We start from the raw sequence: 262830 nt of genomic DNA, 5'->3' as shown, positions 1-262830 counted from the left end.
TACTTCTCTAAGAAGTTGGTCATTTGCTGTAGGCAAAAACTTTCTCTGTAGTTTTGATTTAAACTAATTGTTTTTGCAGTACTGTATATCTGATTGTTGTTTGGATGACTAAAAACTTGCTATGAGCAGAATTGATCTGGAAGAGAGATGGTCAGTTTGCTACTAAATATCTTGTTGCTTTTGGTTTGCTATGACGTGTTTGACTGATACATTGTTGTTGATGTTGTTCACTTGGGCCATTCAGCAATGTTGGATGTCTGCAGACAGTTCTGCCAAAAAAAAAAAAAAAAAAAAATTATAAAATGAACCCTAACATGGCTCGTCTGGTCCAAATGATCTTAGTGCTGCTCCATGGTGTGCTGTGAATCCTTTCTTTCTTTCTTTCTTTCTTTCTTTCTTTCTTTCTTTCTTTTTCTTTTTCTTCCTTCTCTCTCTTCTCTTCTTCCTCCCTTCTGAAGTTTCTCTCTTTCTCCAGTATTCACCAGCTTGGACGCAGACCTGACCCTCTCTGTTTTCTGTTTTGGTGTAATGTCTAGCTTTATTTGCAGCTTCTTCAACAGACCGCCTCGACGGGGAATATGAACGCACTTAGCAACCTTCACCCCATGACGGGTAAGTCATGAGTCAGACAGAGCAGAATGATACCGTGCCTTTCTTAAGATGAACCAAATAACTTGTGTGCAGTGCAGCACATCTGGTGCACAAGTAAACTCGTTTTAGCTGATGGTCAGTCTTTAAAAACAATGTGAAAATCCTAGTGATCTACTCTAGTAAGACTAAGTCTTTGACTTGCCCGAGTGTGAACAGAATGTAATAAGCTAGGCATTTTTTATTTATTGCTCAATTGTAATTAGTTTATTTTAGAAAAGATCTTTGTTGGTTCCAAGCTAGCAGAATTACATTACTCATCATTACTTTGTCGACCTAAAAAGGCTAATGTTCAATTTCTACTGAAGAATGCTTTAAAATAATTCACACCACAGATGCAGTTAACTGTAATGTGTACAATATAGCTGTTTGAAGAGCACCCCTGTAAAACAATTATTTCTGTTAAAACACAAGCTTTTATTATTAAGAAAAGAAATACCACGCTTTGTTTCCAGCGTGTCAGTTCCCTGGTTTATCGTCATCCTTTTCAGCTTGTGAATTACAGAGGCTGCTCATTTTTCTCCAGACCGTAACCCAACAGTAATAAAGTTAGAGAGTGTATTAGGTCCCTCTGTTGATTTGAAGTTTTCCAAATAATTTGATAATGTGTGAGCTGAACATCCACGGATATTATTCTTGTTAATGGATGAATTTTTAACCAGATGTTTTATCTGAAAATACTTATCGGCAGTGAGGAGAAACAATTAGCCTCTACATTTCTCTTGCTAGTGCATAGAAGCTGTTTGTGACTCCACTGTGCTGCTGCTGTGGAGCACCCTTCATCGCAGAGCAATCAAACAACACATTGATAAATACCTATACATAGCCAACTCTGGCTTTCTTCTCAGTGCTCTGGGCAGTTAAGAATTTTCTCCAGGATTTTTTAAATTTGTTTTCTTTCCTACAAGCGACTCGGTAGACCTGCTGGGCACACTGGCCTCATCAACTTAAATAAAGCCAATTCGCTGCTCTGCTAATTGAGAAAGACACTGTGATATATCGATGTGTTAAAACAAGCCCATTGAAGAACCATTCCATTGTCTTGGGTTCGATTTATTTATTTTGCATTAGTCACATTTAACTGATGGCATGTTCTCCAAAAGCCATGCAGGGATTTCCTTTGCGTATGAATTGGCATGTTTTGTGAGGGGTGGGTATAATAGTATCTTGGGCTTTGTGTTGCAGGGTTAAATGCAATGCAGTTACAGAACCTGGCTGCGTTGGCGGCTGCTGCCGGTGCCTCTCAGAATACAATGTCTGGCACAAACTCTCTTACCAACTCCAGCAGTCCCCTCGGTCTCCTCACCAGTGCAGGCGGGGGACAGCAGGCACATTCTACCTGGGACGCATACAAGGGTTTGTAATCTCTTTTTTGCTAAATGTGCGTCTATTTTTAGAAGGCAACAGCAGTGTTATTTTGTTTTTGTGTTTTAGATTGAATGTCAGCTGTAAATGCACAAAGTTAATGAGAACTGTATGTAAAGTGCTCGGCCCGTTCAGCAGTTGGAGATGAAACAACACCTCCAACACAATCTTTACATTTTTATAATGAGTGTTTAAGCTTAAAGAAACCTAGATGGTAATTATAATGACATGATGTTACTTCAGCGGTGTAACAGAAGATGAATATAATGATTTAAACAATTTGGTTTGTTTATTGCTACTCCCAAGATTTTTGACTTGTACATTTTGTATGCTTTTGTTTGGAGACCCTATTAACTCCCTTTTCGTGTCTCTTTGTTGCAGGCTCCTCCTCCAACTCAAGTGGCAACTCTTCACTAAATCCTATGGCTTCTCTTGGAGCTCTGCAGTCCCTTGCAGGTGCAACTGCAGGACTAAACGTTGGGTCTTTGGCAGGTAAGCTAAAAAGGGTGCAGAGCTTGGACAAGTCCTCTTGAACTGTGCAGCTCTGCTGTTACTGACTTCACACACACCTCAGCAGGGGAGGACATTGTAAAATAGAGGTGTCCTGCGCTGTGAAAGTCCATACATACCACAGTATTGAACCAGGGAGACTCCTTGGATAAGGTTTCTAGGTAAACTTGCAGCTCTTCCATGCTTGACAATCCCTGGCAGATCTGTGTTTCTCTTAAATTAAATACATCTGGCAGTGTTGAAACAGACTCTAGCTTAGCTGATGGTTTTTATGTTGTGTTTTTCACCCACTGTAATTGGGGACCCTTATGCGCTGATCATGTCCGTCCATCCATCTGTCTGTCCATCCGTTCGTCACACGACACATGGTGAACATAACTACCTTCACGCGTCGGTTTGCATTTGGCTATAATCTGATCATTTTTGCGTTTTTTGCCAATTCGATTGTGCCTGCAGTGGTTGTGTTAGCTTGGTCCCTTCCTCAAATATCTTTAAGCTCGTGTCAGACGTACCTTTTCTAAAGACACTTTGGATCTCAAGTCTCTCTGCTGTGTTGCCATGCCCCTGTTTATTTGTTTTCATTTTTAAGGAATGGCTGCTTTAAACGGAGGATTAGGGAGTGGAAGTCTTTCGAACGGCACAGGCAGTACGATGGAAGCATTGACTCAGGCATGTTCGGGAATCCAGCAGTATGCTGCAGCTGCATTACCTACACTTTATAACCAGAGTCTGCTAACACAACAGAGCCTCGGGGCTGCGGGGAGCCAGAAAGAAGGCAAGATTAAGCTCTTTGTAGGAGCATGGTCCATACGCTTAAATGTTTGTGTGACGTGCCTGCTTAAAGAGATGCAGAAACATAAACCCACACGAGGCTTCATTATTTCTTATTATTTTCTCTTAAGTTTTGAATGTGTTTTTGTTTTCTAAGGTCCTGAAGGAGCGAATCTCTTCATTTACCATCTTCCCCAGGAGTTTGGGGATCAGGATCTGCTCCAAATGTTCATGCCATTCGGGAATGTCATCTCAGCCAAGGTTTTCATTGACAAGCAGACCAACCTCAGCAAGTGTTTCGGTAGGTTAATAGGGGTGTTTGATACTTTTTACACATCATAAAGGATCAGGTTTGTTTTTTGCCAATGCATAAAAATAAAAACATGCATACATACAATGTAATGTTGAATACGTTCCCCTTGAGCCTCCACATTTCTGCAGCAGCCACTGGGGCTATTTATTGAAAGCATTTTCCATTTCTTTTCCCACATTTGTGGATCCATTGACTGCAGTGGATATTTCACAAAAATCAAAAATGTTGCATCGCCTGGCTTTTGTCATGCATACAAAGAGTTATTCACGTGGTGGTGAACCTAATATTAACCGCACATACAAGTAAAATAAAATATTATAGTGGATTATATTACATAAGCTGTCAGAAGGCAATGGGACATACTGGTGGTACGTGTATGTTGCCTCGTCATGTATGTATGCATTTGTTCATCAGGGTTCTCCCCAGGAATTGTGTACAGCCGGGCGGCAGAACATTACAGCCGGGAGCACTTTCAACAGAAAAATAAAAACTTTCCTTACCTTAAATATATAATACGACAAAGAATTAGAATAATGTGCTGTCTTTCGTTGACTATATCTGGTTGCTCTTTTTTATGTTCTGCATTTTCTTTTTCATTACTGTTTTTTTATTATGGTAAATTGCCGTGCTTATTTAGGCACTCTAAGATTTGACTGGGGAAAGATAATGTAGGTTTATTGGAGTTAACAAAAAATAAAAAACTAACCTTTTCACTTCCTCCTTTTGAGCTTAATTATTGAGCTTATTGCTTCATTTAAATTATTTTCTTTAAGTTTTCAGGGCATTTTGTTAATGCACGTCCATTTTTGTTTTTTGCTGCACAAAGGGAATATGCTTTTTTTGATTTGGTGCATATGTATAGCTATTATGTACTATATGTCACCTTACAGTACAATAATACGACAAAATATTGACTGAATGATCCCAAAATTAATATTTTAATAAAGTAGCCGGTGCAAATATAGTATTAGGTGGTGGATTGCGCCTATCGCCGGCTTATTTTGAAAACCCTGCATTCATTGTCACTGTTTTTGCTTTAAAAGTAATCGGTTATTTTTCTATTTTTTTAGCCTCTTGAAGTGCTTAACACAGAAAACCCGCCTCTTCAGCTCTCTGATTGGTGAAATGTTGTGTCAAGACGCAACACAACTGTCATGTGGTTCCAAGATTATTTTTTTTTTCACCCAAAAACACGCAAGTGATCTAGTCTGCTAGAATCAATCCTTATTGTTTAGCATCTGCCAGACAGTCGGATTGGGTTTTAGAGGCCCGGGGGAGAACCCTGTTTCATACTCATCAGTTGCATGCAGCTGTACCAGGTGGTTGTAAACACAGTGGCTCCATTCCATACATATTACTGACTTTAATATTGCTCACAATATAGTTACCTGAATGTAACCGTCTCAATTTTCCATACAGGTTTTGTAAGTTATGACAATCCAGTCTCATCTCAGGCAGCCATTCAGTCCATGAACGGTTTCCAGATTGGCATGAAGCGACTGAAAGTTCAGCTCAAGCGATCCAAAAACGACAGCAAGCCATACTGAGCTTTTCTCTCAAATGGACTTGAGTTTAAAAAAAATTCTGGTAAGTTGGGAGTGGAAAAACAAAACAAATAGGCAACCCCCTCTTGCATATTATCGGAACCACCTACTGGGGCTATTATTTAATTCTCTGTATTAACTAAACCGAATGTGATATTGAAGATTTTGTGTTCTGCTGAAAATTATGGGTATAGTGTTAGTTTTTTCTGTTGTGGTTTTTAAATGTTTATTTTGAAGAAATTTGTATTTATGAGTTAAGATGCCATATCATAGATACGAAGAGCTTGCTGTGTGATACATTCATGGAAATCATGTTTGCACAAAAAAGAAAGACAGTAGCCATACATGTTTACTGCTCTGATCCTGTGAATTGAGGCAGTCAAGTCCAATGAAACATCTACTGAAATCAAAGTACTATTTTTGCTGAAGGCACAATAAATTGAAAGCAGTCCTAGTACTGAATTAAATTCTGTTTCTGCAACAAACAAATACAAAAAAATGCTTTAACTCTTTCATCCCTGCAGACTTGTATACAGGTCTGGGAAAGAACTACATGCAAAACAGCAAACTAATCTGATATACCAATATGTATATCCAAGCCTGTTTTTGTATTGCATTTTCAGTACTAGACCCTGAAACCTATTTGATTATCCTAGGTTTATCTTTCTGTATAGTTACTCAGGGCTGAAAGAGTTAAGCTACATCTGTTTATGAGTTCCCAGTTGTTTGGGTAGAAGCACTTGAATATCAATGGTAAACAGGGAGTTTACAAAAAGAGCACAGAAATACAAGTGTATCAAAAATGGCTTAATACAGTCTTTTGCAAATTGACCGCTCAGCACATTGATGATTTTAGTCTAACGAGTTGGTTTATTAACGAGGCACACAGTCCATGTGTGCTGCAGTTTTGTAGTATTTCCCAATGCCCGCAGTAAATGTTTACTACCTCTTTCCTCAACAAATATGTAAAGGTTTTGATGGCACACCTTACTCAAACTCTGAAATATCTTGTGGTGTTTTGTTTAAAGTAGGTACACAATGAATGCGTTTGACAAAGGGTTTCGTCATTTAGAATGACAGTTTAACCCTAGATGTGCTGGATATCACCGTAGATTTCCAAGTGTCTTTATTTATTATAGTATTTTTCAAATTGGGGATGTTAAAAGAAAAAAAAAAAAAAAAAAGATATTCACGCTTCCAGGGTCATTATATCAATGAGATTTTTATATACATGCAAAAATCAAAAGGTGTCCAGACAATGTATATTACAAAACTGTAATGGTTTTTCTATTTTTATAGAGGTTTTGTACTGCGCCTCAGTGGTTGAAGTCTATTTATTGCCTAAATTATTTCTCTGGGGTGGAAAAAAAAACCAACAAAAACAAACAGTATCTTGTAGAAATCTCATAATATATTCAAATGAGGTTTAACCTCATTTGTGTAACCCTTTTCATTGAGAGTTGTGTAAGGTTGACATTCACAGTGCAATGTGTCACATTAGCGATTTTTCTGAAGGATTTTGACAGCGCTGCTAAACATCTTGTCCTGGTTTGCTCTATAATCTTGAATGGAATTTGCAGCCGCTGTCTTCTCTGAGCAACTGTCTGCGTGTTTGAACCCATGCAGCATGAAAGGAATCAAATTAATGGGATTTCTGACAATCAGAAACTGTCGGTGATTCAACAGTACTGCCAGATTTTACACTATGGTAGCCTTAAACCAAGAGCTACTAACAGATGTCTTTCTCTGATAGGAACTGAGAGATTTCAAATGCAGGTAGCCCACGCATTACCTGAATAGCGTATGGCAATCCTGGTTACCTGCTATTTAGTTCTATGTGGCAATTTGAATATTATTGATTTGATTATTGATGAAACATCAAATTGAACTGTAACTTTGTAAGGTGTATTCAGTTAACATTGCTGAAAACATACATGGTAATAAACTCCAGAATATTGGAACAATGTGACACATTCATATATATTCTGCATAATGTAAAGACTGATTCTAAGTTGTTGACTGGAGGCCTTAATGTGAATTTGTGTACCTTCCATGAAAACATAATTAACATAAGCCTGTGCCAAGTTGTCCTAACAGATTTGTTTACAGTGTGAAAGGGGCTAATCTAGTCTTAATTAGAGCTATGACTTCAAAACTTTTGTAACTAAATTCCAGGTTTGTTTGTTTGTTTATTTATTTTGTAATTATTATTATTATTAGTAGAAGTAGTATTATTATTAGTATTATTTTTATTTCCCTTCCATGTAAAGCTTTTCAAACGGGTTTTGGTTAACATTTTAATTTTTGTTCTTGTTGCAACCTTGAAAGCTTGTCTTTCATTAAAGCAGTCACTCTGCCTTTCATGTTTTCCTTCTGAATGAACTAAACCAGACCAAACGTACCTCTAAAAACAGCCCAGTGTTTCATAGGGTGGCATGCAAAGCGCCTGGGTTTTTCAACTGTGGATATTTGGCTACTGTAGGTATTAAGAAAAGGAGTCTTTTAGAACTGTTTAACTGCATCCCTTTTTGATTTGTAGTAAGTGTATTAGGCTTGACCTGCCATTATTTAGATAATTAAGAGACACTGGCAGGCTGGTTTTATGAGCCCTATTGGGTAAGGTAGACCAAGATTAGCACAATTTGGGGTCTGTGATACCAGCTGTATATGTTTTAAATATGGAAATAAACTAAGGAGTATTGTGTGAATACTGTATTGAGATGTAACCGTAACTAAACATTTCTTGCCTTTTTTATTAATAAAAAAGATAAACATCAATATGGCTCTTTTGCTAGACAAGCATAAAAGGGTTATTTTCTATAAAGGGCACCAAATTGACTTGAGATTCAGAACACCTGCAGGTGTTACTGACACTCATCCTTTACCTTAAGTGACACAACGACTACAGACTTTAATATCTGCTAAACCTTCCTTCGAACTGTCTCAGATGTACTTCTAAATAAATAAATAATAATAATACTTCTAATAACCTCCATGGAAAGGCCAGGTCACAGTTTCCACTCTACAAGTGGGCAGTTGTTGTAACGTCTCAGTGTTGTATGTGTTCAGTCTCATCTGTTACTGTTAGCATGTGCTCGGTTCCCTCCCCTCCTTTCTTCTCTCCCATATGTTGCATTAATTGTTCAATGTTTATATTAAAAATTAAAATCCATGCAAAGATGATCATTTCTGATTTTCTTTTTCCCTTTCCTTTTTTTTGTTGTTGCTTTAACTAGTTTGTTCTCCCTTTTTTGTTTTGTTTTTATTCTAGATATCTTCATGCCCGTTTGTTCATCGTTTGCCTAGCATGTCGATATGACGTCAAAAGTTCATCGTCCAACCCTTGTCTTCTGAGCTTCTCTGATGCTTGACCTCTCACCTTTGACCTTGTGTTAACTTTGACGTTTATTAATTATAAAAAGATTTTGTTTTTTTTTCATTTCTGTGTGTGCTGCCAATCAGTTATGCTAGAAAGACTGCTAAACAAAAAATAAATTCTATTTGAAGTTACCCTTTGAATATTGTTACAAGAGTCTATTTTTCTAGAACTTCCTAAAATAACCACTAGATTTTGCAACAAAAAAAACTACTTCTAATTTTTTGTTTTGTTTTGTTTTTTTTAATAGCAGTCTTCCTAGCATGTCACATGTAGTATTTGTATTTGTCCTCAAGCAGCCAATCAGTTTGTAGAAGCTACTGTGTGTGTGTGTGTGGTGTTCTTCTTTCTTGTTAGTTCTAAACCTTTTTAAGATGATGGTCACATTTTGCTGAAACCGAGGATGAATTTGTAATTTTGTGCTAGGTTAGTTGGCATGATGTATTTTTTGGGAGATCTCTTATTAACCGAGTGACGTCATTTATTATTATTATTACTATTATTATTATTATTGTAATTATAAACACTTGCATTGCCTTTTTCTTTAGTGTGTCATTTTTTTTGCAATTATTTCTTTTCCTTGTGTGGTTATCAGCATTTGTCTGTAGTGAAAATATTCTAAAACAAGCAAAATAATTAGATCTTTGTCACAATAATTAGTTTAATCTATATCTTGCATGCGTGTTTTTTTTGTAACTGCACTGAAATCCTCGGCAAAATGTGATTTAATTTTGTTTAAAGAAATGAAATGGTGCCAAAAGTTTTGCATGTTGCTGTTGGTCACATCTTTTCTGTACATCTTTTACCTCCCTTTCTCTCTGGTTTAACAGCGCAAAAAAACAAAATAAAACCAGTACGTTTTGGTTTAATGAGTTATTTAAGTGTTGGTGTGGCAAATCGTATAACGTGGTTCCATCTTACTCATTACCACTGTGTGTTTAGACTATGATGGGTAAATGCTTCATATATATATATATGATAGAGATTTCACACTGTGTGCGACCAGGGTCTAGGAGTATAAAAGTGCTTTGTGTCCGTGTGCACAAATTCTATAAGGTTTAAAAACATTTCTACAGAGAATGAGAGAATTTTACACACTTTAGTATCCATATACTTCAGCATTCTCTTAAAATAAACTTTAAGCTACAGAATCGGGTGGTACTGCATAATATAATTCATTTTAAGATTGTTCCCAGCCTTTTTATTCGTAATGTTGTTTTCAGTGAAATCTGTCTGCCGAAGCCTTGATTTTAATGATCAAAAAACAAATGCAGTTTATCCAAAACTGGACCACTTCATCTGAAATACCTCCGCTGTTTGCTGTACAAAACACAGCATTTTATTGAACAATTTTGCTGCTGTCTTTTTGAAACATAAGAAGAACCGATAGGCAATTTCCAACAAAAACAGTTGTAATTGAGTTCTACAGAAATAAACTACAAATTAAATCTTGCTTTAAAATATTTTGACAGAATTGGAGGAAAACACAAAAGCCTTTCATATCAGTGGACATTGCCAAGACTTGCCTGCATGTGCAAAATGTTTTCTTTTTTTTATAATAAATACTGCATTATTATAATCCTACTGTCCTGAATCATTACCACATTAAGCTTTCTTAAGTGTCCCAGGGAGCATCAGCTGCCACGTTATTTTTCAGGTATCTCTCCATGACGTTCTTCAGCATAGCTGCACGTTTCCTTTTCGTCTAGACACATACTCTTCCTGAAAACCAAGATGACTTGTAAAGCATTGTAATGTTGTTCTGTGTATTGAGGAGCTGTGGGCTGAAAAACTAATTAGAATAATAAAGTGATAGAACTGCAGGTTAATGGCCCTGTTTTATGTGAAAGGTCTAAAAAATGTCTAATTTTTAATCCTATTAAGTATTTGGTTCTGAATATGTTTTTAGTACCAATGCAATAGTCTAAACACACTCCTCACCTGATCATATTTTTTTCAACATTGATGTTCGTTCGGAGCCAGAAAAACTCCCTTTTGCCATTGATAACATTGCTGATCGCACGAGAAACTGCATTCTGAACTAGCTTTATACTTGAATGTGGTGAACACATGCTCGCCAGGAGTTTTTCTGGTTCGGATTTAAACAGTGTTGCGGGTTTCAGAAGTATCTCCCTAATCCTGTGGAAATGTTCAAAACTAAAATGCCAAAATGTTTGATCATATGTTAGACTGTGGTTGTTTCATTGACTTGAGATACTTAAGTGACTGACTCTTTTTTCCAGCTGCTTTTTTTTTTTGTGTGTGAATTAAAATGTAGTCTTTGAAAGAAACCTATGGGATTTTTTATTGGTCCAAAGTGATTGTATTGAACACTAGGTTTTGTACAGTTTTTGCCTTTTCTACTAGAAAAAAGTTAACTTCACAATGTGAAATTGAAATAAAAAAAATTAAAAAATTAAAAAAAAACCTTGTAGAATTTGCCACTATGACCAAACTTATCAGTCTGTACTGCAGTAAGATTGAAAAATGATTTAAAAAAATAAATAAAACATGTGAAGTCTTCATTACTTCTGGCAACAACAACAACAAAAAATTCTTTTTGGGAGTCATCATTGTGTGGTTTTGATGTAAAATTTAAAAACATGATTTATTAAAATAGCTAAACCATTTTTTTGTGTGTGTGTGTAGTTGATTTAAAAAAAAAAAAAGTTACCAGTTTGGAACAGCAAGTATTTGTTTAATGATTTTCCTACCTTTTACGGCTAGACTGGGGTACTAAACTGTTTTAATTGCACATGCAACAAGCAGTCCTTTTGTATGCCAAGTGTGGTGCCTATTGTTTAATTACAATTAAACTGTTTGAGAAGATTCACATGCCTCGTCTTTGATCCTTCTTTCTACCCCCACAGACACCTTTCTAAAAACATTAAAACATACAGTAAAGAAATACATTGGAGAAAGTTGGCTTGTGTTCTGGTTTTGTCAATGCACATCATCATCATGTTCATTGGTTTCAATGTTTCACCGACGCTCCTGTATATTCAGACGCAGAACCCAAAACAATCTGCCGTGTTGACTTGCTGTACATTAACAGAGATAGAACACAGGTGACCAAGTATTCCACAGATTGTCTGAAATGTATACATTTTTTAAAATCCTCGCTTAAAGATATCAGTTTGCAACCTAAAAATAATTCTTACTATTTTAAGGACAGCTGCGTATAAGACAATTGCAGAAAAGTACAGTACCACACACACAAAGCTACTAGTGACACATTTACAACCAAACAATGTACAACTTGCAGTAGCTACTGGTTCCGCATTATAAAAGGTTGCATTATAACGAAGTAGCCTAGTATAAGACAGGCACAGAAACTGAGCATGCCTTTTAACCATTTTGTTTCAATATAACAAGCAGTTTTTCTCCAGATCTTTTGCCTTGCTCTCTGTTAGTTTCATATCAGTACTCTCACGGACTTGGTGCACCATCACGGTTAACTGGCACTAATCTTGTTCAGATGACAGCCTGCACTTGCTATTGTTTCATACTTTATTGAATGATTTGTCCCAACGTGTCAGGCATTAGATGTAATTGGTTTTGGGTTGATATTCAGCTTTCTTATTCTTGATACTTTTCTATATTAACCTTTTTACCTCCCGGCACTGCAAGTGAAAGTGGTTCTTTCAAGCCCAATTACTCTGAGCGATCAATCAGTCTCTTCCCTTATTGTCTTGGCAATGGAGATATAGTGGAGAGATACGTACACATCACACTCCCGATTTTTACAAAGAAAGGAAAGAGTATTCATTCCAAAGCAAAATGGTGTTGTGTTGTATGGAGTTGCCCAAAGGCAAAATTCAAAATGAACAAGGATGTACCCTATACAGCATTTCATTACATTTCTTCATATTGGGGCCTGTTTTCTCTAAATATGATGGACTGATATATTTAAGGTACTTTAAGGAATCTTCACAGCTGTGTACATTTCAATCTTTGATCCTTACTTACGACATGTTTTTTTACCCTTATTACTGTACCTTTGAAAGTTTCTAAAACCTAAAAAAAAAAAAAAAAAACACAACAAATCGTGCAGACAAAGGAAGAAAATGTAACATGTGTTTACCTCCCAAAATCCAGCCTGTTAACAGGCCAGGAACAAGCCACTGAGGCAGACCATTGTTGAAAGTGGCAATTCTGAACACAATTTATATGGAGTACATGAAAGAGCACATTGGTGGTGTTGATTCAGTGCAATATACAGTATGCCCTTTTATTTCTCTCAAATGCTGCGGGTGTTTGATGTGGTGTTCTGACATTTCGTTATGAAAGAACACTGCTCAAAAGAGCACCAGCAGGAGCTATACAGGATTTGGCTTTATTTACCATTGCACCATCCACATACCACAACACACAAGGCTGCAGCAGCTCAAACTTTACATCCCCTGCCCCTTGCACGGCATACCTCATTTGTTTTGCAACAATAGTGTATCCTAATGTTGTAAAGCACGTGGCCTATAGTGGTGTGAAAGAAAAATTGAGAGGGCAGGCAGACTGACTAAAACAGAAAAGTTAACGCCTAATTCATCAGGGGGTTTATGTTTACAGAGCAGGAACAGGCATTGCAGTCAGTAAGCTAGTCATTAACGTTCCTTTGAAACTCAAGCCTGAGATTTTTTATTCTGCTTTAGCAACCTGTTATTAACTTTAGGGTACAGGCTTGTTTCTTGCCCCCTGATTTGAACCCTGGTCCTAGATGTAAAACACATCAAGTGGGTATTTTCATTCGCCTAGACAAAGACTACAGTGTATAAAAACAGTCCCCAGGGGAACTGATTCGATTTATTGCTACCGTTAAAGACGGCTTCCAAAAGGAGTCACCAAAGCATCTCAAAATAAAAGGTCAAGGAAAATTAAGTCTGGCTGGATTACTGGAAAATACCATTTATTTTTCATCGCAACACTTCTTTCTTCACACACATTAACACAGAGAAATAAGTCTAATTGAGACATCTTTTGAGAATAAGCTTAGTATTTTATACAGAGCTTAATGCACCCTGCAACTAAATGGGGGTGGTATTTGATACAAGTGCATACAACACACAAATAACCTCCAGCTATAATTTAAGACGAGTGAGTAGAGCCTGTGGCCGTATCATTTGTTTCTAAGGAGCAATGGGTTACAGCGGTTCTAATAATATCTCGTATACATGACTATTTAGGGCTGATCAATGTACAGTTGGAGCACACGCTTAACATTCTGTGCGTTTTGTTGTTTAAATTTGGATCTTGATCTACGCAACAAACAATATTAAAAGCAGTTATTGCTGATGCTGAAATACACATTCACGCATGTTACCAGACCCCCACCTCCACCCCCACCCCAAATATCCTAAAACATGAAATGTGTTGATCATGTCTCTGTTTGCTTGTGGGTTTTGTTGAAAAAATAGTGATACATAAAACCAAGTCTTTATATATCAAGCCCAGTGCAACTAGAGAAGAAACAATGGAAGGCATTTTTACTGCATTTCTTGTTATTGTTAATGAATGCTGTTTTATTTATTTATTTAGCTTGCTAATGTCTGCATTGCTTTCAGAAATCATTGGGAGGGGAGGGGAGGAGGGCCCTCCCTGTTTCATTGCAGAGCACCTAGCTATTACAAAACACATCTTCAAGCATTCCAGGCTGTTTGCCACATCCCAGACCATTTGTCAGTAGTTGTCATCCAGGCATGGGCTGCTGTTAGAGAAAGCAGCTGGTGGACAGATTCCTTCTAGATTCTGAGACGTTCCAGGCTAAACAACAAGACATGATGCATTACTGATGCCCTGCTGTCCTTTGTGCAATGCATATATGGTAACTCCACACCCTTTGGCTGCTGAAAAACATTCTTAACAAGGACTGTTCTCACAGTCTCTATAGAAAGTTGTGCTCAAGAAAGGACGTCTAATTTGTTGCTGCAATTTGCCAGCGATGAATTGAATTGAGATTATTGAAAACATATACAAATTCCTATGGTTTAATAAGAGACTGGTTTTGAAAGACGCAGCATGGCTCAGTGGCTTTGAAAAATGAAGCGCTTGAGATTCAGAGCCTTTGACTGTGACACACTTGGCTGCCAGCGGATTATGGATTATGGATTATGCTCCTGCTTCCATGCTGGCTATTAAACATAGGGGACGACTTCTTGCACTGATATGGAAGGTGTAGCAGGCAGGGTTTTACAATCCATTCTCCTAGAAAAAATTCCACGGCAACTCTTACGATGCTGAAGTTTCGTTTTCTAATAATTTATGTTCTTCTCTTTGAAAAGTCTTGGTAGAGCAAACCTCATGAGCAGTTTATTGTCTGTGTGCTCCTACTTCCTTGTGCACCCTTGGAACCCTTGTAAGTCAGAGTTCCATATTCATAAAGCACAGGGGGGACTCCAACATGATAGATGCATGGTACAAAAAAAATGAACACACATGAAAGAAGATGCATTAGCAGACTGCAATGCAGTGGTGTTAACTTTCTTTATGAATTCCTAAGGCGCTGTTTCGAGATATACAGACCAAGGCGTTGTGATGATGAGTGATAGCAGATGCATAGATTTCTTAACTCTTGTGTTTTAGGTGCCACGTGGGCAGGCAGGGCACATTGTTAAATTGCTGGCTATCGGCTTACACCTTGTTCAAAGCAGGCAAGCCGCTCTCCAGCCGGGAGCAGTGTGTTTATTTGAGAGTCCTGTTCCTGCCAGGCATGGGGGGGTGACCTTGGGAGTCGCAGAGGGCAGGCAGCAATGTCTGTCAGGCCACATGGGCTGGAGTGGCAGGGACAGCTGGGGCAGTCATCAAGGAAGCGTCTCTTCTGAGCGAGAGCCAAAGAGCAGCCTTCCACCTCTCCAGTTTCAGGGTTTCCAATCGGGATAAGGATGAGCTTTCAGGGCTGTGCTGTCCGAGGGCCCCCAGTCTCAGGTCCCTGGATTTCAGTCAGGAGCTGAAAGGATTTGAACAGCTTTCACTGAACTGTATATCATTTTTCTTCTACTGCATTTTGATGTATATATTTATTGATCTGTTTATTTACTATTGTTTCTGCAAGAACTCTCTCTCTCTCTCTCTCTCTCTCTCTCTCTCTCTCTGTATGTTTTTTGTGGGCTTTATTTTAAATCCTTTTCTTTTTTTACCCCATTTATTTTTATACTTTCAAATCATGTATTTGGAGCTAATGTAGTGCAGAGGTGGTGGTTATTGCTTGGAATATCCCTGAAGCTTGAAGGACCGCGTGCTGGACGCAGCTGAAAGTTTTGATGCAAACAGAATTCTGTATCCCACGATTACTTTTATGAGGCGCTTTGGAGTGGAAATGGGCCAGGACCAAACCAAGCAGCAGATTGAGAAGGGGCTCCTTCTCTACCAGTCCAACCACACCGACAAGGCGCTCCACATCTGGCTCAAAGTCCTGGAAAAGACCTCTGACCCCGGAGGGAAGTTCAGGGTCCTGGGCTGTCTGATCACTGCCCACTCCGAGATGGGCAAATACAGGGATATGCTCAAGGTAATGCTTCAATGCTTCCCTAACTTCAAGACGCTCAGTCAGAATCCCAAAGTAAAACTAACTCATGTACAGCTATGGACAAGTTACAAACTGATATTGCAAAAGTCTACCGGAAGCGATAATAATAGTAAGTTACAGTAGTATATCATGTTAGATTTTGAAATGTCACATTTTTCAATATTTGTCAGTTTTCCGTTAAGTAGACCTATATGGAAAATTACGTAATTCAATATCTTAACGTACCATTACTCAGCAGGTTTCATACAGCTTTATGAAGCAAAAACGTTTCGGCTAGATCCTTCTTCTACATTAGGATGCTGATGAAGGCACTGTCCAGCATGTTGTGTCTACTTTACTTAGTTTCTTACAGTTATACCTAATTCGTTAATGTATTGTAGCATGCACGGGGGAAGGCAGCAGCAGGGCTGGTAGGTGATGTAATCACACACAGAGACATAAGCCCGACATACGCTCCTTGCTTTGCAGTCTGTTACTGTACTACTGCCAACAGCATGAGAGGCTGTACTGTAAGCTTGAATATACTGTACATATTTTACACTTTGTATTAACTCACATTTCTTCTTGGCAAATGATCATGTCTGCCTTATTCTTCATTATGTGTGTGTGGGTGGGAAGGTAAGCCGTATCTATACACAGTTTCAATGGGAAGCTTAATCCAGGAGTGGAAATGTATTGAATAGCTTTATATTTGGTGGCATATTCCTGAACCTAGTCTCTTAATTGGTACATTTTTTTAAGATAGGGGTGAAAGATGTGCCAACTGGGCCTGCCAAGTTTCTGGACAGATAGTTTTTCAGTTTTACAGATATTAAAGCTGTTTACTTAGACACAGTGGCAGTTTAATTAACCCTGCTTGCACTTTTCTCCTGAAACACTGCTGTAAGAAAACAAAAAGTTTCTGTTATGAACCCAGAACACTAGTGCTTAATGTGTGTGCCATCACTTAGCCCTGTTCATGGTGCAGTTACTGTACTGCAGCAGAGATACAGCAAGTACTGAGATTCCAATCTGCGGTTATTTCATCTGATATAGAATTCCTTCAGAATGGTACCTTTGATTGATAGAAAGAGCCCGTCAATTTAAGGTCAAAATCAACCCTGATCTTTGTGAATCTATAAAAACACACCACATTAAATAAAATAAAAAAAACTACTGTTCTACTGCAATCTAATAACACTCCATTTGTTCAGAGCCTAAAATAGAGCTTTTAGACCACCCAGAAAGAGCAGGTCCAGGGCTTTCCTTTAGAGGGATTTCATTTAGGAATCGTCCCCGTGTTCCCATGTGTTTGGTGTCCATTCTATCGAAGTCTCAGAGGGAGGGAGGCCCTTGCAGTCTGCCTGAGAGTTCAGGAGTTAGAACAAGCATTGGATTGGCTTCCCCTCACTGCAATTACAACACCACCAAGTTTCCTCCTGCCTTGTTTTGCTGCCCTCTCCACAGCCCTGACAAAAATCTGATCATTCCAGAATGAAAAATAGCTGATGTGGTGGAAGATACATGCACAGGAAAAGTGGGCGACCTACAAACACGTTCTCATCGCCGGTTACATCAGTCTTGTTCATGTCAATACCTTTTTCAACACGATTTATTTTGATATTTCTGTTTACTTAACCTGGGGCTTAAATCAAGCGGGACATAAAACCGAATCTGTTATACAATATGTTTCTGCAAGAGTACAGACAGAGAGACCAAATCTTCAGCACACTGGCAGGTATCCTTCGCGTGTCCAAATTTAACCCCTCCAGCAACGCAGAGGCTTTTTATCGAACCAGAAATGCATCTTTGTTTAGTGAAGAAAAATCTGAAAACAGTTGGGACTGTGTTGAAAAAGATACTGGCGTGACAGGTAAAGTACTTGGCACTGGGAACATAGACAGCAAACAATGTGCTTGTTGTAACACTACACTGTGTTCAAATCTGTAAGTACTGATCCATGTAATAAAAAACACTGAGGGCCAGATTCTTAAAGCTCTTTACTCCATTTATCGTTGGCACACTTTTTTTTTTCAGAAAGGAGAAATCTGTGCACCCACATGTAGACTGTCAGTCACCGTACTGTAAGTCCTGTGGCCCAGCTATAAATATTCTTTGAAGGAAACTCAATTAAATGACCCTGAGGGTCCAATCTTCAAAAGCGATGGCCACTCAAAGCCTCCCGGAGGAGCACTGTAAATAAAACGGTAATGGTTTTCAGAGTGAGGAATGCTGCTCCGCCAGCGTGCAGGATGTCAGAAATCGTCACGAGGACGGTGTGTTAGTGCCAGCAGGAAGCATTCACTTGTTGATGGCAGCTTCTAAATAGAGACAGCAGGCTTTTGCAGGATTCTTATAACAGCACAGCTACGGTGGTGTTGCTGTCATGTTAATCTTGCTTGTATTGGTCCCCCATTCTGGCTGCAGGAGAGGGGGTGGATCCTCCCTTTTTAGGTTTTTTTTTTTGCAGTCCTGTCTTGACTATGTTGTAGCTGCATGGCCTTTTATGCCCCTACTGATCAACAGCAAATAGTGTGGACCAGCACTCCAGTTGAGGAAACCTGGGACATATGTAGTAGTAGTATTATTGTTATTATTATTGTGTCGATCGGACCGTTTCGAGGGAGTGGTTTTGCTGTTTTACGTGTTATGCAGTTCTGTTAGAGAGCCACTGCTTTGTTTGTGTGTTCCAGTATGCGTTGACCCAGATAGACACGGCCCGTGAGATGGAGGACCCTGACTACCTGACGGAGGGCTACCTGAACCTGGCGCGCAGCAACGAGAAGCTCTGCGACTTCCAGAAGACCGTCTCCTACTGCAAGACCTGTCTGAACATGCAGGGCACCACCACCAGCCTGCTGCTCAACGGGCAGGTGTGCCTCAGCATGGGCAACGCCTTCCTGGGAATGAGCGTCTTCCAGAAAGCGCTGGAGAACTACGAGAAGGGCCTGCGCTACGCACACAACAACGATGACAAGATGCTGGAGTGCAGGGTCTGCTGCAGCCTGGGGAGCTTCTACACCCAGCTCAAGGTACCAGACACGTTCCTGAGACACAGACACAGATGAAAGTTACATGACCTTTCTGTGTTTTTTTTTTTCCTTTCAGTAATTAATTTGCTACCTTGCTAAATTATATTGGCACTTTTTTTTTTTTAGGAAAAGGCTTTATGGCCTATTATCAACAGTCAGTCTTAAAGAAGTCATTAGTAAACCTGTCTATCAGGATACTGAAAATAAAATAATAATTCAAAATGGGCTTTAAAAAAACAGTCCTGCCTGAAGTCCTTCCATGAGAAAATCCTGACACTTCCAATTGTGCATCATCTCCACACTGGTGTGAAATCAAAGTAGGTAAACTAAAGTGGAAGTGACTTTCATCCATCAGGTTCATGACTGTTGCACACCTTTGCAGAGTGAATGAACTGGATCGTTTCCACTGTGGCAATGCGTTTTATATCCTGTGTGCTGTGCTCTGCAGGACTATGAAAAGGCGCTGTTCTTCCCCTGTAAAGCTGCAGAGCTTGTGAACGACTACGGAAAGGGCTGGAGTTTGAAGTATCGGGCGATGAGCCAGTATCACATGGCAGTGGCTTACAGGAAGCTGGGGCGCCTACCAGACGCGATGGACTGCTGCGAGGTATAGCTGCTTCATTACGGTGTTGCTGTGGTGTGCTGCGAGGTATAGCTGCTTCATTACGGTGTTACTGTGGGGTGCTGCGAGGTATAGCTGCTTCATTACGGTGTTGCTGTGGCGTGCTGTGAGGTATAGCTGCTTCATTACGGTGTTACTGTGGCGTGCTGTGAGGTATAGCTGCTTCATTACGGTGTTGCTGTGGTGTGCTGCGAGGTATAGCTGCTTCATTACGGTGTTACTCTGGCGTGCTGTGAGGTATAGCTGCTTCATTACGGTGTTGCTGTGGCGTGCTGTGAGGTATAGCTGCTTCATTACGGTGTTACTCTGGCGTGCTGTGAGGTATAGCTGCTTCATTACGGTGTTGCTGTGGCGTGCTGTGAGGTATAGCTGCTTCATTACGGTGTTACTCTGGCGTGCTGTGAGGTATAGCACCAGGGTGGGTGGGGGTGTGACCCTAGCAGTTATTGAAGAGCAGGTCATAGATTTTAAACAAACGGGTTTTAAATCTATCCCCCTCTGCCTATGCTAGAGCTTCCCATTAAAGCAATTCATTTACAGTACTAATTATTTATCCTGTAAGCACTTGAGAGTTCCATTTGAAATCATATGTCTCTCTGCAATTGCAGGAATTGGAAACCTGGCTGGTATTCGGGAGAGGCTTGGATACTCCTCCAAATATTTAGATTTGATTTGATTTGTTTGTTTTTATTTCTTTAATGTTTATTGTCCTTACATTTCAGTGCCAAACCTTTAAGAGGCTGTTGCTATGGCTGTAAAACCTATCTTCAAACTCCTGTCACCATGGCAACCATTTCTCCTGCAGCTGATGGTTTTATGTACAGTCTCTGATGTCATTTTCACTTTGACTCTGGGAAAGTGCGTTCATCCTGCTACCACACTGCGAAATAACTTCCTGTGCAGCACGTATTAGGGCCCCACCTGAACCTCGCACTTACTTTGTTGTATGTAGACGTCGATACCCGCTGCATGGATTTCAAAAACTAGTTCTGCGAAGGAGAGGTAAAGTAAAAAGAAAAAACAAAAGAAAATATTGCCTCCTGAAATCCTTTCCAGGATACGCTTTACCTAATAATAGAGACAATTTCTCTTTGATTTGTTCACATTATGTGTCGTGTGCTTCAAAACATTTGATAAAATGCTAAATGAATCACACCCTACTGTTTTCAGTGTGAGGCTGGTATATTTAATCACTTCCCTGCAGGCATTCGTTTAGAGAAAACTGTTTTTTTCTTTCATAGCTACTAAAACTGCAGCCTTTTCAGTCCTTGGTATACACTGCCCTCTGGTGGCCTTTTGAAGTAACGTATTGAAAAAGCAATACAGGTGCATAACAATCTTGTGGCGCTTCAAGCAATATATCTCTGTTTGTATTTATTTATTCAATCATTCTTTCATTTCTTTCTTTTTTTAACCTAAAAATGCACATGCCGCTTCCAATGAAAAATTATAAAGATGGATAACTAGGACAAGTAAATTGTAAAAAAATATATATTTTAACAATATATAGTACAATATATTGTGGTATGCCACAAATTTAGGAGCTACACATTCAGCTTTGTAATTGTAAAGACATGATATGTGTGTTATATCCGGTTTTTAAAAATGCATTAACATGTAATCAGTTACAGGTTAATAATGCAACTGTAATTAGACATAAGTGTGAATCGCCATCCCTGACCTAGAGGATGGTAGTGTATTGGTATGGGTGTGGTCACCTATTCTGTGCTTGCAGGAATCAATGAAGATCGCCCTACAGCATGGTGATCGGCCACTCCAGTCTCTCTGCTTGCTGTGCTTCGCTGACATACACCGGAACAGAAATGATGTGGAGGTACCACTCTACCCATATGTCGTCTTCGCTTCCCTCCTCTGACACGGCAATGCTTTCTTACAAGGGCTGGTAAAGACAAACGTGTCGGCTATTAAAGGCGCCAGCAGAAACGTTTGTCTTCTTCGCTTGGTTCCTTACAGTTCTACCTTGGAATTCTGTGCATGGTTGAGCGTTTTGAAATCAAAAGATGATTTACCAAGAGCTGTTCCAAATGCTCAAAGCCAGGCAAAGACGCAAAGCAGGCAAACTTACTGTCAATCAAGCGTTATTTTACATTCATTAAATCTCCCTTTTCAGGGGGTCCTGGTTCGTGATTATGTTTGAGCACCAAGGGAATTAGGATACCAAACAGAAACCGTTGCTGGGTGATTATGGGGAATGAAGAACGCAGTGAGGTTCTACTCCTATTTCCAGCACGTGGTCATGACGTTTGACTAGCGGTGGACCATCAGCGGTCACCATAGCAGTAAATGAATTACGATGTTATAACGCGCCTGTCTGTTTTTTTTAGAAAGCATTCCCTCGCTATGAGTCTTCCATGTGTATAATGACTGAAGCCGGCAATCGGCTTGGACAGGTACAAGTCTACCTGGGCGTGGCGAAGTGCTGGCTTACACAGAAGGAGCTGGACAAGGTGAGGCCGAGGATGTTCACGACAGGGTCTGTATCACTGGAGAATGTTACTGACACCGCGGCCCTTGTACCCCGGTATTTTTGCATGTATTTTTGCAGTTTTCCCATGCTTTTCCCATGGTTATACTATGCATTTACCATAGTTTACCAGGCTTTACAGTGCTTGCCAATGCTTTCACTATGCTTTATTACACTTTGCTGTGCTTTTACTGGGGACAACTTTTATAAGGGGAGGCATAGAGAGCATTGTAGCCGTGCATACTGAATTACGCTTTATTTTTAGTTGAATCAACCCCTCAGTGAACGAAGGAGATACTGTATTGCACTGTATTGTGCGTTGTACTAACAACATTGGATCAATAATATGGCATCCTGCTTTTCTTTTACTAGGCTCTAGACACAGTTCAGAGGGCACTAGAGTTAGCAGAAGGCTTGGGAAGTAAGGTAAAGTATATTATGCATCCTCAACAGCCCAGGAGCTCTATTATTGCATATAACACAACTTTAAGGCAGAAAGGAACACGCTTTGTGTATGATGCTCTTGCAGGAGGAAGGCACAGCCTACAGGGTTTTTACATGTAGGCAAACCTGTAGACCAACTGCAATCAACTACATTGCAATTCAACATTGCTGCAGTGCGCCACATTCAGTGAGCACTAATATGTAAAACTGAAACAACAAGATGAGTTTAGATTAACGTTCGGAGACTGAAGCGTCTACGGGAGACTAGAAGTGTGACACACGGATGCAATCAGTGCAAGAAGGACCCCAACCTTGTCTGTTATCCCTGTATCTCCTTAGCTGTGCATCCTGAAGGCTCACTGCCTGAATGAGGGCATCTTCCGCTCCAAGGAGCAGCAGGCAGAGCTGCGGGAGCATGTGGTGAAGTTCCACGAGTGCGTGGAGGAGATGGAGCTGTACTGCGGGATGTGCGGGGAGTCCATCGGGGAGAAGAACCACCAGCTGCAGGCGCTGCCCTGCTCACACGTCTTCCACTTAAAGTAGGGGCTCCATCGAGCAGGAGAGGGTTCCTGTTGGGTGATCCAAGGGTAGACTGATTGGAAACCAGTTTCCCATGTCTTTCCAAAGGCCCTTCAGCCGCCCTGTTAATCCTGTTCTCTGACGATAGTTAATCAATTGAATAGCAACATAAAACTAAGGTTACCCTATGACTCGAGGACAGTTGCAGTGCATTCTGGTACGTTTTACCTGTCTCAGGTACCTTTCACAGCAGGACTACACATTGAATGCATTGTGGAAAAGCATAAACTGTCCGAGTGTACGTGGTGTCATATGGTAACCCTACAAAAACCCACCATCTGCCATAATACTTTTAATAGGGTGTAAAGCCACCCTGGGCTGCCAGGACTGGATTGATTCAATGTGGTTATAAACTTTTAGAAGAGGTGGAAATCTGAAGCATTCTTCTCCAGAATGGCTGATCCCCTTGTATGTAATCTGACAGGCGTCTTCCTCTTTGCAGATGCCTACAGTCCAACGGGACACGAGGCTGCCCAAACTGTCGCCGATCATCACTGAAACCCGGCTATGTGTGAGTGGGGGTCGTGCTCCCTGGGCTGCGGACACACGAGACTGAAGGTCCTCTGACTGGGCAGGACTCGGACGCTGGCTCTCGATTGAACTGGAACAACTGAGCCGTACAGGTAAACAGCCTCCGTGATGGCAAAAGAGGGTCGTCTTCTTTCCAAGGCAAACAGAGAATTCAATTACAAGATGGAAGCAGAGCATAAACAACAAGCAGACAGCTGTGACTACGCTGGAATTACAAAAAACAAAGCTTTACCATATGGTCTAGCAGTTGAGATCACTGTTCAAAGAGGGATAAAGCTTTGGGACGGCATGCCGATGTTGTATCGTGTATTTGATTTTAATGGTGGGTCGACTCGTTTTGCCGGACAGTGTGATCTACAGGGGTGGGAGAAACATGGTTTCTCGGCATCACATTCCCAGATTTTCATGCCGGATTGAGTAACACGGATTTCATTTCAGAACAGACGCCTTTACTGTAACATAGCTACAGTAAACATGCAAACACGCGTTTTACAAAGGAAAGTTGATGAGATCGATCTATTGGTTTTGTTGTTACATTTTATAAAACGTTGCTAAAAAAAAAAAATTATCATTTTGTTCATTTTAAATATTGTTGATAATGAACTATACGGTTTGGGTTATTTGTGGTACAAGACAACCTCGTACAGTATGTGGTTTAAAATATGATCAATATTTATTCTGTTATTTTGTTTTTCAGTTTTTTATATTTTCATAACGTTTAAAAAAGGCAAACCTATTCTGAATAATTATCGTCTAAAATACCTTTCTCGCAATTCAAAGCTGCATCGTGGTGGCTTAGCATTCATGTTAATAGATTTTCATTCTCCGCATGCATCCCTTTATATTTGATATGGTGTTGTAGTCTTTGGCAGCTGACTTGCTTTGAACAGTTAGCCTCTTAACCCCTTCATGTACACAAGGAATTGATCAGCTGTTCAAACAGGATCTTCTTTAAATGCATTTGAGAGACAGAGGCTATCACGGGGATCCGGCCTGTCACTAAATTCTAAACCCTGTTGCGTGCACCTCATTGCAAAAATAAGAACGTTAGCATCGTTTTATTTGTGGGACACACATGTCCCTTGTACCTTAAAGGGTTGAAAGATAGATAGCACATGCTTCCCTTCACAAAAATGTTCCATTGAATTTTGGAAAAAATATTGTTACACGCAACAGAGAAAAGTGCGTTTGAAAACAAACATTGGAATTATTTATAGACTTTTTGATGCCATGGTAACCACACATTTATTTCTCTTTAAATCGAATGCCTTTATGATGTCATTCACTATGTAGCTAATGATGTATCGATCTACTATTCCTTTCTAAACCTTCAGGCATAGTCTATTTATCCATTTATTTTCTTTTATTCTTCAATACTGTACATTATCTAATTTTATTTTTTCTAAAACCACAAACTTTAGCTCATCCATGGTGTGCCTGTTCCTTGTAAAGTGCTAAACTATTGGTTCATTTACTTTTGTATTTCTTATATTTGATAGTTGATTCTGTATTCTGTATATAATGATGTACCTCTCTCTCCTACAGATTTTATTATATTACGTTATGCAAAATATACCACATACAAGGTTGCTATCATTACATGACGGATTTGTTAAGAGTGAATATTTGTTTATTTGCAATTTCACTTTTATTTTTACCAATATAGTTGCACACTTTACATGTGCTTTTACAGGTTGCAGTGTCCCTTAATGTACTGTATCTACAACCCCTTTATGTTTACTGTGGACTAAAATGTCAGCTAAATTTGCATCCCTTCTAAAAGCTACAATCGGTGCATTTGGAAATGTACAAATGTGTCAGACCAGCTATCAACTTGAATAAACCTTAACATTTAAAAAAAGATTCGATTCTGCTCATTGGAGTATAAATGTGTGCTGTGCTTATGTCATATCTAATGTGATATAAACAATAAATAAAACCAATCATGTTTAAATTCATCAGATCTTTTTTTTTTTTTTTATGGAACCTTGTAGTTAACAGCCATCACGTTTCTGTGAGCTACATAAATAAAATAGCTGTTTAATAAAAACGAATAGAAACAGAGAGAGAGAGAGAGAGAGAGAGAGAGAACCCAAATGTACACAAAAGATTTCATTTCTAATATCTCAGAGGGGTTTTATTTATACATACTGTATATTGGAGTAAAATTAACAAACTGCTGAAACAGTCAGGTTGAATTTAGCCATCCTTTAATCACATCAGGTGAAACATTTATTCAAACTGATCAGGATGCTGTGTTTACAATCAGCCTGGCCCCGGAACAAACATACAAATCAGCATTACAAAAGTCAATATAAAACAATAGTCAATACTTGTGAGCTGCCGTCTCTTAATAGACATTTGTCATCTCTCTGTGCATTAACCTGCTGCACCACTCTGTCTGTACAGACAAACTTCCTCTCTAATTGTGGCTTTGTCACACCACTAAACTGTTCAGTTTTAATCTGCAATACCCAAAAATAAACTTTGCAAGCAGATGTAAACCAAATGTGAAGCCAGTTTCTGTAAAGTTTTTGGCCTCTTGTCTACCAGAAACCAGAATGTCACAGGACTACATAATAATGTGCGCAAAAGTAGGTTGACAGACAAGGTCATCTGTTACAACTTGGCCTCGATGTGTTTGGATAAGCCTGCAAATATGAAGCTGGTCTCTCAAAGGGTTTCTGAAACACGAGATGCAACAAGTACAATGGCAGATCTACGAAAACATGAAGGGAATTTCTTATTAATGTTTTAAACTAGTCATATTGTGATTTAATAAACTTTGTACAACAGAAAGGTACAGTATCCCATCACATTTCATTCATGTGGAAATTAACTATTAAAAAAAAAAGATTGCATCAAAAGCAGGTTTGTTATTCTGCATTTTGTTTAACCAGAATCAAATAGCCAGGCATGCTGTATTATCTCCCTCATTCAGCATCCCGACCCAGCAAATTAAACTGAAACTGAATCCTTTTCCCTAACAAAACAAAACAAAAAAAAAAGTTTATGAAATTAAAATAGCTCTGAAGCCTTAGGAAACGGAACAGGGCACAGCATCAAACAAAAAAAGGATAAGAACAAACCTATGCTGTTAACAATAATTTTGCATTCGTAAACCTTATAAGCAAGCCTTTGCCGTTTTCTTAATTATGTGAATTTTCTTATTCAGGCATTACAGGAAGCCCCACAGTTACATCAAGCACATCCAAAAGACAGTGAGTCCGGTGATCAGGCTGAGAAGAGACTTGCTCAGGGCTGTAACTGTGCCACTATTGCAGAGATCGGTATTGCAGCAATGGAACTTGAAGTCAGAAACTCCAAACTGCTGGCTAAGTTTGGAAAAGTCACACTTCACATACTGGATACACTGCTGACGAAGCACAGTTCCACCTTTAACAAAACAATAAAGACAGAAATAGAAAAACAAAACACATCCAAAAACAAAACAAAACATGAAGGCAAAATGAATTTGCTTCTTTGTCTGTTCACATCACACTCTCGCAAAGCCAGACTGCCACATAACGTGCTTTATAAAGCATCACAAACAGGTCTGACTGCATATATCTTTCTGTTTCAGTAAAGCAGGCTTCAAAACTGTCTTGCAAAGAACTTCTTTAAAAAATTATATTTATCTATCTAATATATATATATATATATATATATATATATATATATATATATATATATATATATATATATATATATATATACATACATACACACACACACACACATATATATATACATATATATAGACATATATATATATATATATATATATATATATATATATATATATATATATATATATAAGCTCAAAGAGCCAGCTGCCCAACGTTTCGATATGTTGTACATATCTAATGATGCAGTATATAACACAATTACCAGTTCTACAATATTTCAAATGATTTATTTCATTGTAAATCCAAATGTAACTGTTTGCATGCTGCATTGATTAAAAATACGACCTGTAAATAGAGTTGTTAAACTGACCTCAGTTTCAACTAGTTAGGTGTTATCATTAACTATAGCAGCAGTTATTTAAAATCAATACCTGTATCGGTTAATTTCAAGCAAGAATCTTCCATGTTTCCACAAGTCTGCAAACAGGACGACGCTGGTTCTTGGCATTTATAACACTGCAGAGCAAATCCTTCAAAAACAATGAAAAACAAATAAATACATTTGACATGTTATTCATGTCTAACATGTTATTTTTCAATACTGAAGTTTGTGGAGAGAACGTAGTTATCAGGTTAGCTAAGTAATGTAAAAAACAAGAACAGACCGACTTACCAACACTGAAGGAAACACACAAAACTATGCAGATCACCACGTTCTTCATTGTGCTCGGATTTTCTTTAGCTGGAGTAACGAAAGAAACGGGTGCAAATCAAACACACTGAAACTGCATGGAGAAGAAGCTCCTTTATATTTAAACATATCTGGTTAATGGATACATTACAAACCGCTTTATCCAAATTTAACACACAAATCGATTGTGTGTTTATTAATTTAACAATCATGTGTAGGCTGGCTGTCTTTGTACCTCTGCATGCCATGCCATTAACTGTAGTGATGAATCATTGTACCCTTTGTGGCAGAGTAGGGGGGGGGGGGGGGGAGGAAAGGTGTAGTCCTGCAGGTTCAGGACTACATCCCCCAGAATGCCGCGGGTTGGAATCAGCCAGGATCAGAATCACCTGGCTCTAGTTAAATTAGTAATAAAGGAGGCAGGTGTATAAAAGCAGGTCATGGTGTGTTTGCTGTCTGTGTGAAGGTTAAGGCCTGGGGAGGGACCTGTGTGTGTGTAATACTTATAAAGCATACATAGTTTGGTCACCGGTAAACAGCGTAGCTGTCCGGTTATAGTTCAATTATAGTACTCTTGGAAGGAGTTAGGATTTTTTTTGTTTATTTTGTATTTACTTTTCAGAAATGGGTTATTTACTGGAAAAAAACACGGGTGCCGCCCTATTTATCTTGCTCTTATTGTATTATTACTTGTACTGTAACACTTGAAATGTATTTGCTTACGATTGTAAGTCGCCCTGGATAAGGGCGTCTGCTAAGAAATAAATAATAATAATAATAATAATTTATTTCTTAGCAGCCGCCCTTATCCAGGGCACTTACAATTGTTATAAGATATCACATTATTTTTACATACAATTACCCATTTATACAGTTGGGTTTTTACTGGAGCAATCTAGGTAAAGTACCTTGCTCAAGGGTACAGCAGCAGTGTCCCCTCCTGGGATTGAACCCACAACCCTCCTGTCAAGAGTCCAGAGCCCTAACCACTACTCAATACTGCTGCCCTTAAACTAACCTAAGTCAGTGAACACTGAAGACACTGTACACAATGATAACGGCAGCAAAGTGAAAAAAAGTAATCAGCTAACACTGTAGTTAGTTCACGCTTTATTAATGACGCACTTCTACCGGAGCTGTAGCACTTTTCTCTGTAGCGGATAGGGGGTGGCAATGCGCAATGGAAAAATACAGGCATACGCATTTGTCTAGATGCCAATGTGTTCGTATAGCTAGATCAAGGATTTAAACGATGATCAGGAATGTTTCATTTGTATAAGCAACTTCACGTAAGCCCGTACTTCATGTTCTTTAACACATGCATTAAATGGACGTATAATACATTGTAGGGCTTACTATTATTATTATTTATTTGTGAAAATTATGATTAAATATGATAATATGTCCACCTTTTCTAACCCTAAAACCGTAAAAAGTAAATACATAAATAAAAGCATACACTTTTCCACCATGTCGAATCATGTGCCCATTTACTATGACCGCTACTTATATTATTAGGCAGTTTATAACGGTCACATCGAGCAATGCATTTTGAGATACTACAGTAAACACACTAAATTATTTCTGCCCTACTGACAATACAAAGAAAATGCCAAATTATCCTTAAATGGAGGGCTTTGTTACAGAATAGCTTGTTTTCCGACGTGCAACAGCTGACCGCTTGTAAAAACATACCCGTCTTCATTTTGCCTATTTGAATGCTGTTATAGAGAGAGAGAGAGAGAGTCAGAGCTATACTGCCCTATAATTAATATAGTATAGAGGGAGAAAAACCTCTTACCAAACAACGCTTCGCAAGCTCTCTTTCACGAAGCCTCTACTCCTGCGCACGGCTCAGATCATGAGTCCGTCTGCTGACTGTGGAAACAGTTGAGCTTCAGTTGAACAACCAAACTCTTCCTAGCCCAGGGTAAACAGATTGCACAGTGATAAGATACGCCGAAATATGTCCAACAGTAATACAGTATTCTGTAGATAACTCATGAAACTAAACAAGAAATCATCACTGTGACTCATCTAATCTTTTTCGCTATTTAAAACTTTATAAAATACGTCCTATTAGTAACCCGCACCCCCCGTTAACTGGTACGAATGGACTTTTCCAGACAGCCAAACCGAAGGTGGGAATGCTTTGCGCGAAAGCGAACAGACTGGGTGCGTTCAATTGGCTGAATTGGTCAGATTCTGACAGCATCATCTCCGGGACGCACCCAATAATATGGGCGTCTTTAGTGTGACGTTACACTAGTAGGTGGTTCTAAACAAGCAGGCGAGTCAATGGTAAAAGGTAGTGGTGCGTTTTAAAACCTCTGTAAATTAAATTATAAGGGGTCATTTTTTAGTATCAATTGAAAAAGAGTAAACAGCATGGCCTAGTGTTGTGCTGCAGACTGCAACCACCATTCAGAAACTTTCTGAGAGAGAAAAATGCGCTTTCTACTGTACCTTTGCGTTGCGAATATTTTGTGTACAACCAGTTTTTGTTGCATGCCATTTGGTGTATGTTATGTTCGCATGCAAAGCTAGTGTAACAATTATCTTGCAAAAAACAAACAAACAAACAAACAAAAAAAAACATTGCTTTTGGCAGAGACTCGGTTTCACGTGTTTATATTTAGTTACAATTCCAGTAAAAGGTATTGACAATGTCGACACAAGGGACTTTTTCGACCTGAAAAAAGAAACAAGGACCAGGGTTCACAAATGGAGATAAAGGGGTTATTCAGAACAGAAAATAGGAGGCACTTTTTTACACAGAGAATTGTGAGGGTCTGGAACCAACTCCCCAGTAATGTTGTTGCAGCTGACACCCTGGGATCCTTCACGAAGCTGCTTGATGAGATTCTGGGATCAATAAGCTACTAACGAGCAAGATGGGCCGAATGAACTCCTTTCGTTAGTAATTTTTCTTATGTTCTTAAATCGTGCCTGGATTTATAGCAGGGGTGTCAAATCACGGTGGTGGAGGGCCATTCCACTCCAGATTTAACAGGTAAAATGCGATAATGAACTACTTCAGGGTCTAGATCAGGGGTGGGCAATCCTGGTCCTGGAGGGCCGGTGTCCCTCCTGGCTTTTGTTCCAACTGTGCTCTAAATTACTTAATTGTACTGATTATTACCAATTATTGGTCTAATTAAGTAATTTAGAGCACAGTTGGAACAAAAGCCAGGAGGGACACCGGCCCTCCAGGACCAGGATTGCCCACCCCTGGTCTAGATGGAGGTTTAATTGGTTCAATTAAACAATTTAGAACGTGGTTGGAACGAATTCCAGGAGCTGAAGGGACGACTTTGAGCTTGCCTGACCTAAATGAATCGTCTGCCACTTCTGTGTCTAACAGCAGATGCAGTGTGTAATAGAAGTGGTGTTGCATAGTATTTGTCTATAAAACAGTTTGACAATAAAGCACAATTACTGTGCATAACAGAACTTTGTTGGTGGTTTGTGGTATTTACTGTTGTGTGACCAGTAGTTACCATTTTAACAAGGACTGAATGACACAAGTACTGTACACCATCCCTTTCTTCAGTAGCTGTGTTGTTTTGAAGGTCTTGGGTGAAGCACGGTTCTCCAACACACACCCAGGTACCAAAATTAAACCATGGGAAATAAGATGTGAAACAAACAATAAACATTTTATTCCATATTGCCCAAGATTTACAAAATACAAAAAACAATACATTATATAACAAATAGCAGCCTACAAATTACACCAGTTTCTGTTCATTTACATTTTTTGAGTGTATTTAAACAACACCTACTTTTATTATTATTATTTTTATTATTATTATTATTATTATTGGTAACTAAAACCAAACAGCTTAATAGTCTGTCAAGTTAATTTGGTTTTAAACACCCTAGTAATAAAACTCCATGGGCAGATCCAAAATACTGTTTAGTTTAACAGTATGTTTCTTATCATGACAGTCTTGACCCCCCCTCTCTCTTATGAAAGTCTGGATCCGGTACTGAAACTCCACATATTTCTTGTACAGTCATAGCAAACATAAACATTAGCTGGAATTTAGGTGAGAGTTAAATGGCATTTTGAACCACTGCAGTTTTTTTTTTTTCATGAGCTTGCCCAGACACACTAGGGGCTTTTAAAAAGTACCACATAACTCCGGTGAAGATGAATCATGTGGCTTTTTTTTTTTTTTTTTTTTTTTTTACATCGCACAAAGTCCATAGTCATCATATTTTTTTTTGTACTTAGCTGCTATAAGAAACATTAAAAATGTGACTATTATGACTAGCGTTCTTCAGATGTACGTAAGATACATTTAAAAAAATAATTTACAGTGGGGGGGAAGTCCATTCAATTCCAGAGGTCGCCGATTTGTGTCAAAGTCATCACTGCTTAACCGCTGAGTCGAGTCTGATTTGAGGTCTTAATAAGTACCGTCAAAGCCAGCGTTGCTATACACGTGAGAGTCACCGGGGCTCGCGTCCTGAGGATTCACACCAGCAGGGCTGCGGTCCGGGTGAGTTTTGTCGAAGCTGTGCTCGCTGTCCTCGGGTGTGGATTCAAAGCCATAGTTAGTGAAGGTATGAGAGCGGTAGCCAGTGTTTAAGGCCTTGCTCAGCACAGATGGCTTGGTTCCTGCGTCATTGTTCTGGTATGCTGGAATCTGATGGAATATGTCATCTTTGGGGATGTACATGCTGGTTTTGTTCCATCTGGGCTGGTGCAGTCCATTGTCTTTCTCTAGGGTAGAATCTTGCGCTGGCTTTTTAGGTCTGGCACAGCAGATGCAGTTATTCCTGGAAACAAAAAAACAAATAAAATGCATTACTGAGGTGTAAACTGTGCATCAGCTGCAGAGTCACTTACAACAAGGTTTCACGTGAAAGACGGAGCACAAGGAGGTTAAGTGACTTGCTCAGGGTCACACAGTGAGTCAGTGGCTGAGGTGGGATTTGAACCAGGAACCTCCTGGTTACAAGCCCTTTTCTCTAACCACTGGACCACACAGCCTCCAGTATATAAGTATCATCTTTTAATTAATTCCTACATCATATGTAACTTATTACAGTAGATTCTATAATAACATCCATACCTTACAGGAAATGTAGCTGGTGCATTTATCAGTGTGTTTAATATTGAAAAATGACATGCACACACACACACACACAAAAATAACCCAGATGCTTAATTTGTTAGAAACATGTTTTCTTACCCTCTCATGAAGGCGGCAGCCATGAGCAGGATGATAAATATAGAGGCGATAATGCAAACCATGGTGATCTTGAGCCACACTATAAAAATAACAACAACATAAAACAAAAAGTTAACTTCAGATAGGGAAATCACTTTGAGAGTATACTGTATTATATTTGAGTGGGTAGTGACTGCTTACATTTGTCATCCTTGGTGTGTACTGGAATAAAATCTGTGACTGCCAAAAAGAAAAAAAAAATATTTAAAATCCAACTGTCTTATGCAACTTTTAAACAACTCATACCATATCCCATAGGGCTTCATATAGTTCTTGTAAGTAGGACAGATAAATCTTACTGTTAGGGTTGAAGCAGTAGACTGAAGCAAGCCGGCTGGGTTCATTGACACACGGAGTGATTGTCAGATTGCCACTGGAGAACTGAACCACGTCATTGTCTTTGCTCCACCCGGGTCTGCATGGGGATAGACAATGCAATATACTGAGGGATCCACCTTCAACTCTATAGTTATCCCACAGATTCCCTCCCTCCTTATTAACATCATGCAATACCGGTGTGCTGGACTGTCATATTCAAGATGAGATCCTCCCCGTTTAAATCAGGAGTGTGCAATCACTGTCCTCGAGCCATTCCACTGGTTTAACAGGTACGATTATAGAATAAAACAACTGCAGGGTTTGGATGGAGGTTTAATTGGCTCAATTAACCCTTTAAGTTACAAAGGACGTAAGATTCACACAGATAAAATGATGCTAGCTTGCTTTTTTTTTTTTTTTTTTTTACACTGAGGTGCATGAAACAGGGTGATTGAAATCATTAGGCCCTAAGAGAGTTTCTCTGCTTCCCCCTCCCCCACACACTGCAAAGCAAAGCAGTTTTAGTACTTACATGCCGTCAGAGATGGGTGTGGGTGCACTTCTCAGTTGCTCGTTTGATGCCAAGCTATCCCCAAGGGACAGGCATTGTTGCGTAGCTTCACTGTATGTCATGCTACTGTTCCCAAATGGTGGATAGACCACGTATACATCGGTATGATTCACTGTGTGAAGAAACAGAGCCCAACTGATTTATACCACTGAATTCCAAAAACCTCTTCAGTGTTGTCATCTCCTGTGCTGTTCTATTCCGATTCTGAATAGGCCTTGTACATGGCAATGGTTGTAACAGTTAACTGGATCAGGAAGATGTGCAGACATCTCTCTGTGTGCCCCCACATTGCAACATTGTTTTTTGGTCTTGGACTGAATATTCTTTAAAGCAACAACAGCACATTCTATTTTTGTAAGTCTTATCATGCCAGTCTCCACAAGCTTTACAATATTTGTTTTAGTGTTTTATGGTGTTTTGTGTTTTGTGATTTACTGCTGTGTACATAATGTAAAAAAATAAAACAGCAGTATAAATTAATTTTTATTTGAATAAACAGAGAATTCCCGTCAGGGGCCGGAATTCACGCCACTAAAACAACAAACCCTTATTTATCCTCTATTGCTATCTCTCTCGCTTTCTCTCAAGTCGCTGTCACTCTCCCTCACTCTCGGTCTCTCTCCCCTGTCACTCATCCACCACCTTATATAACCTCTCCTCATCTCCCGCCGCGGTCCCTTTTCCCGCTGCTAACTAACAGCGTGACCCGTTCCCCTTACAATACACATAACATAAAAGATAGACAAGACAAACTGGACAGACAACAAGTCCTGCAACAATACAATTGTCCGGGTCGTTACAATACATACATAACTATATGCTTACAGTCACTTCTGAAGCAAAACACGTCTGATTTCTCATTTGTTCCTGGGTACTCCTTTATCCCCACTTCTCCACTGGCGCATTCAACAGCCGGCGTTGTCCGAGAAATGAAAATCTTCTGCTCTGCTACCCACCCAGCCCTGAAAGAGAGAACACGTTGTATTAAAGGCAATGACACGTCCATCTTAAGGCTAAACAAATGGGGGGGAAAACTAGAAGAAACTTCATTCAGATTAAGAAATATCCAGAGTGTACGAATCCTGTTTTGTTCTATCTTTTGGTATTTTTGTCGATCCATTATTGGAATAACTGAACTCCAAATACCTGCAGGTCTGGAATCCGGCAGCGTGCGCGACTCGAAGCTGACTCTCAGTTGCCACGGTTGCATTAAGGCCCACACAGGTAGAGTTGGCTTCCGCAAAAGTGAGATTGTATTTACCACTCTGAGAATCTACATGAAATACTCCTGTCACCACTGGAAAATGGATGGGAGAAATAAAAATACAAAATTAGAAAAGGTTCCATGATGATTATTATTATTATTATTATTATTATTATTATTATTATTAATTTAGTAAAACAAGTACTTCTTCCATACCTATAAAGCACAGTGATGCTAAATTTAGAAATACGAACACTGGAAAAACTCAAATTACAAATGTTTTGACTAAAAGTATTTTTCAAGGCCTGCAATAAGACTTTTGAGAAACAAAAGTTGGAATTAATTGTTTTAAAGCGTGTTTTACAAGCGATGTACATGCGCAGCAGTAGAGTGAAGCACACAAAGTAAATTGACCAGTTTATAAATCAAATAACCAGGCATTTCCAGCAGAACAGGGCAGGCCCCGGACTCCGAGCCTCCCAGACAATTACCGTTAAATTTGTAGCAGTAGGCACTGGGTGCAATGTAGTACCCACAGGGCTCTTGTTTAATGATGCCTATATTATTGCTGCCACAACTTTTGGTCGCTGTGGCACGGGCAAGAATAATCTGCTGCTCTTTGACCCATCCATACCTGCCATAGAAAAGTTACATTATGAGAATGAAGAGTGAGCCAAATCTACTGCAATAATAATAATAATAATAATAATAAAAATAATAATAATAATAATTCTGTCGAACTGAATGGTTCAGAAATAGTGTGTAGTGTAAAATCTCTGATGCTTTTAAGAATTAGATTTACACGACAGGTGAATATTACAAGTGTTTACAGAGCAATGTATTCAAAAACATTTTTTTTGTCTGATTGATATTCGATTGTAGTGCAAATGCATTGGTATGTCGGCTGTGAGGATTCTGGGTTATTTTCAGTTGATTGAGCCAAGATAATGTGTTAGACACTCGTATTCAAGGACCCTACTGTAAGATGCTGAATGATTTGTATTTAATACTTTGTTAAAACATGATTCAAATTACTTCATTTATTTCCGATTTAATATCCCATTATCTGTGTCATCTATCATTCTCTATTGCTTCTTCACTGTCGATTATTATTATTATTATTTATTTCTTAGCAGACGCCCTTATCCAGGGCGATTTACAATCGTATAAATACAATGACTTTGGTTCAAGCAAGTACAAGTGTGACAAAATACAATTCAATAATACAGCGGATAACAGTGATAGTTACATCAGGATATGATTAACTACAAAATACTACAGATTATACGATTGGCAGATTACAGTACTCTGAAGTACAGGATTAAATGCAGTAAAATAGGGGGCAGATAAGAGCAAATAAAGCGCATTTAAGGAAGGGTGATAGTGTCCCAGGGGAAAAACAGAGGAGGTCTACAGGTGCTGTCTGAAGAGGTGACTCTTAAGGAGGCGCCGGAACTTTCCAGGATTACCAAGCAGTGTTTTTTTCAAGCTGTGTCTAAAAGCTGAATTTCTGAAGTGAGAACTCTGACCCACTAGGATGGTGTGCATCTGTAATTTCCAGCTCCTTGTGAAAGATATTTCCAGAGACTTCACAGATCACAGTTACAGAGGCGTGGTCGAAATGACTCGCACACTCCCCAGTGGTCAAAAACGTGTCACACTTTAGAAATTCAGCTTTTCGAAGCTGGAATATTTAATAAGCAGCGCAAGCATAAACAGGAAAATAGAACGATACAAAATAAGAAATGAAAAGGTAAGAAGTTAAATTAAACATTGTGAAAGCGTATAAGGTACTGAATGTGGTCGGCTCTAACCACACTCTCAGTGCAAACGTTACCTGCAGGTCTGGAAGCTGGCGTTCTGAGCTCTGGTCACCTGCTCTAAGGTTGCTAAAGTTGCATTCTGCGACAGACAGTACTCTCTGGATTGGGTGTAATTATATGTCATGATACTGGACTCGAACACCCCTGAAACAACTGGTGAAAAAAAGAAGGTTTTTAATGGAAATTAAAAAAAAGAAAACAAGCCAACATGCACAGTATTAAATAACCCTGGAGCAAAGTGGATGAAAGGGAGGTGGGGAAGCTCTGTATTGCTTCACACTTGGTGTTTCGAAACCAAGCATTGACGAGACTAAAATATATCGCCTCGCCTCTCTGGCTTTAAATGTGCAGTTCAGTGGCACCCGCGCTTGAAATTGTTTAAGCTGTAATGAAACTGCGTAATTATGTTTTTAATGTTCTGATATATTTAATTAGGTCTCTCTTTGTTTTTGTGATGCTCTCACTGTTGAGTCGTACCTGTGCTGACCCTGCATTGAATTAACTAAACCGTAGATAAACCTTGTGTACATGTTTGATACCAGTCAATACAAATAAAGCGCCACAGCAGTGTGCAAATGTATCAGAGTACCCCATTGCTTCTGTTATTATGAAATCAAACCACTGGAACTGAAAATCATGAAAAATAGGCAAATTAGTGATTGTCTAATTTAACTGATGATTTTAATAGACCACACGTGGAATTAATTAAAAAATAAGAGAACAGGAACACACAGACACAAATGGTAAAATGCATGACTTTTTAAAAGTGGTTCAAGATCCCTATTAAAAGCACAAAGTGGTCTAACATTTTCACATATTGTTTCTATATCACTGGTTACTGACCAGAAATTGAAATTTTCACACCCAGATGTTTTCACGCAGGCAGGTATATAAAGGATATCAATGACAAATCAAGGTGTTCTAACAAATTGTCACACTACTGTATAATTATTAAAAGATAATGTTGTCCCTTGAAGGTATAAATGCAATTTCACTATGTAGCAGGCAGACAGCTAGATAGATAGACAATCTTACCAATGTCATGCATTTCAGAGGTAGCTGTGTGCAGAAGGATAGCCAAACAGAACAGAATCTTCATTGTGATAGCTGTGATATTTGCTATGGAGTGGAGAATTCCAGTCGTGTATTCTTCTGCAGTTAGTCAGAATCCAGTGACTTTATATACTCAAAACCTGCCCAGGTCACTGGGTTGTCTTTCTACGTCAGCCAACGCAAGAGAATGTGAAAAAAGAGACACACCTTTCCCCATTATAACGTACTGATGTAGTGCATACCAAGTTTAAGGTGCAGTTGCATTTGCTATATTTAGCTTAGGATGTATTCACCTACAAAAAAGGGTAAGGAAGGTGTCCCACGATCATGTATCAGACAGAAAGCTGTATATTTAATACTGTTCTAGATCCATTATAGCTCAGGAAGACTAAGTAAAGGGTAATGACTGAACGCATTAGAAGAACGCACAGAACCGCTTAGAACAACAATCTAACTCCTGCTTCTTGTCAGTTTTGTACCATTAGGGTGTTTTTATTCCTTTTAGAAAGCACACCTTTCCCCAGTCACGTGTGCAGCTATGGCCAAACGTTTGGCACCACCTGGCATTTTAGGACTGAGTCATCTTTTATTTCATGTAGTCAAAGAAACTACAAAAACGACATCGCAAATGTCGACTGGAAGCCATAATAGCAGCAGTAGATTTAGAAATGTCACATTTTTTGTCAGTTTAGCTCCAGCGATCCCATGACAAAGTACAGAGCTACAGGCATTCCAGTGGAGCGCTAGTGCATGGTGTAACAGAATGGCTAATATTCGATAACAGGGTCTGGTGTTTATCTGGGCTTGCTCTCAATAACAAGATTGTTCTGCCTGAATAAACAGAACTCCATTGTCGCTGGCTTCATCTCTCGAAACACACAAAAAAAAAACACTTGTATTTTGCCTCACCAGCGCATCAGCACACACAACAGCTGCGATGCTGGCTCCGGGAATCAACCACAGTGCGGTCTTCCCAGCGCATCAGCATGACAACCGTCTGGACTGAGCTAAGTAGGGTACATCTCTAGGGTCTTCCATCCTTGGTGTTTCGTTAACTAGCCCACGACACCTCAATTCTGGCATCCCGACATCACCCCCCTCCGTCCCCCACTCAAATCAACCCAGCTTACATACCCATACATCAGCGTTTCTTTCTTTTTATTGTGCTTGAGATCCCCAGCCAGAATCTTTCCATCTCAACCACAGCCAGTTGCTGCTCCTCTCTGCTGCTTCAGATAAGTTCTTCACTGTGCAACGCAACTCTTGGCCACTGAATCCGATGTCTCTGAGAGACCGGGGTTGTAGAATGTGCCACAAATCCTCGACAACCCACCTCCACTGGGTAAACCCGGGCTCTCCATCCTCGCTGTTCCGCTTCAGTGGCTAGTTGAGCATACCGCAGTTTCTTCCTCTCATACGCCTCATCTACAGCATCCTCCCATGGCACTGTTAACTCTACCAGGTGAACAAGGCGAACTGATCCAGACCACAAGACAGTATATGGTCGAAAGTTAGTGGTGGCAATCTCAGGTGGAAAAATAAGTTGTTGACCAACATCTGCCAGCATTTTCCAATCTCTAGCAGCTTCCAGTTGTCTTGGGTGAGGCTTGGTTTTAACACCTGAACTGAAGGAGCTGAACTGAGACCAAGACATACAGGAATTGCTTTCAATGAAGCTATTCCAACGAGCATGTAACACCAAATGCAGGCAAAACTCCAGGGTTTCCCAGTATAATTTATAATTCATTTAAATTGCAGTGATCCTTGAATAAACTAGTCAAGTCTTAAATGACTGGCTTTACTTACTTGTAAGAGCATATAACTACTAGTTTTATTACAGTATTTATAGGGGTGGCGTAGTTTCTTGACTTCAGAGTCCTTGGTGGTCCAGTGGTTAAAGAAAGTGGCTTGTTACCAGGCGGTTCCTGGTTCAAATCCCAGCTCATTCATCGACTCACTGTGTGTGACCCTGAGCAAGGCACTTAATCTCCTTGTGCTCCGTCCTTCGGACGAGACATAACCGAGGTCCTATTGTAAGTGACTCTGCAGCAGCAGCAGTTGTTGATGAAGCACAGTTCACTCCCTAGTCTCTGCAAATCGCTTTGGATAAAAGCGTCTGCTAAATGACTAATTAACAATAATAATCTACATATGCTGTGGCTAATCTAGACGATGTAGAGTGCAGAATTTTAAAACTGGTGCAGAGCAATACATGGGGAACACAAAGCACCATTATATCACTCAGCGATGTGAACACTCAGTTAATTAGCTGTGTGATAAATGGTTACAATAATAATAATTATAATATTATCCATCTGATCAGTACCACAATTCAACACTACAGTATATATATGTGTATTGTGATCTCTCTACTTCATTGCACCACAGGATTCTTGTTGTTCATGAACTGTGTTGTTTGTCCTGGCCTGAAATCCTAGGGAAATGTTTGCACAGCGTCAAACTTACACACCCCAAAAATGCAGACAAGCTGGTTTATTTAGGGTTAGCTTTGGCTCATCTCTGCAGGGTATAGGCTGACATACCCATGTTTAAAGCAAACTCAATAACTGTAAGTGCAAGTCATCATCTGCTATCGTACTGCATGTTATTTTATCCTGATGAAAAGCAATGTGCCATATAATTTCTCTCAAAAGAACATTGCTCCCAAAAGATTGAAACGTAACGAGGCTTTATTACCCCCCCCCCCCTAACATAGAAAAACAAAACAAACACTTTATAAAACAGTGATAATGAACAAAATGCCTAAATCAAACAAGCGTGCTGAAACACAAGTCTATGGACTTCACTCTAACACCATTGCACAAATGTACAAAAAGGAAAAAGAAAAGGCTTTATAAAAACATTTCAAAAATCAGAATATCCCCCTCCATTAGGCTACAGAGATCACAAGAGTAGCTGACAGCAGACGTGCTACAACAAGTGAAAATATTGAAATAAAGCAATTTATCTTTCCAGATATAAATAATAATTTCTGGGATTTTCCAGTTCCAGTTCATCAATAGTTTATTTTTCAGATTTGTGAGACGGCTCTCAAAACATAGATATTATTTTATAATAAAAATCCAACTCTTGGATTTCAAAGAAAAGGGTATTTATTAATGCCAGCATGGTACTTTCTATTTACAAACTGAGATGAGTAATGAAATTGATGGATATTGGAAAAAACCGACAATGCCAGTCCAGCAATCAATAAGTAGAGAGCTGTGGATTCCTGCCTCTAAAGAACAGTACAGTGTATCAATCATTGTATGATGGTGGATCACAGACACCCCCAGAACACTGCTCTACTGCTCCAATAATCCAGACTCAAATCTTAAACACAGAAGCTGGATTCTTTAAGGGGAAAATGGGATTTGATTCCCAGCACAGCTATTATTTTGCAAATGCTGAAAGCGCCACCAGTGATTCAGCAACACACAAATAAACAGTAAACAGAGGGACGACCTGGTCTGTCTACAAAAACTGCACAAGAATCAACTACAGGGATCTAAAAAAAAAGACTCCTATTGCATAGCAGTTTCGCCCATTCCAGGTTTTACTACGAGCTTGAGTAGCCCCAGTGTATAGGTAACAAGCTCAGGTGTGTTATATTAAGATCATAGTAAAACCAGGAATGGATCAAACTAATTTTACCACAGGAGTGAATCTGGATTTGTTTAAACACAGCACCTTATTCCCTCCAAACCATATTATCTTACAATAACGAACCCAGAAGGAAGACTGTAGTGTGCAGGTGTTTCTATAAAATAGTTTATGCCTGGTTCCTATTGTAAGATATTTTGCCCCAAGCAAGTGTGAAAGCTATAAAGGTGTGGCATTGTATTTTACCCTCCTAAGAGAACTTCACAACCATACAATTTTAAACTCTGCAGGGAAATACATAGAACTCATTCATGAGATTGAAAAACATTTCGAATAAAATATAAACGCATCACTTGGCAAAAAAAAACAACAATAATGTAAATTGTAGGTATTTATTATTGGGCAGCAATTGAGAAATATCACCCGATCACTCGATGCAGAGATTAATTGCATTACAAAGTGACACCAATATCACTTTGATAAATGTGGAGGAAACATTTAAAGCCAATATTTACAGGAGCAATCAAAAAACCGGATCTGAAATTAAAAAATAATTCCCTGCAGTGTTTCAAATGGCGTTTATTTGAAATATCATGTATTGCGGAAATCTCCAACACTGCTACTTAAAAAAAAAAAAAAATAATGATGATCTATTATTGCAGACTGCACGTTGCTTTAATAAGCACACATACCTCCAAGAAGATATGTGTGCTTAAAGCAACATTATATATTTATATATATATTTTTTTAAAGTAGATCTGTCTAAAGGCTTGTGGGCTTTGATGGTTGAAAGAGCCGGAGCATATGACTCAAATCCCTCCATCATTTCCCCTCCCCATTTAATGAAAATATCTACAGCGTTTTTCAAAAGAGCACTCATTAAATAGAAACGCATTCGATTTTCCCCTGCGGCTGTGCCACTGGCCAGGAAAAGAACGTCTTTAACAACCGTTTAGACCAAGTTAACCACATTATGAGCAATCTTACAATTACCGTTTCTTTTAAATCTACAGTAGCATCCTAACAAAACAAAAGTACAGTGCTCCCCTTCACAACGCTACAGTGGGGAGCCACAGTTCCAAGACTGTGCTATTTGTGTTCTGCCTTGTAATGAGTATGAAAGTGCAACTGCTAATGGAAACCAGGACTTGTAACCAGTACAGCAGTACAAAGGGACAGCACTGCATACACTCACAGAGATGCTGTGCTATATACATTTTGAACAAAGCAGTGATAACACAGGTATACCTGTATCATTCAAACTGGAGGTATAAAAAAAACTATTAAAGGCTGCAGTATCTTCCTACCAGCAATAACAAAACTGTACACTTGCAATCTTGGTGAATGGCGACACTAAATAAAGAACATGGGAATTTTTCCCACAGTGGGAAATCAGGCCCAAGGTATTGGAGGTTTTCACACACACACACACACACACACACACACACAGACACACACATGAAAAAGTTACAGAGGCAGGTATAAAGCCGCATCACAGACTCTGTCAGCCACCCTGTAGGGCTCAAGATCCCAACCCCCACTCCCAAAGTCCCGTGGTATAAAAGTGCATCAGATACGCCGTGGACAGTGACCGCTGGGGGCAGGGAAACCAAGCCCCCCCTGCTCTGCGTCTTCATAATCATCCGTGTCTGTCGAGTTCTCTTCGTCGTTCCACGAGGTGTGGGAGACGTCACTTGCTGATCCCTGGAATACAAATTTGAAGAAGTTAATAACAGAAAAGAAAGCACCAATACAAATGCAGTATCCCCATCCAGTTGAATGTCAACCCTCCAGGAGGGGGAGCAGTGAGGAGCACCTACCGTCCGCACCACAGACTTGCGGAAGGGAGGGCAGACCATGTGGAAGCGAGGGATGGTGATGTTGAACATCACCTCCTTGTTCTTGAGCCGGTGGAAGGTGTAATGCCCCTCCATGTGCCCGGAGGTGGTTGAGAAGGTGGTGCAGCTGGCATACTCGTGCACCTTCCCAGGCTGCATCACAGGAAACTCGCCTGGAAAAGGAACACAACCCTGCTCACTGAAACACACCTGGACACCGCAGCACTTTCCAGAAAGCTTTTAGCTTACCTACGTCACACAGACAGATGTTTGGGCCGGTGTCATCTTCAGTGGACAGCAGACTGAAGAAAGCACTAGCCAAAACGTTTGCCAAGTTCACTAGTTTTTTCTTATTCACCTTAGAAATTGCATTGAGCGTTCTGAAGCTGCAGCTGTGCCTGTGCTTTGACAGCAGGTTAAACAATACAAAACACATTCACTGTATTTATGCAACTCTGATCACTGGATTGTTATCAGGGGTGTCTCTGCAAAGGCAGGCAGGTGTTTTAGTTTATAACTAAAGGCTGTGTGGTCCAGTGGTTAAAGAAAAGGGCTTGTAACCAGAAGGTCCCCGGTTCAAATCCCACCTCAGCCACTGACTCATTGTGTGACCCTGAGCAAGTCACTTAACCTCCTTGTGCTCCATCTTTCGGGTGAGACATAGTTGTAAGTGACTCTGCAGCTGATGCATAGTTCACACACCCTAGTCTCTGTAAGTTGCCTTGGATAAAGGCATCTGCTAAATAAACATATAATAATAATAATAACACAGTTCACACAACACTGCCAGCTATACATGACTACAAACAGTACTTTGGTTTATGAGCAAACTTAAAACTAGCCAGCAGACCAACAGTCAATTACAATTGTAACTGTGTCATGTGTAATTACTGCAACATAATTGTAACTGTAATTGAACACAACATCATCACCCTCTATCTAGGCAATCTACTTAAAGCTATCTAGGCACTTTTGGTTTCCTTTGAGAACAGGAAGGTGTACAGCACGTGATAACCAGTGGTAATGAAAAGGTCATTTATTCTGAAAAAATTCCATGAAGCAATCACTAGTCCACCCACAATGCAGACATCGTAATGCTGCCACTTCCTTCCTGAGGAGAGGGTAGTGCAAGGGGAACATCCCTCTACATACCCACAACACCTGGACCCTGGACCTCTTCCACGTTTCCATTTGCATTTGTTATTTTCCAGTATCTGCTGTCCAGCTGGCATGCATTCTCTGGCAAGGCATCCTTCGACATCTCGATTCTAAACAAACCAAAAAAAAAAAAAAAAAAAAGACATCCTAGCTTATACGTGTAGACGTAATAAGAAGGTCCACTGTCTGTGTTTTTCAAAGTGGGTACACGGTTTTCTGTTGTGAAATAATCACTTGCTACATTGGTAAGATATAGCTATCTCATTTTGAATACAGGTTTTGTAAGGTCTTCTAGTACACAGGGTTATTCAGTACTGTACAACTGTTTAATGAGTTTGCCAGAAGTGGGCAAAAAAAACCAGTGTTTAATTCATATATTCCAAAATGAGGGCATGTAGACGATTTCACTGGATTTTAATATCTTGATTCACTGTGAATATTGTATACTAACAATCCAAACCACATTGAACCAAGTAACGCCCACGAAGGAATTTTAAATGATTGATTCTCTGGAACCTTGTCATGTCAAGACCTGGGATTTGTTAACCCTTTTTTAAGGGCATGTTGTGTAACCAGGCGTTTTCAGTGTTGGTCTGACTTATGAAACCAGACCCCTCCAGCAATTCAAACTGTTGTGTGTTCGAGAAAAATAGCAAAACATGAAACCAATTTACTGGAGCCCTTCTGGCTTTCTACAACCTCTGCAACACTTTTCTTTAAAACAGACTTGTCTACAGACTACAACTGATAATAAATACTGCATTATAGTTGCTTCTGTTAATTAATTTACGAGCCATTAAATACTACTTCTGAAATGTTCAGGGTGTTTTTTTCTCAGAAACAAAAACAAACAAATCTGTCGATTTCCGCTTAAGCCTGCTAGACTTGTCTGTCAAGTTCGGCAGTTTGATGTTTTGTTTATTTTTTTCTTAACTTTCTTAGCAGCACTTGAAGTTACATGTTTCGTGAGCAGGAGGTCCCCTCCCTAACACTTCGGTTCTACCCCTCCAAGGTGTGTCTGTCTCCAAGGACTGAGTCACAGATAGTATGAAGTTTCACAGCTTCACTGCACCTTCGAGCTACCATCAGAACATGATTCACAGTGTTAGTCACGCAGCTTGTCCTACCTGATTCTGTATGTGAAGAAGTAGTGAGGCGGGTGCACAGAGCTGAGTTCAGGGAGGAATGAGGTAGACACTGAGACTGTGATATCCCCCGTTGTGGCCACACACTCCTTGTCATGGACATACCTGAGGGAGGTTAAGGGATATTAGACCAGGGATGGTAATAAGACACCTATTGCATAGCAGTTTCACCCATTCCAGGTTTTATTAAGTGCTTGATTAGCCCCAGTGTATAGGTAACAAGCCCAGGTGTGTCTAGTTAAATGCATGGTAAAACCAGGAATGCATCAAACTGCTATGGAATGGGAGTCTAATTTCCATCCGTGTGAAAGCGAGTCAATTTTTGTTGCTGTGACGGCAGTGTTTTACTATATGTCCATGGTCTTTCTCTACATTTATCCCACATGTACAGGCTTTTTACTATATTGCACAAATAACACCCATATGGTGTAGCATTGGTACTTTTCTCTTGTTTTTGTTTTGAACAAGTTTTGTCACTGTCAATATTATTATAACACCAAGGACAGCTTGCTCTATTCAATTGATATAAACATCAGCAGATCTAAATACCAATGTCATTAAAATCATTATTCAGACAGAAATAACTCCAATAGACTACAGGGATGGGAGTAATACTCCCATTGCATAGCAGTTTGATCCAGTCCTGGTTTTGCTATGAGTTTATTAAGAGCACTCCTGAGCATGTTACCTTCACACTGTGGCTAATCAAGCGCGTAGCAAAACCTGGAATGGGTGAAACTGCTATGCAATAGGAGTCTTACGTCCATCACTGGACTAGCATGTACTGCTGAATGTTTACTTTTCAAAATGTGGCCCCTTAATTACTTAAACAGCGTTTACATCGACTGAATAGACCCCAAATTACTTTTTTGAAATGTTTCTCTACATTTTAACCAAGTTTCTTTGTTGCCCTATTGAATTGGAACAGTAAATATTCACTGGGTGAATGCTATCGGACTGGTCAAGCCTACCTGAAGATCTGGTTCCGGATTATTGGATAGCCCCCGGTTACCACACTGTGAACGTACGAAGTAAACCACTCTGTGAAGCAAGACCCTGCCCAGGCAGTCAATACAGTTAACAATACAGAAAAAAAAATATTACCTATCCATTTAGGTTAATGAAAAGATGCAACTGATCAATAAACACAGCAAAGCAGACATGACATTAAAAACACTAAGGGGTAGATGTACTAAAGTGTTTCGTCTGTCGCAATTGTTGCAAACCAGTCAGAAGTGTAGCGTGAAATGTACTAAATAAACGCAGCGCTGTTAGCATCATTTTAACGAATGCTTTGCAGCCGTAGTTCTTATTTGCGCTTTAGCCTAAAATGAATATGTAATTCTGCGCGTTCCTGCAGAAATTCACAAAAACAGGGTGGAGACAAAAATATTGCACTGAGATGTACTGAAGCTGCGGGCAATTGCGACACTTATAATTGCATCAATTTGTTAAGAACTTTTGAAAGCATGTTTTAAACAGTCACAATTGTTGCTGGCATTTCCCAGTCCGCTTTTTCTCGTGTGTTGCCAGTTGTGCTCAATGTATTTTTGAGACGAACATGCAAGTACCTAATTTTCACTCAAGTCAGGGTGTACTTACAAGCCTTGAAAACAAATTTCTATGACATTTCTGGTTTTCCCAGCATGTGGAAGCAATAGACTGCACACATGTGCCACTAACCCCTCCAGCTCATTCTGAGCATCTGTATAGGACCATGATCTACTGTGTGTTAATTGTCTAAGCTACTAAGTAGGCCAAGTTAAAAATAATAATAATTAAAATAAAAAAAAAACCTAAAATCATTTAGTTTCAATTTAAAATAACCTTTTATTCGCATAGTACACCAATGTGTACAATGCAGCAGCATGATTTATTTTGTGTTACCAGTAGGCTAAAGTACAAAGAAAGTGTGCTAGGTATTCATTTGATTTTACTACTGTACTGTATACTGTATAAAATGCTACAGTCAGGTTTTACTGCATGAAAGCAACAGTGTCACATGATTACATTTACACGAATAATATATATATATTTTATATTCATAAAATACTTTTTTTTTTTTTTTTAAGTAGCACAACGTATCATAAAATGAGCTTCCAATGTAACACAAATACTCCAAAACTATTATTGCAATATTTTACTGGCACTTTATACATAAAAAAGGAAAAAGAATGAATTCAATTTGCAAACAGTTACCTACCTGTTATAAACATGTCAATAGCAGAAGGGTCACGGGCCATTTGGTCCTACGAGAGGGAAAACAACAATAATATCATATTGTTTTTAAACAAAAAAATTTGGGGGGGAAAAAAGTCATTGTTTTACCAGAACAAAAAATTCATACTGGCCAAGAAAAGCTATTGTTTGTGCAAAAACAGCTGTAAAATATGCTGCATAGTGTGCCACCTACTGGTAAAGTAGAGCTTCTGCGATTAACTACATTAGATCACCAACAGTATTGAAGGGGACAATGTTTAGTAAATACAGTAGGAACACTTCCTAAGAGACTACGTTGCCTAAGGGAACACCCTTGTGGTGAAACTGATTTTTCTCATTGTAAATGCTCCGGCTAAAGGAACAGGAACTTTGGTTAAGAGAACACCTTCTTGGCACCGATTGTGATTCGTTCACAACTGATACAGTACTGTTTTGTAACCTGATAACTCATCATCATCAGTCTTTTCAGCGCGAGAGTGTCTTGAGGCACACTGATGGGTTTATTCAATCTTTCCAGAACCGCCGTCATATCATTGCCTCGTTTTGTATTCTGATTTCCACAAGTGGACCTCATCGCTACAAAGTGGCATGTAAACAAACAGCGAAATGCAGCGCTGTTTCTCTTGCTACAAAAAGTTGGAAATTGTTCGGGCTCTTGAAAAAAATCTGAATAAGACACAAGTCACTGAGCAATTTGGTGTTTCCCATTCTGTTAAACAATGTGCGTGTATTGTATATTGCTGCTGCATTTTTTAACGTGTGTAGGGGTGCTGTGTTAATTTAGTTAGTTTTATTAACGTTAGTTTGTCTGTTACTTTATTATTATAGTTTATTAGCATACACTTGCCTATTGATTTTCTCTTATTCACTTCATTTCATATGTTGATGCACGTGCGTCTTGACAAGTAATATTTATTTATCGATTTATATTGTGTCTGGTGGCTCACTCCGTCTTAGAGAACACTTCGGCTATAAGAAGACTTTGCTTGCTTCCCGAGGGGTGTTCTCTTAGCCGGAGATGACTGTACTACATTTCTGCAGGTATCTGTATAGTTACAGTAGCCTTGTAGGGCCACTGTTCTGCTGCAGGTGCTGTTGAGATAGTAAACCTGTGTGCTGTTGTACCATTTAAAATAACGAGCACACGAAAAGCTTGAGGAATCTTGCAGCACTGCAAGAATGGTTAGTACACTTTTTACAGCAGCCCACTCTGCAGGACAAACCGATACCACTGAATGACCCAAAAGTCTTATCCCTAAAAGTAACAAGACACAGAGGGTGCCATTTTGCAAAAAGTGCAAACACAAAAAAGACCAATTTAAACAATTATACTGTACCAGGACAGGTGCAGCTTGACTGTTATTCTGATTAGTTTCCTACTAGTTCTATACAATTTTTTAAAAACTTGCATCAAATAACGATGCAGTATTAACTGTATAAATGGGTAATTGTATGTAAAAAATAATGTGTACAAATAATGTGATATCTTGTAACAATTGTAAGTCGCCCTGGATAAGGGCGTCTGCTAAGAAATAAATAATAATAATAATAATAATAATAATAATAATAATAATAATAATAATTAAATCGCATCCACTACATAAAGGCGCAATGCTGCTGTCTGACCGGGCAGTGGTAGAAGATCTCGTATCGGTGACGTCCCTCCACGCTCTCCAGCGCCATGTACTGGCTCAGGCCGGTGTGGAAGCAGAAGGTGAGGGGGAGGCACTGCCGGAGCCCCTTCCTCTGCTGGAACCCCCCTGCTGCCGTCTCGATGTCCAGCAGGTCCTCCGAGCGGTAGTGATTGGACAGGGCCATGCTCCCCATCAGCCTGCCACCCACCCCCACCCCGACAGAGACACACAGTCAGATAGGAGTACACTGCTTCAGATCACGACTGGGCTCAATTCAATTTCCAATTCCAATTCCCACTCCCTTTTAATCAGTTGCAAACACATCATTAGCAATATTCTGTTCAAACAAGCTTCTCACAGTGGAAACTTAAATTAACTAAATTGAGACTGGCTTCAAGTGAAAGCAGTTGAATCATCACAAAAATGATTACAGCTACAAAATACAAATTCCAATTCCTTTGAATTGCTTTAAAAAAGGACTTGGAAATGGAATCTGAATTGAAAAACAGGAATTGCCCCCAACCCTGTTTCAGATGAGAAGACATCAGGGCACATTCTCATCATACTCACAACCTCCCTCCCCCCTCAGCTGCTTTGTGTGCTCCTATCCCAGTGCACTTACATTCTGAAAGAAGCCCAAGTTACAGCAAGCAAGGGTTGTTTTTTTTTTTCTAATCCGACTAGGTTAAAACTTATCTATTTTGCACACTTTCAGATTATCTGTTTAACTTCCTGGGTCACTTCACCTGAGCGGTGTTATTGGGTTACAGAATGTCACTGGCTGCAAAGCATGTCAGTCATTAAGGGGCAACAGCTGGTTGGTCAATGACTGGATAGGCGGGTGTTGAATGGGCGAGGTAATTTCGCGAGTTAACAAAGTCAAATAATAATGCTATTACTCTAATCCAATGATTGCACATATCCATACCCGGGTACGACCAGTTTCTGCCCGTTGTGTATTCGAAACGAGCAGCGGTAATCATGAGGGAGTTTGCAGCCTATCTGTGCTTCGATAGCGTTCAGTTCATCATCTTTCACGCCATCTGAACAGAATAGACAGGCATGTTACCACAGAGACAATTACTGGAACACCAGACACACATTGTATTGTAACTGAAGCAACCCTGCATCTCAACACTGACGGAGGAGAAGAAAAGAAAAAAAGAAAGTTGATTTTCAGTATTTCTTTTACAAACAGAGATTGTGACAGAAGAGTTTAAAAACAGCTAATGTATGTTCACTGTTTAATTTAAGGTACTGTTTTCAAGTGCTCCCTCGTTAGAAGACGGACCATAATGCTATTCCACTAGATATAAAGCTACTGACAACAGCCTTATAAAGGGGGCTGAGTATATTCTGGTATGTTATTTGAATCCTATAGATATTTTATACACAATAAGCAGCTGTTTAAAACCACAAGGGGTTCAGGAAGGGAGTGGAGTGCAGTACCTTTCAGTGAGATGATCATCCTGGGGCATTCCTGGTCCAGGTATCTCTTCAGATCATCCCAAGCTCGTTTCAGGGTTGCGTAGTGCTCTATATAACGTCCTAAATCAGAGTAAAACTCTCTGAACAAGTCCTTCCAGCTCTGAGTCCTCTGGGCTTTATCTGACCTGAGAAGCATGCAAAAGCAACACATATATATATACACACACAAGTTGCAATCTTTTTTTTTTAAAGAAGCATTTAAAATTCATTTCGAGAGAAAAAAATAATAATAATAACCTGTACCAATTGCCTTAAAACAGAAATATTGGTCATGGTCCATTGCATCAATGCGAGTATTGTAACTGTTTATTCAAACAAGGATTTAAAAAGAAAAATCAGCTTTTACAAACAGATAACCAACATTTGGGTTAACGTATGACGTGAATGAAACACAGTTACACAAACCCAATTAGCCCTCTTACTCAGACAGCAGCCAGTGTTTCTGACAATGCCTCTTCCACAGCGGGTTGTGATTCGAGAGTTCCTGAAGCCTTCGACTGACATGACTGCAGCTGGAGATTGAAACACAGTTAGAAAACCCTTAGAAAAAATGTACTACCGTACTCCCCCATGCTTTTACCATGGCCACACACTGCATATATCATAACGACACACTGTCACGATCTCTGTAGCACGTCATGTCATTTAACCATGCAAATAAAATTAAAAGTTCGTATTTTGAATGGGATCTGCACATGGAAATAAAATGTAAACAAATGAACAGATCCGTTTAAATAAGAGCTTTAATGAAATATTACTAGTACTAGATTAATGCCAATATGTTCCCGATACAGTAACCCTAACATTATCTTGCTAATGACGGACACAAAAACATTTCGATTTCTAAGTCTTAAACTTTACAAATATAACGTATTCGTATATAATACCGGTGTATACGTTTTGTGCTAATAAACAAAAGTGTAACAGGTCGTGAACGGTACAAATATGATATATTTACAATAAATTACTATATGGCATATGCAAGACCATAAGCAAAAAAAAAAAGCATGACAATGTAAGAAATAAATAATAAATAATAATAATAATAACAATCACACGCAAAAATCTGTACAAAAACAAACTAGCGCAAGACAATAATATTTTCTGCTGTGGGTGCCCGTCTCTGTCTCCAACGCTAATATGTTGCTATGGTTTTAGCTTGTATATTCCCCCTCGTGTCTCTGCTTCGAAACGTACCTGATTAAATCTTTAAAATCGAGAAACGACAAAATCAACAGCAAAGGATCTGACGGTAAAATCTCCAAGCTGAGCTCCGTGGACGTTGCCATCTTGGAACCTGGCGAACTGTAACCACCCCCACCCCGCCGTGACGTCACCAGGAGGGCAGCACCACGCTGCTTTGTTATCAAATACACATCGCACATGGGGAGCGGAGACAGGTGCTGCTGTTGATAAATGGGACCCCCTGACATTAAATGTGCAGGGTGACATGACATGGAAACTGTTTACGACTTTTATAAGAAATAGAAACGCCTCTGATATAGCTGCAAAATGTGAAAGTCCTTCCAGAGAGTAAAAACTAAAAGTTAAATAGACTGTAATATATTTGGTTACGATATTTGGACGCTAATACTGTATTAGCAATACGCAATATTAACAATATGTGCCTTCTTATTGTAGGGGTGCAGTGGTTATGTTTGTTCAGTCACCTACCTTGTGGCCAGCACAATCCACACATACCACAATCCAATCGAACAACTGCATTCCTAGCCACAAGCCCGCAAGGCATATCCTAACACCTTGACAAGTCAGAAATAAGACTACAGTGCTCGGTTTATCTGCATGTCTAGTTATGTTGCTCTGTTACCACCAGGTGGCGATATCGATCATAAAAGGTGAACGTGTTAAGATGTTCACGGTATGTAGGAGTTCAGGAATGATCAGACGGAGTTATTTGTGTGTTTATAATTAAAGAGTTTTCTTGCAACACAAATATAAAAAAGCCACTGTGGAAAATGTCCTTTGTGGTTTAACTAGAACTTAGGCAGGTGTAATTGATAGGATTTTTAGATTTGCAATTTATATAGAACAGTTATAGAAATATTTAATAAATACAAGTTTAATTAGCTAAACAGTGGATTCAATGACACTGTCTTAATACTTAATCTATAAAATCCAACATCTGTCTAAAGCCCACCCAACTCTGTCCACCAAACCTTTTGGCAAATAAAGGGTATTACTTTTCAACACGTTGAAAGGCCAATTATTCTCAGATTTGTGAACAGCTCTAGACACTAACATCACATGACAAAGACAGCATTTTAATATCTGTCATAGATCAAGAGAATTTGACATCTAAAAAGTGTTCCTACACCTTACCCTGGGTTAAATCCAAACTATGGCACCGCCATGGCCATTATAAAGTATTGCTAAGGCAGTGCTGTAAACTTTGATTGAATTCAGTTATGTTTGTACCATGGCGTACCACAGTAACACAGGGTTAACAGTGGAGCTAGTTTTGTGTGGCAGTGCTCAGCATGCTGCTATTGGTTATTGTACTCTAATGATATGATAAGGACACTCTATAGGTCAGCTGTCAGAACAGAGAGAAACTATCAGCAGTAGAATGGAAGTGGTGTAATAGAATAGAACAGAACATAGAGGCTTAATATTCTGATCAGGTCTTCAGGCAGCTGGGCAGGAGCTCCACACAGTGTACTGCAAGACAGCAGGTAAGGCTGGTTCACCCAGCCTTCATTCCACCTGCTTTACTCTTCCTTTGAGTGAAACGCTTCAAAGTGTGTGAGGTTAACATAACGTGTGTGTGTGTGTGTTCCTTACTCCTTCCTTATTTTATTAGTGTAGCCTTTTTAAGGGTTAACAGTTTGAGTGTAAAGACCTGCCTCCCTTATGACATCACTAGGCTCTTACACATCACTGTCCCCAGGGATGCAGAGAAAGAGGGAAGGGGGAGAGTGAGGGAGAGAGAGGGAGGAAGGAAAGCATCAATGAAACTGCCTCCATTCTCTTCCAGCAGTGTCACAGCCTCCAAGCAGCTCAGGCTTGTAAAAAACATTTAGTCGAGCAGACCAGGCCAGCTGTTTGTTTTTTTAGGCTCAAACTGCATGCAATGGTATATCTGACTCCCATAGTACTGTAGAGCTGGTTTTGTATTCCTGTACAAAATCATCTTTTGGAAAGGACTGGTCTTTCTGGGACTGCAGGTTTCGTTATATAATGTGGTTGAAGCATTAGGGAGAGAGATCTATTTCTAACATGATTTTTTCAGCCCCCGTCATTGCCCTTGGAGCCACTTTGGGGACAGCATCAGGCATCCTTGCCATCTGTGGGCTCTCGCTCCTCTGCAAGTCTTGCAAAAAAGGAATCTCGGAAAAAGACCAGGAATCGGATTCGGAAAAGACCCAACCCAGTGTGTTTCATTCTGCACAGCAGGTAAAAAAAACAAACATGGAAAACTAAACTTTGTTGTGTCTTTCTATTTAACATCCTGTAAAACTGTTACTGGCATAGTGGCATTGATCTACGGTGTGTATTTTTTATTATTTTTTTTAGCTTTATGATCTAGAATCAAAAATCTATATTAAAAAGTAAAAATTGGCAAAATCATACATTTGCATTATCATGACAATGTAACAGTTATACAGTCTATTGATGTTTCGCGGCATTCCAAATAATGCAAAATTCTAGAATAATTTTGTGCACAAGGTTATATTGAAACATATACAAAAACAAAGAGAATTGTGTGTGTGTGTGTGTGTGTGTGTGTGTGTGTGTGTGTGTGTGTGAACTGAATTTAGCCTGGGAGATATGCACACTGCACTATTAGGAATAGTCTCTGAGAGTATGGGGCTATGCTGGCTCAAAAACTGGAGAAGGTGGTTACATACATTTTACTATATTTAAACTCCCATTTTGCAGTTACATTCTCTAGTCAAATGACTGGGTCTATAATACAAACCATGCATTCATTATAATATGACATCAATGGATGTAGTTGCTGTATAGCTGTGCTGGGTTTCATAAACCAGACTTACCATTAAGAAAACATGGCAGATACTTCAGAATGCATTTTCTGTTTAACAAAAGAAATGGGACTCCTTTTAATTATGACATCACATCTGAAAATATTTAACCACCAGGTGACACTCTTCACAGTTTAGTGAAAATGCCATTCAAGTGAAATTTCACCTTGAAGCAGGGGTCTCCACCCCTGGTCCTGGAGAGCCCTTATCCAGCAGGTTTTATATGTGTCTTTACTTCATCAGTGGCTAAAGATCTGGAACACCTGTTAATCTGGACTAATGAAGCCAATAATTGGTGCAATTAAGTAACTGAGAACTTGGTTGAAACGAAAACCAGAAGCCCCTGTAGCTCTTCAGGACTGGAGTTGGAGACCCCTGTCTTAAAGGGCAGGTGCATTTTAGCCAAAACATTTTGCTTTAGTACAGTAACTTTAAAATAACGACTGCAAGTGTATATGTTCTGCTTGAATTCATTAGAATGAATCGCTGAGTATTTTTTTTTTTTTATCTTAATTATAAAATGCACCAGACAATAACAACAACAAAAATCACACCAGGTTATACAAACGCTACTTCTAAAAAAGTGTGCTTCAGACCATTATTTAATCTGCATGATTCAACTACACTATGGGCTAAATTCTCAAAGCTAATGACTCCGAATCATCATTAGCACATTTGTTTTTGTCTGAAAGAAAAAGAAAAAAATAAACACGATTTGCATTTCTAAAAAGAATAATAAACAATTTTAAACAAACCACAAGCCTCTAAATGATATGTCTGAGTTGTTTATTTCTGGACTGGGAATGAAATACACACTGGGGACTGTTTAGATCATTAAAACAGAATGCATTACCTGGAGATGATATATTACCAGGACAAAGCTATCTAAATACTACAGGGAAAGATAATCAGAACTATTTTCTCCAAGTTTCTCCAAAATAAAAAAATTAAAAAACACATACAATTTTAAAACACCTTCACACTACTTTTTCTGGTATGGCATATTTATTGGGCGTGTTTATGACATTTTGGAATTAGCCCATTAAGTAACAAATTCATTTTTCTTTGAAAAAAAATCTGAACACAAGCTGTATTTATATAATTTGATGCATTACATTTTGACTTAACTTTTGCGGTTAACATACATTAGAGTAAGTTATCATCACAATATAGTTAAAGAGAAAATCTAAATAACAGTGAAGATGCCAGTTAAAAATGCTCCAAATAAATTCAAAGTAGCCTTTACTATAATGAGGACAATGGCACGGTTACATCTCAAGTTTCTAAGTGGGTCAAGTTTAATGTAAGTTAAATGACAGTAAAGAGGATTCTTTTTGCATGTCTTCTAAATCATTTCAATCAATATGTGCTTTAATGTCTGTCACCAGAAGTAATGTTCCGAAGAACACGATCTGGAGTCTAATGTAATAATCAATAGTTCATCTTGTCATATTTCTGTTAGACATCATTATTATTAAAACAGATGTAATTAATCATTTCATTACAATACGCAGAATGCATTAGCAAAGTAGATTCAATTCCCTGATAGCGGATTCATTAGAGTAGCTTCTCTGAAAGAGCTGCCTAGTCTTAGTGAAGATATAGCAGCCTGTCTCTGTACTGGCTTCAATGTAAAACTAGCAGGTTGTTTTAGGTTTTGATTTGGGTGTTAAATATTCTGCAGAAGAATATGAAACACAATTAAAAAAAATGTCTCAGATATATTTTAAGCAGAAAACAAATGCTAAGGTTTATTGTCGTTAAAAAATAATAGTTTTTGGACTATAATATACCTTTTATTAGGTTCTAGATAATCCTTGCTATTTTATGAATGGAGCTTACTTACACTTATGTCACATAACCAACAAAACTGGTCATGCTTCTACTTAGATCTTACTAGTATGGAACATCAAACAATTAATAATTGCAATTACGGGAAAAAAAACAATGCAAAGCATTGAAATGATTTTAATACTTAAGGCAATCGATTTGCAATCTTATATAGTTGGTTGATACGTATCCCCTGACCTTGAACAATGTCCATTACGGGCTGTTTCCAGGGATGGTCTCTATTTAGCGGTAGAATGATGGAAGCCCCCTGTCTCAACAGCTCTGAGTATCATTACCAGTCAACGGCTTTTGCTTTTTAGTCCTTAAATAAGGAGGCTGTGAATACAGAGAATTACAACACAGTAATGTGTGTATAAACAGTCATTAGCATCAGCTGCTATATCATTACCATGAACAGCTGTAGATGATTCCAACTCTGGTAAATGCAACAGAAAACCGTTCATCCTTTATATTTCTGCCAATTGTTTCATTGTGAGAGGTCGCAGTCAAGTGGTGAGCTGATATACTGTATTGATGTGAAAACACTGAGCTATAACAATGGCTACTGATGCATTATTTTGGCTACCAGAATGCATGACCTTGTGGTAGTCATGTTGTACACCTTCCATTCTCCCAAAGCCACTTGTGTGAAGAAACTCTATTGTGGCATATCTACATTGCAGTTTATTACAGCTCTGTCTGGAAAAAAAACAAACCAAGAGATTGCCAGTACAGATTCTATTTGATCAGACATTCTTTTATCAGCCTCAGCCTTTCAGGAGCAGGAAAAGAGACACAGTACATTGCAGAGTGCACTGCCTGGTTCGATTCACTGTAAACCAATTTTGAAGTGAAAATTACAAAACATAATACGGTGTTGTTTTAATGATGCAGTGTTTTAATGATGGTGTTTTCGAGACATCATTAAAATGTTGTATGAATAAGCACTTGTTATGGTTTTTAAGGCTAGTCTTTCCCCCTGCTAGGGCCGCATCGTCATTTCTGATGAAGCACGATTCTCATCAGCAATGCAGACACTGTCCCACTCAAAGAGTCTGAGTGAAGAGGCTAGTACTATGTTAGCAAACAGTATTCTGTATGGATACACAGCATTATAGAAAACTATCCAAGCACCTGTATTAGCACTGTCTGCAAAGGGCAAAGATCCAGCATTCAGTATTTATAGAAAGAAACAAAAATCATTCGCATTTTCCATAATATCCGCCTTTTTTAATTTAACACGTCTGCAAAAGTACTTTGTATACCAAACCCCTTTCACTTAGATGCTCTTATCATTCGCTTTTTTTTGTTTGTTTGAAATTACTAGATAGATAGATAGACATACAAACCGACAGACAGACTGGTGTCGTTTTGATAAATTGTATAAACCTTGATGTCATCCAGCTATAAATAACAGCACTGAAAAAAAAACAACAACACTTGTCTCGCGTTGTTATTGCAGTTGTTGTTTTATTGAATTGATTCATCCTTTAATGGTGATTTTTTTCTTTTCATTTTCATTTTCAGTTCAGCGTTAAGAAATCCACTGAACCCATCCAGCCCAGGACTCTGTTAAAGTTTCCCAGAATCTACACGCCCAAACCCTTGGTGACGTCACCGGAGCTGATCAACTCCACAGGCTACACCTTGGAAACAACAGACGAGCCTTCAGTTGAAAACACCGCGGTACCTGACGACAGTTGCCTAGCAACCGACGACTCTGACGAGGTCTTTATCTTCCCCAGGCAAGGTAAAGTAGATTGGGGATGATATACAGCACGGCTCACATTCCACTGGTGATTAAAACGCAAAATATTACATCATCAAGTTTACCGTTTTTTACCTCAAGAGGAAACAGATCTATATTATTCCTGTACAAAACCTGCTCGTTGGGGAAACAGCTAGGTGTGCAGTCACTGTATCGGTTAGGCTAACAACAAGGGTTATAGCAACCCTCATGGATCACATACACTCGACTGTGAGTACTTCAAAAGTCTATTATTACCCATCTGACTCTTTTTCAAGACGAATCAATGCTTGGGTTTTTCCAGTATAAAACAGACTCAGTTCACGGGTATTACTTTATTATTATTTATTTCTTAGTCGACGCCCTTATCCAGGGCGACTTACAATTGTTACAAGATATCACATTATTTTTACATACAATTACCCATTTATACAGTTGGGTTTTTACTGGAGCAATCTAGGTAAAGTACCTTGCTCAAGGGTACAGCAGCAGTGTCCCCCACCGGGGATTGAACCCACAACCCTTTGGTCAAGAGTCCAGCGCCCTAACCACTACTCCACACTGCTGCCCTGTAGTGTAAGCTCTAAGCTAGCTGTCTTTGAACATTTTAGGTTCCAAGGAAGCCTTTTCCATCTCTGAGGAGCTGAAGAGGAAAACAGCTGCCAGCAACACAGCCCCAAACCCAAAGCTCCACTTCTCTCTCCGATACAACACCCAGACGTTAGAGCTGCATGTCACAGTCATCGAAGGTAAAGCAATAAATACATACAGGAGAGACCAATTACAGAGTGTTCATTATTTGCATGTACATTCAAATACAGCAAACGTTGGACATAAAAAATGGAAATATTCAGCAAATTAGCATTTACTGTTTTTCAAGTAAGCATTTAAATATTTAGGAACATTTGTTGTATAATAACTCAATTATCAATTTTGAATGGGACAAAAGCGTTTTTTTCTGCTTTAATAAATATTATGTTTAATCATGGAATACCTTGAAATATTTTTAGACTGTGAAATGCTGGAAAATTACCACACCGTGAAAGAAATGCAGCCCTGCTTATTACTAATTGGGCTTATTTCTATGCTGATTCTTTTTGCAGCTGAGAACGTCAGCGCAAGGCAGGGCCACGATTGCTACATCACTGGACACCTGACCACCAAGTCTGGAAGGAGTGAGGCCCTGACATCAATCCGCCGCGTGACACCCCACCTGCTGTGGGAGGAGACCCTGGTGTTTCCGCTGCCAGAGGGCTACGGGATCGAGGGAGAGATCGCCCTGTCCCTCTTCAACTGTGACAAGTTCTCCCGACACACCAATACAGGAGTGATGAGGTTCAAACTGGCAGACGTGAGCATGCTGTCAGACGCAGACTGCTGGGTGGACCTGCAGCCTCCCAAACAGGTGTGCTGTTCATTAGCATTGTGTATCTGTTCATTTATTCAGTGTATGAATGAGGCTGTAATTGTATCTTGGCCTTATTATGCACAGTTGGGTGTACATTATTCCTTATATTATTAAAGGAGATGCAGAAATTGCCATTTTGTTGGAGGGAGCGTACTGTAAGAAAGGGCAAAGGGTTCAAATCTTTTCTTTCAGAATCAGTGTTTCACAGATGGTCTGGGGGATGTGTGGAGTGAACAGCATTAGCTGCCTTCTGCTTCCAAGGCTATTTAATTATAACACCTGGGCTATGAGCTCCCGCGCCTTAGAGGCAGGGAATCTGTAACAAATATTATAGCAAGACTACATTTTTGTTAATGCACCCAGCAGCCTGCAATACCTGAGTTATGCAGGAGGTTAATAAACAGGAGCCTCAGCTGCAGAACCGCGTTGTCTTTCCAGCGGGCAGGGCTGCTGTGAGTGAGAGGAACCTGCGTCATGAGAGACCCAGGAGAGGAGAGAGCTGCCAGGGCTACTGGAAGAGTCGGGAGAGGGGGAGGGGTGGAGGGGGTGCTGGAATGGAAAAATGATGAGGCAGAGAGAGAGAGAGAGAGAGAGAGAGAGAGAGAGAGAGAGAGAGAGAGAGAGAGAGAGAGAGAGAGAGAGCGAGAGAGAGAAAACACTTGAAGACATACCACAGAGGACATCAATAATGTATAGGGTATACATAAAAATATTCCTTTCTATATTTACAGAATGTGCTTCCCCACTAAATAAATAAAAGCCAGCCCTACATCAGTAAATATGCACTTTTTTTGCAGTTCATCATACCTCATAAAATATTGCTGAGAAAAAAAAAATGGTTTATTTAAAAAGCCATCCACCTCAGAGAAAATCTTCACTGCTCAGCCCAGCAAGCTTCCCTTTTTAAGGTGTGTAGCAAAGTTAAAGCAGCAGCAATCTGAACATTTCCATCAAATTAATCACGTAGCAACTAATCCCTATTAAATAATAGTATATCCCTATTGAATAATGTCCTAATAAAATTATAATTCATATTAAAGAACACTCATTATTTACCCTCCACAGCTTGCAAATCACCCAGGTTGTCAGAGTAGCAGCCACTCAAGCCAGTCTACAAATCTATAGCTTTTGCGATCAGATTCGAGGATGGAAATAAGACTCCCATTGCATAGCAGTTTGATCCATTCCTGGTTTTACTATGGGTTTAATAAGACACACCGGAGCTTGTTACCTTTACACTGGGGCTGATCAAGCACTTAATAAAACCTGGAATGGTTGAAACTGCTATGCAATAGGAGCCTTGTTTTAATTGTTCAGGTAATACAGGGGATTATTGTTTGGGTCTGAATGGACGCCAGTGGTTTTGTAATTAGTACTGTGTCAGCCTCCGTTCAGTAAGGACCTCAGATCTAGAAGCTCAATCGTTGTACAGATGCCAGATGCCAAGTGTGTGTTCACAGAGCTCAATGGGGGCCACACAAACAGCACAAATGAATTGGCTTGCTTCTTTCCTGACTAATTCTCAAAGACAGATATTGATATGAGCAGCCGTCGTCACCCTGCTGTGAGTTTTCCCCTCGAGCATTGGTTTGCTCTTCGCTGCCGATGTACAACTCAATTCTCATCACAGCCCATCAGTGTGAATCTCCTACTGAAATATGTATAGCCCAGCTCTTAGATATGAATGAAATCAAATCCAGTGACGCAATTCCCTCATTACATGGCTACTAGGGCTGCCCTTGGAGTGTTATTTCTGTCATCCTTGATGTGAAGACGTTTCCCTCGGTGCTTGAGAGGTCACTGATGGCTGTCAGGAAAAAACATCTACCAGACTTTAAGCACCTGGGGGCTGTCAGGGTGAATCTTTTCACCTTGTTCTGTCACCGCAAAAATGAAAGGGATTATATTTGCATGCATTGTGCACTAATTTAACTTATGTTGTGCTTACAATATCTGGAATAGGGATATGTTTCCTGCAAACAAGGAAATATGTTGGGATACTGTCTGGACTAGTTGTGCCTACAAGAATCCTAACCATCAACTAATCCATTTTAATTTAATTCATAGAACATATTTAACCCCTCGTAGACGCTACCAAATGAAGCTCACCCCTACCCCTGTATGTGCACTTTGTCCCCAGGGGGCACATGTTTTGGGAGTGTCTGGACGTGGCTGCATTCTGGGAATGGATATCTTCAGCTTTGTCTAATATTCTTGAAAAATATATTCTTTGCTCTCTTACGGTTCTATTACTGAATGACGACTCTTCTTTTGACCTGTCTTTGCTGCAGAAAAGGATTTGGTTAGCTGGCCTCACAGTCGCTAAAAAGATGATTGCTCTTCGCTCGCAGCCTCCGCACTCCCTTTCGTGGCACCACTGGACCCTGGGAAAATGGGGGGAATTTCTTGTTGTATTGTCTTATCATTGTTTGTTCCCCAAGTAAAAGATTTGATAAAAAAAAAAAAAAAAAACAAAAACAACTAATGTTTGCTTTAGTTCAGAGGTGTCAAAATACTCTTGATGCATAATGATGTGTCAATTCTGAACTACAGGGCTCACAGAGTGTAGGATTAGATAACAATCTTCTAAGTCAGAGATGTTGTATATGCACCCTTTAGCTATACATATTAAGGGACAAGAGATCTGAACTTTCTTTTCTTGGATTTTAATTAAAAAAAAATGTCAGTAGGGTAGGGTCCAGTTGACCTGGCCGAGTCTTGTGATATTCAGAAAGTGTAGTGAAAAATATCATGCATACCACAGCAGGTACCAGAGGCATCATTGTTTTGATCACTGTACTGAACACTAGCAAATTATGTTAACGCGAGAATATCCGCCTTCTGTGTAAATGGGGGTAAGCCGCCAAATTGCAGACACTGAATGCCAATATCATTGGGTGCAAAAGATGAATTTAAAAAACGAAATGCGGCATCAGTGCAGGCGCTGGTCCTGCATTTTCTGTGGGAATACGGCTTCAGTTTCTCTCACACACGCACACAGCATCAGACTGCAGGCTAATTGGTTAATAAGCAACTTCTCTGGTGTCCTGTTTCTAGGATCCTGCCATTTCCGTGGGCGAGATTCTCATCTCCATCAGCTACCTTCCTGCTGCAAACAGACTGGGTGTCGTGGTCATGAAAGCGAGGAGCTTGCAGTCAGACAAGCTGAAGGATGTCATCGGTGAGTCCAAGTGCGCCGTGTGCTGCTCTCTGATGTGACTCATGCCTTTGTAAGGCGGATAAGTGTTTTTGCTGGGCAGGAATTAAGAGGTGTTCGGACAAAGGAGATCTTACTGAAAATCTGAACGATATTGGGTTTTGTGTGGACACTTGATCAAAACTATAAGGCAGAGTCAAGTACACAAATCATACGGCTAGTGCCTTCATCAGTCTAGTGGTGGGCAGGAGATACACTGCCATTGTAACTGATGGACCATATGAAAGCCATAGCTCCAGTTTATTAAGAGTGAAGTTTGCATAAAGGTTATCTATTGCAATAGGATACATTCATATTTCAAAGAGTTTCTTCAAAGGGCAAAACATTTTACCCTATTACACACTGGAGCATTGTGCATCCAGTTTACCCCTCCCCAGTTTAAAATCATATAATACAGTATAATATATATATATATATATATATATATATATATATATATATATATATATATATATATGTATATATATATATATGGGCAGCTGGCTCTTTGAGCTAAAATATATATATATATATATATATATATATATATATATATATATATATATATATTTGAAAGCTATAATTTGCAGTAAAACTGTTTGCATGTAGAACAGTTTACATTGTAGGTATTGACTTAAGATGTTTACAGGATCTTCAGACATTAGCGTTGCAATAATATAGGGTTAAGCATCCCACTCTGACTCCATGTCTTGATATGTACACAGCTTAGGCCAAAATAAATAACTCTATTAACAAAGCAGCAACTTTATGAACAATTGCTCAGCGTTGCTATTGCTTGGGATGTTTAACCCTATATTATGACAATATTTTAGTGCGGATTAAGGCAGTTTGGGTTGTTTAATAATGGTCAAAACACATCCTGTTGGGTTTTCCAGATTTGTCTGTGAAGCTGGCTTTAAAACATCAGTCCACGAAGCTGAAGAAAAAGCAGACGAGGAGGGTGAAGCACAAGATGAACCCCGTATGGAACGAGATGATGATGTTCGAGGTTCCACACGAGCTGCTGTCCCAGTCCAGCCTGGATCTGGAGGTGCTGAACCAGGCCTGTGTGGGGGACGTCCAGTCGCTGGGGCGCTGTGCTATCGGGATGCAATCGACAGGTACCGGGCTCCAGCACTGGCAGCAAATGCTGAATAACCCCAGGAAACAACTTGCCATGTGGCACCCTCTGTATGAGTGAAAGCACCCAGGAAGAGCCCCAGCAGAGACTCACACTACTGGGAAACCACAATGAACATTCATAGAGTAGAGGTTTTTACACCAGAAATAGTATCATTCACATGCTCCCAAATCAAACTAAATATAAACACCAATTAGAATCCCCATACCTGTCATCTATTCATCTATATGCATAAATATATCTACTGTGTGTGTGTGTGTGTGTGTGTGTGTATATATATATATATATATATATATATATGTCTTGTATCCACATCAGTAAAATGGATGAAATTGTGAATACTGTTTACCATGCTGTATTTTTTCCAAACACAACCCCATAAAGGAATGCATGGGTAAGATTTATAAAGAAGGCAGTCATATATAAGATGCAAAAGCAACTTCAATAGAAAATGAATCTCAATCCACGTACAGCACTGTAAGCACAGCCAGGCTTCCATGAGAACATTGTCATTCCCTGTAAAGACTGAACCAGTTAAAGCACTGTAGCAGAAAAGGCTAAACACATACAGTACAGTTACAGTAGATAAAGAATACCGCGAGAGGAAAAGAAGTCACTTTACCTGTATATACATTTTCCACATATAATGTGGAGATTCACAAACCTTGGAATGTGGATTGTCTACAGTGACCTCCTATGTGCTACTAACAAGTAATAAAAAGTAATTTATCAGAACAGGCTTTAGCCTCATCCTGGGTTTGTCCTGTGCATTTCAATCAGCAAACTTGTTTTACCCAAAGCATTCCTCTCCAGACCAAGACCAGATCTTTAAATGATATAATACTGAGCATTTAATAGTGTTCTCCAGCTCCTCGTATGCAATCATCCAGGTAAATAGCAGTGTGGAGTAGTGGTTAGGGCACTGGACTCTTGACCGGAGGGTTGTGGGTTCAATCCCCAGTGGGGGACACTGCTGTTGTACCCTTGAGCAAGGTACTTTACCTCGATTGCTCCAGTAAAAACCCAGCTGTATAAATGGGCAATTGTATGTAAAAATAATGTGATATGTTGTAACAATTGTAAGTCGCCCTGGATAAGGGCGTCTGCTAAGAAATGAATAATAATAAATAAATGCTGGTACCCATTTCTACGTGTATATTGTGCAGTGTCATTCAAAGTGTATATCACATTCTAAAGACAAAGCACAATATGTGTATGTTTAAAATTGAAACTGCATGGACTTTTGAAAACTGTTAGCTTGATAACATAATAACTACCGTATAATAAAGACGAAAGCAGTGCTACTCTCATTCCAATAAATGTTCTGTTATTTTTAATTAATTAAGGAAGGTCTTGTTTTTTTTTAATGACTAGCTTATTCAATAAAACTTGTGGGGCACAACGTCATACAAAATGAAACATTGTGCATTCCTAAATTCCGTACCGCTTTATCGTTTAGAAGGTGTAATCCAACAATATATATAAACAGGGTGATTAGAAAGTAAGTTTACTCCATGAACACACCATAGTTTCAAATCACCTGACTAATCCCAGAGCTGAAAGAAGGAGCTGAGAGGACAGGCTGAATCTATTTAACTGGAGAAAATCAGAATTAGGGCAGACTTGATTGAAGTCTTGCAATCTTACAATCTTAAAAGGAGTTGATAAAGTTAACCCTGGTCAACTCTAAAAACGCAGCACAGAAACCAGAACCAGAAGGTAGGAGACACTTCTTCACACAGAGAGCGGTGAGGCTATGGAATGGGTTACCTAGCCGTGTAGTCTATGCTGAAGCATTGGGATCCTTTAAAACCTGATCAATGCTGTTAGGAACTGGGTGTGCATTGATGATCTGAATGGCTCCTCTCTTATGCTCTTATAACAATAATTCCAAGTCCAAGTGATTCAAGAGATTCATGAAATATAGATTTTACACTATAGCTTGATCTATAATTGCACTTTGCAATATGCTGGATTGTTTTAAGCTCACCTAGTCGAAGGTGATAAATGTTTTTAAAAAGGTTATTGCTGCCCATTTGGCAATTTTTTTTTTCCTTTTTTTTTTTTTAAGTGTTCGTTTTCTGCAGCCTTGCTCATTGCTTTGTAAGTCAGCATCCAGGTTGAAGAGGAAAGGCACGTTTCCCGGGTAACCGTCAAGAACACTTTCTCTGATTAGTCACGAGCCAAGGACAGCAGAGTGTGGAAGAGACAACAGGAAGCCTTTGGGAGGAAAGAGGCGCGTCAGAGCTCCTAATGAAAGAGTGTTTGTTGACCTGCTGTATTATTGTAATTTATTGAATCATTCATTCGTTTTATCAAGTAAAGCTAATAATGAGTGTGTTCAGGCGGGCAGGAAAGACTGACGCAGAGGATCAAAAGATTAAAGATTTCAAATGAGATGTCTGTGCCTCTGTGGTGCGGAAAGGATTAGATAGAAATTCAGAAATCAGAAAAGCATATATGTTTGTGATGTACCAGTATGTGTGTATATATAGATATACCGGTATATGGCTCTGAATATATTATCACACAATAATATATGTCTGGAGTTGGTTTTGAGCACTATCAGTTCCAGATTTATTATATAATAACCCCATTGTGGCTAAAACACTTTCCCTTTAAGATGTGATTATTTATATTTGAATGTGACAGTATTGCTGTTATCTTCATATTTTAACAAGGCTATTATTTTACGTACATACGAACATACATACATACATAGTACATCCCTTCCTATAGGATCTGCAAGTGCTTGTCAATGTATTTGTTGGCCTGTATCTGTGCCACTGAATAAACTGTAATTAACCTTGGGGAAAGGGATCCAGGACTGGGCTGCTCACAGCACTCTTCACAGATTCCAGTCCTACTCTTAACAGTGCCATTGTAATTGTGCTGCTTTGATTTTAATTAACAAGCCCTTATTTAGAATGAACAAGATTACTGCTTATTATTTATTAGCAGCAAAACAACCCAGTATTAATAACATGGCAAATCATGCATTTTATTTAGGGTATATCAAATATCAAATTCATATTCCATGCAGTCATTTTAAAAAAGCATGTATAAAGTTATCCGACCGACATCAGGCATTCATATATATATATATATATAATACAATATATAATACAATTGTATTCATTACAATGTTCTATTCAAGTATTATATATATATATAATACTTGAAGAGAACATTGTAATGAATACAATGTTCTCTTCAGGTCTAACTTTCATCTATGCTGTTTGGCTTTTGTTTTTTGGGTACTTCTACCTACATTACTGTCATCCAGTAATGGAAAATATGTTTTATCTTGGTTCAGATTGTAAAGAACTCGAGGCAAGAATGACGACACTGTTCTCCTGAACTGTAACACATGAATGTCTCTTTGTGACACAACAGACATCACTCTGAAACAGAACTGCAATGCCAGTTTGGGTGGGATTCAATATTCTGACAAATGAAGAGCTACCAGTATCTTGGGGCATTGAGGTTACAGGACAAACTAATGCAAAACAAATTAAGTATGTTATTGAGCTGAACACTGGAGCCCTTTAATTGAGCACAGCTTACATAATTACATTAGACACCTACTTTGGCGGAAACATCTTTCCCTTTATAGCATGACTATTTCATTACGCATAAAAACACTCACTGTGCATATAATAATAATAATAATAATAATAATGCTATTTTCAAAGAGAATTGCAACACGTCTCTTAAAGGGAATGCTAAAATTTGATTTTTTTTTTTTTAAATTGGTATTATTTTATTATACAGCATATAATTACTATGAAGAACAAATAACCTGGAAAGATTTGCATTTCTGGATCCATTTCTTCAATAAATTAACTTCAATATACCCAGCTGAAAAAGCTAATTAAAAATGCAGTACAGTATTATGCAATTAGAAATCGTGCATTTGCACCATGACTGATGTTACTCTCACTTTAAAATGTATCCAAGTAAAATAATGTATGCACTGCACTGTAATGAGTTGAAGAACTCCTCATCTTACATTTAGGTTATCAAATGAATTGGAAAAATATAATAAAACTTGCATTTAATGCAGGGCCTCTAGCTAGAACAGTGGTGAGATTCATGAATATGGAATACTGAAGTACCGTTTCATTCTTCTATGCACGGAGTACGCTGCAAAGGGGCAATCATTTATAGATTGCAGATGGTCAATTTGCAAAATATAATCCATTACAAAGAGAAGGATTCCAGACAGACATGTAAATGGGTTTTCAAAACTGGTCACAAGGCATGCAAATTAAACAAAATGCTGAGCAAAGCTCTTAAAACAGCATTGCGCTTAAGATTAAAACCTGATCAGTTTACAACTAGCCACCAGTCAGGTCAGAGACTGCTCTATCTGGTACTGAACAGACCTGCCTGGGTAAACACTTCATTGGTTTTACAATGTGGTGTGATCAATGTGTGCTCTCCTATACAAAGCACTGTAGAACAAAGATTTACAATGCAAAGAAATATTCTAGAACATAACAACTAGAAGTATTAAATGCATCCTGAAAAAACAAACAAAAAAGAAAACATCCACACACCCACAAATTGAATACATTTTATTATTTTTATTTATTTATTTATTATACAATCATTGATTTCATAAAGGATAATATAGCAATGTACTTTTTGCAGTCATACCTGAATATGAATATGAATTTGGAATATGAATGTGATATATATATATATATATATATATATATATATATATATATATATATATATATATATATATATATATATATATATATATATTATATATATATATATATATATAATCAAGATAGCTCTATATGTCTCCAGTGTTAAATGCTCATTTTCTTTACACACAGGTACTATAAAGCATAGTCAGCAAATGCACATACATTTTAAAGAGTTCGTACAAACATTGCTCCTCTTATAATCGAAGATATTCTGAAAATATGTAACAGGTTACAAATGGAAGCTGCATCTCATTCATACAAATCAACAGTCACAAAATGTAACTGACCCATTTATTTTCAAGAAAATTTTGAAATTTCTGTTCGTCATAGAACTATTCATTATAGGTGTAATAATTCTTTATGCCTATTTTTATTATTTATTTATTTATTTTCTGTATTACATAGCAAATATTTACATTTGCAGCCTGGCTCATGCAAAAAGTGATCATAATTCCCCATTCTGACATCACAAAGTCATAATTCATGGTTCTGATTCAAGAGCAGTGAATTAGCACTTTCCCTAACCGAATAACCTGTTACTTCAGAGGATACACAGGTTATTGCCCTTATAATTAACAGCGTTATACAATAATTGCACAGCTGGAACATCATGGGACAGAATCAACATATTACAGTATTTAAAGAAATAATACAGGTTTAGGTTTAGGATTTGTAAATGAACGCAGGTTAATAAAACAGTTAAACAATATCGTAGCTTTCATTTCACAAAATAAAAAGAGAAAAATAAAATACTGTGAATACACAACCCAAAAGTCTACTCATCATAAGTCTTTATATAGGAAATTATATAGTCTCTTAACGTAAATATCAAAAGGATTATAGCTTTTCGATCAATGCCAAAGTATCTGTTGGTGATAAATCTGCAATTAACAAACATGTCTTTTAAAAAATGTGTGCACAGCCAACATACAAAAGCCCTAATCTATCATCATGTTTAGCAAATCCGTCCTTTCAAATCAGTGACACAGCCCTGATATGCCAGCATTTTTAGGGAATATTACTCTTTAGATAACAAGTCAAACACAAGCTTTAATAAGAGCTCTTAATGACAATACAGCCACATGTATCTAGAACACTTTAAGCCATCGAAAACCTCACTGTGAGGCAATGCTTCACCCAGTTATGGTCAAGCTTACCTGCTCTATTATCTTAGCACATACAGAAAAGGATGGGTCTTCTTACAATATGCCACATAAAATACAAACTACAAAAAGTATACCATAAATATATTTGTGCAAATTCTTAGCTTATTTTGTATAGATATTCCTGTGGAGCAAATATCATTCAAATCTTAGGAAGCACATACTATATTTAAAGCTTTTAATACACAGTACAATAGAAGAAGAAAAAAGCTTATACCAAAATCAATTGCTTTAGGGTACATAATAATAATAATAATAATAATAATAATAATAATAATAATAATAAAGGATTCTGCAATAAAATGAAAATGTCTTTTGAAAACCAAACAGCATATAGAGAGCAAACAGTTAAGTTGCAAATAAAATGTGTTTTACTTGGGATATTTATAAAAAAAAAAGTCAATCCTAAACCAAATGCTATGATATTTGCACAGATATGCTCTATCACCTACAGTTTATAACCTCAACGTTGAGTCAACAACATTTAGCAAACCATCCATATACTTTGCATGTCTGTGTTGCCACTTAAAGGGGTTGGCAATTCTCTCTGCAACATTATCACTGCCGTTGCTTGCATTGGAGATTGCTTGGTTTTTTGTCTGTATATTTGTTCAGCAGATCAGCAGATTCGTTTTTTTGTATCTTAAAGTTGCTTTCTGATACCTAATCCCTTCACATACTGTCGAGCCTGACTTCATCCAATAGTCGAACTGCAATCAGGTCATGTGACGAGCTGCCAGGAATCTATTGTGCTGTGTTTACAGTATGCACACCTTATACAAATAACCAAAAGGTCTTCAACATCCTGTGTGCAAGTGATAATTTTAATGTGAAATAATACATTTGATTTCATTGGCTATCCATCATTGACATAAATAAGAAAGCCACCCAGTTATGCACAGTACTGTAATTGTTTGGTGTGCTCAAAGTTCCACACATCAATTCAAGGGTAACATTATTGGAAATGTATTGAACGAGTGCTTGTATTTAAGTGCCTGTTAACGATAACAGTTTCGCTCACCAGTTACCACTCAAAGTGTTTAAAGGTTACACATATTTGAACATGTAAATAGACAAATTCTCCACCCCCCCTCCCCTCCCCTCCCCTCCCCTCCCCTCCCCTCCCCTCCCCTCCCCGTGGTACAAGTCCAGCAAAACCCTGCATTTTGCTGTGATTTGGCAAGCTAGTTTGGACTACAGAAGCAGCAGCTACAGCAAGAGCATCCTGGCGATCAGTTTAACCAAGAAGACAGCAAGCTGGGACAATGCCTGAATCCCAATTCAGCTTCCTAGCGCACGAGGAGAAAAACAACAGCCTGTAGTCCCCGGCATCCTCCTCTTTCTACAGCCCCAGAGACACCGAAGTGCTCACATGCAAGGACATGTGTTGCACTGACACCTGCTGCAGGTTGTAATCAGCGCATCTCTCTTCTTTTTACTGTGAGCAGAGAGCCACATCAGAAAAAGAGGCTACTTTACCAATAAGAAGCATTCGAAAACACAACTAAGACCTTATCAAACAATATAATATATATTTATAGATTTCTTTTAATTTAGCAGCATGCAAACTGCCACTGTATGTCTAAGACATGGGCTTAGATTTTTAGCATAAGTGCGAATTGCTCCTAACCTGTAAACTTCAGGTGCAATAAAGCTAAATATCCCAAAACACTTCTTACATATTTACCATACTTGTAGCCTATATTATATTATATATATATATATATATATATATATATATATATACACACACATACTGTACATATATATGTATAAAATAGTCTAGGCATCTCACAAACTCTTATTTAATGACTGATTCAGTGAGTTGATGATAAACATGGCTTTTAAATATAAACATACAAATAATTGTCATTTATCCAGTTTATCTATACATTGGCATTTTAAGACACAAATGTTTTAATTGATTGATTAGCTGCGTCAGCAAGAAGGTATTCCAAAGGAACATTTATTATTTTGCTTAATTAGTCTATGTTGCTCATAGCCCTGTAGAAGACATCTTGAAAACCTTTGGGTCGTTGCCAATCAAACCCATGAAAAAGCCCAGAGTGCTGACGATACTCCAGCAAGGAATGAAAGGCTATCCCTGAAGCTTGCAGAAGAGCAATGTCAAACTGCATGTGCTTAAGCATGCCTTGGAACTAAAAGAACTAAAATAAATACCCACTCTCTTAGATCCATTTGGTATCTGGACGCAGGTGTAACCAACTTGCTAATAAGTGCGTATAGGGATTTATTAAGTGCCAAATTGGAATACATTTTATGTATAATTTCTTACTATAAATGTCAGTTTTTATTAATCAAGTTTTCTAATAAACCTCTTCAAAGTCCTACTAAAATCAGCAATACTTCTACTGCCGCTCTCTGATGTCATTTTTATTTGACAAATCCTATTTCCTGGAGTTTTGTGATAACTCCATTCCATAATCCATTTCAACACTTTAAGTCATTTAAGTTGTTCTTGTGGTGGTTATGTCCCTGGTCAAATGTCAGGGTACAATTCAGCATTCAGGTCCATTCCACTGAGAACTGGCTTCTGGTCAACTGAAGATATTCTGCTTAACATCTCAGCTGACAGCGAGTAACTGTTCCCTGACTTTTCTTCGAACCAGCTGTCCAATGGCCTTTTACCATCAAAGTTTGCTATGGGTGGGCCGTTGACAGCCAGCGTCAACAGGTCGTTGGTGTGTTCCAGAGTGAGACGGGACCTGCAATTCCTCCGGACTTTCTGTAGGGCGCTCCGACCCTTTTCGCAGCAAGCTGAAGAGGTTGGCAAAACCTTGATGACCTGGACAATTCCATTCAGGAGTGGAAATCTCTGCTTGTATTTACAAATGTGACCAACCACTTCCTTAAATCCATTCATGCTGTAGTAATCCGCTTTCAGATCTCGCCATTCCACCACCAAGCTTCCTCGAACGTCGCCCCTGTCTCTGGAAATCTCCCTTGCCACAGACGGCACGGTTTCCAGGTGCTGGAAGATGAGCAGTATCTCCTCCTCCCCGTAGGTCATCAGATCCTCTGTGTTCCTTGGCCACGTGGTGAGGTCAAGTACTTGGCAAGCTTTGACAACCGACCTGCTCCTGGAATCAAACCGCTGCGTTAGAATCACTTGGGTTTTCTGGCAGATCTTTTCCCTGATGGACTGAAACTTGGATTCAGCCACTCTTAAGTTTTTCAGATCAACGCCATTAAAGCTTTCCCTGAAGTTTTCCTCAAACTCCTGCAGGTATTCGCCTGGGGAGTCAGCCAGCCTACTGATCTCCTGAATGGACTCTTCCATCTTAGAGTCCACTTGGGAAACGAGAAGGTAATCACCCTGGAAGACAAAAGCCAAGCGAGAGAGAACTGCGATGATGTCCAGCAGAAAATAGATGAGTTTAATAGACTGGTAGTCCATGAGGAACTGAAGTAACGCCAAAGCGATAGCAGCAGCATCCGCTCTCTGGGTCTGGCTGCTGATCTCTTTGAGATGGGCCACCACTTCCAGATAGTCCTTTATCAAAGCATTCAAGACGTTCGGCTCCCCAATGATCCACCTGATTGCTCGTATATCCCCCAAGAATTCAGTTTCTTCACAAAGGGTAGGTGCCGTTGCCCTCAGCTCAGCCATCATCCTGGGGGAATAGCGATAGAAGCTGAGCAGCTGTTTCAAGTTGTTCTCCAGTTCTTCCAAGCAGGAAAGTTCTTTACCACTTATCGTATCCAGAACTTCCAAGTGGGGCCGGTGGATCATGAACGGAAGGCAAAGCACCCAGGGCAGGGTTTTTCTGATTGTGACGAACAAATTTGCTCTCAGTCCAGAAGAGATATTGGATCCATCGATGCCCAAGCCAACAATCAGCTCATCCTGCAGTCTCATACCCAAAACTCCAAAAGCCCTATCAATAGCTTGGAGGTAACCATCACTGGTACCACAGCTCAGTTCTTGCAGGGACAGGAATTCTGTAGCGGGGGGACCGTCGCAGGTTGTGTACTGCACATAGACGGCTACCGTATCTGCAAGGATATCTTCACTTTGCCCATCCATTATGACGCTGAGGAACGGAGACTGTCTGATTCTCTCAGCGAGATCCTCCTTAAGTGCTCTGGCAATGTGATGGATCAACATCTGGCAGTCCCCCTCGTTCATGTACTGGTCCACCACTTTGAGCTCGCATTTCTTCAGGAGCTCAGCGAGGGGTCGGAAGTCAGAGAAAGGCCTCCCTTCCAGGGCCAGGTGGTAGGCGGTGTTGAAGAGAACGGTCATGTTCCTGCACATCTCTTCCGTCTTTTCTGGGTGCATCCTCAGCTTGTAGAGCTGGAGGCACTTCTTGTGCAGGTTGCTTTGGCTGTGCAGCTTGATGGTGTGGATCTTGAACTGCTTGGATCCAATGATGAAAGCGGAGGTTCTTGAGGACTGGACGGTGTACTGGCGGCAGACATGGCACCACATCTCGTTCAGCGTAGAGGAATAGCGCAGGAACCAGAACTTCTTCAGCCACTCCTGTTTAAAACGACGGATCCTTCTGCCGGGGCCGCTGGCCATTTTGGAGGCTTCATCTGTGACAACCATCAAGTCCGTTGCTATGGACTCATCCGCAGAATCAACGTCCTGCTCGTCTTCCTCCACTGCAGGTACGGGGGTCATGGCTTCTGAAGCTGGAAGAGATAAAACAGGAGAAGTAGAATTTCAGTTTCAGGACATATTTAAGAGGGGCGTGAGGATACTCGCACTTGCTTTTAAGAGGTATTTAAAAACTGGTAAGTTTTAATAAATCCATTCATTAACACGTTGATTTCAAAACAAGAAAAGCTGTCCTTCCCTCGCCTTTACAACTGAGTACCAATCAATGGCGATTTACTTCCGCAGTGAGTTTTAAAAGCTGACTGGAAGTGAATTTTCCTCTCATCCGGGGCACTGACATTTTTATTGCTGTAATAATATTTTCGTCATCAGTTTACAGCCTCGGTACAGCAGTAAAATGGTAATTGTATTACATTACCCATTAGAAGTTAATGTTGTTTACTTCTGTAGCATAATGAGTAAGCAAGGGTTCAAGATTCAATGAAATATATATTCATATTACAAATGTAATAACTGATAACTGTTTCATGAAGGATCTAAAAAGCCAGTCTATGCCAATGTAAAGAAATAAACATTATCTCCATTTGCTGGAATTCAAATTCAGTCCACTCCACTTCCATTGGAAAAGAAGCGGATTTGCACAGTTCATGTTTCATGCCAAGAAAATGTAATAAAAAAAGATACCCAAAACAGAAAGAAATTACAACTTCGAGTTTGCTTAATGTTTTAATGCAACAATAATATATAATGCAGCTTTTAAAATAAACAGCACAAATATTAGAATACAATTTTTTTTTTTTTTTTACAATTTTGATACAGAAGATTATCTGTCATTCAGCTACCCAAAGTAAAATGCAAGATCAATGACATTTCGCTAGTTAATCCTGAACTTAAACAAGTGGGAAACATACATATTAAATAGCAGATGCATGGAATTTTATAGCAGCTTTTGTTATAACAGACAGGAGAAAAAAAACTTTAAAAAACACCTAGGAACACCACAGTGACTTCACAGTTAAATAGTGCAACCCAGGCATGGAAATAAGACTCCCATTGCATTGCAATTTGACCCATTCCTGGTTTTACTATTTAATAGAACATACCTGAGCTTGTTCCCTACACACTGTGGCTAATCAAGCTCGTAGCAAAACCTGGATTGGGTGAATCTGCTATGCAATAAGAGCCATCAAATATGACCAGCTGATAAACATGAAAATATGTCCCATATAGAATTATTTTGTCATGGCAAAAAGGGGGATTTTAAGAACTTTTTTTAGGTTTGCCAAAGCTTTTTAGATAATGCAAGGCAAATGTGGTGCTACATGGAGTATACTACAAAGTATTACGACACATGTCCATCACACAACACTGAGTTCTGCATTATCACCCAAGCAGCGGTGTACATATTGCATATTGAAGGAAGAAAGATACTGGGGTGAAAGGAAGCAGGGTCACCCCTATAAATGCAGCCCTGATGAACCTACCTCTCAGTTCATCTGGCTGAGAAGGCACGGGCAGCGACGGCAGCCGCAGGGGTTCAGGGTGCTGGACAGACCTTAGCCGATCCAGCTCTGCCTGGAGTTGCCTTATTTTCTTCGTAAGCTTCACGCAGTTTGGACAGAAAGAGGTCGAGGGGCTCTTGTCCGGCTGCCTCTCACACGAGGTCCCGGGTACGTCCTCGGGATCTTCTTTCACACAGCACAGGTCAAGTTCACTTTCAGACTGACCACCTCCTGCGGTGAAGAAAGCAGACAGCTGGGCCGGGGGCTTGTATTCCAGACCTCTCTGGACAGAGGAGGTCCTGTGCTGCTCGAACACGTCCTCGACGCGGTGCGCCCTGGTCTTCCGCAGAGGAAGGGCGTGGTTCAGCTGCAGGGGGTTTGCTTCCATGTTCTTCGAGGCTTCCAGAGAGGCTTCTAGAACGTCTTTGAAAATGAGGTCTATCTTCTTCTTCTTGGCTTGGGGCAGACAATCACCGTCCTCGTTTAGCCTCTTGCTCGCGACTCTCCCTCCTCTAAGAGCAGACCGGAGGACCGTTCCTTTCGCTTCCTGCTTATTTCCAATGAGCTCTTCCGATTTTTCCATAATTACCATCCCTGCAATGGAAATGTATGGGGGAAAAAAATCAATCCAGTGTAGCAACTATACAGTATTTTCACATACAAATACCAGAAATAACAACAATAAAAAATACATATTTTCATCCCTTGACATATGCATACATACTACTCATACCATATAAAGAACACAAAGGTAGGGGGGTGGGGGCAGGAACAGAATATAATCATGGTTGTGCACAATCAGTTTCAAATGCAGAGCAAGGACCTTTTGAAGAAACTTGCAATTCTATTGACTGCTGACATATCTAAACCAATGGAAGGCTTTTACCCAACATTAAAGTGAAAAGGGGAAAACCTTATTCACTTACCTGAGAAATCACACGGAGAGGAGATAAAAAAAAAAATTAAAAAAAAAGAAGAGATTTCTCATGGAGCTTTCCTTCTTAAGCAGTTAGGACTGAAATAGAAGGCAGGCTTAAATAAAACGATTCTGAAAATACTTGCACAGGGACTTTATCATTTTACAACAGCTGTAAACAACACAATTACAGAAGATGGAAATCGGATGTCATCTACAAGGGGAACTTTCTTAGGAGTTTTGTTTTGACAAACTGAAATACACAACATTTTAAATACCCTTTAGACTGCAAAAACAAAGTCACTTAGGAAAACACTATGAGCTCACACAAGCTACTGTGATGTTTTGCATTCTTTGAAGAATGTTAATAGCATCCTACATTTTGTTACATTATCTTTACAGCTGTTTCCACTCCCAAGAACAGCTGCAGGTCTGGTCCCCACAGTGGTTATTTAGTTCATGATGGCTTCAGTCTTGTTGCTCAGCACTCTTTGATTCACAGTATCCAGTTCTTGCACTGTTAACTCTTTAGCTGTCATTCTCTATTAGCCTGTGGTGGTCTGCTGACCATGGGCCTCTTGTGACTTGATTAACTCAGTTGTCGGTTTTAGGATGTTAACATAATGGTGCGGTGCTGAATCGGTTGCTGATGGGGGCTTGCTGTTTTGCGAGATGTCTTTGTATTGCATCTTCGTGCTGCAAGTGCTTTCTTGATGATGTAAAAGGTGGGCTCCCTGCACGAATTCACTTAGGAAATGCCTGAGTTGGAATATTCTTGGTAAACATCTTGTGCCCGAAATGTGACAACTTGATCAACAAATTGGCATCCTGACTTCTTTGCTGCAAGCCCAGATACTTCTCCATATGTTGTGCTTTCTTCTGGAGTCAGTGACTTCCAAGCCCCCATTCATTCCCTGTTCTCTGTCTCTCTTCTTTAGGGCTTCACATCTCCGAGGATGTGGAGTTAGCAAATGCTGCACTCCTTCCTAGGCTGTGACATCTCTACAAGAAAAGGAATGTTTATGTAAAGCTTAAACTGAAGGTTAAAGACAAAGGGCATTCGTTAGAAGCAAGTCAAAGGTATATTTAACAATGCACAATGATGTTGTTTCAGGGCTAGTGTAATACAATGGGTTTAATCATTTCTGAAATGTGCTTTTGCCTTTCATTTGCTTTAAAGAAGAGGGCCGATTGTGTCTTGTTTGCAGTAAAGCTAAGAGTACGTTTAAACCATTGTACAGTGAATACGGTCAATAAAAACATACCCTGTTGACTTGTATGTATCTTTACTTGTGGATGCATTTCATGTTTTACATTGCAACAAATAGTAACAATTCCCTACATGCTCTTTATAATATGGTGTGCTTTTGGTTTAATGTTTATTTTACAATACAGATTGTGAAATGTTTGTCAGCTGGACTAATCTATGGGATACTCCACCACAAATGAAGTTTCCTAGAGATGCGATATAGCTGAAAATTGAAAAAGAATGCATGCATGAAAATATAGGTGTCTTACCTGCAGGGCGTGGCTTGACTTGAACAGCAAAATGTGCTTCTCACTGCTGCACCCAGAGCTGATTGAAATGGCTTGGTGGTCAGTGAAGGACAATGTCTCTAAACAGAGGGATTGTTGAGGTGCAGAGTGCTCCACACAAACAGTGGAGGATGCCCAGGAGAGCACTGTTACATGATCTCTTCATGCAGAGTACAATACCAGTGTGTTTTACTACCACAGCTCAATGTTTACTGTGCACAGAAATGACATCTTCAAAATATACAGTGGGGGGGATGGGGGGGACATATCCGCCATCTCTACCAAGCTTTGAAGAGCAATAGATTCATCCCACTTCTACAGCGCTGTGTTGCCAGGTCTCACCTCCAGCCAGGTTCCGGTCGATGCTCTCTTGGGACATGCTGTGCAGACGCCTCATGTACTCCTGGCTGTACCACACCCGCAGCCTCTCCCCTGGCTGGATATCCCGACACGCACGGAAATAAATCCGCTCGTCGTGCTGGAAAGCCATCAGGTTCTGCTCGTTCTCCTCCCTGGAGATCATCACGTACCTTACAGAGAGAAATCCGACTGAATTAAATGAATGAACAAATCACGTTACCTGCATTGCAATGCAGGTACAATGTACTAACAGCACATCATCACTGCAAATGGGAGTTTTGGCCAGCTGCAACACGCTAGCTTCTAATGTGTTGATAAAACTCAATAAAAGGAAGCTTAAATGCTGGCATTCATGGGTAGCCATCGATAGCAAACTAAAAGCAAGTCTATGATTTGTGACGATGGGTCTACCCCAACATGCAGAAGTTTGATCTAATGTAACAAATATCACGTTTTCACGGTACGCCCACAATGCTAAATCTGCTGACAACATGTTAAGGTAAACACTTATCCCGATCAATATATAATCAAAGTAGGTCCGCTATAGAAACTCCTGGAACATGAGGGAACAGGTTGCTGCCACCTGATCAGTTTTGGAAGAGAAGGTGGGAACAGGTTGCTGACACCTGATCAGTTTTGGAAGAGAAGGTGGAAATGGTTAAATAACAACAACGAAGAAAAGGCAAGAACAAAACCTACCTCATCCAATTAGCTTTAGTTTCATCCGAGCCGTCAATCGATTTGTATCTGTTATTTTTGTCAACAATCTGAAAAAGGATATACGCAAGGTCAAACATGATGACAGCGTTACTGAGTGTACAATGCAAGTCATTGCAAGTCTGATCAAATGCAATCGGCATTTCTTCTACTGTAATCAATGGTTTCATATTTTGTGACCGTATCTACTAAGGTCAGCAAAGCATGGTCCTCAGCTAGTTGATGTAATAAGATACCCCAGGCCTGTTGATGGCATCTATTTTTGTTCCCAATACAAATCATACTGACCAATATCAAACTTCCTCTATAAGCCACTGTAGGCAGACATCACATTTAGATAGATACAGACATACAAAAACGCTGTTCCGTTTTAAGGCTTCAAATATTCTGTATGAAAAGTTTAAGAATGACTTAAGAACACAGAACACTTTTAAGTGTATAATTGAGAGAAAAAAGGAAACGTTGACATTGTTCTGAAACATGCACGATCGTTTCTGCTTACCATCCAAGAGAAAAATCCAGAGGATTTGTCTTGCGAGACAACTTCTCCTTCGTAGGGTCCGAACAGCACCCCTTTCTTGAGGACCTTGTCGATGCAGCAGGCGTCAGTCTCCACACCCGGCTCACGGATGATCTCAATCCCCGGGGGGATGGTTAGGGACGCGCGGTCTGGAACCCCAAGAGGAACTGGGGTGTCCAACACGAACACAGGGGCACCATGGGCCGGGCATTCCTCCACAAAGTACTCCTTGCACTCCTCACAAACTAAACAAATACATACATATATATATATGTGAAATGAAACACAGCCTTACCACTGACACTTCACTAGAATATAGTGTACCACTGTGAAGCAGAAAAGCAAGTCCTTCCAATTAGAAAACAAGGATATCACAGCACATTATCACCAGTCTTAGTATTTAAATCCAGGAGGAGGGTGATATAGCACAGCTGTTACTATCTGTACAGCATCATTCCCACAGTGTCACTCCACACTTCAATCCTGAACACTTACACCAGAAATCCACTTGCTGGCAGGTTTTAGCCGCCGAGTGTTCACGCTTGCCTCTGAGCTTCCTTTTTGGTTCATCAGGCTGGTGGTGCTCCTCCTCTTTCACTCTGTTGTGAGTAAAAATAAAAATAAGAATAATAATAAAAAAATAAATAATAATAATAATAATAATAACAATAATAATTAGTGCTGTTCTCAAATGTGGACCCTATGTGGGCCAAAAAGAAGACATTTGTGTGTACAGAAGAACCCAGACCAACCGTTTTTTAAAAGCATTACACTTCTCCCATGTGAACACAGTAATAGAGTTAAAACTCTCCACGATTCCTTGTCGCCCCCCCCCCCCCCCCCCCATCTTTACCTTTTGCTGCAGTCTGGGTCCACAACAGCGGGCAAATCCTTTTTTGAGGCAGTGGGTTCTGCCATCTCTGGGGGCTGGGTGAATGGCGAGGCTTTATGAATACTAAGTCTCCTGTAACAAAAGGAAGAAAACAACATAAATCAATAATTTGCCGTTCAAACGCGGACTCTAGATGCCATGCTTATTGGAACCCTTGCAGGGTCCGCAGGCCGTTTATAGGAGGTCAGAAGCCGGATTGAAAGCCTGAAAGCACTCCTGCCTGAAAGGTATAGCATCTGGACATTGAGGAAAGTGCCTCCTGGTGATCAGCTGGATATTAGAGGAATACTTTATACAGGAATTAGAATTGAAAACAGGGATTGGCCAGAACCCTAGTCACAGTTGCAGAGGGGAGATAATTACAGTTACACAACCCAAGTGGTCATTTTCCACTTGGAAAATTAGTCTTTTTTTAATTCAGTTATGACAGTAAACACACATAATAAACAGGGAAGAACTACAATATTAAGAAATCTAGATGTACAGTATCCATTTAAGACCACTGAAGACAATGTGAAGATCTCATGCTATTAGGGTCACACTGAATACACTTGCAAACACTGAATACAATCATTATACATCACAATGATCCTACAGCATTTAGCGTTTCTGTTCTCATTACTTCCTAATATCTCAAAATGTATCCCTCACTATTGAAATTGCTGTAGTACTGGCCATATGCATTACATTTCACTGTGGGCTATAGCAGGGCATTGCAAGTCTTATTTCCTTGGATTAACTCAGCGCAGCACCATAGAAAAATGTTATGCAGGGTCAATTTTGCATTCCCAGTTGTGTCAGTGTGACTGCTGGTGTTGTTAGAGGAGGCATCAACATTAAAAAGAAGCGTCAGGTGTGTAATTATTATAAACCCAGCGTGGACGGAGCAGAGAATGAGACGATGGACACCAATCTGAATTAACAACGGCAATGAAGGGGGTGACAGCAACGCTGGCACGACACCAAGGCTCTGCATGAGGGAGCTACAGGTCGAATTTGGCTTCTGGGCACCACTTTACATGCAAGCCATTTGGAGAAGACAATACAATATTGTTTCAAATGCTGTTAATCTACCGTGTCTTGGGACTGATTCGCTTAAGTATTTCAAGATCAATGTTCAAATTCAATTTGAAATCAAAAAGATAAAAAAAAACAGTAAAATCGGCTAAAATCTAGACTGCACTCTCACTAATTCTAGTGTTCAAATAGGAGTAAAATATATGGTTTTGCATTTAAATGGTATATGCTTTATTGATGTTGCAGTTACAAGGCTTTTGGGGGTTCACTTACATCTGCAATCACTTTGCTTACAATGAGATGAAGCTGGAATGTTTTGCATACAGTAACCTAAAATGGCTGTTATTACTTTCTGTTGATAAAAGACAGATGTTTCAGGATTTCTACCAATCCCAAATAAATAATACATTAAATGCTCAACGGGTAAAAGCATGCGTTTCTTACTGTACTTGTATCCTGAAGAATGTCTTGTAACAGCTGACTAAACACAAACCACTTGAAAATTTGCACTTCTAGAAATGGTATCAAAAGTCATGTAACAGGAAGCAGCCCAGCCATTCTGTAAGAGACATGCAATGCAATCTACTGTACCGAGAAACTCACATGACTGCAAAAAATCACTGACTGAAAAGAATGTTAAAAAAAGAACAGAATCAATCAAGGTTGGGTGACAATTCTTATTTTATAATTCCAATTCCAATTCCAAAATCCATTCCAACACATCATTGATCAAAATTAGCAATTAGCTGTATTCTGTTAACAAGTTACTTAATCTGAAGTCGCTGTTAGTCAATTAAATTTTGAATAAGGATATTGAAAAACAGGAATTGACCACAACCTTGGAGTCAATGCATTTGAGCTGTGCGGGGACACTTAAGAAATTAATTAAAAGATGCACAATTAAAACACTGTTTTAAAAGATGCAAACACTATACTGGTCAACAGAGGCGGTTCACATGAGTGCTGTCCTCAACTCTCAGTTAATACTCAACGCAAGGCTGAACTGAACTAGACTGTGTATTGACACCAATGTACTGCAACTCCATTGCTCCCTGGGGTGGCAATGGCTGACTGACCCACTCAGGTAACACAGAATACTGGAGATATTGTACAATGCCACGGTTTGGAACATAACAATAAGCCAATTCAACCTACAAATTATCCACACAAAAGCAAATTTAAAAAAAAAAAAAAAAACAAACAACGTGTTTAAGGATTTGCCCACAATTATTCTAAAATGATATAAATCCTGGCTGTACTGAAGTTCTCTTTTTACTGTTCAGTGAGGGCTGTTGTGTTTATTATTATTATTATTATTATTATTATTATTATTAATGTATTTATTTATTTGGGGACTATGTTGTCAAACATCCATAATTATTCTGTATTAATGCCTTGACATTTTCTAACATGCGTTTCATATATATTGTGGTACTGTACAAATTATTATCAGCCAGTATCAAACACTATGATGTTTTACAAAGCTATGGCAATTATGAAAAACCGCTCGTAAAAGTAAACGTGGAATAAATTATAATACAAAAAATAAGCATAATAAACCAAACTCAACTGCTGTAGTATTTAAACTAAAGGAAATATATATATTAGTTGTACAGTTGAAACCTACATTTCTATAACCCGTTTAACCTTCGTTTTCACCATGTACCCGAACATACATACGAGCACACACCTCCACCTTTCTAAATTAATGCGAAAGACCAGAACTCCTTCTAGCAACGTCACCGCGTTCCCTTTCCAAAATGTCTCGCGCACCAAGCCAAAGCGCTGATTGGCCGCTGGTGACGTCAATCAAAAAGAAAAAAAGGCAACAATGTAATTAAAAAACTGCAAAAAAAAAAAAAAAAAAAAAAAAAAAACAGGGGCGATCTTGTCCCTTTAAATAAACTCGCATACCTGCAAAGTTAAACCAAACAAAAGCTACAAAGAGTCTCGGCAACCCGTCGTTCACAGATAACAAGCAAAGCCGCTGCGTGATGCGCGTATTAGAGCCAGATAAGTCCCTGACTCCCGACTGCAGGCACTTGGCATTTTGCCTAGTTCTTTCAGAAGCCATTTTCATTGGCCACATTGGCTACTAAAGACTGACTCACCTACCCAGGGATCTGCAGCCTTTTGCGGCTCCTTATCTCGCCTCTTTGCTCCACAGTGTCCACCCTCTGCGCGGGCTCGCCCTCGCCTCGTACGCCCCCCCGGCTCACTCAGATTTTAGTAGTCCCAGGCGAGGTAAAGTTTCTATTTGAAATAATTTTCAGCGAGTCAGCTGCTTCTCTTAGCTTTGACCACCATCTTTTTATTACAGGAAATGACATGGAAAACGGAAGAAAGCAATTCGAGTCCAGACAGGGACCCCCAAATCGGGCAGAAGATGAACCACATTTCAAAGTTTGGCTACGAAATCCTACAAGTCCACTTGCGTTGTATAGCTGTGTAAGCCCTCACCATAGCACAGACTCCGGGCTTCGAGCAGGCTGAACTGTTTGTAATCAGACCGCAGAGTGATTAGATTCTGGTGGCAGAAGAAAAGAAAAAAAACTTACATCGTGCATTAAACTTTATTATTATTATTATTATTATTATTATTATTATTATTATTATTATTATTATTATTATTATTATTATTCAAACATTTTATAACGTTTGTTATCAGCTGACATATTGGAGAAAGTGGTGTGCATGGAAATTCTGTTTTTCTTTTAAATTAAACGTCAAATTGAACAACTTATTTGGCACACATTCACTTGTCTTGCGTCATGACAGTGAATCGTTTATTGATTGGTGTGAATGGGATCAGCTTGACAGCCCCCCCCCCCCCCCCCCCCAGTTAGAGCTGTAATTGCTTTGGAAACATTTGATTTACTAAAAGAGTAACCCCATCCTTATTGTATGCTTTACCCACCCCCCGTTCCAGGGTCACCATGGTGACGGCCAGCTCCTTTAACCCTTTTCTACCCTGGGTATCTTCCCTTACCTATTTAATGCTTGATTTCTCAATGTCAAATATATTGACACTTGAGCAGCAAAAACACCAACTTGATGAGGCGGTGTGTTGGTGGCGCCACCTATGGGAATTCATTTTTCATGCCTCCCTTATTGTACCCTGAAACTCTAGTCTGCCCGGCTAAAGAAGTGTGTAACTTTTTTCAGCACGCTGTATTTGCATATGCACGTCTCGATTATTATTTCTATTTGCAAATCTTTGCATCTAAAATGTTACGTCCAACTTAGAATACTGACAACAAGCCGCTGATGAACTCATTAATACCAAATTATCCGTAGGCTGTCATCAGTGCTTTATTAAACTGATTCTAAGCACATGCAATGCAGGCACATATTGCATACTGTCATAACTCATATAAATAAGTTCTGGTTTCTTGTGAAGTACTGTAAGTGCAAAGAGACTACACTGGGCAATAAATTAGTAAGTAAAAAATAAATAAATACAAATATGGACCTTCAACCATAGTGCGGTAAATGCAACAGGACCCATTTAAAGTGCACGTTTACATTTAATAGAATAGGTGGGCGTTATAATTTGTATTTCAAATGTGGTACTTTAAAAATGGTTTTAATATTAATTTAAAACCCCAGCATCTATAGTAAATCCTGTGAAGTTTGTAGATTACTTTACAGTTCAGAATCTATTTACTGGATAGTAGCGGAACCTATTTAACATTACAATTCAGCGAGTGTCTGTCGGAAAGGAAACTGTTTCCTTAGGGATGGGTATGTGTGTGACTTCAATTTCCGACTGGCCTCCATTTTGGCTGGAGAGTGATGATTTTCCCGGAGTTGAGGCAGAAAAAAACCCAAAACGGTAAGAAGTTATTAGCGAAAACCCCATGGCCAAGGCTGGAGTTATTTAAAATTATGATTTTAACAAAATGCTGTGTGCAGAAATGAAGTGTGGATCCACTGTTGGGTTTTGAATTTATGCCTATTTGTTTAGGCCAAGACTGTTCATAATTACAGTTTAAATAAAAAACAATAAACCCACAAACACTTGAGTTTATTTTTATGTATTATTAATTCATGCTGTTTCTATGCTTTGTTTCTGTAGAATGCGGTAAGCGAAATATGGTAACCGATGTAATTAGCCGAAAATCGATGGACAACTGTGATATTCGGAAATGGAACAGAATTCAGGTAAACTGTACTGCAAGACAACACACCAGAACAAACTATTCAAGTTTCATTTATTGTATATTCATTCGTTACGTATGTCATATAAATACATGTTGTTACATATACAGTTTCTGCTACTCGCGGTTTAACTTCTTCAGCTCTGTAACAACTGGAAAAGCTTTGACCAGCTGTTTTGACCAGCAGGCCAGTACGCATGCGTGATAGTGCTTTTTTTTTGAGAATGCCTTTGATTCAGGTTGGTCGACAGCACATCAGAACTCAATAGTACTAGCAGACAAACGTTTTGGCAAGAAGCCTTCCAATGTCTTGCTACAAAGTACTACAGTGTCTTATGACTGAGTGTGTAAAGCCATGATGAATTGTTTGTATATAGACTAGTTTAATATCTAATTTCTGTGTGTACTAGATTTTATTTTTACAGTGTTTCAATCTTATATCCTCAGAAATGCTAAGTCGGTCCCCATAGTGCAGTAAGTGTAGCACACTAGTGGTTCTCAAACTGCAGAGGTTGTTCCTTTTACTGTTGTGCTGAGACACATTGACAATAAATAGTTATATTATATCCTGTACTCTACTATACAGTATAAGAGCCCTTCATTAACAGCCATCGGTGTTAGACAGTTAGCAAAATAACAGGGGAGCACTTTACTGTGGAGTCATGCATTATTTACACATACCATTATTACTGAAGCTTAGACTAGATCCCAATACAATACGCATTGCTGGGGTATGTTTGAAGTGTTGTATATTAATTGCAAGCTTTGTATTCTTGTTTTAAGTTTGTGAAGATTGCAAAGAATATTATGTAGACGAGTGCCCCAGACATGGTCCCCCGAAGTTCCTTAAAGACTCGATACCAGAGAAAGTGTCTCCATGCAGAGTGCTCCACACGCTTCCTCCAGGACTGGCTGCAGGACCGTCCCTCGCACAGGTTAGCCGCATTGGGATCTGGTGTGTGGGACAGGCCCTACAGAAAGGAATCATCTTTGGACCGGTAAAAAAGCAGCTTAAATACAGCGGCTCAGTAGAGGCTGCAGAGGTAGGTACTGTCCCAATACCTTTTTATGATGCTAGAACAGCCAACATGTACACATGTAGTGATCCGCCACATTGGGTCAGGTTTTACGAATATTTAGTGGAGTCATCCTTATTTAAAAAAATAAATAAAATAAAATAAAACGTGTACTGTCCTGCATATTAAAATCTCCAACTAGAGAAGTTGATAGCCGTAGCTTTGAAATTTATTGCAATTTTATTTATTGTAAAAAAAAATGTTTTCCACATTGTTGTGTCTGCTTACAGGATGAAGGAGACAAAATAGATGGACTAGATAACACCCCGTCTCTAGTGGAAGCAGTGAATTGGATGAAGTAGGTTTGAATTCATATATCTATTCATTTAATTGATGTAATCAGTTATCAGACATTACTGATTGCTGGGGATGCATGTCCACACCGACTGTTAAGCTATTGATTTTTTAAATATCTTAGGATCTGCTTTTCCAATCATGATGAAGCATGGTTTCAACGTTCTTTACCACAAGTAATTGAGAGAGTCAGAATCTGTTGAGAAATAGAGAAACCTGTCTGTTTGCATGTCTAATTTTCTTCCTAAACCTCATTAAAGTATATGTTGTACTACACCACTAAGAGATGAGAAAGGTGTCAACAATTTGAACTTAGATGGTTTTTGCTTTGGGCCATCAGTTTATAAAGGCCATTAGACTCATTCATACCGACTCATTCTATTCTCATCTCCCAGGTTTGCTTGCTCAGCAAGAAGTGAAGAAGAGCATAATGTGGCCGCGTTTCAGTCCCACGGCAAGCTTCACTTCAGAGTGCTGAAGGTCATTGAACCCGGAATGGAGCTTCTGCTTGGACCTGAAGAGGGCAGAAAGGATTCGTCAGAAGAGGGGCCATGTAGAGAGGATGCTGTGGCAAGCTTGGCACAGGAAAACTGCTCTGTAAACGAGAAGTGTGGCACACCTGAGAAACTGGCACTGCAAGGAGTGGACATCGAGCCAGAAGATGATGGTCCACAACCATTACTGGGTACTAACTTTAAATAGCTATCCAGCCCCATATATATATAGGGGGCAGATTTTGGTCTACAGATGCTCATGATATTAAACACTGTGACTGCTGTTTTATTTATTGTTCAACTTTGATTCCTGTAGTTGTGATTATAAACTGTTAATATGCTGTATATTTAATCAAAAGTACTGATCTCAACAGGAAGCAGCAGAAATACAGACCTGGTATTCGTAACAAAGTCATTTAAAGATATCTGCAAATTATTAAGTTGTATGTTTCCATAAAAATTGAGTAATCCTATTGTGTGTCTGTAACAGGTCCAGAAGAAGAAGAAGATGATGAAGAAGATGATGTAATTGTACCGCTGAAAAGGCCCCTGCGATTCCTGAGCAAAAATAGAAATCCGGAAATCTCTGCTCTAAGAAAGAAGGACTTAAGAAGGACTTCAAATTGTACGGTCAAAAGGACAGGTCCAGAAAACAGTGGTGGTAATGAATCTCGTAAACTGGACAGTAATGGAAGTCTTCCCCTAGTGGGACCGTGTAAAACACCCCAAGATGAGATTTGTGATGCTGTGAGTATAACACAGAAATTAACTGCTGAATGTAGGGGAGAAGAAGTTGAAAGGACAGGAGGGCCCAGGGCTAGTTCTCGCTTGGCTGCTAAACCACGAAAGGTGCACACACTTGTCAGCAGGATCCAAAAACGCTTGCAGGAAAGGAAACTGAGGGTCCTGGAGCAACAATCGAAGGAGAGACACGTGTCTGGGGAGGGTAAGGGTGAAACCAAGCCAGAAGAGGCTGCGACACAGGAGAAAGAACAAGAAGCCCTGCAGGAGGAAGAGGTAAGCGAGGAAACGAGGAATAAAACCGGAGCGGAAACCGATGACACACTTGTACCGCACGAGGAAGAAATGTCTCCTCAACAACAGTCTCCTTCCCAATGCAAGGTGCGGACAGGGGCTTCCAAAACCTCCGCCAGGGAAAGGAAATACAGGTGCGACGAATGTGGGAAAAGATTCCTCCAGCTGTGCCACCTGAAGAAGCACAAGTTCACCCACCTGGACTACAAGCCTTACCTGTGCACAGAGTGCGGCAAGAGCTACAGCTCACAGGAGAGCTTCCGGGCGCACCTCCTGTTCCACAAGGGCGAGAGGCCCTTTAAGTGCGAGCAGTGCGAGAAGGCGTACGGGACCAAGCGAGATCTGAAAGAGCACGAGATCCTGCACACGGGACAGCGGCCCTTCGTCTGTGACCAGTGCGGCAAAGCCTACGCCCGACGGCCCTCTCTGCGCATCCACAAGGAGATCCACCGGATGAAGGAGCTCAACCTGGGTAACACCAAGACGTGCAAGTGCGCCGTCTGCGACAAGGAGCTGGCCAACCCCGGATCTCTGAGGAACCACATGAGACTTCACACGGGAGAGAAGCCCTTCCTGTGCCCCTACTGCGGGAAGTCCTTCCGGCAGCAGGGCAATCTCCGGGGCCACCTCCGCATTCACACTGGGGAGAAGCCTTACAGGTGCGAGTACTGTAACGGTTACTTCTCGCAGCTGCCCGAGCTCAGGAGGCACCTGATCTCCCACACCGGGGAGGCGTATCTGTGCCCGATCTGCGGCAAGGCCCTGAGGGATCGTCACACCCTTCGAGCCCACGAGCAGCTGCACACGGGAGACCGGCCTTACAAGTGCGATCAGTGTGAGAAGGCTTACACCCTGGCCACCAAGCTGCGCAGACACCAGAAGAATCACTTGGAGGACAAGCCTTACAAGTGCTTGACGTGCGGGGCGGGGTACACCATGAGGCAGAGCCTGCTCCGTCACCAGTCGTCCCACAAAAGGAAGGAGGAGAAGTTAGCAGGGGAACTGGCTGAGGCGCTGGCCACACTGGAATCCGAGCACCCTTCTCCTTCTTTCAAGGACAAACCCGAAAAAAAGCCTAGGAAGCCCAAGAAGAGGCGGCGAGCGGATCAGACAGAAAGCAGCAGCGCCACCGAGGAACCCACTGTGGTCTATGTGCATGCTTTTGAAACCATGGATGGGGCGTCCGGTGTGGGACAGGGAACTGTGATGATAAGCACCGCTTCTCCCCACGACAACAGTATGGCGTTCAGTGCCCAGCAGGTCATCCACAGCGTGATCGGATCCTCGTCTGATCTCCCGCAGACTGTGCAAGGCCAGGCTGGTGGCCACATCCAGATAAACGAGGACATTATAGAAATTATCATCTCCGACGCAGACAATAAGTGCATCATAGTAGAAGGAGAAAAGTCCCAAAACAATGTTGTCATACTGCAAGGAGACGAAGGGATAAATGCAGTAGCTGAGACAGTAGAAATAGAAACGGGTACCTGAGTTGAGATGGAATATGAAGGTGTAAATTGCTTATAATAAAACATACCTTTATTCGATGCTTTGGAATGTGTTTTCATGTTTTGTTGTCTTTTGAAATCAATTCAGACTTACTTTTATTTTATTTAACTGTTATCCCTAATTCTTATCATAAGCCACCAAGACAAAAGTATTCACAATTTTTTTATTACAGTTTTAGAAATTTTAAAACTGTTTGTGTGAACTCTATGGAGTTTGAGAAGTGCCCTGCCAAAGCTTCTGGAAAAAAAAAAACATTATGCATTATAAAATAGATACATAAATAGGAAACTTTTAATTTTTTTTATCCTATCTTGGCCAAGGTACAGAAAGGTCAAGTGATTTTCCCATACTCAAATACTCAAAGTCTGTGGCACTGTTGGGGAAATACTAACATGAAATACTGTACTACTGTTATGGCTTCCGGGAGACTTTTGCAGTATCATTTTCTAGTTTGATTACATGATGTTAAATAAAATATCTAAATTCTGCTCATATATATATTTTATGTATTTGAATTGTGTCTCACATAGATGAGGATACATTGCTAGCAGGTGTAATAAATACTGGAGTTAATCTTGACCAGTCCACAGATAAGCTGTCTGTAGAGTGCCAACAGTAGACCATGGTGCAAATGATATGTTGCTTGACACCTTGCGTCAAAGGTGGACTGCTGAGCACTGTTGTGGTCACACTTACAGCACCTCTAGGCAAACAAAACTAAGGTGCAGAACATCCTTTTCCTCATGGCCTACTGTTAATACCTCCCAAGTTTCACAGATATTTTTCCCTGGTATGTTTTTTTAATTGTGGATTGCACTGTTGTCTCGAAGGTCCATCTTTGGATCCATTTCTGCTGATACAGCCAGTGGACTGTAATCCTGACCAAGAGGTCGTTCATTATTTGCACGCAAATATTTAAACAGCCGGGACGTGAAAACCAAATCAACAAACAGCACTTGTTTGCAGCTGCAATTGTGTCATGCAATCTGGTTGTCCTCGGTATTCAAATGCTCAGTTTATGGGCCGTCAATCTAATCCAGCAGCACATTAGCTAGTTTTACAAAATTCAGTTTTGCTTTTGATAAAAATAAGGCAAATGCACTGTGGAATAAATGGGAATATGCAGCTTTTTGGTAACTCGGAATAGGCAAGCTGGCACTAAAATGGATCTCAAGCAGAGTTAAAACTACAAGAGGCGACTGGTGGTCAAGCAGACAAGCTTTGGCTAACGGTTTCATCTGTTATGATGGCGTTGCTCTGACGAAGGCATTAGCTAACACGCTAATGGTTATGTATTTAATGTAAAACTGAGACAACTGCGATGAGATGAGGGCCATTTTTTTATTTTATTGATTTGTATTCATTGCGACTTTGTAACTGGAGTCCCTGGGGTGTACATCCGATTGATCTGAACATCTTAATATACCACAACTGTTTGAATAATTAAGAAAGGTACCAAAGTTACAAGATTCAGACATTCAACAATTCTACTGTTTGTTGAAAAGACCCCCCTCCCCATGCAGTTTTTCTCTTCCAGTTTGTTTAACCCTGTTTCTGTGTCCCTGACTTATTGTGACACACACGTCTTCATTAACTTTCTCGGTTCAATATTAACCAGAGAGCTCACTGCTTTTTTTTTTGGTACAGATTTCACTTTGAATCCTGCCACGGGCATCGACAGACATGGGAGGAATCTCGCCACCTCTGTTTTTAAGTATCCTAATCTTTTATTTTGTACAGATCTTGCATTGTGAAAATGGTAAGAGAAACCTTTTATTTTATTAGCTTTATTTTGAACTCCATCTCTGTTTTAAAGAATCTCCATGGTAAATTTCCATGGTACCAAAATGAACCAAAGTTTATCATTGTTATTATTTTCTTATGAGAAATACCTTAAAAATAAGTTTGACAAAACTTTTTTTTTTTTTTTAATATATATAAAGAAACGTGTATTAATTGTCCAAAACCTGGTTTCAGTAAAAAAAAAAAACAAAGAAATGGAGGCTTTATATTAATGCTTAACTTGTAGGTTTACAGGGGTGTCCTGGATAAAACAGATGCCCCACAATTTCAGATTCACAAAAAGTTTCCTTCAATTACAATCAAAACTGGTTTCTGGAAAAGATATAGTAAAACTTGATAACAGCCAATCTTTGTAGTTTTCTAAAAATTGTTTTTGGTTGGTATTAGAATGGAAGGATAAGTTATCTAAAGAAAATGAAATTGCGGGTTACCAAGTTTTGCCAAGACACCTCTCGTTTCTGTTCTTACTGGTAATCTGTTGTACTGTTTTCAACATTTTAATACAGAAATAAAATTGCTTCAGTTTCGGATTACCTTCAATTATAGAACACACCACCATGTGTACAGTAATTGCTTTTTTTCTAATGTCTTTTATGACCTTTTTACAGTTCTGTGTTTACAGTGCTATCTTCACTTCATTCAGACCTTTCTTTTTGTATCACTATTCTTGGTTTCTCTTACTAGTTGTGTAACATTTACAGATGCTTTTCACCATGCAAAAATGACAGTAAGACCCTTTTGAACACAGCCCCTCAAATACTTTGTATAGCAACCCTTAACTAGACTCTAGTGCACACAATAAAGGGTTTCCTGCGTGTCTTTAGTGTTTCTGGACAGCAAAACAGCCTCATCAGTTTTGAAACGCTCCCGGCGGGCAAATGGGTATTTCGAAGAGACAAGGAGTGGGAATCTAGAGAGGGAATGTTTGGAAGAAATCTGCAGTCGTGAAGAGGCAAGAGAGGTCTTTGAAGACAATGGGAAGACTGTGAGTAAACAGTTAAAACTCCATCGCTTTGTCCTTGTATACCCCCTTGGTTTGGAGTTAAAAAAAAAAAAAAATCAATGTTACTCAATCGTATTTCTCTTTTTCTATCTAGGATGAATTCTGGGGAAGATACTTAGGTAAGTCGTAGTGTACCTTCTCATTTTAAACCCGACTTGATTCAGAAGAAGGAAAAGCTGTAGAAATCTAAATAAAATGACTTGTGATTGTCTATTGTTTGTGATTCTTATTAATCTTCTTTACCTGTTTTTGGTTTTTGTTTTTTTTCAGCATGTGATGGCAACAAGGGTGATAGAAACCAGAAGAACTTACCTCCGCTGAGGACTTGTTTGGATGGTAAGATCAGTGTAGAGAGAGTGGGTGTGTAACTCCTAGTGAGGTAGAACTAAGACCACCACGCCACAGAGGGCCAAATGCTTTGGATTTTACACCCTGCTTTAAGGTGCAATGAATTACCACATAAGTGAATAGCCAGATGTTTCTAGTGAATTTAACTTCTAAAGATTAGAGTCTTGTTTATGTTTAAGTGAAAGACCTTTCAATCATATGGCACCTGGTAAATAATTTCGAGATGACACAAATAAAAGGTGTCTGACGTGTAGTTTGCTTCAGTGAAGGTCTGTGTAATGTACACAATAAGAGAACAGAACAATAAGTGATTCAATTAACACATTATCAATGGTTATTCATTCGTCAGGTAAATGTGTGATGGGAATTGGTGAAAACTACAGAGGCAATATTTCTGTTACTGAGTCTGGAAAAGACTGCCAATACTGGACAAGCAACTTTCCTCACAGAATTACGTATGTTTCTGGCTCTTTATAAAATATCAGTTTCTTTACAATGTGGCATTGTGCTGCTGTAATGGAGATACAATCAATCTGACTCAACAGCAAGTATATACTGTAGGCATGTAGTTTTACATGATATTATATATATAAAACATGCTTTTAAAACCCCCAAATTGTTTTCCAGAGAGTTCAATGTAACAGAGATGACGACTGAAAAGAATCTCATTGAGAACTACTGTAGGAATCCAGACACCTCGCCAAAAGGACCCTGGTGCTTCAGCCGAGACCCGCTGGTGAGACGCGAGGAATGTATCGTGCCTATATGTGGTAAGCAAGGAGATCCAGTCTTGAAACAACACCTCTTCAGCTTTTACAGCCTTCTGTTCTGGACATAACAGCTAGGGGATGCACGACGGATCCCATGAAGGGCTGTCTGATATCATAAACCCATATTTTCAATATCCCTGGGTAGCGTCACAGCCCAGGCTGGCTACCGGCAGGAAATAGACCCAGAGACAGAAAGCTGCAGTTTTAAAGCGCTATTGTGGACTTCATTAAACTAAATAACAAAAAACACAGAAACAAACAGAACACCAAAAGAACAACACACTTGTAAGCTGGGCATTCGCCTTCACTACCAGCAGCATCTTAAGATTTCCATTACACGAGAGTAGATGTTAAAACTTCATGCTGATTTGAACTCGGCTCTCGCCAAGATAAGCACCAACTAAACTAATGTGATCCATATGCGTCTCCATCCATTTACGTTTCCTTCCATATGATGATGTAGATATCCTTCTGTCTGGTGTTAATGGCTGAAGTGTAATGCTGGCTCCAGGGATCAGCTTATTTTGCCTCCCTGGCGCATCAGCACACACAAGGGTGGTGAATATAAAAAAAGCATGCAGAAATAAAAACGTATGACGGAAATACAAACGAGCAGCATTTCCGTCGTACGTTTTCATTTCCGTCATGTTTTTTTGTTTTCGCCACCCTTTGTAAGATGCTGCCCAAAAGCATGACGGAAATAAAACGTATGACGAGAACTGGGAAAAAGTAGGGAAAGTTAAAAAAATATGTAAATGGTACCTCGCCACTCCCCTGACTGTACCATCACGTGCCTTTACCAGGTGAGACACTCAGGGGCTAGTTTAATGTTGTTTAATGTGTAAAGATAGTGTGAGATTTAGAGGACAGTCTTGTGTCTTTTCTTATTAAGGTCAGCCCCTCAAATCGGCACCTACCGCCCCTCCGAAGCCGGTGTACGATCAGAAGGACTGCACGCGTGACTACGGTCTGGAATACAGCGGCACCATGTCTGTCTCTGCAAGGAACATGCAGTGCCTGAAATGGAACTCTCCCAAGGCCATCAAGCTTAGCAAAGGCAAGACATTTTTACCCGAGGTGAAGCTGGTGGGAAACCATTGCCGCAATCCAGACGGAGACATGGAGGGTCCTTGGTGTTACGTCGACCACCCAAACATTACATTTGACTACTGCAACATCAAACTGTGCGGTGAGTACATTAGGAGCGTTTCAATCGTTCTCTCTGAGAGAAAAGAGCAAGCTTGTTGGAATCTAGTTGGATGATACAAGCCTTTTTGTTAGTTTGGTATTAACTCATTGGTTGGCTCCATGGTTAAAGTCTCCATGCTACATGCATATAGGCTTGATCAAGCTTCTAAGTCTTCCTTTCTTTACACAGATGACCCACTGGATGCTTTTTTGGAAGAGGACACGCTCTCTGGTCGCACGGTTTTACAAGGCACCCGTACATCCTACTTTAACCCGAGGAGTTTTGGCAAAGGCGAAGATGGTGTGTACATGATTGGAAGGATCTCTTCTTCTTTCACGTTATATATTGTATATTATTGTGTTCATCAATGCAACTTCAGTATGAACAAATAAATCCCAGGGCCAAAGTTAGCAAGAGTGAAATATTGAGGGCACCTAAATTAATATATATATATATATATATAGTTAATGACCCTGCTGCATCCTGGTACCTTTTATGTAACTAAGATGTATCTAGTAGTGTTGCTTAATTGATTTTTAGACTCAATGGAGACATAAAATATTTGGAATTAATTAACAGCTTAATTAAATTGGGTCCCGTAATTGTACTGGTTTATTGCACTGCTTTTTTTAAAGAAACTTGAATGAAACTTTGGGTGTAATAGCTGGCTAACATCCCCCCCCACCCCCTTCCCTTTTCAGAATGTGGAATCAGGCCCAAGTTTGAGCAGATAAAGGTGAAGGATCAGAACGAGCAGGAACTGACTGATTCCTACGCAGCGAGCCGGATTGTGAAGGGGGTCAACGCTCAGGAGGGCAGCGCACCCTGGTAAACATGCTTCAAACACTGCTTTCCAATATTCGTGCATTGTCAGTGGCAGACCGGGGCTCAATTATAATTCTAATTCCAATTCCAATTCCAATCACAGCAGAAGTGTTTGCTGAAATTGCAATTACAATTACAGTGCTATTTGTATTCAATTACAATTATACAAAAAAAGTAACAACTACACACATTAACATATTTACTCTGTATTCTAAATAACCAAGCAATAATCACAGGTACAAATAGAGAAAAATTACTATGTTTAAGATTCAACTACAAGTGCAATTGTAATTGACTGAGGCTCACGGGGGTCAAATGGTTTGAAGAGATTTTGAGTTCACAACCTGTTCATAAAGGTTCTGAGTAGTTTAAAAGCGGTTTCACCTATTCCAAGTTTTAATAAGTGCTTCATTAGGCCCAGTGCATATAGGTAATGCGCTCAGGTGTGTCTTAGTATAGTCAGAGTAAAACCAGGCATGGTTCTATCCATTCCATCCGTGCACTAGTCAAGTCTCCTTTGAAATTTAAGACCAGCCAAAAGTTGCATCAAATTAAATTTAAATTGCTTTTCCTTTCTACATTAACCTAACTATTTTATGGTGTGTGACCTTTCAACTGTTCAAGCCCCACTTATTGTCACTGTCTTTGTGTATGTAGCACAGGTGTGGCAGGGGGAGTTGGGTCCTATGTCCAGTATTACTGCTTACATACCTTGTTCCTTCCAGGCAGGTAATGCTGTACCGGAAAGCCCCACAGGAGCTTCTCTGTGGAGCCAGTCTCATAAGTGACCAGTGGATACTGACGGCTGCCCACTGCATTCTCTACCCACCCTGGGACAAAAACTTCACAGCAAATGACATCTTAGTCAGAGTGGGCAAACACTACCGCGCCAAGTAAGCTATAATCATTCTTGGAGCTTTATTGTTATGAAAGTTTACCTGCTTAAGTTTGCACCATGATAGCATAGCATATGCTTTACCATGCCACTGTGGGCTTTACAATGCATACCTATACTTTACAGTGCTTTCACTCTGCTTTATTACACTTTGCTGTGCTTTACTATGGTAAAGTTTTATGGGGTAAGAGAAGATCCAGATATTTAAATGTTAATTAGTCTATTTTTGCATCATACTCTGCAGTATAATTGTTATGATTGAAAAACCTATATATAGTATTGCATAATTAAAATGTTTGCAATATAACTACTGAGTTGAGAGTGTATTACTGGTCAGTGTTTCTATCTTTTTTTCTTTCAGGTTTGAAAAACAAACTGAAAAAATTGTTGCTCTGGATGAAATTATCCTCCACCCCAAATATAACTGGAAAGAAAACCTGGACAGAGATATTGCTCTCTTGCACCTGAGGAAACCACTGACCTTCACAGAGAACATCGCGCCCATCTGTCTGCCCACCAAGGCAGTTGCTAAGACGTAAGAAATATATTGGATTTGGAAACTGAAAAACAGGAAATGACCCCCACCCTGATAAGAATGGACGTACAGATATCTGAACCTGTAGAATTCTAGTTGCCACATCAGTTGTAAACTTTTTTGTTTTTCCTGTTTAGGCTGATGTTTGCCGGGTTCAAGGGCCGTGTGACGGGATGGGGAAACCTGTATGAGACGTGGACAAGCTCTCCCCAATCTCTACCGGAGGTCCTGCAACAGATTCACCTGCCCATTGTTCAGCAGGAGACGTGTCGCGACTCCACCAAGATCAGAGTGACTGACAACATGTTCTGTGCAGGTACAGCTGCTATTCACGGTGTTATGCATCTGTTTCTACTGTATTCAGCCTTTTAAACGAGTGCATGAAGAATCTGCCTCTCCTAGGTTATTAAAGAAGGAAACATGTCATCATGTGACTATTAGCAACCATCTTAAGGTAGTTTATTAAAGAGCTGTTGATTCATTGAATATTGAGATATATCTAATGAAGAAGAACAGTGATTGATAAACTGAAAACTCACTATTTTAATAGTTAGCTATTAGCCTTCCGCCTTCTACCATGGTAGAAATAGCATGGTAGACAGATGTTTAACTTCCAAAGTTAAATAATATATATATATATATATATATATATATATATATATATATATATATATATATATATATAATTCCTCTTTCTTCCCTATCAGGATTCAGCCCAGATGATTCTATAAGTGGAGACTCCTGTGAGGGTGACAGTGGGGGTCCATTTGTCATGAAGGTATGTAACTTTCCTTCATTTTACCAATTGTAGGTACGTGACCAGTGTTGCAGTGCAGAGAAGGCAGGCATGTTTTATAATACTAACTCAGGAAGACCCTGTGCATTTGAGTTCATTTCAAGAAGTGGCCGAGTTGTGTAAAACCCACCTGTAGCGTTGTATCTTCATAACTATTTGATTTGTTTCAGAACCCAGAAGATGACCGCTGGTACCAGATTGGAATAGTGTCATGGGGAGAAGGCTGTGACCGTCGTGGCAAATACGGATTTTACACCCACCTCTTCCGTATGCGAAAATGGGTACTGAAAGTCATCGCGGATGAAGAAACCGAATCGTGAAAGTTTAAACAAAAATCACGATTTTGACTTTTTTCTCATAATTTGTTGTGTGTAGTAATACAAAAATAAAAGCTGTAATCAATGGGATCTGTTTTCACTTATTTGTACAGAACTAAAAATGAATGCAAACCTCTTTTATGTTATTTAGGCTTCCTAACTGCTCCTGCTCGAACACGGTATAATCAACCAATATCACACTTGACAGGTATCATCCCGGGTTGAATACAATTCAGATGCTGAAAAAAATTGCACTCTTGCATAAACCAATATGGCTGCCTGATGCATTTCTTTAAAAACCTTTCAAAATCTTAAGTCAAATGTAAAACTAGCTTATAACTCCTTACAGAGTGTATATAGGTTAATGGTTACTATGGAACACAGATAAAACCCATATATGCTCTATTCAAAAATTACCTTGATCGTGACCTTTGACCTCTCCTTAAGGTTAAATGTAAAACTAGCTTATAACTCCTTACAGTGTGTAGATAGGGTCATGGTTACTATGGTGTTTAAAGTTATAAAGCATCGTGAGATAATGAACTAATGCAGTATTTTGAATTGAAACTGCTCCATAAAACTGATCTGTTGCTGACACTTGTGCTGCAATGCCACAGCTTGCCAAATTTCCAACTAGTACTGAGCTTGGAAGATGTAAAACTGGCAGTTATAGTTTTTATTTGTATTTTGCAGGACGTTTCATTTTATATTAATTGCATGTTTTGATCTATCAGGTTAATCAGCAAACAACTACCTGTCTAAACCCAACTTACAAATATTCAAGATTTCCTATTTATAATGCTTAAGTTAACTCTTTGTTTTCTAAAATCTCGAATCTGTTTGCTGGAAAGCATGACTGTGATTTTAAAAACTAGTTGGATGGCTAGTAAACGTCAGTGGGGTAACCAGATAAATGCAAACTAACCTATATATCACTGCAACTCCCCTGCCGTAAACTACTACGGCAGCATATACATTATTTTATTTCATTTTCCAATACCGGCAACTACAGATACATAGACTCTCTAGCACCTTCACAAAACTCGCACACTCCGCTTAATTCTGACGGAAGTCAGGTGGGAGCGGTTGCCAGGGAACCTGCTTCCTGTTTCAAGCCGGATGTTTGTTTCTCGGTAGAAATCAGGTTGTAGAGGAAAACAAATAAAAAAAACCTGGAAACAGCAGATGCACACAAAGGAGTAGTTTGTTTCGAGGAAAGAAAAGGTAAGGTCAGTAATGTGTTTCAGCATTACTGTATTTAGTTTTTAATGCTGTCCATTTTAGCTCCGTTCTTTTTGTACAAAAAATACAGTACAGCGACTAGCTAGTCTGTCTTGTGAAATATATATGCTCTATGCTTTATCTGGCTGCGCAATTAAAAACATTCAGGTTTCTGTCACTGATAACCTCCGGGTTGGTTACCTGATTGTTTTTGCTGTTCAGCATGACACATGTTAATATTATTGTTACTATTACGCACATTTGTAATTGACAGTAGACGAACTGGGCACGGCGATTTCACAAAAGTGATGTCATCCGCATTTGTTAAATAAATACCACAGTCTCCTACTGTTCTCTGTCCAATATTTTACCTGAGGTATGTGTGTGTGTGTGTGTGTTAAATAGCATTTTAAAAACAACACTTTACATTATTGATTATCATATATGCTAAACAGATTCAAGCGCTTATTGTAAGCCTTTTTTTTGGGGGGGGGGGGGGGGGGAGACGTGGTGATATGCGATGACATTTTGGCGCTAATTACTTAATAATAAGGACTTGGACCCATGTAAAGTACTGGACATAGAGTAAAGCTGAACTGTATTTGTGTAGCCAGTTTATTAAAGTCACTGTGTGGTATGGTAAGGACGGAGAGAGACACTGACTATCAGATCGAAGACTGGTTTCTGAGTGAGTATACAGACTTAGGGCACTGCTGCAGTAGACTTTTATCTTGGGATATGATTTGTCCGGTTTTGATTGAATTATGCATGAGCAGATCCATTTCTACACACATTGAAAGCCACGTCCACCTACATTTTTCCTTGTATTGACACAGCAATTATTTATATCTTTGGTGCTGGATACGGTAATAGGTTTCTTTTACTATTGTCTTAGGTCTAAAGGTAGCTTGCAATTTGGTGAATAATTAATAGATACTTATAATCGTCATCATTTTGCACTACTCTAAAGAAAAACCTATTCTGCTTGTACCATACAATGTATCTTTTAGGTGATTCCCATTCACAGTCTTGCTGTTAATGCTTCTACTTATTTGATAATCTCCAGGTCATGTGCTAATAGGGCCCAGGTTGAGGCATGTTTTAATTGGAATGCCACTTAGATAATGCAGTTACACCCATGTAACCAGGTGTTAGAAAACCATGTTTTAAGAAATATGGTATTTTTTTTTTTCACATGAAGCACATCAGCATTATATATCAGGATACTATAGCTCATCTGTTGTGTATACAGTGGTTGTATTTTTGTAATCATAAAACCCATATTTGGGTTCAGCTTCCTGATATGAAAGCCATGCTCCTCAGACTGTGGGACGGCTACTATAAACTGTGTCGGTCGGGATTTTTATTAAAGCTACAGGTTAAATGTCTTTTTATTTATTTTGCTAATAAACTGCTATTGCCTGTTTTAAAGATGGTCACAGGTGATTCTGCATATATAGTAAAGGTAGTTTTATGACTGAAAATGGGAGACAAAAGGAAAAGGTGCAGTCCATTGGAAGTTGTTGGTAAATGTATAATTCCTTAAATGAATAGTAGGAACCAGTAACCTTTAGACATTTGAAAGGTGTTTTTCTTCTCTTGATTTTAGGTTTTTAGAGTTGTAGGATAAAAGTACAGTTTTGGGCATGGCATCAGATCTGCTGACAGACTTGCAGGATGACCTGGCATCTGATGACCCAGCCAATGCCTTGGACCAACTTAAACTATCCCCTCTGGAAGACAAGAAGTGGCTTTCTGAAGAGGAGCTTGGAATGAGCAAGTCTGGTAAGTTCCTGGGCTTGCATTGTCATTGTCACAGGTGGGTATCAGTTTTGCAGTTACAGTGTGTAGAACTAAAACAAGTTAATTATTTATATTATAGTAGCTCAGGCTAGCTTGGAAATCTTCTATATCACTAAGCGCAGGAGCAGGGAATTGAACAGTGTTGGAGGAGAACTCGTCCGTCTCGGAATTGCTTTACAATTGGAGAATCCTTTATTCTTCTCACATGTGCCTGGACCCACACAGTGACTCTTTCATGCTATCAGCCAGTTTTAGAACTTCACATCAGCTGAGATTCCACAGATCCAAATCTGCAAGTTTCATGTTAAATTGGAGCCAAGTTTTTAGTGGGAACACCAACAAAAATAACTAGAACATTACGAATGATGATGATGACAGTTATTAAGAATATTGTTATTAGTCAGTATAATTTTTTTCAGTTTTCAGCTTACTTTATCTCCTTCCAACACACAGACACACACACTCAAACATACACAAGATCTCTGTTCATTTTGTATCTGTTGTGAAGTGTGGTATGCAGTTTTTTCATTGATTTTATGTAACTAATTATTTTTATTTTTTTTGTAGAAACAGACTTTTCCAAAAGGCTGGACACTAGATGGGACGACCCTTACTATGACATTGCAAGACATCAGATTGTGGAAGTGGCAGGTAATACAGCCCTGTTGAAGGACTGGGTTACAAACATGACCCAACTCTTTGTTTTGGGTTTTCTTATGCAGATTATTGATTTGATTGAATTGCAAAGATACCCGGAAATGCCATCATGAATCTCCTCCTTTTTTTTTTTTTTTTTAAACCAGCTTGTATGGTTTAGTATTTCCCTTTTCTTTTGACTCAACTCAATCGTTTACTTCATTCAGCTGTTAAAGAGGAACCAAAAAAAAACCCAGTTAACAGCTCTTTTGTATTCATGGTTCAGGATAATACATTCATGGTGGTTTGGATATATACAAAATTACATTATTACTGTTTAACACTAGAACCGCCACGTGGGTCACTGTGACCAATACATTTATAAACTGCTTCATTATGAAAATTAAGACATGCTATCGGATACAACTGAAAAGTGTTATTCATGAACATCTTATCTAACATTTGCATCGCAGAAACACCGTATTTAAATGGAAAATTAAATATAAAGGCTTTATTTTTAAAATGAGCGCATATACAGCACGACTACAAACAGTGAAAAAATATAATAAAATACACATTTCAAAAGAAACGGGTATGTACATATACCCTTGAACAGGTGTAAATGGGTATGTGTACACACAAAACTATAAAACCAAAATCATTGTTTCTAATACTACATAAAAAGAAAATATAACACTACTTCCGGTATGATGTTCTGCATTCTACTCTATGGAGGAGCGTACGCGTCTGCCAGCTGACTGTGCCTGCATCCAGGAGCTGTGTTGTAAACACAGACACAGTTCCATTGAACACTATTGTGTAAACACGTGTAAACTGGTACATACAAACCTGTAAAACCAAAATGTTTTTTTTTTCTAATAGTAATATAAAAAAGAATATATAACATACGTTTCGTATTACGCACATAGGTTGTTATCCTACCTGTCATTTCAGTTTGCTGTATGCATCTGAGTGCAGCTTGCCGTATTCCAATCAAAATGACTACTTTCAAGATTAAATAGTTCCTTCTGATATATACCAAGTTGCATTTGGGAACAAATCGAAGGATTGTTGTCACCAGGTACATTGAAAAATAAGCAACTAGGCTTTCACTGAGTTTGCATCTTGACAAATCCACAGTCATAGCAATCTCTGTCTCGTAGTCAGTCTACAAAGAAAGGCTTGAAATAATAAAAAAAAAAAACACGTGTGCTAGGAGGACTGGGCGTGTCTTGTTTGCTGCATTTACAAATAAAAATAGAATATCTTACGTTATATTAAAAAAATGACATGTATTGTAATGCATGGGTCACATTGACCCTCGTGGCGGTTCTAGGTAGAACTGTTTATAACTTTATAATTTTTGCGATTCTGGCTATCAAACGCTGTCTGGATATTTAATTCATATATTTAGGAAAAGTCAAAAATGGACCCACACATACGATTTACAACGGAAGAGTAATTAACATTTTAAATCCAAAATGGGCCAAATTGACCCGCATGGGGGTACTAGTGTTAATAAAAGTGGATGAAAACTGGTGTGGCATTGAGTATAGACAGTATGTATGGAGATCATGCACAACTGTATTACACAGTTAGACCTGCCTTGATTATCCTATTAAAACATAAAAAAAAAATCCCTAGGAAGAATGAACAGTGCTTATAGATCCCTAGATCACATGAGCACATCAGGAGATAAGAAAGAAAACTGCAGCCCTCAAAGACTACGCTTAAAGAATAATGAACAAGCGATTTCTGCTGTGTGGCTTATTTTGTTGTTTTTTTTCCTCCCTGATTATTTAAGCACACAGAGGTCATTTCCTGCTAGATAAATGGCCGTGGTGTAACTTTTGGTGCCCCGAGTACTTCACTTAACAAAATAAAAGGTTCATAATCTGAAAGATATTCACTCTTGGATGCTAAGCATTTGTATCAGTAGAATGTTTGGAAGTTTATTTAGTTATAGCTCCCTCGCTATAAGGCTCTCTGTTATAACACGCATCGGATATAGTGCCCCTACAGCATGTCCCTGTACTAGTGATTCATGCAATATTTCTACAGTAAATACAGTACCGGTGTTCAAACTATAAACAACTTCTCAGTCTAACTTCCGTTTCTGTCTCTCCCTTTTGATACAGTATCTGAACTGAAGAAAAGCTGCGCTGGCTCTTTATAAATAACACAGACATCTTATTCAGCATTCATTTTATAACTAAATAAATATTAGGCCTATTACGTGGTTATCTTTACTAATGTATTTCCTTTTTTGCTGTGAGAGGAGCTGCAGCTTTCTCCGGGAGACGAGACATTTCATATATATATATATATATATATATATATATATATATATATATATATGCAAAACTGTGATCTTAAACTGTGGTTATGCAAAAATATATGCATGTATCCTTTTGACTCAGTATCTCATGACTATTTTTCTTTTGGTAAACTAGTGTGCATGTTGCTCTGTGGCTTTAAACTTTTATGGCAAAATGTATTATTTGCTGTAGTTTGATTGACCAAAAAGCAAGTGTGTGAAACATTGTGCTAATTCCAAAAAATTGTTTGCACATCTTCATACATTATTGCTTCATGTACTACTTCTAACAATAAAATAAAGTACATAAACTTAGAAATGTAGTTGTGTAGATCTAAAAAAAAGTGTACCTTTATCTTAAACTACTGTTTGAAATACAGCATATTCATGGTTGAGTGTGCAGTGCTTTATTATGCAAGTAATTAAAGGGAAAGTCTATCTGTTTTCTTATAAAGCATATGAGAAAACTTGAATCACTCCTAGAACATTACCCTTCACTATGACACGTGTCCTACTATAGCTGCCATATCGAGGCCATGTGACATTTTGGTTTACAGGTGATAAATGCTGGAGACATTGGCTATTTGGTACACAGCTGTACTCTGATTCTCTGAGTCTGTGTTTCCCTATAAACACTGTTTCAGTGCCACATTGACCATATCAGTGATACAGACCACACACTTTTCTTTTGTTTTTTTTTTTCCTTTTCCTGAATAACTGATCTTGTTTTCAAGCTGAGACCAGCACTGCTTTTACGGGAAGTGCATTTTGTTTTCCTTCCTAGGTGATGATAACTATGGCAGGAAAGTTATTGTGTTCAATGCCTGTCGGATGCCCCCAAATCATGAGCTTGACCATCACAAACTGTTGGGGTCAGTAACTGTTTTCCTGCTGATTACAATTCTCTGTTCCTCTTAATAGAAGTTATTCTGCTTTGTTTGCACTTTTTATATACATGTGAGTCAGATTTGTTATGTTCAAATCATGACATGGTTAACCACTGCAATTTCATTTTTATTATCTCTTAGTGATTGGAAAAACAACACATTGTGAGACAGCTTTTTCTTAAATGGTCTCCATTCATATGTTTTTTGCTTTGACTATAACATTTTGTCTTATTGCTTCACATAGACAAAAGTTGTCTACTGTACATTTTTTAATAATGTGGTGTGCTAGTGCAGCTGCTAAGTCGTCACTACATACAAGCACATCTTCTTTAGACCCCTTTTTAACTCACCAATGGCAACTATTGTCTATTAGGAATTTAAGATGTTTTAAAGTCATTTCAGCACGTGTGTCATGTGATGCCTTTTCTCATGTTTTCTCACCTTTTTCTGTTTCTCAGATACCTAAAGCATACTCTGGATCAGTATGTTGAAAGTGATTACACACTCATTTATTTTCACCATGGACTCACCAGTGAGAACAAGCCATCCTTAACCTGGCTCCGAGGTGCATATCGGGAATTTGATAGAAAGTAAGTGATTCCTTCATTTAAGGACAACGAAAAAAGACTTCTAGGCGAAACTTTGTCATTTAACTTGTAACGTTTATTTTAGTAGTTCTAAATACTGAAATCATATGAAGATTTGGTTCATATTAATTTGTACAGTATTCTGAAACTCTGTCTGGTCAAATACATGATGTTTTAATTTAGGAGGACCACTTGGTTTTTCAAAATGGAAGACGTTAAAATTTTACAGAATACCTAGATCTCCCTTGTCTCTGTCTTTTAGTCAATAAACAACCCCCTACCTGAAATACATAAGAGCAGTTTGTAAAACTGTATTTGACACAACACTTAAATCAGTCCGAATCGCATCAGTGGTTTGCTTCATAGTTCATTGTATCTCTTAAGCATACCCTGTGAATTTTTTTTTTGCAGATATAAGAAGAATATCAAGGCCCTCTACATTGTCCACCCCACCACATTCATCAGAACGATACTTATTCTGTTTAAACCATTCCTCAGGTAAAATTATTATGATTTGCATTTAGATCTCTTAATATCACCCCCCTTCACTTGCAAGTGATGATTTTAAAAATCCCATTTCTCATTCTCAGCTTCAAGTTTGGACGGAAGATTTCCTACATGAACTACTTGAGTGAGTTGGAAGAGCATGTGAAATGTGAACAGCTTGTGATACCCCAACGGGTGAAAACGTAAGATTACTATAAATAGTATGGCACTGTATGTGTAGACTAATTTGAATTGACCACATCTCTTTTGCACAGTAACATTTTCAAAGAAAGTTCACTCATATCCTAGAATACTTGACATTTTTAAAGTACAGGTTTGATGAAACTATGCGTTTCATTCTGTATTCTGGGGATTTCTTTTCGAACACAGTGTGGTGTTGACTATAGTACATGTTACATTATTGACATATTAAAATGTATAGTTTTTGGTAAATTGTATTAGTTATTTTTTTAAGCCACAAATGTGTAGAGTTTTTTTCTTTCTTTTTTTAAGCTATGATGAAAAGGTCAGAGCAGCACTGAAGTTCCAACCTCAGGGTCAAAAACCAGCCCCTCCAAGACCCCTGCTGCCAAACCAGCAGTTTGGAGTTTCTCTTGCACAGTGAGTGCTCGATTTCCCTTCCATACTAAAACCCATGTGCTACAATTTACCTTATTTGATGCCCATCAAACTGACATTTAGGTTTCTGTGTCTTGAACTATAATTGTATCTAACATTGGAAATAAAGCCCTATATAATAAATTTATATCCTTGTAATCTGCATCATACATACACTTACCAATAGCAGCATCATTATCACACATTCATTGCTGCTGATGCTTCACTCATGCATTACTGCCCAACAACAGTTTGAGACCTATGTGTAAAGCACTGATTTATCTGATTTTTTTCCCAGATTATGGGAGAAGAGCCCTGATAAAGAACCGATCCCTCTAGTTATGAGAGAGACAATCGGCTATTTGAAGGAAAATGGTGAGCAGTTATAGTAAACCATGCTGTCCAGGAGACCAGGGAGACGTAACATTGCTTTTACACCAGTGCAAAAAAACGGGTTTGCTGTGCTAATGTAAAAATGATGTAGAATGTTTGCTAGGTTTAGTTAGCCTTAACCTCTTCAACTCCAGATGCAAAAACGAATGTGCACTTCAGGTACCAGATTTTGACATTATTGCAATTGGTATTTTACCACAGAAATTGGTCTAAAATAGGAATATTTGGAAAAAAGTCAATACATTTATAACATTTTTGTATACACAGCAAAATAAATGTTTTATATACAGAAATATTCAGTTTTTGTTAATGTGTAGTATGTGCAAAATTATGCACACAATATATAAGAAATACAAAAAAAATCTTTTTGTAAAATAAAATGAAATACTATGTATGTACTTTAGATAATTGATTGTTTCCTGCGGTATCTCCAATTCTTTTCAGTGTATTCACAGATAGATAGGGATTTTTGCATGGAATGCAATTGGATAATAGTCACCTGATGATTTTGATCTCTCGTTCCCATTACTAACACTGCCTAGGGCATTATAACAGAGAGAGAAGAAATCTGAACTGCAAATCTCAGTACGAAGGGGAGGCACCTGGAGCACAGTGGTTTTGTTTGTTTGTTTATTTGTGTAGCAGAGGACTAGCGAGTCGGAAGCTGCAGCCACAGAGCCAGCACGGACCCCACAGTACGACTAGCATTGCAGAGCACCACTGTACTACAACTGTACTAGAGCACTTTCTCCTGTACCGTGTTATTATTTTGTGAAGCCTTTTTGTTTGGGACTGAAAACCCGCCGTTTTAACCCTATACCAACAATGGTATGTGAGTAAAACAGCGGGTTTTCAGTCCCAAACAAAAAGGTTTCACAAAATAATAACACAGTACAGTGATTGTTATGAATTAAAAATTGACTATTTTGATAATTTATAAGACTGTTTGGACATTCACTTTGTCACCCACACCACTCCCCTCCTGACAGGCATGTATACAAAGAGATCAGATTGGAAAAAAAAAAAAAAAAAGAAACATAGAATAGACGAGCAAACCTTGACATGCGCAGGCACGGCATGGTACTGCAAGTGCCCTTTCATTTGACGTACATCCGTGTGCCCTGGAGCTGACATGGTTAAGCAGCATTTGCTACAGGAATAAAGGGCACAGAAAGCTGTCATCTGAAATGAGTCACTGTTGCAGTCATTCCTGTTGGCATATTGTACTGAACTCTGGCATATCGCATTGGACTGCTGTGCCCTTGCTAGAATGGAAAATATAATTTAGAAGTTTCTGTCTTCATAATATAGAAATAAATCTGTTGATATATATATATATAATATATATATATATATATATATATATATATATATATATAATACATTATACATTATACGTGTGTGTGTGTGTGTGTATAGATAGATAGATAGATATAGATTAAAGACATGCTTCTTCCTGTTGGTAAATTAGTGTTTTTCCATTTCATTAGGTATGTGCACAGAAGGAATATTCCGGAGGTCGGGCAATGTAAATTTGGTCAGAGAAATCCAGAATAAATATAACACTGGTAAGTGACTAAAATAGCCCTAGAATCGATGGATCGTGCATTGACTAGATGTTCTCTTGGAATAGCAAGTGGTACTGTGTTGTGACTCCCCATTCTATCTGCTTGTTCAAGGGGTTCCAGTAAGCTTCTATCAGTATGAAGATGTTCATCTTCCTGCTGTGATCCTGAAGACATTCCTTAGGGAGCTCCCAGAGCCACTCCTCACCTTTCAGCTCTATAATGACATTGTCAACTTCCACAGTAAGTGTGACCTGATTGGAATCGCTTTCCGAACCATGAACAACAGAACATAATACAGATTAAATACGGTGCACTACAAGCATGTTAACTCGTTTTTATCATGTGTCAAAATCAGTATTTCTCACAATTGGTGGAATATTCAGCTTTTGCTGTTGTTTTTCAGATGTCGAAGAAGGTGCAAAAGTCAGCATTGTGCGAAGCATGTTAGGGACCCTTCCAAAGGAGAACTCTGCGTCACTCAGGTACCTCATTCAGTTCCTGGCGCAGGTAAGAGAGAATCAGCCATTATATGGATATAATATGAGAAAATATAGACTGAACAGGTATTTTTGGGAGTTTGTAGAGGACCTTTGTGTTGTTGATTTTCATCATCCCAAAGGGATTATTGCTAATTAAATATTGCATAAATCTTACCTAGACTACCTGTGAAATGTCTTTAACTGTAACCTCTTAATACTAAAAGGATTTTTGTAAAGCTTGAGAATATGACCCTTCATGCAGGTGTCTGGCCAGTGTGATTCTAATAAGATGAACAACATGAATCTCGCTGTGGTGTTCGGACCCAACCTCCTGTGGGGGAAAGATGCTGCCATGACACTGCGTGCCATCGGACCAATCAACAACTTCACAAGGATGCTGCTGGACAATCACAAGGAGATCTTCGAGGAGGGCAGTCCTTAACTCCGTGCCTCAGCTCACACACAGTACCCCTTGTCTCTCTCCTTTTGTAAATGCCAAATGCATGTTGTTTCAATTGGTTTGGGGGTATATTAAAGAATGTAATGGCTGGATACGGATAAAAGGGTTTGTATTGCGGGGTAAAATAGCTGACAAAGGCTGTGGACAGACAGCAAGAAAAGTAATGTATGTAACAATGGAAGCAGGCTTCCTGTTATCTTGGCATCGGAAAACATGGTACTGTACATATTTGTATTCCGGTACTATTTAAAGCAGTCTTCTAGTTTTAATCTAGTAGTAGCATTATATACAGTGCCTTGCAAAAGTATTCAGACCCCTGACCAATTCTCTCATATTACTGAATTACAAATGGTACATTGAAATTTCGTTCTGTTTGATATTTTATTTTAAAACACTGAAACTCAAAATCAATTATTGTAAGGTGACATTGGTTTTATGTTGGGAAATATTTAAGAAAAAAAAAAAAAACTGAAATATCTTGCTTGCATAAGTATTCAACCCCCACACATTAATATTTGGTAGAGCCACCTTTCGCTGCAATAACAGCTTTAAGTCTTTTGGGGTAAGTATGTACCAGCTTTGCACACAGTGTCGGAGTGATTTTGGCCCATTCTTCTTGGCAGATTTGCTCCAGGTTGTTATGCATTTGTATTACTTTATCTCTAACTTCTGTAGAATGCTCTTTGGTCTTCATTTTCCTCCAGATTCACAGCCTGACCAATGATCCTTCAACAGTGGGGTTTTTATCCAGAAAATGTGACAGCAACTTTAATGGTTCACAGGTGGAGGCCAATGGTAAGGTAATTGTGTCCTCGTTAGGGCAATTTCTTTCATTGGTGTAAACTGGGAGCTTCCACAGCACAGGGGTTGAATACTTATGCAAGCAAGATATTTCAGTTTTTTATTTTTCTTAAATATTTCCCAACATAAAACCAATGTCACCTTACAATAATTGATTTTGAGACAGTGTTTTAAAATAAAATATCAAACAGAACGAAATTTCAATGTACCATTTGTAATTCAGTAATATGAGAGAATTGGTCAGGGGTCTGAATACTTTTGCAAGGCACTATATATCTATCTATCAACATGTTGGGCAGCTGGCTCTTTGAGCTTTATATATATATATATATTATATATTAGAGGGCTCATAATAAATATTTGAAAAGGTTTATAGTGACTGCCAAAGAAGGTACCAAGTTGGAATGCAGTGGCTGGGTAGTGATAAGGAGGGAGGGGCAACATGTTTTTATCTAGTATTAGCAACACATACATACACACTTAAGTACCACACATTTTCCATGCACAGGCTTATGCTAGTCACACAGTGCTGGCCAGTTTGTCACGCTATAGTTGTGAGTTGCAAGGCTGCGTGCTAATGGAGTGGCATGGGGCTATTGGGAGCCATGAACGGGCAGCATTATAACTGGTTCTGCTGTGTAATGGGCGAGCACTGTACTGCATTCCACTCTACAGCCCAGTAACCTTGCAGATTGGAAAATGCAGTCCATGGAGTGCTTTTATTTTCATGAGGCTTTACGTTGTATATTTGCAGTTTTTAAAAGGGCAGTTTTCATGTATTTTGGATTTGAAGGTGTCTACATGGTACATATAGAAATACATCTTTAATATGTCATTTTAATTTTGAAAACACAAATTCTTCTTAAGTGGATTCGCATACTGGTTTATAATTCTGTAAATAGGAATGCTTTATTTAAGATCTTTGTATTTACTGCCAAATTTTAAAATATATATATATATATATATATATATATATATATATATATATATATATATATATATATATATATATATATATATATAATTGAACAAAACATTTTATTTAAAAAAAAAAAAGCCTTTTTCCAGTTGAGCTTGTGTCGTGTGTTAGCATTTATCTATAAGTGATTAGAAACATACTGCCCATAAGAAATTACAATAAAAGGGTTTCTTTTTTAGATTCTTATCATTTAAGGGTACAATCTGGCTTCAGAAACGACTTGTAAAATATATATAGAGGTTGCACAGAAATGCATATGGAAGAGCTGCAGTACTGCAAATGTTTAAAAAGTCAGGTGGTGTTGCAGTTGGTACTAAGATAGTACAGGACTAGCTAGTATTGCATTTAAAACAGAAATAAAGAGTACATCTGCAAGTTTGTTGCAATTGACAATGGATGGTAAATTGCTGATGTTCATTGTAAGAAATAAAATGCTGGTGTGCTCCTAATTTATGAGGTTATGAAGGTTTTACCCTTGAGCAAAGTCAACAGGGGAACCTAAAAGCTTACAGAAGCAGTTTCACTGTACATGCACAAGTGTTGAAAAATGTCTTTCCCTTTGCATACCAGTGGGGTATATCCATTCTGTGTGATCTGTGCAGTTCTCATTTTACTTCAGTCTTTGTTTAGTATGGTAGTTACTGTATAGGACTGGGTAGACTGGGATAATTCACTAAGCTTTCATCACACAACGCCAACTCTACACTTATACTCAGCACTGGGTACCTGTCCTTTGAAGACAATATAGGATTCAGTAGGCATAGAGACTGCTCCCTTACCCAATGCTCCTCTGTTTTAAGAAAAAAAAAAAAAAAAAAGCGTTTAAATTTTGACAGTACAGTACATGGCAAAGTGTAAAACGTTTTAAGTGGGTGGGGGTGTGAACATGTTGTAAACAATGGCTGTGTGCCTTATTTCAGTGATTACAACACCAAACTCTAATAGCATTTTGTTGCCAAGTGGATATTATATATATATCTCAAACTATTATTTTGCATTGTAATGTGAACTTTATAAAGAAATATAGATTGTACTTTTTTTTACTTATGGTTGTTCTGTTCTTCAGATCTACTTAAGAAGCCAAAATCAGTTCTGTACTGGCTGTTTTATTCCCGATTTGTCATTTTCAAAACTGACCTTTTTATGAATTATCTATTGTGAATTATAAATCTATTGTATTAAAAATACAAACAAATACAAACAGTGGTTGTGATTTGTTTTTAATTCATTAATTATTGCATGATTGTTATATATTCACCAGCGACCAGTACATAAAATAACATTCATCTCCGGTTCCTACCTTTTGATGTTTTAAAATTGATTTCATACAAACCATATACCCTTTTATAGCTAAATCATTGTATTTATTATAATAAATGTGTGGTTAAAGAAAAGGGCTTGTAACCAGGAGGTCCCTGGTTCAAATCCCACCTCAGCCACTCAATCACTGTGTGACCCTGAGCAAGTCACTTAACCTCCGTCTTTCGGGTGAGACGTAATTGTAAGTGACTCAGCAGCTGATGCATAGTTCACACACCTAGTCTCTGTAAGTTGCCTTGGATAAAGGCGTCTGCTAAATAAACAAATAATAACATGGGTAAACATAAGTAAAGGTATACTAAGATACATAAAACTATACATTTTCCTTTGCATGTATTTAGCAACGATAGACAATATTTTCATGCATATGCCTTGTGTCATACTAATAGCATTCTTTTTAATGCTTTGGTTATTTTTTATATGTTTAAGAAAAAAATAAAATAAAATTCCAGCAACAAGAGGTAGATTCATTGTAACAATACTTTATAAATAATTAAACCCTACAAGCACCGGTCCAGATAAGCTGTATACCTGCCATTTTTACGCATTAAAAAATCCAAAATACTCACTAAATTTAAAATGTCATGCGTAAAAATACAGTTAGCAATTTTGCTGCACAGCTTGTGTGCCTCCCCTCCCGCCTCCCCTAAAACTTCCACTAACAACTACATCTCCCAGAATACAATGTCTAGTTAATAGGAAACTACACAAGAAAAAACAACATAACAAACATTTTCCAATCTCTGGCTAGCCCTGTTGTCTTTGCACTGAGATTAAGAATGTAATGTTCAAATATAAGTAACGTAATTAATTTGCAGAGTCAGTGTGGTACCTTGAAAAAGATGCGCTGAGCCAATAAAGAACCTTGTAGAACACACGCGTGGTTGTACAGAGTTCAAAGTAACATTGCAGTTAAAATGGAAAGCTCTTTTGTAATGCTACCCCATTACCATTAAATGTTTTGTACAGTATTCATACTCTCTGTGTTAAAATTAAGAGAATAAGTTACTCCAAGACCCAAAACCTTATCTGGAGTGCTGACGACAAGTTTCAGTTAGCAAATCTGATTATAGTGAATGAACGGTTACCTTAAAGACTTGCTCAAGTAATGTGTTGAATCATAAAATATGTCTGTTCTTTAATGTTATTAGTTTTGTTAATAGTTCATAGATAAGTTAAATAAAGTCTGATATATACTAGAGAAAACTGATGAAATAATAAAAAGGAAGTGACCGTCCACTTGCATAGAGCTTCTGTTAAATTTGTAATCTAAATGACATGAAACAGCTAAAGTGAGATTCTTATGGTAAGTTGCTCCAATGAGTGTTCCTCTGGATGGTAAAGTTAACCACAATAATCCACATTATATATAAAATAACATCTCAAAACACAACCACCACCTAGATATGAGACACCCTATTTAGCTAGTAAATCGAAGTGAAGTCCAGGTAGGGTTACCATATGACTCCATGTACACGAGGACAGTTCAGGATTTTCAATTCAAATTGCAATGCATTCTGCCATGTTTTACCTGTCTCTGGTACCTTTGACAGCAGGACTACACTTACCAGAATGCACTGCGAAGTGAGTTGAAAAGCCTGAACTGTCCTAATCTGTCCTCGTGTACACTGAGTCATATGTTAACCTTATGTCCTGGCGGGTGTCACCTACATTTCTTTTCTCTGTGCATTTGAAACACGGTTTTATATGCCTGGAGCTGGCCTCGGATGGCCTGGGGCAGCGGTAGAGTGTCGACGGGAGCCCCCTCCTCCAGGTGCTGCAGCACAGTGCAGAGACAGCGCTCCTGCAGGGAGGTGAAGCCCCAGCTCCGCATACCCAAGAGCAGCTCTGTCTCCGCTGCAGTGGAGCTGACTAGAGGGTACAGCGGGACTCCCACCTGCAGCCGAGAGAGAGAGAGAGAGAGTCATGTATAGCGTGTTTTCCTAACTCTAGAGTGGCAATGCCACTAGTTGAAATTCAGGATACCTGCTCTTTCTCTCACCTTATCCAGTCCCGTGAAGGCCACTCCAAGGTTGATCCTGTTTCTGTAAAAGCTCAGGGTCCCGGCGTGCAGGTCCAAACGAACACCGATGACAGTCCTCTTCTCATAGAAAGGCTCAGTGTACTTCCTGCTTCTTCCATTATGCCAAACCAAACCTCTATAAGACAACCCCCAGCTCTCATCGTCCACGCCTGTTTAAATAGAACACCGCGATTATACAAGAAAAGCATCTTTATAAGGAGTCCAATAATGCAGATGTTTTACAAACCCATCATTCTAATGATGACCGCAAATGATTTAAATAAGTTGGCATGATAAATATATATGGAGAGAGAGAGAGAGAGAGAGAACAGCATTTTTGTTAATGGAGTAAAAAGACATCAAGTAACCTACTGCAGATTTGATTTGTTTGAGATAAAGAGCCAGATTCTGGAGTAAAAAAAAAAAAAAAACTTTAAAGAAATTATGATTTAAAGATTACGCACCAGAGCATGCAGATTAAAACATTATATTCAATACGAAGGAGTGCCACCAAACAGCTCACAAGAATTACTCCCACCCTGGCTTCTCTGGACCAGCAAAGCAAGAGGCTTTCTGAAGGAATTGTCTTACAATATATAGTATATTTTAATAGGCACCAGAAACATGTATTGTTTTCCTTGCAGGAGAATGACTTTACTTCTGTCTTTAGGCACCAAATAAAAAGAAAATACAAACGCAGTACCCACTAAACTTCCTCATGAAATCATGTACCTAACTTACAGACATCTCTGAATGTCCCATTCTGTGCTGGGCAGAGGTTACTTTGCAAATTCATTTAACTATATCATTTGGCTTTTCCAACAGTTTCAGTAAAGCGGTGTCCAGCAAAAATAATAAAAGACGATGGGCAACATGGAGGAGAGGGCAGCTGTACATAGCATAGTACCAAACATTTAGGGCAGTGAGGAAAGCGTACTAGACATGAAATGCTAAAGTAAAAACATGACAGGGGGAGCTTTGAAAAGGCTAGTAATGAATTAGAAGTCAGGATGACAGCTCGCTTCTCAGATTCCAGCACCTTACCCAGCAGGTTGATAAACTGGTAGTCCCCCACGTGCAGCTGTGCTCTCTTTGTTCCCAACCCCACCATCACTGACGTCCCGTATGGGGGCTCCAGAAACTCCACCTCCCAGTAGTGCTCTCCATGGGTGAATCCTGCAGAGACACACAGCTTCACTCTCTCTGCCTTTACCGGTGGAAACAGAGGCTGTGATTGTTAACAGAAACACTGGAGGGTTGTCTGGGTTGGGACACCTCCTGAGGGTTGCAGCACTGAGAGACTCAACCGATCACAGCTAAATACAGTGTACAAACTGCGACTGCCACTTATCAGGGAACTGTGACTAGCAGTGAACGAACTGACTCGAACATGCATATTATTATGTGTTTATTTATCAGACGCCTTTATCCAAGGTGACTTACAGAGACTAGGGAGACTAGGGTGTGTGAACTATGCATCAGCTGCAGAGTCACTTACAACAACGTCTCACCTGAAAGACGGAGCACAAGGAGGTTTAATGACTTGCTCAGGGTCACACAATGAGTCAGTGGCTGAGCCGGGATTTGAACCGGGGACCTCCTGGTTACAAGCCCTTTTCTTTAACCACTGGACCACACAGCCTCCTATTCATAGCTTAAGTACAAGTTGTTGTTTTTTTGGGCAATATGTTGTTAACAGCTGCACTGAGCTGACCTTTAGTTCCCCTGACCCCAGCTGTCCCCTCGCTCTCCCGGACTGGGTCGATGTGGAAGTACACAGCTTGTCGGCATGGCGACAGCACGGCTGCTGGAGACTTCGCATTGATATCCCACTCCCAGCATTCCTCCATATAGCCACTGCTGGAAGATAATGGGAGGCTGGGCATTTTCAACCTGTAAGTGTGTGTGTGTGTGTGTGTGTGTGTGTGTGTGTGAGTGATATATATACATACATTATATATATATATATATATATATATATATACACACACACACACTACATATATATATATATATATATATATATATATATATATATATATAAAATAGATAGATAGATAGATAGATAGATAATGGTGAAAACAGGTCGCTTAAAAAATGACAAAGTAAATCTGTAAGATGCAGTTATCAATCGTGAGTTAAACAATCTGGACACACTGACTGCAACAACCATCTGCACGTCTCCAACTGTTCAAGGAAATAAGTTTTTAATCCATTGCTATCAGTTTCTTTGTACTATTATGTATTTTATTTTTTTTAATTAACACTAACGCACAAATCAGTATCAGTATCTGCTAGGTTAGGACTGGGCAGTACTATGCGATTCCCTAACAATACCAAGTGCAGACTCATGTCATAGCGCGCTGTACTGTACTTCACATCCTGAAATAGCATTACTTCTTATTTGATAAAATCCCATAACCGAAACGCTGACAGATTATAATCATCGCACTTACTAAAACATACTTGTAACTGTACCTTGTTGTTTGTGAGCCCAGGTGAAACGGGGTGTCTAATAAGACACGGCTTTCATGATTCTTCTTAGGTAAACTATGGTACTGTCTGTACGGTATGTTCCAGCTCCTTGGACGATGTACTTGAAAAACATAAACAAGATACTGTACTGTGACCAATCCGATTCCACAAATGCGCACACCCTCCGTCAGCCTTTTTTTTTAAAGACACAGCGACACACACTTACCAGGCTTTAGTGCCAATTAAAATGTTATTTGCATGTCCCTTTCTGTGTGCGAGACATCGGTAATGGCATGTATGGTGCGCTCTTAGAAATCGATTTATTTGGGTTAATAAGGATTTGTTAAACATGTTTTGCAAACAGTATAATGTGGACGCTCAATATAACAAACACTTCACGGGGGTGCCTGTTCTGTTGCAATTTTAGCATTGCAACACACATCTAGACAGATACTGTTTACAAAACATGTTGAACAATCCTATTTTAGTAATCCGGATGAATCAGAGCACCGCAGGTAAATCTTACATTATTCGCATCGCGGGTTGAAATTAAAATAGATCAACTCACTGTAAGAAATCTGATTATATTTCTTTGGCGAATGAAGTCGAAAGTAAAAAAGAAAGTAAAGTAAAAAATTCTGATCTGCAATCCACTGGGGAAAGTCCGAATACTGGCCATCGAAGAGTGTACGTGCGTTTGAGCAGGGAGATCAACCAAAAGTGAGGTAGTGTGTGTTCTTACTGGGGTGGCAAAAATAACTTGAATCCGCATAATGTACACAGAACACTGTGGGTTTTAATTACATAAAACTTGCCTATACATAGCCTGTATATACTGAGCGCTTTTTTTTTTTTTTTTTTTTTTTTTCAAAAACAAGAAAATACATGTTTAAAGTTATATAAACTCTATAATAAATCTGGCAAAAATATACAGACTATTAAACAAAACAAAAAAATAGCAATAAAAACTTACCTCGATTTGTTTTAATCTTGGGTTGAGTGTCCAATTTCATAAAGCCCCCAGCGTTAACTCAACTAAAACTGGAGAAGAGCTCCAAAAAGTAATTTATTAAAACTGAGTCACGTTTAACAATGAATCTAGTAGTACATGTAAACTAGTTTGAGAGTTTAGTGCTTTTCATCAATGCGTTCATTACTTATCTGTTTAATTCACAACACAATACGTATGACCCCTTGCTTGGACAGTTCAGGGTTTTCGACTCGCATCCCAATGCATTCTGGTAAGTGTAGTCCAGCTGTGAAAGGTACACGAGACAGGTAAAACGTACCAGAATGCATCGCGATACGAGTTGAAAAGCACCAACTGTCCCACTCTACCTAGTGTACATGGAGTCAAATAGTAATCCTTCTGGTTAACAACACAAAGCCACTAATAGAGCGTGTCGCCATCTGTTGGTAACAATGTAGAATTGCAGTATTGCTGACAAATGGGAATGCGTACACACACACAATATGGACAAATATGGAATAATGACTAATATTATCCAACAGCCTTAGGTAATGTCTTGCTCCAGCTGGTAAAATATATGTTTATCCTATCCAGACACAGGAGATTATTTTAAATGCTGCAGTTTTTGTAAAAGTTAGCTTAACAGGATCTCTTAACTGCTTTATCATTCTGACCAATGATTCCAGATTACAATATCGGATCTGATATGTATACAAAAAAATGATAATGATGCAAACTCTGTTTTCCATCTTTCAAAACCATGTAGACTTTTAAAACAGTTACATACTTTATTATTAATATTATTATTATTATTATTTTATTATTATTATTATTATTATTATTATTATTATTATTATTATTATTATTATAATTATAATGGCTTTCCTTTACAAATATGACACCAGATAAACAGATACACCAATGTAAATAATTAAAGGGATCATAATATATTATCTAAACAACCTGGATTTCTTTTAAAATATATACATTCTATAATAGACTAGGTTTGGGGACCGTCTTACAGTGTATGCTTGAACAGAACAGTTTTGAAAAGCAGTCTTACACATTAAAAGTTATGTCAAGTTCTATTACAAAATTACACAACCATGCCATATTAATAAATGTCTGAGCTGCAGGGGACAATGTTATTTCAGTTTAATGAGAGTGGTTAACACTGCGACGGGGAAAGTGCAAAATATTCTAAGGCTAAATAAAAACCAGTCCTTTTAATTGAGAACTGTGACAATCTATTATATTTTAAACTGGTGATTCATAAGGGAAGTAATGCATTAACTAAATCTGTATCAAATTCTGCGAATGTGCTTCTTGGCATACATTTTTGGGCCCCAAAGATGAGTAATTCCACAACAAGGTTAGCTTGCATCTGTAGACACAATGGCAGGCCTAAACTACTTTACTGAAGTCCCAGCCACGAGTCTCAAGAAGCATAAAATGTACAGAAATTAAATGTCATTAAACTTATTTTCAAATTCCATGTTAAAAGCAGCTATATCCACTGTTCCTCGAAGCTTTCAAAAAGGGGAAAACATGGCTACAGATTCTATTTGTTACAAGTGAAAACACATTGTGATTTATAAAATTAAGAAAGTCAGTTCAAACAAACCAAAATGTGTTTCTTTAAAACGTGGACTTCGCCATGCAAATAATTTACTTAAATGAATAATGGTTTCCCCTTTAACGTTACAATACAAACAGCATTGGTCAGAGAGGAGTCAGAGCTGCTAGGAAAATAAAACAGTTTGGTTTCTGTAGAAGAACTAAAAACAACAGAACATAGTTTCCCTATATTTGCGGTGGAATCCAGTTTAATACAGTTTTTTTTTTTTTGGCTTTAGAAAGAATGAGGAAATGGGAAGGGTCGCTTGAAACATTTGTTATTGTCCATCTTACTGCAGGGTTTCTACGAAAGCATCAAATTCGTCAATTTTTTGCTCATACAAGGCCAGCTTCACAGGTAGCGTGTCCTACGGACAGGAAGAAAAAAAAAAAAGGTTTAACCAATCAAGACTTAGATCATTAACGCCACAGAAAGAGTGAGTACAAATAAACACCAGAGCTGCTCAATCGTTCCCATTTAAGTTAACGCCAGCTTACATTTCTGATGCTTGAGGACTCCTAAACTGGCCTGTAGGTTTGTGAGGCAAACCCCAAAACATTTCAAATATCAAAATACTCATAAATCACTCCGTGTGCCACCAATATCACCTTTATGAGGGTTAAGCATGCCTTACCAAGTCCTCTGCCATGGACTGTGCGCTGACGTCAATAGAGAGGCTGCTCAGCTGAGGCGGGTTCTGAAACTCCCGATAAAACGTCCCCAGGTCGATGGGAAGGAGATCATCCTTTGAAAAGGCAGGTTTCTGAAATGCAAGTGTAGCACAATCAAAGGGACGTTCAAAGATACCTAATCAAGTGAGCATGGGGTCTGCTTCAAGAAACACAAAAAAGAAAACCTATGAATTTGCATCACATCTTATGATGTGCAGGGTGTTTGAAGTCTTCAAGGGTATAGAATGCACCAGAAAAAGTTAAACTTATAAATGGTAAATCAAAGTTGGCCAGAATCTAAATAAATAATTCAACCTAAACCTTGATGCACGTGTCATTTTTAAAAGGGAAAGAATCTACACACTTGGCCTAGTGTGTAGAGGCTCGGCTCATATTCCAAGACATAAAGGATGGTACGCCACCCCAGAGAGGGAACCAAGGCTATAGGTACTAAGTGCTTACAAAGTCCAACATGACAAAGTCGTCCTGCAAAGGCCCACTGCTCCCAGTCGAGTCGTCAGAATGCAAACTCCCCTGCAGCGGAGACTCAACCACTGGGGAGTCAGGAGGGTTGACCTGGGGAACAAATATGGAAGACAAGATTATTATTAACAATTCAGTTGCAGTGCAATTACTTAATTACTAATGCATTAAAAAAAGCCTTTGCAGTGGTAAACATATCCAGGGGTAGAAGCCAGGAGGTATGCAGACCAAAGGGCTGAAGACCAGAAGGTGAACATTCCTTGTTTTAACACAGAGAGGTAGAATAAACAGCAAATAGCAAATCAGAATACATCTGCAGTAGAAGTTGATCTCAGATTGCTCACCATAAGGTCATTTTCCTCAAAGTCAAAGTTCTTTGGTGCAAAAGCAGCAAAGGGTAAATCCAAACATGCTGTGGTCACCTGAAACCGACAAAGTATATGCAATATTATAAAAGAAATCCCCATTTACAAAAAATTGGGCCAGATTTACTAGGCTTAATAATAAAATTCTAATGCTGCAGTCCGCAGCCCCAGGACATGAAATGCTATATGACGTTATACTTAGCACATGACTATATACAGAATTGTACTGGAGGATTCTGCTGTCACCTGGTTAGCAGGCTTGTTGACGAAGGCCCCCACTTTCCTTGTGAAGGTGGTTTCTAGGATGTCTGGTGGAGAGTTGTTCTTCGCCTCACTGCTTCGGGATAGCGTCTCTGCCTCCTCCCCGCTTTGCAAAAAGAACAAACATCATGGGGATCAGTGGGCAGTACAAACACCACAATACACTCCTCTCCGTCAAAAATATTTACATGTATTATTTTTTCATTCTGAATGTATAACTGAGCATTTCTTTTTAGTACACTGCATAGACATGGTACTGAGAAGAAACTATTATGATCTTTATGCATTTGTGTAGAGTAATCACCTGCTGGAGGGGGTTGCTGGGATGTGGCAAGTCATGCCCGAGGGGGTACAGGTGGGCATTCTTGCCTGGTCGGCCGGGATGCCATGTGAGGGCTGCACTGGGGCCTGGGGCACTCCACCCTCCTTACCCGTGATAACCATCTGAGAAAAAAACAAAACCAGGTTGAGAAATTATAATCTGTTCAAACAGTATTGCAGCTGAGAAGTCACCCTCTGAAGAAACTGTGCCAAAGCATAGGAAACAAAAGATCACCAAAGGGAATAATATTAAATGTTACCGTATTCCTTCGAATTCAATACACGCTTTTTTTAACCATTTTTTGCTTCTCAAAAAATAGCCTGCGTCTTAAATTCGAGTACAGTATAGTGACGCGTGTATTAAAAATCGCCAACAAAAGATGTGACTACCCGAGTACACAAACAGCAACGTGGCTGACTGCAGAGAAAAGTCAATAAAGGCGTCTGCCCGAATACACAAGCAGCAACGTGACACTGCTGAGAAAAAACAAACCAAGCTTCCTGAGGAATTCCAAGAGAAACGTTTACAATTTCAGCATTTCTAACAAACTGGGCTGCGTCTTAAATTCGAAGGAATACAGTATATAAAATGTAGCATAAAATGTTTTCAGATCATTCTGCTGAACAGCAAGTGGGAAGAAATATGACTTGCTCTGGTTTTTGGGTAAAATACAGATAACCTGTTAAAGTCAATCAGCTTGCAAGTGTTTTAGCCACTGACATATAATCAGTATTTCTCTGGGATTGGTTACCTGGTGGGTGGCGTTATAGGCTGGTTGGTAGCAAAGGTCAGCTGATCCGAGAGCAGTTGGATGATAGGAAAGACGAGAGCTGTACAACTATGACAGGAAATGACAGAGAGAGAGAGAGAGAGAGAGACGGGAAAGACAGGGGAAAGACAGAGGCTAAAAAATCATCAGGAAATAGCAATGCAGCCAGAAAAATGAGTTGGAAAACTGAATTTGTTTCTGAAATGTTTTTCATCCCTAATCGGTAGAGAAAAGGCAAGCCCGCAGGTGCCCAGCCAGACTACAGGGGTTGCTGGTGCGTCGTGAGCAGAGGACACCCTGGCTGACCTAAGCCCTCCCTCCCCTGGACGGCGCTCGGCAAATTGTGCGCCCCTCCCTAGGATCTCCCGTCAACGGCCGGCAGCGCAATAGCCTGGACTCGAACCGGCGACGTCCAGGCTATAGGGTGCATCCTGCACTCCACACAGAGCGCCTTTACCGGATGCGCCACTCGAGAGCCCCCAGAATTTTTGACCTCCATCCCTAACTTGGAAGTCTTTCTTCACTTGCCCTCCTCTGGTAAACAGAATGCTTCATCAAGAACCGATTCCAGAACAAGTTTTCAACACGTGGTGTGGAAACGAAGCTTAGGATTCACGTTTTCCATTCAGACCAGATACACACACAACACCTAAGAAATAGATTTTGGCTATGCAGAATGTTTTAGAGAACCAAAAAAAAGTTAATGTAATTTATCGTCTAAATTCAGCATTCATTATCGCCCCGCAAATATCTTTCTCTATTGGACTCACTTGGTGGGAAAAGGCCAACCCCATGATGGGGACTTTCAGAGTGTCCATCACTGCAGATTTAGGTGTCTGAAAATGTGCCTTAGTTACAGTACACACACACTACAAACAAAGACATACACAGAAACAAAACAAAGAGAAAGAGAGATGAAAGAGAGAAAGGAAAACAACTTATAAAAAAGGAAAATGAATAAAAGGACAAATGTACGCTGGTGACTTGAGAACTCAGACTGCAATTTCACCTAACAGTACTGGTAGGTATAATGTCACATCATCAAGTCACCAGCTGGAAGCTAATGTATAAGGGCCATTTTAAAATGTAATGCCAATTTTAATGTTAAAGGATTTAGATATTTACATGATTTGTTTTTCCAGAAAGCAAATTTATGTATATGTATATGTATATATATATATGAATACCGAATTTAGGTTGCCGACTACTAGGTCCAAAATCTAGCTCTAGAGCAGGGTTTCCCAATCCTGGTCCTGGGGATCCACTGTGCCTGCTGGTTTTCATTCCAACTAGACCCTTAATTAAACTGAGAATTTGCTTAATTATACATTTGAATTGTTTTCAGCTCTTAAACAGTTGCAGAGTTCAAGTTACTTATAAAATGTTACAGCTAACTTGAAATCTGCAACTGTTTAAGAGCTGAAAACAAGTAACAAGGTCCAATTAAGCAAATGATCAGTTCAATTAAGGGTTTAATTAAGTGCTTGAGAACTTAGCTGGAATGAAAACCAGCTCTGGAGTATCATTTCAGTTCACAGCAAGACCAATGCGAGCTGCTGTTTTTCTACTTCTTGTATAACTTAAAACATGTATTCGATGCAAGGCTTTCTGAGCCAGTAACTCTCCGATAGATCAGCTGGGAAAGAAACTCAAACCAAACATGCTGCAAAACATTCAGCCCCCAATTTATTAGCACAGGAGTGCAGTTGTGACTACATCCATTACTGATGAAAGAAATGTAACTTTTAGGTTTCAGTCCAAGTCACAACATTCAACTACTTCTTCTTTTGCCACCTTGTTCACGAAAACTCCCAGGTTCATGTTAGGCATGATTTCAATTCTTTGTCTTAGTCACCTGTGAAGGGGGAGAGGTGGAGAACGACGTGGTGCAGACTTCCTGTGAATCCTCAACACCAGGGTACGTCACACCTTCATCTTCAGCTGCTGTCCTACGGAAATAACATTTATCCTTCAATACAAATGCAACAGGTTTGAAGTTTAATTCAGCATTCAAACCTGGGAGTCACTGGAAACTGCTGTTTTCACACAAAGCAAAATAATGTTCCAATTAGCAATAAATACAGCCAGATTTTACTAAAATATATACATTTTAAATTGGTGTTGAACCTTCAATAGCATTGCTAAGCCTCAGCATTTACAGAATGACTAACCTATGCAAACAAATCAAAGTGTTGCTTTGTTGACAGGGTAACAAAAGAGACAAATCACAGGGATGGAAAATAAGACTCCTATTGCATAACAGTTTCACCAATTCCAGGTTTTAATACAAGCTTGATTAGACACAGTGTAGAGGTAACAAGCTCAGGTGTCTTAAACTCCTAGTAAAATCAGGAGTGGATCAGACTGCTATGCAAATGTTTTATTTCCATCCCTGTGAGCTGGATATTCATTCCATGAAATTGCAATTTACCTGTAGTTGCAGGGATGCATATGTCCCATGTTAGCGAAGGGGCGATCCACAAAATGATCTATTATGATCCCCATGATGGGTGCTGTCCGCTCAAACTGTCTGTATATACAAACGGGTGACATGTTTCAATGAGACCCTTACAGCTGACATATCAAGCCCATACAGCTCTGAGCAAGAGTGAGCCAACAGTTCATCTCTAAACACATATCTAGTTAAGAATCTTAAATCCACTTATCTCTAATCCTACTTAATAGATGGGGCCGAGAATTAAAACAGCTGCAAGCTATTATTTAGCCAATATGTGCTCAACCTGCTTTTGTAGGGAATGGTATAGAATGGGTGGAAACTTCATGCATCTATATATAGCTTTAATACCTAATACTCAATAGAGTATCAAAAACAAAACAGTAATTCTATATTTTTTACAAAAGTATCCGGTCTGTCTTTAATTACCTGGAGGACATGAAGGCCAGGTTAGTTCTGTAAGCACAGGACAAGGTGATGGTGCCGACTGGAGTCCCAACTATCCCAACACGTACAGTCTGAAAACCTGGAGGAAATTACAGGCGAGAGCAGAAAGGTTTTTAGCAGTGACGTAGAGTATGTTAGCAATTGTTTATTTATTTATTTACTGGAGGCAGCAGTGTGGAGTAGTGGTTAGGGCTCTGGACTCTTGACCGGAGGGTTGTGGGTTCAATCCCCAGTGGGGGACACTGCTGTTGTACCCTTGAGCAAGGTACTTTACCTAGATTGCTCCAGTAAAAACCCAACTGTATAAATGGGTAATTGTATGTAAAAATAATGTAACAATTGTAAGTCGCCCTGGATAAGGGCGTCTGCTAAGAAATAAATAATAATAATAATAATTTAATTTTTAAATTGAGTAGTCGCCAATGGATTTTTTTTACCCCAATTTGGAATTGGCAATTGTATATATTAATCTTGGTCCACCACTGCAACCCCCGTGCTGACATCACAAAACGGTGGCAGGCACACGCGCCCTCCGACACGTGCCCTGTCAAGCCGTCTTTTTTCGCACTGCGGGTCCATAGCGAAGCCATCAGACCTATAGCCCTGCCGGCCACAGGAGTCGCTGGTGCATGGTGAAGCGAGGATTTCCTTGCCGACCTGAGCCCTCCCTACCCAGGCGGCATTCAGTCAGTTGTGCGTGGCCCCCTGGGAACTCCCGGTCACGGTCAGCCAATGACATATCCTGGATTCGAACCTGCGACCCCCAGGCTATAGGGCGCATCCTGCACGCCACACGGAGCGCCTTTACTGCATGCGCCACTTGGGAGCCCCCAAGTTAGCAATTATTAATGGCCATCAAATAAAAAGGGTCCCTGAACTTCTTGTAATAAAGTGAATCCCAACTGTACCTTCACCCAGTCCAGTGAGCTGCACCTCACCAAAATATATCCTGTAAAACAGAAACACTGGCTGAAAGATGCGACCACAGTATAAATTCTAGTTCAAAAAAAGAAGACATTTCATAGAATGGGAACATCCTAGTTTGGCCTTCTAGCAGTATATCAAAATTGCTTAAAAGTGAATTCAGGAATTGGGTTCCCTTTAAGTATTAAAAGTCTTTAATTAAATTACATCTAAGTTTAAAGGCAGCTTCGTTACCCAAACTAGCAATACAGGTGGACTGGAACTATGATGAAAGAGAAACATAAAAAATAAAAAATAAACTTAATGGTGAAAAGCTCTGCATTTCTACAGTACATATCATGCCAATTTACCTGTAGAGTATGACATAGTCATGTCCCTGTTTCCTGGACAGCTTGTATGCTGGTGTTACCCTTGTTATTGCAAGTAAGGATTTCAGTAGCAATGACAGTCTGTTGTAAACAGTGTATGACACTTTGATATCTTTATCACACCTGCAAAAAAAACACACAATGATCAGGTGTAGTTATGTAGTGCTCTCAAGTCTAAGTGAAACAATACTATTCTACATGCTTAGGTGCAGGATGTACGTTATAGGAATCGTGCAAACCCAAGAAGTCTGAAATTATTTAAAACTACCACATGTTTTAAAGTGATTCCACGTAATTCTGCAGTGTATAGCACTTACTTTTCATTCATTTCCAAGCACCATGTTTCGAGTTCCATGGAGTCACCCTGTAATAAAGAATATACGTATTAAAAAGTGCATTCTCTTTTTATTTTATTATTATAGTTTTGCTGTTGAATTACTAGTATTACAACAATAATGATTTGTTAGCCATGTGCCAGGTCACAGGCATCAGCAAGCTTGTATTAAAACCATTTCAGGTTTTAATACAAGCTTGATTAGCTACAGTGTACAGGTAACAAGCTGTGTTGTATTAATCTCAAAGTTGAAACCAGGTGTGGATCAGACTGCTATGCAATGGGAGTCTTACTCCGTCCCTGCCTATCAGTTCCTGGATTCCTCTGTAAACATACCTCTGAGGTTTTAAGGGAGATTTCCACACACATGGACCTTCCAATACCTGGAAGCTGCCCTGCCAAAGCCTTCTTAGCTTCATGGGTAACTTCGGGGATGTCTTTAATTGCTAAATTGAACTGAAAAGATTACAAAATAATAACGGTTGATGTCAAGTCAAATCAAATCAGTAATGTACACCTCCCCTCAGGTAAGGTTATAAATAACACATGGTGTCATAATCATAAGAAAGTTGGTCACCATGACCTACATCTACAGCTTGAAGAACAGCATAACATGCAGCATCATCAAAAGATCATTACAATGAAAAACAAAGGTTACAATGACTCAGATTCAGAGTACCGCGAGTGGAACATCTCTAGATCATTAGTGTCACCTGAAAGACATATACAGAAGATATAGCTTCCAGGAGACGGTGTCTACAACCTGAAGACGTTGATCCCTTAAAAACCGGTTCAACCCCAAGAATGATTTACTACACTGAACCGAAATCCCCAAGTCAGCTATAAGCAGGGGTCGCTTACCCAGTCTGATCCAGTCGGGGAAGATGAGGAGCGTGTACAAATTTTTTCACCAAGCCGAGCTTGAACAATTACCTGTACGGTCTGGTGGCGGAATAAAAATAATAGAAACAAAAAATTAAAGAGAAACATGCATTATTATTATTTATTTATTAGCAGACGCCCTTATCCAGGGCGACTTACAAACGTTACAAGATATCACATTATTTTTACATACAATTACCCATTTATACAGTTGGGTTTTTACTGGAGCAATCTAGGTAAAGTACCTTGCTCAAGGGTACAGCAGCAGTGTCCCCCACCTGGGATTGAACCCACGACCCTCCGGTCAAGAGTCCAGAGCCCTAACCACTACTCCACAATGCTGCTCACTGCATTAACAGAGAAACCTGCTGAGCCATTTGGAATCCCTGGGGCAAAAAGCACAACAATACAGTATTTAAAGCCTACAAAATTCAAGAGCATTTTTAGATTCTTAAAATCTACCCCATCCTGTCTTAATGACTTGTAAGATATGGGCACTGGCAGAAATTCCTGGAGTCTACAAAACAGGTTCCAACAGGCGTTCTGGGATTTATGTGGTTCGACAGGGGTTCTATTGGGGGGGAAATTGAGCACACCTATACTCTCCTTCACAAATATTACCTTTAAGGCAAAAAACTTAATGAACTTATCCAGGTCCTTCTTATCCTGTGGGCTCAGATCACTGTCCATTATGGAGATAAACCTTCAAAACAATATGAAACCGATTATTATGGTAACTACAATTTACTTTGACCATTCATTTAAAAGACGTGTGCCAATGCCAACAGTGTTACAGTATCGCATGGCAATTTCCAGAGCAGCACGTATTATCAAAAACAAAACGTGCTTCCCTTTTTGTTAGGTATTACGTCAGGAATATTGACAACCGCGGTTACTATCTGTTCGTTACTGTTACAGTGTTTGAGCAACGTGGATTTAAATGAGAGCACTGTTAAAGACGCTAGCAGTATTATTAACGTACATAAACAGAGTAATAGTATTTAACAGCAGAGCGAATAGCTTGACAACACAAAAGCGCGCAACCAAAATACTTTGTGCAACACAAACAATAATAATAATAATAATAATAATAATAATAATAATAATAATAATAATGCAACATTGAATTTAACAACATGCTGACAGATAGCCAGTAGCGCAGTGTCTAATAAACATGTCCGAGCTTCGTGTTGTTAATGAAAGCAGATGACCAACTCACAGCTCATTCCAAAAAGAAGATTATCGGGGTCCTCTAACGAGAATGTTGCTTTCTTATAAAGTTTGTGAGCTACGGGGTTTTGCTTAACACTCCCCGGAGGGGTGTGTTGCTGAAATAAGGTTTTATTGGGGGTTCACAAAGCCAGCAAATCACCCTGCGCCAAGTGGGCCATTTTATTCTCTGTTTGTTTTCATCAGGCCAATGTAAGTAAATCCAGCAGTGTTTCGACAGAAAAATGCAAACTTTCAAAAAATAATCAGACGAAGTTTGAAACCAAGCATACGCGTTAAAAATATTAGATATTTTAGACATTTCTAAAGTTTATCCCGTTAGTTTTTTTTTTTTTTTTTTTTACACTGCCCTTTACCGACATGATAAGTATCGTCGAAAGTGCTTGTGCTGAAACTGTCTAGTCGCGTTCGTTTGGGAGGACGGTGTGTCGGGCATTCTGTTGATTTAGGATAGTTAAGGAGAGCTGTGGTGTGATGTTATCGGTTTGGTTTTGCAGTGGGTTTATAAAGTAATATTGCAACGGAACTATTGAACATTATTTGTGCATCCCTGTATTTGGTTGCGCAAACTTTGAGTAACTGTACGGTGTACACATGTGTGTACCGGCGTGTAACCAGTGTAATGATGTCGGAATTGTGATTTTGTACAGGTGTAGTAACATTTGTTATTGACAATTTTCAGTTATGTTTAACTATGAATCTTTAATATATATATATATATATATATATATATATATATATATATATATATATATGCGTTACATTATAAACTCCGGATACATACCTATAAACGATAACTAGAAATCGATGTTAATGTTGGCAGTGCCATTAGATAAATGAATTGTAAATAACAGTTATTTGTTTAAATATAAAGACTACATATCCTTAGTTACATTTTTAATATCTGCTAATATTACGTCATACAATCATTTTTTTACGTCATACACTGCATTTGAAACATTTCGACTTCAACAGATATGACGTATTGAATAATATTTGAGAAGGGTTTTGTTCATAGTCAACCTCAATGTGTTAATTTTTGTTGCCTATTTCTTTGGTAAATGTAACAACTTCATAAATACTTTGAATGTATTACCTTACCTAATTTTGCTTTTGCTTACATTGGGGAATCATGTTTTCTGTTTGCTTTTTCTTCTCTTTCAGTGTTTACTATACAAACATATGACGGATTACAGGTCAGTGTTTTTTAAATGGCCATTCCTATAGCGGTCCTGGACTGCGACCTCCTCCTGTATGGTCGTGGTCATCGGACGCTGGACAGGTTCGACATAGAAACGGTATCGGATGAGTTTTTATTAACTACCTTTGGCTTTCCTCGGGAATTCATCTGCTATTTAGTGGAGATGCTGGGCGAGACTCTCTCGCGTCCCACGCAGAGATCGAGAGCGATTAGCCCAGAAGTACAAATCCTCGCCGCTTTGGGCTTTTACACCTCTGGGTCCTTCCAGATACGGATGGGGGACGCCATTGGCATCAGCCAGGCTTCCATGAGCCGTTGTGTCACTAACGTGACCAAAGCGCTGGTAGAGAAAGCAGCAGAGTTCATTGGGTTTTCCAGAGACGAGGCGACCCAGCAGCAGGCCAGGGAAGAGTTCTACAGAGTCGCAGGAATCCCCAGCGTTCTGGGGGTGGTGGACTGTGTCCACATCGCCATCAAGGCGCCCAATGCTGAAGACCTGTCTTACGTGAACAGGAAGGGCTTCCACTCCATCAACTGCCAGCTGGTTTGTGACCCCAGAGGGTTGCTGCTGAGCGCTGAGACACACTGGCCAGGGGGACTGCTGGACACTGCAGTATTTCAGCAGTCATCTCTGAAGAGGCTGTTCGAGGAGCAGGACAGTCATAACGGCTGGTTGCTAGGTGAGTCTTGAATTTCAGTTTTATTTATCTTTTTTATTAGCACCTGTTGGACACAATTGTTATTTTTTTGTTTTGTTTTTTTAAATTTAGAATTGTGTTACCATCTATCACAAAACCTTTTGTACACCAAAGTGTCAAATGTACTTCCATTGGCTCTCACTAGATGGTGACATTAGTCCGAATGGCTCCCTCTAGTGCAGGGGTGTAAAATCATGTTCCTGGAGGGCCATTCTACTCCACATGTAACAGGTACAATTAGGTCATTAACTACTTCAGAGTCTGAATGGGGGGTTTAATTGGTTCAATTAAACAATTTAGAACAGGGTTGGAACAAAGACCAGGACTAGAAGGGCCAGCTTTGGCCACCCCTGCTCTAGTGGATTGAGGACTAGGTGAGTTTGCTAAGGCCGGTCGATATACGTTCCTGTCCCTCATCATGACCTGTAAAAAAGGCAAACTGCTGTTGTTTTTACAATGGGCCTGTTTGGGCAGTGTAGAGCAGTGGTACTCGACTCTGGACCTCGAGATCTACTACAGTCCAGGTTTTTATTCCAAGCAGGTTCTAATGTAGTTAACTGAAGCTGCTAAGAGACAATTAACTATTTTAGGACCGGTTGGAATAAAGACCAGGACTGGAATAGATCTCAAGGGCCAGAGTTAAGTACCACTGATGTAGATGGTAATGGTACCGTTTTCTTGTAACCACTTTCTTATACAAACAAAGAAAAAATCAAGACAAGCATTCTTTTTTTTTCTTATTAGGAGATAGCAAGTACCTTCTCAAGAAATGGCTGATGACACCTCTTCAGTACCCAGAAACCCCTGCAGAATACCGTTACAATATGGCCCACACCGCCACGCACGAGATCATCGACCGGACCGTCAGGGCGATGCAGACCCGCTTCCGCTGCCTGGACGGGTCCAAGGGCTATCTGCAGTACTCCCCAGAGAAGTGCTCCCACATCATCCTGGCTTGCTGTGTGCTCCACAATGTATCCCTGCAGACGGGCCTGGATGCCTGGACTTTCGAACGGACAGAAAACCCCGAGCAATCAGAGGAAGGGTGCGAGCCAATGGAATCCATGGACTCAGAGGCATTCCGGATCCGGCAGGAACTGATACGCAACCATTTCAGTTAATACGTATATACTGTATCAAACAAAAACGAGACTTGAGCTATGATCCTCGCTAAGGGATGTCTCCTTGAAGAGTGTGCTTCGTCACATGCCACGTTTATATGCGCAATCTAATTGGGTGGGTGTTTTGATCAGATTCAGTTCAGAAGCATCAATACCTCCGAATATGATTGAGTTTGACATATAAACTCTGCACATTTGTTTCCAGCTTAAATAATCATTTCCAAAAGGATTGATTCCTTGTGCATGTGTTTAGCAGCTTTTAACGCTGAAGAGTAGAGGTCTGTAATTCAATGGGACGTCAGTTTTCAGGATGCTGGTTACAAACTTGCCGTCTTGCCCTCCCAGATTCACAACCACTGTTTTCTTCAACAAGTCACTGCTAGTATAAAGGGAGCCTCTGATGCTAGTCTGCATTATTCTGATAATTACAAAAATGTTTCTATCACCTTATTTAAAGAGCATCAAACATACATTTTTGTGTTCTTTATTTTCATCCATGTCCTTATCTATTGTTGTTTAATAAACTGCTATTGAGATATTTTGAAAGGACTAGTTTACAGCGCCTGGTCATTCTTCATTCTTTCTTTAACAGTTAACCACAATGACCCTGTGTGTGCTTTTATTTGTATGCTCTATCTGTGGTTCTAAGCTGCCTCTTTTCATACCTTTTTGTAAACTTTTGTATTTATAATGTGGTGCTACTGCCTTACGTTTGAGGTGAAAGCCAGAATGTCAAACTGAGCTTGCAAACGGTACCATTATAGTGTACTGCAACAGGCTATTACAGATTTGGACAAATTGACAGGGTCAGGTGCAATGCAGGTATTGACAGAAATAAGGGGAAACCCTGGACTACCAAGATGCGGTTCTGGTTATGTATGCCAAAAGCTGTATCTATTTATTTTTTAAAACTAATACACATTACATTATATGATTCAATTTAAAAGGTTTTCAAAAAGTAGAATGCAATAAAGGATATTTTTTGAATTGTGAACTTGTACATCAACATCCTTCACTATAGGATTTATTGCAGAGACGATTATTAAATTAATGGGCCTCAGTCCATTGAATTTATACTGCTTACCATTAAAAACACAAACGCCTGATCAGTCTTGTCAACGTGCGGTTTCTGAAATCATACAGTTCCTGAAGAAATATGTCAAATGCCAAGTAGAACATCTTTTCTTTGCGTATTTTAGTTGTTTTTAATAAGTGTTTTTTCTTTTTTGCAAGTGAATAACCACCTTTGCAATAGCATTGAACTTCAGTGGTCATGCTGTGTAGGTCTAATCCAGGATCATTCATTTAGAAGCACTAAAATATCACAACCCTACTCCAGCTCCATTTCATCTAATTTAATATCTGCACACTGCAGCAGCGTCTAAAAGGAGTGACAATGAAAGCATGCAGCCCCTAAGCTGGCTCTGTCTGCACCAATCATCTCAATGTACAGAAATCCAGCATTTTAACTGTGCTGTACTGTACCTTTCAATCCTGATCTGTTAAAATTTTACATTTTTAAAAAGGCTGCCAGCTAAACAAGGTCATGTCCTTTTTATTCATGAGTTCATTTGCATCTTATTTTGTCAGCAGACCTGTAATTTATTTTGTGTACATTTTAGATGTAACAAACCTAAGTCCTAAGGAAGTCATGTTGCCTTGAGTTTTTTTTTTTTTTTTTTTAACCCATTTCCCCCCAGTTTCGACTCTAATACAGTATAAAATTTGGACTTCAACAAAGTGTGATGCAGCATCTTTTAAACACTTTCTTTACCACAGCAGTGATCAGTTTAATTACTTTATTTTATGAAGGTTAGTTTTGATTTTGCCCTTTTGTGTGTGAACAGGCAAATAATGTATTATTAATTAACAAGGGTAAAACGGAACTAAAAGGGTGGAACACATGCAAGTAAAAAAAAAATAAAAAAATAAAATGAAGAATCTCAAATCTCACTGGCAACAGCATTCCTAATTTGTTTGAATTTGTCTACTGAAAATACCAAGAAGCAAAAAACGAAAAAAAAAAAAAAAAAAATTATCAATAGACACTTTATTTAAATAAAAAAAACACAGCAGTACAAACAACTCATAAAGTGCATTAAGGCTGCATAAACGCAAATAAGGAACAGAAATCTAATACGAATGATCATTAGCAATCAGATATGCTTAATTTGCAAATCGGAAGATGTTCTGGAAGGAGTTTACCCATTCATAACTCCCCCCCCCCCCCCCCCCCCCAAAAAAAAAATAACTTTTTTGTTTTCCACTTCTGATGATCAAGTCGCGGTTGGTATATCATCATAATAAACCTTTGCATGTGCATTCATATTATCTTCTCACCAGGCTGCTGTCTCTGTGGAGTTAAGTGAACTTCATATTATTTGCTCTCAAAACTAAAAACATATAACAAAAACCACACATTTTCACCACTGGGAATGTTTTAAGGCAACTGTAGCTGCATACAGTACACTGCGTGCTGTTTCCAAGCAACCCGAGACAATGCATTCAGTAATTTTGCAGAACATTTTACTAAAACATACTATTACATTGTACTAATACTAACAGAAGAAAGAAAAATAAATAAATAATATCATCTAGGACAGGGGTCTCCAATCCTAGTCCTGGAGGGCCGGTGTCCCTCCTGGTTTTTGTTCCAACTGCACCTTAAAAACTATTTAATTTCTAATAAACACTTAATTGGTCCAATTAAGTAATTAAGGGTACAGCTGGAACAAAAATCACTAACCTGCCCTCCAGGACCAGGATTGGAGACCCATCAGAGGGTTTTTTTTTTTTTTTTTTTTTTTTTTACAAATACCTGTAAATGAATTCAATTATTTGGAAAATGTGATAAAATGATAAAAAAAAAATAAAGTAAGAGGAGAGGCTATTTTCCATGTCTTAAATCTGTTCCAATTTGTTATGCAGTTGTGACTCTCTGTATACAGGTGCGGTGCAAACCCTTACTGGACTCTACAAAAACTAGAAGTGCTTGGATTTCTTTTTTTTTTTTTATTTGCAAGAGTTTATTAGGCAAAAAAAAAGGCATGAGTACCAGATATGTAAAGTGTGTATTTACATAACACAAATGTAAAAAATACTACATTATAAATAGTTTTGTCAGTCTGCCATTGGTAATAGAGAAGAACTTTGGATCTACTTTTCTAAGAGGTCTCAACAATACGATCAAAACTTCACAGGGGCCAATAAAAACAAACAATTTCCTCCATGTTTTTTTTTTATTTTTTTCTCTACATCAGCTTCACATCTTAATAAATTGCTTGCTTCAATTACCAATATTTTATTATTATTATTATTTTTAACAATACCTTAAAATAAGATTTAAGGTGCCAATCTTGGTAGCAAGTTCTGCTACGGAAAACTTAAAACTCTCAAGTAAATCATGTGCAAAGTATGGATGACGAAGCACACGTCAGATAGGCCTGGTCGGAGAGAGCGTGTCTCTATTCCCAGGGATTATCATCTTGGACACTTTTCTTGCTCCTCTTAAGAAATTATTTTTTCTTTCTTTAAACCAGGGGTGCACAATTCCGGTCCTGGAGGGCCGGATCCCTCCTGGCTTTTGTTTCAACTGTGTTCTAAATTACTTAATTAGACCAATAATTGGTAACAATTGGTCCAATTAAGTAATTTAGGGCAAGGTTGGAACAAAAGCCAGGAGGGACACTGGCCCTCCAGGACCGGAATTGTGCACCCCTGCTTTAAACCCTAACTGGTGCATGTGCTTAGGATATGCAATTTCTTTTGATATAAACTTGATATGTCATGTTTCAATAAACCATCAATTAACATGTCACTTTAAAACACTAGAGGTATTTACAGCATCTGAAATCTTTTTTTTTTTTTTTTTTCAATGATACAAACTCGGGCTGTTTACTTTATCATTTGCAGACTCTTCTTTCTAGTCTGTGGGAAAATCGAGAAAACAGTCCCTGTGAGCTCTCTGGTCTGCCAACCGTTTAAAGAAACCTATACGTTGCATTTAAGTGATTTTGTATTATTATTAATATTGTCAATTATTTTTATATTTAAAACAAATTGCAGCATTTTTTTCTTCTTTTCTTGCAGGTATTTTTGTTAAGTTTATTTTTCTTTAGCAATGTCTCATGAACATATTCTGTGCAGCATTGTTAAACCAAGTATCCTGCATAAATATCTCCATAAACATAACTACCAGAGTTCATAGGAATCCATGCGAGACATTAGAATTAACCTGGACTTCAGAACTGAAGCAAAATAAACCCAACAGCTTTACATGCAGCAGCTTGACAGCGAATCTGCAAGTTTAGCAACAAAGTTCCCTCCTCCTCAAGACACAACAGTATGCAAACCAGAGAACCCTCCCGACATGCTCCTCCATGGCACTTTTAAATGACAAAAATGAACATTTCAAAACAATGTTCAGGACACGTTTAAAATGTACCTTTTTCCGACTGAATCAGCTTTTTTAAAACAAAATGCATATAAAAAAAAAAAAAAAAAAAGAAGAAGAAAGCTCTTGTCTTTGAACAGGTTTTCTTTACAACAAGCTTGGCCTTTTTAGATACTAATGGTTTTACTAGTTCCTCTCCGAAGTATCTTTTGCTTCTTTGTAAAAAGGGAGTCCAACTTTAACCCTCAAGACATTCCAGTTCATTATTATAAACATTACGGTGCAACACTTTTAAAGGATCAACAATTAATAACATTTACAAAAGTTTAGCTTGCCAGGGGCTCCTAATTGCATTTTCCTTTAAAATGGTAAAAATCTTGTGGATTTTCTTTTTGTTTGTTTTATTTAAAATGATATTACAAGACAATTCCCTGCTGGATTTGGATATAATAGCATTTGGCAGTTCAGAATTTATCAGACATCAAGTGTATTTTATATACAAAGAACATTTTCTTAAAAAAAAAAAAAAAAAAACACTATATACAGAAACAACTCCAGTTCTAACACCATTTTAATAGAAATTGCTGTTTCAGGAAACAGAAAAAGCACTTTTTTTGATCTTTTTTTTATTTTTTTTTTATTATTATTATTTTAAATAACACTAGGAAGACCTGAATATTTTTTTTTTCTATTAAAAAAAAATCCCCAGAATTAAATAATTTTTTGAGATTGCAAAATAAGTTTTGACTCACAAAACTCACTACATTAGGACTGACACTATTTCTTATAAATTACCATGCATGTTCTGGTGCTGCTCCTTTGTCACACTGGTCGACCTGTAAATAACTGCACTTTTTTTTTTTTTTTTTTCTAATTAAAAAAAAAAAACAACCAGCAACAATCTGAAACAGTACCATGTGCTGCTTTTGTGTGCTTCACCAACAGCAGCGGTGACTTTGGACGTTCGTCATTTTGGGGTGGCGATATCTTGGGAGGGCCCTACACTGTACAGTACCACAGTGTTTCGGGAAAGGAATAATTACCCAACCCATGGTTTCTTATGAGGTGATCCATCAATGTCCATCAATGTATCTTGGTTACCAAAAATCACCACAATACTTCTGTTATCTCATCTTCAAATAAATACTGTGTTCAACATATTAAACCCCTTCTGTTGTATTTTCTTCTCACATCTGCACGTTCTGTTTTGGTTTAATATTAAAATATCACTCCACGTGTACACTCGAGCAGAACCCCAGGGCAAATAACAGGTCTTTGGACATTTTGACCTTACTCCCGCTAGCTTGAAATGAAGACTAAGACAACCTAAGAGTCGTCTCCAGAACAGGTCTTGGTGACTGTTGCAGGCACACACTGGTGTGATGTATTTTTAACTTGGCATGACGCTGGTACAAAAGCCCCCCTCCCCTTCTCAAGCTGGCACTCTGGGACGGGAATCTGCCATTAACACAGTCCAATATTACACAACAACAGAAAAATATATATATGTATATGTATATATATATATATTGATTGGCAACTTGGGCACCTCTGGGTGCGAGTGGGTATTCTGAGCGTTCAACAAGGATCTGGCTCCTTTGCGTTGCTGTGGGGTTATTTCATGTCTTCAGAGCTGTTACAGTTCACTGCAGGGGGCGGAGAGGGTTCTGAGGTTTTGTTGTTGTTGACGACGACACAGTCTGTACCGTTTGAGATGCCCTCTGCGTTCGTGTCAATGGATTTCGCAAGGTCGATGCCTTGGATGAGTCGGATGAGTCGCTTCACCTTTTCCAATGAAGACTGCATGTCTTTTTGTCTTGCTAAAATTGTGTTCTTGGTCTCCATGCATTTCTGGGGAAAAAAAAAAAAGAATGAGTGAATTTCATTTCAGTATTATGCCATGGATTTTTTTTTTATTAGGCTTCCAAGCCAGGAAATAATCTTGTGGAGAACTGATGAAGTTACTGGTTTCAAACTTGTCAAATATCAAGAACTAAACCCACTTCTTTCAGTAATTGCTTAAGTGTTTGGTACTGGTACTGGGGCTTGGGAGTTTTACTTATTTTTTGGTCTCAAGCTAATATTTAATTGCACTTACTGTTATTGAGTTGCTCAGCTGTTTGACTCGCTGTTCCAGCTGTTCCCGCTCCTGTTTCAACTCTGCACTCCACTTCACCAATTTCTGCTTCTCCTCTTCTTTTGCTGCAAGAGAAGGCGAGAAACTCAGGCACCCTATTGACAATAGTCACTGGACTCTGGTTACATACTTTATACTGCAAACTGACTTCCTGCACTCTTTCCTTTAGACCAGCTCCATTTACACTGCTCCAAACACTCGAGATATACTCGTAGATGTGCACATTAAGCATGTGTATACAGTTATTCAAGGACACATTTATTTCCAGGATGCAGGTTTGTACCACCGTCCAAGATGAGCCCACAGCATTGATGCATGGAGGGTGGAGAGCAGGGCAAGCATGGAGGGTGGAGAGTTGGAACCCCTTTCCCAGCATAATCTGCATATGACCATTCACAGACTATTGTTTTGCATTAAAATGACTCTTGATCATATTAAGTTTTATTTTAATACAAGACCTGGGGATTTAAAATGCTAAATGGTGTGCCCATCTCTTTACAATGAACCCCCTTAGTTCGGAGCTGTGTAGTTTCAGGTAAAATTTGTTCTGGTAGCACATACCTGCTTTATATGCAATATAGGAATGAACAATAGCCAGTGTTCCAGGCCATGGGATTGCTTCTTCTTTCTTCAAAATCTGAAACAGATAATACAATAACATACAACTGATAAATATTCTCGTTTGATAACATTTAAGCAAGTATTGTGGCCAGGAGAATGGGGAATGAAGTTTGTATCATAACGTTTCGCTTCACCTTCACCAGAGGGATATATTAACATTAGCCCTAACCTAGCTCTCCACGTCCTAGATTGAAATACCTTTGAGAATTTGTCCCTAGCAAACTTCAGACTCGGAATCAGGCGCCTCCACAATATCCCGAAGGTGGGCTAAGCGATTTTAAAAACCTCAATCTGATTCACTCCATGAAAAAAAAAAAAAACAACCTCAGTCCACCCACACAAGGGCCTTTGAACATTTTCCCACAATAATGACTGCATGAGCATTAGGAGTTAGGACAATCAACGCTTCAAATAGCCAGGGCTTTTTTTACTCGGTGTGAAGCACTGCTATTTGTGTTTTCTATGCTATAGGACACTTGTCAGTATTTACCTGGTCTTGACATTTGGGACAAATCCACATGCCTTTAGGAATGGTTTTCAATGGTGGGTCCAGGCAGTCCAGATGGTACACGCGTGAACACGTGTCACACATGAGCAACTGCCCACTGCGCCTGCACACAGTACAGAAATCCTCGTGGATGTCTCCCTGTCGGGAAGAATGGCACTTTGTCAGAATCATTACAGCGCAAGGCCTGACTAACTGGATACACAGTATACTGGGGGGGTGGGAATGAGGAACGTGATGTCCATTAACTAAAAGCTCATCCAATCATATTGTGCAAAAGCAAGGGTAGTGGTGAGGGTGGGGGTGGTGGTTGCAATTATGTAACCTTTCAAACCAATGATGCACAAGTGCAAACGTCTTTTTACCATTTTTTACTATTATCTTGCTTATCTTGAATGAAGAGATACATAATTGTGTGCCACCCTGTATTTAAAAAAAAAAAAAAAAAACCATCAGAAAACCCTTCAATTTAGCCGCACAGCACTGTGGGTCTTTAGATATCTGGTTATGAGCAGACACTTAACCTTTAGACTCAGACTCCAGGACTGTGCATGACTGTGATACATTTCACCTACGTTTCTGCCCTTGCCATAAAAGCAGGCTCTTGGGCATTTCTTGTGGTAGCAAAAAACTGGCATTATAAAATGTCACCGCTGCACTACTGCGCTGTAAACAAATTAACATTTGCTTGTTTCCAAGTGATGTACCATAGTCACTGACCCTGTAATGCTCAGTACACACATTACCGAAAAAAATACACTGTACCGCTATAACGATCTTTAAATAGTTGTACTAGAAGAGAAATTAATTAACCTACCCCCACCCGCTCCCTTCATCACAGTTTATGAATATCATTGTTAAAATGTTTAGTTCTGCATCAGGACTATTCCACTCCAGGTTTAACAGGTAAAATTAGATAAATAACTGATTCAGGGTCTGGATTCAGGTTTAATTGGTGCAATCAAAACTAGGGCTGGAACAAAAACCAGGACTGGAAGTGACAAGTTTGGCCACCCCTGCTCTAGGAGCTGTTCAGACTTTATGAAAGTCTTCACTTTAGTATTAAAAATACATGCAAGTTGTATCCTGAAGCCTTCAAAGGTTGGAAGTGCAGACAGGACAAGAAATTTTGGTTTGCACTTAACCAATGATGGACGCTGTTGTAAAGGCAGAAAGGATAACAGTCTTGCTAAGCAGAGTTCTTCTTTTCTGGTTTAGTTCAGAGGGGCTACTTACATCCCCAGAGCTGGGGCTAGGCAGAGGTAATGACTGAGCCGGCGTTGGGAAATGAAAGCCCCCAATCTCTGTCTTTTCAAGGCCTGGGGAGGCAAGCTGGCTGGAAGGAGGGGAGGTGGGGGTGAGGGACCCCAACTCCAACACTGTGTTGTATTTGGGAGGGCGACCTGAACACAGCAACAACAACAACAAAACACATTTTTCTAACATACCTTTGACAAGGGATCCTCATTGGCTAGCATGGAAATAAAAGAGGAGGAGCACAGACAGGAAGTTAGTGCACACAAGCAAAAGTTTGAGAAAAAAAAAAGCAATAAGCACACATTTAATAAAAATTTTAAAAAATTAAAAGAAACATGTTAAGCAAGCAATATTGTTTAGAACTAAATTAAAAGGAATAAAAACTAAAATGATCAATGAGGTCACAATACAGCTACAGAACCCTGGCCAGGTAAGTTAAAAAATAAAAAAGTGAGGATTGTTTTGTTAATTTGGCAACCACATCAGTAAAAAGGGGTTCATAAATATTTCACTAAAACTGTAAGCGTGTCATTAACATTTTTATGATTTAGAATATAAAACACATTAGCCGTAAACAGTTTTCCAGCCTGTCACTAGCCATTCATATATCCATTCATAAATGGATTTTATTTTTTAAATTTAAAAAAAAAAAAAAGCAAATTATCCAACAGATGCACAAATATGCAGACAAAGCCCCAAACAAGCCAAGAAAAAACAAAAGCATAGAAGCAATAAAACACAATTTTACTTTCACATAAAAAGCAGCATTATAGTTCCATCAGCTTCAGCATTTGTTTGCAAATCATATACAAACTAGATAGATAATGCAAAAAATATCTACTTAAAAATATAAATAAATAAATAAATAAATAAATAAATAAATAAATACTTATATCCTGGTTAAAAAAAATGTGATTGTCAAGAAGACCACTTTTGTAAACTGCCTGATTGTTTACATCCGCAGCAAAGATAGTTTTATCTAACGGGACATAAGCTTCCTCTCTCCCCCCCTCCCTTGAGCCTATCTGCCACTATCTCACTCTTTGCAGCAATAGCACGTTCTTTGCTATTCTACAAGCTGTTATTGTGGCTTCTTAAGTGGTGTTTCTGTAATACCCAAAAAACGATTTTAAAAGGAAAACGCCCAACTGCTTTGAAAAATATGTGAAAACTATACATTTTAATTTTCTGAAATAGTAATGCAAGTAATACCAACCTCTTTTCTTTGTCCCAGGATGCATTGGGCTGTTCAGGTACGTTACAGCACTCTTCTTTCTCTGTAAATACAGAAAGCCGTTACTACAAATACTCCTTGCGATGCAAAGACCACTAGAAAAAGTGTACTTAAAAGTTTGCACACACCAATGTAACTGCAGTCTTCAGTCCTGGACATTCCTTGATCACCCATCCCACTGTAAAATTTCATCTGACAAAACCTTGTGCCCCCAGCTTAGAATACGATGCATACTGATTTATAAACACTACCTCACATGCTAATATAACTTCCCATCCACCGCAGGTTTTAATGTTTGTAATACCTCGGGCTCAAACACTGCTCCACTGTACACTGGGTTAGCAGTGGTCCTCCGTTTCCGCTCTTGTCTCCTGCTCTGGATTTCTGTATAAAAAAATTAAAAAAAACAGAAAGTTTCTAAGCCAGTTAAACTAAAATTAAAACAAACACTGGCCTTTGCGTCTTTTTTTTTTTTTTTTTTAAACTTTGATTTTATCAGAGCAAGTCTCATAAGAAAAAAAAGAAATAAATATATATGTAACTTACCTTCAAGATGATCGTGTGTAACCAAACCTAGAGACACCATGAAGGCAAGTTTCTAGACAGAGGAAAAATAAGTGAGGTCAGCAATACACACCTCTCCCATCATGGCTGTCAATATAGAATCAGAGCAATCAGTATCATGAACAAGCAGACCACCAGGACCTACATCCACAGTTTGTACAGAGCCCTCAATATAACCTGTTTGTTAAAATTCTGCTTTTCATCTTTCTCAACTTGCCTTTCCGGGAAATCCTACTATTCTGTTCCAGCATTCTAAAGACATGTGGATTTTATGACAGCTGTGGTAAATCTAGCCATGGGTGTCGTAACTGACCCATTAGAAAATCACACCTACAGAACAAGATTGATGGTTATTTTATATTGGAAAGCCTTCACTGTTATGTGGCCTGAGGTCGGTGTGTTACAGCTATAAAACCCAGCAGAACCTCAATAAACCAAAAGGTTATGAAAGTCTTGAAATAACGCTTTTGCTATGAATGTGCGTTGCGTGAAAGAGGCAGTCTTAAAAATTCTAGGCATTGATGATGCAACAGCAGGAATGGCAGTAAGACTCCTGTTGCATAACAGTTTCACCCACTCCAGGTTTTACTGCGAGCTTGATCAGCCACAGTTTGTATAGGTAACAAGCTCGGGTTTGTCTTACCAAACTCCAGTAGTAAAACCAGGAATGGATCAAACTGCTATGCAATGGGAGTCTGGTTTCCATCCCTGCAGAGACGCAATACCTGTGGATTCTCCTCGCGTTTGAGCTTGGGGGCAGGCGGGGGAGTCGAAGGGACACTCAGAGATTGCTTCTCTTCTGTCCCACCCTGAGCTTTAACAGTCTGGAAAAAACGAAAAGGGTATTAGTTATATATTTCTCTCTCTCTGAAGATCCAGCTTTCAAAAAGTGACGATTACTATAATACAAATCTTAAAAAACAAACATAGGAGGTGTTGATACAGTAGGTTGATGAAGTCATGGCTATTGTATGAAGTACTATAACACTTTTTTCCCCCAAATGTTATGGGTGTGGGTAACCAATAAGATTGATATTACAGGCTCTATGGTTTATTTTTTTTAAAAAAAGCCTGTCTTCTCAATCTCCACAGAATGGAAGATTTTTTTTGTTAAAAACAAAAACACACAGAGATACCCATTTAAAATAAAAGGTGTTAATATCCTGCAGTGTGCAACCAAGGGAGAAGAGTTTTTTTTCATGATGAACACCAGTTGCAAAGACAAAGAATCTACAGGAGTTAAAAATGTTTTCAAATTGTTGGTTTCGAATTGCTGGTTGAGCAATTTCTAAAAATGTTCTCCAGCACGGCTGCTGCTGTTTGCTGGCTGGCTTGCTTTCTTACCTTCGTTTCAGTGTTGGCTTTGCTGAGCTGGAGAGTCTGTGGCCCTGCTATCCTGGTCCCGGGTGCCGTGATGACGATGCCAGTCAGCTGGCCGGTTGGAAGTGTTTTCGCGATGGTGGCACAGGGCTGGCCGTTCAATATCCGCACCTGGTGAATGGAGCCCGTGGCCGAAGGCAGAGACGTGGCGGTCAGTTTTGTGGTTAGCATCACAGGCCGCTGAAGGAGCTGGGGAGCCGCTAACATGGGCGGTGGAGCTGGTGCAATGGGAACATTGTTGGGCGTGATGGGTTTGGGTCGTACCTAGGAAGCAAGGACATGCGCTATCATGCACAATCCAACGGATGCCATTTTTATATATTTTTTCTTCCTAGGACATGTACTATTATTTCCAGAACATATGCTTGCTATGTAATGGAGAGCTTGAGGATCACTTTGTCCAACTTGGTCCAAAAGCCTTCAGTTGTAGGCGGCAGTAGTCCCTACAGAAATGCTCTGTTAGACTCAGTTTCCATTTCACTGCCCCACTGTCATGGTTGCAGTTAAACTTTAGAAGTCTCTGATGTTAGAACACCACTGCACTGCTATCTCCACAAAGATGCAAACATACTTAGACATGCTAAATGCACTGTTGAAGCTAAAAATCAGCTTCCCACTGCTCCTGTCCTCTCTCATGTGCCGAGTGGGGAAAAAAATGCTGTTGGGGGAATTTCTCAAGAGACTGGCACTAAATAATGAAATGAATAAATGAAGCTCCACAACCTGTAAAATCAAACCTCCTATTTTTTAAAAAAAAGGCCAAAAATATAAGGGAACAGAAATAGCTACGAGGTGAATGACAATACCCAAATACCGCTTACAAAAAAATTAACAGCTTGACTTTAATATAATGATGTGCACAAAATGCTGCGGTGCGAATATAAAAGGTGCTGCTTATTCTAGAAGTAGCACAAACACACACAGGTCTTTGATGGGAACGTGTGAACGTACTTAAGTTTCCATCAGTTTTCAATACTGTAATCGACTGTTCGTTTTGCCACTGGGATAAACAGGATAAACATTGTTGCAATGAAGATCCAGCTGTTACGAACCTGTGGCAGAAAGTTGGGTCGAGGTGTCAGTCTGGGAGGAGGGATAAAGTGAGGAACTTTGATAGGCTGGGCAGTAGTTGTAGCCTGAACCTGTGACAAATATAAACCTTTATAAAGCAGCGTTTGTGACTATACAACAGCGCTAACTACCGTGGGCAAACTGCAGCAGGTTCGCGGAATTAAAAACGGCTGCTTACAACTATTTATTATTTATATATACCCCCCCACCCCCCACATACAAACACTGTCATCCCACTTGCTAACTTTATACTAACCAGCAATTACAGATTCACAGTAAAAACAGTACAGAGGTCAGGGAAAACATCACAGACAGAATCCTGGAGTGCAACAAAAAAATGGATTTCTTTTGACATTTATTACGAAAAAGTCAATTAAAAAAGGAGCTCTTTCTCTCTCTCTCTCTCTCTCTCTCAATACGAAACTGAACACCGTGTGCATCCTGTATGCATTTATAACAAAACTGGGTAACAGTAATACAACATTACTTTTATTGCTACTTACTAAAGTGACTGCATTTTTCGCCACTATCCGTACAGCGTCTGCTCCCTGACCGGTCAGTTTGCTGGATGTCTGAAGACTGATTGGTGAGTTTTGAGAGTCGGAGTTCACGGTTGTTTTCTGTGCGCTACTGATGGCGGTTACCATGGCAACAGTGGGCCTCTGTGCCACAACGGAAGCAGGCATGGTTGCGGTGGCAGCTTTTAGCATTAGAGGTAGAGTCTTCGTGGAAATGACAGGAGTTACAGTCACCGTCTTCTGTAGGGAGGAGGGGGAAAAAAATAAATAAATACAAAGTATAATAAACACCTGAACTGACAAAGGTTTGCTTCAATACACATCCTCATATAAATTGTACTTATTGCACAAATCAGATGCAGTTAAGTGCTAGTTCATCTTTTTTTGAGGACAACAATCTTAACAGAAACAGCTTGGTACAGTTAGGGTAAGTGCAACAGCTCTACTCAACTTTTCATGCCCCACAAGTCACGTCAGTATTAAGAACTCAAAACGGCAGTAAGAGAAGCGCCAGGACTGAAAGGGTTAAACATGCAGTTTCAGAATTGTCATCTGTTTAATTACTGCACTGTAATTTCACACATCAGCTAATGAACTGGTTGATGAAGTACATCTGTCTGAGCAGCAGAGGGTGCTGCGACCCTGAAACTTGCTCTCAATGACAAGTTACAGGAAGTGACATCTCTGGGTTAAGAAATCAAAAGCTCCTGTAGAATCCGCCCCCATCATCCAGAGGAACCCTTTTCTGATGAAAAGACGACGCACACCCCCACCCATACACCTCCTCTGTTATAACTCCCGAAAAATATTTTCACACTTCCCACATAACAGATTTGGCCTGCAACTAGCTGTCGCAATGCCGACTTGCTACACTATTTAAATGAAAACCAAAATGCCTCTGCCTCCTTTCCACCAGCCTCTACAACTCCGCACCTGCCTGGCATCCTGCACCATGCTGGCTGGCATGGAGGCCAGCATGCGGGCTGTAGATACATTCAATGAGACACAGTCATGTGATTAAGATTGAAAGCAGGTGAGGAAATATTAAAAGGATGCTGGCTGTTCCTTTGATGGCAGAGCTGTGAAAGTTACAGTATCCAGCTGTGATCCTGTTTCAACATCATACTGAAATATAATATAATTTTCAGTAACTCGTTTACTAGAGTCTCAAAACCTTTGCATCACCTAGAATTGAGACAATTAAAAAAAATAAACTATATGAAGAATTTAGATCTTTCATTTAACATCATGTAAAATCAAATAAATTGTAAAATGACATTGCAAAAGTCTACCAGAAGCCATAATAGTAGTACAGTATTACTTTTTTTAATTTGTCAGTTTTGCGTGAAGTATATAGAAAACTACAAAGCGGTATGCAATTCAATGTTAACTTAACCTTATTCAGCAAGTTTCATTCGACTTTATGAAGCAAAATTAGTTCATTCTATAGGGTGATGAAAAAACTTTTGGTCTAGTATGTCCGCTACATCAGATATCAGACTTCATGTAGGAAAACTGGACTGTACCATACACCTCTCGGGACACATGCTTTCTCATGCTTTTAAAACATGCTCACACCCAAGTAAGGCACCTTTAACAGCACAATACAGAACACCATCTATGGGAAATGGCAAGGATTCTCCTTATTTCATGACAAATAAATTCACTGCAGACCTCTGGCTATGCAATATCTATTCCCGATTTAACACCCCCTACCCATATTATATTTTCCAATTTTAAAATACTATAGTACTGTATTTGGTATTATTATTAAAAGGAAATGATTATGTGTGTATATGATATTGAGAAATATATTACATAATTATATTCCATTTAGAAAGCTTATTTATTTTGTGCAGGGCACTCAGTCTAGCAAATGTTAAACTTTTTTAAATTTGGCTCAGGACAGATATCTGTACCATCACCCTGCTGGCTATAACCTCAAAGAACGGATTAGAGAAGGGGGGGGGGGGGGGGGGGACAAAGAAAAGAGAATTTAGCCACAAACCACATGCCCATTAAATCCAGTATATATGCTTACTAAAAGAGAACAAAATAATGAGCAAGAAATATTGCCTAATTGTTTAAATACAGTAAAATGTTCAATTAAAACAGACAGAAAAAGCAGCACCCAAACCCTTCCTGTTACACTCGGCTGAACTGCTGATGGCATTACTTCTGCATTGCTGGGCTGCCTCAGGAAACTTGAGGCTTCATGAAGCATTTTCAAAAGCATGTTTGATCAGCGTCTACAATAAAGGAGCATCTGTTTCGCTGGGGAAGAGAATGCTTTGGTGCTTTCTCCAAACAGAGGGGCGAGGGAGATACCCGTGCCCAGTTGTACAGTACACACATTTTCTATATTATTTAAATTACTCTTATTTAAATCATACACTATATAAAAATATAGTACAAGGTACAGTAAGCCAATCTGCAACCCCCACTTCAAAAGGTCAGAACAGTGAGATATCACCTTGTATCGTACATATGATAGTCTCAATCTATCTATCTACTACAGACAGACAGACAGAGACAGACATAACACACACATCCAACACTGTGGTTTATTCAGAAAGCAATGCAGAGATTCATTTAACTGCTTTGTTAAACAGCAGCTCCCCGAACATGACTGAAAGAGACACTTTACTGGATCCCCTCCTTGGATAAAAAGTGAAAAGAAAGGGCAAGCTGTAGCACGTGCAATAAGTCTTTTCACACTGCTTCTCCAGCTGTCTGATGCTGGTTTCAATCTGCCAGCCAGCACTCTGCCAGCCAGGGGTTGCTGGTTTAGTGGTTTAAGAGGCAGTACCACTGCTTCTAGGCCAGGAGGTTACAGGTTTGGTTTCTACCCTGGGAGCTATTTGGGCATATTGCATGCACTGTACTGCCATCCATTAGAGGCACCAACGTTTAAAGTCTGCATCCCTCAACCCCCCCCCCATCCCATGTGGACATCAAAGACTGATGGGTAATTGAAACTGAGAACAAAAGATTCTGAAGACTGGTATGGTATTACAGGAGATGCACTGGCATATGCTAGTACAAATCAAGAAATGACTGATGTCTCAACAGCAAACTTGAAAGACAAATTTAAGTAAATAAAGCTAAAACTATTTTCAGTTCAGAAAAGATAGCTTTTTTTTTTTTTTTTTGCTTAATTCTTTGTATTGCTGTAATAATATTTATGTACCATATGCACCATAACAGTTGCTAGTCATACTTCAAGAAAACAAATATAAAAATGATTTATTTGCAAGTTTCTCAAGAGAAATGAGATAAAAAAATGCCCTCAAACATTTTATTCATAGTTCATGCTTTTCAGCTTTTCCATGATCCTTTCTAGTGCAAAGTCTTTTTTTTTCATGTTTATTTTAAATTTTAAAAGAGTTGTGTTTCAATGTGAGATGAGAAAACAAAAGAAAATAACTTTTCCCTTCATATTCAAAAAGAATGTTGGATCAAATAGTCAACTGAATGCCTTGTACGAGACTCACAGCCAGTTTCCTCAAAGGATTTTAAAACAAAATGAAAGTTAAAAGCAGGAGGAGGAGGCGGATTCATGGGAACTATGCTGCTATTTCCCTGGGATTCAGTCAGGGCTGACAAAGGAGCAAAGAGAAAGAAGGAGGGACAGCGTGCAGCAGCCCTCCTGAGAGTAAACCTGAACATGAAAAGTTCCACTGCTGGATTCAGGGACAGGCACGGCACTCAGTCACCTCTTGGGTCCTACCTAATGACTAAACATTTATCATAACTGCGGTTCTCCACCTCTGATGTAGAGGGACACAACACAGACATAAAATAGTATTATGTGCAGAAGTAATTTGTTCACAGGTGGGTCTGTGGACTGTTTGCTTGCAAAAAGCTCCCAGGAATATCAAATCTTGGGAGAGACCTTTTTTTAACATAACAGACCACTGCTGTTAACAGACATCAATTTTAGCAATAGATTAATCAAATAACCCTTACTGTTTATTATACTGCATAGTTAGCCTCTGGGATGCAATTAAAAAAAAAAAAAAGAAGGTGCTATTCTGTAACTTTTTTCTGACAACATATTTTAAAAAAAGTGAGAACTCCAACATGAAATACTGTATGACTATTATGGTTTCCGGTAGACACTTGCGATATCATTTTGTAGTTTCTTTGATTACACAATGTTAAATAAAATATCTAAATTATGTTCAAAGTATTTTATTTATTTATTTATTTTTTTAAATGAATGTCTCAATCCTAAAACTCTAGGCGATGCATAACTTTTGCCCAATTTCGGTTTTCGGTTTCGTACTTCCTGTGGGACAGCCTCTTACCTGCTGAGCAGTCAGGTTCTGTGGTGGAAGGTTTTGTGAATGTTGCGATGGTTGCGTCAATGCTTTATTCTCCGACTGTTGCTGCACCTGTGCTGAAAGTTTATTTTCGGACTGAGTTTGAAGTTTGATTTCAGGCTGCTCCTGCTTCACCATCAAGTCCTTTCTCAACTGCTCCACCACTTTTTTCTAGAAGAGGGGAAAAAAAGAAATAAACTGCTCAGTTACGACTGAAACATTCATCTTTCACCCAATCCACTAACACTACTTAAAAACAATTACAATAAATAATCAACACCATGCATATTTCTTTAGACCAGAGTTGGCCAAAGTTAACCCTTCCACTCCTGGTCTTTGTTCCAACCCTGTTGTAAATTGTTTAATAGAACCAAGTAAACCTCCATCCAGACCCGGAAGTAGTTCATTACGGCATTTTACCTGGTAAACCTGGAGTGGAATAGCCCTCCAGGACCGTGATTGGACACCCATGCTTTAGACAATACATCCTTGGGTAAATCTATGAAACAGATCAATCTGATCAAGACCAGAAATGAATGCAGCTTTTACGTGAAAATAAACTGACCAGCTTAGTGCTTGACAAACCATGTTTTTCCCAGCTTGACGATATGTTAAGGGATCATTTATTAGCCCTTCCCAATACAAGAATGCATCAACTGAATGGCAAATACAGCCGAATAACGGCACTGAATGGTGAAATTTAACAAAAAAGGCACTTCACCTCATGTTCTCATATTTACCTAGCCCCTCTGCTTTAGGTTAATATTCACTTTAAAAAGAACTACATACTGTCAATAACATTATCCTCCTTATACTGCTCCAAACACATTCACTGCATATAGTGTATGAACCTCAATTAGGTTTTATGTTTATTTATTAAAATGGTATGAAAGAAAACCTTTCAAAAACAGACCAAGGTTAAAAACACACTCCAAACAACCATGTTTTTCTGACTTCCAAAAATAAAGCAAGTATGGTGCACCACAGGGCCCTCACACAAAGTCATGAAAAATGTGTTTTTGCTTCCACCCACACAACCGGGTGAAAAAGTATGTATGAAATGATTGCCTAAGCTACGTTATAAGCTGCATATAAAAATGTTGTTCCTAAGTTTAAAATACAAGTTTCTGTATACACTTGCAATAAAACACATTTTAACATACGGCATGCATGCATGCCATTCATTTAATTAATATGCTAAACAGATACTCTAAGGAGGCACATACATAACATTACACGTAAAAGTAATAATTTAAAAAAAAGGTTTCTATAAAATATAAAATACATATATTAAATCAATAATATAACCTTTAACCAATTATATTTCAATGCAACGCTGCTGCATGTTTGAAATAAACCGCCTGTGTAATGTTTATTTTGTTTATAAAAAGGGACAAAATTATGATGCGGTGCATAATACAACGTTTCAAGTTCGCTACGGCGTGCTTTCGTCCATAAAGTACATTTCTTAATACTACCAGTACAACAATCGAGTCAAGAGAAAAGCTACTGTAACTATCGTTCTAGTGGGGGAGGGGGCATAACGGAGAGAGAGAGACAGACACACAGAGAAACGCCACCTGCCTCAGATTAACCGTCAGCTCAACTACAATGGTAGAGCCAAATATTAAAACGCATTTACCAACAAGCACAAAAGCGGTAGCGGGTCCTTTTTTTCATTTCCACGGTCGAGTCGAATTAAAATCCACACTTCAAATCATACGGTGAAATAGATACATACACAAATAAATAAATAAATAAAACCTTTACATTTTGTTAAACAAAGAAGTGCTATGGTACATATTTCTGTAGGTAGTAAACGAGAGTAATGGGGAGATGGGGGGCCCAGGTTAAGGAGGCCCCTGCCATCTGGCTACAACCTCGAATCAACCAATCAGAAGTGGAGCTATGAGAGTGAACTAATGAGGACCCATCCCAACCACCCTTGGGAATGGTGGATTTTTCTATACAGGGCACTGGCACACAGTTCTGCCACACACACACACACACACACACACACACACACACACACACACACACACACAGGACACACACAGACACAAATGCGCGTATCCCAACACAACATTAAAATTAAATCAGTTTTAAAAAAAAAACACTGCCACTGACGTCACGGTTATTTTGCGAGACCATCGAAGCAATTAATTAGTCAACAAATACGAAATACGAAAACAAACAAACTGCAAATCTACTGTGTATAAAAATCGATACTTTTTTTTTTAATAAACATCCGTAAGCTACCTTATATACACCTTAATATATTTATTTCCTGTGTTAATAAATTCCAAATTAAAAACAATGTATCCACAACAACATCTTAATAAACAGCTCGGATTCGTTTGCATTTTAAACTATGGGGGAGGGTATAATGTTTTTTGGCACTCTGGCTTTCTGTTCCCATTCTTGGAACCAAACGCTCACGGTACAAATGGTACAGGGACGTGTTGCACTGTGCTTACCGTCAAGGTTGCCAAGATAAAGAACTAGAAGGGTTAATCTTGTGAATAAATTAATAATAATAATAATAATAATAATAATAATAATTTTTAAAAAAACACCGCTCAAACGGTGTAATTACAAAATATATAAATCAGCATGCATGTACATAATTAATTAAAAATGTATAGATACATTTAAAATGATTATCCCTTCATTTTTTTTTTTTTGCGCAAATCTCTCATAAGTTGACCGAATCCTACCCTTACAGTACTTTTATACAACCTTCTTTGTTGAAATTAATGTTCCAAGATTTACAGCCTGCCTTGCTTGGACTTACAGCCAGCAGGTTTGAGGACAGTCGACAGACAAAAATAACTAAATAAACTAACTAACAACCACCACACCATCAAATCCTTGAACATGTTCTTGTCAAACAATGATTAAACGTGTGAAACTCCTGAGTTAGTCACTGTGGAGCAGGGAAGATATTTGTATAGTTCATTGCCCTTTCACACTCTTAACACTACCTACAGAACCTGCAGTATTATGAATGCAACACAGAACTGTATTTTCCAGTACAATCACACCACACTGCATTCTGTTTAATGCACTCTTCCATGGTCCAGCCGCTTACAGAACTTTAAGCATTATTATTTTAAATGCAGTAGTTTGTTTACATGGCAATACTATGGCATGTAAAAAAACAAGCGAGGTTACACATGCCCAGGAAACAAACAAACAAACAAACAAATAAACAAACTAAAATTAGAAGACACCAACCCACATGGTGATTTTATGATACTGAAAACTTTGAGATCGAAGGGGATATAGCTTATATTTGAACACACTTTGTAGGGGGGTGGAGTGTTAAACAGGAGATGGGATAAAAGTTTCAAAATACTATACTAGACTTTGCAAAAATCCTGCAGGCATGTCAAGACCTGCCAACTTGGCCAGCAATCTTAAACACCCAGTCCTGTTCCGTCTCATTCAGACGGTACATCAGGGAACACGCTGTTCTGCAAAGTGGAAAAGCATTCTACTCTCTATATAGTTTCTATAAATGAGGGATGAGGCACAAGTCTTCCACATCAGCAGTATTGACATTAATGCTACACTTTAGGGTTGCTGCTACAGGGGTGCATTTTTTAAATTGTATTTTGTTATTTAAAAAAATAAATAAAAATAAGAATAATCTTTTAGCCCTGATGTCTGGCACAATTTTATATTACATCGTTTTAAAACTTTATTTTGACTTTTAAAACTTCACAGCAGCAAAACGCCGAGTAAAGCTGTCTCTTTCAACAATTGCAGACAGGAGTCGGGCAATTAATACGTTGAAAGTTCTGGACGCGTTTGTGGAATACACTATTGTTTATTGTCTCAAAAAGAAAGCCAGCAAGGCTATCGGAACTCAGTTAGCAGTAATCAGATTGTGCTAAATGTGCATTACACACAAGGAGACACGTTTTAATGGTTTTTCAGCAAAATTATTACCCCCCCAGCTACCACTTTACAGGTCTAGCATCAGCACTGTAGTAACGTCCCTCCCCCTCGTAGTTTAAATACCTCTGCAGTAGTTACTGTTTGCATGCAAACTAATGCATATTTTCATCCTGGATTTGAATAGCAGATTCTATGGCCACTGCAGTACATTTGGTTATTTTTTCTCCCTCCTGTTCGTTTCAAGTTTACAGTAACTCTTGAAACCACAGGATAAAAAAAAAAAAACACACACAACTAACTGCTCATACTTGGGAGCCCTGGGGTACTCTGGATCCCGACAGGGAAACAAGGGGTGCAGAACAAGTGCCTGAGGCCTAACTTTGAAATAACATCCTCACAGCTGTTCGACTGCTGACCACACAGTGCAACAGAATGTGGATTACTTCCAATCCTTTTGTGTGACCGTTTACTGTAGTAACGTTTTTATGAAATTGTTTACAGCAATTAGAAACCCCTTTACTTTGCACCAAGTTACTTTATACCGTAGTGTACGGTTAACCTGGATACTTTTTGGAGCTTTGTACAATATGTTGAAAATGTCCATAATGACTTTAAAAATGTTCATAATGACTCTTGATTGTATTATAAGGATCACTTACAGTAATTCCGATTTGTTTTTAATGTTAAAATAAAACCAAAAAAAAAACACAAGGATTCTGAAATTACCACTGCATACTGTACAGTTATGGCCAAATGTTTTGCATCACCTAGAATTGTGACATAAATAAATAAAACTATAAAACTAACTGTAGTATATGAAAACCTACAAACTGGTATACAATTCAATGTGTTAAAGTACTACTATTCAGCAGGTTTCATTCAATTTTGTGAAGCACAATGACTTAATTCTACAGAATGATGCAAAACTTTTGGGCCTACCTGTAGGTTCCTAAAGAGAATCTGGGTTTTGGTACAGTAGCTGTTGTTCTGTCTTTAAATTCACTCCATTAACCTTTCACAGAAAGAGAAATCCTCTGTGCTTTCACACCAGCAGCACCGGCTGCCTACGTTTGATAAGAGACTACCGAGTCCAGAAAATGACTGCCGTATTTAATGTACCTACCTTCCCATTCAAGCGGTGAACCGGCTTAGCTATTGAGTGCCAGATATTTATATATAGTACGTACACAATGGAGCTGTACAGTGTGTGCTGCCAGCTGCATTCTGATAGGAATTATCCACTTTGTAGTTTCAGTGTCTGTCTTCCCTTTTTTTTTTTCTTTTTTTGTAAACATGACAAAGCTTTACCTGTACCCTTTAAAAAGATTTCTAGGTCGGAACACGTCTACCCAGTCAATTCTGATCAATCTGTTCTAAAACTGTGATGGAGAGTAACCAGAGAACAAACAGCATGCTCACAAATGGTCAAGTGTACACTAGCCACTGAACTACCAAGAGTTCTTTAAAAAAAAAACAAAAAAAAAAACTTCACTTCAGAAAATGCACACTCTTTGCCCCATTACTGCAGAATTGATAAAAAAAAAAAAAAGTTAACACTATTAACAGATGGCTAGATAGGTGGTTTTACACTCATGGCTTCGTCCGCATACTGTACTGTAGGTGTGCTGCAAAACACTTTGTTCTGTGCTTGTGCTTTTCATTCATTACCACAACCAGAGATTCAAAACTCTTCAGGTCACTTACAGTACAGCACTGCAGAAGCTATTGATGTGCATGCCATGGGACTAACAAGTGTGAAATAGTTTTTTTTCGTTCATTTTTTTTCTGTTCATTTTTTTTCTTAAAAATGTTGCTGTTCTCACCGGTCGGCTCAGCCGTCTGTTTTCTACAGTGCCGGTGTCTCCCGAACAGAACCCATCTGCAGGAGCACCAGGAGACAGGCCTGAGCATAGCGCTATAATGAGAACCAGTCCTTCAAGTCAAAACGCGAGCTCGTGATAAGCTGCAATCCACACAAAATGCAAAACAAAGAACTTTATACGAGCTAATGCAAAACATATAGTCACTCTTACATTGTTAATGCTAAACCCCCTCACATTTCCATCACCATGCATGCCTAGGGCACTTCGGTGTCTGTGGAGAAATAAAGGGGAGAAGAACAGAAAATGAGCATGTCATTTATACACCAGCTCCCATCTGAAAGCACAAGATATTGCTAAACTATTCATACAGCCGTGTAACAAATGGATACATCATCACCCCTTGTATGAAACTTTGGCTCAAACTGACAAATTTGATTTAAATATTTTGTCAACAAGCAAGTACACCGCCTTAAATAAATATACTTTAAAACCTTTTTTTTATATTACTGTATTACAGTGGACAGTCTTGTATGCTTTCAGAAAAGGCCCTTTAAAACTAGCGTATTTCCAATAAATATTGATCACTTTGCTATTGACTTATGCTATTATACTGTAAGGTGACTCAATGTGCATTTCAACTTGACAAAAAGCATTTTGCCTTACGAGTAAATGTGGGGTTTTGATAGTATTTATTTATTAATTTCTTTTTATTTGATGTGCAATACTCTGGGAGTAGAGTACATATTTAATTATCGTACCAGTTACAATCCTGTGCATACAGCAGTAATCAGTCCTTCAGCTAACTCCCGACTCCACACGACAGTCGATGCAAGAACAGTGTCGCTCTCTTCAGTCTCGCTCTGAGGTCCCACAAGCCAACTGTGCGAATGACAGAAATCTTGAAGCGTCTCTGTGATCAGTCGTCCTGGATGCTGGGGAGACCTCCAGAGCACAGTCCCAAAGGGACAAATGGCACGCGTTCGTGTCAGTTGCCCCACCTCTTCTACACCCATTAATCACTGTTCAGTGAAACACCACTTGACTTCATTGCTCTTCTGCCTGGTGGTAACCGTGGCCAACTAGCAGGGGGGGGGGGGGGTGCATTAACCCTGCCCTACCTGCAAACCGCCCAACAGGCCTAATAAGTTCAGTGTATTTGAAATAACAAAAAAAAGTGTTGCTTGAACTAAACAGAGACATTATTGTTTCTTACAGTAAGTTACTAACCCTCCAGTTACTGTATACAGTCCAATAGAAATACACAGTTGCTGGGGAGGATTGCAAATGCAGTCACTGGGATTTTTTTGTATTTATTATTCAAAAAGGTGCATGTACAGTATTTATTGAACTCTACACCCCCTCCACTCTTTAACTATGGAAAATATTTCTTAGCATAAATGACATCAAAACAAAGAGCAGCAAGGATCTAGGCTACTTTTTCTTTTTTTTGTAACTATTTACGGCACGCTTGGACCCCCTCTTTAGCACGATCATAAATGATATTCATCCCTGTGGCTGGTGCATGGAGGGTTGAATAAAGCCCCCTCCAAGTTTAATTACAGCTGCCTCTCACCCTGAACAAACAGCGTCAGCAGCAGCAGCAGCACCGCTCCCTCTCTCTCACAAGATAATTCCTGCAGATGGGGCAAGTGCTAAGCTTACAACAAACCAAAAAAAAGGTGCAATCGGAGATTATCCAGACAACAGCACTTGAGACCAGCTAATAATTATCCAAAAGCTTAGACAGTAGCAGCAACAGCAATTACTCATGCATTAACATGAATGTACGAGATTTCCAAAAAATCTTGCACTGGTACACAATGTGCATGAAATTAAAAAAAAAACTAAAACTAATAAAACAGAATGGTTTAGCAGCAGGTTTTACACTCCTATGGACTTCCTTTTCTGCTAAATAATGGAAAGGCTGTACAGCCGTGGGACTTTGCTATATAATGTAGTTCAGTTACAAGATTATTTATATAATATATATAATAAAAAAAAAATCTCCAAGCAGACTGGTTTGCATGCAAGATGGGTACCACTGAAAGCATAACAAAATTAACAGATTTCCTTGTTTGACTAAACTGCTACTTAAATGGTCAAAAGAATTGATCGGTCAGGAAAATCTATTTTCCTAAAAATAAATTTAAAAATGTGTGCAATGGAAAGAGCCTGGCTAAATTAAATCAGGTCAGAAAATGCAGCAGCCTGTCAGAAGCAGTATTCAGTTGCATTTTCAAAACGCAGTGATTTTTTAAGTCTGTTTACTCGCTCTCTCAATTTCCAAAAGTATAAATCTGCTTTCATTTTACATTTCCACGTAAATGTATTTTCTATTTTGCGCAGTTAAAATGATGGTTTAAGTAAAAAGGTGATATCCTTTATTGTTTCAGAGCTTTAAAATATATTTATTCAATGTAAATCAACTAAAGCCACCGCGTTCCCAAGTCACGCATCACGGTAATTATAAAGCAACACATAGATGTCTAAATACCACTGCATATACTGTAGGCATGTACAACCCCTAAGATTACACTTAAAGCATACTGCCACTATCCTAACCTTTCTTTTTGTTTGTTGTTGCAATACCAGCATTGAATAATTTGACACAGTCAGCATAGTTTTTTGTTATTTAGCCAAAAATCAATTTAATCCTACGATCTAGCTATAAAAATAGCAATGTGATACGTACTGTACAGAAAACCTTCCAGCATTTAAAATAGGTTATCCATCGTTCAATGCTGCTCTTGTAGTCAATCTCACGGCTTTCCTATGTAAATAAGCTAGTGCTGCATGAATTTATTATCTCATAGCTTCCAATTTTATTACCATTTTGTGTTTAGGCATCCTGAGCTTGGGATATGAAAACATGATTACATCACTTATTTAATATGCGTTACAAGTTACCAGTGAGTGAAATTTTTTTAAATGCAGATGAAGAAAAAAAAGAAACTGGGAATATGTCCAATCCTGATTTAAAAACAGGTAAGCTATTGTATAATAGTTGTAGAACTCAGGGTGCATAAAAAGTACCATGGTGGAAAGTCCTGCTCTCATCTCCAGAGTGCCGGATTACTACAAATTCACTGCACACCAGCTTATATACAACCCACTTTTGCTGTATTTATAGTGTGTGTGGCGCACTCAGGAATTCATCAGTTCCCAATCCCAATGACTAAATGAAAGCAGGACTGCAACTCTCTCTCTCTTACCTCGCATCATGCCATACTATATACTGTACTTGGTATATGACCAACAAAAAACATTAACAAGTAAATAAAAAATGCTAAAATTAATAAATAGTTAAATGTCTGATACAATCCCCCGTGAAGTCCATCATGAAGCATTAAACCCTGTATCTACATTTTTTTTTTTTTAAAAACCATTCTATGTAATGGTTGGATTTAACATTTGTACTTAGCATCTTTACTGTTAAAAATCTGAGATCTGTAACTGTCAACGTAAATGTACAGTATGTATGGACACCACCAGATCACTCTTGTAAAAGATTTTGCAAAAACAATCTGAATTATAATAGTAATTCAAGTAATTAACATCAGCTATATTTAAGTAACATTATAAAGGTGGTGTTGTTTTAATTAAGTGATTTACTGTTTGTGATTAGTACGGGGTGAGTGTAGTTAAATTGAATAGAGGTTGATTTGCAATTTGATTGTTTTACACACAGCTTTTATCCATCTAGTTAGTATAATAAGCAGCCAGCCCATTTGTGCACCAGCATGAAGCACCAGCAAAGCGAAGAGCCTCTCTACCAAAGAGCCAGGAGTCAAGCTGTAGGAGTCCAGCAAGGACAGACTGAAAATCCAAACCTAGCAGCGCTCTGGAAGATGCCAACTACTAGACAGGTCTGTACCCTCCCCCCACTGCTCCTGCTCCCACTACTACTGCACCTATCTGTCTCACCTGTCCTGCTAGGACTGTCTCTCAGATCCCTGTTATTCTGTCCTCTCACTCCTGTCCTCTGTCCTCTCTCCGCCGCTACTTCCCTAACCCTTCTAACCTCATCCCTCTGCCTGCCTGCCTCCCCCCCCACCCCCTTTCTATGGATGTCAGGACCTTCCTACGGATGTCAGGACTGCCCAGTCCCTGACCACCTTCCGGCGCCTCCTTAAGACACACCTCTTCAGACAACACCTGTAAAACTCAACCCTTCCCTTCTGGACTATATAGCACTCTGCTTTTAATGCACTTTAACTTGCACTTATCTGCTCCCTATTTTACTGTATTTAATCCTGCACTTAAGTCGATCTGTAGTACTTTGTTTTTCACTTGCACTCGTATCTAACCCTGATGTAACTATCAACACTTTTATCTGCTCTTGAACTGCCCTGATATCAAATTCTACTGTGTTTTGTATTTGCTCTTATTAGGACAGAAGTCATTGTATTTTGTATCTTGCTCTTAATTGTACTGTAATTCTTGATATTTTTTTTTGTATACAACTGTAAGTCACCCTGGGTAAGGGCATCTGCCAATTAAATAATAATAGAATTGTATAAACCACTAGTCATTTATTTGATATAACTAACATACAGTACAGTAATCCACTTGACAGGAGACCTACATACTGTAACCCTCAAAATGACTCCATGGATAATTCTCAAAATCCACCCGTTGTGTACTGCATACAGCAACAGTATAAGTGCACTGGGTCATCTTCAGATTTCAAAAAGGGAAAGAAATAATCATTTTAATTCACAGCTAGTAATGTTCTGTGCATTCCAAAACCTCAATCAGCAGTGATAACCCGAGAATTGTTTTTATTTTTTTTATTTCACAACAACTGAGAATTAAAGTAGACTTTTTTTTGTCCCCTAATGGAGAAACAGCCGCCACAGTTATGGTAAGCATGCTATTTCAAATCCAAGGATTGTGGAGATTTCAGCTGTGAATCTAAAATGAACAAAATATTATTGTCAGGTTTAAAATGAAGATAAAAGCACATTCCTTGTGGTTTCACACCATTAGTTGTAAAAACCACAGCTGTGTAATACATTTGAAGCCAATATCTAAATCGTTTTGGTATCCATTGTTCAGCAATCTAATTTGTCGCATGACTACTGGCAGTTGTAATTGAACTGGACAAAGAATTTTACAATACAGTTGTGTACCAAACTCAAAGTCAATATATACCAAATGATTTGTCTCCATTACCCAGATATCAAAAAAGTCACAGGAGCAGAGAAACATACTTTTCAAACCTGTACGAATGATTCAATCCGAAAAGTGATTTTAATTGCTTTATTCAAATGCACAGAACTCAATACAGTCGGTACAAAATCAATTTTTACTACTCTATACCTGTTCAATTATTTACGCGGGTATATGTTTTATTTAAGGGAGGGGGGGGGGGGGGGGTGCTACATCAAAACTGGGCTTTGTATTTTTAATAAACTGAACAGTTTATTGAAGCCGACTACCACGCAGTCCCCTGTGCCATTGCACTTGTGTTGTTGTACTCTGTATATGAATGGAATAACCCTAACCCTGTTCTTTGCTGCAGCACCCTGTAGTTTTCCCGTTTCCTAGAAAGACACGCAATGAAGTGGCTGTGGCGTCGCAGTCATTAAATCTCTAGCCTCACACCTTTGGAATCGAGCCCTTGACAGTTGTAAAGTACATCGCAAAACCTCCACATTTGGCACTAGGCAAGTTTGTAGCCAGTATGACAATGAGAACGAAACGCTCATGAACCCCAGGGTTGGGGCATGTTAATGATGCTAAAGTGGTGGGGAAGTGTGTACTGTCAAAAGACACAGCTTGTGCTGCTCTGTGGATGTGAAAAAAAAACCCAAAAAGAAACCCGAATATTTCCATTCAGTTTCTTATTGATCATCCATTACCACCGCCAGGAGCTCCAACACATAGCCCAGAGGGAAAGCTTATTATTACAAAAGTATAAAAAAATAAAATGTGCGCCATGGTATCAAAGGAATTACTTATTTCTTTTCCCTCATGTCAAGATTTTTTGCACTACCTCCCCCAACACACCTTGTGCTTAAAAGGTGTGATTTAGTGCAGATGAAACCATCTCTTAATACCCAAGTCTCTTTTACTGTGCCTTGCTTTTATTCTCTCTCTCTGCCACTCAGAAGTCTCCTGGGAAAGTCATATATTTATATCAGACAGCCGTGCAGGAATACGTCTTGCGTGTCATTTAAAAAAAAAAAAAAAACAACGAACACACACACACACACACACAACATAGCTTTTAAGTTCCGAGACACCCATCTTCATCTGTCTCTGGGGGTATTTGCAGCAGATGGTAGATTCATCTCAATATACTGCACATGCTATTTAAACGAGCAGAACCTGAATTTTAAAATGTCAGGTCGCTCTGCAAGGAAATGCTTAACCCTTTAACTATAGGTGTGGATGGTCTAATCTGGAGTGCTATTCATGCTGTATAATGGAAACACACATTTTAAGCTGTTTTTAAATGAAATATGCTTTTATTTTATTTAAGGGCTCATGTACACATTTGCTAAAAAAAATTAAATTATTTGGATAGAGTGGGTAAGATTACCATTTTCCTACTGTTCTTCAATAACAAGAAAGCAAAACACAGCAAACCAGTGAAACGCATCTCTAGTACGGTTTCCATTTTTGTAACGGGTGCAGGCCGAAACGATATGTATGCAAAGTTGTTACCTTTATTTCATTTTTTTTTTTGTGTAATGAATGGAAAACCTGCACCCCTCCCCTCCCCCTCCTCCCTCCAATAACTCATGTAGATCTGATCACTCCTCAAGGGTCATCAGAGAGGATAAAGCAGATGCAGCAGCTTGAATTTCTCAGGTGCGTGGATCTCTCTCTGATATATCCCCTCTTTCCTTCTAATGGTATTTAAACAGTGCACAGAGCCGTTGATTGAAATTCCTCTCACATTGTTCCCTGCCTCACAGTCCTCTCCACACTGTAACTAAACCCATCACAGACACACATTAACGCATTACTGCTATTCGCCCCAAACGCCAAGCTCTTCCTACTTCCAGCACCGGCACATACAAACTCTGCAACTAATTGATTACATTTGTATTCTCCCTGCTGTTAGTATTGTTTAACACACTTCTAAGACTGGGATTTCAGGCTGAATTTCATTGTTGTGAAATGTATTAAAACACAAAAGGGATCTACAAACCACAGCACAATTCTGCTTGTCTGGAGTACTGTAGTTACAGCCCCCCCACCCCTCCCCCTTCTACCAAAGCATGAAATATACAAAAAAAAAAAAAAAGTGCCCTAGCCTTGTGCTGTACTGAACTTCCATGAAAAAAAAAAAAAAAACAGAAATGGAATGACTGAGAAAAGGATCCTGCAACTGTAATAAGGTCGTCCGACACGGCAGAAAGACGGATCATTTATTAACTGCTGCACATCAAAAAGGTGTGCATCGCAGTGTTTATTTTTTCCAAATCGCACTTTAAAATGCAACAGAACATAAAAAAAGCAAGATCTCTCTGATGGAATTTCAAAATCGCTTTGGTTTTGCATTACTATACAGCACACATACACACTACATTAACTGATAATAAATCCAATAGGTAGTTAAGCTTCTCTTCTGTTTATTACATATAAGGAATACAAACTGTACAAACATTTGCAAAATGCTGCCTGTTCTTTGCATGCATTATTTATTGATTTATTTTTTTTATGGAGATTTTGCAAAGAATTACTATTTTAAATCTCAAATCACAGTAGACTAATTACACCCCACTGTTTAATTATATGAAGTGATACTGTACTTTAAGAATGAATATAGCAAAGCTTAGTTTGCACTGTGATTGACCTTGTTTCATACATTTAAATGGCATTATTCAAGATTCAAATAAAAAAAAATACGCTACTGTGCATTTTCTGAATCCTTTATATTGATGCCATCCTTCAGAAGTGCTATACATTTTAAATGAAATTGCTGCAGTATGCTTAATGATAATTCAAGGCCCCGGGTACTGTGTGGATTGAAAATGTCTGGCTTTGTGTCTCTCCACTGTTCATTAAATGAGTAAAAGGAAAGGGTTTTAAAACATTCTGTAGCTCTCTGTATACACCATGACACTCTTGCTAAAGAAATGTCCTGCACAAATCTCACTACTGCTGGCTGTGTGGTTCTCTAGATCAGGAGTTCCCCAACTTTACTTGAGGCTCGTTTTGAGATTTCTATTTGACCCGTGGCCCATTACAGCCTATTTTTTCTAATGAATTCCAGAGTCCGTTGAGAAATAATAAAGAAACTTTTTCTTCTGCTGGTGCATACATATTTAACAGTCATTTTTCTTTGACGTTTTTTGCTGTTGCATCCTGTCGGCCAATCATTATCGCACATTGTTTGGGAACCACTATACAGCAGGCTTTGAAGTCTGACACACATTACGTACTGTATATACTGGTGTCTACAACCCTGTCACCAGGGATAACAATTACACTACTTCAGCATTCAAATATTGTTTCAATCTTGTTCAATTGTTTTTTTTTTGTTTCTCTCTAAAATCTCACACTGTCTGGATTGCAATTTACTTAACAAAAACACTTAGTAGAGCAGGCAACATGTTTCGTGTTTTTTTTCCCCTCCTGGTGCTCAGGTTAACTTGCCTGGGTTTGCCTACATTTTCAATTCTCACTGATATAATTCATATCAAACTGCACATTCACATCTATTAAAAAACACAGCACATTAACTCCTTCGCTCTCTCTCCCTTATTTTTTGTGTGTTTCCCCAATACAAAATCAGCAGTTCATGGCACTAAGTGGGTCATGGATAAAGTAGCAAACCCACAGAAGCAAAACTACCAAAGTCTACCTTTGATAAGTACACAGATTCAACTCCAGGCTCAGAAACTTGGAGTCATGTTAAAGAAAACAAATAAAATGCATAACTAGTTGCGTGATTTTCATAAAGGATTCCCCAGGATTTATGCCAGGGGAATATAGCAAGCCTCTGGGGAAAAGACAATCCCTGTATATCTGTCACAGTCTCAGCAGCAGAGTAAATGAACGAGAACTAAGTGAAGCAGTAGAATTCTCTTGCAATATTAACATATTTTTACATCATATGACTTGCAGTTATTTGTTAAAGCATCTTACAATAACAAGATCAGACTCTGATCATTTTCTAAATCTGTGCAATAGTGCGAGTTATAATATTTGCATACTGCACTGTGGCTGAGTTTTCTGTACCAATTTGATGGAAAATTGTAAATAATTTTTTATATTTATTAGTATTATTTTTATTAAGCTTTTTACCTCCCGGCATTGGTGAAAATGATTCTTTCTAGCTACTTCCTAATATCCTGCCCGTCTCTGAACGTTTGCTTAAAAAAATAAAAAAAATAAAAAAAAATCTATATTTTTTGAGAGTACTTCAGGTTCCTAGAACTGTCAAAGTATTGCAAGAGTTCATGAGAGGTAAACAGAACATTGTGTCCCTGTTTTAAACCAGTGCAAAGTTTACACCATATTGCCTATTTATAAACCAAACCAGAAATGCATGTTATAATACAAGGATGAGAAACAGCCAAGGACACCAATTCAGTTTCTGCACCTGTACATGGAACACACTTTTTTTTGCCAGTTCCATACAGTTAACATTGTTCTAATGGATTCATAACAACATCATCAAAAATTGCAATTTGTAGCTTTTTCTGGAAATTATGGCATACATTTTTTCCACTGATACATTATTACTATATTTTTATATTTGTATTATCATCATTATTTTATTTGTTTTTTAAAATGCCTCCCAATATAAATCTAATGGGAATATAGTTGGAACGTTATTAGATCATAGTGTGACAGAACCTTCCTTTAATATGCATATCGAAGCATGGCCACTATGGTTCGACAGATAGATAGATAGATAGATAGATAGAGAGATAAAGTTTTTCAAAAAGTAAAAAAAAAGTATTTAACAATTAAAAAGAATACACAAAAATCAGTATTTAAAAATCAGATAGTCATGTAATCATAGTTCAGATCCACCCAAAGTGAACAAAAAAATTACATAAAATACTGTCGACACTGCAGTACATAAAGATCACATTACAGGTACTCCTCCAGTTCACCATCCTTAACAGCACACAATACTCGTCATTAATTTTTTTTTTCTGATCTTTAAAATTCCTAGTTTGGCCTGTCCAATAATAAAATTCACCAGCTGGATTGAGTACTTTCTCTTTTTGCAATACTTAAAACTAAAAATAAAAAAACACCTCATGAAAACACAAAACCCAATCCATCAAGCAATTCCTTCAGAGCAGTAAACAAAGGTGCAGAACACAAAACAACAGTTAACACAGTCTCCCTCTGTGAGCAAGAGAGACAGGAGTCTTCCAGCTCAGGGTTTACGATGTTCACAAAGGAGTTAACGGCAATGATGGTGTGCAAGATCCTCCATTGCAGATCCCCCTATCTTTTTGGCAGTGGTGGCTTATACAGGGTTCTCCAAGCTGGCACTATCTGTTTTGCCGCCCCCAGCCCCTCTCTCCAGTGTGTGTCTGGCAGTGCCCTGAGCTGCTGCTGCTGCTGCTGCTGCTAACGGCCCTTCACACACACCCTATACAACTGTTTCCCCTCTACTGTGCACAGAGGGAGGTCTCTCAGACCCTCTACAGTCAGTAAGTGACCCTGCTCATCAGAAGCCTGACTGATCGCTGGGGACACTAACAGTGATGGAAAGGGGGTATCAGCGCGCGGGACTCTCCGTTCCCTGAACAGCAGTCTCAAGAGCTCCAGCCCCTCGCTGGGCACAGCAGCACACAGCTAGGTAAGGAAACGCTCAGCAGTGCGGACTGACCGCACTCCCTGCTTCCTGTGTCCGTGGTGTCTGGAGCTCAGCTGCCCCACCGTCACTAGCCTGCTCTCCCTCCCTGCTGCCCGCAGGTACTGATCCGCCAGCGAGCCCAGCACCGGCCGGTCCGGGCTTCTGCATATCAGCAGTCTCATCTCCCTTACTCCCATCACGCTCCCTACTCTCTTTCTCGGGACAGTTTTTCACAATGTGACCTTCAGTCCCCCATGTGAAACACTTTTCATCAAGTCGGAGGTTGCACAAATGACATAATCACTGCCATCCATTAAACGCAAGTGTAATGTAAGATCTTCAATGTTTTTTTTTTTAAATCATAAACAACTGCCTTCTGAATGAAATTACATGTTTCAGATGTGGTGACTTGCAGCCTAAAGGGATTCTCTTCAGCCCAGGCATGAGCTGCCCATATCTAGCCAGCTCCCTTTCTATCACCTCATTTTTCAGGAAAGGGGGAACATTAGAGAGGGTGATTTTCCTAGCAGGACAGCTAAAGGAATTACTGGAAGAAAAAGTGTTATTCACAACAATCCCCTTTTCTACAACCATAGATACTATGGTTGTAGAAAAAAAACTGTACCTAAAAAAAAACTACAAAATCGACCCGCTCATGCGAGAAGCTGATTTTACGTTGTCACAGCCGACTAGCTCCCCAATAGCAAGCATACATTCCTCCAAAGGTTTAAAACCCTTGGCGGAAACTTTAAAACAACTTGGACCAACAGTTCTCAAAACTAAAGCTACGCATGACAGGCATGTAGGTGCGTACCAACAGACACCTCCACTATAACCGGTCACTGGGTGTGAACACACAGTGCTGTATATCCTGCAGGGGAAGGACTGAGCTAAAAGCAACTCAGTGAGCTCCTGTATCGGGCTGCCCTTCAGAACACTACAACTCCTGTCATAAATAATAAATTAGTCCTAAGATACATTTCCTGAAACTCTAGCTGTCCGCCTAGCAGCACAAACACGAAGGTTTTCATATTTATTGTACCATGAAATGGCCAAAAAATGTCCAGCAGGTAAAAGCATGGTTTAAATGTTAATGCCCTGCCAATGGTAAGCACAGGAAGCTGTTCATTGCTCCTGTTTTGAGGCCATGTCGTTTCAGCCTGTGTGCTAAATTAAGAAACGCAATACAGAATAGTTCCCACTATTTCCACCAGGGTTCTGGGATGCGTAGACAGGCGTTTTACTGGTTTGATGTTAGACGGTTACACCTTCATCAGCCCTTGTACATTCTAACTAACCGCTAGACAGATATTTGTTGGTCAGTTAATAACTGGGAGGGTGAGGTAGCTACTGAACAGAACCATTTACACACTGTTTCTACTCTATTTAATGTAACTTTTTGTGGGTTGTATTCCAGCTCTTTAGTGTGAAGAATTTTATGTTAAATAGTTGTTGTACATATAATAAGCTTCATTAACTCAGTCAGACAGCCGACCCCCACCCCCCAAAAAAACTTCTACCACTACAGTACCATCTCAGTACCATCTAAGCACCAGCTACCTCAAGGCAAGCATCTGTTGGTCTGCTGGCCACCACGCAGTTATGCTAACAAACCCAGATTCAGAATAAAAGGCCCTTTAATTCAGAGGCTGAATAGCCCATCTTTTCTGCAGGCCTTATCTTGGCAGAGCTGGTTATCGAATACAAAATACAAGCTGGAGACTAATTTCTCTGCATCAGCCTACATTACTTTACAGTTCTTTCAATGACTGTCATTTTGTAAAGAGTATGCACGCATTATTATTACCAGCAAGGTTTTGGCTCTTGTCATGTTATGTTTTTTTTTTTATTATTCTTCTGTAAAGTCCTGTTCATGGTTCCAGTGTTTGCTCCCCTGGGGGGGGGGGTGGCTGGTTACACACCTCGTCGGCTCAGAAAGCAATCCTCTTTGTGACGCATCTCCAAACGGTTCAGATCCCAACCTGAACAGTTGCTCTGGGAGGCACTCAAACATCACATACTGTACAGTACAGACCATCAGCTCACAAACCTGCTGGCACAGTGGTCTGCAATGCCTGGTGCCAGCATTCATAATGCAGTGTACACACACACACACACACACACGCGCACTTGCAAACCAGTGTTAAGCAGCTCTCAAACCTACCCTATTTACAGAATGTCTTTGGATTGTGTGTACAAATGATGTTATGAAAGTAAAACAGGATTAAGAAAAAAACCCAAAAAAAACCCACATGAAAACTGCATTTAGAGAACGGCTGGAACTCAGTGTTCCTTGGGAGATATGAGAAACACATGCCTCATTTAAAATTGTAATATAAAGCTGTACATATATGCATGTGTATCTTTTGTGATAGCAACAATTGACTAGTTTCTATGCAATTTGCATTATTATTATTATTATTATTAAATACTTGTATATTGCTCGACTCCCCCGTGATAATGAAATCACACCCACATACCTGCTACCTCTATGGATCTACACCAATGATAATGAAGTGATTAAACAAACAAACAAACAAATAAATAAATAAATAAATAAAATAAATACCATAAAAAGCAACTTGAGGAACTGTTTGTTGCCATACAAATTAACACGAAAATAGCTACAGTACATCCGAAACTACCTGTGAGTTTCACAACACTAGGGAGCCCCGACGCCAATGGGAAACAGAAAGGGACACAGCATCTGTAAAGCAAACACACTCTGCATGGCTGGGACCGCAGTAGTCGTAATCACTGCTCTCCACAAAAACACACACTTCATGGCTATTAATTACTTCCAGGCCAGCGAGTTTACAACAACAATGGCAAATAGGAGCGCTGAAAATGGGAGGAAAAACACCACATTATACAACATCAATTATTTAGTGCACCTGCTCACTGCAAAGGCCACGCGGAGAAAGAAAGCATGCGCTCCTATCAAATTAGCGCACTGCAGACAGGGGTCATTAGTCCAACATTAGTCCCCCAGTACTGTATCAGTTATTTTCAGCTTGATACAGTACAAAGGTTCATCCAAGTTTTTTTGGTTTTTTTTGCAGTCACTATAGTAAACATTCAGAACTGATTTTAGAAAAGGCTCCATGTGCGGTAACCTTGGTCAAAATGTATTTGAACTGAAGCAACTAAATAAAGTCCACAGCTTTCATATTAATTAGAAGCATGTAAAAGCTGTCGGGCTGTAAAATTATACAGTAACCACAGTAAATCTCACAAACTCAGAAAAACCCACTTTACCTATTTTATTTTTATTTGGCTTTCCAAACCCCCACCCCCAATTTAGATTTTTCTGATTTCCAGGCCAGATCTTCAAGATAAGAAAAGTCAGAACAATGATATTGCTTAAAAAGGTAAGAAAATAAAAATGTAAAACTCTGTTAGCACTCCTTTAATCCGATAACATCATAGTTCTAAACATATTTGTATTAATGTAATTTCTTTATAACAAATGCCTTTTGAAATACCTTACATAAAATAAATAAAACACACACACATTATATATATATATATATATATATATATATATATATATATATATATATATATATATATATATATATATATATATACACATATATACACACACATATAATATATATATATATATATATATATATATATATATATATATATATATATATATATATATACACACACACACACATACATTATATATATATATATATATATATATAAAAAAGAGAGAGAGAGAGAGATTATTCCTGCTTATGTTAAAACGAGACACAGCTGCAAGAAAGCCAGTTTCTTTGTTCTGCTGAAATCCCATAAAACAAGTACTTTCCAATTATATGCCACTGCATGCAAACAAGAGAGAACATACAACTCATTTTACAGTGCTGGAGCGTCCTAGATTGTCACACGGCCAGGATTGGTGCTTATAAGGAAGTCCTGTGCAAGTAGTTGTTCTTATCAGATTCCTTAGGTCAGAAAGAATTTACTCCCAAGCTGTAGAGCTAATAGTTTATGCACTGCACATCTAGAATCAGTTTATAAAGTTTAACTGTGATGAAATACAACAAGAACATATAATGCATGTCTCAGGCATGCAATTGTACACATGCAGATAAAAAACAAAACAAACAGTTCAGCCTCCGAACTTGTTACAGAAAGCAGGTTATTATTGGTGGATGCAGAAACTCCAGTTTCTTGTTGCTTATTATCCTCATCATTTGGGCCGACAAGCCGTCGAGAAGGCAAGCGAACTGGGTTAGGACAGCGCCGCCCCCGAAGGCAAATGGTAAAATATTTGCCTAATTTCTGCTGTGACAGTGCGATGCAGGCTGCTGTTACGATAATTAAATGTGACTCCTTGAATGCAATGATCTGTAATGGAAATCCCTGGAGACAGCCTAGTGGGTCCACAGTCTTATCAGCTACAATACATACAACTTACTGGAGCTGTGCCAGTGGGGATAGAAAACCTAGCGATTTCACCGAGATGTCAAGAAAAAACTAAAACGAGGAACCTGCCAGCACTAGTTTTACTCACGATTCTTTTCCTTTGTTAACTCACTTTCCCCTTCCTAATCCCTGCTTCCAGACAATGCCCCGGTCAAAAACACAGAGAAAGCATGACGGTGGTGGTGGCGATGCTTTGCAACAATTGTCCCCTGACCACCATTCCCCAAAGTTAACATGAGTGGTTCAACAATTACAGGGATTCTTTCAACTGTTACTTTCCATGCCATCATTTAGAAAACGTTCCTATCATCTCTAAAAAATTCCATCATAAAACAGAAAAAGGTACAGGCAGGAGTCAAAAAAATGATGTCTTAAAACTTTCATTATACAAAACAGCACTCCGAAAAGTATGTTTTAATGCCTCCCCCACCAAATGTAAACAAAAAGGCTCCCTTGAGAAAGATATGAACAACATATCGAAACGTTGGGCAGCTGGCTCTTTGAGCTAATTATATACAGTGCCTTGCAAAAGTATTCAGACCCCTGACCAATTCTCTCATATTACTGAATTACAAATGGTACACTGAAATTTCGTTCTGTTTGATATTTTATTTTAAAACACTGAAACTCAAAATCAATTATTGTAAGGTGACATTGGTTTTATGTTGGGAAATATTTAAGAAAAATAAAAAACTAAAATATCTTGCTTGCATAAGTATTCAACCCCTGTGCTGTGGAAGCTCCCAGTTTACACCAATGAAAGAAATTGCCCTAACGAGGACACAATTACCTTACCATTGGCCTCCACCTGTGAACCATTAAAGTTGCTGTCACATTTTCCGGATAAAAACCCCACTGTTGAAGGATCATTGGTCAGGCTGTGAATCTGAAGGAAAATGAAGACCAAAGAGCATTCTACAGAAGTTAGAGATAAAGTAATACAAATGCATAGATTAAGGAAAGTGTACAAAATAATATCCAAGTGTTTAGATATCCCAGGGAGCACAGTTGGATCAATAATCAGGAAGTGGAAGCTGCATCACATCACCCAGGCACTGCCAAGAATAGGCCATCCCTCAAAACTCAGCGCTGAAACAAGAAGGAGACTTGTGAGAGAAGCCACAGAGAGGGCAACAATCACTTTGAAGGAGCTACAGAGTTCAGTGGCTGGGAGTGGAGTAATGGTGCACCAGTCAACCATATCAAGAGCTCTGTATAACACTGGCCTGTATGGGAGGGTGGCAAGAAAGAAGCCGTTACTCAAAAAGTACCATCTGAAAGCACGTCTGGAGTTTGCCAGAAAGCATGAGAGTGACCCAGCTGCAATGTAGGAAAAGGTTTTGTGGTCAGATGAGACCAAGATAGAGCTTTTTGGCCAAAACTCAAAGCGCTATGTGTGGCACAAACCTAACACTACCCATGCCTCAAGACACACCATCCCTACAGTGAAGTATTATGGTGGCAGCATCATGCTGTGGGGATGCTTCTCATCAGCAGGGAGTGGGCATCTTGTTAAAATTGAAGGAAGAATGGATTGAGCAAAATACAGGGAAATACTGCAAGAGAACCTGCTTCAGTCCGCTAAAAAACTGAAGCTTGGGAGGAAATTCACCTTTCAGCAGGACAATGATCCCAAGCACAAGGCCAAAGCAACATTGGAGTGGTTCAAGAACAAAAAGGTGAATGTCCTACAGTGGCCCAGTCAAAGTCCTGATCTCAATCCCATTGAGAATCTGTGGCACTATTTGAAAATTGCGGTCCACAAGCGTCGTCCAACCAACCTGAACAACCTGGAGCAAATCTGCCAAGAAGAATGGGCCAAAATCACTCAGACACTGTGTGCAAAGCTGGTACATACTTACCCCAAAAGACTTAAAGCTATTATTGCAGTGAAAGGTGGCTCTACCAAATATTAATGTGTGGGGGTTGAATACTTATGCAAGCAAGATATTTCAGTTTTTTTATTTTTCTTAAAAATATTTCCCAACTGTCACCGTACAATAATTGATTTTGAGTTTCAGTGTTTTAAAATAAAATATCAAACAGAACGAAATTTCAATGTACCATGTGTAATTCAGTAATATGAGAGAATTGGTCAGGGGTCTGAATACTTTTGCTATGTATGTGTGTATGTATGTATGTATGTATGTATGTAGGTATGTAGGTATGTAGCTATGTAGGTATGTAGGTATGTAGGTAGGTATGTAGGTATGTAGGTATGTATGTAGGTATGTATGTAGGTATGTAGGTATGTATGTATGTATAAAATATCTTTCCAAACTACAGTTCTAGAGAAGCTAGGAGTTCATATCTATGTATGCGGCAGTCCTCCTCCACCACCAAGGTGCTGGTGCTCATCTGTCATCACGTTGATGAATGACCGACATGTTCATTAATATTAACATCCCAGAGTGTTGCAGAATTGGCTTCAAATTCAAATTAGGACTCCCTGAAGACAGACAGGAAAGTCGTTGCTGTTTCAGGCCAGAGCAAGACAGAGAGTTAGAGATACCAATACCGCTAATGAACAAATGATGAATTTTTAAGCCTGGACCAGTTCCAAATCGCCTTCATCAGCAATCTCTGCATTTAATAAATCAGCAAGGGTGCGACAATGGAACAGTTGCAGACCACTCAAAAATCGCCGGTACAGTACTAGCACCAGAGTGACTGCCAATGGCCTGGCACGATACTGTACTGTAAAATAGACACACTGCCAACACTTAACACATGCCACACTTATTTATAGGCAAGAAGGTGCTCATGGGTTAAGCCAAGTTGCAATAGGAGTGCTCACAGGTTACTAGGTAACAGAATGTGGTTTTTGAAAACTAACAACCAAGTCATACAACTAAATTCGCATTGGTTCCTCCCACTCCCCACTCCTCAGTTTAGAACAAGCTCCCTCAAAATGAATTGGTTTGGAACCATTCTGTAAATACCACCCAGTTCAATGTTTTCCTAGTTCAATGGAGCTCAGGTAGAGAGAATCAGATTAAGAATGAGAGAATTAAGAGGTTCATTGCCAGACTATTATTTCCTTGTTTAGTTCAGCTGCTGTCCCCAGCCACTACAACGGCCTTCAAGTGGCTCCACGGGGACGCCTGCTGGAGAAACTGGGGCTGGGACAGGTTCTGCTTTAGCACAGGGTAAGACGCACCAGTACATAAAAACCTACAGTTACCCACGAAACCCGTCAACAGAAATGCACTGTACCATCGCATAGCTGAAATGCATAGGACAACAAATATATACATATTTCCAGTGGTGGTTTCATCACCTCTCTGCAGACCAGAAATCCTGCAACTTGAAAAATTATGCATGCTCCTGCACCCTAAACAATATGACAGTGACTGAGGCCATGCATACGAACAAAAATGTGCTGCTTGTGCAGTGTCAGACAAAGTCAAGTGCCCATTCCTATCTGAGCTCAATGTACTGTATGGTGGGTGGGATCCAAAGATATGTGATAAAGCACAGTGCAGGTCATTAGAAAAACAAACCAAAAACAATAGTTAAAAACAAACAGTAAAGCATGTCATGGTTTAAAAAAAAAAAAAAAGAAACACTGAAAAATGTGTAGCATGGTTTCTTTTTTTACACTTTTTTTTGGTCTCTCACAATTTTGACATGCATGGTTGAGCACCAATGATAACTCAGCCTCACATCCGGGTCCTTCATTAACTGCTGAAAAAAAAAAAAACACAGGGCTTGTGCGAGCCAGCCAGCCCGAACAGACTGAGCAGAATCAACACAGCCCACTTAGGAGGTTTGATTTCTGAAGCTGGATTACCATAACTGAAAATAATTTACCTTCTAGCTATTCTTGGAGTACATTTACATACAGCCGTCTTCCTACAACAGAATAAGCTTGTTCTCATTGCTATTCAGCAAGCCCCCATAGTGCAATGAATCTGTGATACTGTTTCAATAACTAGTTACAAATAGGAGAACACAATGAAAGGTTTTTTTTTTTTTTTTGCAATTGTAGAATGTGGACCATCTTCTACACTGCTTCATGATTTTTTATTTAGATTTAAATATCTTTAGTAAGTGCAACCTAAACTATTTTTAATTGTTCAATCTAATTCTTACATATTCTACCTGTGGAGATGGAACATTTATACTGTAACATAATGTATTAACATGAGCAAGGAGTGGATTTCTATTAAGATTTCAAAACTGGACTTACGTAGCGTTTACAAACTTTACCTTTAAAATACTACATTTAAAACTAATAGAAGTCCAGTTGACCACTAGTTTATTCACTGCACCCCGCTTGTTTCAATACTCTGCTACTATGGGCCCACAACTGCTGTGCCAAAAGCACACCAGTACAGGCATTTGCAAGTACAGACTCACTTCCAAGAACTCTTTCTGAACTGCACAGCTTGGCATGCAACAGCAGGTCCTGTAACCCTGCGTACCTGACCTGGTGCTTCTCAGCTGGAGAAGTCAGACGATTACCTGGATTGTCCAGCCCTGTATAATCAGATGAGTACCTGGATTGTCCAGCCCTGTATAAATCGGAGCATCCACACAGGGCAGAGGTGGCATTATTCAGGAGTCTGTCACAGCAGGTGGGCATGAACGTACAGCTGGCAACAGGACGCTGCCAAGTACTTTAAACCACAAAGTATTTTACCATAGCATTGTGGTGCTGCTACACAATGTGAATCAATTACAAAAAAATATACCAGATGAGGATCAAGGCCAATAAAGTCATTTTATTTTATTATTTCAAAAATAATATTGAAGTGACCAGTAGCTAAACTAAAAGAACAAAAAATCCAAACTAAATGACATACTGTACAGTACTTCCTCTTGCTCGTCTCATTATAGCCTTGACAATATCTTTTGGTCACAGTGGTTTCCATGAAAAGCAATGAATGCCTACTGAGTGAGCTTTGAACAGAAGCAATTAAAAAGATAAACAAGACCATCCAAACTCAATATATTCTGAAAGTAGAAAGCAAAATAAATAAATAAATAAATTAGTTTGTTTTTGTAATCTTCAACATTAAGTTCCCTCCTAATAACATTAAATTGCCTGTCACAAAGTATATAAAATAAATATTTTAAATTAGGAAAATAAAAACCGCAGCAGCAGCATTCTAAATCAGTGCAAGACATAAAGGCAAATGAACTAAATCCATAGTAATTGCTCCTGCTTGCTGCCTACCTTGTACACACACCTTTCAATGTACTGTAACAGCCACAAGCTTCAAGTCAATTTCACTGTGCTTGTAACATTGATCTTACAAAATTCTCAGATGAAGTCTGAGAAACAAGAAACCTGGCAACTTTTTCAAAAAAACAATGCACATACATACAAAGTTAAGACACAGAACTACAAAGGCATCTGTTGTCTCCGCTTCAAAAGTGATGCAACTCTCTGAAGAAGTGCAGAACACATAATTAAAGAGACAAGCTTGGTTATTTCTTAATCATACGGCATTAACTAACTAAATAAAAATAAATGTTTTTAAACAAACCAAAAATGTTTAATTTAATTCAGTATAGGTCTGCGGCTTAACATGAAAGTATTTATATAAAATAACATTTTTACATGAAATTAGAGAGAACTTTGGGACAAGGCAAATGGGTTTTAAAAAAAAAAAAAAAAATCATTAACTGAGGTTGGTTCTACCAGTATAGTTTATTACAACAACTCCACGGATTGTCTAGAGAAATCAGACCAGGTGGGCAATGCTGGTTAAATTAACAGCAGATAAATCCCATCACTACAGGCAAAACAAATCCATAATAAAATCATTAGCACCCAGACAGCTACATTTATGCTGACAAAGTAATACCCGACGCAACAAGGAAACACAAATAGTGAAATGCATCACAGAGAGTGCTATGCCAGTTTTATAATTATAAGCACTTTGTCATCTAAATGAACTCAAAACGTATGCTTGCTGTGCAATGTTTCTGTCTTTAAACAGTAAAGCAGTTATCAGAGTCCACGTTCCTTCCCCCTCCGTACACTGAATTCAGTTACACCACTTGATCTTTCAACATCAGAATTTAACAATTTTTTTATTTTTTATTATAGCGGACTACAAGCATCAGAAAAAAAAGGCCAAGCATTGTTCAAAATACTGACATTTCCTAAAGTCTCTGAATACTGGACAGCATTTGAAAGGGGAGGCAGGTACAATGATTAGTATTTAACATAACATTTCTTCGGTACGTAATGCATGTATTGCGGAGGATGTCTTTCTTTATATCTTTATTGTCTGTGTATTAAAAAAAACACATCTATTTGGTAAAAACAAGGGATGGAGGACTGCAGAAAGAACGCATTCCCTACAAGATATACATTTAACTATTGGGTACGCATAGCAATGCTCCTTGTTAATTATTATTATTACTAGGCCTACAGTGCGCTCATATACAGTAGATTTATGATATGAATAAAGTTATTTTTCATACATAATTAATCAAGCTGGGATAAATCCACTTGTTCACTCAGGCATAATAAAAATCCTTTTCATTGTGAAAATAGGTTATTGAAAATTAAATGGGACGTCACACATTTGAACAACGGGACTTTGGAACGCACAGAGAAAGACTACTACTGTACAGTACAGTGCATACCGATGATAACAGTATAACGCTACATTTACTCCAAAGAGGCATCACCAGTGCAGTACTGCGGTTAACTGGTTTATAAAGTTTTGCTGGTTGTGAGCTAAATTTGGACAAAAAACAAATGCTGAAAATGAGGTGGAAATCACTGCTGCAAACAAATACTCAGAAGGTAATACTCCATGTGCAGTTCATTCCCTCCCCATTAAAATATACAAAACACACAAAGAAGCAACCAGCACCTCTTGTATGGTAAAAATGTGGACATACTTTTCAGCTAGGCCTGCCTGAACATGTAAGATCAGCAGCCAGCAGCCAGCCAACCGCATCCCGCCTCCCATTCTTTCCTTCTCTCTCACACACATTCTTTGACAGGAACTCGTTGTTACTCACTCACAGCTATTACAGCTCCTTCCCACCATACTGTGCAAGAACAGCAGAGACAGAACCGACAGCTCAGCTGACTCAAATTGTATTAAAATATAAAATTTAAAAAAATTACCATGGATTCCTTCCCTTCCCACTCCTTTTTTTAATTGTCAGTGTGATTATCTGAGTAATATCTGTTTTCAGATGTATGGCAGAACGTAAAGATTTACTCCATATCACAACAGTACGAGGAGAAGAAAAAGCAGCATTTCCTTTCTGTTAGACTTCAGAGTTAACTGGAAAATTTTTGTGAATACAGAAGGGTGCTTGCTAAAGGCACCGTAGAATGGTGCGTCAACGAAACAACGCAGCAGTGAAACGGTTAACGGAAATTGACAATCATACATACTAAAGCTGTGTATCAAACATGAATTTGAACTCATTAGTTATTAAAACAATGTTATTTTTATTTTTTTATTTTTTCCGTCTGTTGTTGGATTAAATAAAATGTTGTATGCATCAAACTATTTGACTGTTCAAGAAACTAACACTAGTCTAGGGCTGTTAAAAGACACTTGGAAAAAACATTAAAATAATTTTTTTTTTTTTTTTACAGGGCCAGTAAAATTATGCAGTATACAGAAAAAAAAAAAACCCTAACAACTTAACAAGTGCAAACTTTTTTTTTTTTTTTTTTTTTTTTTTAACATTTGCTTCCATACCAAATACCATATTTGATCTCCTACAAGTATGTAATGCTTTGCCTGTTACATTGCAGATAAACCCTTTTATGTAACAGATGCACTGCCATTACTTCCAGCTAGCAGCCTCCTCGGTGTGACAACAGGTTATGCCTGGAAAACAGCCATAAAAATGTAGCCTAAAACTGGCACAGGCAGGAATTCTGAAGTGCAATATCAGCTAAATTGTCTTTGATGAATAAATGAGGGGAGCAAAATTGGGAGCAGTCAGTTAAACACACAAAATAAATAAATACATACAGCCAGCACTTTTTCTGGATCAATAGCTGTATTGAATCAAGGTTCCAGAGAGAAGGACCGCACACCCCTGAATGTTTATCCTCTGGTATTTACACTCAGTATGCTTTTAATTCAATACAGAAGAAACATTTCATTGAATGCTCCTTGTAGGGATGCAGTGGACACATCTTCTCTCATTGGGTTTAACAGAATCAGATTAGAAACATTTAAAACTGTAGCTGCCATATTAGGTCGGAGGTCAAGGTCACAGAATTTATATAGCCCTGCAAACATGAAGGCGTCGATTTTAATCGTCTTAAAGTGGCAGATCTAAATGAACTACTTACAATTAAATACAGGAGATACCTGAAAAATCAGGTTTATAAATTTAAGGGCAGAAGTATTAAAGACCTGGCAGTGGTCGATCATTAAAACACATCCTGAAATACGGATCTGAAACAGTGAATTCATATGCAAGTACATATTAAATGGTTAAATTAGTCATTGTGATTAAATCAGGAAAAAGTGGTTAATATCAGTCTAGTTTAAAAAAAAAAGTGAATTAATTTATTTCCCCATTCTAGACAGATTAAATACACAGGGGTAACACATTAGCAGAGATTTTACAGTCGGTTAGAAATGGTCCGCTTCAACTCCAGCATGCATTGCTTATTGATACATCCTTTATTGAGCAGCACATTTGGGATTACACCACATCATCCTACTGACCTTTTACACTAAACCATGTCCAGAAAAAAATAAATCAATCATTTACAGCATTTACAGTTGTGATGCATGAATAGTTAAAGACCAGCGGAGAGGCGATCATTCGGTATCACACTTGCCAGTGTAGAAACCCGAACAAACATCCTTGTAAAACCAAAAAACACTTTGATCTTTAGATTTAATAATGAACCTGCGCGGTGTGTTAACGGCATCGTCCTATACTTTAAAACACTTTTGGTTAAAATGAGGGCGCTATTTATACACAGGGCGATTATAAAAGTCAGTTTACCTCATCAACACACCATATCACTGACATGCTGAAGCTACTTTCTAAAATCACCCGGTATATGAAAACCACACAGACAAAAAAATACAAATTCATCCAACCTCTTAAGCATGCCTCTTTCAACAGCAAGCGTCTATTTTGAGATGCAATGCTCTGGATGTTTAAAGTGTGGCACTAGACAAGTAAATAAAAGCTTTAGAGAAGAACCCATCAGTCAACGCGCCAAGGGTGAAATTCCAAAAAGGTGCAGCATCAACGTCAGTTTATGAAAACTTCTGCCACAACAGAATAAATGTGTCGGCATACACATTGCACATTCCTGCTGGTAAGAAGCTTTTTGCTGCACGCAGTGTAAACTTTACTTGGAAATCTTGGAAAGGAACACGAAAGCTCCCTAACCCAACATTCAAGGTCGTTAAGTTTTGAAACTTTAAATTTCATTTTTTTTATTCAAATTAGAAAAACAAAGCTTTGTAGAATTTTCCGCATTATGTTTCATGCAGACTTAATTTGAAAAATATGAGAAAAAACAAACAAAAAAAACACACACACACAAAAAAAAGTCACAGTAAGGGACTGATTATATTGATCTAAGCATTAGCAGGTCTTTATAACACCACACTCCTAACCTTGCCTATCGCAGACCTCTCTGCGCTATACATAGATATTTCTTTGCATCAAACCAATAAAAGGGGTAACCAACTGAATTAATGAGGCAGTATTAAGATCTACTGCTGTTTAGATTAAAACACACCCCTGGGCTGGGTCCTCCCGTCCCGCTGTTTGATCTCAGCTGTATTTTCAGTTTCTGCAGATCAACAACCCCACCTGGTCCACAAGGGACCGCCCCCTTTTCAAGAGGCCTACCTGCTTTTCACTCAAAGCGGTGATCTTGGCTTGGAGTTCGTGCAGCTGCTTTTTCAACTCTGCGTTCTGTAAAAAGAAAAAGATTACATCAGTACAATATTTATTTATTTATATATTTTTTTTTAGTGTCCAGAGGCATGTATATATACTATTTACCATATTTTACAACTTAAATTGAGTGCATGAGGTGATCTATCATACAGGAAAAAAGCATGTCATCGTCAAGGGGAAGGCTGATATTTCGAGATGGGGGCTCCCGATTCCTCTAGCTGCTTAGCCGATGCCCTTTGAAAGTGTTTTAGGGGAGACTGCTCCTAACTGCACCTTTGTGGTACCCCGTTGAACACTGAATGATTTTACTGCTCCGGAGGAGAGTCTAAACTGGGTGAAACTGACTAGACATCCATTTACAGAGCTCCTTAAAACGTCTGTTTAACCTGTGATCTCAGAGACGGCTTGAGCCAACAAGGGCAGAGGTTTTCCGGTACGGAGGCAAAAAGGTTTTTTGGCAAATGAGGTTTAGTCTGGTATCAGAAGCAGACAGCTGAATTTGCTTTTAAAAGAACATCTTACATACAGGTTTTACAGATGCCTGCCAAAGAAGCAATTCAAAAAATGGATAGGTCACCTAATCTTCAAAAATCACAAACATATCACTTAAGGCATTTAACCCCATTCTCTGCCAGCATTGTATTTGTGTTCCACACTAATTTTTCCAACTTCAAACCCAAGTACAGCAGACTGTAGGTTATAGACTACATGTTTTGAAAAAATAACAACTACTGAAAACATCTTTTGTCAAATGTTTGTCTGCTTGACTTGACAGCTGTATAGCAAGAGTAGACTTTACTGAATTACCTTTTTAGTTGGAGGGGGCGGCTTATTGTCCATGCAATAAATGTGGACCAATACAGTATTTATTAAGGATTCCAAATATTCCCCCACATTCTTTCTCTTTGATTGAATTACCTTGTAGCAAAAAAATATGAACACTATAAACACAGAATTTAACAAAGGCTTAGCAAACTTCTGCGAGAATGACTATACTGTAGAATACTCAATTTTACTCTACAGCTGTTTACAGAAAAAAAAAAAACGCGTAAGGGTGCTAATTACAACAAAGATCGTTTCAAACAGCTGCAACAGCATGTCAAGCTTACTACAGCAATAGACATGAACCACTTTAAACAATATTACAAGACTATCCTGGGAAGCATTGTACAATTTACGCTTCTTTCTTTAAAGCTCAATGAGGTTTTACTTTCTGAAAAGGAGTTTGGCCGACAGCACTATAACCTGCCAGTGGAACAGATAACGCCCGTCGCTATTATATTGATTTTCTGCTTTATCAATCATGCTAGACACTTGCATTGCCAAAGTCTATAGTGCTCAAGAGACCGGAGAGGAAATCATAAAAGCTTAAAAACTTCAAGAAGGGTAAATATAACTCTATGCAGATATCAGACATTTCCTTTAAGAAAAAAAAAAAAAGTACTGTTTTCAATTAATCTATACAGTGGTAGGATGCAAATACTGTTTAGATTAAATTTAGTGGCACACTGTATTATGAAAATCTAACATTCAGATGTGCATAAATGGCTTAAGTGCATTAACAATATACAAAACAAAAAAAATCCTTGGTATATAAATCTAGTGTTTATATCAGTTTAAATACATTTTTAAAAAGTAATTACAATAGTCAGCCACCAGGTTGCCCCAAATGCCACGTACAATTCCCATTGGTAGCATAACAATATTAAGATATTTGTGCACAAAAAAAAAAACACCACTCAGAAAGACTAAGAATAAACACGACAGGCAGAGATGCATCTTGAGTCATCAACAAACTGGTGAAGGGCATTGCTGTGATTGAGGTTTATATTTAGATGTGAGCATCGTACACTAATGTAGGACCATGTTGAGTGCTGAACAGCAGCAGCAGTAATAATAATAAGGGAGGGAACCTTTTTTGCCCACATGTACATAGGCCTCTGTTTAGAATGGTACCAGCAAGATCAAATATAATACATTGGATGCTGGGACACACACTCGCAATACATTGGATGCTGGGACACACACTCGCAATACATTTTCAGCTTAATCTTAAAAGCACATTAATAATGCGGCTAGTGTAAAACAAAAGACTAATATGAGAAGGTAATTATGTATAACATGCCCTTTCTTGTTTGGTGTATTTAGTGGGAAGCAGCACAATTTACTGTGCAAACGTACAAAAAAAAAAAAAAAAAAAAAATGGAGAGAAAATGAATTTACCTGCGGATCCTGCTTCATCTGGGCAACTAGTTTCTGTAATGTTGGGAGAAAAAAAAAAAAAAGTCAAAACATGAAGCTTTAAAAATGTATAACACAAATAAATAAATACATATTTTTCAGAAAAATCTGTTTCTTTAAAATGTTGGAAGGCATCAGGCCAAACATCAGAACAGAATATGATTCCAGTTTGGAAAATCCTGCTGCATCTGAAAAAAGCAAAGTTCCATGAATCTGAATAGCCTTCATCCCCTTATTCCTGCTTTCAGGACGATCCAGGCATTCCTTGCCTGTAGACAGTGACTCCTACTGGGAGTGACGCAGGCAGCAGACCCCTTCGCCAGGGCAATGCTTTTTAATGAGTAGCGGCCAGAGAGGTGGGGGACAGACACAATCCAGTCCACCCCTCAGAACAACCCCTCTGCTGGCCGCCTTCAATTAGATCTGCAACCACAGGGAATGCAGGCTAAACTGACGATGACCCTGAGCTGGTCCATGTTTTTGATTAAATATTTAACACCGCAAACAAGCCTACAGCACCACCAGAATAGAGAAGGATTTAAAAGCATGCATTTGAAGAGCAGAATGCATTTTGAGGCTAATTTAATGTGCCAAGCTCCAGTCATGTGGAGAAGTATGACACACTGACTGCTAGACAAAGCATTAAGACCTACACCTGTGTGCTTGCATAAAGCCCCAGGGCTTTATTTACAAGTCTCTCGCATACATGCATAAATTCATGTCCCCATACAATGACCGAAACAGTCGATGGCAGACGATAGTCAGAACATTACACAGTTATTTACTTTTGCCCCATAAATGTAAAGCTTCCATTTTTTTTTTTTAAAGATTGAAAACTAGAACCATCTCGGAATATTTAGTTGCTTATTATTAGTAACCGTGGTGAAACTTGTGTAGTTACAGTGTAATAGCAACTGATCTTTGCTTTTTTTTTTTTTTTTTTTTTAATTTAGTCGTTGCCAATTATTTTTATTATTTTCTCCCAATTTGGAATGGCCAATTATTTATTACGGTCGGCTCACCGCTACCACCCCTGCGCTGACTCGGGAGGGCGAAGATGAACACACGCTGTCCTCCGAAGCGTGTGCCGTCAAGCCGACCGCTTTTTTTCACACTGCAGACTCACCATGCAGTCACACGAGAGCTACAGCGTCGGAGGACAACGCAGCTCTCGGGCAGCTGCAGGCAAGCCCGCAGGCGCCAGGCCAGACCACAGGGGTCGCTAGTGCGCGGTTAGCCGAGGACACCCTGACCGACCTAACCCTCCCTCCTCCCGGGCGACGCTCGGCCAATTGTGCGCCGCCCCTTGGGAGCTCCCGTCCTCGATCAGCAAAGGAATAGCCTGGACTCGAACTCGCGACTTGCAGGCTATAGAGCGCATCCTGCACTCACGTGGAGCGCCTTTACTGGATCCGCCACTCGGGAGCCCCTGATCTTTGCTTTTCTGTGTGTTGAATTTATGTTAAAATACAAATATATATGGAAACCTAGTTCCTACATGAATTCATTATGAACAAGAATTTTTCCCAAAATGTGCAAATGGGGAATGTTTTTAATTTACTTCAAAGGTGTTTTTGTTCTTCATTTATTGCATTTTAAGTAATGTAACAGTCCTATTGTTCAGAGCACAAACTGTGCATGCAGCAAAAGTTAAAAGTAAACTTGAATGTCAAGTGAATTTGTTTACTCAGGGAAATGGAATAACACAAACAAAACAACTCCTGCATCCTGGCAATAAGGTAGCAGCTGCTGCAACATAAACTCAAAGATATTACACCAAAACCAGATTTATATTCTGAGAACTCATTAGTTTGAAGAACCAAATTCAGATTGAAAAACACTCCAAGGCATTTTGTAAATCATTAAATAATAAAAAAAGAGAATACAACTAATTTAAAAATGTTCTTCCAGATCTCAACAAGAATAAAGAATAAATAAATCTGTTGCGGTAGTCCTACTAGCTAATTAGGGACTAGCAAGTGCACTGGCTGCTGTAAACAGAATAGCTCAGATGACACATTACAGTTCTGTACATAGTGAACAGTTTGTGCAACAACAACTATTTAACAAAGGGGATCTGTCTAATTGATCTTTCAGTTGAGAACCAGGGTTATGAAAATCAAACGTCTAACAGTGCGATTGAGTCTACTTGGTGTATTTGTCTAGAAATGTACGTAAAATGACAGTCCAATTATTTAATAAAGAATGGAGATATTTAGACCCGCCACCGTTTAGATCAATTGAACAGAACACCAAAAAGTTTTATGAAACTCAGTCAGGGAACGCAATGATAATAAGGAAGAACAAATCCTGCACCAAGAACAGAGCATTACGTTAAGAGCCAGTCAGCTAGCAGACGTGCCATGCAAGCCAGTCTGTGTGAGAATGAAGCTAGCAAACCCTCGTCTCAAGCATGGCCCCTTGCTGTCCTCTCCTCAATGGCTCCTAATTTTGCAGCCACACCACCTTAAAAATAGTCTGACCTTTTTCAGCAACCCTGGACCTGGCTGAGTCTTGGCTGGAACTGACCTAATGCCCCCTGGTATTGGGGACCACTGTCCTGTAGGATGGCCTGTCCTTACTTGACCTTGGATCACAGACACATTTTTGTAACCCTGCTCTACACAACAATGGCTTATATGATGTCATGTGACTGTTAAATATTTAGTTAAAAGTTCTAGGGAGTACTAAGCTATTTTTCTACAATACAGGGATAGAAAAAAAAGATTCCCACTGTGTAGCAGTTTGATCCATTCCTGCGCTTGTTACCTTATACACTGGCTAATCAAACTCGTAATAAAACCTGGAATGGGTGAAACTGCTCTGCAATAGTAGGAGTCTTATTTCCATCACTGCAGTATACTTATTACAGTGCTCACCCTTTATAATGCTATAGTGGGGAGCCACAGTTACAGGACCATACTACTTGTGTTCTGCCTTATAATGAGTATAAAAGCCAGATTAGCCAGTGTATAAGGTAACAAGCGCAGGAATGGATCAAACTGCTACACAATGGGAATCTTTTTTTCTATCCCTGTATTGTAGAAAAATAGCTTAGTACTCCCTAGAACTTTTAACTAAATATTTGACAGTCACATGGCATTATGGAGCAAATGGGAGCCACGACCCTACTGTGTTACAATCAACTTCGCACTATAACGAGGCGTGTTATAATGGGCGAGCACTGTATTTAGCATTGCTGCCTTAGCTTAAAAGTCCATCAGTACTAAAATAAAATGTACCATAAATTATTGTAATGCTCATTGGCATTTTATCTTTTTTTCATATAATGTACATTTTGACAATATATTCCAAAATAACTCTTGGAATAATTATTGGTAACTTTATTAAGGGTAAACAAGTTAGACTAAACCTCCTTTGATCAATACCAGGATGAAAAAGGATTTTTCTAATGCTGAGTAATGTAAGACACAGCTGGAAGTGTTACTACAGCTGTAAAATAAATGTGTTCTTGCTTTATATGTTGATGAGGGGTGACCGTTTCCATTTAATTTCAGGATCATTTAAAACTAACATATTGTGAATGTTTGTTACCAATCAGTAAAGCCAGGGTCAGAACATTTGCTTTTAAGTGCAGAAGACTTCAATTAACCGTTTAACACTTGGGTAACATTTAAACTCTAAACTATTAATGCTCCTAATGTTAATGCTTTGGGCCGGTCCACGATTCCACTACTCAGCTCTGCAGCCACTAACCGGATGATCCGAGAGGTATGGATTTGGCCGTGCCACGGAGCTGCCCGCAAGATTTGCAGAGTATGTTGAATCTGCACTGAAGCAGAGCCGACTCGATGGCACTCCGGACTGCTGTTCTTCGGCAGTGGAGATGAGCAATGTGCCACCGCAGTATCATCATCATCATCATCATCATCATCATCTTTAGCAGTGATGTAAACATAACTAAACAACTGCAATGTTACTTGGAAACTGCAGCATTCATTGGAGTCAAGGCAGCAGCAGAAACAAAGTTTGCAACTAATAATGTAGCATTTAATAGATATATTCTGCACTGCGGTATTTGAAATCTCCATATGCAAAGGATAGTAACCGTTTATAACCCAGACAGAATTAGCACATTGTGTATGTATGTATGTAATATATATGTACACACACATACACACACACACGTGTGAAATGCCTTACACTTCTAGTTAACCATAACAAAAAATAATACATTTGGCAATGATATTTGTAGTACAAAGAAAAAGTATTACAGAAACTTCGGGACTGTATGTATATATATATATATATATAACCTGATGGACTTGTATTTCCACTTTCAGTGCCTCCTGTAAAGTCTGAAGCTCCATCATTAATCTCTTCTCTCTGTATCTCAGTCCTGGGGAGCTTTTGGCCTGTAAATAAAAAACAAATTTGTTGACTGTTATTTTCCACAGCTTGGTAAACTAATGTTACAAGAAAATTGTACTTTATGATTGTATCGAGAGGCTCCATATTGCGTATCATCATATGCACACATTTTCTATGTAAATGTGTGCATGGGAGGGCGGCTACAGGGGGTAATACTCAATGCTTACAAACAGTGTGCAGGAGGCTTCATCTGGGGACCAGATGTGTAGGACTGAAATTAAACAGCTAGGTGGCCATAAGCTAGGCATATACCTAGGTAGTGGTCCAGTGGGCTACAAAAAGCACATCTCAAAACTGCACTGTCAGTAATCGTGTACACTGGCAGCAGGCTTACTGTAAACCTCACATGCAGTTCTTTCTACACTCACTACCTTACTGCTATATTCAAAAAAACCTACTGCATTCCAATGACAAAGGACTAGCAGGTGTTAATGTTTTAAACTTCATAGCCAAGATGTTGAAATAAACAGTTTATCCTATTTCAAAAATATGCACTGCATTGCCCAGTGTGTGTATTTCAATGTTATACAAATGCAGGGCTTTATCTATTCAATGACCGTTTAGCGATTTAAAAAAAAACTACTGCTTCTGCCTGTAAAACAGCAAAGTTCATTTATATCCTAGAAATAAAGCTGACCTCCTTGTTTAGAATGAAACACTGAAGCACGACTGAATCTGAAAGTAACTTTTCTGTCTGCATCACTTTAACAAAGTTAATCTGGGGCCTGGCACTCGTGCCAGCTTCCGGCTTCACCAGCTCAGCACTTCCCAATCCCTGCAGTGATATGCACAAGCCTCTCACCAGAAAACTAAACCGATTCTGGAATTGGGAAGGGCAATTTCTTGAAAATACATTGCTTTGTTTTTTGTTACTTTCTAAATGGCAACATTTTTTGCCTGGGGATTCAGATACAGGCAGAGGAGAGGAGAAATAATCATACAAACAAGGCTACGAAAGTTGAATTGTTTAAAACAGACACGTAAATTAGGATCGATTTCGTAAGACATGTTGGCACAGCAATACAAAGCAACAGGGTATACAAGCATGCGTAACCCTTTAAAAAAATAAATCAAAAGTAACCCACTTCTCTCTTTTTAAATACATAAATAAACAAAAAAATTAAACACTCACCACCTGGCTGCAGAAACGGTCTCTTCTCACTCCAGCCCCCTGCAAGAGAGAAAAAAAAATCAGAAGGGTTACAGGAACAATCACATGTTACTGTCAAATTAAACCAGGGACCCCAGAAATAATCAAACATCACGTAACAAAACAACCAGCCAGCCCCCCTACTTGAGGTTACCTCAAGTGCAACCTGCTGCATATGGTTACTACATAAAAGTTTGTCTGTCAGGTTTTTTTTTCTTTTTTGCACAACATTTACATATCAAAAGAATTCCATACACAGGAAGTAATTACAAAAAAACTCTGGGCTTTCCCTTTTCATAATTATGCTGTTTGCTTCAAAATCATGAAACAGTAAAAAGACTCATTGTAAACGTCAATACCTTTCACCGGTTTTGAATCCAACTGTATTTGGTAGCCGAAATATGAACATGCCACATTTTAAAAATAAAAACACTATGAAGTCTACTTGGTACTATCTAAAAAGAACTGAGATGGTCACAGTCTGTAGGATGGGAACTATGGTAACTATGTCCTTACTAAATAGGAAATACAAAAAGACCCCCACTTTTCTGAAGTATTAAGAAAACATTTTATGTTTTCAAACAAAAAGGTAGATTCACAATTTGAATTTTTTTTGTTAAAAAGACAAGGTCATTTCTGACACACATTCAATGCCAACAACCTTTCACACTTCTAAAACCAGAATGAAACCCTTCATATTTCTACGAGGACAAACCTGTTTAACGTCACTCCCTGTCAACTTCACTCACTGAAACGTCCTGGACGAAGAGGATTCAATGAGGGAAAGTGCCTGATAATATCACCTGGGTTAATATTACCACACTCTGGTTTAATTTAATCCGAATTTATCAGTCATACTTGCACTTACACTTTGCCAATTAAAATATTATGTCTACTTGTAGGCAAATTGCTGTGGACAGCTTGCGACTAATACAGTAGCATAATACACAGTAGCACACAGAACCATGCATAAACGTATTATTTATTTATTTGGCAGACGCTTGATCCGAGGAGACTTCCATGTGTTCTATACTTTTTTAATAGCATTACTGTATTTGTAGTTTTATAGCAAAACAGGCCTTTTTGTTGTTTAAATGCTTCTGTTGCCAGGTTACTGCTGAACTCCTGATAAAGTAAACTCTGCTTCTTGTCACATTTTTTTTGCTCAGTCCATTTAAAAGGATGTTGACCTGGAGGAGCCCAATCAGAATAAGTTGTGTGATCCCAGGGTAGGGTATGTCCTGTTTAAACAAAATAGCTGAAATTGAATACTGGCTCTGGGGGTGCCTGAATAAGCAAAATCTACATAGTACCAACAAAGTACCAAGTCCCACCAACTAAAGTTTATTTTTAAACCTTATTTACAATACCATCTACAGTACAGAGTATCCCATTATAGCCCAAGTTCGATCCCAGCCCAAGGCTTTGGTATAAACCAGTTCACATTTGGCTTGAGTATAAACCAGTTCACATTTGGCTTGAGTATAAACCAGTTCACATTTGGCTTGAGTATAAACCAGTTCACATTTGGCTTGGGTATAAACCAGTTCACATTTGGCTTGGGTATAAACCAGTTCACATTTGGCTTGGGTATAAACCAGTTCACATTTGGCTTGGGTATAAACCAGTTCACATTTGGCTTGGGTATAAACCAGTTCACATTTGGCTTGGGTATAAACCAGTTCACATTTGGCTTGGGTATAAACCAGTTCACATTTGGCTTGGGTATAAACCAGTTCACATTTGGCTTGGGTATAAACCAGTTCACATTTGGCTTGGGTATAAACCAGTTCACATTTCTAAAAAGCTACTTTGCAAAAGAGTAAGTAGTTATGCATTATGGCATCCAGGGTACTCAGAACATGCAAATAATGCCATCTGTACTCTACCATTGTTAATGATCAGTGCACACACCTACAGTATACTCTCTCTGGTACTTTAAACGGGAATGCAACTTTAAAACAAACAGGTACTGCAAAATCAGTTCAAGATCAGTTTTTCATATTTATCATAAAGGTTCATCAAATGGGCACTTTCTTTTTTTTGGACCAAATACCAGACATTTAGTGAAAAGTTAAAAACTACCACAAACTAAAAACACCTGTTTCTAGAAGTATGTGAGCAGATTTGTGTTCTTTAAGAAACAGGACATAGTAAAAACGCTAATATTTTTTTTTCTTCTTTCAAATAAACTAACTGTATGGATTGATTATAGTTACTCAATCAGATTTATTCGTTCAAATAGTAATAAATACAAAATAGTAAATTACAGGCCTGTAAAACACGAATGGGAAAATCAATAAGTTAAAAATAAATACATAAATAGATAAATAAATAAATGTATAATTATGTAAAAAATAAAATAAAAGGAAACAGTAAATAAATAATTTAAGTCCCTGTCTTCATGCAAAGAGATGATTAAGTTGCACTACTATGATCATTACAGCTCTGCCTCGGCTCAGTTAAGCCGTCCGCCAATAGAATCGCACTTCCACAAACATGCAATAGAACACATTAACTTTAGTGGGGAAGCAAGACGCATTTTCCGAAGAGGTGCGTCTCAAAAAATGTAAAGATACAAAGTAATTTAGACAGTTTACATATTTAAAAAGAGAAAATAATAACAACAAGTATTTACCGCTAGCAAATAATAATAATAACAATACTAATAACCAATATATTATGTCCCGTTACCCAAAACTAAGTGCGCACGGAGCCCAATTTCTTTTCTTTTTGTTCATATTTATATATAAAAGTCGATGAAAGAGAAATGAAGCTGGTCGAGTTAAGTTTGGAATGTGCCCTCCCTGCTGCACTACTCCTCGCTGTCCTCCAATAGCAGTGCACTTAGAAAATAACACAACTCCAGTCCTAGAATTAGGATCATGAACAAAAACAATGTGCCCCAAACCGCTCCCCCCTCGCTCAAAACACCAACGCGTCATTTGAAAAACACTAAAATAACTCTACAGTGTTTTAAAAGTTGCGGTGCGTATACAAATAAAAGTTCTTATAATAATAATTTATATATATCTATATAAAAAAGCTCCGGGGCTGCGCTTACCCTCCTCTTTCACTCTTGAGCAGCACACAGTCAGCAGCTCCTCTCCTCACACACACAAATTATTTAAATAAATATTTACAAACACTCCAGTCTCTATCTGCCGTATCCTTACACGGATTGAAAATTTGAGCAGAAAAGGGTTACATCCCCTCCACTGAGTTATAACTGCATTTTTTGTTCGATTTGATTTTTTTAAATTTTGTCTAAAAAAGAGAGAAACTGAGATACAAAACAAGAACTCTTCTTCAATCTCATTCACCCCCGGCCTGAGCACACTGCTTATCAATCCGCGCAGGAAGAGGGAGCTTGAAGGGGGGCCGGGGAACTGAGGAGCGAATGAAAATAAAGCGGACCGACACCCGCTCAGATCGATTCAGCGACCTCGAAAACCCGTTAAAAAGGCGACGTTTTGCGGCGGTACCCACCGAACCACGGGGAGAAATTGTGTTTGAAAGAGCGAACTACTTTGTGTGACGGTGCGGCGAATTTATTTCACTTTGCCTAAGGAACGGGGGTGCTACGACTCCCATTGCCTAGGGAAAAAACCCGGATGTAAACTCAGTGAAACTCGTTTGGAGCGAAGTAACTCAGTGCAACTCAGTTTAATGCAAAGAAGATCGCGCAGCAATCCATTGCTGTGTTGTACCGCACGTTCACGCAGCGACACAGACAGTTATCACAGCACAAAGGGGTCCCAAGTCCTGCAACAACCAAACGATTAATCGGCAGCAAAGAATAAACTTAATTACACACAAACTATTCTGGGAGGAGAACAAAGCTGCTGCACGTGCGCAACAGAAGGGTATAAGTTTAGGACCGGCATGAGATTACAACAATACTGTTGTAATGTAATACCGGTCTTAAATATTGATTATGAATAGTAATTGTACATCTAACTTCAACTTTTTTTTTTTTTTTTTCTTCTCTCTCCTGCAAATACTTAGGCAGGTGTGTGTGTGGTTTCACGTTTTGATTTTCATAAATAATATTTCAATTTATTTTGTTTCAAACTCTTTTGGAGGGAGCAATTTTCCACAAATACACATTTTATTATTTCTATACAGTATATTAAGCAAAGAAATATAAACCTTGAACTCAGTACTGTAGTATTTGTGCACACGAGTAAAGAAATATACTCAGGGTCAATGGCACCTGACACCTGCATTTTACTGTCAAAAGGGGCCAATATCAGTGTTTTTTAAAAGGTGAGACTTTCCTGTATTGTTGGTTACCACGTTTGACCCTTTTAAAATATATACATTTAGATTTACTGACCTCGGACCAGGTTTAAAACCAGGACAGTCAGTGTGTACACCGTTCTGTGGTTTACATATGTTGGTCATGTGCACTTGTCTCCCGTAACTGTGTAGCACATTTCCTAATTCTGCCTTGCTTTTCTTATTTAGTCCATTTTGGACATGCTATAAAAGGGACTTTGTGTTGTCTGTCATAGATTGCTACATCAATCTGGTTGATCACAGTAAAGTAGCACACTGGATACCTACAGTAAAATGCCGTCTGTGGTTCCCAGGAGGAAGTCAATTTGTGGGCTGGATAACCCTCACCTAGGTCAGCCAAGGTCATGACATGGACTGACCTTCCTGTCAGTTTCAGTTTAAAAAATAACAGATAGTCCGGAACATCATTTTTAATTAACGATATACTGTAGATCTTGTTTAACAAACCCGCAGCTATACACATGACAGCAGGACCCTCTCAAGCCAGAACCAACCCAATTAAAGTAGACAATATTTGTAGGCACTTTATTTGAATTGAATTGTGCACTGAAAAAAAAACAGACCAATATTTCCAGTACCAAACTCCATCCTTTTGCACCAAAGGACATAATGAATAATGGGGGGCTGTTATTCATTTGCATATATAAACAAGATCAAATATGTTTGCTATTTAGTATTTGCACAAGTAAGAATTCAATTAATTGCCAAACTGGTTTATTAATTAGTTGAAGGGTCTCAATTCTCCCCACCTGTCAGGGGTCTCCCTGATTCAGTCCACCTCCCCACCCCCTCCTCCTCCCACAAGAAAAACAGAGTGGCCTTCCTTCAAGGGAACAATAATAAGTCACACTTGCTATAGGAAAGCAATATGTCAGTGGCCCGCTGCCACAGTCGTGTAGTGTTGTGCGGAGTGTGCTGGCAGTAGAATGGAGAATGCAATATTGCTGATTGGTTTAACAAGACAGATGTCAAATTAAATATCATGCCACACTGTTGGCTATAATAACCAATTTATAAAAACTTGGAGAGAAAAAAGAAATAACACAAAGAAAAATATATATATATATATATATATATATATATATATATATATATATATATATATATATATATATATATATATATGCTGCTACTCCTGTCATTGCTCTGAATATGCAAGCATTTTGAAAGTAACCCGGGAAGGCCTATAACTAAAAAAACGCACATTTCAAAAGCATTATAATATAGGCCATGCAAAATTGGTATAGATCTGCTTAAGATATTAAAGATTTGCCATTAATCAAATACGGAGAATGAAAAAAAAGCATCTGAATTCTCTGGTTAGGGTCTCTTGTTTTGCAGTTTCCTTCAAGCAGTTTTCAATAATGGTATAGTCCTGCATTTTAAAAAACCCCAGAAGCCTTATTGACAACATTGTAGACTCTTGAACTGTGTTTATTTACAGCTACTGTACATGTTTCTATGTACAGTGGCATCCACACATACTTTCACATATACAGTGCATTTGTTTTTCACAGTGCGCTTTTCTTTCATTACATTTTCTGATCATCCCTTCTTTAATTACCTGGTTACCTGATTGTTGGTGACCTTTCCGTGTTTCGTTTTTACTTTCCAGCTAAGGCAAAACATTCTGGGAGTAAAATTCAGATGGGCATCATTTACGAAATATTAAATATAAAATGTACCTGACCCAGCATCCTCTGTGTATCGCACAAATTTCGGTTTTCCAAAAATATTTTGCCTTAGTGTTTTTCAAACTTTTTTTTTTTTTTTTATCTCGGCGTACCACAACATAAACAGTATAGCTGACTGCATTATTTTAAAATTGGAGTTTTAAAGAACGGTTGATTTATGTAAATTAATAATATGTTAAGTTAAAATACATCCATGAGGCACCAGCACAGCCGGAGCTACGAACCTCCAGCTATAATCTTTATTTATAAAACGTAATGTTTTGATGCTGCGAGCTGATTGGCTGTTGAGGATTTTTTACATTGCAGTTAAGTAGTACAATGACCGGCTGAACTTATTTTTGCCGAAGCGCATGTTCAATGAATGCATTATCAATACACGACATATTAAAATCGCAATAAATACACATTGTTGTGTGAGGTCTTTTATAGTTTTTAGTTCCTTTCGTCACATTTGATCTTTTCTGAGGCATGACAGTAGCAAATGGTTTGCAATAGGATCTTAAACTATGCTGTCGCTTCCTTTCCGTAATTATGTAATTGCCAAACACTGCAGGCTAGCCTGTGTTCATTTACTGACAATGTAAATTGATTTCCCACAGCGAGAGATTATTTTGGGGATCCAGTGCATGCTCTACCATAACTGAGTCACTGCCTGGGATCATTCAAGTGCTGTGTGGATAAGCTGTTTGGATCCAAGCAAGTGTGAGCTCCTCTCATGAATGTCCTTATTTTCTGATGTACTTAATTAGTCCATTGTATAACAAATACATACTGTACACCCATCCATCTATCCATACACACATACACACATACATACATACAAACATACATACATACATACATACATACATACATACATACATACAGTCAAATAAATAAAAAAAGGCTAGTTTATCTTGCTATGCTGTTTCTTGCACTTTGTATTTCTAGGAATAACATCATCAGATCGAATAATCATCTTCTCTCCAACCCCCACACTCACCATAGAGCTACAGATCCCACAGCCTGCCAGCAATGTTAAATATAAGAAGAATGGATCTCTCTATCTCTCTCTCTCTCTCTCTCTCTCTCTCTCTCCTCTCTCTCTCTCTCTCTCTCTCTCTCTCTCTCTCTCTCTCTCTCTCTCTCTCTCTCTCTCTCTCTCTTTGGGTAAGGGTCATTCATTCCCCTAGACTGGAATATAATGAGGCCCCTCTGCTAGCCTGGATGCAATCTGGACAGTCGTTGCCTTTGCTGCTTGGGTCTGTCACTTTTGTTTTGTTGTGTCCCAGTACAATTTAATTCAAGTAAACAAACCAGACAAGATGACCCATGGCAACTGGAAAACAATATGTAATAGAAATAGAAAGCAAGACTACATTCAATGCTGACTCTATGGTAGTATTTAAACACATTCACGACACATAATACACTTTCAAAAGGGAATTTTCTGAGTGCAATGAAACAAGGCAACAGTATAAAACTGTTGGAAGCCTGTCAGTTGTTCAGAACTAAACATGACTAGCTCCTAACTGTAACTACGTTGTGTCTTGGTAGTTTGTACAAATTAAGCTGGTTTGGCCTTTTCAGGGAATGTATTTATTACATTACTATTATTATTATTATTATTATTATTATTATTATTATTATTATTATTATTATTATTATTATTATTATTATTATTATTATTGTTATTGTTATTATTATTATTATTATTATTGTTATTGTTATTATTATTATTAGACCTATGTTCGCTTTTGTTTGTGTTGTATATCTCTTTTTCATGTTTTATAATAATGTTGTTAGTATTGAAAGAGGGGCAGAGACTGTACAGGTGCTGTACAGTAGATGCGGCCAGTAGCAGGACCCTGCGCTCCCACGACTTCTCATCTGTCATCGTGTTTGATTTAATCTCTTTTACAAACCTGATCTCTTTTGAGGGTAGTTCTGATTGCCTCATTTTTCTATCGGCCATGCGCCCCGCTCATTTAATCCCACCGCTACGCTCCTAGGCTCTTCAGAGCGCTCTGTGACGAGAGAGAGCGCTCTGCTTTTTGGAATCTAAAAAAAAAAAAAAAAAAAAAAAAAACTCTTCGCGTTGTGCAGAAAAAAGGTGTATGATGTAATTAGAGTCAATAAACCATTTTAAACATTGGAAAAAAACAGCTCTTTTATACTGGTGCTCTTCTAGAGGTTTGACTGCAGTACATTAAGTTCTTCAAAGCCTGACCAGCACAAAGCATTTTGTGACATTTGTACTGCGATGATAATTTGTTGTACACGTCTAATGAAATAATTTACCGGAGCTAGAAGAAGTGTGTGACCTTAATCCAATTTAAAAACTAGACACTGTACCCACACGCACTGCAGCGTCTGACTGCAACTTCATTAAAAACACACGCAATTTTATCTAGGGTGAGGGTTACAGGTCAGACCCGTCGTTCAGCTGGAGATGTAGAAAGTGACAATGGCGTAATGTGCTCTAAAAGATGGCAGGTATACAGGACATTTGAAAAATGTCTGTAATAAATCCAAAAGCAGGATGATCTAGCACCAGTAGGATAAAGCCATTGATCAGTTTCTTTGTCGGAAGCATGTGCTCATTATTCATAATGTGGCCTTCCACTTTGTGGGTGGAAATGTGTATAGTCTTACAGTATCTCCTCAGAGCATAACAGAATTACAATGACTCCCTGAATAAAATATTTCTTTCTTTCTTTCTTTCTTTCTTTCTTTCTTTCTTTCTTTCTTTCTTTCTTTCTTTCTTTCTTTCTAATCACTCGATTATTATTATTATTATTATTATTATTATTATTATTATTATTATTATTATTATTATTAATAGTGTATGTTATTTTTTCTTTATTATTCCTATCCTGGTTTGTAATCATCTTCTCAATCATAATTATCAATAGTATTCAAATACTGTATTATTATTAAGTACTGTATTTAATTACTATTAAATCATTTATTCCGTTCCTTGGAAGAAGAAAGCTGTAATAGATTTAACCCAGGCCTATCTGTTTTATTGTATTTTCCTCACTTTTCCTGCAGCTCGAGGGCTTGCTGTGAATGTTCTTTGACCCACAGGTTACTAGATAACCAGTACAGAAGATGAATATTAATTTCTAAAATGCACCTATAGGTGGCAGGCTAACCCATTAAACTTGTCTATTCGAGCAGGTGCTAATAATAAACTCACAGCTCAGATCTCTCCTCCCCCCCCCCCCCCCCCCCAGAAAGCCATTTTGGTTAGATTTAATAATCTAGTTCCAGGAATGTACTGGAGGACTGGTTTTCTTTAGAGTACAGATACTGCAGAAATTCAAACGATACCCAAGACTAATTGGATTCATTCAAGGTAACAAAGCAACACCTGGTTTAACTTTGATACACAGAAATGATAAAACGATACACAGAAATTCGTCTCAAAACACACCGACAGGGCTTTCTTTTCAATTAAAATTCAGTCAGGGAAACTTTGAATTTTATAGCAAATAAAAATAACATGCTGTACACCTGTCTGTTTTTTTAGGCTATTGCTTTTGAAAGCCTGAGCTGTAAACCTCGGACCTAGAGTATCCACAAGGGGGCGCTCATAGTACAATGCATTCAATTAGTGAACCGCACCAGTGTAAAAGTAGATTTATTAAGATTGTAATGTCCCATTTGATATACAAATGTAATATGGACCCGCAGTGACTTAAGGCATTGACATATTATATATATATATATATATATATATATATATATATATATATGTGTGTGTGTGTGTGTGTGTGTGTGTGTGTGTGTGTGTGTGTGTGTGTGTGTGCGTGTGTGCGTGTGTTTGTGTGCGTGTGTGCGTGTGTTTGTGTGTGTGTGTGTATCGCTACTGTTGTATTTATAGTCCAACAAAGACAGTGAATACACATTGAATAATAAAAATGTACTCCACTACATTTAGCCAGTGGCAAGTTGTTTCTAATTTGCTAACTTGTGGTTGAGATATTCTTGCACAACGACCATGTTATTTTTCACCGTGAAATCCCATTAAAAGTGGCCTATAATGTATTTCTTTGCAAATCACACTACTGGAAAACAGTGCTAGATTGACAGTGCTGTACACAGAAAACTCTATAGAATGTAATGGAAAAACATACTGATATTTAATAGGGTTTGAAGCCTTTATATAAATATTATTATATAAAGGTATCATGATTCATTTTTGTCTTTTTGCTAGAAAAGTAGAATTTTCCACTTACTGCAAATATTCTGAAGGGGAAGGATTTCTTTGGATGTTGGCAGCAATGCAAAAGATTTACAGTAGGAAAGAATTTAAAAAAAACCCAAAAAAAACAACACACATCCAAAAGTGTGTAGAACACATTAAAATGGAGCAAAAGATTTCTGAAATTCCAGGCTTTGAGAAGAGCTTTGCGTATGGAAATTGACTTCTGACATTCCACAACCTGACGTTTTATTGACTTTTTACAACCCTGCCTCCCTCACCCTCCCCAACACACAAACCATTTATTTTGTAATTTTAAGGGCGTTATTATAGTCCTAAGCAAATCACGTGCAGTAGACTACAGTGTCTATTTCTGATACCATTGGATTTCAAAATATAGTGGGGTACCATTCAACCAACAGCCATGCAGTTTCCACTGCTCAGCCACTCCTCAGTACAGACCCAAAGAATCATTGGAGCTCATTTTCTATTCTGTATTTATCAATATCTGTATTTGATTATGGCCGCATTAAAACCATTTTTTTTTAAACAAATGTGTTTGAGGAAATACTTATCCAAATAATGAACACAATCATTAAATCACAAGATTTTTGTGAAAACCCCACTTGAGCTTTATGTAATTACCACAGCAATTACGGAACCTGCCAACAAATCTGAATGATGTTTTTAAAATGCGTCCACTTGTAGTGCGCAGAATGTCACAGCGATGCTCAGGCTGGCTGCAGAGATTGTGAGCTCTTTCAGTGTCAGTGGTTTTCAGTAACTTGGTACAGGTCTAAAATATCACTCCCTGGCACTCCCTCCCTCAGCCTCTATCACACTCAACGTACAGGTTAGTTGCAGCTGCCACACGGAAACTAAATTAAATAATGCGATTGATTAGCCCATCAATAGCACACATAGCTGCCGGAAACGAATTGCATGTAGGGGTAGGGATTTGCGGTCCTTATTCCTGCTAAACTGAAATTAGATAAAACAATAATGTTACTGTGGAAACCTCACCCAGCCACATTTAAATGGCTCTCAAACATGTCCTCTCTCTAGGTTCAGCCTGCACACTAGAGTGTAACCATTAACCTGTTCCCCTGAAAATGTGTTCCTGGCCTCGAAGCCCCCAACACTTTTTTCTTTTCTCTAGTTTTTAATTGATTGTAAAACTTTGTAAATTTTACATTCTACCAGCTTCTTTTAAAATAATAGTGCCTGAAACAACTAAACAGTCATCCCAATAAGAGAAAGCCTTACCTCTCCGCATGATTAAGTAGGATGAGAATAAAAAGCTGTGGGTCTCCCAGGCTCACGACTTCCTGGCTGCATGCCGGCAGTCTGGGGAGCTCGTCAGCTCTGGCATGTGTTTTCCCTATCAGAGCAGGTTGGAGAGGACGAAAAGCTCCCCGTGCATTTTATTGACCCCTTGTGGGTGAATTCTTACTGCAGGCCAATGGCAGGACGTTCTTGCAAACAGTTCTGAGGGGGACTCCATTTGAATCAAGCCCAATGCTTTGACTTCATCTCAAGTTCCATTACAATTAGATGCACCGAGGGCAGTGTCACAGCTGGCAGTCAAGATTTCTCAAAAGTCTTTTAGTGGTAAACTTGTTTACTGTAAGATAAACTGGCGAAGCAATTATCTCTCTCGTTTTGTTTTTGTTAAATTATGGTTAGCCTTCAAATCGCTTCACTTTACTACACTTCGCTATGCTTGTAGAACTGTTTACCACAGTGCACTTTTCTACTATTGAACAACTCTGTTTATCAAGTGCAGCCTTCTCTACCTCTACAGCTCCTTGTTCTGCACAGGGCAGACTATGAGCATGCAACAGGTCAGTAACTATGCAGGGAATTAGAATTGGCCTTCGCAATTGAACTCTAACCACTAAGACACATTGAACCTTGTATCTGAATCTTTTTTTTATCAATTCAAACTTTTTTTATTTACTCATTTTTCTTTTTCCATTTTTTTCCCTAGACACATGATTCATAATGTCATGCAATCTGTTTATCTGGTCTGGAAAGCCAATGGCTGAATTTGCACTGAGTAGTCACATCGCACACTATACCCTTTAGACTGCACTAGCTCTAAAACTAGCTCCCTGGGAAATATTATAGTATAATGATTATACTGAATTATCAATGTACCGGTGTAGACATTGTTTATTCATTAGCAGCTTTTGTAATGTTTTGTAAAATCAGAGACTATTATTAGTCAAAAACAATGTTAACTTAATGTTTAATGTACATCCTTGATATTTTTTTGGACTCTTGTGTCATAGGAATTAAGACAAAATGAAAAACCTCATAAAAGATAATTATACAATGACGATATTTAGAAAAAGTGAGCGTCAAACATGAAGTAAAAAGTAAAAAAAAAATTATTTGACACTATTTGTTAAACTCTTTATACACTTGATCCTCTCAGCCAATCAGGTGCTGTAAATTCATTATCCCATGTCAGCTAACCGTGGAGCCTAGAATTCTGAAACTCTCCCTGTTTGAATTTTAAAACTGTTGGCTCCATACTGAACAAACAAAAACACCTTTATAACAATAATAAAAAATACAGAATAAATGACAGCTGTTGACTTCATCTTATCAGGCAAAATCCCCTTGGAAGAATGGCTTGCTGAACCAAATAATGTAAACATAAACCCACTCATTTTAAAGAATCCCATTGAAGACAAGCACTAAGCAGGATCAAGGTCTTTTCCAGCCTGCTTATCTGGTGACAGGCTGGTGGCCCGGGATCAGTTATGTATGGGACTTGTTTATTGGTACAAGGGGAAAGACCTGGAGTTCAGCCAATCACAAGTCTGTAACCACAAACATGGTTCTTATTATGTAACAGCTGTAGGTGTCCAGTAGAAGAGGTTATGTAAGGTTGAAATTCTGAACAGCGAAGGATGTCACGCTTTCAAGTTCAGTAATGGAGGAAAAAAGATGATCTTTTGTTAAAAAATAAAATCCCTTTTGTAGAAATGAAACTTCAAAAGTTATTTTCAAATTACTGTACTCAAATGAGTGTGACGTTTTCTTGCCAATTCCCACACGCACACGCACACACGAGCACGAGCGCACACACGCGCACACAAGCACACTGCTAGAGAGCTCTTCAGCTGTATGTTGGGTTTCCTTATTTCATTTTTCTTTAAATCTGATGCAATAGTCTGAAAGGATTTCTCCAGGCCTCGGGTGCTAAACTCACTAAGCTTGTTTTCTCTGGGCTGCTGACTTATGTTCTCCAGATGTGAGTATGGCCCTGCATCAAGGGTATGTGAGTTCAGTGAGCTATTCGTCTGGCAGCGTGGCTGGATCTCTGACCCCGAGACTGGGTAGGAACAGCTTGCAGAATGGATGCAGTGAGCTGGTATCTCTTCTCCTCACCTGGAAAGAAAAAAATAAAAGAATAAAAAAGAGGCCTTTTCACAGCCCTGCTTCGCAGACCACATTATTATTATTGTTATTATTATTATTATTATTATTATTATTATTATTATTATTATTATTATTATTATTATTATTATTATTATTAGTAGTAGTAGTAGTAGTAGTAGTGGTAGTAGTAGTATTGTTTTTGTTCATGTTTGTCACATTTGACATTTTTTGTCAGTTTTTCGTTAACTACAAAGCGATATGCAATTCAATATGTTAACGTAACATTATTCCACAGGTTTCATTAGACTATGAAACAAAATTTGTTAATTCTATAGGGTGAGGCAAACATTTTGGCCATAGCTATAGTATCAGCCCAGTATAAGGCCAAATACAATAATAATAATAATAATAATAATAATAATAATAATAATAATAATAATAATAATAATACGGACTACTGCGTCTTCACCTTACAGCTGGCCTCTGAATACCTCTGGGTGGTGAGTGCAGGGCGCACAGGAATAGGGTTGGCTTGTTGCTGCCGCACCCCACCCCATTTAAATATAGAACATTTTGTCCCTGGTCATTGCAAGGGAAATAAATCAGGTGGCATCAGTAAATATGGTTGGTTGTAGGATTTCTGAATTAGTGATGTACAGACATTTTGCAATGTGTCTTTTCCCATATATATTTTTCAAATCAATTTATCTCCCAGTATTTAGAAGCTGACTTTGTGAGCCTGAGGTAGATTGTCATATATATAACAAGCCCATATATCACATCAGCCAAAAGCCATCTTATCAATGACTTCACAAGCTGGCAGGTAGCCACTGATAATAAACGGCTCTCAGGGCAGCAGAGAAATCAGCTTTCAATTACAACTTTTTATGCCTCCATCTGCTATCCTGAAATCAGCACTCCTGGTAGCTGTATGAAAGCAGTCTATAATTGGAAACAGCCTTTCCCAGAGCAAGAAAAATCCAGATTGTGTTGCACTTTAGGAGAGAAAGGGTTAAAAACAGACACGCTAAGGTTAAACCTCAAGCAAATGTCTCCCAAAGTGAAAGACAGCTTTTGTGCAGATGTCTTCAATAAAATCAGTTTGGCAAAGGCAAAGGGCTGCAGTCACATGCCTGCTGCTTTTGAATTGAAACATATTTTAGTATTTTATCATTGAGATCCGCATCCATGCTTAGCTTTCTCTTTTGGATAAAGCACAGTGCTGTAAATATAGCTGTTCTCTCCCGTGACACAAGCAAATGCTCCATGCATGTTAGGTTAGCAATTAAACGCTCTAAAATGGAAAACTGTTTAAATTCATACTGGATTAATAAAGACAGATAAAGTTGACTTAAGTACATCCAAACTCTAAATGTTTGGAAACAAACCACCATTAGTGTACATCAAAACATGCTTCCCTGTTTGTGTCTTTCTGTTCTTAATTAATTTGTTTTCGGTACTTTCTTGAAATACACCATCGGCAGCAGTATTAAAAAGGGATCAGAATGGGTTTCAGATTCGAATAAAAACACTTTTAACACCCACTGAATGGAAAGGTGGTAAAAAAAAGGCAAGGGAAGAGGTGACTTGTTTATGAGGGTTTGATTTGATGATACTATATACTGTTACAATCTTGGCACTGTAAAACCAATAGAATCTTTATGGATTATTAACAACACACCCCGACTTAAACATGAGACAGTGGATCATGTTTTTTTTTTAATGTTTTTATAGATTTAGCACACTGGCAATTCCCATAAAAAATATTTTTTTTGGCAGCAACTTTTGTGTAATGATATTGCATGATATAGTCCACAAACAATTTGTAACATTTTTATAAATTGTCCAGAATTTTTAATAGTTAACCTGAACGGTTCATCTGTTTGCGTTGCTCAAGAAGAAAAACACTAAAGTGAACTACTGGCCCCTGAAGGCCAAGGACCAGTACTGCAGGTGTCCACTTTGAGCTCACCAGCCACCTTGCCAGTCAGGTCTGCTATAGAGCAAAATCTCTCGAAACCACTGACTGCAACCTGAACCACCAGTGTGGACCTCCGGGTGCGGCCAGGCAGAAACCAAATTACTAAAATATTCTAGAACAATGCCATGTATAGTGTTGTGAGCCAAAAGCAATGTTTCAAAACCAGTCTGGTTACAGTATACATAACTGATAAACATCAATAAAACATCCCTGAAACAAACAAATGAAAGCAGTGTTCATCCTACACTGAGACACCCCCACATTCATGGTGCAATTTTACTGGTTTTTTTTTTTAGCATCTTTGATGTTATTTGTTTGAGGCAGTTTTTTCCTGTCGACAAAAGGCCTAAACAGCTGAAAAATAAAAAAGACACATCAAATGAACGCATGAACACAAGCGCATTTACGAATCAGAAGAAGCCATTTGGCCCATCTAAGTTCTGGTTCCTAGTTGCTGATTCATCCCCAAACTTTGTGAAGTCGAGTCTTAAGGATTTCAGTGATTCAGCATCAGCAATGTGGCTTAGTAACCTCACTACATACCATCACCCCTGACTTAAAAAGCACACACAAAGAAGTTACCAAACCTGAAATAAAATTAAATTAAAGCCCTTGTAAGTAGTTTTAAGTTGTTTCAAATTTGTTTTAGAATTATAATTCATGTTTTCTCTATATAAAAAAAAAAAAACATTTTGGATGAAAATCCTTTAAGATTCTGGCCCGCAGTATTTTTTAACACAGGAGAATGACTAAAAGGATCAGACATTGAGAATAATGAAATTGACTGATGGACAAATAATTAAAACCAGCTCTTTGTTCGTAATACAGAGATCCGCTAGTGAATACGGACAAATCAGAGTGTCAAAAAAAACATTATTCTATAACCCCCTGCTGCACATCCCTTCTGATCTGACTGCCAGCCTGAATGCCTCCCTGGTTCCACTGTGATGTGATTCATGCTCAGCTGGGATTTAATCCCACAGCCCTGAGTAAGTAGGACCGGGGTAAACCAATCACAGACACTCGTCTTTTCATTCAGTGTAATTACTGATATCCCGAGCAGCACAGAATTATCCTGCCTCCACGCCCTGCAGTTTGCTTCCTAACAGCAGGAGATGACTGGCCCTGAGGGTTTGTATAAATGCTGTTTTTATTACTGGTTTAAGTTTCCGATGTAATTGTGGGCCCTCAGCTCAGTTTACATGATATAAATAAATCTCTGTGGAATGATAGCAAGCCATTGAGGATATAAATATGATTGGCAAAAACAACAAAAAAAACAAAAGAAAAAAACAAAACAAAACGTATAAGAATTAAATACAATACAAAATAAAGATATTCAACAGAACTGACTTGAACGGAGGCCGGGAGGAGACATGAGAGAGAAAATATACAAGTGCGCAATTATATATTTCTCGTGCGCACGTGATATACATTTTTCTTTCTCTCATGTTCCCTCCTGGGCTCCGTAGACTCCTGTAGGATATTTGATATAAAGTAGAAGATTAAGGGCTTGCCTTATTAGAGGGTCCAGAATCTGCAAAAGTCTACAAAAATAAACCAAGCTCCTGTTGTACTTTCTCAAATGAGTGATTCATTTATACTTACAACTGTACAGACCCCTTTTCAGAAAATGCTAGTTCTCTATCCCCTCCTTTCCTATGTGCAGTTACTAAGCCAGCTCCTCTGATTTATAATATGTGATGAATGGTAAAGGAATCTATACTTTTGTCATGGAGTAACACTTTACTTTACAAGTATCTCTAATTACTGTGTATTTGCATAGTAGTTACTCAGTAAATACACGTGTACTTACACATAATTACAATGTTAGTATGCAGAGTTACAATGTCTTAAACTTTTTGCATCTTATATCTAAGTACACAATTGCATCAGAAAAGGTTTAGCCAGGTTTGAACCAGGCTCTGGGATATTATTCAGCTCCATTTGAACAGGGGATACATCGCTCACTTGGGCGCGCCATGGTTGCTGGTTTGCCCCCAGCATCCACTTGTTACACCAGCACTATATTTCAAGCCTTGTGATCTGTCCACATTATATCCATCTGTCATTTGTTATTCTTTTTTGTTTTTTTCTGAAACAGTGGTCCTTGATTTCCTGGTTGCGATACAGCTGCTATTAAGTCACTTTTTATTACCTTTATAGGACAGAATGAGCTAACACTTTACATGGTGTCTCTATTTACTGTGCATTTATATAGTAGTTACTTAGTTAATACATGTGTACTTAGACATAATTACAATTTTATTATGCATAGCTGTAATGTTCTTAGGGCCTCGTATTACATGTAGGGCCTTGTATTAGATGTAAGATAGACAAAGCCTGCTAGGTATTCATTTGATTTTACTGGTGTACTGTTTAAGCCTATTGTACAGATCTACATTTTTATATAATGTAATGTGTACAAACGCATTAATGCTATTTTAATATGCCCTCATATTTGTTAGGCTATTATTATTTTTATTTTTACTAAACAACATAAATCAATTGAAAACATACAAATACATATTGTGATAATGCAGGGAGGGGGTTAAAATCCTCCCTGCCAGAAACATGTATTTGTTTAGTTATTCATATTATTGTTAGTATTGTTTAATTATATTTGTTAGTTGTTTTATTATTAATTATCCCCTGCATCTGGCTATCATTGTAAATTAGAGCCAGGTGCAGGGTATTTGAAGAAAGCAGCCAGTCTCTTCAGGGCTGCTGTGTGGATCAGCCTGAGTGTGTGTGCTTGTGTGCGTGCGTGCGTGCGTGCGTGCGTGTGTGCGTGCGTGTGTGTGTGTACACGTACAGCCGTAGTGAAAAGAAAGGTAGTGTAAAACCTTTTGATTTGTGAAAAACAGTTTGTTTTGTTTAACAGGTAAACAGCTTAGCTGTCCTGTTTTATAGTGTAGGTTCCTGTTTATGTTTAGTTATTGCTCGAGTAGAGCTAGGTGTTTGTTTTCGTTTATTTTTATTTTGTAGTATTAAAAATAGCGCGGCAACGCTTTCAAAACCTCAAGTTCAGGGTCTGGGTCTGCTTTTAAAGGGGCAACAAACCAAAGAGAGGAAGCCCTGGTTCACAATATATAGTTCTTTAATTAATGTGGAAATATATATATATATATATATATATATATATATATATATATATATATATATATATATATATATATATATATTTCAAATATATGAATAACAAACTAATTAAAATACAGATAAAAGCGCTTGGGGTCAGCGAACGCAATGTAAATGAGGCCCTTAATGTGTAAAAAACATATACACATTCAGTACATTGCTTATGTATTTACTAAGTAACTGTTATGTAAATACATAGGAATTTGAGACACTTAATGTAAAGTGCTACCCAAAATGACAAATTAATGAGTTACTTGGCAAACCATTTTGTTAGAATTACATTCTCATCCATAAATTCAAATGCTCAATCAGAATTCTAAAAATAAAAGTCAAGTAGACAAATGGTTCAGACAGAGCTTTTTCAGCCCCGCCAATGAAGAACTGTACTAATTAAGCAGTGAATGTGGTTCCTTCATACAGATTACACTGAAGAAGGCACAGGTCAAAACGTTTGTCTGTGTGACTTGGTTTCTTCTAGTTTCACCTTAGAACCGTTTTGAGGTGAGGAGGGTATATTCAAACACTGATTCCAGTAACCAATGAATAAACAGAATGAGTAAGGGCATTCTGGGATGTAAAGAGTTACAGTGCGCATGACGTGACTCAGATGAGAGATAGACATGGCGGCAGGGGCTGATTTCCAATTAGCTTCTCAGCATGTTACAAGTGCATCTCACTGTCACATCAAACACAAACATAAACTAGGATGAAAAGGTCACCAACTCCGGTATCAGAAATAAAACAAGTGACTCATCCAAAACCTACCGCTAAGCACTGAGAAGAGCCGGGAGATGAACTGTATGGACTTTATTATAATCTCATCATCCCTGAACTCACAGCAAAAAAAGTGACTGAACATGACACTGATATTCCAGGTAAAAATGATAGTGTTCTAACCGTTTTCGCTGTGTAGAAAGCAAAGGCTCTAAGTGGCATTAATTAGTAATTACACTGTAATTACTTATGTAGTTGTGCAACATTGTTACTATTATCCATAACTATAAAACTCCAAATAAAGCTTCATTTTAGTAACATCATTTTGAAGTACATATAGCAGCACATCTGAACAGCTGCCTTTGTGCTTGCTGGCCCGTGTTGTTTTGCGGTGCTTTACAGAAATCGTGTAATATTTTAACTGTTAAACTCTGTTGAATCCTCTTCTTTTCTTTAATGTGGCAGGTACTGCAGACAAGGGGGTTCCAACATTGTTGGAAAACATCCTCAAATCCCATCAGGGATAAAGGGCGCTGTTAAAAAAAAAAAAAAAAAAAAACATTATAATGTACACTTTCCTGCTCCTTGCTCATCAAACAAGATTAAAAGAGATCCTTGAAAACAGGGCAGACAGAGAAAATCTGCACCCATGTGCATGAGTCATTACTGTCCTTCATCTGGAAAACACATCACCAGATACTGGACTGTACAGCCATGTATTCCACCCCAGTGCCCTGGCTTTCCTTCGGTTTGCAAGGAAAACCCTGCTGCATGGGTATTAAAAGAGCAGAGAAAGAACCGGACAGCTGTCTGTTTGAATCAGAGCTCTGGCAGAATACAGTCACACTGCTGACAGTTCACTGGGTCCCAGTTCAAAGCCCTGTGCTTGGTGCACACCCTCAAATTCATTTCCTGCTGTTACAGTCTGCCAATGTGGATTTAATAAACGGATTGGGATTATTTGTATTATTGACTTAATCAAGGGTTCTGTAAATTTGTATGATTCTTTAGATTTTAAACCCCTATTTCATACACAGAAGTTAGTCAGAAGGGCAACCAGCCAAAGACTCTTACAGCTGCTCCCCATGAATATATCACTTTGAAATACGTCCACTGAAATGTTTTTAACAACCACTGCACTTACTGTGAAGACCTTGTTAAAGCAATGCAATTAAAATGTCCAGCAACACCATGTTCCTCTACAACTTAAATATATGTATCAGCTGAAAGAAAAACATGGTTTTATAGTAACGGTGTCCGTTTTTTTTTTCCTGTTTTGTTATAGTGTTTTCTGTACCCCAGTTGTACGTGGTTTTGCATTGTTAAAGTTGTCATAATTGTATACAATTGTATACTGTATATACATTTCTTGCAATATGCCATTGCTTAGAGTCTGTACAGAGACACTTGCAGTACTCTGAGAGCCAAATAAGTAGAAGAATATCTGGTCTGTAATCTCTGGTAATGCCCTCTATACTACCATACTACTCTTCGCTACTCAGCTTTTGTGTATCATGCTACACTAAGGAAAATGGAGGCTCCAATGAACGGAACAAGAAGACACAGTTCCCGAGTTAAAAGAATAAAACCCTCATTAGGAATAAAATGGAAATTGATATAAAAAGTATAATGGAGGAAAACACATGCTGCTATGGCTAGATACTTAAGGGGTAAAGGTTTATTTTTGTTCTATTTGCAGTATGTTGACATTCATTCATAACCTATAAAAGTCGTTGCTATGGAGCCCTGAGGTAAAACCAGTAGCAAACGAGAGTGGGTGCCTATAACCTGTCCATTACTGTACACAGCGGTGACTGTTGACGTCAACACTGGAGAGAACGGAAATGTCATCTCCTGCATATGGTAAGTGGAAAGGAAAAGCTTTTAGCATACCCTCTGTGTAAGACGCGGCTCACAATTCAGCAGTCTCACAAAACTGTGCTTCAGAGATTAGTGCTTTACTCATTTGTTCCTTTATTTCTTAATTGAAACAAACACGCAACACAAGTACAGTGCAAACAGTGCATTGTTCTTTTGTTAATCTCATTTTTAGATTCAGTAGTTTGACGCAGTGAACAGCAATTTTAATTTTTTTTAATTTTTTGTATCTCGAATAAAATGGAGAAGCATGAATGACTAAGCATTATCTACCTTTTATCTGATAACGGTAACTTACTTTCACAGATTGTTACAGTTACACAGTTATGGCCAGGGCTAAGCATTTTACCTTTTACAATAAAGTATACTTCTCTATTGAAGTACTGAAGTACTGTATAGGAATATATTGTTCAGTACTGTGCTCAGCAATTTCTTTAGTTTTGAAAATAAATAAATGCATGAATAAATACTGTGGCTGTGTCAAGAAGGATGCAAGACAAGGTTTCAAGGCTAAACTTTTTATTTGTTTTAGCCTTAATAATCGCTTTAACAAAGCTGCTGTCAGCAACAGCTCACGCTTCTTCAAGTCGGCTTTTTCTTCTCTTTTGCTCTTTCTCTTCTTTTTAGCTCTTTCTCTCTTCGCTCTGTTCTCCTTCTCTCAGTCTGACCCCGGGATCCAGCTCTCAGCTCCTTTTATAGGAGAGCTGGAGGGAGGCGGTGCCTGTTCCAACCAATCCAGAACGGACACCTCACCCTGCTGGAAGGTTCCAGAATGACAGCTGTATGGAAATCCCCGAGCCCAGGTGCCTCATTCTGGGGATCGGAACACTGTAGGTGAAAAGGGGCGAGGCACCAGCCTGACCTCGGGTAACCTTGCTGGAAGGAAAAGTACAAGCTGGTTTCTCCGGTTCACTCCAGCGCGCTCACCATGCCCCAACCCGTAGGGTGCGCTCTTCCGGGTTGTTAACAAGGTCCGGCCACTCCCATCTCACCAGCCCGCCTCGGAACCCGCCCTTACAATGCATTCTATACAGTGACAGCAAGGAAGATGATAAAGCCTAAAAAATACAATAGAAAAGCTTTGTGACCCTCCAAGCTGTGGGATAATCAGTGATGTATCGAGCTGGAACGCCGTTCCCGTACTTTTTTCTATAGGCAGAACCTTGACTTAAGAAATAACTTAAGAATCTTTACCACTTTGTTATGAAAAGGCATAAATGGTGCCCAACCACTCTATTTTCAGTGCCTGGGCACCAAAGCGATATATCTTTTCCGCATGGAAGTCAAATTAGTCTTTCTGCGCCTTGCCAATAGGAACAAAAAAAATAAGTGTCCGGTTCCCTACATACCAGTTTTGATGGTACACTCCGAATCAGAGTCTCTGATAACCGGCGCTCATTTTAAATGTTGCGGAGTCAAGAGCCCACACATCTCCAGTACAATTGTCTGATTCAGTCAGTCACCGTTGTGATGCAATGAAGAGAACATTAGGAATTACAAACTAGTGCTACTTTAAGAAGGCTAACAATTATTTTTAGTAAAAAGAAGAAGAAGACAGCAAACACGCATACTAGTGGACATAAACACGGGTTAAAGCTGCTTTGTATATCGGTAAGTACAGAGACCCAGAGATTGAAATGAACGACTGGCTTAGTATGGGACTTTGTGCTATGATTTGGTGGGGGATGAGTGAGGTGCTGGTGGGCTGGAATGTGTGTCCATGTTTTTCCCGTGTCTGACTTAGCTGGGGGAGGTTAATCAAGCGCAGCCCTAAGATTTTTTTTTTTTTTTTTGCAACGCCCCACCAAATTTTGGAAGTAATCCAAGAAGTAGCCAAATTGTGTTTTTTTCAAACCAGCCAGCCAAAAACCGCACTTAGGTTTAATATATATTACAAAAGCATAAATAAGTGCTACATATTTATTTAAAATAAAAAAAAAACAGGTAAGTAATAATGGCATAAACTATTTATTTATTTATTTATCTGCTTTGCTTGTTTTTTTTGCTCATAATTTTTATCTGATGAGATCCAATGCGGTAGGTCCAGGGGGAAAAAAATGTACGTACTTTTTTTTTTTTTTTTACAAATTTTAGGATAATTTCTTCATGTCATATATACAGGTTACATATTATATATGAGATATGCATTATACTCAGGTTACAGTATTTCTGTAGTATACTATGGTGCTTCTGTTGGGTAGTATACATGTGGTGTGTGTTATCCACAGGGTGCATGCTATATACTGATCATTACGGTTCTTTATGTTGTAGTGCAAAACAGTAACAAAAAAAACCCTGTTGGAGGATACTGTCCCTTAAATACCTGATCAGCATTGCAGAAATGGATTTACCTGCAACCCTCTGGGGATGTTGCTTATAAGCCATTGAAGGATGCCACTCTTCAGTAAAGCTCTGTGCTTTTGTGACCTTCTACTTTGCCCTAATAAGAACAAGCCCTGAGTGACAGGTGGAAACACCTGACAAGGCTGAGAATGGAATCAAAACAAACCAGCCCATTGAAATATTGAACTACAGTGATTCCAATTAGACTCCTCGGTGACAGAAGAGCAGGGCAGCATTGCACAAGCAGGCTTTGTTCAAAGTGCCTCAGCTCTAGGAAACACATCTTGTTTATTGTTTCTCAAAACCCAGCTTTCTTTTCTAAATGGGAACAATTTCCTCCAGTTTTTGCAGTGTTATTGTAAACCCCCTGGTTTTGATGTTTGCATTCCTTCAAGCTCCCTCAGATTTAACAAAGCCTGTCAGCACTTGGCACGTTGTGACGATACTGTGCAATACAAACTACCTGCAGAACAGTAACCTTAAGGTGTCAGGCTTGCAAGATATCAAAGCAAATTATTACAATAGATCTTCTCAGACATAAATACAATGATTTTGGGTTAGGGTTAGGGTTAGGGTTTGGGTTATTATTTATTAGTCCCGTGCGCTTCTAGATGGATTTTCATTCTCATTGGTACACCATGCACACTATAATAATAAAAACTGTGGCAGCATTTAGATTCAGAACACATCACTTCTTTTTTGCATAGTGAAAATACCTGAATCACCGTACATTTACAGTCGGAAAAGGAGAACCATCGGACTAATAGGTGATTAGTCCCGATTCTGCATCCTTGCTCGCTTTTAGAAGGTTTTCCAGAGTGTGGGGTGCTTAATGAGCTTGATGGAGAGGCCCAGCCAGAGCAGATCAAACCGAAGCAACAAGGCCTTACCTGCACCCAGCAGCAGGACTCATTTATAATGAGAACATGGTTATGACGATGTGTCAGCAGGAGCTCACAAAGTTTATATAGACCCATTAAAACTGAGACTTGATTCAATTCAATCAACAGCAGACATTTCTTAAAGTTGCATAAATCAGTGAGTAATGAGTCAGACCATCACCCTGGAGGCAAAAGAAGTCTTCTGAAGTGGCCTACAAGAAGCTGGTTTGGGGTCACAAATGACATCTGTGCAGTGTTTTTTTTTTTTTTTTTTTTTTAAATCCAACATACTCTGTGTAACGAACCACTGCAGTGTAATAAAATATAAAATTAGAAAGTGAAGAATTAACACCATCAGTCTTCCCGGCAAGATCTTTTGAGGGAAACCTTTTCTCAACCCAATCCAAGTCTTATTTTGGTTTCTTTCTCTCTCTCTCTCTCTCTCTCTCTCTCTCTCTCTCTCTCTCTCTCTCTCTCTCTCTCTCTCTCTCTCTCTCTCTCTCTCTTTATATATATAAAGTGTATTTGATTTTATACTCTTTTAGAAATCATAATAATTAAAAAAAACTATACTGAGTATTAAACCTCACCCTATACCCACTTTTTTAAGTAAAAAAAAAATGACTAATGTGAATCTAGTAGTTAGTCTGGTTAGGTTTAATATTACTGCATAGTTTTAAACACATAATAAGGGTTCCTACTCCCAGCAGTCTGTAATTACTGTTTAGAGGGCGAGTCTGCAAGGAGACTGAACAATGTTATTTTAATGGCTGAGACACTTTTCAATTATGGGTTTTACTTCGGCAAAAACAAAATAAGTAGCTTTAAAACAGAAAAAAAGTATAGATATTTAAACATGAAACTGGTTTAAATATTATAAGATTGAGAGACTTTCAGTTTCCACTGAAGCGCCCTGCTTCTAAAATTATATTATTTTAAATGGCTAATTGGCTGTGTAAATTACAGATTCTTTAAAACAAAAAATGTCCATTGGAAGATAAAAGCAGTGTTAATGGTTTTACTGCAGACTTGTCTACACAGGCCACTCTGGGGGGGATGTCAGGGTAAGAAAACCATTCACTTGTAAATGGGGTTGTATTTGTGTCATTTTATTTTAATAACTTATTCTGTAGCGGCACTTCCTTCGCTCCCATTCTACAGTATAAATGTGTGTAATAATTCCATCAGCTACACCAATAACAGTATTATCTTAATTTTCATATTTAATAAATGTTCCATAGTTTTAGTTGTTAAATGTGTCTATTAACTGGATGCGGGAAAGGGTGAATTTTGAGACTGGTGTAAAATACTTTCCATGTGAGAATGTGGATAGAATGGAGTCAAATGTGGGCCACTCAATTCTTCAGTATGGTTTAACTGATGCAGGTGTGTATAAAAGACTGCACCTGGGCTGTGTGTTCAGTCCTGCAGAGGCTGAGGTTTAGCTAGGAGCTCCAGTGGACTGCTGCCAAAAGCAAGACTATATATTATTATTATTTGTTTAAAAAAAAAAAAAAAAAGTTAAATAAAAAACCTCCATAGCATTGCTATTTTTACTTCATCCCTTGTGCCTAACCCTCATAGGAAATTGATAGAAGTTCCAGACAGGTGCTCAAATTCCATTTAAACATACACATTTGAGACACAGCAAGCAGCTTTGTATGGTGGTAGCCCTTACCACAATGTTCCTTTCATTTAAATGAAAAGGTTTCATGCAAAGACAACCCTTATAAGTTGACCATAGTAAAAGCATAGCAAAGTGTAATGCATGGTAAAGCATAGGTGAGCATTGTAAAGAATAGCAAGATATGGGAAAACACAATAATAAACATGTCAAGCCAGGGTAAACGATGGTAAATGCATAGCACAAGCATGGGAAAAGAATAGGAAAACTGCAAAAATACCCTGCAAAAAATACCATGGTAAAGTTGTATAACTCTGCTATGGCTTCAGCAGAGCCCAGACATGAACCAGTACCATTCTATCAATGGTTCATACTGTTTTAGCTGCCATTGTGCTACCATTGCCAGTTAGTACAATACAGTTGTGCCACTGCGTTCACAGTGAAGATCATTTGGTAGTGATATGGCAAGAGAATGGGATCATTTTAGCTATAATAAAACAAGCTGCTTTCTGTCCAGACTGGTTGTTTAAAATGATAATTGGTCATTGAGTGTGCATGCATCTTAACACATCTTTGACTGACCATCACTGGAGCTGTGCTATTCAACCCAGGAAACACAGGGGGAAGGGTGTTACATTCTCAAATGCAGAAGTGGCAGGCGTTTGATGGGGGTCCCTGTGCAAACTGGGCTTGTGTACTGAGAGCTGGCAGGGCAGCTAGAAGAGTAAACTGTGAGTCAGTAAACACTGCTCAATCCATCTGGACAACACTGGTGATGCAAATACACAATACTGTCGCTGGAGCGGGGGCTCGCAGTGGCTAGTGGATTGGAGTTGTATTAGTGCCTGATAATGCCGCACTTCTTGGTGTAATTGTCAATCTGATTTGTGTTGACTTCACGTTTTGTGATTAGGGCCCACTGTTTAATCCATTCCCTTGTAAAGTTACTACACCGTTTACTGCTGTATTTAAAGCATCCAACACATATGCAGTATAATGAACACTACTACAGTATTTACTGTAACCTTTAATGCAGTTTAGTAAATAGTAAATACTGACAAACACACTATATTCACCTGTATTCAAGAATTACAGAACAGAACTCTTGTATACTAAAGTATACCACAATTGACTCACTGCATTTTACAGCAATTTACTACAGTAAATTGTGGTATTTACTATAGTACACTGTAGTATACAGTATTTCTTTAAGGTATATCTTCAGAAACTTGGTCATAGTATCTTTAGTTCAGTACCTCTAATATGGTGCACAGATGTTTCAGCAAGCGTGCCTCCCTCAGTGTTTATCTGATACACTGCTTCTCTGAAGAAACAAACACATGGCACACAGCCAGAATCATGTCCCTTGTTACAGTACTGCTCTGTATATCCTTGTTTGTTTAGCCTAGTTAAGAGACCAGGAACCTGCCTCAGACTGTCCCTCTGACACAAGTGAAGGGTATCCGTTACGGTGCGTTCAGGTTTCAACAGCTGTCAGGAATGTATAATGCATTACTACTGTGGCGATAGTGAATGAGAGGAATCTAGGTCTAACCATAGAGATTATCACAGAAAAAAACAGTGACGTGTAACAAAAAACAACTACTTCATTGTATTTTACAATTTAGGATCCAATTAATATAAACAAATATATCATTTTATATATATATATACATTTTTTCCTAAACATTTATGACTATATTATTTGCCTGAATTTTTTAAGGATAAATATATGTGGTATCGAAGTTAATAACAGGTTTAAACCATATTGCAGACAGTAATGTTTGTAGTGTTTTGCCAAGCATACAGAATATAGGATATATAAACTGGTCCAACAGTTAATTGGTCGGATGACATCAAAACCAAATATTTGAAACGTTTTATTTAATTAATGTAACTTTGAATTATGCTACCCTGGCTGAACCAAAGATGTGCATCAATGCAGTGAAACAGGCCTATACATGGCTTAAAGCAGTAAATTCTAAAACAAGGTGAACTCCTAGTGATATTGAAATTGAAGGACACAGGTCAGTTGCTTTTTGATTAGTGCTGCATTACAAAATAAAAGATTGCATACCTCAAGGTTAGAAATTGTCTTTAAGCTGAGGGAACACAAAGCCACTTTGCGGCTTGGAACTTGGTTTCAGGAGACTAGGTTACAGGCCACTGCATGGCACACCAGGGTAGACTTGGGGTTTGATAGAGCAAAGTTGCCTCAAACTAGTTCAAGCCACTGTTCCTGAAAAAGTGGCTTTGTGTTCCCTCAGCTCTAGAGATAACATTAGTTTAGCATTGTTCTTTTCTAAATCTCCCTTTTACAGGACTTAAAGCAGGTGTCACAAAGCATTTGTTGCTCAAATGGTTCATATTAAATATTACTTGTAATGATTCCATGGGTCTGTAAGAATGTCTAAAGACGTATCATAGTCTCTTTAGTGAAACGTAATGATGGCTTTCTAAGCAACAAGCATCCCAAGGCAGTCTATTTTAAGCAAGAGGAATTCCAGCTGTCAGGATTTGATAAGAAAAAGCATGGGGGAAAAAGAAAAAAATAATTTCCAAAGAGGATTTATATTCATGCCTGGTTTCTTCTGTAGTGTGAGCAGAGTGATGCTACACACTAAATAAAAGAGAAAGGGTTGATTCATGTACAGTTGCTTTAGTTTGCAGTACTGTACAACAATTGTACAACAAACCCAATTTATCGATTACATATTGTACATCCTCGCCCTCCTATCTGACATGTTATTATATTATTGATATGGCATTCAAATCACAGCGTGATGGAAAAACTAGGTGACACTAATTTGCAAGAAAGCACGCTTCTCCTCTGCTCCTAATTCGTAACACTGTTCAGAATTCTCCAGTTGCCATCCCAGCAGTGGGGCAATTCCAGTGCACATGCAAATGGCATGGAAATAACAGTTCAAATGCAGGTATATGAAAAAACACAAATCAGACTGGGTGAAACTGTTTTAGAAGTCTCACAAGTCATTTTAGTTTGCGGTGAGCGTACAGTAACTATAAATAGCAGGGAGGAACAGCAAACCGGAAGTCTACAGTTCATAACACTGCAAACTGAAATCTCTGAAGAATTTACCATAGAATGCTGTAGACCCAATATTCTAATGACTCAACCCCTTTTATGAAACAACCCCAATGCCTTCTTATTCCAATTGGTAATGGAAACAATACTCTTATTACAAGGTACAACACTGCCACAGTGTCATTGCAGTAGGGTAAAACTAAACGTTTGTCTGCTAGTTTAGTTTATTACCAATTTCAGAATTTCTGGTTCTTCTGAGTATCTTTGAGATCCATTGAACTGTATTGCAGCATAACCTCCTTGTGCATCATTGTATCACATTACACATGTACTGTGCCCAAAATGCTGCATTATTAGCACATTTTATTGCATAACACTGTGTAAATGCTTCATTATAATTGTGTTATATATTCTATAGTTATATATTTTCTAAAATATATGGAGATTAAGGGTTTGTTTTTGTTCAGGGGTTAGATGACATTAGCCGGGTGTGTTTACTCTGTGGGTCAAGAGTTCAAATCTCCGAGAGGACATCCCTGACTTGTCAGATTCTGGATTTCACACAGGAGACAAGAGTCTTCTGGTAACTAGGAAAATGGAATCCAGAGATTCTGACATTTTAGTACCCTATTAATTATCCGTTAATGGTTTGTGGAGTATAATTGTTTAAATAACTGATATATACCATGGCTGCAGCCTTGTGCAGTATAACAGGTAGACCTACAGCAATGTATGGTTTCCTTTGTTAGACTGGCAGGGATAGATACCAGCAAAGTATGTTTATTTTATATTGAAGGAGGCCGACAATAGAGGGAACATAAAACATATCCCTTAATCTGATCTGGTATTTCTGTGGGAATCTTTTCATTCCTCTTGAATGGCCCTTCTCTAACCGTTGTGCACTCCTGCAGCAGGCTGGAATTACTGTATTTGGCTGTCTTAGGACTGTCTGACAGGCAATGAGCCAGCATAGGAAGGAGTGAGCTCTCAGTCAGTACCACTCGATGACTTCATAACTACAAGCAACTCCGTGGGGTTGCTTATCTGCAGACTGTCGTGCTTTTCTTAGGAGCGCAATGAAACTTGAAGACACTGTTTTGTTTTGTTTTTTTCCCGGCTGAACTATACCATGCGTGTTACAAGTTAAACATGTCAACAAAGATAACGTTTATGATCCTTTGCTGGCAGTAGAGAAAGATGTTGATGTGAAAGCATCTTGTGCAATCTATAAATCGTTACATTGAAAATAATAAAAACAAATAATAATGAGACCTCTGAAACTTAGTGGTTATGGTTTTATTTGAAATGCATACTGTACCATGTAAGTAGTATCTTACCCCAGAAGATACTGAGACCATATTGCCAGTGACTCTGGGCCACAGACAATCTGTGGGTTTAAACATTAGGTGGACACGAAATTCATCCCTAATCTCATTCCCAAAGACAGCCTACACTGTATTGTGTCTCCCCAAAAGGTTCCATTGTTAACATTTTTATATTTCTTTTTTATACTTTGTTTGAATTGTAATGTTGCCTGGTTTAATTATAGTTGTAAATTCAATGAAAAGCAGTGTTCTGTGCCCAAAGCCTATAATATAATTTCCAGACATCCAAGAAATGTAATTGCTTAGGGCCCAGCTGGAAAACATAATTATGATTTATTTGAAAATATAGAGAATTGCAGGACCAACAGTCCTCTCTTCTTCGTCTTTTGTGAGTATTGTCGCCTACAAAGAGTGTTGTTAATTTTTCACCATTACAGATGGGAACAGAGACATTGAATTAATATAAAGGAATACATGTCCATCCATCATGATACAATCCAATCGTATTTGTTGTAAACATTCAACCTCAAAGTTTCACAAACAGGTTCTAATTTTATCCTTTTCAGTTCCTCTCCTGTTTGAGCAATCCTTAAATTAGGCAAACTATTCAAAAAGTGTTGTTTTTTTAATTAACAGTGACTTGGATTTTCCACTTCCCCCTTATTAAGCAGATTTGAACATAAATTGCATGCAATGCGAAATGCTATTTCAAAATGTAATTACGAAACAGGTGTAACAACAGAAAGTGTCATTGTAGCATGATTTATTGGCCTTACTAAATAAATATATTAATAATACAAATGGTATTACAGCACAGTGGAAAACAGGCCCCGTTATCCTGTTCTGTGCTTATGGCAAAGTGACTGACTGTCCAGAAGCACAATTTCTCTTCTGTAAGATAAACAGGCTTGATGATGAAGTTTGTCCTCCAGTGCTGTCTCTCTCTCCTCTGCTCCTAATTCGTAACACTGTTCAGAATTCTCCAGTTGCCATCCCAGCAGTGGGGCAATTCCAGTGCGCATGCAAATGGCATGGAAATAACAGCAAAGACCCCCCAAGGATTGCCAAGGTGGTCCTGTAATGTGTGAAAGCTTTGTAAAGACAGAAGGTTCAGCCGTGGTGCAGGGTGTATGTCACTTATGTCACTTACATGAGGTCATTCTAGTAGCTTTTGAAAATGTTACCTTCTTTGTAAAAGTTAGCATTTAGAAACTTTTGAAATATTTTTTAGGCAATATTGGTTCCCCCAATCAGTTCTTTACCCCTTGCGCTCAATTCAAGTTTCTTCATAAAATCCAAAAGCCGGTGCGTTGACTTCACAACAATAAACTATATCTCCCTCACATCGGATGTCTGCACTCATCAAAGAAGCAAGTTCAAATAATTATTAGTTCATATTATTTTATTTTCGAGGTTAAAAACCTAAAAAACAAACATGTTTCGACCAAACAGTGGCTGTCCTCAGCGTTTCTCTCATCACTGACAGCTGCATTTTATTTAACCAAATCGTAATTCATCCTCATTTAACACATAGCATCTATCAATTATCTCATTGCGTAATCATATATTTGTTAACAAAAGACCATAACAGCTGCACTATACCCATCATAGTAATGAACAGTATTTAAATCACCATAGGTTACAAAAAACATATAAATCAATATGTCATAGATAGATAGACATCAATCCATTTACTACTCAAAATACAAAAATACACAAATAAGAACAAACACATCCACAAGCACACCCATACATAAACATATACATACATACATACATACATACATATACCACCCCTTCTTCCTATACAGACCTTTTTGATACCAATACTTTGCAATGCTTGTACATTATGGTTAAATTCTCTAGCTACCAGCGACGTGAAATCATTTCATCTAATAGCACTTGTATGTTCCCCCAATCAGTTCTTTAACTGTCTTGTGGTCTTGTCCTACGATGAGTAAAAAGGGGAGGATCCTGAAAGATAAACCTTGAATCAGTAGAAAGTATATGCCAATGTTCACGTATGACAGATTGTATAGCACAAACATATGTTGAAGAGAACATTACAGAACAATCATTTTTTTTCTTTTACATGTGGTTTTCAACAAGGCATCTCTACTTCTAGAACTGTTGTAATGCTTGTATTAGCCAGGTCAATGAGGAAAACGTCAATGAAAAGATCTAAGAAAACCGTTGCCAATTGTGGGAAGGGGGAGGTCATAGATGTGGTTGGTATGATCTCTTTGACCATGAGATGGTTGGGGTGTCTGAGAAAGCTATGAGTACACTGTAAAAACTGGGCTGACCTATAACAAACTGTATCGTATGAAGTAGTACTGCTTAAAAATCTGCTGTCTTTCTAATTACAATACTGCTGGTTAAGATTTCTGCTAACACTCTGGTAAACACAAACCATATCATATATAATGTTCTAATAAGATAGTGAACCATCTTAAACATCCTAGACCAAGAAGAAATGTTTGTTTAGTAGTTTGTTCTATTCAATTGTAGAAGGAAACATAACATAATGTACCTGGTAATGACAATGGCTTGAAAAAATGTCCTATTAGTCACATTTAATTAAAACTATGTAGCATAATGCATACAGGTTTTAATACCAGTCTATCAGCTTCCCTTGGCCTCAAGGAGAGATCACAGTTTATTTAAATGAAGTGCATTTTTAAAGGGTGTACATTTCCTGCTGGTCTCTAATGCAATAAACATGCATATTATTATTATTTGCTTATTTAGCAGACGCCTTTATCCAAGGCGACTTACAGAGACTTGGGTGTGTGAACTATGCATCAGCTGGAGAGTCACTTACAATTACGCCTCACCCGAAAGACGGAGCACAAGGAGATTAAGTAACTTGCTCAGGGTCACATAATGAGTCAGTGGCTGAGGTGGGATTTGAACCGGGGACCTCCTGGTTACAAGCCCTTTTCTTTAACCACTGGACCACACAGCCTCCTATGCATATGGTGGCATCCTAGGTCAAGTGTCCAGAGTTCTCCTTTTCCTGCTTGGAAAGTCATTCTAACTACTTGGATCCTGGTTTATCCACACATTTCTAGTGCCTGTGCGGTTTCATCACAAATCACTTCCTTTGATCACATTTTTTAATTCAGTTTTTAAAACAGGACCAGATTAGGGTTAGGGTTAGGATTAGGGTTAGGGTCAGAAAATATACAATACTCAGATGTAGTACTTTGGAGTTTTCTCATATATATATATATATATATATATATATATATATATATATATATATATATATATATATATATATATATATATATATATATATATATATATATATATATAAATACACACTGCATTGAATAGTAAACAAATATATATATATATATATATATATATATATATATATATATATATTATTTTTGTTCATTTTTTATTCTTATTTGTTATTGTTAGAATCTACAAATATTTGCACACTGAGCATCAATCTGTCCCCTAAAAAGGTTTACTCCCTCCTCTCTTATCAGTTAAACACTTTATATATCCCAATAAACAGCAGAGTATTTTGTATTTTATTTATTCCTGTCCAAGTTGAATTGTTATCATTTACTGTATTTACAATCAACAAATTACCAACACCTGCATGGAATCAGCATGGCTAAACCAATGGATTGTGTTTGATGGCTGTTCGGTTAAGTACAGCATAGACGCTGTCTCTTTAAGAGCGAATACCTGCGCTTTGGTGGGCGGGGTTTAGAGGAAGAAATCAGGAAAATTCAGAGGCGTGTATAAATGAATATTAATCAACTGACGGACCCCTTCGAGACTGCTCGCAGCTGGCAGTGACAGACTTGACTGAAGTCAGTAGAGGCGTGTATTAGAGGAAAGGTGCACGGAGACAAACACAAGCGAAAACTGAGCAGTTGATAAATAGGTCTGCAGCTGCAAATTTTTTTTTTTTCTTTTTGCAGAATTTTACAGAAGCTGATTCAATTTGAAAGAGTATTGCAACGTGTCAATCATAGGGGTTAGAGTACAGTTTATACTTTGCATTTTATACATATATATATGTGTGTGTGTGTGTAATTTTATCCTTTCCATACGGTACATATTTTAGGAACCGTGGCTACTATGGACAAAATTGTGGACAATTTTTCTTCAGGGAAACTTTTCCCCAATTCCAACCTCTTGGATCTTGAGGATTTGAATGAAGCAGATTTTTTCAATAATGTGGTAAGCGTTTCTGTTTTATTCTACTGCATTTTCCAAAGTTTCAGTCCAGTATTTCAATAACTACAAATAATGCTTTACTTTTATTCTGTACCAGGACTGCAGTGTGCTATATCTGTTAGACTGGTAAGCGCATGCATTTTGTTTTCCTATACTTATTTTACAATAGGTTTGAAACATATGCTTAGCGTGTATGCATTTACAAAATAAAGTAGTTTTGCATTTTTTCGTACACTTTGTTTACCTGAGCAAAACGTAGTGCCCTTAGTCTTAATGTACACGTATACCTCGGCATGTACACGTGTATAAACCTTATACATGAAGCGAACACTTATATTTGCGTATAAATTGAAAGCATTATTCAAATGCAATGTAAAGTTATTGTATTTCTCGTCTGTGCTGTAAACCAGCTGTTAGGGATTCGGATATTGCCTTATCCAGCTGTGTTTTTGAATATGGCTTCTTTCAGTCTGTCCCGCTGGCCCCGCCCACCAGTGGGAGTGGCTTACTGTGATTTAAAACCCCGGCTTTCACACGCCTTCTTCTCTGAAGTTGTTTTTGTTGACTTTTCTCATCCTGTAAAACACATCCTGAAGTACTTTTTTTTTTATCTTTATCCTTTGAAACCAAATTATGTAGCGTATCGTGTAGTCCTGCAGGTACAGTACACACAAAAAAAATCGAGAGAATGAATACGTTGGAGATACGTAGGTACAGTTACACAATGTGTTTGCTATATGCAGTTCAATGAATTTGTTGTAGCCAATGCTAACACTTGTCCAGATACTTGAAACGTCACACCACTCGTGCTGAACAAGGGTCTCAGACAACATTTACTGTATAACAGGCGCATGGAGAACGCCGACATATTTGAACACTTGTGTTCACAATGGACCCTTGTCTTGCTGGGTTTGAATTGCACGGTTATCTCATTGAGGCTGATGGCTATCCACCATGTGCTGGTTAAAGAACGCTTGCTTGCCTCTCAATGCAGCCTGTGTGTGCCTGTGGACCAGCCTCCTGCTTCCTTCTCTCAGACCCCTGTTTAGAAGCACAAGCTCCCCTCACTACCCCTGTGAATGACTCTTTTGTGCCTAAAGGGGATATCAAGTTCCAGAGGGGAAGCCCTCATGCTTCTGTTAAAGAGAAAGCAAACGGTGAATCTGTTGCCTGTTTCTGCCATTTCAGGGTTAATGTGTGCTGTACAAGTATTGAGAGCTTAGTGTACTGTATCTGTCACAGTAATGACATGCAAGGGCATCTTAAACAAGACCATTTTAAAACTGCAACCTGTGTCACGCATAAAACCGTTCATGACATGGAAGTTTCCCGTGTGCCAGTATTGGCTCTAAGCCTAACCCTAATCCTACTTCTTATTTATATCCCAGATCTCTTTCATAAATACCTATTAAATCAAAGACAGTGAAAACTGCTTAAGAGCATGGAGAGAAGTGGAACATTATGATTGGTATGTAAAATGAATTTAAAATAGTTTTCAAAACAGGTGATAAATGAGTAGACCACTAACTTACTAAGCCAAATTTTTTCTTTTACTATATGAACTATGTGATGGTTGTGCTCACTGACCTGGGTGCTGGAGGTGCTGGGTACACAAGTCAATGCAACGTCTCTCAGTGTACCTCTTCAATCCAGCCCTTGTGGTGCACTAGAAAGAGACCTGTGTGAGGGAGAACCTTACAAACAACAGCCAGATCCCCAAAGGTGATGCCTCATAATTGCATTGGCTTCTAAAATGTAAAACGCCAAGCTGACCTAAGAAGATCAGGCCTCATTCCTTTAACTCCTGCACCCAGGATTCTAGCCGTAGCATTCGGCCTACCCTGCTTTACAATTAGAACAGCGCTGCAGTGCAGGGTCGCCTTGGTAACTAGCGGCTAGGTTTACTGCACAATGGTATAGACATTTTATATAGGAGGGACTGTAATGAAGGAGTATTGAGGAAAGGTATTCCATTTATCATGACCTGGTTTTTGTCCATATATATCATTTTAAGTATGATTAGAATGAATTTGAGCTGTAATGCGGGATCGATGTAGGGACATTATTGGTATGGATTATAGTATTACTACAGGAAACTAAGAGATTATGATTTGGGATGGTTATATACAGTAGTATTTATTTCATACTGTTGTAAAGTGTTTTACTTACATTTACTGATAGATCTGACATCAGTGGGTTATTAGTTCAGAGTGAAACTACTGTATAAGCCCCAGGGCCTCCTTTCAGGCTGATTTTTCTATGCAATATAAAAAACAAGTAAAGCTAGTTACAGGTAGCAACCCTGCTTTAAGGGTTTAAGAAGTTAACCCTGTCCCTAAATGCTTTAGTTAACATTATATAACTTCATTGAATATGCATCATATATAGGCCGCTGGAGATGATAATCTGTTAACGGCCAGTAAGGATGAGTTTGCTCAGATTGATATCTCTTCTAGGCTGTAGTCGGCTTGCTATAGAAACTCCTTTTTTGTAGTTTGCAAGTGCTCAATCTGTGTTTTTTTATTTTTAAGACTAGCAACAGTGTGTCTTATACATTTTACTGCATTGCACACTGGTGAAATATACAGTAGCTGTCTAGTCTGGTAATGCAGCCTGGCAAAACTTAGATTGTAAAGCAAAGAGAAGCATGCACCAAATCGGCAATCAAAAAGGACTTTTAGGACATTAGTTTGCTATTGTGGATCGATTCAGAAAGTTTTTCCAGTGTGCCGGCTTTTCTACTGGAACTTGTCACTGTATGTTAACAAAATCTCTGAAATTTAATTTCCCCTTGATATTGCTTTGTGTATTTCTAATCAACTTAATTGCCAGACATGGGACAAGTACTTGTATTTGTGGCTTCAATCATGTTATTAATACATTTTAATAACTCCAACATACATTATTTTGGTCACAGAGTGTGAACAGCACTGAAAAAAAGGCATCCAACGCAATGGGAAAAACAAATAACACCCACTAAAGATCTGACTAATAATTTTGGTTAATGACTGGGATAGATAGATAGATAGATAGATAGATAGACAGATGGATGGATGCTGACTATTATTATTATTATTATTATTTATTTCTTAGCAGACGCTGACAATGCTGCTGCACACCTTGATCTGATCTAGATGACACATGAATTGTGCAAGTGTGTGTTTTAGGAATGAAAGAAAGGTGGCTGCATAAGAACTGTTCCTCTTGGTTGTGTTTTTAATGATTGATATTTAATAAAAACGACTGTACTGTGTTTGCAGAAAGCCAGGTGTGGTTTTAGTTCGTGTCAGACCCTGTCATGCAGCATACTAGACCAGCCTGTGTGGTTGCAGATAGGAGTGTCCTGTTGAAGAGATTTCAGTCTCATACCTTGTCAATTGATTTCCTCATCGGTCTATGTATAGAAGCATACTGCCCAGGACTATAGAAAGCAATCAGCTAGTTTGTTCTGAAGTAGATACTCAGGTTTAAAGTGAGTCCAGTACCTTGATGTTTCCACTAGATAATTATACCTGAGACATAATTGTTACTTCTGATCGTAGTTATGTGTTTTTGAATAGAGATTTGGAATAGAAATAGACCCTGCTTCTAAGTCAGATATACTGTAGTTGACTTAGCAATTGAGTACCGGAGATCCACGTAGCCTGTAGAAACTTTAAAGTTTTGCAAAGGGTTTTTTAAACTTTATTATGCAAGTTAAAGCTTTGCTCAGTACATGTGGTCCATTGTAATAACTCATTGTGGTGAGGAGTCCTGAATTTGTAAGTGTTCAGAATTGAATATAGTATGTCACATACAGCCCTTGTTAACATTGACAGGGTTTTCTGACTAGGAGCAGTCTGAATGTAAAATAACCTATTTGTAGTTCAGGAACCCCTCTGTGTGTCTCTGCTCCATGTATCGCTAGCCTGGGGATCAATCTGTGAGGGAGCCAGGTGAGTGCACCTGGAGCTGGGTGTGCCCTGCCATTAACCGACAGCCCCAGGGCTTCAGCATGTCTGGTCTCCCAATCCTCCTGGAAAGCAAAAGGGAGAGAGGAGAGAGATAGGGAAGGGGATGGGATGAAATTCCAATTCAGCACATTCCTAAGGACATCTGTTGCTGCTGCTAGAATGTAGCCAGCCAGACAAAGATAAAAAATATTCCATATGATATCATCATTGCATAAAATCCAAACGATGATATGAGATGGCACATTACACTCATACATACATTTTTCTTGTTACAGAAGATGTATCATTAATCTAACAGTCTTTGTAATGTACTTAAAACCAAGACAGGTCTGATTTCTGGGGATTCGAGTCATGCAACTTTACATGCCAAAAATAGAACCCTTTCTCTGATAAGGATACATATTTTGTCTGCTGTATGGAGATAACTGAACTTTACAACAACAAAAAACCACAAATCAGTCAGTGGAAGGGTTAACTGGTCACAGTGACCTTGTTCAGACGTAGGTCTTTTGTTCCTAAGAAGATACGGCCCTCCTGCTTCATGTCACAGTGGCATCATGCAACCTCATGTTTGTTTAGCCTGAAGTAAATCGAGCTGGGAGAATGACATTTGGACGCACCTGGAGAGTTTAGTTAACTGTACCTTGGAGCTATAATAAAGATCGAGACTTTGAATTTAGAATCTGAGCTCAGATAATCTATTGCAGTGGTGCTCAACTCTGGCCCTTGAGATCCAATCCAGTCTAGGCTTTTACTCCAAGCAGCTTCTAATGTAGTTAATTGAAGCTGCTAAGAGGGAATTAACTAATTTAGAACCTACTTGGAAGAAAGGGACTGGAATGGATCTTGAGGGCCGGAGTTGAGTACCAGTGATCTAGACAGACCACTTCTTTACATGAAAGAGTGGTTTGGCGTTGGCTTGCTTTGATATCAGATGAGCTTTTTAATTTTATTTTTAAAGATGTTAATTCCTGGCTATGAACAGACAGTGTCAAACAGTCAATTTAATTAGCTGGTGACCTGAACTCATAAACGAATACAGTTCTTCCCTTTGCTCTGAACTGTAATGTGCAGTTGTAGATGTAGTGGCTGTATAGCAATACTGCACTGGTTGTGCAAACAAATAAGTAAGTACAATTAGATTGTGGTCACAGTGTGACTTCACTAAGGGCATGATTGTGGGCGCCCTGAACGCAGTGGCTGCATTGAACGCTGTGTCCATCTCCCGGGTGTTCTTGGAGTGGAAGCGTTTGCAGAAACCAAAACCATGTGCAGCCTTCAGAACTGGACAAGACTCACCTATATATGTGCTTTACATGTGCAGTGCAATAGCTTTCCCTAACACACCTGCAAATGAATGCACGCTAATGCATTTTATAAAGTACCGCTACCTTATTTCATAGTGCGCTGCCCTCCTTGTTTGTGCATCTTCCCATTTAACACTGTACAGCACACAATTTTCCCCGTAGGTTAAAATAAAGTTCAATTAAAACACAACCTTCTGTAAGCTCTTTGAATATCCAGGTAGGAGTAAGAGCACTTGCATGTATCTGCCCTGCAGGCAGACTCTAAATAACCCCAAACATGCAGCTTATTAACGTCAATTTAACCCAAGAATTTTTGCTTTGAGCCAAAGGGCAAGATTATGGTGGATTGCCTTGTGGTCTGGGTGATGCAATGGTAGTGTGATTCATTCTTGGAAAAATATATAAAGTTTAATGAATCTCAAGTTTCCTTTGGGTTGCCCTTGGAAAAGGCACATCACATTGTTATTCTCCTGCCTGTGCTGCAGCATGTTCTAATGATTCAGGTGTTTAGTAGTTCTGCTTCTGGTTAACCTGAAAAAATGTACAGCTCTCCCCAAGTGTTACTACCTTTTTTGTCTGGATATATGCTAAAAAAAAAAAAAAAAAAAACTGGCCCGAGATCAAAGCACGGTGTTCTCAGCTGGACGAAGCACATGGCCATCAACAATGGTATTGTTTTAGGTTGCAGACCAAATACAGTCAGAATCTCTGCAAATCAATTCAGCATGTTGGATTGTCTCTGGCACACGTTAGTCAACCTAAATCCAGCAGTGAGGAGGAAAAGCTGAGCTAACCAGGAACACGTTGTTAGGATGGAGTGAGACTATGGATAAATAGAGTGAGCAGTTTGGCATGTGTTTATCTTCTGATAGCAATGCTTCCCTTTGAAATGAGTAAAAGTCTGTCTCTTGCCACTGAAAAACTGTATTCAGATTTGACAAAAAAGCAGGTGAATGTCAGTCAATGCTATGTATACTGGAAGTGGGTATGGACCTTAAATAATCCGACTGTATTTCTGCCAAGGACTGAGAAATTTGAATGTATACTGTGTGCGCTAGCATTGTAATTACAACATAACGACCTCTCTTAAGATTCTGTGTACAATCGTCAAGAATTCTCATCTAGTAAGATCTGCTTCAGTTTGCACGTCTCTGTGATTTTATTCAACTGTAAAACGCTTTTACTGTAGTTTGGGATCCTTGTTGAAATTTTCCTACAAGAAAATAGGTGATTATGTGGTTTTATTGTAGGCACCTACGCTACTAATTAGGAACAGATCAATATGGAATATCCTGTATCTTTTTGTGTCTCCTGCAACTGATTATGTTAGATCATATGTGCCACAGGTAAAAGACACCACAAGCCTGCATTATATTCGCAAAAGCCAGGCGTGCAGAGCCACAGCTTCATTCACAGAACCCTGACAAATTCCACAGGGAGCCAGTGGAAGCCGGCTCTTGATACGCAGCAGTTAAATTACAGACTGCAAGGGCAACTGTGGAGTTAAAATGAGAAACCAGCAGCAAACCACACTGTCTGCTGCATCCTCTAATTGCAATGAAGAGAAAGCTGAGCGGGGAGGTAATGGGATTGTGAATATGCAGCATGCTCAGCTGAAACCAAATTACATATCATTATAGTGAGATTCATGTAACAATTGAGAGCAAAAATAAAAGGCAGTTTTCTAGTGCACCCAGTCTTTTTGAGGTTTTTGGAGATGGTACAGATGGCTGCTGGTTAACCTGGACTGTAGCTTCAAACTTATTTCCCTTTATATCTGCATAAAAATAGATTCTGATTTAGTGTATCTAAAACATTTACTATATGAACTCACACATTAACACACATTGTGGTTGGCTAGCAGTATTGGGAGAAAACTTTGGTGCAAATTCATCTTTGGTGCAATCATTTGTAATTTTTAAATCTTGAATTATGTAGTAAACATATTCTTGCATTTCCAGATACAGCACAGAATACACTCTGCAGAAAATGGCCAAATTCGCATGACTCTTATATAATCCATTTTGATGAGGCATTGTGCTACCCAGTTTAAAAGTCTGTAGAACTTTCCTTATTTTTAACATGTTGCTACAAAGGGCTGCATGATTGGCATTTTAAGGACTGTGTGATGTTAACTGTGGAATGCATGCCGGAGATAAATGCTTGCACAGATTTTTTCATGAAAGTCAGTCTCGTAGGGCTATCTGATAAAAATTGCAAAAGCACAATGAGTGGGACTTGTAATGGAACTGAATGTGTATAATACAGACTGGAGCTATGGGAAATTATACTGTATAACATACTAGATCAAGGTAGAAGAAACAGGTTTGACTTGTAAAGACTGTTTCATTGAATTGCCAGTAGGAAATTGGCACAGGAAAAAAGCTCATTTAATTAACCAAAAGCTTTCTGGAAGAAATGCATGACAAATAGCTGGAAAAACGACAGACTGTGTAATTTATTGTCACAAATTGCCTACACTTTTAATACACTCCACTCAGTACATAAGAGTCTCAATAGAGAAATAAATAAATGTCCAATAAATGTTGAATTCTCAGATATTGCTGGGGCCTGTCAGTATGTATTTGTTTCTGTTAGAAAGTTCTTCCCTGTTATTATCTAATTTATTTTTCCTATTTTAAAAGCATATTTTCCCCTTCAAGATAATAGCAGGCTTCAGAATGCTTTCTCCATGCTAACCTTGCACTCCTGCTTCCAAGATGCTCTTCCTAACGGGTTTGCTATTTGCATACTCTCTTCTAATTGGTCAGAATGCTCTCAAGTCAAATAAAGCCACTGTTTCACTTGAAGCACATTTTGTGTAGGCAGTGTTGTGACACAGCAGCTTTTTCATTGCAATACTGACAGTAGTGTTCAAAATTCAGCTTGTAAGCTTCTGTATTGTGGTTTGGACTGTCACTTGGGCATCTAGTGTTTCGTTTACTTTTAATTGATGGGGCCGAATAACCAAGAGTTATTTTTAAAAGAGCTTGTTTGGAGAAATTCAAATACAGTTTGATATTAATGAAACTCTTCTATACTGGTGTAGGGCTTCTTCAAGAGCAGCCTAGCAATTCCATGCAGACCAAACTTTCCATCACCACAAAAGCTTTGAAAAACAATTTGTAAATAACTCATACAAATATTGTATCTTTCAGATCTGACCTTTACTTAATAATATCTCCTTATTATTAAAAGGATTTTCTGAAAATCAAAGTAGAATAAAACAAAACAAAACAAAAAAAAGTCTTTGCTTGTATTACTACTTTTAACTTTTTAAAGGGGTCTGTCTTTAAAGCATTGTTGCATCCAAGGACACCTTTGTAATGTTGAACCTCAGGGGTGTTTTATCTTTGTTTCAACAAAGGTTATGAATCATGATGGACAGCAACCGTACTGTATTTATGAACAGACCTTCAATAAGAACACTGATTGAATTGCCACAGATTCTCCTGGGATAGCCTTTTTCAATGCACAGGAAAAATCCTACTGCAATTATGCTTTACATATTAACACTGCGTCTGTGTACGGCTCCTGTTGATTGAGTAAAGGAAGAGGTAAGCTCAGAAACATTCCCAAAAGACAGCTTTAAGGGCGTAACTTCATTTGAGACAGACAGTATGGCAACAACAGAAAGTGTTTGTCTTGCCCTAACTTGAATGCAGGTACTCAATTAAACAGGCAATAAATACCCGAGCCCAAGCCTAATGATGATGCCTGTGTGATCAAGAAGCTGATTTTCTGCAGCTTTGATTTTACTCGAAGATGTAAGTCCATGGATTGTGAACTGGGAAGGCAGCAGGAGATGGGTTCCATGCATTGATGCAGCTACTTGAATCGATTCAGTTTGGTTCAGTCAGTGCTAAGGTTTCTCAATCCAGCAAAGGTAAAAATTATTACTTTTCCAGTGGAAAGTGTGACCTGTTGATTCATGGTGAAGAAGGTAATCTGGTATCCTGAGCATGTGACCAGTCAATTAAATATAGACTGGGAGCAACTGGCTTGTCAGTGTCATATTGCCACTGGTCTTTAAAAGCACTGTGAGATGTTTTAGGAAGTTTCAGTTCCGGGCAGACTCTATAATCACAGTAGTTCCCTAGAATATGCTTGACCTCAAGCTGTAGCCCTTTACGTACGCGGCTAGAAAAGAGGAAACGCCTCTGAACAAACTGCAGTTCAGGACGAAATCAGCCGTCGTTGTGGTTTTGGTATAACTCTTGCTTTGTTCGTGGTGGAGAATCTGCCGTGTATTCTCTATAACTGTATCGTTCAGCAATTACGTGTGTTTGGAAAGTTAAACGGTGCATATTTCTTTAGCAGTTTCATATAATGAACAGGGCATTGGCTCGTCTTTAATAAGTAGATATGCTTGGATGGAGAACGGTAACCCTACTCCTTGCCTCTTCTCTGCTGCATTATTTGCCAGCCACTATCAATCATCATAGTCCAGACGGCACTGTAACTGTACCATTAAAAAGTGTTCAGCTCAAGCAAGAGACCAACTTCAAATCCCTGCCCACCATAGCCACAACTCCATCAGCATTTGCTAGCTCCTCAGTGGTGCTTTCCAGGAAGGTGCTGCTAAGTTGTTTTTACAACAAAAATAATTTTAATGATCGCCTTTCCAGACAGAAAAGCACAAGCATTTTAGAAGGGAGTTTGATGTGCAATGCATTTTACCCATCTTCCAAAACAGGCAATGCACCATCTGGTAAACCTGTGTGGTTTGTGTTGACGATGGTAATAACAGCTGAGGGATATGGAAACTGTCTCATACCCCCCCCCCCCCCCCCTGTTTCTGGAGGGCTAGATAGCACTAGTTGTATTATATTCTAGGCAATTGTCTGAACTGTCATAGGAATATGTCTGCAAAGAGAGAGGAATGCAGAGAAATACCCACAATAATATGCAGTATTTAAATAGTAAATGTGCAGAATACTGATGCATCCTATAATTACTGCGTCGAACGTCATCCTAATTTCATAAAGTAACACTTTTATAGATATTATATATGATTAAAACTATAAAAAAAGGGCATCTTTAACATGCTCGCTCCTTAATTTGTGAAAAAAAGGTTTTAAATAAAAACAAGGTGCAGAGGAAGTGAAAGATTTGTTTTAGACTTGATCTTTACTTTTCTGAAATGTCAGCTTTCATTGTACAGTTCCATCCTTTTCTGAAGAGCCTTTTATACTTTTCATTTCTTTGCTTTTACAATGATAGATATTACATTTGTTATTTTCCTTGATCTGCACTTGGTACCCTCAAACTAATAAACAATAAGCACATTGTATAATTGTGTGCCACTGTTGTGATAAACAGGCTCGAGCAAGATAAATGCTGGCAATCAATTTTATTGATACAGAATGAATATTTCTCATAGTACCACTGCGCACTATTTAATTCCCTGAATGTACAGTAATTGAATCTATTTAATGTGGATGCATTTAATCTATTACGGGCAACAGGCAGCCCTCCCTGCTGCAATATTTCCTTTGCAAGGCTAGATTGATAGACTTCTCTGCATGCCGGTTCTATAGACCCAAATGTATGTAAACTCCATATCTTCACAAAATAATGAATCTGTCTTTTCAAAGATCTCGTGAACTCGGAAGACCTTTTTATGTGGTTCCAAAGCCAATGAGTTTGGGGAACGGAGTACGTCTTCAACCAACAGTTTTAGATAAAGCCAGTCAGTTAGACCAGCAGTAACAACAAAGAGGTAGTTTACCTGCACTGCTGGAATCTGCAGAGCACAGCTGAGAGATTAAACCAGTATCACCCGGGTGAAAGAGAATGCTCTTTCAAACATCTTCACGCAAGCTGTCCCAGGACAGTGGGCTTTGGGCTTTGTTAAAACCATGTATTTTACTATTGTGCTACTGTACATGCTCAGCAGCATCTGAATGTGCAATCTGGGTGTGGCTGTCATACCAATTTTAATCCAAATCGTGGTCGATATGCTTTAAAACCATTGCAATTCTGCTGGTGTTTTTGCCCATGGGTGTTTTTTTTTTACCCTTTCTTAGCATCACTTAACCCAGTACAAATATGGTAGGGAAAAAGTCTGCAATAGATCAGGTTTAGGGGTGGTGGCATTTTTTCATGTTCTTCATGTTAGGATCATAGGTGATAACCTCTATACTGTAAGTCAATGAGGGCTTTGGAATGTAAGGAGACACACCGTATGCATACCATTGCAAAACACGTTGGAACACCACTACCTAGTGCACTGTGAGGTTAACTAAATATTGTAGCTATGAACAATGGTCCTCCTTTCAGATGACAGGGTTCTCCAAAACCTCAAACAATCTGCCTGCTCTTCAAATTAAAAAAGGTATCACTGATAATGTTAAAAAAAGACCTGGCGTACTGTATTTCAGCACAGAATAGCGATAAAACCTAATGCATTGTAAGTTATGTTGGACTGGGTGGAAGAAATTATTATTATTATTTATTTCTTAGCAGACGCCCTTATCCAGGGCGACTTACAATTGTTACAATATATCACATTATACATTTCACAATATACACATTATTTTTACACACAATTATCCATTTGTACAGTTGGGTTTTTACTGGAGCAATCTAGGTAAAGTACCTTGCTCAAGGGTACAACAGCAGTGTCCCCCACCTGGGATTGAACCCACGACCCTCCGGTCAAGAGTCCAGAGCCCTAATCACTACTCCACACTGCTGCCCAAATAAGTAGCATAAACTGCAGCAGTCTTGTCCTGTGTGCTTGCAGGCTTGGAAAAGGGTGCAGTAAATAGCAGTAGTTGGTGTGCACCAGGATATTTATTAACCACAACACAGTACTTAAAGCCATACTTAGGCTGTACAGCGAACTGTGGCAGATTCTCTGATTCCATTCAGTGTTTAACAAGCAAATCTGTTGATTTAAATACAAACAAAAGCATATCCGCCATACGCAGTAGAACAGGAACCTATTAGGCACAGAAAAAAGAGCCTGGGTGGGGCAGTTTATTGTACTGCTTCAGAGATATGGAATATCTTTCCTTGATAATGATTACCTAGCCTTTCTAATGTTCAGTCTGGTGCGTCAGTAGCAGGGCATTAGGACTGAGTCCAATGCAGTGACCTTTGAGGCAACTCCCACTTCCCTGGATCTTCAATAGCTGTCTTTCCTGGAGCTCCAGGATTTTGTTTTCAGTTTGTTTGGTTAGCTGCATGCCTTAAGAGAGTTTTATATTCTAGGTATATCTACAGTGAAGTTAAGCAGCCGAACTAACTTTTTTTTACCCTACCTTGCAGTGAATTGCTCACACTGGACGGCAGTTATTCATTTATTTTTTGTTGCTGCTTCATGAATACAGTGTTTGTTGATCAGTGTGCACTTTGAAAAACATCATGAATTGCATATGAAGGAAATACGTGTAAGACTGAACTCTTTTAAACAATATGCATAATAGGTTTAGAAATTTCAGCCGTAGAAACCAAAGACTTACAAAGTTTTTTTTTTTTTTAAAGATGATCTGGCATATAGTATATGACTGTAAGGTAAATGCTAAGGACGACAAACACACAAAAAAGGTTCAGGCTTTAGTTTTATTAACTAAAAATAACATGCTGACACCACAATAGGGTTAACTGTGACTGGGTGGAGGAAATGCATTGCTCATCTATCGCTATTATTAAAAGAACACCTGGAAAACAGTTAGGTGTTTTAATAATCTCATTAGGGGAACAGGGGCCTTCGTTTAAATGCAAGCACAGCACACAGGTACAGTACAGAAGGGACTGCAGCTGGAGGAACGCCCGTCGCACACAAACACAGCTGCTTCGTTCACAGAGACCTGCCTGTCTGCAGCACAGCACAGCACACACCTCACATCTCCTCTGGGAACAGGATCTCAGAGATCTGGGTCCTGTGACACGCCCTCTCACACTCCCCTGCACTGCAAACATGCCTGCTACTGCAGGATAGTTCCTTAAGCATGACCAAGGCACCAGCTGGAAAAGTTTGCCTAGTCGACCGTAAAATGTTCCAAATTAATCCTGCCATGACTTGTATCTGATCAATCAAACACTTTGTTTTCTCATACGTTTTACACCATTGAGTCTGTAAAAGAAAAATCACAATTTAACTGTGTACTGTTCCTTGATGTGAGGATCAAGACAGAAGGCACAGGGCACTTTGAGGTCAGCCCTGTGTTTAAATTCAATGATTCCAAACGATTCAGCTCCATAAAGAATTGCTGTGCCCTTTATCAACAGGCGATCCACAACTGCCTTTATTATTATTATTATTATTATTATTATTATTATTATTATTATTATTATTATTATTATTATGCTTTTTAAGGCACAAAGCACTGCCTCTTCAGTGCTGACGTCAAGCTCAATCAAGTGCTGCATATTAAGGCTTACTAATGCACAAGTTTCATTGTGCCATTGAGCAGCCCTCCGTGTGGATTTAGTAAGGTTTATGTCACTAAAAATAGTCTTTGCTACACCAAAATGAGTGATTTTCATTCAGCTGTCTGATTTAGATATGCTCTGACATGCAGCAGACAGGTGATGGTTGCAGGTGGGACTCTGTGGAGCAGACTAATACTTTGTCTCCTTGTCTTGCAGCATTTCTCTGAGAACATGGAGGATTTTTCCAACGAGCTGTTCAGCAGTTTCTTTGACGACCCCCTTCTGGCTGAGAAGAACCCCCTGTTGGATATGGAGCTGGACCCCCCCAGTCCAGACATCCAGGCTGAGCACAGCTACTCCCTGAGCGGGGATTCAGCTCCTCAGAGCCCCATCATGTCCATTAAAATGGACGAGGAAGACCAAGGTAGAGAGAGACACCAATTAGCTAGGAAAACCTTTTCGGAATGTCATAGTTTCAGCAAAATGTCTTTTCAGCGTCTTTTAGAAAGACATTTTGTCAAACCTCAGTGTCAAGCAAAAATTCACCAATCCATTTATTGAAAAGTTTCATTAGCAAGCTCACTAAGGAGAAAAACATTCATTAGAAGCTGCACAACTCAAAATATACAACAATAGACTTCAATTTAAGGTCTCTTAGTGATTCATTCATTATTTTATTAACGAAGGCTTTTCTCTTTTCAGAAAACTTGAAAAGTCTGTTGTGATATTCACAAAACTGTTCTAGACTGTTGATGGTTTCACACCAAACGTTTTTGTTGTCTTCGAAAGAGAAAACACCTTCTTTTAAATAAATAATTACTGAGATAAACCTCTTTAACAGGACCCGTTAATCTCACAGTACAGGATTTTAGTAGTTCAGTTTGGTTTTTCTAATAAGGTATGAGAGCGTGAGGGGGTGGGGGTAGAATTTCGAACCCTGTCAAGGGCAGAACTCGGAAAACATTTGCTGAAATGGGAAGCTTTCGTTTATGTAGTTTAAACTCTTAAAGGGGTAAGGTAGCTAGTCTGTTCATTCCAGCAGGAAGCAGGAATGGGATACTGTAAAAGCGAGTGCCCATGGCTACCCCTGTGGTGCAGTGAAATAAGCTTGGAGAACAGCATTCAGGTTCAACAATGATGTTGGGTAACTCCAAATTCTATACGAATTAAGCCCTCGTGAGCTGGCATTTATTTTTTTACTTTTATAAGGTTTCAATCAATCAATCAATCAATCAATCAATCAATCAATCCCTTTATTTATCCAGATGAGTCAATTGAGAACAAATTCTCATTTGCAATGACGACCTGGCAAGAGGCTCACACCACCACAGCAAACAACATAAAACACAAGAAAATAAGGATTAAAAAAAAATAAAAAAAACACATAGTCAATCATCAAACATTAAACTCAGCAACAACTCAGCAGGCACAGATGTCAGTCAGCACTGAGTCGACACTGTGGCTGAAAGCAACCTCAGATATAAATCGTTCTAATTTAAACTTTTGATTGAAACTCATTCCAGTCATTGGCTGCCGCCATCTGAAATGAGTGACAACCAAAAACCGTTGATACCCTGGGAGCAACCAATTTAATAAAATTACCGGATCTTAAGTTTTACAATGAAGAAGAAAGCTCCAGTAAGCACCACAAATAAGCAGTTTTTTTCTATTGCATTTGACATTTTTCTCCCTCCTCGATCTTTTTTGCCTGCCCAGTCTCCTGGAGTCCCTTTACAGCACAAGGAACCCCAGCCTGACAGCTGAACTATGGGATTGTTCTTGCTTGCTCTTTCCAAGCCTTGCCCCCTTTCCAAGCCCCGCCCCCTGCATGCTGGCCCGGAAATTCCAGGCACTGTTCCAACCTCGCTCCCCTCAGCATAGGCACACATGTGGTTCTGAAGCAAGTTCTTACTTAATGAAAACAGCAAGCGCCTTGAGCCTGTTAGACAGACTTGATGTGAAAATAAAAATCTGATCTATTGTTTGGGACAGCAGCTAAGGTTGAATGACTTACATTTAAAAACACTATAGATAAATTCCATACCTTAACCACAAAACAGTCCCGCCTGCTTCCAGATTAAAGTGCTCTCAGGGCAGGAAAATGCAACTGGTATTACTTTTTTGCCTGCACACCGCACTGTAAGAGCTGAAACTAAGGTTTTCTGCAGAGCATTCGTTTCTGGTTGTTTTAAAAAGTGCCTCCTGAAAACCTTAAGCCAGTTAAAAGGACAGATTTCAGGTGTGCCATTGTAAGGGTGGGATCAAATAAGGCGTTTGATCAGAACTGCTCTGAAGCAATATATAAAAGCAGGGCTTGTTATTTGAGCATATGTGTGTATCAAGGAAAGGGCACTTCTACTGTCTTTAAAGGGTGATGGAGTCTTTGTGGATGCCTAATACCCAAATTTGTCTTTTTTCCCCAAGACTCATTAGTTAAATGATCAAGGTGGCTGCTGTTTTACAAGCCCCTTTACGGAATTCAGGGCAGATAATTCCTCAAGATCAAACCGGCAGTTAGCCAGATAATGAGCAGCTCCAGTTGGGAACTCCATGTCCTGCTAGCTCTGAGACTGGCTGTGCAAATAAAAGATCAACATCAAAGACAGCGAGTGGAAATCATTTTGGAAGGGGCTGCACACTGAGGCTCCTTTAGCATTGCCTCATATTGTAGCATGTATGCTGTAAAACATCCAGAAAGAACAAGGATTCAAGCTATTCAGCCCTGTAGTGGAATTGTACAAATGAAACCTTTCTATTTACCTGCATCTAACTTTACAGTATGTAGTCAACCCTACTGTCAGCCAGTCAGTGGCTTCCTTTGCAAGGACTTCAAAGAAATCAGTGATTTCTAAATGACAGGATATATCAAGTACCAGTGTACCTGTAAACCTTTTTTTTTGTGGTGTGTTTAGAAGTGGTTGTACCTTCATTACAGCAGTTATCGTTAGGTATATTGTTGCATTTTTAGAAAGTTAAGGACTGTCTGAAACTAACATAAAACTGGTACATTTTCTGATTCATTAGCAAAAGAACAAGTCAAAAGGATGCGTACTCTATGGTTTTAAAGAGAGTAAAGACATAATAGCTTTTTGATGTATAACCCGTCTGACTAAACTGACTAAACAGAGGTGAGGTCAGAGGTCAAAGAGCCAGCAGGTTTTTTAACATATAAAGACCTCTATCTCCGCTAATTCAAGCTGTGCCTTGTCAAAGTAATTGTATGAAGGAACATATTTACAGTTAAGGTTTGTGGTCATTCTCTGTCCACACCACATCCCTTCCTAACTTACTTGTTCCTCATATAAAATATGAATGATCAGCTAATCCTGCTCACTGTTTCGAAGGCTACATAATTCACATACATAGCTGTGATCTGCAATGCTGTGTATATAATATATACGGTATGGATTGAAATGATTATCCAAAGAACCTCCCAGTACAGTGGTTCAGTCTGCCTAAAAGGGTCTCTGTTCTCATTAAAAAAATGTACTTTCATTAATATGAAACTTGAAAGCAAACCCCTTAACTTTTACAAGCATCCATAATGTTCTATCGATCCACTCCATGTAGTAAACCGGTTCCAAAAGGAGAGCTAACAAGGGCCCCTGGCTGCTTTATTTCCAACAGAACTTTTTACTTTGAATTTTTTAACCAGCTCTGTTAACAGCGGGCCTTTTAAAAGGATTTAACACCGTTGGTTAACGGCACAGAACTTTGTGCTGTAAACTGGCAAGCTGACGCACGCAGGGATCCAGGAACAGACCTCGTTAACTGCTTCACATTAGTTTCAGGTGGCAGAAGAAAGAAGAATCCCGTGTACTGCCTGTGGAAAGGAAGCGAAAGGAGTGTGGCATTTGGCTGTTAGCGTTGTAAGCCGAACTCTATTGGGAGTGTGGAGCTGTTTAGTTTGTCCTTGTGTTTGGACATCTGTTTGTGCCAGATACTGTGTATTTTAGCACTGGTTCTGCCCTAGGCATTGGCTAATAACTAACATTCTAAAGTGTTCTGATACACTCAGGTTATGATTACCATATGATTTAATGTACACAAGAATGGATTGGGACAGTTCAGGCTTTTCAGCTCACACCCAAATGTATTCTGGTAAGTGTAGTTCTACTGTGTAAGGTAGTTGAGACAGGTAAAACATACCAGAATGCATTAGGATGTGAGTTGAAAAGCCTGAACTGTCCCAAACTGTCCTAGTGTACATGGAGTCATATGGTAACCCTAACTCAAGCCAATATGACCGAGCCAACCTGTGTAAAAATGAACTGGATAACCAATCCTAGGTTTTACCATGAAATGCTACAGTAAAACGTTGCAGCCTCTTTTCGTTGAGCTGAACTGAACAATTCACTCTCATTTTCTCCTTTTTGTTTTTTTCTTATTTTAGATTCAGATGCTAGCATGTGGTGCTTGGGCCATGAACTTTCTACCATACTGGTGAAACAAGAACCCAACCTACTGGCAGAGCCAACCCCGACTCCCATGGTAACAAACGCCCCCCAGCCCATAAACCTGGCCCCGCTTCCCAAGCTTGCTCCCATGGAAGAAATGGTAAGGAATAGTCCTAGCAATGGTGAGGGGTGAGCCAGAACAAAATGGGGGGGAAACAGTACGCTACCATGCAGAGATGCTAGTCCTTGCAAATTATTGAATGGCTTGCATGCATACACCTCTTTCTAATTGCTTACAGATCTGTATCTTCATGCAACCCCCAGTGCTGTATGCCATACACTGCACCAAAGGCATTATAGAGGCACCTAGAGCAACAAGATATCTCAGAGCTAGAACTCCAAAGCTGTGTGGATGGACATTCAGAAACCTGCTTTACTTCCATATGTTTTGGCCCTTGACTGGTGTGAAAAGTTCTCCAAAAAGTCAAAATATTTACATCACTCGATAGTTCCCGTCACAGCAAGTTTTGAGGGTTGTCTCTTTCCTGTGCTTGAAACTTGGCCGAGTAACCAGGCTTGTATATTTTATTTTGTGGATGTCCACCACAATACCTCATTAACAAGACAAAATAATGACTTTCCTTTACAGGCCTAAAGACAATTCAATTTATGTTTTTTTCCCCCCAAATTAACAATTTTAACATGAAATCAATTCACTGCATTTCAGTGCCTGTGGCAGTTTTGAATTCCTCTGCATTCAAATAAAAAAATAAAAAAAACATGAAATGGATGTCATCTATTTTACAATAATTCTATTATACTGTAGCACAAGCGAGATTATGTTAAACTATAGCCTTAAATTTCACCTGTTTACGTATTTGCCATAATGTCAACAGTGTCAATGACAACACCTGACACCACCAAGAACAGAAATATATTTCGAGTCAGGAGTAGAATGCCATGACTGTTAGGAATAGCTGCATTGTGTTTAATTGCACAAATTATTTTGTGGCTTAGGCATGTGTATTTTATAGTCGGCTTGTTCTGGTTTAAACAGCGTGTGCTACACATAAAAAAGTACAAATTATTAAGAACTTGCCTTAATTTTGACTAAGATGCACAGAAGCACAAAAAAAGCATTGTATTACTATAGGGTTTAAGAACGACTAAAACTACAGAGCCCTTTTTCCAGTTATGCTATGTGCGTCCTCCTGTTTCTTCCCAGCCCTTTTGTGAAGTGCATTTGGCAACTCACTCTTAGGACAAATCTAAATGGTTTTAAGCAGCATAGAGCTGTGTTTACTGCCTGTGTCGTTTAGATACACTGCTGATTCATACAGAAGAATTCTCTTAGGAAAACAGCAGCTGGGGACAGACTCTGTTTCAGTACGTTTTCTTTTGAGTGTCTGCAAATCTTTCTCTGCTTTCGCCATCTGAATGATAGGATTAGGAAGTTTACAGACACACATTGTATCATGTAAATCATTTATTATGAATCATGTATTAGATTAGTTTATGTATTTGTTTTTCTTTTAGGCTCCTAAGGAATTGAATCCCCTTCCTCTGATTAAAGCTGAACCCAGAGAAGTGAACCAGTTCCTGAACGTCCCATCAGGTATACAGAAACGATCATACACAGTGCCAGGTCAGCCAGGTCTAGGACTGTGCTTTTAGTGAACACAGCAAGCTTCAGTCTGCATTGTCTTCCAGTCCTTGTCACTGTATTTGTCTTAAGAAAAAACTTGGACTTGGAAAGTGCATTGTAAAGTGCTTGCAGAAGTTTGTAGCGAATTAAGACTGCTGACCCAAATTGACCTCCAAAAGTAAATAGCCCATGCGAGTAATGAGGACAGGTTTTTCTGTCTCCCTCTGGATAAACCAGCCCCTTAGCAGTGTTGATTTTCCTGGCATAAGGAGCAGCCAAGCTCACCCTCACAAACAATGAGCTTCCTTCAAAGCTTAGCACTCATATCAAGTGAAATTCGCCTGAGTCTGTGTTCAAACGTGCGTCTCAACCTACTTCCAGGATCCAAATCGGGGACACAGCCTTTTCTGTTTATGTGTTTGTTTTGCGCTGCACATTTTTTAAATGGGTTGGGAAAATGCTCTTACTACAAATGCTGCATTCTGTGAAATGTTTTCACACTACTGTGTGCCTCTTTCTGGGTTATTAATATTACAAATGATAAATGGACCATTTCAACAGTAAAGAATCAGCAATGAAAGGCTCTGGCTTGGTGTGTATGTGAAGCCCAGTGCAAGCTCTGTGTTTAAATGAATTCAGTCTATTTTTTTTTACATATGAATTCAAATCTAGAGAACCCTGGTTGATGATGAGATAGCCCCGATTCTACATTTGAAACAGTAGGCTGTTACAGAAAATTGTTTCATTGCAAATTGAAAAATGAAGAGGTTATGAGGCATAACATAAAAAAATAAAATCAATCCGCATTCCGATTAAGAAAAGCTCTAGGTGGGTTTTCAGGCAGTTTCATGGAATTAGACATTTATGACTCATGTGGGGGTTTGGTGAGCCTTGGAGAGTTATCATGCCTGTTTTCACACTGGTAGGATTACTTCTTACCATCCACAATGAATCAGTAATGATACCCCAGTGGGAAAATCAAACTATTCTAAATACCAAGTCCAGCTGCTTTTTGGTTAATGGATGGTAATAAACATAGTAAGAATCCATCATCAGCTTGTATATAAGACTTTTGGTTAGAAAAAAAATAAACTTAGAATAATTATTTTTGGATGCCTTTCCAGTGTAGCTGCAGCCGTGCTTTGGGCCTCGACTTGTAGAAAGTGCCAGCCATGCAGCCTGCCATGGGCAGCAATAACAGAATTAAGCCTCAGCCCTGCATACTTGGGATTGGAGCCAAACTAAACGCACGGCCCTTTCCAGACAGCCGTTCTTGGAGGAGTGCTTGGCTGGGTCTATTCTGCAGAGCTTTGGGCACTGTTCTGCGATCTGAAACAAATGGTATTGTCAGGACCTCACTGCCATTGCGGGGAGTGTTGAGAATAACTACACAATTGACTGAATGCTTTTTTTTAATGGGTGTCCAAGAAAATCTCGATATACCACAACTGTTGAAAAAACATAACTCACAGTTTTCAGAAATGAGTATTCGGTTGGTAATGAGAAACAAGGTTAGCTTATCTAAAGAGAATGACATTGTGGTTTATCAAGTTTTTTTCCCAGGACACCCCTGGTTTATACAGCACAATGATCTTGTCTTATTGAACCGACACCATGTCCTGCTTCCCTACCCTGTGTAACAGATGAGCTGGTACAGCTTCCCCCTACTCCCCCCAGCAGCCATGGCAGCGACAGCGACGGCTCCCAGAGTCCTCACTCCCTGCCTCCCTCCAGCCCAGTCCGACCACAGGCTCGTACCTCCACTGCCATCTCCTCCTCGCCCCTCCTCACAGCGCCTCACGTAAGCTCAGCATCACTCAGTCAGGCTGAAGAAGCCACACAAGGTCCTTGTTTGTTTGTTTTGAATACGGGTTACCACATTACTCCATGTACACTGGGACAGTTCAGGCTTTTCAACTCACATCGCAATGCATTCTGGTACGTTTGACCTGTCTCAGCTACCATCCACTTGTTTCTTTTCTTGAAGAGAAGCAGGAGTACACTTACCAGACTGCATTGGGGGTTTGATTTAAAAAGCCGGAACTGTCCCAACATGGAGTCATATGGTAACTATATATTTGTGTGCGTGGGTGAGAGGTTGGGAGTTTGTTTTTGTGTGTGTGCGTGCAGCTTTATGTACAATAAGTACATATTTAATCTGCTGCATGTATTTGAGAGTGTAGTTTCATAATATGCCTTGATTTCATTGTGGGTTGGAGAGATCATAAGATATTGGGGTGTCCCACTTGGTTAATGCCATGCACCCCTTCCTATAGCAGCTGCTGTTATTTTGAAGTCGCCAATTCAATTACGGACCAAGCATACTGGAATCAATCAAATTCTATATGTAATGGTATCAGAAAAGAAAAATAATATACCCTGCTGGTGCTCCTGTGTGAATGGCATTGCCCTGTCTCTTGCATCGGCAGCTGGATAGTCTGAGTAGTGTTTCTCCCTCTCTCTCCCCCTCAGAAGCTGCAGGGAACCTCAGGGCCTCTGATGCTCACTGAAGAGGAGAAGCGCACCCTTGTCGCAGAGGGCTACCCCGTCCCAAACAAGCTGCCCCTCACCAAGACCGAGGAGAAGGCACTGAAACGGGTCAGGAGGAAGATCAAAAACAAGGTATTTCTTCAGCCTGCTGGCGGGCCATTTTAACAGAGCTCTGAAACATAGGAAGAGCTGTTTGTTTGCTGCTTGTCTCTGTCGGTTGTAGTAATTGCTCGCATGCAGTGATTGCAGTGTTATTTGATTTGAAATGAAATCAGCATAACACGAAGAATGAATCAATGAGTTTCTATGCCGTTCAAATACCTTATCCATAATGCATCAAATAATTATCCATCAAATCTTCCAAACCCAGAAATATTTATGCTGAAATATCTCTTTGATACTGTGCAATATTTTGAAATGAATCTGATTTATAAAAGAGACATTGTGGTTATTGCAGACTGTCTTGAATTGTACACACTTGTTTGAAATACATTATGCATCGCTCTTTATTTGAATGCATGCATGTTTAAATTGCCAGGTTGCTGAAGGCTGTCTTGCTATTTTCTTTTCTCTAATTAGATTTCCGCACAAGAGAGCAGAAGAAAGAAGAAGGAATATGTAGAATGCCTGGAGAAAAAGTAAGCATTCGCTTAAAACTTTGAATTCAATGATTAATATTCTTTAATTTGTTGTGCAAGAATTACATCGCCTTGCGTTCCATGCAGCATACACCCAGGCCTCAGAGGGCTCTCAGCATAGCATAATGCGCAATGGAAGAGTATTGCCTGCAAGGAGGAACAGTAGTACCTGATAATATACTAAAAGTGTGCGTTGTCTTTTGATCTTGCAGGGTTGAGACGTATACATCAGAGAACAATGAACTGTGGAAGAAAGTAGAGACTCTGGAAAACGCCAACAGGTGAGAAAGAGAGGCTAGAGGGTGGAGAGCAGTGGGCTCTTAATTGACATTTTCATAGTCTGTCCCTCACCGATCTCCTGCTCCTATCACCATGGAAACACGTCTAGCTGTTTAATGACACATTGGTTGTCATCAGTCACCCTGAATCACATTAACTCCCTCTGCTCCTAAATAAAAGGACATGTCATGCTTCCTGACCCCCTCAGTTCTCAGTTAGTCATAATAAAAAGGGCACGTTTAACAGACCATTCGCCCTTGTTCATTTCATTCAAGTCTTGTGATTTGCCGGCATTGATTATGGTAAGGTCCCTGGCTACAATGGTTTATGTATTAGATTGAGGGAGCAGTACAGGACAAAATATCATCCAGTATCGTTTCATCCTAGCCTGAAAGGTAACTGTCACACAAAAAAAGACCAGATTACCAGATGTCTAGTACACGAAGAAAATGTATGAGGAACGTAATAAAGCATTTTTCAGTTACACAGTATAAATAATGTGGCCTGCAGCAACAATCAGATTCATTGCTAAATGAAAAAAAAATCAATTTTCATTACCGTGGTGACAAAACAGAAGCATAAAAGACAGATATTACACTCTATCAGACTTTAGTGCAGTGCCACTCAAGGGAGAGATTCAATCAACAAGTACAGCTGCTGTTTTACTGTTCAATGGCGCAATTCAATTAAACTGTCAGATATAAGAGGTACCTTGCCTAGGAAAGGAGTCTACTGGAATATCAATACAATAAAACAGAGAGACAATGTTGCAATGCTTTGTAAAGGTTAGGGCCAACAAAATTATTAATGAGTTTATTACTAGGAAAAAAAAGCCACATTTGTATTCTGAAACTGCTTGTGTTTGCAACAGAGTTCTCAGACATGGCTCTGCCTGGACCAGGCTTCGTCTGGCAATGCTCTTTATAAAATGTTAGCTATCAAGAAATTTGCATTGGCGCACTTTGTGTTTACAAGTCTAGTTCAGCATTTCTGAAGTCTGCCAAACATGGCACAGACAGGATGATGAACATTAGATACAGCCCACATTTTACAGTGCGGAAACATGCCCACGGGTTAGACAAGGATAAATGACTGCATCTAACAGTGACTCATACACAAGGAACGGCCTCAGTTTAGGCAGATGTATCAGACATTGCACATACAGTAACACCAGCTTTAATGGCAACTGCCTTGGAAACACACACAAATTTCATGTTGTGAGTAAATGCACTTGTTTTATATATGTATTTATTTCACGTTCTGATCAGCTACAGAGTTCAAACACATTTGCACCCAACGGTCTAAATACTTAATAACGTGCAGACGATCACCAGATTGCATTGCGTTTCGAGTTTTATTATCCTCCTTTTGCAAGCGTGAATTCAGCTGTGAACTTTCTTTTGGAAGTTTAGCTTGCTGCCTTGGCGTCGCTAAAGAAATTGATGGATCACTTCATATTTCTCCCAGCTGATACATTAACTTCGGAAGGGTTTCTGCTGAGTGTGGCTGCACACATCAAGCTCGTCACAGGCACCCACCAGTGGGGTTTGAAGTGTGACGGAGGAGGGGAGGAGGGGAACCCCACACAGTTTATTTTTCTTTCACTTCTCAGTCTGGCGATTGGATAAGCTTTGAAAATAATGCTTTTTTTTTTTCTTTCCGTGAACGAAAGCCAGCTTTTCAGTGCAATCATCATCTCCCCGAAGCTGGAGAATCTCAAAGTGATTTATGGCTGTGCTTAACCAATGAAAACAGAGCGATACAGTATGAATTCTGGACTAGAGAGACATCCAGATTACAGTAATTCAACAGCACAGGCTGTTCCACGAGGGCTCTCCAAGACTGAGTTTAGGATAGGAGTCCCTTATCTCCTTGCGGACTACCCAGCCATTCCTATCCAGTTCCACCACTGTTCAGCTCTTTAAACAGGGGGTTTTACAGCTCCTTATAAAAGGACCAAGTTGTAAGAATGCTCAAAGCCATTATAGTGTTATAGTGTTTGAATTGGTCTGATAAATCAACTCCACAGCTGTGAAACAGATTTGATATCCAGTACAGCAGGGCTTTTTAAAGAAGCTTTTTAAGTCAAGCCGCAGGATTGTTTTCCCCGTTGTATTTAGTCATAGCGTGTATGCTTTAAAAGGATTTTAATCTGGTAGAAATTATGATGGCGGTTATTTAAATATCCCTGTTGTTAGAGATGCACAAGTATAAGAATAAGAAATAAGAAATATGAATTATGGTACTAGCAGCAATTCCTGCTACAAAGTTTAGGCTTCTGCAACATTCACACAACAAAAGCAAGTAATGACACTTTGAGGCTATTTTTTTACACCACACATATAAAAGCTCAATGACTGGCACCCCCATTATGTTGCAGTTTTCATTCTAGGCGTTCAGTAATTACTAGCATTTCTCTTTTGAATGACCCCAAAGGAATGATTAGATTGATTTGAAAGCATTGATCAAGATGGGAATGCAAATTAAGATGAATCCCTATAGAAGAGATTGCTGGTCCTTCAGAGTTTTTGTAATCTTTTGACATATTGCTCCCTCTAGTGGTCACTCTGTAATACAGGCCTGGATTCAGGTTTTTATGTTGAAGCCTGTTAGCTCAGTTATCAGCACTGTTGCGATGTAGACAGGCCATGTTTGTTTTGCACTATTTATAACCCCCCCCCCTCCCCCCCCCTTTTAAAGTGTTATTTTTTTCCCGTACACTGATGGCCTTACTGTCCACTGCATACTTTCCACCTCTCCGATTTGAATCCCAAATCAGTTAACTCAGGATCATGCCATGCAAAATCCGGTCAGTTCTTGCAGAAACAAGAGTCTTGTAGGATCTCCCTTCAAATGCAATGCATGTTCAACCCTAGCAGTCTGACCATGAATTTGATCAGTAATGTATTCTTTTTTTTTTTTCTATTAGGACTCTGCTTCAGCAGCTGCAGAAGCTGCAGACCCTTGTAACAGGAAAAGTGCCCAGATCCTGCAAAATGGCTTCAACACAAACAGGAACCTGCCTCATGGTACAGTATTCTGAACTCATCCTTACAGAACGTGGACAGTTACTCTGTGTAGCATTGGAAAAGCATTCCAAACTGAGAAATAGCCATGCAAAATGACTAACAGGATGTTGCTCATTTTGTTGTTCATGGTTGGAAATGGTTAGTAGCTTATTTATTAACTTTTAACTGTTCTTTATAAATGCCTATAAAAATGTGTCAAACCAATTTAAACCAAGTGCAGTGATATGACACAGTAGAGATTCTTTAAATAGCCTGAAAATAAGTCGCTAAATATTAGCTAACCATTAACTAAAAAATATAACGAGTCAGATAGTTATTAAAAAAACAATTACAATAAAGCATTAACAAGAAGTTTAGGCAAACAAAAGTTTTCGCAGGATCACTGCTGTGTTTCTCCAGTTGAGATGTTTGTGTGACTGAAATAACAGAGAGTTTGAAGCTCCTGTTTCAAAGGGGTTCAGTGAGTTCACTGGCGTGTCTCATTTTGATTAGGAAGCTCAGTCTCAAAGGAGCGTCTCTGTTGTTCCAGGTGGTGGTTCTGTGTTTCGTTCTGGTCCTGGGCTCCTTCATGCCAAGCATCCCAGAATTCTCCTCTGTGTCACAGACAGTGAAGTCAACTCCCCTGTCATCGTCGGATGCTTACACCAGCAGCCAGAGTACGTAGCCGTCTAAACCTAAAACATTACACGCAGGGTTGGGATCAATTCCCGTTTTTCAATTTCAATTCCAATTCCTTTTTAAAATCAATTCCCAATTCCAATTCCAATTCTCTTTTAATCGATTCTATCAAAATTGCAATTCGCAGTATTCTGTTAAAACGAGCTTCTCACAGTGGCAACACATTACTGAAATTTGAAGTCCCTGTCAATTAAATTGGCTTTTAAATGAAAGCAGTTGAACAACAATTGGGAATTGATTAAATCGATTGGAAATAGAATTGGAATTGAAAAAACAGGAATTGACCCCTTCCTGATTACAAGTGTTTAAAAAAAACTGAGTTAGAAGAAAAGGACTAGCTGTATAAGAATATCATATACAATGAAACGAGACACAGGTAAGACTAACTAAACCCTTTGTCATAATACAATCATTGTAATGGTTGTAATTAGTTGTATGTAGGAGCATTTAAATTATTTTCTTGCCATGTTCTATGCAGTCAAAAGGGTTTTATCCTCTCAGAGAAATTGCCTTTGCACTTGTGTCAAAATAGGGCAGTTTCTGCAGTAGTGTTGTGTACTACAGATATAAACTTTGAAAGTCTTTATGTAAGCCAAGCTGATGCTACTTCTGGAAGACAGAGGCCCATCGGTGTGTAGGCAGTTACTAATTTGGCCATTGTTTGCATGTGGAGATTCTGGGATTTAAAATCAGCTCCGAAGCAGTCAATTGAAAAACAATGGATAAGTGTTGCTGGCTGATATATACTGGGGTTGCCTTAGAAACCTCAGAAGAGGAAAAGCGAAGGATTGGAAACTGCTGGGAAGCCTTTGTGTGGTAATATTGGAGAATGTGGAGAGACCTGTGCAAAGTATTGAGGCTACAGTGGCAGCTGCAACCAGTATTTCTGTGCAATTTATATACGTTTAGTGTGGTGTTAAAATAGTGAATAGAGAATTAAAAGAAAAATGTGTAACACTTTACTATAAACACAGGGAAGCATTGTAAAGCGCAGAGAGGTGTGGTAAAGCATAGGGAAGCATTGTAAAGCACAGAGAGGTGTGGTAAAGCATAGAGAAGCATTGTAAAGCACAGAGAGGTCTGGTAAAGCATAGGGAAGCATTGTAAAGCACAGAGAGGTCTGGTAAAGCATAGAGAAGCATTGTAAAGCACAGAAGTGTATGGTAAAGCATAGGGAAGCATTGTAAAGCACAGAGAGATATGGTAAAGCATAGGGAAGCATTGTAAAGCACAGAGAGGTATGGTAAAGCATAGGGAAGCATTGTAAAGCACAGAGAGGTATGGTAAAGCATAGGGAATCATTGTAAAGCACAGAGAGGTATGGTAAAGCATAGGGAAGCAATGTAAAGCACAGAGAGTTATGGTAAAGCACAGGGAAGCATCGTAAAGATGCAGATTGTATCCGGAATCCATTTGTCGGACCATTTGTTCTGAAATGTACATAGTTCAGGTTAATAGGAAATGCAGCCCTGGGACACAGATGTTGTTATTTCACTGCGCACTGTGGAAGTGTTGGAGGAGATGATAAGTGGATTGCACTGATGTGAACCTGCGTAAGGTCAGAAGGGAAATCAACGGAATCTGTTTTTTTTTCCTCTTACCACGATTTTCACTTAATGTGCTCACAGGTTAGAAACCTGAATCCAAAAATCATCCACTTAGTCATATTATTTTCACATACTGGTGTATGTACATTCTGCAGCTCTGAGGGGAACAGAAACTCATACGCATTGGAACACCCCTCACATCCTTAACAGAGATATTGGTCTTTAACTAGGCATGTTTGTAACCATGACAACTAGAATTCGTCATTTTAATCACAAATCTCCCTATAGAAGAAAAAAACAACAACAAAAAACCTAGGAATTATGAAATGTAATAAAAAATAAAGAAGTTCTGGATGTAAATTCAGTTCAAACATTCATCCACTCTTCTGAAATATAGTTTCTGCGTTACAATCCAAGTCAGAACCGTGCAGAATAAGCATGCAGATTTCCTTTGGTTAACCCTTTTATTTTATGATGGGGGTGTTGGAATCGCTCAGCAGGACGGCAGTGCTTGAGAAAGTGCCCTCAAGCCCTGTGTGTTTGTGTGTGTTTTCTGCAGTTCGCTCCCGAAGCCTGCTCTTCTATGATGAGGGGGCCTCTCTGGAGGACAGATACAGCTCCTTCCTGGCAGTGGAGCACACCGATGACTGGGAGGCTTCACCCAACGACTTTGCAGAGGAAGGGGAGAAGGAGACTCAAGACCCGCCCCAGGGGCACAAGAACAGGGCACACGAGGCCTCCAAGTACCTCAGCAAACTAGATGTGATGAACTTCAACAGGACGGACTCCGAGTTCATTCACCAGAAAGAACAGTTTCACAAAAGGTAAGCGACAAAAGAATTCTGGGTTAAATAAAGTGTCAGGGTGCAAGCTGCAAGAGGAACAAGATGTTTGGTTCATTCCGAGCACAAAATCAAACCTAATCCTCTTTAATAAAAAAAAAATAATAATAATTTGGTTGTTCCATTCCTGTTTTCCCTTCCAATAAACATTTTCCTTTGTTTTTTCAGGGATGTGAACTCCGACAGCCCGGCAGAATTTGTGTAACCCGTCAGGTGGGAGCTGCTCTCTGCAGCCGGATCATCTCCTGACTGACGGGTCTCAGTAGCAGGGAGGCTGTCCGCTCCAGGTCTGGGTCGCCCCGAGCGCTAATGCTTACCAAAGCCTGTGGCATCTTCGTTCTAACACTGTGCCAATCATGACGTCCATTGTTACACTGACAAGGGATGAGAGGGGAGGGGAGGGGAGGGGACGGGAGGGGGGGCAAGCTTGGCCCGACCCACACATTTTTACTTTTATTTCAGGGCTTTAGCAAATAGATTTTTTTTTTTTTTTTACAGTATTTTTTTTCTGTACATTTGTTTGATCTGCTTCTGCTGAATACAGCATGAGACTGGGAGTGGGAGTTTTTTAATTATCACTGCGCTGAAGAGGTGCTTGACAGAGTATACAGAAACACACCTGAGATAAAAACAAGCTGAAGGAACACAGAAAAACAGTAAGGATATCAAACTCTTGGAGTTCAGTTGTTAAAACTTTAGTAAAACCTAGACCACCAGAATTATGTTTGTGAGAGCTCAACCTTTCTCTATAGCAATCCTTTACCCTGTGGTATGGAAGCCAGCTTTCAGGAAGCGTTTAAAGGGTACATCAGGAGACCTCTCAGAACTACATTTCCCATCCTCCTCCTGCTCACTGGTAAATCCATCTCAGTTACATATGTGAGCAGGAGGATGATGAGAAATGTAGTTCTGAGATGCCCATGCGGGTACATGAGAAGCCATCTTGAGGCAGGGAATGCAATTTAAAAAAGTGGTCAAAATGTTAAAAAAAAAAAAAAAAATTAAAACAATACACACACTTTACATAAACAGTTGTAGCAACACATAGGAACATGTAACATAATAAAATAAAAAGGTCCTTATGTACACTTTAAGACTCACACAGGTCCTTAGAAAGGTGAGCAAAATTGTTCAGTTAGTCAAAGTAATCCTCCCATTTAAAATATGAGTAGCAATTACAGGATAGTCCATACTCTGATGTTCAAGTGATCTTATTTTATCTCCCAGTTCCTTTTCAGACACCAGGCTTCTTTTAAATGTGAAAACCTTCCTCTTTCCATCTCTACTGCATGTTCTTGTTTTTTTGGTATCACTTTACATGAAGTGTCTCTAATTACTTTGTATTTACATAGTGGTTTTGTTAGTATGCATAGTTAAAAAGATGTACACATTAAGTACTCTGTAACTATGCATAATAACACTGTAATTATGTGTAAGCACACATGTATTTCCTAAGTAACTGCTATGTAAATACACAGTAATTAGAGGCACTTCATGTAAAGTGATACTGTTTTTTTGTGTTTGATTGTTTTAATTTTTTGGGGGGAACAAAAAATCATTTTGTACTAGAAGCACCACAAGTTAAAGGTGTTAGTCTTTCAAACAATGAGCAAGGAGTTGCCTTTATTGTAAATAGCTTTGATGATGTAATGTTTACACAGCCTTCTTGTCTTCACTGTTAAACAGTTTACTCGCATAAACATTCCGTTATTTTTGTATAAAGAAATAAAAATGTGTGTATATATGACCAGAAAAGTAGCACTCAGAGCAGTTTATACTGTAAACCAAGTGGCAGTATGTGATTCTGTTTTATGTCTTGCACTAGAATTTATGAAATTATTGCTTTGTAAATGGCATCTCAATATTCTGCACTGGGTACAATAATTACAGGGGCCAGTTCTATTTCAGTTATATTCCAAATTAAATCTCTAGGATTTGTTATTTATGAAACTTAGTCTCTTCATAGAAATCACGATTGTTCAAAATGTCCTTAGCTATCTTACTATTTAATGCAGCATTATAAACCACATGAAACTGTAACAACTAACAAACAAACGTCTTGCAGTTGGAAAAGACAAGTTCAGATTACAAAACAAAAAGGCTGATGCCTACAAGGGAAAGTGAGTCAGTCCATTCAGCCAATAGCTTGATGAGATGCCAGTTCCAAAGATATTGCTCTGAGTGCTAAACTCAATCTCAAACGATGCAGTATCCCTTTTGAGCCCATCTTGTTCGTGTTGAAACTGGTGGGAGGTGACATATTGAACCAAACAACGTCAATAAAAAGAGGTAGGTGGTTGAAGAGAGAATATAGAACAATTCTGTAGGAGTTTCATGTCAGGCTTTCCAGCAGTAGAACTGTATGATCCTCATTCGATCCTGCACAGACTGTACAAACACTGAGCGCTTTTGAATTTTAAGGGTACTTGTTAATCTCTCCAGGTAATTTTCTCTTCTAGTCCACTGCCTGGTGAAGTTCATAACATACCGAGCAGGGCCTTATTAATCACAATGACTGTGCCTGATTAATTATAAGAGGCTGAGCAAAATACAATCACGACAGTGCCTTTGTGACTTTTCATTTATTTTTTGTCTGGCAATTGCAGTCCATACAATAAGCAATTCGGCTTGGCCTTCCAAGAGTTGCATGCTAGAGACAGACCTCGGTGACAAACCAGTGTAGTAGCTTGCTGATTTACTGTAAGCGCTACAGCCACCAGCTTGTGACTTTAGAAAGCTCTTTTTAAAGCTGATTTATACTGCATTTCAGCTGACTTCACTGTGTCTTGTACCAGTCATCCTTCAAGGGATACTGCACCTTTGACCCCCACCCTGTGTTTAAATGACAAATGAAAATGTATATTGTAAATAAGTAATGTATTTTTATATTTAAAAAAATGTATTTTTAGTATTCCAATAGCACCTTTTTTTTGGGGGGGTGGGGGGGACCCTGTTGGTATTTTAATATTTTAGCGCACATAAAAATGTATGTATTCCAGCAAAAGTGATAACAATGCTTGTTTTTTTTTCTTTTTGTATTAGTGTACTGTCATGTAGAGTTAGCATCAAGCAAGATATAAAAGAATGCATTTGCAATTCATTGTGTGTGATGTTTTCTCCTTGGAATGGTTTACAGCACAGCAGCTAAAAGCACCTGAAAAATATCAGCACATTTACAGCAGAGGCAAACACCACCAAAACAGCATCTTGCAGAGGGTTTTGCATTTTCTTTTTTAAATTTGGTACCACCCCCCCCTCCCCCAGCCATATAAATGACCTCAATATTACATTTTGGCAGGTTGATTCCTCAGATTCTTGATAATAAAATGTTTATAATTTTTGACGCATAACCGTTGCATATAATTCTACAATTCTGTGCACACTGATCAGTGGGGGCTGGCTCTGTTCCATCGAGTGATGCAGGTTGTTTTTTTGAATATTCACACCAATGTTTTAGCTGTCCTGCCCTGTTCTGCAGTACGCCCTGTTGGTTACCCCCCTCATCCCAGCAGAGTGAGTCGAGCTAGGCACAGCAAGGGCAAGTGCGACAGTTTCTGAGCCATGACTACAAGCTGAACCATGAATTTATATCAGCGTATTATAAACATCTTCTTTGGGATGCAGAGCGTCATTCCTTTCCCCCTGTAAGCCAGCATGTTAGCACGCGTGTGTCTTTATTGAAATCCCTCATTCCCACACAGCCCGAGGTAGCAGTGTGTCTCGGTAGTGATTATTGTTATCAGTAGGCATGAAAGAAGGCCTGTGCTTTTATCAGTGGCACCAGTAATTACTGAAGCCCTCTCCAGTGTCCCTTCAGATTGACATAGCGTGACATCTGTGGGAAGCAGATCAATTTCTTCTTCTTCTGCTTCTTTTTTATTCGTATTGTGAAAAGTTATAATCCGTTATGCTCTTGTCATTATTTTTATGCTTGAATCATCCTTCCACCTAGGAACAAAAGTGTTTGTGGACATTAACAACGCAGTGTATGAATAGAAAGATGGAAAACATGAGTCATGATTTGGATGTTGTTTTATTAATGTGCTGTGGCTGCCTGTTATTCAGCAGCCATTGCTCTTAGGAATGTGGTTAGGGATATGTAGCTCTTGAGTTGCATGCATATATATATATTCTTTTATCCCTTCATGAATGAATCATACTTGGGACAAAACCTTATCACTGGCAACGCATACACACTGCAGTTTGCTTGCAGTACGAAAGGCTTTTAGCAACCAATAAATCCTGTAGGTTTTGAGCTGTGCTGTCACTTTGGCATCTTGGATTAGGTGGGCGTCGGCTGCATTTCATTTTCTTTATGTAATGTGTAAATGTCAAATGGGATCGGAGCATCACAGGGATTATTTGCAGTACCTGGAAATGGAGGGGGAGAAACCATCTTGTCTACTGGCTCAAGATCCCTGTAATATCAGTAGCATGAGCTGAACTATCCGAGCTGAAATCCACTCCACGAATCATCAGAAGGTCTATCCACGAATGGCTTTGCCACTAGTGGGCTTACTGGCCACTCTGACTTGTATCTTACACAGCACCCTGTACTGTATTTTTTATAATATATAGTTAACTAAGGATAATTAAACAGTATAGATCATTTTAATGTGACATCTGACACAAGCCATCTAATACAAACTATCTGATACAAAGTTTTCAGATGGCTGCATCACATCAATATCACAGTCTACTATATTGCATACTAGTAACATTACCTACAATGCTCCAGCCCTGTTGACTGGGAAGTATATAAGTTACTGATTTAAATGGAAGACTCTTGTTGTTTTACTACACAGCTGACAGGCTCTGCTCTCTGAGACCTGGTCACAGCGTTCCCTTCAGTCTCAGTTCTGTGTTCCTGTGAAGCTGTCTGGTAGGAAATGCGCTCCGGCACTCGCTACGTGAGCATAGCAGGGGACCGTTTCTCACACGGTGTCAGTCCCCACAGAAAATGCCAACAATAAAAAAAAAGATTCATCAAAGTCACCTCCAACAGAAACAGACAGCCGGTGTTACATTCTTATCCTCACCCCAGGCTAATTATGTTAGTAACCCAGTATTCTGTACAGAGCACAAGAGGATAATCATTTTCCTTATACAAGAACTAATCTAAGCTAATCAGCATTAGGACTGCATATATAAATGTACTGTAACACATAGTGAAAACATACATTGTGATGTAGTCAAAAGAACCAACGTTTATTGAACACCTACAGAGCATGGAAAGTCCAAAGATAGTATTGGCTGTATTGTATTGTATGTGATGCATATAGTTTCCCATTTTTTTCTGTTCAGAAATCATTATACAAGTTTGAAATGGATGTACACTTCCTCTGCCCCAGGAAGTGAGAATGTTTTCAGTCCCTGCATTGTTAGCAAGAGCGATGCATTAGGGTTTGAAACTGCTCATGATAACAGACTATATTTTCAGGAGTAAAACAAAAAGCGGTCATTTAAGGTGTAGAATCTTTTTTGTTGGGTGGAGAACAAGACGACTACCCCCCCCCCCCCAAATGTTTTTTGATTGCTAGAATACATTATAAAAAAACAGTGCTGTGTTATTTTAAATTATTTTAAGTAAGTGGCTTAAAGGCAGGGATTTGTGTCAAAATATAAACCCCCACTATTCTAGCAGCATGATTTGTCTTGGAATAATATCTTTCTGTTTTATTAGATTTCTCTCCACTGTCTGTCTACCCTAACAGCAGTTTGCAATCAGTATTAAGTGATTCTCACATTTTCTCCGTACAAGATATCTCTAGTCTGTAGCAAAATCAGACCAGTCACATTTTTAAAGTCCAGTTTTTCTTCATTGATTTTTCCATTCTGTCTGTGTGTTCAGAAGATTAAGATGTGTTATTCAAGCTACGTTTGACTTCCTTGCTTCAATCAAATCAAATTAGAATTAGCAGTTTGTGTTCGTCTGACCCGATTTGAAAATTCTGTTTTCAGCGGTATACTTCTGTAAGCATGTAATTATGACAAGAGTACATTGCCTTTTTTTTGTTTAACATTGAAAGAAAACCCTTGTAAACCTAGAGTCTGTGAAGCAGAGAAATACACTATTATTATTATTATTATTATTATTTATTTCTTAGCAGACGCCCTTATCCAGGGCGACTTACAATTGTTACAACATATCACATTATACATTATTTCACATTATACAGATATCACATTATTTTGACATACAATTACCCATTTATACAGTTGGATTTTTACTGGAGCAATCTAGGTAAAGTACCTTGCTCAAGGGTACAACAGCAGTGTCCCTCACTGGGGATTGAACCCACAACCCTCCGGTCAAGAGTCCAGAGCCCTAACCACTACTCCACACTGCTGCCCTCAGTAACAAAGACATCTGCTCAGTCAAATGGATAAGTAACGTTAATCTAGGAGTCTGTTTCCCATGAAAAATGGGTGAATAATAATAACTTTTTATCCTTCAGTCTGGGAAACTTCTTAGTTTTGAGGGTGTTTCACAGCACTACAGGCAAGTAACAAGTGAAATTAATGAATGGATTAATTAATAGGTGTTAAACTAAAAAACCACACACTTTATGAGCTGTGGAACAGAGTTAAAAGCAGTTTCCTTTATTTCATCATTCCTGCTCGATGGTGCAAGACTAGCACATTTTCCAGTGTGCTTCTTATAGATGGTGTTCTGCATGAGGAGTCTTTTCAGAAGCAGTGCTTGCTGGAACAGTTTGGAAGCATGGCGAGTTATAATCTCAGCAGTGTTGAATCATAAGGACATCCAGAAAAGGACAATAAATAGGAAAGCAATTCAATATTAGGGAAATGCAGATAAAGCACCTCTTTAAGACGTGTTGAGTGTCATGAGCAACTGCAGTGCTACTGTACTGTATATCACTACAACACTATCAGACAGGCCAGATAGATTTGTTTTGGTAAGCTCTGACCTACATTACCATGGTCACCGTTCAATCAGCTTGACTTTTTTTAATTCAGATGTTTCAAAACAACTGAGAATACATATGCAAAAACCAAATAATATTAGTATATCTTTCTCCATATTTAAAAAAGGCCAGTTGGACAGATACATACTAACCCTGTATGTTATCACGGTATGTACCTATATATAAATGAATATTCAAGAATGGTAAGGAAACAACTTGAAACAGACTTTATAAAAAGGACTTCAATTAAATATCAGGTGGCTATAGTGATACTGCTGTGTTGCCTGTCTGTGGTGTAAATGTAGAAGTTTAACTACGATTTGACATGTTGTTCTTCATTGTTTTACCATTCTTTCACTAACAACACACTTTGCTTTTTAAATAAGATGCATCAGCTTTGCTTTAAACTAAAAGCATTATGAGTCAGGGTCTTGAGAACATGTGTATAACATATTTCAAGAAGAATCTTAACTCCCAGCCATCAATTGACAGTGTATCCTCTTTCTGGGGCCATGCTGCTCAGTCTATGCTGTATTCATTCAAATCATTTCCTTCACTGTCTCCATTGGCTAACAAGCTGGAGAACTGTGCAAGGGGTCAGGGGTGACGGATGACCCCTATTAGCACTAGTCTTGGACTACCTTACCTAAGGTAGGCCCAAAATAGTGCTCATCAGCATCTGTGAAACCAGCCAATAGCCCATTTCATGAAGTGATGCAATAGCTCAATGAATACCTGCCATGTTTGTGTCAGTCACATACATTTGATGATCAAAAAGTCTAGACTTTGCCAGTTGTTTGATACTGATGTTTTATTCAATGAAATAAAAGTTAGGATTAAACTTCATGAAACGGCTCCTAGTTACGTTGTTCCAGTGAAAAGCCTGCAATGACTTGGTTAAATATTAATGCTTGCTAAATTATTCTTTTTACTTTATTGTGAACCATCTACGCTCAGCTTTTACATTTTTTTTTTGTGTAGAGTGTAAACTACATACCTGTGTAAAAAGAAATCATTTGACCTGAACATTTTAATTCATCCTTATAACTGTCACACCAAATCTCATTTAAATAAATTAAGTTTAATATCAGTGGTCATTTACCATGTGGTTTTTCCACATTTCAAGGTTTCAGCTCAATGAAATGTCAGCTTAGCATTTACAAGGGGATGGGGGATAATAGAGCTACAGTATTTCAATAAGATGCAGCCAATTAAAATTGACTTAGATTGTCTTGACAGTCTTGGTCTTGACAGATACTATATACTTGCTAAAGTTCCACAGTTACCATGGGAACAGCAATTGAGTTCTTTACTGTTCTCTTTCTATATCCCAATTCCCATTTTCACAATTACCCTCAATTACACAAAAACACCCAGCCGCCTCAGAAACTAAAAAAACAAGTAATAAAATACACAAATCCCTGATTATTACAGCTCTGTAGCATAATTTAGGGAATAATAATTAGTTCGCTACACCTACTTCATGATAACATTGACATTAAACTCTCCCTTTTTTTGCTGCGATGTGTGAGCTTTTAACCTTAATGTGTTACATAATGCTACTTAGCG

The 262830-nt window shown here is 38.8% G+C and overlaps 14 protein-coding genes across 41 annotated transcripts in view; 8 read left to right on the top strand and 6 right to left on the bottom strand.

Annotated features, from left to right (window-relative positions):
• The window catches only part of LOC117432467 (CUGBP Elav-like family member 1), a 43361-nt gene extending 32001 nt beyond the window's left edge, over positions 1-11360 (top strand). For 7 of the 10 annotated variants that reach the window (XM_059002035.1, XM_059002036.1, XM_034054426.3 and 4 more), the window contains 7 exons: positions 537-612; positions 1834-2004; positions 2395-2505; positions 3113-3298; positions 3452-3595; positions 5027-5194; positions 8423-11360. In XM_059002035.1, coding sequence (XP_058858018.1) covers positions 537-612; positions 1834-2004; positions 2395-2505; positions 3113-3298; positions 3452-3595; positions 5027-5154 — 816 coding nt within the window. In that variant the 3' untranslated portion in view covers positions 5155-5194; positions 8423-11360. The remainder of the gene's footprint in view (positions 1-536; positions 613-1833; positions 2005-2394; positions 2506-3112; positions 3299-3451; positions 3596-5026; positions 5195-8422) is intronic. The other 3 variants (XM_059002034.1, XM_059002032.1, XM_059002037.1) reach the window with 2 other exon arrangements.
• Positions 11361-13932: 2572 nt separating this feature from the next.
• LOC117432163 (43 kDa receptor-associated protein of the synapse-like) lies at positions 13933-26923 on the top strand. The gene is made up of 8 exons (XM_034053689.3): positions 13933-16028; positions 18719-19057; positions 19506-19664; positions 21415-21513; positions 22025-22147; positions 22537-22590; positions 22948-23147; positions 23630-26923. The coding sequence occupies exons 1-8, from the start codon at positions 15816-15818 to the stop codon at positions 23700-23702; spliced, it is 1260 nt and encodes a 419-aa protein (XP_033909580.3). The 5' UTR covers positions 13933-15815; the 3' UTR covers positions 23703-26923.
• A 4755-nt stretch (positions 26924-31678) lies between these two features.
• On the bottom strand, positions 31679-38380 carry LOC117432135 (aggrecan core protein-like). The gene is made up of 10 exons (XM_034053646.3): positions 38233-38380; positions 37212-37350; positions 35866-36008; positions 35317-35467; positions 34996-35132; positions 34132-34282; positions 33581-33696; positions 33423-33461; positions 33243-33321; positions 31679-32826 (listed from the first exon to the last, which is right to left on the bottom strand). Exons 1-10 carry the CDS (start codon positions 38294-38296, stop codon positions 32454-32456), a joined length of 1392 nt encoding a protein of 463 aa, XP_033909537.3. The 5' UTR covers positions 38297-38380; the 3' UTR covers positions 31679-32453.
• A 2965-nt stretch (positions 38381-41345) lies between these two features.
• LOC117432448 (F-box only protein 3-like) lies at positions 41346-52676 on the bottom strand. The gene is made up of 11 exons (XM_059002030.1): positions 52534-52676; positions 51759-51848; positions 51298-51461; positions 50777-50891; positions 49841-50045; positions 48198-48243; positions 46966-47050; positions 45977-46099; positions 44844-44959; positions 43674-43864; positions 41346-43557 (listed from the first exon to the last, which is right to left on the bottom strand). Exons 1-11 carry the CDS (start codon positions 52623-52625, stop codon positions 43423-43425), a joined length of 1362 nt encoding a protein of 453 aa, XP_058858013.1. The 5' UTR covers positions 52626-52676; the 3' UTR covers positions 41346-43422.
• Positions 52677-54241: 1565 nt separating this feature from the next.
• On the top strand, positions 54242-66003 carry syt13 (synaptotagmin XIII). The gene is made up of 6 exons (XM_034053701.3): positions 54242-54750; positions 58698-58920; positions 59529-59666; positions 60021-60322; positions 63383-63506; positions 64418-66003. The coding sequence occupies exons 1-6, from the start codon at positions 54574-54576 to the stop codon at positions 64720-64722; spliced, it is 1269 nt and encodes a 422-aa protein (XP_033909592.3). The 5' UTR covers positions 54242-54573; the 3' UTR covers positions 64723-66003.
• A 5683-nt stretch (positions 66004-71686) lies between these two features.
• On the bottom strand, positions 71687-84833 carry LOC117432051 (zinc finger protein 862-like). Of its 4 annotated transcripts, none has more exons than XM_034053474.3 (8): positions 84706-84833; positions 81539-81649; positions 81181-81284; positions 80668-80930; positions 80148-80215; positions 79431-79618; positions 76619-77230; positions 71687-75208 (listed from the first exon to the last, which is right to left on the bottom strand). In XM_034053474.3, exons 2-8 carry the CDS (start codon positions 81601-81603, stop codon positions 73050-73052), a joined length of 3459 nt encoding a protein of 1152 aa, XP_033909365.2. In that variant the 5' UTR covers positions 81604-81649; positions 84706-84833; the 3' UTR covers positions 71687-73049. The 4 variants fall into 4 exon arrangements, with proteins under 4 accessions (XP_033909365.2, XP_033909366.2, XP_033909363.2 ...); XM_034053475.3 differs by having other exon boundaries at positions 84710-84824; XM_034053472.3 differs by lacking the exon at positions 84706-84833 and adding an exon at positions 84222-84346.
• An 833-nt stretch (positions 84834-85666) lies between these two features.
• LOC117432185 (zinc finger protein 408-like) lies at positions 85667-91616 on the top strand. Of its 3 annotated transcripts, none has more exons than XM_059001964.1 (6): positions 85667-86033; positions 86673-86758; positions 87538-87797; positions 88061-88128; positions 88520-88809; positions 89109-91614. In XM_059001964.1, exons 2-6 carry the CDS (start codon positions 86743-86745, stop codon positions 91142-91144), a joined length of 2670 nt encoding a protein of 889 aa, XP_058857947.1. In that variant the 5' UTR covers positions 85667-86033; positions 86673-86742; the 3' UTR covers positions 91145-91614. The 3 variants fall into 3 exon arrangements, with proteins under 3 accessions (XP_058857947.1, XP_058857948.1, XP_033909612.2); XM_059001965.1 differs by lacking the exon at positions 85667-86033 and adding an exon at positions 86054-86429 and having other exon boundaries at positions 87538-87689; positions 89109-91616; XM_034053721.3 differs by lacking the exon at positions 85667-86033 and adding an exon at positions 86056-86429.
• Positions 91617-92809: 1193 nt separating this feature from the next.
• Positions 92810-99733, top strand: f2 (coagulation factor II (thrombin)). The gene is made up of 14 exons (XM_034053486.2): positions 92810-92921; positions 93790-93950; positions 94063-94087; positions 94239-94304; positions 94666-94771; positions 94944-95086; positions 95979-96275; positions 96465-96575; positions 96977-97103; positions 97826-97993; positions 98357-98530; positions 98668-98846; positions 99238-99308; positions 99497-99733. The coding sequence occupies exons 1-14, from the start codon at positions 92846-92848 to the stop codon at positions 99644-99646; spliced, it is 1854 nt and encodes a 617-aa protein (XP_033909377.2). The 5' UTR covers positions 92810-92845; the 3' UTR covers positions 99647-99733.
• A 972-nt stretch (positions 99734-100705) lies between these two features.
• arhgap1 (Rho GTPase activating protein 1) lies at positions 100706-111468 on the top strand. 3 transcript variants are annotated; one of them, XM_059001966.1, is made up of 13 exons: positions 100706-100867; positions 102474-102649; positions 103235-103318; positions 106405-106492; positions 106966-107097; positions 107506-107592; positions 107685-107783; positions 108094-108201; positions 108497-108573; positions 110082-110159; positions 110271-110399; positions 110563-110666; positions 110901-111467. In XM_059001966.1, the coding sequence occupies exons 2-13, from the start codon at positions 102511-102513 to the stop codon at positions 111078-111080; spliced, it is 1305 nt and encodes a 434-aa protein (XP_058857949.1). In that variant the 5' UTR covers positions 100706-100867; positions 102474-102510; the 3' UTR covers positions 111081-111467. The 3 variants fall into 3 exon arrangements, with proteins under 3 accessions (XP_058857949.1, XP_058857951.1, XP_058857952.1); XM_059001968.1 differs by lacking the exon at positions 100706-100867 and adding an exon at positions 102162-102242 and having other exon boundaries at positions 110901-111468; XM_059001969.1 differs by lacking the exon at positions 100706-100867 and adding an exon at positions 102347-102367 and having other exon boundaries at positions 110901-111468.
• A 2211-nt stretch (positions 111469-113679) lies between these two features.
• On the bottom strand, positions 113680-119978 carry si:dkey-23n7.10 (SPRY domain-containing SOCS box protein 3). 4 transcript variants are annotated; one of them, XM_034053241.3, is made up of 6 exons: positions 119670-119978; positions 118700-118817; positions 117936-118081; positions 117266-117397; positions 116201-116391; positions 113680-116095 (listed from the first exon to the last, which is right to left on the bottom strand). In XM_034053241.3, the coding sequence occupies exons 1-6, from the start codon at positions 119707-119709 to the stop codon at positions 115862-115864; spliced, it is 861 nt and encodes a 286-aa protein (XP_033909132.2). In that variant the 5' UTR covers positions 119710-119978; the 3' UTR covers positions 113680-115861. The 4 variants fall into 4 exon arrangements, with proteins under 4 accessions (XP_033909132.2, XP_033909131.2, XP_033909133.2 ...); XM_034053240.3 differs by having other exon boundaries at positions 117936-118114; positions 119670-119977; XM_034053242.3 differs by having other exon boundaries at positions 117936-118078; positions 119670-119977.
• Positions 119979-120530: 552 nt separating this feature from the next.
• On the bottom strand, positions 120531-130922 carry LOC117432011 (autophagy-related protein 13-like). Of its 3 annotated transcripts, XM_034053381.3 has the most exons (18): positions 130785-130922; positions 130187-130268; positions 129545-129625; positions 129020-129139; positions 128667-128713; positions 128332-128472; positions 127966-128006; positions 127040-127136; positions 126587-126685; positions 126011-126104; positions 124926-125024; positions 124138-124224; positions 123369-123508; positions 123050-123170; positions 122783-122860; positions 122418-122531; positions 121919-122047; positions 120531-121651 (listed from the first exon to the last, which is right to left on the bottom strand). In XM_034053381.3, the coding sequence occupies exons 2-18, from the start codon at positions 130253-130255 to the stop codon at positions 121574-121576; spliced, it is 1635 nt and encodes a 544-aa protein (XP_033909272.3). In that variant the 5' UTR covers positions 130256-130268; positions 130785-130922; the 3' UTR covers positions 120531-121573. The 3 variants fall into 3 exon arrangements, with proteins under 3 accessions (XP_033909272.3, XP_033909273.2, XP_033909274.2); XM_034053382.3 differs by lacking the exon at positions 124926-125024 and having other exon boundaries at positions 120532-121651; XM_034053383.3 differs by lacking the exons at positions 124138-124224; positions 124926-125024 and having other exon boundaries at positions 120533-121651.
• LOC117432162 (putative nuclease HARBI1) lies at positions 130901-134364 on the top strand. Of its 2 annotated transcripts, none has more exons than XM_059001970.1 (3): positions 130901-130987; positions 131960-132676; positions 133439-134364. In XM_059001970.1, exons 2-3 carry the CDS (start codon positions 132007-132009, stop codon positions 133813-133815), a joined length of 1047 nt encoding a protein of 348 aa, XP_058857953.1. In that variant the 5' UTR covers positions 130901-130987; positions 131960-132006; the 3' UTR covers positions 133816-134364. The 2 variants fall into 2 exon arrangements, with proteins under 2 accessions (XP_058857953.1, XP_034760799.2); XM_034904908.2 differs by lacking the exon at positions 130901-130987 and adding an exon at positions 131178-131445.
• A 3171-nt stretch (positions 134365-137535) lies between these two features.
• On the bottom strand, positions 137536-193918 carry LOC117431973 (PHD finger protein 21A-like). 5 transcript variants are annotated; one of them, XM_034053306.3, is made up of 18 exons: positions 193493-193916; positions 190411-190449; positions 189164-189262; positions 184869-184901; positions 182595-182660; positions 151806-151991; positions 147481-147735; positions 146959-147048; positions 145871-146170; positions 145252-145350; positions 144509-144560; positions 144267-144346; positions 143945-144005; positions 142708-142874; positions 141457-141612; positions 140907-140982; positions 140307-140410; positions 137536-140059 (listed from the first exon to the last, which is right to left on the bottom strand). In XM_034053306.3, exons 3-18 carry the CDS (start codon positions 189218-189220, stop codon positions 139823-139825), a joined length of 2019 nt encoding a protein of 672 aa, XP_033909197.1. In that variant the 5' UTR covers positions 189221-189262; positions 190411-190449; positions 193493-193916; the 3' UTR covers positions 137536-139822. The 5 variants fall into 5 exon arrangements, with proteins under 5 accessions (XP_033909197.1, XP_033909199.1, XP_033909198.1 ...); XM_034053308.3 differs by lacking the exon at positions 142708-142874 and adding an exon at positions 142920-142942 and having other exon boundaries at positions 193493-193913; XM_034053307.3 differs by lacking the exon at positions 146959-147048 and having other exon boundaries at positions 193493-193918.
• Positions 193919-224715: 30797 nt separating this feature from the next.
• On the top strand, positions 224716-255342 carry LOC117432455 (cyclic AMP-responsive element-binding protein 3-like protein 1). 2 transcript variants are annotated; one of them, XM_034054393.2, is made up of 13 exons: positions 224716-224849; positions 225033-225148; positions 239004-239211; positions 243181-243344; positions 244721-244799; positions 246473-246630; positions 247302-247451; positions 247899-247957; positions 248170-248238; positions 251166-251265; positions 251795-251921; positions 254050-254314; positions 254501-255342. In XM_034054393.2, the coding sequence occupies exons 2-13, from the start codon at positions 225047-225049 to the stop codon at positions 254535-254537; spliced, it is 1518 nt and encodes a 505-aa protein (XP_033910284.1). In that variant the 5' UTR covers positions 224716-224849; positions 225033-225046; the 3' UTR covers positions 254538-255342. The 2 variants fall into 2 exon arrangements, with proteins under 2 accessions (XP_033910284.1, XP_058858224.1); XM_059002241.1 differs by having other exon boundaries at positions 224716-225148.
• Positions 255343-262830: the final 7488 nt, after the last annotated feature.

Source organism: Acipenser ruthenus, chromosome 27 (assembly GCF_902713425.1).
Source record: "Acipenser ruthenus chromosome 27, fAciRut3.2 maternal haplotype, whole genome shotgun sequence".
Lineage (NCBI taxonomy): Eukaryota > Metazoa > Chordata > Actinopteri > Acipenseriformes > Acipenseridae > Acipenser > Acipenser ruthenus.
Note: the sequence above shows the minus strand (reverse complement) of the source record. Positions and strands in the feature narration are given on the sequence as shown.

Excerpts from the sequence above, each read along its gene's own strand:
- LOC117432163 (XM_034053689.3), top strand. The coding sequence starts at position 15,816 with ATGAGGCGCTTTGGAGTGGAAATGGGCCAGGACCAAACCAAGCAGCAG. Across the intron at positions 19,058-19,505 it reads GCTTCTACACCCAGCTCAAG|GACTATGAAAAGGCGCTGTT; the intron begins GTACCAGACACG and ends TGTGCTCTGCAG. Across the intron at positions 19,665-21,414 it reads ACGCGATGGACTGCTGCGAG|GAATCAATGAAGATCGCCCT; the intron begins GTATAGCTGCTT and ends CTGTGCTTGCAG.
- LOC117432135 (XM_034053646.3), bottom strand. The coding sequence starts at position 38,296 with ATGAAGATTCTGTTCTGTTTGGCTATCCTTCTGCACACAGCTACCTCT. Across the intron at positions 33,462-33,580 it reads CTACTGCTTCAACCCTAACA|TCACAGATTTTATTCCAGTA; the intron begins GTAAGATTTATC and ends TCTTTTTGGCAG. Across the intron at positions 33,322-33,422 it reads ACACACCAAGGATGACAAAT|TGTGGCTCAAGATCACCATG; the intron begins GTAAGCAGTCAC and ends TTATTTTTATAG.
- LOC117432448 (XM_059002030.1), bottom strand. The coding sequence starts at position 52,625 with ATGGCAACGTCCACGGAGCTCAGCTTGGAGATTTTACCGTCAGATCCT. Across the intron at positions 48,244-49,840 it reads AGATCTTCTACCACTGCCCG|GACCAAATGGCCCGTGACCC; the intron begins GTCAGACAGCAG and ends TCCCTCTCGTAG. Across the intron at positions 43,558-43,673 it reads GCAAGTCTGTGGTGCGGACG|GGATCAGCAAGTGACGTCTC; the intron begins GTAGGTGCTCCT and ends TTTGTATTCCAG.
- syt13 (XM_034053701.3), top strand. The coding sequence starts at position 54,574 with ATGATTTTTTCAGCCCCCGTCATTGCCCTTGGAGCCACTTTGGGGACA. Across the intron at positions 54,751-58,697 it reads TGTTTCATTCTGCACAGCAG|TTCAGCGTTAAGAAATCCAC; the intron begins GTAAAAAAAACA and ends TTTCATTTTCAG. Across the intron at positions 58,921-59,528 it reads CTTTATCTTCCCCAGGCAAG|GTTCCAAGGAAGCCTTTTCC; the intron begins GTAAAGTAGATT and ends TGAACATTTTAG.
- LOC117432051 (XM_034053472.3), bottom strand. The coding sequence starts at position 84,268 with ATGTTCGGGTACATGGTGAAAACGAAGGTTAAACGGGTTATAGAAAT. Across the intron at positions 81,285-81,538 it reads GACCCAGACTGCAGCAAAAG|AGTGAAAGAGGAGGAGCACC; the intron begins GTAAAGATGGGG and ends TACTCACAACAG. Across the intron at positions 80,931-81,180 it reads CCAGCAAGTGGATTTCTGGT|TTTGTGAGGAGTGCAAGGAG; the intron begins GTAAGTGTTCAG and ends GTATTTGTTTAG.
- LOC117432185 (XM_059001964.1), top strand. Across the intron at positions 87,798-88,060 it reads GCTCAGTAGAGGCTGCAGAG|GATGAAGGAGACAAAATAGA; the intron begins GTAGGTACTGTC and ends GTCTGCTTACAG. Across the intron at positions 88,129-88,519 it reads GAAGCAGTGAATTGGATGAA|GTTTGCTTGCTCAGCAAGAA; the intron begins GTAGGTTTGAAT and ends CTCATCTCCCAG.
- f2 (XM_034053486.2), top strand. The coding sequence starts at position 92,846 with ATGGGAGGAATCTCGCCACCTCTGTTTTTAAGTATCCTAATCTTTTAT. Across the intron at positions 94,305-94,665 it reads GCTGAGGACTTGTTTGGATG|GTAAATGTGTGATGGGAATT; the intron begins GTAAGATCAGTG and ends TTCATTCGTCAG. Across the intron at positions 99,309-99,496 it reads GGGGTCCATTTGTCATGAAG|AACCCAGAAGATGACCGCTG; the intron begins GTATGTAACTTT and ends GATTTGTTTCAG.
- arhgap1 (XM_059001968.1), top strand. The coding sequence starts at position 102,511 with ATGGCATCAGATCTGCTGACAGACTTGCAGGATGACCTGGCATCTGAT. Across the intron at positions 103,319-106,404 it reads TCAGATTGTGGAAGTGGCAG|GTGATGATAACTATGGCAGG; the intron begins GTAATACAGCCC and ends TTTCCTTCCTAG. Across the intron at positions 110,160-110,270 it reads CCAGAATAAATATAACACTG|GGGTTCCAGTAAGCTTCTAT; the intron begins GTAAGTGACTAA and ends TGCTTGTTCAAG.
- si:dkey-23n7.10 (XM_034053240.3), bottom strand. The coding sequence starts at position 119,709 with ATGAAATTGGACACTCAACCCAAGATTAAAACAAATCGAG. Across the intron at positions 118,818-119,669 it reads CAAGATTAAAACAAATCGAG|TACATCGTCCAAGGAGCTGG; the intron begins GTAAGTTTTTAT and ends ATGTTTTTCAAG. Across the intron at positions 118,115-118,699 it reads CTGGGCTCACAAACAACAAG|GTTGAAAATGCCCAGCCTCC; the intron begins GTACAGTTACAA and ends ACACACTTACAG.
- LOC117432011 (XM_034053381.3), bottom strand. The coding sequence starts at position 130,255 with ATGGACAGTGATCTGAGCCCACAGGATAAGAAGGACCTGGATAAGTTC. Across the intron at positions 128,473-128,666 it reads TGCTTGGAAATGAATGAAAA|GTGTGATAAAGATATCAAAG; the intron begins GTAAGTGCTATA and ends TTTTTTTTGCAG. Across the intron at positions 124,225-124,925 it reads GGTTGGCCTTTTCCCACCAA|TTGTACAGCTCTCGTCTTTC; the intron begins GTGAGTCCAATA and ends TTCCTGTCATAG.
- LOC117432162 (XM_059001970.1), top strand. The coding sequence starts at position 132,007 with ATGGCCATTCCTATAGCGGTCCTGGACTGCGACCTCCTCCTGTATGGT. Across the intron at positions 132,677-133,438 it reads TCATAACGGCTGGTTGCTAG|GAGATAGCAAGTACCTTCTC; the intron begins GTGAGTCTTGAA and ends TTTTCTTATTAG.
- LOC117431973 (XM_034053306.3), bottom strand. The coding sequence starts at position 189,220 with ATGATGGAGCTTCAGACTTTACAGGAGGCACTGAAAGTGGAAATACAA. Across the intron at positions 146,171-146,958 it reads GACCCAACTTTCTGCCACAG|GTACGACCCAAACCCATCAC; the intron begins GTTCGTAACAGC and ends CTTGCTTCCTAG. Across the intron at positions 144,006-144,266 it reads GAGCAGTGTTTGAGCCCGAG|AGAAAGAAGAGTGCTGTAAC; the intron begins GTATTACAAACA and ends CTGTATTTACAG.
- LOC117432455 (XM_034054393.2), top strand. The coding sequence starts at position 225,047 with ATGGACAAAATTGTGGACAATTTTTCTTCAGGGAAACTTTTCCCCAAT. Across the intron at positions 244,800-246,472 it reads GTTCCTGAACGTCCCATCAG|ATGAGCTGGTACAGCTTCCC; the intron begins GTATACAGAAAC and ends CCTGTGTAACAG. Across the intron at positions 246,631-247,301 it reads CCCTCCTCACAGCGCCTCAC|AAGCTGCAGGGAACCTCAGG; the intron begins GTAAGCTCAGCA and ends TCTCCCCCTCAG.